The sequence below is a fragment of the Diceros bicornis genome, chromosome 19 (assembly GCF_020826845.1).
Source record: "Diceros bicornis minor isolate mBicDic1 chromosome 19, mDicBic1.mat.cur, whole genome shotgun sequence".
Lineage (NCBI taxonomy): Eukaryota > Metazoa > Chordata > Mammalia > Perissodactyla > Rhinocerotidae > Diceros > Diceros bicornis.
The window spans coordinates 18,984,389-19,232,744 of record NC_080758.1 but is presented as its reverse complement, the minus strand read 5'-3'; the positions used below and the strand labels follow the sequence as shown (position 1 = coordinate 19,232,744).

The window sequence follows — 248,356 nt, the reverse complement described above, 5'->3', positions numbered from 1 at the left end:
AAAAAAAAAAAAAAGAAAAGAAAATGTTGGCCAGACAATTCTCATAAAGCCTCTTGATTGCTAGATCAAGGGCCACTCAGAGAGAGAACCACCATGACCCCATGCCAAGTCATTTGTGGGGCAGTGCCCCTCTAAGGCTTAAGCCCCAGTATGCCTGTGTCAAGGGAGGAAGCGTAGGAAGACAACTCGGGGAGAAGCCTGAGGATGCTAGGGAGTTCCAGGGACTAGCTAAGGTGTTCAGGCTCGGTGTTGGAGGAAACTGAGGTACAGAGTTGTTTAAGCATTGCTGTCTACAATCCAGGCAGTCCATGATCTGTGTTCGTAAGCTATGGTGGAGTAATCAGGCTCAGTGGGAGTACTGGGGGTGGGTGTGTGAATGATATAGAGTTGACAGCACACAGTAGGTACACAAGTGTTTGCTGAATAAATATTTGAATGAAATTGGGAAGGGGCCTTCCAAGGACGTAGCCCTCAGGAGACAGTGAATTCACCTGTCCGGTGGGGGGAGTCTGTCCCTGCCTCTGCCTCGGCCCACCTCTGGGCCGGCCTGAGATCCCTTGAGAAATGGGCCTGGGAGAGGCTGCCGGGCCTCTGGGTTCCTGGACAGCCAGGGTGAGGGCGCCTTGCCACATTCTTAGGAGAGAGCACATCCAAAACAATTTCTTTTTCTAAAAACTCAACGCTAACGGGTTCCAGATGGCCGTTTGTTATATAATGGGGTTTGTTTTAATAGCGTCAACTTCCAGATGTGCAGCCTGGAATCAAGAAGCCCATTGGCCCCCTGAGGACCCCATGAGCCAAGCTGAGAGCTGCCCGGGGGAGAGAGGCAGACGTGCGTGCAGAACCAGGCATGGGAGAGGAGCCGGCGGTGCCCTCCTACTGCCCACCGGGCCACTCACCTGACCAGCAGCTGTCCCCGGACTGGAGGACAGGGAGGGCATTTCAGCCTCCTGTTGGTCAGCCCTGACTTTGAACGGGGCTCCCAGGGGACAGTCACAGAAAGGCAGCCTGAGGGGCATGTGCTTGGGAATCTAAGTTGTACTAGTGCCACTGGGTGACTTTGGTTAGGTCTCTTGGCCTTGCTGAGCCTCACTGTCCTCGGATGTAAAGTGGATTCACACCAGGCCACCTCTCAGGGTTACTGTGAAGGGTGAATCAAGGTGAGGGGCATGGAGGAGGTATCAGGAAGCCTTGGGTCTCTCCTCTTGGTCAGAGTGGAAGAACTGGGCCCTTGTAACCCAGCACCCCCCCACTTTCCCCACCAAGCCAGCAAGCCCTTGGGCAGTACAGGCAACATTTTCCCTGGAACGCTGGAAAAGCATCCGTGATGGAGCGCTCACCACCTCCCCCAGCGGCTTGTTCCATGGCCCTGCAGCGCCAACAGATAGAACATTCTTCCGTTTGCCAAGCCAACGGCGGCCTCCGGGTGACCCCAGATGGCCTGAGTTTCCCTCTCTGAAGCCTTGCTGAGCACGCCCCCTCCCTCTTCTACCTGATGGCCCTCATGTGTGGGAAGACAGCAACCAAGTCTCCCAACCCTTTTCCTCTCAGGTGGCTGCGCTGGATTAAGGTTAAGGTGCTCTGAGGAGGGCTGTTCAACATCCCAAACGAGAAACATCACAGAACCTAAATGCAGTCACCAGAGACAGGCCCTGATCCACAACAGCAAAACTCACCACCGTAAAGAAGATAATCATCCCCAAATTAATCTACAAAAATAATGTGATTCCAATCAAATTGAGAGGTGTGCAATATAGAGTTGACATGGAAAATAAGTGCAGAATAGTTCAAATTGAGAGGTGTGCAATATAGAGTTGACATGGAAAATAAGTGTAGAATAGTCACTGTTACGGACTGAAGGTCTACCCTGCTAACTCATATGTTGAAATCCTAACCCCTAATGTGATGGTATTAGGAGGTGGGGCCTTTGGGAGGTAACGAGAACAGAGGTCAGAGCCCTCATGAATGGGATTAGTGCACTCACGGGAGAGACCCCAGACAGCCCCCTCACCCCTTTTCTCCCATGTGGTGACACAGTGAGAAGCTGTCAGTCTGCCACCCAGAAGAAGGTCCTCACCAGAACCCGACCAGGCTACCACCCTGTTCGCGGACCTCCAGCCTCCAGAACCGTGAGAAATAAATTTCTGTTGTTTGAGCCACCCAGTCTATGGTACTTGGTTATAGCAGCCGCAACAGATTAAGACAGTCTATGTCTCTGCATCTGAAGAACAATAAGGGAGGACTTACCCTGCCAGCTGTTAACACATATGGAAGAACTCTAACACTTTATTATTATTTTTTTTAAAGAATATATTTCTTTTTTGTTTTTAAACAGTTTTTATTCTATTTTATTTTTATTTTTGTGAGGAAGATCAGCCCTGAGCTAACATCCATGCCAATACCTCCTCTTTTTGCTGAGGAAGACCGGCTCTGAGCTCACATATATTGCCAATCCTCCCCCTTTTTTTTTCCCTCCCCAAAGCCCCAGTAGATAGTTGTATGTCATAGCTGCACATCCTTCTAGTTGCTGTATGTGGGACGCGGCCTCAGCATGGCCGGAGAAGCGGTGCGTCGGTGTGAGCCCGGGATCCCAACCCGGGCCGCCAGTAGCGGAGCACATGCACTTAACCGCTAAGTCATGGGGCCAGCCCCTGAACTCTAACACTTTAAACACTATCAGCACCAGTGCTAAGGGTACCAGCACCAGAACAGCAGAGAGAGAAACAGTACAGAAAATTGCAAGTCCAGAAATAGACCCACCTATAGATGAGAATGTGAGGTGTGGTAAAGAAATGCATTTCAAACTAAAGCAAATAGGAAGGTTAGCCGGTTACCTTGGGGGAGAGGGGCTTGCTGTGGGGGGTGATGAGGGAGAGAGAAGTGTTTATTTTTCATTTTGTATCTTATAGGATTGTTTGACCTTTCCAACCTTATATATGTATTACTATTTTTTTAATGTCAACATATTTTTATGTCAATATATGTTATCTAGAGATTTTGATTCCTTTTGGGTTTTCTCCTTTGTACATCTCTGTATTTAACAGAAACCTAATAAGTGTTATAACAGTAATAATAAAAGGATATATAACAAACTGCTGATGGTTGTTATCTTGGAGAGGTGGGCCCAGGGGAGAGCTTTCACCTTCTAAGCTATATATTTCCATGATATTTGGACTTCTCCTTCTCCTCCATCTTCTTCTTCCTCTTTTTTTTTTTTAGATTGCAAGTGTGACTTTAAAAATTGAGAAGAGGAGGAATGAATTTTGAAAAAAAATAAACAAACCAGTGCAGAAATGATGGATTACTCACTAAATGGGACTGGACAACTGGCTAACAATTTGGAAAAAAATAAAGTTAGATTCCTACCTTACACCAAAATAAACCTCAGATGGCTTAAAGATTTAAATGTTAGAAGTTAAACCATGAAAGAATCCTAATACGTACACAATTTTGGGATAGGCAACAATTTTCCAAGAAGACGTCAAATGAACACATTCATGGATTTGACAACAAAAATATGTAAGGCTTCTTTCCATCAAAACAAAATAAAGGTCAAATTTCTAAAAAAAAAAAAAAGACGACAGGATAGACATGTAACAAAGAATCAAGAATTTTAATATATAAAGAACTCTTACAAAAATTCCTGTCCATAATTGTTTTTCTAAGCCAAGAATAGAGGGGAATTTGACCACAGTGAAACCCGAGTTTCCTAGGGCAGGCCACAGGTGGGAGGGTGGCACGGAGCCAGAGGGTTCAGGATGGGAGCGGATAGCTCAGTGGGGCAGCTCCAGGGCCAGGGTTGGGTGCCCTCCATGTGGCAGGGGTTCCCCAGTCTCCCTGGCATCCACAGGCCTAACTGCTGCCATTTGCTTCTCCAGCCCAGCCTGACACACACCCCGCCCCAGCACATCTAACATTTCACCATTCCTTCACACACATCAGGCACTTCCCATTTCCATGACTTTTGCAAATGCTGGTCCCTCTGCCTGGCTCACACTTTCTCATCTCCACCAGAAAAAAATCCAGGCAGCTCCTTCCAGGCTCAGCTCAAATGTCCCGTTCTGCAAAACCATCTTTGGTCCGCCCAGCCGCCCAAGGAACTGCCTTCAGGCTCCTGCAGTGCCTGCTTGCCCATCATACTCTCCACCCAATGGCACCTTTCTGCCTGCCTGTCCTGGTCCCCCTGCTAGATTACGGGCCTCTGGAGACAGGGGTCTCTGCGGGCTCTCCCTCCCCCTCTCCAGGTCTGGCCTGGGGCAGGTGTTCAACCACTGCTACATGAACAAATGAATGGTACGGTGGGTAAGAGAGCAGAGCCCTCGAACTGACACTCCCCACGCTCGGCTAGTCGAACTTCAGGGTCAATCACATCATTTCCTAAAACAGTACAATTTTATTCACAATAAGGACACAAGTTATTTAGCTACTATGTAATTATGAGAAATACATTAAAAGAGAGGTGCCAAGTTACAGTGAGAGCAAAAGAAAGAAACACACCCAGGGGCAGTGGGAGCTAAATGCACTTGAACTACTGAAGGCTATTGTTGAGTCTGACATCACAGCCTCATACCAGGCTCTGCGCCAGCGGGTCCCTGCCCTTGAGATACCCACGGTCTTTGCAGGGAGAAAGAGCTATGATAGTGACACTCCCAAGTTTTGCGGTGACACAAAGAAAGAAGCGTGCAGGATGATTACAGCTCTTGGGGCAGACGAGGGGGAACATGTGATGCCAAAGTCCCCCAAAAAGCATGTGGTGTGGCAACCGGAATGTGAGCCACAAGGGCAGAGGGTCTTGTCTATTTGTTCACTGCTAAATGTCCAGCATCTGGAACAGCATCTGGTGCATAGTAGGCCTTCAGTAAATATTTGTTGACTGAATGACTGGAAATAGTTCTGGAACAGTGTCTGGGGAAGGTGCTTAAGTCACCTCTGGCTAAATCCCCTTGAGATAGAAAACAGGGCTGTTCTCACGGGAGGTTTGGCCTGCAGAGGATGCAGCTCTGAGGGAGCAGAGGTCAGGCTGGGCCTGGGGCAGGTGGGCCGGGAAGGGGGGAGAGGCCCCTCCAGAGAGTGATGAGGAGGCTCAGAGGGCACCGGATACCTGCAGGCAGGCCGAGGCAAGGACCGCAAGGCAGGGAGGGCAAAAGGGAGGACGGGAGCTCCAGAGATGGCACCCCGGGGTTTGTGCCTGGGTTCTGCCTTCCTCCCTAGGGCCAGAGCAACAGGAGAGAGCAGATGCTCTACCAGCTGAGCCAGGCCCGGAGATCATGCGCACACTGAGAGAAGGCCACTGAGAGAGGCCGCTGCACTGCCGGCTCCATAAAGAGGATGTGCCTCTGGGCCTTGAGCATTGTTAACGGGGGCTTGAATTTAGAGCTCAAAAAGGATGGGTCTGTTCTCAAAGTCATCCAGCTAGCGAGTGACAGAGCCAGGACTCAGTCTCACATATTTCTAATTCCAGAGCCTGACTTTTTTTCACTCTGCTAAAAAAGCGAGGCCACTGGCACAGAGCACGCGTGGAGCCCAGGGCCGGAGCCGGGCCTCAGTCTGGGGCAGAGTAGCACCAGGGCCGGAGGTCAGAACCATGGTTGTTCTGGGGACAGGACAAGACCAGGGCCAGGGGTCAGAAGGGCCGGGGCTGGAACAACTGGCTTCCTGGGCTCTGTGCAGCCAGCCAGAGACAGTGTCCCGGGGTTGGTGGCAGGCTGCCGCAGCCCCCAGCTCCCTCAGCCCCCATCCCTTGCCCGCCTGACCTTCCTCCCCGGGGCGAGGAACTGGCCTGGCCCTTTTCCTGGAGGAGGCTGCAGCTGCTCCAGCAGCCCTGGTCCCAGCAGACAAAGGCGCTTTCTTTCCCAGCAGAAGGTCTCAACTGCGCATTGCCCTGGATCCAAAAGCTCCTATGAAGGAAGTGGTTCCCTCCCAGGGTGTGTGTGTGTGTGTGCGCGGGTGCTGGGTTCCAGGCTGGGTTGTCAGGACGTCTCTCCCTGCCTCCTGGATTTGGTCTGGCATTTCTCCCTCTGCATCCTTTGTGGACGTCTTCAGGTGTGAATGCACATGCGTGCATTTGTGTCAGTCTGTATGTGTGAGCACGTGTGAGCGTGTCTCTGCAGCCGTATGTGTGACTGCCTCGGTACACATACCTGTGCATATTTCTGTATACACCAGCATGTGTCTGTACATGTCTGCATGCCTATGCATCTGTGTAACCTGTCTGTACCCAAGGGCTTTTGGGTGTGTGGGTATGTTTCATGTGTGTGTCTACATGAGACACCTGGTCCCAGGCCCCACCTCTGCTGCCTCTGGCCATGCCTCCCCATCCTACCCACCCCAGCTGCTGCTCTGCAGGGTGCAAGGCCTCCTAAAGCAGCCCCCTCCCTTCTTCCCACACCTCCACCCCCGCCTGCCTCTGCATTTGTCTGGGAACAACCTGGCCCCTTTCAGCTCTGGGAGGAAGACAGGTTTGTACAGCTTGGTTTGGCCCATTCACTTTCCAAAAGTTCCCTGGCTCCCAGCCGAACTCGGCTCATAGGGAATAGCCTAACAGGAAGGTGGGGACCCTGCCTAGGGGGCTCAGGACCCCCGCTCCAAGCCCCAAGGTGAAATGGGACATCAGCCAGCTGAGCTTCAGCCAGAGACGGAGACCTGTGTCCTGAAGCTGAGCTTAGTCTGAGGACTCTCCTCCCCGGAGCAGCGGGTACACAGCATCTCAGGGTCTCATGTCCAGGGCAGCAGAGCTGAGAGGGACCCCAGGGATCAGGTAGCTGAACCCCACTGAGCACAGGGGTGGGGGCTTTCCACACTGCTCTCCCCCCACTGATACCCCGGTCTCCACCCTCTAATGGCACGGGGGTCTGCTGGGTGTCCTAGGGTGTTGGAAGGAGGGCCATCCAATGGAGTAAGAAGATCTGACCCCGAGTGAAGTGCAGAGCACAAGTGGCAGCGAGTCTCCTTGTCAGTCCACGGGGACGTGTGAGCTGGTGCTGAAGACGCTGCCACAGCCACATGGGAAGGGCAGGCCCAGGGGCACCCAGTGAAGAGGAGCCCAGCAGTCTGCGGCCCAGACTCGGCTCCAGGGCACCGGAATCGGACAAAATGTGCTCGAGGAGGCTGGTTCCTTTGGTCCAATCCCCATCGGCCCCCACTACCCATGCCCTCTCCTCTTCCCTTCAGGAATCTTTTTCTAGATGGGGGAGAGACGGTACAGGGAACCCCTGCTCTTTCTTACCTGTCACACTGTGTCCAGGCTGGGGGCTGATTCTGAAATTCAAAAGCCATGCAGAGAATCATTTTTTTCGCTGCTTGTTGTCATATCTTGTCCCTGAGAAATGAGCACAGACTGACTGACTGGCTTTGTGTGAAAGGGAGAGTGGAACCAAAGGGTACAGGAATAACCCAAAACTAAAAATACAAGATCAGATCTCAAGAATATTGTGCCAGAGAAAGGACCACTCTGGATGGATGTTTTACCTCTTTAACTCCTGCTCCTTTAACTCCTATAACTTACACAGGCTGGGGGCGCTGGCCGGTGGGGTCCGACAGTGGAACGTGGCCCTGCTCCTTGGGACTGTTTTGGGTGCTGGGCTGTGCACTGAGAGTGCTGCTGGAGAGGGCTTCAAATCCTCCTGCACCCCCAGGCCAGGGGAGGGGGCTGCCTCTCCATCGCCTCCCCAGATGAGATGCTAATTATCTCCAACTGGGAAAAGGAAGGAAGTGGCTGCGGTGGGCTCCCTTGGCTCACTGTCCTCTGCCTCTCTGTCTCTGTCTCTCTCAGATGCACACCCATCTAGGAGTCCCTAAGTTGAGGGCCCCGTGCCTTATATACATGTCTCCTGCTTCCTGATGGGGAAATTTGACAAGGGACTTGGGAGAGAGTAGGGGGGTCTTCCAACCCTTGGGCTCCAGGGGCTGGGATTGGGGGCTTTCCTCAGGCCCCTATGATCCACCTGACAGGCCTGCACATCCCCCAAGCCCCTGCCGAAGGCATTCACTGGGCCTTGGCAGCTCCTTTGGCTCTTTGCCGGCCTGGAAAGTTTGGGATCTGTGAATGGAAAAGCCTAGCGGGAGTGGGGATGGAGCTAAGGCGGCTTGGTGGGAACGGTGTCTAGAGCTTTCCTAGTCTGGCCTCCTCTTGGTCAGAGCCAGGAAAGAGGCTTAACACCTCAGCAGTCTTAAGTCACTGCCTGCCCTGCTCCACCTGGACCTCCCACCCTGACCCCCATCCTGCTCTCCTCCTGCCACTCACACCTGCAAGTGGCTCTAAGTGTGATCACTCACTCTTTGGAAGCCCCTGAGGATCTGCAGGGAACCCAAATGTGCTGAGGACAGAGAAGGGTGAGGCCCAAGTGTTGTCCTTGGAGGGTGGTACAATAGGTACAAACAGCAAGGACCGCAGAGTCAAGGGGCCTGATGATTAGACCAAGGAGATTTTGCAAAGCTGCTTTAGACCTGCCTCCCGTCTGATGTTGGCACGTGCCCAGCATCTCCCCTCCATGGGACTGCAGTGCCTTCCTGGACATCCCCGGCGGGGAGAGCTCACCCCTCTGGGGGCTGCTAGCTCCCAGCACTGCACTGACCTGAACTCCTGAGCCTTTCCTACTGTCCTGTTTCTGAGAGCTAGCCGAACACCCCAGTGGGGGATAGGACAGTCACCTCCCTTAAAATGCATCCTCCTGATTCTGTATTCTCAAAAATATCTGAATTTCCATCTTCTACTGAAAAACAAATCAGGGTATCGGGCAACACAGAGCCCACATTCCTGCATGCATCACCTGGCTGCGGCTGGTAGCAGCTATCCCTTTTAGTCAGGACAAGAGGTTTCTAGTGTCCACAGTCCCCATCACTTCTTATTGCCTTAAATCTGGCCCATGTCACTCATGTATGTCACCTGCCTCACTCAGGAGGCGTGTGAGTTTACAAACACTGCTATATAATGAGTAAAGGGCCCAGGAACCACTGAGGTCTCCCCAGATGGACACAGATCTGTTTCTTAGTTCTCTTTGAGCAGGGACAAATGCCCACAGCTTTCCATTTTGCCCATTGCTATGAAAAACACTCACAGCCGCTCTCTTCCCCCAACAGTCATCCCCAAAGGGATGGAGGTGAGTGTGGCTTGAGTTGTTCTTGGTGAACTCTCGGCACATCTTAAAAATTCCCTAGGGTTGATGTCAAATTTACTGGGCTGCATTTAGCTGAATCACCCATCTTCCTTCCTGAAAATTGCAGCACTTCCTCCCTCTTGTCTCCCACATCTTTGCCATCACCCACGACTGCTCAGAGACCGGGAGCAGCTCCACCACAGCTGCTCTTGGCCCCCTGGGTGTAATCCACACTGGCCGGCAGGAGACTTGAATGCACAGCAGTATTCCGTTCAAAGTCTCCAGTCCCTCTGCCCGGCGCTGAATCAGGAGAGAGCACCGTCTAGCAGATTTAGCAGTTCCTTGGGTCAGTCCTGTCCCCCAACCAGATTCTGAGGTTCTCAACAGCAGGGTGGTGTCTGATCTGTCTCCTTGAGCATAGCCTAGCTTGACACACAGAAGGCGACACTGGAAGTCCCCAGGCAGTGTCCAAGGGCCCAGTGCCTTTGGAAAGCCTGCTCACCAGCTCTCGTCAAAGGAGGGTCCAGTTGGCCCGATGCGGCCTGATAAGGTGTGCCTGCTGCCCTTAGCCACAGGTGTGGGGGGGCATGAGATGGGGACTCACTTCTCCCTGCGTACGCTTGCTCTCAGCTGCTCTTTCCTGTCTTCCTCTGAACTCTGCTTCCAGGATGTGGCTCCAGTCAGCCTGGGCCAGGGCACCAGCTGTGGGCTCCCAGCCACTGCTTCCGTGCACTCAGCTCCCCGACATGCCGCCTTCCCATTGCCTGAGCTCCAGTGGGAATATGATCAACGTTGGCTCATCCTCCAGGCCTGTCTTCCTGGGAGGCCTCCCTTCCGCCCACTCTCCAAGCAGCCAGCCCACAGCCACTGACCAAGGACTGCCTCGCTGGCCCCTTCCCAAGTCGTGGGCAGTTTTGCCTCCTGGTCCTTAAACTCATGTTGTGTGTCTCCCTCTGCCTGTATCCTCCGAACTCTCCTCTTCCTGCCCTTTTTGGGTTTTCTCTCTAAAAACTGCCTGTTCTCTCTTGCCGGCATCTTCAAATCTGTCCTCTGCCCGAAATAGGGCACGGCATGAAGAGGAGAGGGCAGGGCAGGGCAGCTCCAACTTTTCTCTAAAGTGAAAGCGTGCCTGGGGGTTTGGAGGTGGACCCTCGAGAGGCACGCCCGAAGTCCAGCGCTTCTTTGAAGTCTGTTTTCTCTTAAAAGTAGACGTCACTCTTATAGTCCAGTGTAGGATTCATATTTACACAAAACCATGTTTGAGTCAATATAAAAATATTTTAAATGACTTAGTTTTTGCACTGAATCTATGAATAAAATTGATGCTCTAGGACAGGGGTCAGCAAACTTTTGCTGTAAAAGGCCAGATAGTAAATATTTTCAGTACTGCAGGCCACGCGGTTCTGTGACTACTATGCTGCTGTGGTGTGAAAGCAGCCAGACAACACACAGTGGACTGAGCGTGGCTGTGCTCCAATAAAACTTTAGTCATGGGCTCTGAAATTTGTGTTTGGTATGATTTTCACGTGTCATGAAGTACTATCCTTCTTTTGATTTTTCCATTATTTAAAAATGTAAAGTCCATTCTTAGCTTGTGGGCTGTACCGAAACAGGCGGCAGGCCATACTTTGCTGACTTCACTCTAGGAAGATTGTGTGTTGGGCCTGTGGTTTTGGAATCAGACGCACCTCTAAAGTCTTATTCTTCCACTCACTAGCTGTACCACTGAAGGCAGGTGACAACCTACCTGAGCCTCACCCTAGTCAAGGCCCAGCACAGTGAGCAGCAGAGTGGGCACCCAGGAGGCAGTGCTGGAGCCACCTTTAGAGAGGTGCATGTGGCTGGGCAGCCCTGGGTGGAGGAAGGTCATGGCTAGGGCCTGGTGGGCGAGGAGATACCACCTCCCCCTCCCTGGAAGCTCCTGAAGCCCCCAGTGCAGTAGTGGTGGGTGATCCATGAACACCTTAGGCCAAGAGGTGAGCAGTTTTCATACCAAAAAGCCAGATCAAAGCTCTCCCAATTGGAATTTCTGGTCCTGCTTCCAGGTCATTTTCAAACCTTCTGGTGGAGAGTAGGCTCTGGCCTTTAGAGATGATACATGGTCAGGGAAGCTACTTTTACAGCTGCAAGTTGCCTCTCTCCTCTCAGTCTCACAGGACCTCTCCCCTTGCCCCTGCCCCTTCCCTGAGGCCCTACCACCTGAGCAGTTATACAAACCCCCCGCCATCTTCTTTTCTACCTTCTAAGATTGGACTCTGCTTCTCACGTGGCCCCTTAGACCAAGCTGATGGGTCTGAGCACCTAGACATCAAGACCGTCCCTAGGCCAGCACAGCAGGATGGGAAGGAGATACTTTCTCCTGGTTTCCTGGCTCCTCTGGCCTCGGGGCTGGTAGCTGCAACCCAGGGGCAGCATGGGCCAGAATAGGCCCCTCCTTGCTGATCATTTGTTTAATGTTATTTTATGAAGCTGCACCTTAGAGGGGCAGCCTGCTCCAGACCTCAGACTGGATGCCCATCCTGACTCTCCGACTGGTCAGCTTATGGCTCTGGAATCAGTCATTCTGGGTCCCCAAATCCCAGCTCTGCTACTTACCAGCTGGGCGACTGGAAAAGTTATTTAGGCTCTCTGGGCCTCAGTTCTCTCATCTGTGAAATGGGGATAACCTCAGAGTTATTGTAGGGATTGAAAATAAGGCCATAAAGCACTTAGAACAACCCCTATCAAGGACGTGCCTAGTAACTATGCATTACTACATTGAGTAAGGTCACCAGAGAAAATACAGGATGCCTAGTTCACTTTGAATTCCAGATAAACAAATTTTTTTTTAGTACAATTTATGTACCAAAGATTGCATGGATATACTTATACCAAAAAAATTTGTTTATCCCAAATTCAAATTTAACCGGGGCGTCATTTTTTTCCCTCTAAATCTGGCAATCCTACACTGAGGGAGGCTTCACAGATCCAGGATCCTCCTCATTCCTTTAGCTCACATAGACCAATGGGCTCTATGGAAAGGCCCCTTCTTTCCCGTGTGCAGGTTGTGGGGACAGAGACAGGCCAGAAAGCCGGTCCCGCAGCGTTGAGTCCAATCCCAGATCCACTCTGTCCTTGCCTTGGGGCTTGGAACAAGATCGTCCTTATCCTGATTTGATTACCTTCTCTTTCCAGGGGGACTGGTAACCCTCACCTCACAGGCTATTCAGGAGGAGTCAAGATACATGACTAGAAAGTACCAAGCACAGTTTTAAGCACTTGACATTGATCACTTCAATCAACCGCATCAACAACTCTGCAGGCACAAGTTAGGATCACCCCTGTTCTACAGATGAGGCAGCTGAGGCTGGGAGAAGGCAGGGCTGTTGCTCTCCCTCCCCCCAGGGAAGCCCTATGTCTTCCAGGGCCTCCACTGCCTTTGCCCCTCTCCTCCCTATTCGGGTTCCTCCCTTTGTCCTCTGGGCCGTGGGCTAGCTGAGCCAGGCTCAGACCGCAGGACTGCCCCCGCAGCACCAACTCCAGTCACAGCCATGCTCAGGTCTTCATTCCCAGACTGACCTCACGGAACACCTTCCTCGCAGGGACCAGTACTTAATTCACTCCTCTCCCTTGTTTCCTGTCTCATCCCACAGGTAGGCCACTGAGTTTGGATTATGAGGGTGGTCACAATGCCGGCCCCTAGGCAGCACAAGCCGCCTGTCCCGAGGACCTACGCTCATGCTCCTGTACCTCAGAGACTGGGTTTTGACAGCCACAGTCTAGAACCAAAGTTCTAGTCACTGGGCCACGTGAACCCCACTGCTGCCCTAAGAAAGAAATCCTTCTGTGGTTTCCAGGCCTGGCAAATGAACAGTAATTCTTGCAAGAAACCATTTTAAGGAATTCAGTATAAATCAATCAAGCATAAAGTTTTCCAGGGGGTGTGACAGGCCTGTTTTGTTGTTCCCAGTGCCAATTTTTCCGAGTGTTCTTCAGTCAGATCTGGTCTCTCAGGTTGAGGGGTCCCAGACTCGTGTCGCAAAGGCTGGAGTGTTCCAACCTGAGGCCATGGGAGCAGGAGTCTGTCTGTCATGGATGAGATGGCTTTGAAGCCTCTCCTTGGCTCTCATTAGGCAGACTAGATGCCAGCATCCTTCTACCCAGCAACCAAGATGCTCTGAGGATGAATGAGGTCACTTATGACCAACACTTATGACCAAAGCACAAAAACATTAGCCCGATGCACTGGACTACCTGTACTCCTCTGCCCTTGTACCAGGAGATGGAATCTGCTGGGGCAGACTTTGAGGTCAAGAGTGAAACCAAGACTCTTTCCTACTTATTCTGCATAAATTATTCTACTCAGGATGGCTCCCCAAGTTTCCACTAGAGATTAAGAAGCCTGCAACACATCCTTACTTGAAAAACTGTAGCAGAGGACTCGGAGGCCTTATAGAACAATACCCCACCCATCCTCCAGGCTATTCATCCACTCAGCTATTGGTGCCTGGTAGGGATCCAGCAACGGTAAGGCTAGTTGGTCTCCTGCTCTCAGTCTCACCAAGGCTTTAGCACTTTCCTGCCAGGCGCCTCCATCACTTCTGACACAGTCCTTCTGGGGCTTGATAAGTGATGCTTCCTGAAGCTAAGGCCCACAAAATTCTTAACAAGCCTTAAGAACTTCAGCTACGGAGGCATTCCTGTGTTTTCAGGCCTGTTCCAATCCACTAAGATCCCAGCCCCTGAAGTCCCAGGTGTGTGATTTGAGGTGGGACTTCTGGAATGGGGCTTAAGGAAGTGGCACTGTCGAGGCAGCAGCTGTGAGCCTTCAGGCCCCGAGTCTGGGAAGCTGTGCTGTGCTGCACCGAAGCTTCTAGATGGCATCTGTTTGAACCAGGTGTTCTGGTAGGTCTAGAGACAGGTAAGTCAACCCTCAGGAATGAATATTTAACAAGCCCCCAACAGGGTTCCCTGCACAAATGGGGCACCGAGTAAAGAATGGATTCCTGTCTGCATATGATGCGTTCACAAAATGCCCAGGCAGCAAGAGACATCCAAGTGCTACTGAATTCCTCAAATACAAATAGGACTTTTAAACTTTTTTTTTTTTCTTTAAATTCAGGATCAAGACCACAGACAATTTATTATGTAAGACATGGGGTAAAGAATGATCAAGGAAAGTTATGGCTGTGAGTGACATGGAATTAGATGAAAAGGCTCGAGTTTGTTGTAGAGAGTTTAAATTTGGCTTTTGCTCTTGGAAACGTCAAAATAATTATAAGAAGCACTTATGCCTTACAGAGCAAATAATCCACAGAGTGTCGTTTTCATTTTGCAAACAGGGACACAATAGCAGTCAAATATAAGCCTAAACACCCAGAGAGTTAACATACAGGTTTGATAAGATATAACAAGGGATTCAGCATGCTGGTGGGTTTTTAAATCAAATCCATATTGAACCCTGTGACCTACTGGAGGTTCTAAGTGGAACCTGGGGAAAGCAGCTTTTCCATACAAAACAACAAGGACAACAAAGAAAACCCAGGCTCTGCTGGGTGTCTATAATACTCATTTGCAGTAAGGCTTTCAAGATACATGAATTTTTATAGCATTTGTATTTTAAGGATTTAGGGCAAATACAATTTTTTTCTACTTGATAAAAAGAAAATTAGTACTTAAAAGGTTCAAAAATATATCGATTGAGTGATTTTTTTTTTACATAAATAAATTATATTGATTTTTAGGATTTAACAGCTGAAAAAACCCTTTCTGCTTCCACTGGAGGCAAAACTGAACAAAATGTTAGTTAAATAGAGAGAGCAGCATTTCTAAGAAATCTGTTGTCAGCATTATAGACCATCTACGCTACAAAGATGTTATTAAATAGGATTTGTTCAATTACTAGATTCTTTTTTCTCATATGATCAGTTATAGAATTTCTGATTTATATCTCTGATCCATAAGACTGGGACTCCACTTTTTGCAAATACATCTGATTGATTTTTTCTGGTCATGATTTAACAGACTTCTTTGAGATGCTCATTTTAACATTTACATAATTTATAATCCCAAATGTATAAAAGACAATGACAAAAGCATCATAAATAAATAATGCAAACTGAAATAGTTATGTCAAACTTTTGGACCTTCTGATAAATTAGCAAAACTGTAACAGAAAAAGTAAAAAAATACAGTAAATTGTGACAACGAAAAGTGAAACTGGTGCTAGTAACACTTCCAACAGTCCTGCACAGCCCTGTGCCCCCAGAGTACTGAACCATGAGCTTATTTCAAGTCTCAGAGTGTGAACCGTCAATAAAAATAAGACCATCAGAAGGGATGGAACCCGAGCGGGAAGGGAAAGAAAACGGGAGTAAGTGCTGCTCATGCAGGTGCGCCCCAGCTTGGGAGGCTGAGGAAGAAGGGAAAGTCGAGTTAATTTGCAACATAGTCTCCACTAACTTGATTTGGAATTTGCGTCCAACTGTAAAATATAAACAGAAAAGAGAAAAAAATGGAAATAAAAAAACTTTTCACAGTCGTATTATAAAAGGTGGTACACACGTTTTGACAACCTCAAATAACCTTGACAAAGGGCCCTAGCGAGTGTAAAAGTGTTGAGTGACTATTTTCTCACAGGCTCCAGAAAGAGCCTTCTTCTTGGTGAAGGAAAGCACAAAATAAAAACCCATTTGGCCCTGGTAGTGGTGAGCGCAATTGCTGCGAGAATGAAGTGAGGGCAGAGCGCTGGCTGTGTGCTTGTGAGCAGCCTGCGGCTCCAGGAAGGCGAGCCCCTCGCCCACCCCCGTCGCCGGCCATAACTCAAGGTGTGTAAAGCTTCCTTGTACTGAGAACCTTTTAACCTGGGAGAGGGGGAATGCACAAGGATAAAATAATGCCTAGTCAGTCCTTCTTGCTGCAGGTGTCTGAAAAACCATGAAGGGGGAGGGTATGTTACTACCAGCAAGGTTTTGTTTTATAAAGAAATGAATATATGCATTTTCAACCATTAGTTACATATTTCTGTCTATACTACTCATTTAGTAATCATGATAAAATAGGGAAATATTTTAACTAAAAAATATGCACCAGCACTTCCTTTCTCTGTGCTTTTTGGTTCCCCCGTTACATTCTTCCCAGTCAACACAGCTCATGGAACAAAGAGCTACTCTCTGTCTCTTCTTCAGCCCTTCAATAGTAAATCCCCAGACAGCTTTTCTTTGCCATTTTTCCTCCTCAAATAAGTGGGAAACTTGGAAGAGAAGGGGGTAGGGCGTGTCACCAAGTACTGTATTAACTACAATTGCTGGAATGAACAACTGGATAACAGAATGAGAATTCTGTGCCTCCTAGACTAGGTCGACAACACTTATCTAATGAAGTGGCAAGACCCTGCAACTATTAACATCTGTTACCATAGTTCTCAGACAGGAAATCAGGTAGGTAATATCACTTATGGAAACACAGGTTCTTATGAAGGTGAAGTGAGGGAAGTAACAAACCTTTATGGGATAAGAAACTTACAAGTCACAATAATTTCTTAAATGAAAAAGTTCTAATTGGTGTCACTGTTGGAGTCTTTGAGGCCCCCTTCCCCGGCCTGTGCCGCGTGGTCTCTATCTGGGGGCACAGGAGCCCTGGATTCAGGGCAGTTCTGATCACTGCCCGGCTCCCTTTCCGACCCGGGAGCAGGCTCTGAGTTGGGGTTCGGGTTGTCTCCTTTTGTTTTCTTCTTCTTCCTCTTCTGGCTCTCCAGACCTACTATTTCAGAGTGTCTGGCCTGCTGCATGGCTGGCAGAGCCATGCCCATGCCAGGGGACAGAAACATGGATGGGTAAATGAGTCCGGGAGACACTCCTGGGATGAGAAATGGGTTAAAAGCCACAGGACTACTCGTAGTTATTGCAGGTTCGGACTGATCAGAAAATGGACTAGGACCAGGCTTGTCTTCAGCTAAAGCGTCTGTTTTTACATCATGGCTACTCGGCTTGTCTTCTGCAGTCTTTTCGGTCATGGATATACCACTTTTTGTTGTGCTTGACAGAGGTGCTGGAGCAGTGGAAGTGCAGGTGGTCGCCATGGGTGCATTGAGGAGTCCCCCAACACCAAACATCTGGGGCACTGCGGCCATTCCCGGCAGCATCATGGGCAGCATGCTCAAGGTGCTTTTGACCTCTTCACCCGTGGGCATGGTGGCAAAGCCGGCCGGGAACCCCACCAGCCCCGTGAGGGGGATGCCTGGCATATTTCTCATGTTCTGAAGTCCTACCAGGTCCATCCCAGCAATCAGTCCATTCATGAACAGTGGCCCCATTCCAGAGGGAGAGTCCGCCACGATGGCGGGAGCTTTCAGGAGCTCACTCCGAGGCCGCCTCCCCCTCCTGCGGGGGCCTGCATCTCGAAGTACAGGCTCAGGCAGGGTGTGATTGAACTTGTTTTCTGGGAGAAACCCCTGCAAAAGGACAAAGAAACACAAGATGCTGAAGGTGACTGGATGGCGGGCAATCAGCAGGTGTTCTGCCCTGACCTGTCTTGTCCCAGCCCCACGAAGGATCCCAGAGTGGGAGCGCCTCCTGCCTACCCGCCCAGAGTCCGATGGCTCTCTTGCCTAACTGCACCTGAAGGGCTTCTCCCTCAGAGCCGAGAGCCTGTCACCACCACGCAGCACTTCCAACATGCTCCCCACGCAAAGTGGCGTCCACCGTGTGGAGAAGTTGTCACAGTGCTGGTGGGTGGAGATCAGCACTAAAGACACTCAGGTCTTAGTCAAGACTTTTTTTTTTGATTGAGCTATAACTGACATATCACATTAGTTTCAGACTGCACGAGGTAAAAAAAAATACGGAACGCTTCATGAATTTGTGTGTCATCCTTGTGCGGGGACCATGCTACTCTTCTCTCCATTGTTCCAATTTTAGTATACACGCTGCCAAAGTGAGCACAGTCAAGGCTCTTGTGGCTGCTACTCCTTCACCAGATCCCAACATTCGTCTTCCTGGTGACACAGGAAGGTTTTTAATTGAAGCCACAAAGCAGAGTAGGTAAGATAGGGTTCTGGGGCAGACAGACCTGAATTTCCATCGTGACTCTGTAAGCCCCTAGCTGTGGGACTCAGGCCACAGCAGTTAACCTCCCAGAGGTGTGGTGAGAAAGGACAATGGCACCTATCTTGTGGGGTTACTGAAAGGGGAGTGTTGAATACACGACCTGACCACAGGAAGAAGTGCTCACTAAAGGACACTATTAGTTGTGTGTGTGTGTCCCACTTTCCTCTGGAGTGCAATGACTCTGACACGAAACATGCTGCCTTCGTGGTTGTTGAAGAAATGAAGGCAGTCTTGAGTATTGTTGGGGAAATACATCAAAATAAGTAATGTTCTGGTTTCCCTTAAGGGAGACAATCTATTTTTCCTCTGCTCAGAGGTTTGCTCTCCAGTTTTCTTACTCCAGAATTAAGCCCTTCTGCTCCACATGGACTGAACTGGGACAGTGCCTTGGACTTACAGCTCTGCCTGCACACAGGTCACCCGGCACCACATCTTAGAATATGTCACCATCACACATCCGGATGATTTAGCTACAGAGAGTCACAGAAAAGAACCTATTGCTGTAACAGGATCAGTGAGCGGCAGGCAGCACGATGGAGAGAAAGCGGAAGCGGGGAGTGGGCCTGCTGCAGCCGCACACGCTCCTCCTCCGTGACGGGCTCGAGCTCGCGGGGCAGAGAGGACCCGGCAAGAACCTGGCTCAAGACCTTGTTCTCCTAGAGCTCACGGTCTGGTTGCAGAGAAAGAATTAAACCACTGCAATTACAAGGCATCTAACTCTTAATGTGTTTCAAAACTGGTGTGAATAATCCCCATAGAAAGAAATGTTTTCCCCACAGAAAGGGAGACATTTCTTTCAGGACTCAGCGCCTGAAATGCCTACATCCCCCTGGGTAACGGCACCCCTTTCCCTCTTTCCATTACCCTCCACTCCTCACTGATATCGTTTAGTTTATCGAGGATACATGTCCACGGTATTAAAGGCAAATTACATTTCTGTTGTTGAGTAGTCTGTCTTCTTCGTACAGAGGAGCATAAAGAAAAAGCCTTTCCTTGTGGGCCCCTGGGAGTCCTCTCCCCTGAGCCACATGGAAGGGAAGCAGCTCTAACTGCCCGGGCTTCTCCTTCTCTTATTCCTGTCACAAAGTTGGTGTTCTGCTACCACCTTCTCTTTGATCACAGCAATGGTGAGGTCAAAGATGTCCAGAGTGGCCTGGAGGGATCTGTGACTGGATTCACCGTGGAGACGCAGGTCACCATCAGGGCTGGGGTGTGGAGAGAGGGTGGGGGCAGGCCCAAGAGGCCCCTGCACAGGGCAGGAGGTGGCAGAGCTCAACAGTGAGGGTCCTCGGCACGATGCTGGAGGAGCCCATGCTTCTCTATGGCTGCCTCTGCTGCCTTTTCAGGACTCTAAGGCGTTTGTGTGAATGTCTTCCCTTCCTGTGAGTCTGGAGTGAGGGGATCTGGCAAGAGGTAGCCGAGACCCCACCAGCCCACAGCCTCCTTGTCTTTGAGGCTCAGCAGCAGGGACCCAGCTGCACTCCTCAGTGGCGCATACTTCGAACAAGAAAGAGGTGCCGGTCTCACCGAGACACCAGAAGGGCCAGAAAAATCCTTTTATTAGGGCCAAGAGTCCTAGAGAATGTGGAGAAAGAAGGCAGGGAAGCTAAGGATATCCAGGCCTGAGAGCAGTTAAGAAATCTCTTTACAACCTTCCCAAAGACACCTACTTTGAACTTTAATCCAGTAGCTCTGGTGTTTCCATTTGGTTCACTGCCTCTCTTCTCCCTTAACTGTTAAAGAAGTCAAACCCTTAGACAATCCGACAAATCTCTGCTTAAGGGTAGTCGTAGAGACAGGGTTAGCTGGTGACACCAGTTCATGTTGTCAGTGAGCTGTGGGTACACGCGTGTGGCGGGCTCTTAAATGAGAAGCGGCCGGGATGCCCTGATTCCCACGGTAGTGAGGATCCTCAGCAGCAAGGGACAGTGGCTGTCAGCAGTGCTAACGAGGGGCGGTGATGACAGGAGGAGCAGCAGAGTAATGACAGCCTATTAATTAAACATTGACCCTGCGTCAGGTGCTGTGCTAAGGGCTCCATCTGCATGATCTCAGTTAATCATCACACCGACCCTATGGAGGCAGTACTATTACCACAGCCATTTTACAGGGAGTTTACAGATTCACAGACACACGAAAACTGTGCGCTTGAATGTTCCAAAGTCCCCAGATATAATGTTTTTTTTGAAGTCCTACATTTGTCCTTCAATTTCCCAAAGAATATTCAAGAAAAACCAGGTCTTCATGGGCAAAAAGCTTTATGATGGCCAATTTTGTTTGACGAGAAACTCTTCTCAAAAAGCCTTGGTTTAGCAGAAGTGGGAGAAACCTCTGACACTGTCATGTTTGGCGCCCCTTTCTTACACATCAAGAGCAGCAGGCCTTTGACCCTGGGGGCACAGCTGGTCAGGGACAGAGGAAGCTAGAATCCAGGCCCTGGGGCCCCCAGCCCATGGCTCTCCGCAGGCCCCACACCACACTCGTCTTTCATTCCCACCTGTGCCCAGCCACCAGTCTGTGAGGCTGGTTTGTCCTGCAGTGTGCTGGGCGCCTGCTTGCTCTGGTTCAGGGGAGGATCAGTCGGGGAGCAATTCCTCCCTGGTTCCTGTTACTAGACAGACAGGAGGACTTGACAGATTGGGGCCAGGCTAAAAGCATAATTTCCTGCCGGTCTATCTTGAGCCCATTAACGCAAATTGCCTCATTCTGGACTACACCGCATAGGCTCAGGCCTGCTGGGCACACCACCTCAGCCTTAGGTAACCACAACTCGACCACAGGCTTTTCCAGGCCCTCTTCCCTGCAGCCTAACCACAGCCAAGAGCCAGGGAAAGGTGTTGGGGTGTGTCTTTTTCCTTTAAACCCACAAATGTTCCCTCATAACTCTCCAGTGGGAGGGCATGTTCGATCTGAGAAGTCTTTCTGTTGGGAAGAAAACAAACCCCAGAGCCTGATGAATAACGCTTCCATCTTATTTTCAAACAATCTGCTATAAATCAGACATTCTTTAACATACTTTATTCTGAGTTCATCAGGGCATTTAGGACTGGCTAGCTCACTTAAGACAGCCTGCATCCTGCAGACAGACCTTTGGTCTCTCTGGCCCTGCCCAATAAGTTCAAGTCACACTCCTTAGGCATCAGAATGTCCAAAAATGTCCCTTCCCTGCCCTTGTTGAGAACCACTGATGTAGCGAGAATGCTGGGACCTTTCAGAACTTGGAAGCTGCCAAGAAGGCACAAGCTGGCTGCCTCGTCCCCTTCAGAGTGGGTGAGCAGCAGCAGAAAGGCCCCACGGTGAAGAGAAGAGTCCTTCATCTACAGCAAAGCAAGAGGCACGCTGGCAGAGGAAGTCTGCTCTCACTTCCTGTGGGAGGGAGAGTCACTCCAGCCACCCAGCTGCTGCCCACCCTAGTCAGGTGCCCCTCCCAGCGGCTCGGCGACCACACACAGCGGCCACGTCGGGCTTTGGCAGCTCTCCCGCCTGGTAATTACAGCCTGGGAGCAGACCTGCTTCCTCTTCCAGGAGAGCCTGGGGAGAGGGCAAGAGGAGCAGGAAAAAGGAGAGTCAGAATGAAGCAACACAGGAGGCAAATTTGTTTCTTAGACGATTACATGGGCATCCCAACCCCAGAAGAACATCTTTCTTCATCAATACATGGTAGCATTTATTCCAAGGCCTGCTTATTCAACTCTAAAACTTAACTCCTGGGTAGAGGTGGAGAAGCAGGTGGTGACCAAAACTTCCTTACTCCTCCCAGGAAGGTTGGTAGGTTCAGCCAACAAACATTCACCAAATGAAAACAGACTTAAACAACGAAATGCAGTGTGTGAATCCTAATTTAAAAATCCTAAAAATATAGAAAGTAAAATAAAACAAAAACTAGCTCTCACAGACATTTTTGGGACAACAGCAAATCTGAATATGGACTAGATATTAGATACTATTAATATTCATGTGTGATAATGGTAATAGTTACATAGAAAACATTCTGAGCAGATGCATGCTGAAGTGTTTAGGGGTGATGTGTCATGCCTGCAATTTACTGTCAAATGGTGCAGCTAGAAACAAGCAAAAAAACTAAACACACATATGTAAAACAAACATAACTTACACAGATAAAATATATAAGGTAGGTGCATGTGCACACATACATTTAATGAGCGACCACTATGTACCAGGCGTCCTGAAAGCTGAATCCCACGGCCTTGTGTGCAGCTTGTGTGATACTAGGTCTGTGGAGCTCGCCCAGCTGAGCCACAGCACCCAGCAGAAGGGGCTGAAGGAAGACGTTCCTTGTGGGATTTGAATCTGTTTCTAGAAGAAGGAGAAGGCACACCCCAGAGGGCTCTTGTCCCAGGAGGCGCCGTGGGAGGCACGGGTGAGGGGAGATGGGCCCTCCTGGAGCCAAGCAGAGTGTTGCAGCAGCTCTTTCTCATTGGGAAGGCTGAGAGGCCTAAAGACTAGGTGGATGAGTGCTTCCCGTTCTCGCCTTAACTGCAGCAAAAGGGCCTCCGAGGCAGCGACTGTGTTTATTTAACAAAGGAGGGAAAGTGCATCTCTGCTAAGAGGCTGGCTTGCAAGAACAGCTTAGAAATGGGTTTTCTGGCAAGGGGTCAGCGTCTGCAGGGGCCTGATGAGCAGTGATTTCCAGAGAACACAAGGGAAATTGTCAGACGTGCGGAGAGAAATCAGAAAGCCAAGGGGGAAACCACATGTTTTTTTTTTTTTTTTGACAAGTTTCTAAACCAAGATCTCAGAGACTACAACAAATCAAGAACTGGGGGTCACTACTGGACAACTTACGGAGACACTGCGTGCTAAGACAACAGGAGAACACAGGGAGGCAGCGTGAGGGCTTGAGAAAGACAGATGGGGTAAGAACCGAAGCTGAACCAGCTTGTACAGCACAAGCAGGTCTAAGAAAAGAGGTGGTAGAGACATTTTCCGAGAATAAAGCAAGAGAAGAAAGAGGGCAGCTTTTCCAACGTGACCAACTTTTTAATAAGCAGCCCCCAGGGTCTGGCCCAGGCCTCCCTCCCACAGTAGCTGCTGTGGTGGATGGAGAAGGGCGAGAGCAGACACGTAGAGATGCTGGAAGAGGAATCATCCAGGTGACAAAATCAGCAACAAGCTCCTTGAGAACATTAAGTAACAGCTTCTTCGTGCACAAGGAGGGGGAAATTACTATGGTAGGCGGTCCTTGGGAGCTAAAAAAAGAAATCACACCCAGGCAATCCCACCAAGAAGGGAATTCACACTGAAGCAAAGCAGTGGCTGGCAGAGCACTGAAGAGAGGCATTCAGGAAGCCTGTGGGTTTAGGGGATAACCCAGGAAGAGCAGATCCCCATGAGGACCTTCAGAGGCTCCCTATTTGGGCAGAATGCACTTTTTATGCACGTTTATGTATAATTTGCCCAAGCTCAACACATTTTCAGGTTGAAATGTTATTACTGCCCCCTAGAGGTTATGAATTTTCTATTTCAAATTTGTACTCATCTGTAAACTATAGTTAACTCAGATTCATTATACTAGAAGTATTGTGCAGATGTCTTTGAAGTCTCTTCCAGGCTCACGATTTCATAATAGGAAAAGCGTAGTGCTTGGAGTCAGATGTTTTCCATTGCCAGTGAGGACACCAGGAGGAAAAGTACTAAATGATAGCCAGAAAAACTTAGATTAGAAAATAAAAATTTTCAATAATGAAGTTTGTTAAACACTGGAAACAGACTCCTGACAAGAGTCAAGGTATCTTTTCTCTGTAACTCTCTACAAATAGGGAGGAAAAAATCTCAAGCTTTGGGAATGGTTTAAGTACAAACTTAAACCAAAAGTTTTGGAGATAAAGCCTGAAAACAAACGACTCTGCGAAGTCATACCACTGCTCAAGACGCCCCAAGACCACTTATCAGTACTCATCAACTTCCCATGCTGGCCTCCTGTCCTCTCAGAAAACGACACCCAGCTACCCACTTCCCAGCTGGTGCTTCCTCTCTGAGTCTGCAAGGCTTGGCTCCACCAGGACATGTCTCTGTTCCTTACCCTCAGTCCTGGCTCCTTGGGGACAGCAGGAACCCTCTCTTCCCCGCTCAGAGAGTTGACATCTAATTTTCCAGGTTCCTTACAGCGTGGCCTCCTCTGCTTTGGTTTGTCTGAAAAATTCTAGAAGGCAAATGGAAACCAACATCACAAAATATTCTGTCACAGATTCTTCTGATGAAGGTTGGTGCTTTTCACGTGGGTTTGCTATTTTCTTATTAGAGACCCTCTGCACAGGACTCAATCAGGTTAGGTTGAAGGGAACAGCCACCTGGCCCTCACCTAGGCTCTCTCCTTGAAGCAACAGCACTCCTACAGTAAGCTGGAGAACAGGCCTCCTGGCCCTCCAGACCAGAACACCTAAGCTGACCCACCAGTCTCCCAGGGCACTGCTTAATTCCCAGCCTTTTCCTCCTAATCATCTTCCCAGATTCTCTCTCCACTGCTACCTGCCTGGTGGGCTTTGTCTATCTCTGCAGGGTGTGCATCCGTGAATGCATTCTCCTCTTTTTCTTGTGAGCTCTCTACCTCTGTATCTTATTAATCAGATGTACCCAGGACAAAGATGGTGGTGGGGTAAACAAGCAAATGAGAAAAGAAAAACCCAGAGAAGACATCAGTGCTCAGGAGCCCTCTCCTACGTATTTCTAATCTGAAGGATCTAGGACAAAGGCAGTAAGAGGACTTGAGGAAAAGTCCCAAAGCAGTAAGTGTAAAACATCCTTGCAAAGTGGTAACGTATTAACTTGAAAAAAATACACAAGAATGTTTTCATGAAGTGGCAGCGTTTATACAACTTAAAGATTTCTTTGTGAGCTTATGATACAAAGCGTGGTAATTCTGGGGAGAGACGGGGCTGAGCTTAGGCCAGTTCTGTCCTCATAAGCTTTTGCATGTCTACTTCTTGGCACAGCATTCTGACATGGGCTGTAACTTCTGTTATTGGAAAACAACCAAAATTTAAACTTTTTTTTTTTACTTTTAAACTTTAAAATGATGTTCTTAGTTGACACCGATTTCTCTCAAACTTCTTCGTCTCCCTCAGCATGCTTCTTATCAAAAAGGGCATCAAGTTAGCAGGACCAACCAGTCTCAGGCAGCACCAACAAACACTTACTGCTCCAAAGCCAGGAACTTCTAAGGAGTAGTCAGCCTGCTGCCTCAGCCAGTCAAGCAGACTCTTGCTGGGAATGGCTTTCTCGGCCTGGCTGCTGGCTGCTGAGGCTGGCTCGGGGGCTGAGGTGGCAGGTACTGGCCCTTCAGGGTGTGAGGTGCTCAGGGGGGCCTGCCCTGGGTCTTCATGAACTTCCTGGAAAAAGGAAAAACAAGTATGTGCAGTTAATCACTATAGAATGAAAACTAGTTTCTAAAAGGAAAACACATGAGGTGTTCTTTGACTCTTTCCATCTGTTTCCACTGTAATATTATAGTCAGATGCTGCATAATGATGTTTCAGTCAATGACGGACCACGTGTACAATGGTGGTCCCATAAGATGAGTACCATGTAGCCTCGGTGTGTAGTTGGCTATGCCATCTAGGTCTGTGTAAGGACACTCTACAATGTTCACACAACAATGCAATTCTCAGAATGTGTCCCTGGCCTCAAGTGACGTGTGACTATACTCTGCTGGGTTTTTAAATAAGAATCCTGACCACACATGAGCTCTGGCACGTGCTGGCTGTTCCCTCCACCTGAATGCTCTTCTCCCACTCTTGTCTACCTGGTAAACTTTAATTCCACCCTATCTGCTCAGGTTCAGTGTTACCTCCTTTGTCATCGTCACTGACAGTCCCAGGCAACGTTGGCTGCTCCACTTCCTGTTCCCCCACAGCACTCTCAAGGTTTTCACATAACAGGAAATGCCACACTGCAATTTACTTACCCATTTCTCCCTCTATAGTTTGAATGCCTATCTTACGCATCTCTGTATTCCCAGCGCCTATAATTAGGTCTACAATATCAATGCTAAATAAATGCTTGCATAACAAATGTAAAAAAATACTCTGAGGCTAAGGGAAAAAAAATTTATCAGTCATTCCATTGGAATTCTATGATCATTACAGAGAAAATATGGCTTTGTGCCTCTAAAAAATGAGACAACATTCTTAAAATCTTGCAGGACTGGGCAGGGAAGGAATTTGCCACTTCAGTTTCCCAAAATTATATAGAAAGTCTAAGAGGAAGACACATCGCAAACAATATCCCTTAGTAATAAAGCTCTAGAGAACAAAGTCCTTGGTTCCCTGATCTGCTACTTACTAGCTGGATAATCTTGGGCACATTATTTAATGCTTGTAAGACTGTTTCCTCATCTATAAAATAGGAACAATAACAACACCTTCACAGGGTGGTTGTGAGGATCACATAGAACAATCACGTAAAATCCTGAACACAGTGCCTGGCACATAGTAAGCACTCAATAAATACTGGAATTATCATTCCTTTAAAAATAAGAAAACATGAAATGTGGTTCCCTTTTTGGAGCTCAAAATTCAATAAATAGGAAAAACCAAAATACAAAGAGAAGCCAGTGGTCTTTAACACATTAAGCAGTCTAAGAGGATCTCTCTTGGCCAGGTATATAGTTTTTGACCTTTTCTGCTGTTTACAATGATCTCCTTTGAGTTTAGAATGTCTTAGAGTGATCTCGGTGAATCCTCACAGCAACCCTCTGTGATAGATGCTGCCGCCTCCACTTTACTTGAAAAGAGGAGCAAAGTGAGGCTTGGTGGTGTGCTCAGTGTTGCCCAGTAAGTCAAGTAGTAGAGCCACGACCAACATTCAGGAAGTCCTGACTCCTCTTCCTTCTCCCATACCCCAGCTCCTAGAAAGCCCACTAACCTGGAGCAACACTGCTGCAAACTCAACCCCATTGTCTTGCTTTACTCATTCAATCATCAGTGGTTCTTCCGAAACACTGGAGAATTTGGGTTGTCTCTATGTGAAATGGCAAGACCTCCTGGCTTATTTCTCCAGGTTGCATGCAGATTAAGGGCCCTTAATGGATTAATACCTATTTCTAGAAAAGACTGAGGGCAACTTATAACGAGGACATAATGAAAATAAGTAGGACAACTGAAATAGGGATAAAAGACATATAAACCAAAAAATTTTATGTCTGAGGAAGAAGCGTTTGATGCTCAGAGTAGAAAGGTCGATGTTTTTACCTAATGGCCTCATATACCCACCAAGATTCCTGCCTGAAGTGTTTGTTCCTTCAAAAAGATGAGGTCCATCCCTCCTTCAACATGTTTCCGTCTCCCTCTCCGCCTCCTCGTGGCAGCATCATCTCTTCTGAGGCTTCCGTTGACGATCTGTCCGGTCACTGGATGGATCAGGCCAGCTTGCAGAATCCCAGACAAGTCCATGCCAAGAGCTCCTTGAAGGGAACCGATAGCTCCAATCTTAGGGGTGCTGGCGCTCACTGGGAAAGGGGATGTGGCTCCTGGGGACCCCTCTGATGTGCAGGAGAGGTCTATTGCTGACTCCCCATGCCAGCCGTTGAGGACGACGGCGGGGTGCCCACGGGTGGCAGAGAACTGTTCCAGGCTCCGAGCCTTTGCATCCCTCTCCACCTCAAACTCATAAGGACGTCTGTGCTTTTGTTCATCCTTTGTGAATATTGGAGCCAAGAAGCTCTCCTGTGAACACACACATGTGGCAAGAGCAGTGTGAACATCATTCTGTGGCTGAATGGCAGCTCCTTCCCTAGGCCTGACTGCCTTGGGCCTGGTAGGATTTCTCATCCTCTTCTGAGAGATTCTTCTAACTCAAGCCTTCTTAAACTTTAGTACCAAATTACCCGGCTAGCTTGTTAAAATGCAGCCTCTACTTCAGTGGGCCTGAGATTCTGCATTTCTAACAGGTTTCCAGATGCTGCTAAAGCTGCTAGTCCATGAACTACACTTGCAGTTGCAAGGTTATAATTTAGGAAATCTCAACATCAGCTGTACATCAGAATCAACTGAAAAGTTAAACAAAAATTCCAAAGCTCAGTCCACACCCCAACTAAATCAGAATCAGCAGAGGCCGGCCCTATGGCTTAGTGGTTAAGTGCGCGCACTCCGCTGCTGGCGGCCCGGGTTCGGATCCCGGGCGCGCACCGACGCACCGCTTCTCCGGCCATGCTGAGGCCGCGTCCCACATGCAGCAACTAGAAGGATGTGCAGCTATGCCATACAACTATCATCTGGGGCTTTGGGGGAAAAAAAAGGAGGAGGATTGGCAATAGATGTTAGCTCAGAGCCAGTCTTCCTCAGCAAAAAGAGGAGGATTAGCATGGATGTTAGCTCAGGGCTGATCTTCCTCACAAAAAAAAAAAAAAAAAATCAGAATCAGCAGCTCTTCAAGGTCCCCAGAGGATTCCAATGTGCGGTTGAGAGTGAGAGCCAGTGTGCTAACGCATCTCCTATGAATCTTGAGTTTTGAGTTTACAAAACGCACTCCTGCTTTCATTTCCCTTATTTCTATCAGCTGCATCGTTCTCTTGGTCCTCCAAGTGTCGAACACATGGATCCACTCATGCCTCCCTTTCCTTATATAGCTCATGCCTCCCTTTCCTTATATAGCTATTAGTCATCATGTCATGCCTGCCAGTTCTCCCCCCTTTATATGTATCTACCCTGCCACTAATCTAGTCTAGAACCTCTCTCTTCATCAGATCCCCACTTGGCCTCCTAGCCTCTGAGGCATTCCCTTTTCCTGATCCTCATCTCCATGAACCTGCAGACCATTCCAGTTGAGCTGAACCTGCTTTCATCATCCATTTCTCCGCTCCAAAACTTTTTAATAGCTCTCTGCTGCCTATAGGATAAAATCCAAATTCCTCAATTAACACTAATGGCTTTACAAAAAAAATAAAAAAATTCTATCCATTAAGTAAATATCTGTTGAATGAATGACTCAGTCGAGAAGTGTAAAGTGTCCCCCATTCTTTGTTTTATGGTCAACACCATTGTTATGGCCTCACCTTCTGGATCTGGGCAACCAGTGCTGCACCATTGCTGAAGCTGTGTTCTGATGCCTCTGGCTCCGAGAGGCTGCTTCGAGAACCAGCACTGCTGGTTAACACAGGGGTGGGCACTGTGCCCGAGGGTTCATACTGCTGGTTGGAGGGCCACTTCCCCTTTAACACCACATGGCAGATATTATCTAGGCGGTTGATTATCACACGATCCTGTAAAAAAGAAGAGAAGCTCTGAGGGATAAGTACCAAGTTGCCCAAATTCACTAAGGCCCTTGAGATCAAGGGTCAAGTTTATTAACCAGAAGGAGCTGATTAGAAAAGAGCACACTCAAATGTACCCACTTTACAAGCCTTAAAATAAATTCCATAGTCTGGACAATGAAAATTAAAGCCACAGTGCTGTAAATATGAAGACAACTTGACACTTTTGTCTTATGGTCTAATTAGTCAATTGCATATATCCTTAATGTTCAAATGTTACATAACTAATACTTTTTAAAGATATTAAACATTTCTCTGAGTCTGTTACTCAGAAATACTCTGAAACGTAAAAATAAAGGATTCAAAGCTGAGAACGCTTTGGGTGGGGAATGCAAGCTCCGGGAGGTACCTTTGGCCACTCGGAGAAGGAATAGAGGGTTTTCTCCTGGAGCAGCTGAGCGATGGTGGGAGCCCGAGCCTCCTGCAAGTCCTCCCCCATGTCTCCTACAATGCTCTTGCTCTCCTCTTCTGAGTATTTCCCTGGATAATCTGGGAAGAAAGGTTAAAAAAGTTCATTAGGCACTTGGGCGATAGTAGTGATCTGAAAAATCGGGACATCTGATCATTTTTTTAAAAAAAATTAGCCCATCCTGTGCTAATTTATTTTACATTGAATATTAGTTACCACGCCTTCTATGTCCAGAAGAACTTTATCAGTTAAGCCATAAAAACAAATCCTGCTCCAGGGCTACCCATGCAAATCATCTGATAAGAGTTTGCATCCACATCCCAACAACAACAAAAGAAAAGAGAAAGGATATTTTTCTGTGTATCCAAGAGTGAGAGGAGATGAATGACCACAAAGAGGCTTTCACACTGGTGTAGTGGACAAGAGGAAATTTGAACACTCTAATACTTTGATACATTTGAAGGGACAGTATATGAAATGTAACACAGCAAGAGAATGATATTAACGATGAAGGATGAAAAGTCATGAAACTTACAACAAAGGTAAAACAGACCTGATTCATGTAAAAAAGGATGCAAAGAAACCTACAGCATCTACATTACTTTGTTGATGGAAGGAAATGGACATGCAATTCATTCTTTCAAACTTCAGTGGTGAAAGTTTATTATCAATGTGAAATGGATCTTCAAAGATCCACTTACCAGTAATGACAGGGAATGAAGAGAGGGCAGCAAACTATCCAGGGCAGGAAAAGTTGTGAACCTCCTTTCTTGGTGAAATGACAAGGAATGTCTATCCTCTGAAATGTGCAGATGTCACTTTTGACTGTGCAACAAGTCTCCTAGGGAGCTGCAGAGACCCCTGACTGTAAACAGGGCTGTGCCAGGCCAGTGGATTCAAGGAAAGACAAGAGAGATGAGGCCCTGGCCCTCAAGGCTCTTACAGTTTCATGAGGGAAAGACAGGAAAACAGTGATAATAAATGAATAACTACAATGATAAACCGTGGTAAGTGCTATAAAGGGAAAGAAACAAGGTGCTGAGATAGGGAATAAGGGGGGAGGACCTACTGGCAGAAGGGAGGGCTGTAGAGAGAGCCTCTGGAAGGAGAGAACACTCAAGAAGATGAGGGGGCAATGGGGAAGGGTATTCTGGACATGCTGAGGAACTAAGAGACACCTAGGGGAAAAGTACAAAGATGAGGCCGGAGGGGTAGAATCATCTAGACTATGCTGAGTCCTGTAGGCCATGATAGAAAATTCAAACTTAGATATTCTAGATCCAATGGGGAGCACAACTAAAAGGTTTTAGGCAGAGGAGCTGGATTTATCTTTTAAGGAAAAGCAAATTGACGAGTGAGACAAAACCCTGGAAAAGGAGCCAGGAGACCTGGGGGCCTGCCCTGACAGTTGTACCAATTCCTGCTCCTTTAGCTGTAGATTTCTAGTCTCAGAAACAGGGCTAACCCTCCCTGCCCCACCTACTCCACCATATGTGTGGTGGATCCCTTCTGAGGTCTGCAAAAGCACTTTTAAAAACAGTGGTGCAAGATACCCCTACCCATGGGTGTGTGTGATGCTCACCAAAGCTTATCAAGGTCACGGCAGCCTTCTACCCCAACTCAACAGGGCTGACACTGCCCCCAAAGGACATGAGCACAGGAACAGTCCTTCTCTAAACCACACTCTTCTTTACCCTTTACTCACTGACTGTCTGGATCTCCAAGGATTATTTGGTGATTTTCCTCACAATGGTACGAAAAGCAGTATGGGTTTTATAATTCAACACATGACAGCGATCCTTCAGGGCCTGCGTGAGGAGGATGGGCATGGTCGTAGACCGGCTCCCCCTGGGTTGGCTGGGGCTACAAGTCGATTAAGCTGCTTTCAATTCAGCTTCTCTGTCCTTATCCCACCTAGCGTGTAAATTTTAATTTGGGTTCAGAACCCTTCCCGTGATAGTCTCTGATCACAATAACTAAAACCAAAGGCAGGGGAGTTTAAAAATAAAAGGAAGCTAGTTAACCCAGGGGAGCTTAGCTTAGCGCCCCTCTCTCTTTTCCTCTTTATAAAGTCACTGCCCCAGAAGGGAGAGGCTGTGTCTAAACCCCTGAGCACCACACCCGGCACTGGGCCAGGCATAAACATCCTCAATGATGAGGATAAATACAACCATTTTTTGTTCACCCTAATATGCCTTTGGGTCTGAAGAAATTAAAACAACAGTGAAAAAGTTAAAAACCATTTGTTGCTGCTCAGGATCTCTAATCATTGTATTTATATCCCTGCAAAAGATATAAAAATCTCAGGGTCATCTAGATTCTTAACATTTTGAAATTCCTTCTAACTTAAACGTTTGTCTAAGATTTCCTTAATTAAAAAGATCAAATTTATTTGTATTTTTGTTGTGTTACTTGTAATTTTGTTATTTTTATTTGTTGAGTTACTAAAAGGAATCTAAACCAAATGCACCGATGTTAAATCACAGAGTTTTGACAACGACGTGAATAAACTGCACTATCTTTGCTCACCTTAATCAAGATCACGTTTATTTGTACTTCTGTGGAATTCCTAAAAAATTAACTGCACTTATATTAAATTGCAGGCTCTTGATGGTCCCAGGCTGTTCTACTTTAACGGCTGTGAAGCGCCTTATCTAGTGGAAGAACAAATTGCTTCCCCTTGATGCCATATCTAGCATCTACCATATAAAAGCACTCAGCCCCTGCCCAAATTCCATGGCTGATGCAGCAAAAGGGCTATGATTGTCTACCATCATCCTCGATCTTCTGGAATGACCAGTTAAGCTACTTTGCCTCATTTTCAGACCAAGGTCTGTGACCTTGGGTTTTAAACACATGTTGAGTGTAGGTAGGTCCGTTTCAGAAGCCGTAAAACTCTTCACACTTCCCCCTGGCCCCCCTCCCTGTCATGTGAGCACTGGCTTATCCAAAATACCACAAGATCCCACAGACTGTACCTTGACTATGGCAGTTTCCATCTCTATCATAATCATCTTTACTCTCAAAATCCATGTCTTCTGACTTGAGCTCACGTCCTTCAGGAGCATATGTAAGGAAACCTTTTTTCCCGTCTGCATTTTCTTTCCAAGGCTCTTTTAAAAGTTCATGCCTCACTTGAAATGGCTCTGAAGGAAGAGCAGGGGGCTCACCCTCCACTGTGATGCTCTTAGCTTTGCTTTTGTACAGGCCTGGGTTATAACCCTTGGGTTTCTCCACGTCCAACTCATCCTTCTCGAGGCCACAAGTCCACCTCTCCATGTGTTTGCAGTGACACTGACAAGCTGCTTGAGGAAAAGGCCCCTGTGGTCCAGGATTCTGGCTTACAGCCTCCATGCTTCCTTTCTTGGCTTCATCTACATGGAAGCCTTGGTTCTTTTCCCTTGGGATATTAGCAGTGGGTTCGGTTAGATGCAAAACCTCTGGCCTTTCCCTCATGCCTGATGCCACTTCTAAGTTTTCCTCCTCATTTTCTTCCTCTTCCTCCTCCTCATCACTGTGGTTTAGATTCAAAATTAATTTACTTTCTAAAGTTTTGTTTTCTAATAAATCAATTAATTGCTGATCTGATGACAGGTTTATTTTGGAGTCACAGACACTAAGATTGCACATATCTACAAACCCACTTTCATTTCCTTGATCCAAGGAACGGGAAGCTAAGCACTGGGCTTCTAGCGGCCTGATGCTTTCAGGTCTCCGCCCTGCCTCATTACAGCAGAGTTCCCCTTCCTTTGAAAGAGATATCAACAAATGTTTCCCATTTTTTATGTTCATTTGAGCTACTCCTGCTTCTAAACTATCCATCAAAGAGGGGCCTGAAGCTACTTCTGCCCCATGGCCACCAAGCTGGCAGTTCCCATCTTTGCTTGCTGAGATGGCAAGAGCATCTTTTCTGGATTCCGTATTGGTACTTGGGCTCTCCTGAAAAGAGCCTGACTCTTGGTTGAGAGCCTTCTTACCATACATTATGCTCTGCAAGGACTCAGGTAGTAGACTGTCATCATGGGTGATGGAAATGACATCCTGAACTTTAGAGATAAAGTTTTCACAAGTCATGTCAGATAAGCTGCCCCCAGGCAGACCGAGATGATCATCTCTACCTTCTATTTTCACTAGATTCTCAGGCTCATTTTCAAGGGACTCTGAAGTCCTGCTCATTTGAGTATATGTAAGAGATTCATATAGTTTGGAGTTGGTCTGGTAAAGGCAACAGAGACTTTCTGGCGCCTGGATGTCAGTTCTCTTATGCTGGGCATAGTTTCTATAGGCATCCAGGAAGGACAGCTGGGGGTCAGTCATGATGTAATAGTCAGTGCGGTTCAGCCCATGTTTGGCAGTACCGATGAGCAGGTCTCGATCGTGCTTCCCACACTCCCACCAGACTGGCAGGTAGAGGCTGGGCCTGCAGAGCTGGAGGCGTTCATGCAGCTGAGGACACTTGAGCACTTGCTCTCGGACCTTCCGTAACAGTTCAATGCGGTATAGGGTTCTTGCGGCCCGTTCCTCGGTGATGGGTTCAACGTAGATGGTGGGATCTGGGGCACCTGGAAAGGTAAATGCAGAGCCTATCACGTAAGGCAGCCCTTGGACACTCGCTGCCCACCTGAGTCCCTGCATCTTTGCTCTTACAGTTTAACTCCCTGGTTCCTCAGCATGGCAGTCTTAGGTGTGTGTGCCCCTGCTCAAATGAAAAGCTAAAAGACAAGGGAAGGTTTCTATGAAACAAAGACAGACCCAGTGCAGGTGAAAGAAGTGCATGAAAACTTTCGTTCTGGAAATAATATTAGTTCCCATTCAATAAGCATGTACTATGTGCCCTCTAGGCTAGGTACTTTATACATGATATTTAGTTCTCACAAAAGTGCTATGATACCCCATCACCATCCCGGTTTTAAGCATGAGGAAGGAGCCTCAGGCTCAGATAAGCTAACTTGCTCAAGGTGGCAGAACCAGGATTCAAGTCCAGGTCTTGTCAGTGTGACTCCAAGGTCCAGATCTTTCCAATCTATTCAGCCCCGTGGCTTTAATGAAAACACCCTAACCATGCCACACAGGGGCAACAGTTGAGACATCTGTGCACACTGCCATCAGCTCAGAACACATGCTGGACAGGCTCAATGTTTGTTTTAGCTTTCCTAAAATACAATCATATGATCCAGAGCAAGTTTATCTACACAGTGAGGCTGAAGAGGGACTCGGAGGAAGCTGCTGCAAATTCCAGTCAGGAAGAAATGTCTCAGAAGGGGTGTCTATCAGATCAGGAGATGTTTAAATGACAGCCACTTACTTTCTATAGCTGCAAGTCAACACATGAAGAAGTTAAAGTTATTAAGATTTAACCTAAGGAAGGTACAAAGTTCACAGTAGAACAAACTTCTCTGAGATTTAAAAAAAATAAAACTATACTTTGGAAAAGGTAATTAACAGTGGTCTTTCAATACTTCTGTGAGGTTTTAATCTCAATTTTTGTTGGAGTTATATCATTTGGGGAGAGAGATTTTATTTTATGAGGGTGGACCCAATTAGAAGTACACAAATTTGTGAAAACTCACTTGTCTTTACCTGAATTCTTCAGGTAAACTCCACTTTCATAACTATACCTCCAGTAACTCTGTACCCTGAAAACAAGCCTGTTCTCTCCTTGTCTCATCTGGGATAGACTGACAGAACTTTCTCACCACTATCGTTCCACGCGGGCAGACGACAGACATTCCTGCACATGGCCACAAAACTATGAAAATAGTGTTCCAGGCTCTCGTCCGACTTCTTGTCCAAACGGGAAATGAGGCGGAACTGTGTCCAGTCAAAGGTCTTCTTCTCTTGATCATAAACAACGCCAAAGGAAGACACTGTTCTGTAGAAGTCTGCCTGCTCTCTCCTGGTCCACCTTGAGATGTAATCAGAAAGGGAGAGTGAGCTGTTTTTTCCTCTTTCTAAAAAAAAACCCTAACTATTTATTGAGCGTCTACTAGGAGAGCCCATGAGGTCAGGAAAGCAGCTAGAGCTGGTTTGTCTATTCTATTCTTTATTTTTATTTAAGTTAAATTGGGCTGAGAGGTTTATAATAAAAACAGCCTATCATCCTACCACCTCTTTCAAATCTTTCAACTTTTTCTTCTGGTATTTACCTCTTTATTTCTAAATCATGTGTGCATACTTGCTGTCTCTTGATTAATCAATTTTAGAAATTATCTAGTTAATTTCCTCTTGTGAGAGATGAACATTTTTAAAATACTATATATGCTTAAATATTTTGCCTTATTTTTTCCCTCTGTATGACAACATGGAATCAGAATCCTGGAGGGACCTTCCAGACCATTAAATTCACCTCCTTTATTTTACAGATAAGGAAACTGGTCCAGAGAAGAGAAATGACTCCCTCAGCCGCACACCTCCCCTGACCCGCTATCTCACATTGGCTTTCTTTCTGGTTTTATGTAGACAGGTTGCCCATATCAATTATTTTCTCTAGGACATGAGGGTTCTCTGGTCTTTATATCCTGCAGGATTAAGATAACGACTTAAGGGGGGGCCAGCCTAGTGGTGCAAGCGGTTAAGTGCGCACACTCCGCTGTGGTGGCCCGGGGTTTGCCGGTTCGGATCCCAGGTGCGCACCGATGCACTGCTTGTCAAGCCATGCTGTGGCGGCGTCCCATATAAAGTAGAGGAAGATGGGCAAAAAAAAAAAAAAGGAGGATTGGTAGATGTTAGTTCAGGGTTGATCTTCCTCACAAAAAAAAAAAAAAAAAAGGAAAAAGACTTAAGGGAGTTGAATTATTACACGTCACCACAGTCTTTATGAGGGGCTCTCGGGCATGGTACTCTCCACCCTCAGAGGGAGTAAGGCTAGGGGTGGGATGAGGAGGTCAGAGGAAGAGTGAGGAACAGGGAAAATGGGGCTCTGGTTCCTCTCTTTGGAGCGGTGAAAGATGGGAGAAATATCTTCCCTGAATTACCAACTTTCATAAAGCCAGAAGGAGTACACAGAAGTAACTGAATTCACTTATGTGGTGTTCTTTTTTTCTTTTTTTTGGTGAGTAAGATTTGCCCTGAGCTAACATCTGTTGCCAATCTTCCTCTTTTTTTGCTTAAGGAACGTCTATGCCAATCTTCCTCTATTTTGTATGTGGGCTGCCACCACAGCATAGCTGATGAGTGATGTAGGTCCACACCCAGGGTCCAAACCCGTGAACGTGGACTGCTGAAGCGGAGTGCGCTGAACTTAACCACTACGCCACGGGGCTTGGCCCTTATTTGATGTTCTTTTAATTCACTGGATGTTACAGCAAGGATGGAGAGCTATAAAGACCCAAAGAACTGCAGCTTCATTGATATTTTCTGGGGGCATCATTCCTAGCCTGTGCTGGCCTTCTACAGCCATTTTTAGCTAATTCTCAGATGGGCAAGTAACTCCTGGTTATTTATTTTTCCTTCTGGTAATTTTCCCTCTCGGCTTGCATTTTATGGTACTTATTGCTCTCAAAGGCTTGATAAGGACTAGTAGCTATAATAAGGCAGCTTCAATGCACACTATTAACTTTGCTGCTAAAACAACATGGTCTGATACATGCCAGTGTGATGTTTTTAAACTACATCCCCAGAGACTGGGGTCCAACTTAGGGAAGAAGGTCAAGTTGGAAAATCATAAATGTCTGGGAATTGTGAACAGAAGGTGCCCTAGATCTCATCAGACTCCCCAGTCAGCACGACAACGTCATCACAGTTGGAGGTTGGATTTAATTAATTCTGGAGACAAACCTAACTTCACATGAGAACATCAAACACACTTGTCCTCCAGCTATCAGCTTCCTCTCTTGTCACCTCTACCCAGTAGGCAGCTCAGCATGCCCTTTAGGCCACTGGCTTTTACCTCTTTTGGGCTTCCTTGTTGATGAGATCCATTTCTGAGGTTCTCCTGAACATCTCCTCCTGGATCCAGTATCCTTGGTTGCCTGGCCCCAGAATTTCAGGTCGGCAGAGCTCCTTGCGGTTGCAGCGCTGGTAAACAGTGACCAGACGTCTGAGACGAGCCGTGAGAGCAGATGAAACTGGCCAGGGCGATTTGTCTGGGTCGGAGCCATCCTGGGCTTCAAACATCAGTGAGGATATTAGTATTTACAAACAGAACTAAAACAAAAGTGACTGTTTTTTTTGGTGGTGGTTGTTCTGTTTTGTTTAAACAAAAACAAAGCTGACCCAATAACTTAATCAAAGTAGCTACTGTTGAACAATTAGCTCAGGAGCTAGGCATAGCTGGAAGGGCTACAATTTTGCTTTAGCAACAGCTTTAGGTTGTAGTTGGCTCTGTTATCTCTCAAATACAACTGTGCCTATCTCTGGCGGCAGAACTGATTCGAAGACCTTGCTCTAAGGCATTGGAACAAGCTCTCTCTGTGGCCTTCTCCTTACAGAACTATGGGCTTTTGTGTAGTTGGGCCTTCCAAATGCCAAAGCCTCCATTAACTTGGAATTCAGAAAAACAAACAAACACGAAACAAACCAAACCAAACACCTCTAACTTTTCTCCAAAAACAAAAACAAAAAAATCAATGAAACCATGGTTCTTTTCTCTCTCTCAGACTCCATCCTGACTTCAGATATTATCATTCATTTCACTTTTGAATTTCAATGCAGGGTGGAGGAAGCTTGCCAGAGCCACGTTAAAGCTCCATGTGTGACTCCAGGAGAGTTTGATGAAGGTTAACTTACTTGGCTTTTTAAAAGAGTCTCCTTAAAAACCAGCATTTTTTATTACACATGAACTCCAGGGTAACTATAAACTGGGACCTTACATTTCTTTGCCTTCAGAAGGACACAGTCTCACCTGCCCGGCTGTCATCTTTCTTTTCACCAAAAATGCCATCACCTCCATCACAGGAGCTCTCCTGGGGATAAAGGAAGCCATCCCATTAGCAAAACTGCAGTTCATAAGAAACCAACTCAGAGGGCCCCTATACAGAAGGAGTATACATGCACTACAGATATCTCCTGCCCATGAACATCTCGAAGACCAAGATAGTCCCTGATAAATAAAACTTACTTATGCACAGTCTTAAAAGAGCCAGAAAGCAGTTTATTTAAAATAAGCATTTTTTCCTGGAACCGTGTGGAATGATTCTGCCTGTAGAGAATTAGCTTAAAGAATGATGAACTGGCATGGTCTCCCTGGCAATTACATTTTACATGCACTATTTTAGCTGTGAATTTAAATATTTGCTTTAACATCGTCACTTGCAATTTAATACTGTCACTTCACAAAGGTTTTGTCTGCATTTTTGTGGTTTTTTTTGCTGTGAAAAAATATCACGCTCATTTTCATTATGGTTTGTTTACTTTACAGCAACAGACGCTATTTTCCTAAAACATGACTGCTCTAGACATGAGACCTGATGGCGCAAAACCCCAGGAATTTAAAATTAAAATCACAATCTGAGCCTCCAGAATGTGGAGTACTATCACAGGCACAGAGCTTATCCAAGTTGGAGTATTTGTCAAGCTGGCTCTAATAGATTCCTTTAGAAACCCTTTCTTGGTCTCAGGAATGGAACTTTAAAAAGCTCCTTATATATAAGGCATGTGGCAGCACTTTGGCAGTAGAAGAGATAGTGCTATTTTCCAACTGGAATCCATTTTTTTTTTTTTCTGAGGAAGATTAGCCCTGAGCTAACATCTGCGCCAATCTTCCTCCATGTTGTATGTGGTTTGCTGCCACAGCATGGCTGATGAGTGGTGTAGGTCTGTGCTTGGGATCTGAATCGCGAACCTGGGCCGCTGAAACGGAGTGTGCTGAAGTCAACCACTAGGCCACAGGGCTAGCCCCCTGGACTCCATTTTTAACAGGAAAACTCATTGTTTTTTTGACTAGCGTCTGCTGACCTGAATGATGGGAGAGAATAACCCCAGAATCCAAGACTTTGGCCATGTTAGAGCACAGGGTCAGAGGAGAATAAGGATCAGCAAACTGCAGCCTGCAGACTGTTTCTGTGTGGCCCACAAGGTAAGAACGGTTTCTACATTTTTAGAGGGTTAAATAAAAGAAGAATAAGAATATGTGACAGTGACTCTATGTGGCCCTGAGGCCTAAGATATTTAGTCTCTGGTCCTTTACAGAAAACGCTTGCTGCCTCCTGGACTAGGACACACGGCGCAGGCGACCAGTAACCTAGGTACAGTACGAATGGACAGACACCTGTGACTGGCAGTAGTTAAAATTCAAAACACTTTCTTGGGCCTCTAATACCATGAAAGGACCTGAAAGAGAAAACTCTGAGAAGGTAAAGAGGAGCAGGAATGCATATTCTGAACACAGTTTTTTCTTACTAGAATAGTGATAATAGCTACTATGTGTTACTTAAGCACTGTACAAAACTCTCTACATGGCTTATCTCATTTAGTTATCACAACTGCCTCACCAGGTAGAAACTATTATTATCCTCCTTTTACAGATGAAGAAAACAAGCCCTAGAAAGGTTCTGTAACATGCCCAAAGTCACACAGCTAGCAAGTGGCAGAGCAGGGTTTCAAACACAGCAGTCTGCTGACAGCCTGTACTTTCAACCACTAAGCTATCTAAACAGGAACAAAAAGGGAGCCCAGGTTGAAAATGTGTTTCAGAGAGTAAAGCATATTCAGAATTGGAGAACATGTGCTTCATCCCTTTCTTGGCCAAAATTGTTTCCTGCCTTCTAATGTCAGTGCAGAGTGGAAACCGGAGGCTGATATACTGGGGCATTTTGAAGTGGCACTTAAATATACCATTTCATCCTCTCCCACTACTTAGTTAAAAAATAAACAAAAAACAACCAACCATGTCTTATATCCTTTCCTGTCAGAGAGAACATTTTTGAGTATCCTCACAGAATCCGTAAAGATCCTCTGAATGCTGAAATTTATAATTACAGACACTTTCAGAATGAGTAATATTCTATAGCCTATAAAATACGGATTCAGGCCCCAGAACCACCATGCTCTTTACTATGATATACAGGTTGCTTACCATACCCCAAATCCATAGGGGTAGCTCCCAGCTTGGTGTGAGGTAGACACACACGATACATAGGTTTTCCTTCCAGTCCATCTAACAGTTTCTGTTGGTGCAGTTAGTAAACACAAACAATCTTAGGCAAACTCTCCAGTAAGGAAAGAGTGTGGGATCAGCAAGTACCTTTTTCTGCATCCTGCCCTCTGCACTTCCTCTCTCTAGAGGACAGGATGGAGAAGACGTGGCTGATCAGTAGCCCAACTGAAAAAGATGCCATAATCTTAGTTAATAACTCGTTTAATGTGAAGGTGTGATGTGCTGTAGCAGGGACAGACTGGGATCACAGCAAGCCCTGCCATCAGAAGTATGCAGTTGAACACCTAGTATCTCAACTTCTGCCTACGTGAATCGATCTGAAAGAAATGCTCATCTTAGAAGAGGTATGAATCAATCATTTCAGAGTGAAGGGTCCCAGGGAGTTCTGACAACAAGAACGTCAAAACAAAGGCAATCGACTGGTTACAATTTGCAATTTCTCCATCTTGAGCACGCATGTGGTTTGGAGGCTGACAGTCTTCTGCTCTCAAGCCTTGGGCAAGAGCTTCCATCTCCCTCAAGCTCATTTCTTCATTTGCCAAACACAGGTAATATTTTATAGGGTGATTGTGGGGCACAAATTAGTTGATTATGTAAAATGTTTAACCGAATGCTGGCATAAAGCAAATGGCCAACAAATAGCTGCTAGGCCTAAGAAAATAGAAATAAACAGTCCCAACTACTAGATTATCACTCAGTATTTCCACCTTTCAACCAAGATGTGTGCTCTAAGGAAGGCTTCGTAACAGAGTAAAAGAGCAGCAATAACAACAACAAAGGTCTACTGAGACTCAGGTAAGGTAGCTGCCGATAGCGCACTGAGTATTTTACATGCATTTTTTCATTTATTCATTATAAATAAGTACATGAATGATCCATTTAGACAGGAGGAAATTGCAGAATGAGGAGGTTGATAATTCATCTAAGATTACACATAGTTATTAACTGGTGAAGACGGAATTCAAATCCAGAGGTCTGACTCCAGAGGATGAGCTCTAACCACCGCGTTGTATTGCCTCTGTCTGTGCAAGAGACACTGGGCTGAATCAAAAGCACTGTCAGTAACTAAGTGTCCACACACGTCACTTCTCCACTGGGGGAGGTGGGGCTCTGCTTCCTTATCTGAAAAAAAGGTCCAGTCTCCCTTGCTTATGGCTGCCCCTCCAGGCCTGGCTGCCTCTCCTATTTGGTCTTGGTGTGGGTAGAGGTAGTGGCAGCAGCAGCACAGACCTGGCGGGACCTGCAGACCCAGGGATTTCTTTGATGCTCTTACAAAATCCTAGGGCCAATGCAACAGGCAATGAGCTATCTTCTTACATTTAACAACGAGTGTCTCTTGAGTGCTCGAAACTGCGCTAGGGTGAGGGGCTAGAACAGTGGAAAAGGCGGAATCCTTATCCTTCTAGATCCCACAGTCTGGTGGTTATGAGAGACACATAAAAAAAACACTGGCCATGCAGTGTGATAAGTGCTCCTTAACAGAGTGGGAAAACAAGAAAGTCACCAACTCTGCCAGACCCAATTTGGGTAGGGGGAAAGACATCCAAGAGGTGACTTTTGAGCGTCATATCGAAGAATGCACAAGAGTTCACCAGGAGAAGAACATAAGAGCTCTCTATGCAGAGGTAACAGGATAGACAAAGCTGGAGTTAAAAAGATCCCGCAGTTTCATTTTGCAGAAAAATCAAGCATCCTACTACTCGTGCATAAACATCATGTAAAAAGCAGATACACATCAAACGGCATTAACATAAAATTTAAGGATTTTATTATGAAAAGATTGTGGTATTTAGAAAGAGATGTGAGCAGGGGAGATACTGCTCTTGTGTCCTCTAGCTAATATGACTTTTTTTTGCAGCTGATTAAAACTACTTGAGCTTCCTCCTCTCTAGAATGGGGATAAGAATAATGCCTAACAGAAGGGGACATGTGCTCTGTAAGCTTGGAAGTACTCTACTTTCATAAAGTATTACGATTTGAGTTCAGAGAACCCTCAAACTCTTAACTCATAAGAAAAGGGTAATTTTTCAGTTCCTAACTGAATTTTTCTTACAATGAGATTAGACCATTTTAGGCATTAAATTTCCCTGTGAGAGTTTTTCCGAGTTCACTCTGGATGTGACTTCATCCTCCACTTACAGACCTCTGTTTCAGAGAGCACCTGTAGCAACAAGTGCTGCAGAGCGAGGACAAGACATGCTGATTACAACATGGCCACACGACTGCAAGCTGTGCTCCTACTTATTACTATTTCTGTTAAAAGAGATGTCAATCACCCTATACATTAGGTTTGATAGAGAAAGATTTGGTTTACAATTTTAAGCTCCAGACCATTCCAAACACAAGTAAATTTTTAGACTAACTGCTTTAGAAGGTCTCTGTAGGTTCACTGATTCCAGCTGCATCTGAAATCTGTAACTGTTTACCAATCACAAGTTCTATTGGTATTAAAAAAGAGAAAAGGTGGGGGAAGGGAGTAGACCAGATCGTCTCCAATGTCCCTTCTAACTCTAACCTTCTGTGATTCTCTGACCACCACATTTCACGAGGACAACAGCTACAGTGTTCTCTGGAAGGCACTAGAATAGTAAGGAGTCTGGAGACGATAGAATATGAAAAAAGGCAGAGGAACTAGGGATATTTCACCTGAAAAGAGACTGAGAGAGATTAAGGTGGCTAGCTGGCCTCAAGAATTTAAAATCAGAGAGGAAAGAAAGAACAGTGTTGCTGTTTGCAGAACCAGAAGAAAACTAGATAGAATCCATGGCACCAACTGGGTGCCAGATTTCTGGGTCAGTATAAGGAAGTATCACCCAACAATAAAATGGCTTCCTTGGAAAGCAGCACATTCCTCCTCTTTTTCCTATGGACTCCTGGAAATACCTAAATCTACCTGGAATGACCCCCTGACAGTGATGTTGTAGAGAGGATGGAACACTCAGAGACCTCTCAGACATATGTTAGGGCTCTTTGCAATGCTAAGATTCTGCCAATCTATTGACGGGTCCCCTTTCTATGCCCAGCTGTGTTTAATTCAGAGGAATTACCCCAGTTACATACGACAGACTCTTTGGGCTTCTTTAACCCTGCCTGCTGGCTGACTCGCCTGAGAACAGAACTGGGAGAAGGCAACACCCAACCAGCTGTGTCTTTAGTACAGGAGGTACAGGGCGGGAGGGAAGGAGGGGTGGGCAGCAGGCCTGGTTCAGAGGGTGGCTGTTGCTCTACAGTTGTTATTTTAGCACGTAGGCTAGAAGTCAAGTTTAATCTGTTTATAATTTGTCCATCTCAAAGTCTGGGAGAAGCCACACCCCATTCCATCTGCTTTTGATTATACTCTATAGCCCAGGTTTTAGGGATTTGAAGAGTAAAATACATAATACAGGCATTAATTTCGTAAATGAATAAAAAAGTAGTTCCTGAGGAGTTTAACTCTACTATAAGGAAACATATGGTATTTTACCAATTCTGCCACAAGCCCTTCAGTGCCCAGATCTCTCCAAGATCGAAGACTATCAGTTAAGCCTGTAAACTTTATTGTGAACAGCTTTCAGAGCCGGGCCTCGCCTGCAGCTGGTCTGGTGGCTGCCTCTTCACAGAGGCTGCTGATGGGAGGAAGGGGCATGTATGTACAGCTGAAATACTTTCTACTTTTTTGACTATGAAAAGAATACTTGATTGGAAAAAAGAATACCAGAATAATAGAGAATATCTAGTCTGAACTTTATCATCTAGTAGTTGTGAGAATTTGGCAACGTCCTTTAACTTCGTGGGTCTAAATTTCCTCAGCTCTCAAAAGAGGGCAGTAATGTCTGAAAGTGCTTACTTCACACGGCTGAAGTGAAGATCAACTGACACAAATGGAAAAAGTGCGTTGGAAAGAGGAAAGTTCTATATAGGTATAAGGTATTACTGTCATGTCTTTGGTACTTGAGTTGTTTCTACGGGAAAACACACCCCAAATTCCAGACAAAAGAAGTAACCGTATAAGTTAGGGACCAGAATGGTAGAACTTGGATTTTAATTGTCAAGACCAGAACCCAACTTCCTTCAGGTCCAGAGTCTGAAGCCTCATGCTGATTTGCTTCAATCTGCTGCTTCGCAAACCTTGGGGAGATATGGAAACACATCATCGAAAAACAATTACCTCCTAGTTTGGGAAAGTGATGTCATTGTTACTGTTATAGGAATCAGAGCTGATGGAAGCCAAAGTAAATACCATATATTTCTGCAAACTAGAACCAAAAGAAAAGAACTGATAATTTTTGGGTGGTGAGCAGGAGAAGAGAGGAGATTATCCTGGCAACGGAGTCAGTGGGGGACAATGCTCCAGTAACCTCTGGCGTCCAGAATACATGAAATTCTAACAGATTCATTTGTCCACTCCTCAAAGCCAGAGAAAATGTGGTCAAATGGTGCTGGGGCCCTGGTAAGGTTTCAATCTGCTTATGCAAAGTCCCAGAAACTCATTTAGAAAATGCAATGCAGACTTCTGCTTCTGGGAAGATGCACATTTCCCTATTCCTCACTCTAAGTACAACTAAAACCCCTGGACATTTATATATAAAACAAACATAAGAAAACTCTGAAAGGTGAAGAGAAGAAGGCAGACAAACTAGGGACGTTGGGACCCAAGGAATGACGCAGTGGTGAGTTCCTGGGTTTTCTTTTTTGCCTTAAATATCCTAGATTTGGAGGTAAGGAAGCTGGCTACCTGGAAATGCCAAAGGATGAGGACAAGAAAAGCCCCAACAAAAGCCTGCTCTCTCTAGCAAACGACCAGGAAAAGGGCAGGTTAGGAATACACAAAATGTTAAGACAATACTGGCTATACTCGAGCCCAACAACACAGAAAAAACTGTGGCTCACCATATCCATGCCAGCGAAGGCCGAGCGGGGAATCTAGACCTCCACCTTTGCCTGGCTGTAACAGGGCACCTCATTCCCCTGCTAGGGTGCAGTCAAAAAGTAGGGAGCTAGGACTTTCATTCCTGATAGGTAGTACAGGCATACCCTGTTTTATTGCACTTCACTTCATCACACTTTGCAGACACTGTGTTTTTAACAAATTGAAAGTTTATGGCAACCCCATGTTGAGCAAGTCTACTGGCACCATTTTTTAATTAAAGTATTTTTTTGTTTTTTTTGGTGAGGAAGACCAGGCCTGAGCTAACATCTGATGCCAATCCTCCTCTTTTTTGCTGAGGAAGACTGGCCCTGGGCTAACATCTGTGCCCATCTTCCTCTAATTTATATAGGACGCCGCCACAGCATGGCTTAACAAGTGGTGCGTCGGTGCGCACCCAGGATCCGAACCAGTGAAGCCCGGGCCGCTGCAGCAGAGCACGCGCACCCAACAGCTTGCGCCACCAGGCCAGCCCCTAAGGTATTTTTTAATTAACATATGTATATAGTTTTTAAAAGACATAATACTATTGAACACTTAATAGACTACTGTATAGTGTAAATATAACTTTTATATACATTGGGAAACCAAAAATTTCATGTGACTAGCTTTATTGTGATATTTGCTTTACTGCGGTGGTCTGGAACCAAACCCATAATACAGGGTATAGGTCCCTACCCGCACCTATAGTGTCAGCAAAGACCACGTGGAGAGCTGAATTTCCATTCCTGCCCAATAGTAACGAGAGACGTCCCCCTCCAGTGTCATTGGCGGCTGACTGAGAACAGGTACTTCTGTCTCCACCTGGTAGTAACAAGGTGGCACACCTCATGCCTCTCATTCTCCTACAAGAGAGGTGTCAGAGGAAGTCAGCTAAAATAGAAGTTTTAAATAAGACCCTGAGTCTCACATTATAATACCCAAAATGTCCGGGTTTCAACAAAAATCACTTATTATAACAAGAATCAGGAAGATCTCAAGCTGAATGAAAAAAGACAATCAATAGATGCTAACACTGAAATGATAGAGATCTTAGAATTATCTGACATAAGAATTTAAAGCAGTCATCAATGAGTAATTCTAAGCACGCCTGCCACAAATGAAAAAACAAAGTCTCAGCAAAGAAACAAATATACAAAGAAGAACCAAAGGGAAACTTTAGATTTGAAAAATACAATAAGCAGAAAAACCCTCAATGGACAGGCTCAACAGAAGAATGGAGGAGAAAGAGAAAAGAATCAGTGAACTCAAAGACAGAAAAATAGAAAGTGCCCAATGTGAACAAGAAAGAACTAGATTAAAAGAAAAATTAAATAGAACCTCAGGGACCTGTGGGACTCTAACAAAAGATCTAACATTCATATTATCAGAGTCCCAGAAGGGGAGGAGAAAAGGCTCGAAGAAATAATGGCTGAAAACTTCCCAAATTTGGGAAAAGACATAACCTACAGATTCAAGAAGCTGAGCAAACCCCAAACAGGATGAACTCAAAGAAATCCACACAAAAAATATCACAGTTAAACTTCTGAAAACTAAAGACAAAGAAAAAAATCTTGAAAGCAGCAAGAGAGAAAAGACACCTCACCTACAGGGGAAAAACAACTTGAACGACAGGGGATTTCTCATTAGAAACCATGGAGGCCAGAAGGAAGTGGCACAACACTTTTCAAGAGCTAAAAGAAAAGAACTGTCAACCCAGAATCCTATGTGCAGTGAAATATCCTTCAGGAATGAAGGGGATATTAAGACATTCTCAGATGAAGAAAAACTAAGAGAACTGTCACCAGCAGACCTACCCTAAAAGAATGGCTAAAGGAATGTCTCTAATCAGAAAGAAGAAACCTTGGTACACCAGGAAGAAAGAACACAGAAAACAAAAATACAGTAGATTTTCCTCCTCCTCTTAAATTTTCTAAATTACATTTGACAGTCGCACCAAAATTATAACATTGTCTGATATGGTTTACATGTACGTAGAAGAAATATTCAAGACAATTATATTATAAATGGTGGAACGTAAAGAGATGAAACTAGAAGTAAGGTTCCTATATTTCACTTGAACCGGTAAAATGATGATACCAGTGGACGGTGATACATTATGTATATATAATGAAATGTGTAGAATAACCACTAAAAACCTATTAAAAAAACCCCAATACAGATAAATCAAAAAGGAATCATAAAAAATGTTCAAGTAACACAGAGGAAGGCAGGAAGAAGGAAATAGAGAATCAAAAAACAGAGAAAATAAAATATCAGACTTAAGCCTTAATGTATCAATAATTACATTAAATGTAAATGGTTGACTATACCAACTAGAATACAGAGACTGGCAGAGTGCATTAAAAAATACAGTCCAACTATATGCTGTCTATAGAAAACTCACTTCAAATATAATGATAAAGGCAGGCTGAAGTGAAAGGATGGAAAAAGTTATATCATGCAAACATTAACCAAAGGAAACCAGGAGTAGCTATATTAATATCAGATAAAGTACACTTCAGAGCAAAGAAAACTATCAGAGACAGAGCTGCAAAATATGTGAAGCAAAAACTGACAGAACTGAAAGGAGAAATAGACAAATTCATAATCACAGTTAGAGACTTCAATACTCCTCTCTCAACAAATGATGAAACAACTAGATAGAAAATCAGCAAGGATACAGAAGAAATCAACAACACTACCAACCAACAGGATCTAGCTGATATTTATGCAACGCTCCACCCAAGGACAACACAATACACATTTTTTTCAAGTGTCCATGGAACACATACCAAGATAGATCATATCCTGGGCCATAAAACAAACCTTAACTAATTTAAAACAACTGAAATAATACAGAGTGTGTTCTCTGAATACAATAGAATCAAACTAGAAATCAAAAAGAATGGGAAAATCCCAAACATTTGGAAACTAAATAATACATGTCTAATAATCCATGGGTCAAAGAGGAAGTCTCAATGAAAAATCTTTAAAAATACATTAAACTGAATGAAAATGAAAATACAACATAGCAAAATTTGTGGGACATAGCTAAAGCAATGCTGAGACGGAAATTTATAGCACTGAATGTATACATTAAACAAACTGGAAACTCTCAAATTAGTAATATAATCTCTCACCCCAAAAATCTAGAAAAAGAGGAGGAAAATAAAACCAAAACAAGCAGAAGGAAAGGAATAATAAAGAGGAGAAATCAATGAAATTTAAAACAGAAAAACAGGGGCCGGCCTGGTGGTGTAGTGGTTAAGTTTGCGCACTCTGCTTTGGTGGCTTGGGGTTCGCGGGTTCAGATCCCAGGCGTGGACCTATACACTGCTTGTCAAGCCATGCTGTGGCAGCGTCCCATATGCAAAAAATAGAGGAAGACTGGTAACAGACGTTAGCTCAGGGCCAATCTTCCACACACACACACACACAAACACAAAAAAAGAGAAAATCAGTGAAACAGAGCTGATTCTTTAAAAAGATAAAAGCAGACAAATTTCTAGCAACACAAATAAAAAGAGAGAAGACACTGATTACCAATATCAGGAATGAAACAGGGAATAGCACAAGTTCTGCAGAAATCAAAAGGATAATAAAAGAATACTATCAACAACTCAACACACATACATTTGACAACTTAGACAAAATAGACCAATTCCTTAAAAACACAAACTACCACAACTTACCCAATATAAAATAGATAACTGGATTCAAAATTTAAAAACTCCCCCCAAAAGGAATCTCCAGGCCCAGATGGCTTCACTGGAGAATTCTACTAAACATTTAAAGAATACCAATTCTAGATAATCTCTATCACAAAATAGGGGAGGAGGAAACATCCAATGCATTTTACGAAGTTAACGTTACCCCGCTATCAGAACCAGACAAAGACAGTACTGAAAGACAACTACAGACCAATATCCCTCATGAATACTGATGCAAAAAACCTTAACAAAATATCAGCAAATAGAATTCAATAATAAAAATTATAAGCCATGACCAAGTGGAGTTTATTCCAATTTATTCAGGCATGCAAGGCTGTTTCAATATTTGAAAATCAACCAATGTAATCTACCACATTAATAGGCTAATTACAAAAATCACACAACTATATTAATTGGTGCAAAAATACATCTGACAAAATTCAACATCCATTCATGATAAAAATTCTCAGAAAACTAGGAATATAGGAGAATGTCTTCATCTTTGATAAAGAACAGCTACAAAAAATCTAGAGCTAACATTATACTTAACAATGAAAGACTGAATGTCTTCCTCCTAATATCAGGAATAAGGCAAGGATGTCTGCTCTCACCACTCTTATTCAACACTGTGCTGGATTTTGAGCAGCGCAATAAGGCAAAAAAAGGAAATACAAGGCACATAGACTAGAAAGGAAGAAATAAAACTATCCCTATTTGCAGACGACATGATTGTTGATGTAGACAATCTCAAAAGACCTAAAAAAAACCCTTCTAGAACTGACACTTGAGTTCAGCAAGGTTGCAGGATACAAGATAAACATAAATATAACATCATTTATGATCACTCCAAAGAAAATGTAATACTTAGATGTAAATCTACAAACACGCACTAGACTTGTTTGCTGAAACACTACCAAACAGTGATGAAAGAAATCAAAGATCGAAATAAATGGAGAGGTATACAGTAAGCTTTTTTTTTTTAATAATTTTATTTATTTACTTTTTTTCCCCCAAAGCCCCAGTAGACAGCCGCATGTTATAGCTGCACATCCTTCTAGCTGCTGCATGTGGGATGCGGCCTCAGCATGGCCAGAGAAGCAGTGCGCTGGTGCGTGCCCGGGATCCGAACCCGGGCCGCCAGCAGCGGAGTGCACGCACTTAACTGCTAAGCCACGGGGCCGGCCCCTACGGTAAGCTTTAATATAGTAAAAAATCAATATAGTAAAGATGTCAATTTTCCCCAAAGTGATATATGGGTTCAATGCAATTCCAATGAAAATCCCAGCAAGAATTTTTGTAGATATAGATAAAATTATTTTAAAATTTATATGGAAATGCAAAGAAAAAAGAAAAGCTAAAACAATTTTAAAAACTCTCAAAAAGAAGTGAGAGGAATCAGTCTAACCATTTTTAAGACTTATGATATAGCTACAGTAATCAATACTCTGTGCTATTGGAAATAGATCCATACAAATATGCTCAACTGACTCCCCCCCCCCCCCAAAGCCCCAGTAGATAGTTGTATGTCATAGTTGCACATCCTTCTAGTTGCTGTATGTGGGATGAGGCCTCAGCATGGCCGGAGAAGCGGCATGTTGGTGCGCGCCTGGGATCCGAACCCGGGCCGCCAGTAGCGGAGCGTGCGCACTTAACCACTAAGCCACAGGGCCGGCCCTCAACTGACTTTTTTTTTTTTTTTTTTTTTTTGTGAGGAGATCAGCCCTGAGCTAACATCCGCCAATCCTCCTCTTTTTTTTTTTTTTTTGCTGAGGAAGACGGCCCTGGGCTAACATCGGTGCCCATCTTCCTCCACTTTATATGGGACGCCGCCACAGCATGGCTTACCAAGCAGTGCGTCGGTGCGCGCCCAGGATCCGAACCAGCGAACCCCGGGCCGCCACAGCGGAGCACGCGCACTTAACCGCTTGCGCCACCGGGCCGGCCCCTCAACTGACTTTTTGACAAAGGTGCAAAAGCAAGTCAATGGAGGAAAGATAGCTTTTTATAACATATTGTTCTAGAGTAATTGGATATTAACAGGTAAAAAAATGAATTCTCTTTATATAAAAAAACTTAAAATGGATCACAGATTTAAATGTAAAATTATAAAACTTTTAGAAAAAAACATAGAAGAAAATCTTTGGGATCTACAGGTAGGCAGAGTTCTTAGACTTGACACCAAAAGCATGATCCATAAAAGGAAAAACTGATAAGTTGGACTTCATCCAAATTAAAACTTTTATTCTGAGAAAGACAACGTGAATAGAATAAAAAGACAAACCACAGGGTGGGAGAAAATATTTGCAAACCACATATCTGACGAAAAACTAGTATCTGGAATATATAAAGAACTCTCAAATATCCATAGTAAACAAAGAAACAATGCAATTAGAAAATGGGCAAAGGACAAGAAGAAACATTTCACTGAAGAGGCAGACATGTAGCAATTAAACACCATTAGTCATTAGGGAAATGCAAATTAACACTACAAGATATCACTACACACCTATCAAAATGGCTCAATTAAAAAGTAGTGACAACACCAAAAGCTAGTGAGGATGAGGAGAAAGTGGATCACTTATACACCGCTGGTGGGAATGTAAAATGGTACAGCCATTCTGGAAAACAGCTTGACAGTTTCTTAAAAAAGCTAAACATGTAACTACTGTATGACCCAGCAATTATACTCCTGGACATTTATCCCAGAGAAATGGAAATGTATGTTCTCACAAAATCTGTATGCTAATGTTTACAAAGATACTCATAATAGTCAGAAATTGGAAGCAACCGAGATGTCCTTTAATAGATGAATGATAAAACAAACTGTGGTACATCTACACCATGGACTACTACTCCGCAATAAAAAGGAATGAATTATTGTTACAGACAACCACCTGGATCAGTCTACAGGGAATCACGTAGAGTGACAAAAGCCAATCCCCAAAGGTTACATATGGTATGATTTCATTAATATAAGATTCTTAAAATGACAAAATTATACAAACGGAGAATAGGGTAGTGGTTGCCCGTTATTAAAAACGAGGTGAAGGCAGGTGGGAAGTGGATGTGGCTATAAAAGGGCAACATGACGGATCTTTGTGGTCATGGAAATGTCCTGTATCTTGACTCATCAATGTCAGCATTCTGGTTGTGATACTGTGCTACAGTTTTGCAAGAGGTTCCCATGGTGGGAAACTGGATAAAAGGTACATGGGATCACTCTGTATTATATCTTACAATTGCATCTAAAATACACAATTATCTCAAAATCAAAAGTTTCATTAGAATAAAAGTGCAATGCAGTCTTTATGTTGACAATTTTTATGGTAAAATGTTGGGGAAAATGCAATGCAACTGCAGCAATGCAATCAAGTTCCCCAAGACCACTACCAAGATGTGGATTTCTCTCTTGATATTCAAGATCGTGTGGATTACCAATACAGCACCATTTGACTCACCATTTGTTTCTGGAGGCCATCTAATTTGTCTTCAGTATTGTCTTCTTTATCCAAGTTGCCTCTAAATAAAATTTAAAAAAAAGAAAAGCATCACACACCACCTAGGAGCTATTTTGCAACCAGGATGATTACAAGAAAACCCCCTAAATCGCTGACCAAAAGGAATATTAGTAGATCCCTTTCCCCACAAAGTCTCAAAATCTTCCTTTTTCCAGGGTCCTAACTTCTATGGGCAAGGACCTCCACTCAGCTGAGATTTCAGCAGGAGACTCATGATCTACTCAGGCAAGTTCAGAGGCCGGCTATTCAGCAATAATACTATCATAAAAAAGGTAATTACTGTCCATCACGAGTTATCTGAATGTGTGGCTTTGATAAAAGAACAGACTCTAGAGACTGAAGGCTGTGCAAACCAAGTGAGTCCTGATGTGCCAACACCCAGATCAGAGCAGGATGAATCTGCACACAGAATCATTTACATGTGGCAGCAGTCACTTCCTCGAAAGGGAGCTCTGCCGCAACTGCTAGGAAGGAAGGACATTTCGCCCTCTACCATCAGATACTTGCCTCTAGGTGAGCTGCCTAATGTCTTCTCTCTTACGAGCTTAACTATTGCTGATGCCTATCCATTTTTCACGTCTCCCTTTAAAATTGATTTTGCAGTATTCCTGTCTCAAACATTCTTGTCTTTGCTGCTCAGCTCCTGGAGGCAGGAGAACCTCCTACCTTCACTGCTTAACCACAGAAAGAGCAGGCACCCCAAAAAATATAAGCTGCAGGCCACATTCAGGTACTCCACCCAGGCAGTGTTTGCCTTGACCCAGTGAATCTAACGTTAGCATCACCAGTCACTTGGGCATTTGTTAACATCTCTCTGAACGAATCTTTATTATCTGCCCATAGGAAACACCTTTGGGGAGGAGAATGTTATGGTAGCTAAAGGGTTCATCAGGGGTTAAGGACAGATGGAAAATGTGTTTCACTCTTCTCTTGGCTTTAGCTGATGGTTAGGGGCTCCTGGCAGTGCCATGCCCTCATGTCCAGGACTAGCCACAGCCCTAGGCAATGCAAAGCAGCCATGTCAAAAGCTTACCAAATACAAGCTAAGAGATACGTACTGTGTTTTCCAAATATATATATATTTTGGAGAACCATAGCTCTTGGCTGTTTATTTAGCTTTCCTATGAATTTACATATTTGGGGGTTATGCCAACAGTAAATAAAACTCGGCCACAGGGGATACCTCCTTACTTTTTGCACACAACCCATGGACAAGACCTAAATGCCATGTTCATCAAACAGTGGCTCCTAAATCCATCCACCTTAAGCATGGACCATGCAATCCTTAAATAATGCTGGAATTTCAGGGTCAAGAAGCCTGTACTTGCTGTGTCTCTTCTTAGCTTTCCGCCAGGTATGAGAGGTCTGAATTCTTCCTTGAGAATCCTCTGACCAGACAGGAAATGAGTCTGGTTAAGGAACAGGGCAGGATGGTGGGCAGCTTGGGGAACTCGTGAAGGACAGGAACTGGTATTTGGTTCCAAGTGCTTAGAAGTCAAAGACAAGGCCTGAGGCATAGCAAGATAAAACCAAAGCAGCAATTCTGGAAGGCAATTCCAGCACTGCAAGGTTTAAGGGAGATGCCAGACTGCGAGGAAGAGACTATGAGAGCGCTAGGTACATGTGGAAGGGGTCAGAGATTTGTCACATGACATGTCACATCACAGCTGGTCTATGCAGCTTCTCACCTTTCGGGAACGTCTGAGGTCCCATCCATAACACCCTGTTCTGCAGAAAGGGACTTCTCATCTGGCATCCCGACTTTCTCCAGGAAGCAAAGTGCTGGGTCTGCTCGCATGGCATTGTACCTCTCATACCCTGATCAGGAGTAATGAGAAACATAAGAAGTCATGTCAGAACAAAATCTGCCCTGGGCCCTACACAGTCATTTTATTTCCCTTATTAAGTAAAAAACAAAACAAAACAAACAAAAAATACTTATTTAACATTAATCGGATTGCGTAAGATTTCTTATCAAGGGAAGATCCTTGAACTAAACTAGACACATCTAAGAAGCGCTTAACCAAAAATGAAAGATGTAAATATTGTAAATGTAAATATTCTGTGTCTGTGAAGAGACAAAAGATACAGATACAATTCTCACTTGTTTGCTTCTTTTGGACAGCAAAAGGAATCAGGCAAGTTGGTTTTGCAACTTTGTCCCCTCACCCCCCAACTCTGAACACCTTGTTATCTCCTGAATGGGCCTTGTTTTCCTATAGTCCAATTTTATCTCATGTGTTAGAAAGGGAAGCTGCGCAAGGTGATGGATGCAAGGGATGAAATTTAAAGAGGACTATTGTGATTGTTATTTGGATTAAAATGGATCTGTTGCCTCTGTATTCACAAATTTAGTATGGAATTCTAATCCACTGGCCAGGCCTTTGGAATTGCCCCTCACCACACCAGAAGAGAGATGTCAAAAGGGAGGCAAAGTAATGAAAGAATATCACTTTTAATTTGATAAAGTCCATGCATGAGAATGTTATTATTTTATTTAATCTAATGTAATCTTTTAATGAGACAGGATTTAGCCAAGTAAAAGATCCAAATCTATTGTTATATCAAATTATCTTGGGGGAAACCCATTTCCATGTTGCTCCTAGGAAACAAAGTCAATTTCTAGCTCTGTAGTATATACAAAGAGACACCATCACAGGTGATGGAAGACGGTGTACCTAAAATGAGAACCAGCTTCGCTACTAACAACAAACCTGACTTTGTTGGGTATTCCATTTCTATTTTCCCTTTTGTTCTACTGTTACTGTTGATGCAGTTCTATCCTTCACCCTACAGGCAGCACCTGGTACTTGTTCTCTGAGGAGCTGCGGGTACTTTATCTTTTAATCCAAAGTGACTCTCCTGCCATCTCAGTGACAGTGCTGACCACATGAGGCATACGGCAAGAGAAACTGTGGTGCCTTCTGTTCTTCTTTATTCACTTATTTCTTAGGGAAATTATTTGATTACTGTCTCTCTCATGAGACTATGGGCTCCTTAGGAACAGAACCTGCTCATCATTATATATTCAGTACCCAGCACAGGGCCTGACACCATACACACTTGACAAAAAATTGACTGGATGAGTCAGTTTTGCCAACTCTTTTCCAATAATTACTGTAGGAAGAACCGTTCTCACCCTCTCCCCATGTTCTACTTCAGCTCACATGAGAACAGAAATGTTCTTGATGCTCTGTCTCGATGAAATCACCTGCTCCTCTCCATAAAAATAGGGGTGCTTTATCTGATAAATGAGATGGTGAAAGCATCTTCCACTGACCCTTTACTATTAGGGAGGTTACCTGTCCATTATTGTCCTGACTTCATGCATTCTGTGCTTGACAGGGCATGAACCAGGCCAGGTTCCTCCAGGTGCCTACTAACTGGGTAAGTTTCAACTCTGCAGACTTTCTCTTGTCATGTGTGGGTCTGAAGTCTACAGAGATTCTGCATTTTTATTTCTCAATCAGCAATGAAGCTGGAGGCGAGGAAGAGTGACTGATTCGGTTCCCCAGAAAACCCCTAACAACTGTCCCGAAAAGAGAGAAGTAGGAGCTGTAATAGCAATACAAAGAAATAAGTAGTAAAATGACAGGCCTTTGAGGGAGCATAGGCTGCTTGCCCCTTCACTTAGTTTAAAAGCTCCTAAGAATATGAACAGAAATACTAAACTCCATATCTTTTTTTTTTTTTTTTTGTGAGGAAGACCAGCCCTGAGCTAACATTCGATGCCAATCCTCCTCTTTTTGCTGAGGAAGATTGGTCCTGGGCCAACATCCATGCCCATCTTCCTCTGCTTTATATGGGACACTGCCACAGCATGGTTTGACAAGCAGTGTGTCGGTGGGCGCCCAGGATCCGAACCTGCGAACCCTGGGCTGCCGAAGCGGAGAGTGCACGCTTAACCGCTGCATCATCAGGCCAGCCCCTGAACTCCCTATCTTGATGAAAATTTCATAAATCCAGGCTGCCCTAGAAGGGTGGTAGTCACTTAACGCAAATGAGAGCTGTCAAGGGCATCATTCAGAATAGGTTTGCTACAGGGCCCTTCTGGCTGCAAGCAACCAAAGATTCAGCCAATTCTTCCATGGGGGTCAGCTTGGAGATGGAACCATGGCTATGTTCTTCTGATCTAAGCAGGGTTGTAGCAGGCTATGTCTAGGGTGGACTAAAAGAGCCATAAAACCTCAGACAATGAACAGCTGTGTGTTTCTTAACAAAGAAAATGCTTGCAGCACTATAGCTCACACTTATGCCTCCAAGGCATGGAGGCAAGGCAGAGAGGACTTCCTGATAGATTTCTGAAAAAGTGAACACCAGACAGCTTGTTCTTCTGGAAATGTCACATCTCCACTAGCTGCTGGGTATCTGGGAGTTTGATTGTCACCTGGAAAGACATGTTGTGTGGGCTTGGTGATACTATGGCGAGGGCTAAGTTATACAGGGGTGGTCAGGTGTGTTACCCAGATAAGGACACGTCTAAGCCTATGCTCATGGAATGTCCCAAGGGCAGCACCCAGCCAGGAGTAGGATCTGATGTGAACTCTGGAAGACTCCAAGGAGGATGGGCCCATGAGGCCAACCACAGGCATCTGTCCAATGTAGTCTAGGTTGATTCAACGTTACCATCCAACTAAATGGGTCTAGTCCTATCTAAGAGTGAGCCAGTCTGCACGTGTGGCTTAGGACCAGTCCCCTAGCTCTGGGTATAGAGGTTGGGTTTTCCCCATCTTTACAGTGTGTCTGCTAAAATCATCATATACCAAAATGAGGCGCTTCAGGCATTGCACATATCGCCTTCCTAGCACCTGCCTCTCAGCCCTGACTTGGAATACCGAGTTCACCTCAACTGGCAATCTGGGAGAATTTAAATGGAATGGGTGATGTGTCATCTTAAGTTCTCACAAGTGTGCTCAGGAAACACTTAGGAATAATTAACTTACACTCCCCAAAACTGCTTCACAGAGATTACGAGTTTTAGATTTGGAAATGACCTTAGACATCATCTGGCTGATCCTCTGTTTCTGATATGAGACTAAGAAAGATCAATTGATTAATCTCATTCCCCTAAACCTTGATCAGAGATTATGAAACTAGTAGGTATTGTGTCAATATTTACTTGCCTTTCCTCGGAGAGAAAAGGTCTTGAGCCTCCTTAGAGTCCTGTCCTCTTTTACATATTCTAGGACTACACTGTTAGCCATATCTTCCAGTAAATTATACTTATCATCACTGTGTAATGACCCTCTTTATCCCAAATTATGCTTTTCTCCTTGAAGTCTTTTTGTATGATATTGATTTTGCCATACCAGGTTTTGTTTTTTTGTTGGTGGTGGCTGTTAATATTTGCCCGGCATACCTTCTTTTACCCCTTAGATGTCAATCTGATTCTATCTTCCATCTCATCATCTGTTTCATGTCTCCATTTCTTCATCTCTCAGGAGTATGTTCTTCCAGTTTTGCTTCCCTGGGCCAGTCAGAGAGCCTTTACTTGCCGTCCTTTCCTCCACTTCTGTGTGGGTATTAAAAACCCAGTCCCTCTGGTCTGCTGTCATATCAGCCCCTGAGCTTTCAGCTCTGGCATTAAGCGACCTCTCATTTGGCGATTTTGCTTTATTTCTTTCAAGTTCAGCGAGGTAGTTTAATACTTGTCATAATTCACCTAGGCTTTCTGTATGTCTGTGGTGTGTGTGTTGGGCTGGGGGACGGAGAGGAAGTATGTTTAAGTTCTATCTGTCATACTGCTGGGACTTTAGGTTGTGTCCTCTGCTCACATCACATGGTCTCCATCAGGGATTCAGCAATGTGCCCTAAAACCACCACTGAAATGAGATACAGGGTCAATAGACTTTCCCGCACACACCAAATTTGGATGCTCTGGAATTTGGATGCCTTCAGCAGCTTGTCTTCTTCAGGGTTCTTTCCAAAATTAGATTAAACCAAGTTTCAGTTACACCATGGTTCCTTGTACTTAACAAAGACATCACATGCTGCTTCTTCCCACTTCAGAGCTGAGTTCTAGCCCTGCACTGTCCAACAGAGGAGCCATATGTGGCTAGTTAAATTTGAATTAAATAAATTACATAAAGTTTAAAATACAGTTGCTCAGTTGTACTAGTTATGTTTCAGGTGCTCAACAACCACACGTGGCTAGTGGCTTCCATAGCGGACAGTACAGAAACAGGACATTTCCATCATCACATCTGTTGGACAGCGCTGCTCTAACCTAACCCCAGTGGTTTGACAAAGAGCTCCCAGCAGCACTGGACCTCCCAAAGCCTGCATTTGTAACACCAGAATCCAAGTTTTGAGAGGATTCCTCATTAAAATATGCACAGGCATGGCTGTTAAGTAAATGTAACTGGTTAGCCTGCAAATGTTGAAGAAATGTACTCATAAGGCATGTGTTAGAAAGTTAACCTTCCAAAGGCAGAGCAACAAGCGGCAGTGGAGCAGCATCAAGCCTTTATTAAGTACCAAGCACTGTTCTAGGCAGTCTACGTATATTGTCCCATGTAATCTTGAAACAACCCTCCAGGTAGGTTGTTTTGATAGTATTCTCATTGTACAGGCGAGGAAATAGGTCAGAGAAGTTTATGACTTGCCCAAGGTCAGGTATTTAGTAAGTGGCAGAGCTGACAGCGAAAACCAGGTACATCTAACTCTTCCTACTTTAAACTCTACTCTCCAGTTTAAAATGTCAGTGAATTCAACTGGCAGGAAGGCATGTATCAGGCACATGACAGTGACTATCATCTGGGACTTTCATCCGTTCTTTTAACTACTATCTGAAAGCAAGGGCAGGAACAGGGCCAGAAGTGAAGAAAGGGGGCACTTCTTTCAGGTTTTCCAAGCTACTCAAAAAACTTCTCTCAGTTCCCTTTACTCTTGGTTACCACATTTAAAGAAGAGGATGTCCATGCCATCTTCTATTCTTAAATTTTTATACCAATAGAGCAAAAGATACACACTAGGAATATACAGATTACGTAAAATAACCTTAGGCTTCTGCATACATATGAAATGCTGAAACCTGACACTTTCCCTGTGTATTTATTCCTTCACTCAAGAAACACTGGTACCTACTATGTGCCAGGCGCTAGGGCAGGTGCTGGGACTGTAAGAGTGATTGAGAGTGAGTAGTCCCAGGCCCGACAGCGTGGACAGGCTAGCGTGAGGAAGATACACACTGAACAAGCTCTTTGCAGCCACAGTTGCCCTTTTGAAGTTCCTCTCTGATATTAACATTCACTGTATTCTCATGACTCACACATTCATCTGGTCAAAATTCTGAGAACAGAGGTGAGGCTCTACACTCTGAGAGAGACGTACAACGGGACTATGGAATTTTTCAGGAAAGGGAAAACATTCACTGAAATACACACCATGTTTGAACACGCCAATCAGAAGGGACTTATCGGCCTCAGCATCCCACCAATCCACTGGGATCTCCATGTAGTCGATGTCGGGCAGAGGCACTTCTAGCTCCCTGTGGAAGAAAGAGCACGGACTCAAAGTTCCTTCAACATAGACAGAAAACACAAGAGCTACTGGCCAAACCCTTAATAGCCACATCGCTAACTGCAAGCTTAGACACTGACGTAACAAGGATTCAGAAAGTTGTGGGGCAAGATTTCCTAACCAGGGCTTTCCATCAGTGAGCTATTTCTGCATATGTTCTTGATTTCCAGGCTCCACCTTAGGCTGACTGACACAGAATCTTGAAGCACCTCTTGGAGAAATCATCATCAGCTGGCCTGGGGTGGGGCTTTGGGATCTACACGTATAAGGTAATTCTGATGTGCATCTGCAGTTGAGAACTACAGCAAAAACCATCAATATATTGGTCATCTGAAGGTAGAACACCTCCCAAGTGGTTAAATTCATACATGATCAAATGCCAAAAAGTGCTCAAATCATCTCGGTTCCACATGCAGAGATCTCAAGCGCTGTTTGAGGATAAGCGAGTCTGCATTGGTACATGTGGGGATATGAAGAGAGCCTTTCAGAGGATAGGTGGCACCTCCCGGCAGTGGTCTGCTAATGGTCTGTTGGGTCAAAACTGATCACAAACTGCACTGCCCCTGAACATCACTCGCCCTAGGGAGCAGACATGCAGGGGTTAGCAGGCCTGTACCATCAGCCCCTCTCAGTTTCTGTCCATGTTCTGAAAGCTCACATGGACCCTTAGCTCACTATCTTCATTTGGCTGAGAACAGTCCTTACAATTTGAAGGCTTTGGATTTTGGGGGAGAACATCTACCTGGATGGCTTCTCTCTCCCACCTCCCAGCTGTCTGGGATGGTTCCTCTGCAGCATTTGAAGTTTCTTCTTCCATCAGGCTGCTACTGTGACACAGGCTTACTGCCCCTTGCCAGGTCCAGCTCCCTCTGTGGGGAGGGTGTTCCCCGGCCCCCCCCTTTCCAGGCAATGCTCCCTATCTGGCTCCACTGCTCTGTCTGCATGGTGCCATGGGCTGAATGACTTTTCTGGGATGAACTGTTATTCATTCCTTATGGCCACTTCTCCATAATAAGGCATTAAACCTGAAAAGGACAAGTGTGAGCCGAGATCGAGAAAGCAGAGGGAAAGTGGGAAGAGGCGGGGCCATGGATTCACCCTCCCTATGCTCTACTTGGCTTCCACCCATCTACATGTCTAAGAAAGCACATGATGGGGATGAGTAAGTTCAGGTAGATTATTTCTGACAGGTAACACCTGATATAAAAGGTAAGGTTAAATTCTGCTGCATTTATATGACTCACAAATTGAATCTTTTTACCACAACACTCAATCTCTCTATCCCCACTAGAAATGACTACAGTAACTACAGAAAGCATATCAAGTAATAATAGTCATTGTGATGCTCTCTCCTGATAACAAATTGCTCCTTGGGTAGGACTGTCAATGTTCTTCACCTCTCTCCTTCTTTAGTGCTCCTAGGACCACTAGAGCCATTAGCATTGCCCAACGGAAAGAAAGAGAAAGAAGAAACCACGGCCCGAGGTCATCTCAAAGCAAAGTTGAAATACCAACACTTCTGGTGTCCTCGGAGAATGACAGGTATTGTACAGGGCTGCCAACTGCAGACGTGGGGAAGGCGAAGGCTGTCTGGTGATCCCACCTACAAAGTGTGACTATCTGACAGCTGGACCAAGTGCTAGCTGGGAGCTTCGCAGCCTCATTCCCTGAAATTTTGGGGGATTCCCACAGGATTCTACAGCTTTGGAAACACTAACTTACAAAACTAAGGTGGAAAAAAATCAAACAGGGCACAAGGTATTATTAACATGATTAGCAAATAAAGGAAAACACTCAAATGCAGAAGAGTACTAAGGCCAAGACTGGGATTCTGAGTACAACTTCCAGTGTATACCTGTTGGATCAAGAGTATCAAAGTAATTAATACTCATCCTACGACGATTACTTAAGGTAGAGAAACGACTGTCTTCAAAGAAAGTTTACAACACCACTGGGAAAAAAAACTAACTAAAAACTTCACTAAAAGCTGTGTTTCTAAGAAAGTTTTCTCCTTTACCTGACTTGTAGGTGACCTGACTGCACTGCCCTTACTCTACCTGCCTGCGCTTCCATCTAGGGAATTGATCCTGGGCGGGTGGGAACATAGGCCTCTTGAAGCACAGGCAGGTTTGTCCTCTTCACCAACAGGCACTTTATAGGGATTCTTGAACATTGAGAGCTAAGGTTGACTTGTTTTACCTGGCGGGAGTGCCTTCAAATGCTTTATCAGCTGCTTCTCCCAGGATTTCAGCTTTCAGGTAGTACAGCATCCGGACTCGCAAAAGCACCCTATGAAAGGTGAACACATTGATGCAAACACGTTAGAACCCACGAGTGCCTGTGAACTGCCATCCCCAAGTTGACACTGGGAAATTCTGGGCATTCCCATGTCATCAGTGATATGAAGTAACACACGAGAAAGCATTAGAAAAACAAAACACTAGGTACTGATGGCAGATGTTATTGTGATTATCCCCATTTTACACAAGAAAAATGTATCTCATCAGTCATCTGTTACATGACCCTATGAATCATGGGGGGCAGCAGAAACAGCGTTCCTCCTGGTTCTTAAGAGTACTCACCCCTTCCATATGGCCACAATGACCTCTTAGGCAGAGCTGCCTTCCAAGAGGCTGGTTACCAGTTCACTAGTTTCCTGAAGAGTGAGTCAGGTTGAGCAGTGCTGCTTTCAAAGACTTTTCACTTGTATAGCGTTATGTGAACATCTGAAGTCTTTTTCAAAACAATAGTGCCAGAAAGTATTCATGTCTTCTCTCCTGAGGTGATCACTTCACTGTGATTGTGCATGGAACACACTCAGGCTTGTGGGAATGCACTGAACGTGATTGAGACAAGGCAATTAAGTATTTGGTGGGCAACTACTGTGTGCCCTGCAAAAGCTGGGTACTGTGACGCACATAACGAAAGTAAACAATTTAACCCTGTTCTTGAAGAGCCCACAGCAGTCTAATTGTGAAACAAGACCTACCAAGAGAGAATGAGAGCGCAGAAGATGACAGTGGGGGTCGAGGGAAGGGAAGGCTCAATGTATGCAAAACCAGGGTGAAAGTAAGGGCAGGCACAGAGAAGCTGATCACGTTTCAGGAGATGCTTCATATTCACGGCTAAGCTGCAAAGAGGTTTGGAAATACTTGTAACTTGCTCAATAGCAGTCAAGAGTAAAGGCTAACTATTAAAAACAAAAGCCAATTTACATATACTTATGTAAGAACTGATCTACACATAAGTTGTTTAAAAAAAAAAAAGAGAGCAAATAGCACGTAAAGTACGTATTATTTTAGGGACGATAAAAGGAGGCTATACATTCCCCTATGCTGGTCCACGCCCAGGGTCTCTCTGGAAGAACCAGTAACAGTGGTTGCCTCTGGAGAGGGAAACAAGGGAACTGGAGGTGGGAGGAAAACTTACTTTTGATAAAATTTTTTTTTAACACATACACGTATTATCTACTCAAAAGATGTTACTAATGAAGGGTTGAGGCCTCTAAAAAAGCATAATTTCTTATATCTGGGTAGAAACTGCCACCGTGAGCTTGAGTTGTAGATGGCAACACACAAAGTTAGAACTTTTAGATTGGAAAGAACCCTTACTTTTCCGGTATACAATTCTTTCCTCAGCTGTCAATCAACTCAAATAATTTCGAGATTTTTTTTTTTTTTAAAGCTCAGAGAATAAGAACTCTAAGAATTTACAACCGTCACTGATCTTTCTACCTGGTTGGTAGCAGCTGAGAGCCTCAGTAGAACTGGAACGAGGGTGTCTTAGGTATAGAATTCCTGCCTGCTTAGATCTAGCTCATCAGAAGAAGGCTTTCCTGAAGATGTAAGAGAGAGAGCTGTTTCTGTTTCTCTAAAGAGAAGCAAATGTGTTGATATGTGGCAGTATCTGTAGCATGAGAGGACACAATTTGAAGCCAATGGTATTCACTTATTCTCCATATGAGAAGCAAATCAATTCAGAGGACAGATGGACAGCCCCTCTTAGAGAGCCACCTCCTCCCAGAGTGAGAGGATAATCCCAGTTGGCATCTGAACTCCAAGGGAAGGAGAGCTGGAGCAGGTCTGTCACACCCTTTCCTTAGCCAAACAAAACCCATTAACATTTTGGATGGCAGTATTGCCTTTTCTTTCATCTCTTTTTTTAAAAAAACATTTTGTGGATATAAAATATACTTCCAGAAAGTGCACTTTACATAAATGTGCAGCTTGATGAATTTCCACAAACTGAACACACATGTATTCGGAATCCAGATCAGGAACTGGAACACTTCCCCAGAGGGCACCCTTGTATCCCCTTCCAGTCACTCTCCCCACCTCCAAACGGATAATCACCATCCTGACTTCCTACAGGTTAGATTTGAAGCAGTTGCTTTTCAACTTTTTAAAGTTCTTTTGATGACAATTTCTTGTCCCTAAATACTATACTACTAATAAAACAAACATTGCTTTGAGTACTTACTATGTGCCAGCAGGTACTGGCTCACTTAAACCTCCTAACAATGCTAAGAGGTAGGAACTATTATTATCCTTATTTTCTAGATGAAGGAAAGAAGGCACACAGAGGTTAAGTAATTCACTTGCTGGTAAGTAATGGGGCCAGGATTTAAGTCCAGGCAGTCCTGACCCTAGAGCCTGTCTTAACCCTTATCTGATATTGGGGTGGCAGTAAATTTGCTAAGTAACAGAGCCCACAATTCTAGAAGCTCACAGTCCAGTTATGCTGAAGAAATTCTGCCTGTTCTCTGTTGTACCTCAGGACAGAACCAGGACCCAAGATCAAAGGGTGGAAGTTTCAAGGCAGCAGATTTTAAATTTCATATACAGAAAGACAATTAATTAGAATCATCTGGTAATTAAATGAACCTTGCTGAGAAATAGTAAACTCCCAACATTAGAAGCCTCAAGCAGAGGCTGGAAGACTCCCTATACTGCCCATAGAACAACCACACTGAGCAGAAGGAGCTGCAAGGTCCCTGCCAGCATTGAGTCTCTGGCTCTTGACGAGCCAGAACTACAGAGGACAGTGGTCTCCATTAGATTCAACATAATAAATGACAGTCAGCATCCTTGAACTTGGAGAAGTGCTTTACTGCATTATTCTTTGATTCCCAGGGTCAGGCACGCATTCAGGAAAGGTCCTGGGGGTGGTGGTTAGAAATGTTAAGGAATTCCTCAAAGGTCAGAATTGGTCCTGGTCACTATCTGTGATCATCTCTGCAGGTGTCAAGGAAAGTTCTACGTCAGCCTCTCCAGCTCAGCCTACAATCAGCGCTCCAGACCCACATCTGCAGCTGTGGATGTACAGTCAAATGCTGTTGCTGTAACTTAACAAGGCAAAACCCAAGTCCTTCGTTCTGCTCTTCACCTTTTAGTGAATATAATGATTCTGATTCTGTCATGACGGCAAATATTGCCAGTCTCCCAGCCTATGAGGCTTATAATCATGGAGTTAGCTGCTTTTAAATTCCTCATCACACATTACAGATTCTTCCTTAGTCACATCTCTCATATTTGACCCATTCTCTCCAATTCTACAGTCAGCACCCTAATTTACGTCTTCGTGATCAATACTTAAATTACGACAGAACTCTCCTAGTTGGCCATTCAGCTCTAGGTTTACCTACTCCATCTTGCAAACTGTTGGCAGAATAATTTTTCTCCCCAAATATAATTTTTCATCCTGTCTCACCTGTTCAAGAAATATGGTTGCTTAACATTTACAACAGAATCCTCAGTTAGCCTGTCACAGAATACCTCCCACCAATGAGTCCTCTTACCTAGCTGAGAGCCTCCTGTCTCCCACATGATGACTCTGATTAAGTCACAAGGAACATGCTATCAAGCGCTGCCCCAGTCAGGCTCTACCATCAACAGTATGTGCCTTTAAGTCTCAGCTTGAGATCTACTGTCCCCAAAGAGCTTGTGCTTTTGTGTACAGTGATTTTTATTACAGTCTACGGCACGAGACCTATCTTCAAATATTTGGAGGGATGAAGGGAAAGGATAGGACTTCATCTGTAAAAGAAAACCAACACAACCCAACACAACTACAGAACCATTAGGTGGACGTTACAGGGAGGAGGGAAAAAGCCAGCAAAACATCTTAATTTATAAGATAATAAACTCTTTATAACCAGATGTGCAAGCAGAGTTCTTCTCACTGCCTACCAGGAATGCTGGGGAGATGAGTCTAGCATGGCCTACGAAGCTAGATTAGATGGTTTCTAAGGGTCCCTTTAATTCTAATAGATATTCTGTACTGTGATGCAAATATCCATGTGCAAATTTACTGTTTTGTGGCTGAGTGCTCTAACTTCCCAAAACTAAACTCCACAAGAACAGAGTTTCATTTTCTATTACTTTTGCCTTGGTCTCTCCCCAACCCACCTCAGCTGTTAGCCTAGGGATATAAAGAATACTATCTCAAATGCATGTCTATCAAATACCTGGAGGTCATAAATGGCAACAGCAAACTGGAAGAGGAAGCAACTTGGCAGGGGACCTGGGAGTAGTGGCCACTAAGGCCAGTCTTCTGCTCTTGCTAATGTGACCTCAGGGGCAGAGGCAGGGGAAGGAAATCACCACAGTGCCCTAACTGGATTTTGACAGTCAGGTGAGAAAAACCCTCGGGGGTACGAACTGCATTGGTAGAGAGGTCAGGTTATAGGGGAGAAGAGATGATGTTAAACGAGTTAGAGAGGCTTTAAGGTAAACGAATCCTGACCCGGCTTAGACCACATATCGTGCCTTTCCAGACCATGCATGGTGGGATAGGAACATCAAGTGGTCTCCCACAGCCCCGTGGGGGTCCCAGGAGCCTGGAGAGTCTGAGTGGAGCTAACACCAGGGGGTGGGGAAGGGGCGCACTCACTTGTTGCAGTGCTGTTTGAGGTGTTTCTTGTAGCCGTCATCATGCAAGACCACCTCGGGGTTGCAGGTGGCCAGCCAGTCTGCATTTTTTAACTCTGGGAGCAGCAGCTGGTTCTTTGTTTTCTTCCCCTTCCTTCCTCTGGGAACTGGCGCAGACAACCCTGAAACAGAAAGGCAGGTAGATGAGCCAAGGCAACTTAAATATGGGTGTTAGAACAGAGCTGGGCTGGGGTTGCAAAGAGGCAGCCAGGCTGTGCATGGTGGCCCTGGACGACAGACCCCACCCCTCAGTCCGCCAAGTAGTGATGGCGGTGAGTAAATGCGCCCGGTCCTCTACTTAGTAAACCCCAGGACTGTTCAGTTAGGCAGTAAGAATTTACCAGGTACCCTGTGAGGATCAAGAAAGGTGTATATAAGCTGTGCCCTTCGGGAACTTACCACCTAGCCAGGGAAAAAGGAATACTCCATCTGAAACCTGAAGGTAAGCTATGGCCAAGCATAGGGAAGGAGAAGCATAGCACAAGAAAAGGCACAAACAGGTAGAAATGGGACAGAACAGTGAAATGCAAAAGACAAACCACAGAGCACGCAGCATGAATTCCCAATTCAGAGGAGGAACCCCTGTGACACTCAGGTTAGTGGGAAGGACTGGCCTGTGGGAAACTTCAAGAGGGCCCAACTGTACTTAAACAAAGTATCACAGGTAACACTGGATGATTCTGAGGGAGAACTAAAAGAATCATCATGCTTTCCCACATGTAACATTCTGAAATATATCTGAGAAAGAGAAGTCCCCCAAAGCACAGCAAGATGGACCAATACAGGAAGGGGGATGGAAGTGCACAGAAGTTTGTGCATCTCAGGTATGGCCTTGCCACCTCTCACCTGAGTGGTTCTGGAGGGTCTGGGCCTGCCCATCTTTGGTAGGTGTGATCAATTCCCAAATGAAACTCTTGATCTTCTCGTCCCCCTTGTAATGCTTGACACAGTATACGAGCAGGGCACGACAAATCATCTCCATGTCCTTCTCATTCAGATGCCACTTGAATCGCCCATGAGTCAGGATGTCCTTCCACCGGCCCCAGCTGAGAGTGGAAATATAGAATGGCATTGGAGAGAGGAAGGGCCAGGCATGCCCTCAACACCACAGGACAGACAGGAGCCAAGAGTGCTTCTTGTCCTCTGCTGGGTCTATTAATCGCCCTGAGGGCTTTGTCCTGAAAGGCCTTTGAGGACTGCATGCTGTAGCACACAAAACGTCACTAAGATGACCTGGACACGGGATATTGAGAGCTTCAAATGACCACTAGAATGTTAAGAAGGGAGGGATGAAAATATTTGGAGCAGAGAATAAATTTGGAATTAAAACAGAGTCCAGCTGCAGTATTCAAAAGCAATGGCGAGCTCCCAGAAGCTAAACCGTCTATTTCTACCAGAGCCCGAGCCCTGCACAAATCATGTCTTAACTGTAACATCTATTGCAGTGACTCCTTATATATCCTTGGGGGGAAAAGGCAGGAAATCAGTACCAGGCAGCAAATGAGTAACAGAGATTTGCTGTGACAAGCATATGAGAAAATCATGACATGTCTACGATATGGTAGCAGAGATTACAACGACCACTGGGGTCATGGGCAGAAAGTCCTCTCTTGTTCTAACAGATCCTCCATCAGCCCATAACTCCAGGGGTGACTGGAGAGACACACTGGACAGATCTGAGGGACTGAAAAACAGAGGGAAAAACAACAACAACAACAAACAGGCGAAGTCAATACCCACCCAAAGATGAGCAGGTTCTTCTCTACTCGGAAGCATTCGGCTCGGAGGTAGCGTCTGGTTTTGTCATTGAGGCGCCTGGACCGCGTGGGCCTTTCATCTGAGTCACTGTCTAACTCTGAAAACTCCATGAGCTCATCCTCCTCAAAGGAGTTGTAGTGTTTGGTCTGCTTTCTCACACGAGGCCGGTCGATCACTAAGCTTTCCTAGAAACAGAGAGGATTGTTGGGGAGAAAGCTCCACTTCTCTCTCCCCCGATCACAATGTACCAGCAGATCCTGTTGCCATTCCTCGGGGCACATTTGGGAAAGAATCACACCCTGGTCTTATCCTCCAGCAGGAAAGGCTCTTCCCAGCACACCTGCTGTGTCCGTGACAAGCAGAGGGGATTCTCTGGGACTTGCTGAAGTTGGCACATTCCCCAACTCCCAGTGCTGTCCACCACCATCTGCTGTTTCCGCAGTCATCCTAACAGGGGTATGGGCAGGCAAGGCGCCCCAGTGCCCAGAGTGGCAGTCTGCTCTTGCCAAGAAAGACTGGAGTGGTGCACCCCAGCTGTTCTGCCCAGCATGCAGAGGCGGTCTGCGCTCTGGAGACAGGACAAGTCAGAGAATTCCATCTGCTCAGCAACTTTCTGAAGGCAAACACATATTCCGGCTGCTTCATTTTCTGCCTTCCACTGGCACTAACTGCTAACCTTTTGTCTTCCACTGAAAACATACTCCCTAGTTCAGGAACCTCATTCATTCTTGGTGGCTCCCCTGGCCATAACCATTGCCTCTTCTCTAGTCTCCATCCTTTGACGCTTCTCCCCACTTTCCCCTGTACCTCTTCCCAAAGCTAGACTAAGCTCCTGAATACTCTTCTACGCAGCCCAGATAAATTTCTAGTGTCATCTCTGCTTCAGTCACCTTGCTTCCCACCTTGGAATACTCCAACTACTTCTTATTGTCTATAGAGCAACAGCTTTTTCTTCTCCCTCTCACCCACTGTCCTGCACACAGAGTAACTTCTTAATTATGATCTTGTAAAACACTTAAAACAGGTTACTAAAGGGACAGCAGAATCTTCCTATTAGGAGAAAAGAGGACGGATTAAGCGATCTCTGGCGATCCTACAGAAGAATGCTTAAGGCTGAATGCTCGTTACTGAATCAGATAGATATAAGCAGAGGTTGTCTCCTGGGTTTGTGGGCCCACAAGAACTCAACACTCACCCAAGAAGACAGGTAGAAAGTGATGTGTGCTCAGCCTGAAATGAGGTGATAGGGTAAGGGATGCAGGGAAGGGAAACTAACATTTAAGGAGTGCCTCACACAATGGGCTAGGCAGTTACATTCACAAATGTTATCTCCAACTTTGCAAAGTGGGTATCACCACCTCCTTTTTTCACATGTCTCAGTGAGGTCGAGTACCTTGCCCTAAGGCATACAGCTAGTCAGTGGCAGAGCTGGTATTATTCCAAGGCCATTCTCTTTCTCACGTTCAGAAATAGGAAAATTCAAGATACTGAAAGAACGGAGGTGAAGCCAACAAACTTTTCTTCATCATGCTATTTTCCTTTTCCTAGTATTCATCAGAGGTGAAGTTTCTTTCATAGGCAGTGTTGAAACAGAGGTAAGAGAGTCACATGCCAAGGATAGGATGCTGGCTTGGCTCAGAGGGCTGAATTTGATCTGTTTGGCCAGTTCCAGTTCTAATTGTCTTTGTCTAATTTCCCGGGCGCCCAGTAGACTGTACTTCCCATTAGGTCATTTTTAAATTATAAGTTAACATTTATAAGCTCTGCCTATGTGCCACGCATGTTTTAAGTGCGTTACACATAGCATCTCATTTAAGAACTAAGGCGCAGGAGTAAATAACTTGAGCTGTGTGGGAATTTATGGCTCTATAAGACATCTGTGAAATGTTCAATGGAATAAAATATTCTTAATGTTGTACCTTTTCATTCTTTGCTTCAGTGTCCAGTTCAGCTATTTTAGCCCATTTCTGCCAGAAGTTTGGGTCATCTAAGGAAATGTCTGTTCTGTTTCCTGAAGCCACAAAGCTAGCCTGTGAAGAAGACAAGGGTCAATAAACTGCACTGAACACAATACAAACTAATAATAAACACCTAAGTTACTTCAATTGCACCAGAAATTCAAGTATATTATCCACCCGCATTCAAAACCAAAACACCTAACAGAGTCTCCAAAACGAATGTGAAAATCTCAAAGCTGTTCTTTTTTTATTTTATTTTAAAGATTGGGTGAGGAAATCACAATTTCAACCTACAGGATCATTTTTTGGAACTTAAAACTTGGAAGCCAGAAGACAACCCCTGGAAGACAACGGCAATTTGCTACTTGATGTCTAGCTCTCTGCAAAAGGGTTAATTCTTAAAACTTCTCTAGATTTAATTTTCCTTTCGGTTCGCCAGTTAGCAAATGTCTGCTACAGGAAAGGCACTGGGTTGGGCAGTGTGAGGTGTACAGAGATGAGCGACACCTACATAGCACAAAATGTCCTACTGAAAAGTCCTACGTAAGTCACCAAATCGGAGATTTAATCAAACATGTCACAAAGCTCACAGGGCCTGTGGCCAGGGAAACCTGAGAGTGATCTGATCAGTTGTCTGATTAGATGAATTCTAAATCCAGTGACCTAAAGGGCAGAAGAAAGAGGCACCTAGACTAGATGCTGGGAAGCTTGAGTAAAATCTCTTTTCTCATAAAATGAACAAAATACTTGCTTGAGTTTAAGGAATGGAGGGTTCATAGGAACTTCAACTCTCTGACACTGATCAAGGATTGCTCTACAAGGGAATCAAGAAGACCATTCAAGGGTTTCAGAGCAGTCTTTGCGAACAGTCAATAGCGTAACCTGCAAACTGAAGTGTCATCCTGCCTGCAGAAGATCAGCTCCCAAAGGCTATGAGTGGCGGTTTCTTTCTATAGCTTCTGACTCATTATTCAGACTCCCTCTAAGAATCTGCATCTTCAGAGTGTCACCAAGAATAGATGTGTCGCCAGACAATCTTAACAGTTTGCATTTAGAGAAACAGAAGCCTAGCTATAAGGGTCAAAGAATAAACAACTTTCTTTTTGCTCCCACCCCAACACCGACTCTGGAGAAGGTCTTATACCTTGGCAAAGGTGGATCCTTTCCCTTCAGACTGGATGGTGATGGTGTGGGTTCTCCTCTGCAGAATCTGGTCTATGTCTTCTTCACAGAACTTGGAGCCTTCGTCTTCCTCGTCCATTAAGGCTCCATAAGCACCTTTCCGGAGCAAGTCCTCTACCTCCATTTTTGAAAGCTGCTGCACCTGGACAGGTCACCAAAGGCTACTCAAAAAGTGGAAGACGCACAGGAGAAAAACAGCCTGAAATCTGGCCTTCATGACTCAGTACACAGTTCCTCCACTAATTGCACACGTCAGAAGAATAAAGACACGGACAACAAGCTTTAGAAAATGAAAACCCAGGTAAAGACAAGAGAACTATGGGGAGAGCAGGCAGACAATCCTCTATAGGGAGCTCTGGGATAAAACTCACATGACCCAACGGCCCTAACATTCTTCAGGACATTGCTTATTATCAAATGTCACAAGCCATTAGAACTATGCATCATTGAAGAGGATATGGTTAATGTCTATTTTATGTTTTAGTTTGAGTCTGTATCTTTAAAAACCTCCAGATGTACCAAATGAAAGAATAATGATTTATTCATTATTAAATAAATACATTAGTATTGGAAATGATGTCATTTCTTAACTAAAGAAAGGATCCCGTGCCAAGTGTGATTTTCTCAATTGCTTGTTGAAAACAGGAAATGGGAGTTCAAAACACCCTTTCCTGATTCTAATTAAGAATCTGGTTCTCTTTATATCAATCACAAGAGGGAATTCTATGACTCTTAGCACTGGCAACTTGAAGTATTATACTTAGAAACACATGCATAGCTAAGATATAGAACATCTGGACTAAAGACAACTTATTTAGAAGGTTTTAATTCCCAACCTCTGATGTCCTGAGCCTAGAGATTAAGGAGATATTCTGCTTTGCTTGCCTATACTTTAGTACAATTTAAGAATCTTAGCTGCAATTTTTATCCTCCCTAGAGAGGAAAAAAGATTTTATTAACTGCCATATTTCAAGCTGCTAATTTATTCATTCATTTATTCAGTGACCATCATGTACTGAATGAACATCTTTAACATGGCAAGTACTGTTAGGGGTCATGGGGAATACAGATAAAATAGGTTCCATTATACCCCCAGGGAGCTCAAAGTCCAGGGTATGAGATAAAGCATGGTGACAATACACATTTCAAGTTAACAGTGCTAAGATCTACTGACTTCTAACGGGCACTGTTAAAAACTGTTTACTGGGGGCCGGCCCGGTGGTGCAAGTGGTTAAGTGTGTGCGCTCTGCTGCGGCAGCCCGGGGTTCACTGGTTCGGATCCCGGGCGCATACTGACGCACTGCTTGTCAAGCCACGCTGCGGCTGCGTCCCATATAAAGTAGAGGAAGATGGGCATGGATGTTAGCCCAGGGCCAGTCTTCCTCAGCAAAAAAAGAGGAGATTGGCAGATGTTAGCTCAGGGCTGATCTTCCTCACACACACACAAAAAAAACTGTTTACTGAAATGTTACTGCATGTTGGGCAATCCTACCACATGAGTGCTCCTACAGATTTCCTTTATCCACCTATAAAATGCAGAGACCTGACCCTCTACTATAGGGAATTACCCAACAAAGATGTGCAGGCTGACTCAATTTAGTGAAAGTGAATCTTAAAACAACTGAAGGAAGGAAGAATCCAGAGAGGCGCGGGCTATTTGACAAACGCTTAAGGCTCCAGAGCAGGTTCTGTCATACTCACGCCATTGGTGCTGCCCTTTCGGTTGATGTCCTGAAGAACAGCCTTGTCCAGACCCAGCTTTAGGCTGGCCTTGTCAAACATTTCCCGCTCGTAGGAGTTCCGAGTAATGAGGCGATACACCTTCACAGCTTTGCTCTGGCCTATCCGGTGACATCGGGCCTGAGCCTGGGAAGGAAGGAGGATCATACACACCATGTCACCACATTTAACAGCAGCAGCCCAAGGAATAAGAAAACATTTAAATACCACATGGTGTGAGCGGCCAGCTCTCATAGTTATGGGTCATAGGACTGATTTCAAAACAGAATTTACCCAAATGTCAGCTGCCCTTTCAAGGTCACTCATTTCTTCACCCATTATTTATTGAGTGACCACTACATGCTGTGATAAAGTGAAGAGAAAGACATGGCTTCCTACCCTCCCAGCTTGTGGTCTGAGGGCAGCTACTCATTCCTAGCACTCTGTCCTGCTCTCTTGGGAAATGCCTCAGAGCTGGCAGCATCACTTTTTAGTTTTTTCATTTTACTACAGAAATTTTTTAACACAGACAAAAGTAGAAAAAAGTATAATGACCTCTTATGGACAATCTTGTTTCAACTCTCTTACACCTCTACCCTCCAAGATTGTTAATGAAGCAAATCCTAGGCATCATATTGTTTCATCCTTATATATTTCAATCTGTATTTCCAAAGATGACTCTTATAAAACATATCATATTACCACTGCCACACTTAAAAAATTAATTCTTAGTACCAACGATCTAGCTAGTGTTCCAATTTATCTGCTTATCTCATACAATTTTTTTAAGTTTGCTTCCTTAGATCAAGATTCAAATAGGTCCACACATTGTAATTGGTTGATTTGTCTCAGGTCTCTTTTAATCTATAGATACTCCCTACCTTTGAACTACCTCTTTTTTCATATGTAATTTATTTGTTGAAGAGACCAAGTATTTGTCCTATAGCTTCTCAGAGTATACATTTTGCCTCCTGCATCCTGGCTGTGTCATTGAATAGGTTCCTCTATTCCCTGTATTTCCTCTAAACTGGGAGTTACATCTTGAGACTTGATCAGGTTAAGATTTGACTTTCGGCAAGTGTATTTCACAGGTGGTGTCTGAATTTCCATCAAGAGGCACATGATGTCTGGTTGTCTTTCTTCTGAATTGATGGATACTGCCTAGATCCACTATTTCATTAGGGGTTACAACTCCCCTCATCATTTTTTTGATTATCCTGATGTACAGTTTACGTAGGAGAGACACGCTAAATGTTTGATGCTCTTTATTTTATTAGTTTCCAAAACAACATCCTACAAAAGTGACCAATGAAGATTTTTATTGGTTTTTGAAGCAACAGAATGAAGTTATACATTTAAATATATGTGCTGTTTTATTGCACTGCAGTTCAAATATGGCCTGAAGGAGCCTCTTTAAGTTGGCTCCTGAGTTCTTTTGACACAATCCAGTTGAATATAGAAAGGAGGGAGACTAAAATAAACTCTGGTGTTAGAATGGATTTGGAGGTATCACTGTGAACTCATGGTTATGGGTGTGTATGTGTGTGCATACAAACATACAGATACAGCAATAGGTATAGACATGCCTGTATTTATGTTTGTATGTTTTATCAAAGATCAGTAGTCTTTGATAGCTCCCCTGCTTTCTGGTATGACATGTTCCACACTCCTATTGTATATTTCCTGCCCAGACCTGGATTCAGCCATTTTTTTCAAGGGTCTTAGTTTCTTTTAGTGGGAAATGGTAGTTAGCGACAACAGTCTGGATGCTCTAGGGGTGCTCACTGCTACTTAGTTGGTCATTGTTTCTAAGTCTATTCAGTAGACAAAAATAGGAAGTGTTTGTGTGTGTATAGTATATACAACCTTATGCATAGCACATTTAAGAAAAAATACATCATGAGATCATATTGATATTTTTAATTCAAATTTAGGATTATGGGATTTTAACTTAACTTCATCAACCACACATCTGTTATCTCTTTTTAACCATGTTGAAAAGCTCAGTTCTCAAGCGTGCCAATATCATTACTCATTTGATTTATCCCACTATATGTAACAGTTTCAGAAAAAAACAAACAAACAAAAAACAGTACCATTATGATCTCCCCAAAGCATAATTACTGAAAACAATATAAAATTTTTGTTTACCCCTCTCAGGGTTACATTCCACTAAGTATGTACAGTCAAATCATAGTGTTTTAAACACATACTTGGAAGTAGGCTTCTTTTGTGCAGTGGTAGGGTTAGCAGTTCTGAAACTACTTTCGGTGTCATCTAGGATTGAGCAAATGAGTAAATATACTGGGGGTAATAGGAGTCAGGGTTTTCACTGTTGAAGAAGGAAGTTATAAATATGGAAAGAAGGAAAACTAGAACTCTGTAGTGTTAGAACAGATTTGGAGGTATCAGTATTAACTCATGGTTAGGTGCGTGTGTATACAAACATACATATATACAGATATAGAAATAGATACGGATATGTGTACGTTTATGTTTACGTATACATATGTGTATACACTCACTTATATACACACGAATGCATATTATGTATATATGTACATTTATATTCCGTGTGTGTGTGTGCACGTCCGTTTGTGTGTTCTAGCTATATCCACTGAGAGGGCCTAGAAGCAGTGACATCCCAGTAGCAAAGAACATAAACTGTCAGATCTTGGTTTCTAAATACCATTCTCCGTTAAGACAGAACACAAGGGATGTTAGAGAAATGGTCAATTCCAGGGCTGGGGTAGACAAAGTATAGGATGAGCCTGAAATGTATTGCTGTGCCAGATGTAAGGAAGTACTCAAAGAATGACAGAGCCATATCAAAATAACACTTGAAACTTGAAGAGGCTTCCACTGGCTAAGTCTAGGACTATCTGAACATCAAAATAAATATAGTGCTGGATTATAACTCAATGAAAAAAAGGAACACATGATTTCACACTGACATAAATAAATCAATGGGAGAAAAGGAGAAACTCTTCCTTATAGTAGAACACAACTAACAAATGTAGAGTAACAGAGTTAGCAAATCACCACTTTGCAACCATCACAGTGATGACTGACTGATTCAGGCAAAAATAACTAATAGAAACTAAAACCAGTGGGCGAAACTTTGATATGGAACAGGATATTTACATAGTCTCAAAGTATCTCTCCAAAATTACTTATTAATTTCAAAGGGAAAACTATTTTATAATGGAGAAATCTGGCAGACATGACTTTACCAAGATATCAAAGTCAATATTATCAGACAGACAGACATCATGTTCCTCCTGATGTGCTACGTTGAGAAGGACATATCAATTCAGTGGTACTACTAAACCTGAACCCAATACTGAGAAAATACAGACAAATATAAATTGAGGGGCAATTTATAAATAATTGGCCTGTACTCTTCAAAAACATCAAGGTTATGAAAGAAAAAGAAAGATCCAGAAACTCTTCCAGATTATCAGAGACTAAAGAGATATGAGAACTAAATGTAATGGGTGCTCCTGGATTGGATCTTAGACTGGGGGAATAATAGCTATAAAGGACATTGACAGAAATGATAAAACTTGAATATGGACTATGGATTGGAGACAGCATTCTTTCTTATTTCCTGATTCTGAAAACTGAACTGCAGTTATAAGAGAATGTCCTTGCACTTAGGAGATACACACTAAAGTACTTAGGGGGCAAATTATTCTCAATGGTTCAGATAAAAAATGGTGTGTGTGTGTGTGTGTGCATGCTCATGTACATGTCTATGTATGTACTCAGAGATACAGAGTTAGAGAGGGCAAAAATGATAAAGTAAATGGGGCAAAATGTAAACAATTGGTGAATCTGGATAAACGGTATATCAGAGTTGCAAACTGAAATTATATCAAAATGAAAATGTAAAAAATATTACATATAGATATTTGAAATAATTTCTCTCTTAGGGTCATGCTGTCCACTTGATATACAGCTAGATTAAACTATTTCATTTTGTTTTTGAATTTCAGGGATTGATTTCCCCCCATTAATTTAACCACATTGAAGAGGGTAGGAAAGAAAAAAACTAAACCAAGAAACTTTGGAAAATGGTATTTTGATCATATATTCTAAGGCTAATGACCAAAAAACACTATAGACCAATATTATATGCTGATAAATTTATTTTTCACAGAATATGGGTTAGCAATTCTGAAACTACTTTATGTGTATACTAGGATTGAACAAATGAGGAAATATATTGTGTCATGATGGGATCCAGGCTTCTCACTGCCAGAGAAAGGAGCCACAAATACGGACAAGGGGGAGGCTAGAACGAATTCTGTGGTGTTGTAGTGGACTCAGAAATCTCACTATGGATGGGCAGATACAGAATGAATACAGATGTGTGCTATGAGAGCTTGTATTAGTATACATACATGTATTTCCTAGCTCTGTCTGCTCAGAGTCTAGAAGTAACAACACTCCAGTAGCAATGGGCCAGATATCCAGTAGCCAGATGTTGGTTTCTAAATGCCATTCTCAAATAAAATGAACTTGGGATCTTTGGAGAAATTGTCAATTCCACGGTAGTGGCAGGAAAAATGCAACGTGAGCCTGAACATCTTGTGGTGCCACAAAATCAGGAAGTGCTAAAAAGCTGAAGGGAGTGTGTCAAAAGGACAGAGGAGCCAACCTGAAGGACCTCCCAATGACCAAATCTGAACAAAATAAATAATGAGAGTAATGAATTATAACCCATAAAATAAACATCCAGGAGTCCACACTGATAATACATAAAGAAATAAAGGGGGGACAAAGGACAGCTGTTCTTTACAGTAGAATTCCAATTAATAAATGTAGAAGTAATGACTGAAATAGAAAATTACCATTAGCCAAAAACCATGGTAATAATTACTGAAGGAGATAACCATTGATGGATGCTAAAATTAATAGACAAAAGTATGATGAAAAACAGGATATTTATAGAGTCTCAAAATATCTCCCCTGAAGATAATGATTAATTTTAAAGGTAAACATAGCTTTTTTACAGTGGAGAAATCCAGCAGCCACCACCTCAACCAAGTAATCAAGGTTAACATCACAAGTAATAAGATGTATTGACATCATGTACCCCCTGACATGATGCACTGAGAAGGACATAACATCATTTCCATGATATGCTTGCCAAAAATGCATAACACCTCAAATCTGATCATGAGAAAGTATCAGGCAAACACAAATTGAGGGACATTCTACAAAACAGCTGGTCAGTACCCTTCAAAAGTGTCAAGGTCATGAAAGATAAGGAAATATAGGAGCTGTCACAGATTGAGGAGGCTAAGGAGTCATGACTTCTAATGTGAGATCCTTGATTGGATCCTGGACTAGAAAAAGAACACTTATAGGAAACTAAAAGAATATGAATAAGGTCTGTAGATTAAACAAGAGTATTGTATAACAATGTTAATTTTCTGTAATAAATAAATAATTCTTTCAATAATTATACGATTATATAAAATGTTAACATTAAGAGAGGCTGGGTGAAAGGTTCTAGAACTCTGCACTTTTTTCCAACTTTTTTAAAGTTAAAAATGATTTCAGAATAAAAAGTTTTTAAAAATTAATTTTGTTTTATAATGCTGTAAAGTACTTAGGATGGTTCCAAAGGCATAGCTGGGAAAACTAGCTTCTATCCCTGTCATATCCATCCTGTTCCCTCACTCTCTCTATAGGTAACCATTTAAAAATAAAGTTTTCTGTTTGTTTGTTTTATCTTTCTTGGAGGGAGCAAGAGAGACAGACACACAGTTTTTTTAGACAAATGCTAGCATACTATACTGTCATGCACCGCAGAACATTTCAGTCATTGATGGACTGCATATACAACAGTGGTCCCATAAGATTAGTACCATATAGCCTAGGTGTGTAGCAGGCTATACCATCTATGTTTAAGTACACTGTGATGTTCGCACAAAAATGAAATCGCCTAACAATGCATTTCTCCGTTATGTGATGCATGACTGTACAGACTTTTTCTACCTTATTTTTTTTTCACCCAATAATATATTCAGGAGAGGAGTCCGCAGCAGTATGTAGAGATATTCCTCATTCTTTTATCAAAGCTAAATATGCTAAGGTTTAGTCAATCAGTCTTCTATTGCTGGACAACTAAGTTGTTTAAGTCTTTGGCTATTAGAATTAGTTGTCACACGTACTTCCCGTATCTTTAGTGGTAGTTAATCTTTATTATTAGGAGAAGATTTGATGGATAACTCTGGTAAATAAAGGAAGTGATCAAGGTAAGCAGTATGGTGTATGAAACCTATGAAGCAGTATTAATATATGGCCATAAGTGATTTTCTTTTTCTGGCCCATCTGGTATTGAGGGTAAACTATAACAGGGAGTGTAAGAAAAGTTCTGAGCAAAGGCCTAAGAGAGGAGCGCTGCAGAGCCTGCTAATCACCTTCTTGGTGTCCACTTTCCCTTTCTCCCTCACCACCAGAACCCTGATTCTTGTATAGGGCAGCCACTCGTTCAACTGAAACCATTTCCAACCTCGCAGGGTTGGCGAGGTAGTGCAGCTCTGGACAATGAGAGGAAGCAGAAGTCTATCAGGGATATCTAGGAAAGTTCTGCTTTCCTGGGGTCTGAAGTATCCATCTTAGAACCAAGGGGATGTAAACCATACTCACTGAGGTTGGTGGAGCAGAAAGACAGAGGAACCCAGGACTGACAACACTGTGAAGCCACCTCACTGGTCCTGGACTACCCACCTCTGGACTTCTCATTAACTGAGAAAACAAACCTCTCTTTGGGGGGGCCACTGTCACAAGCGGCTAAATGCTACTGGGAGATAAACATACACTCTCCCAAGATGACTCACCTGAAAGATAACAGGATGAGTTCTGGCACATTTAAGAGACTTGTCATTTTACAGTCAAATCTCGAACAGTTAATTATACATTCCTTATTTTCCTAATCAGAACTCACACACACAAAAATACGGCAGAGAAAGAAACATTCAGAACCAGGGCAGCAACTGAGATGAAGTTCAAAAAAGATACACCAGCAAAGGTATAAATACAGAACCTTTGAGGTAGGCCACAAGTAGGGGGCGTGGTGATACCCCCCCAATGGAAAATTATAGAGCTCTAACGCTCTCCTGCACAATGTGCAGGCTCATAATTTGTTTTTTACTTTTTAATACATTGAAGGGAACAAAGGTGTAAGGGAAGCAAGTAGTGATGTTCAGGAAACAAACAAAACAAAACAGGTACAGATCCCAGTGATTACAATGGGAAGAAAAGGGGCAGTGGCTTAGTTGCCCAAACAGTGACAGATTTCAAATTGATTCTAGTGCTGAATTTACTACTGTCAATTTCAAGTCCAGAACTTGGCAAAACCTTACACCACATCTTTACAATCACATGAAAACTAAATAGCTGGTACAAAGAATCAAGCATAATGTTGATTCCTCTCTTGACTCTTATACTACTTTTCCAAATCATTAGCTCTATTACATTTAAAAAGTATATTGTCTTTAATACTTTAAAATACCACTTGTTCCTCAATGAAAACGCACATAATTGGAGAGGTTAAAAAAAATTACCTACAGTCCCATCTGAACCCAACAACTTTTAGCATGCTGATATAGTTGCCAAGCCCATTTTCTATGCACAAGTATTTTATTTCAAGCTCAGCATCTTTACATTTCTCCCGGCACTCTAAAAATCTGCATCGGCAGCCCGCCTACTCGTGCAGAAGAGGAATCAGGGGCTATGTGTGCAGTAGGCATCAGGGAGCACTGGGAAGCTGGCCTCCCTCAACCATCTCCTCTGTAGGCCTACGTCTGGAACCTGACATGTCCAGCTCCAGGTTTATTCCTTGGGGTAAGGTATCATCTCAAAATGTAAACATCTTTGGGAAATAGCACAAATATCTGTTTTGCTATTGTGTGATTCAGTTAATCACCCCAAACCAGTCTTAACGTTTGTTTCTCTAGGGCCTAGCGCTCAATAAACATGTCCAAAGTCAGTCAAGAGCTGGCTAAGAACAGGAAGGAGAGGAGTTGACAGCATGGGAAAAGGGTGCTTTTGGACAGCAGAAAAAAAGGAGCAGGGAGTGAAAAAGAGAGGGCATTGAAGAGAGGCGGGAAAGCACTGAAAAGAACCTTGGGTCACCTTCTTTGGGGCTGTGCTGTACAGTAAGTGCACGTCCCATCTATGCTTCAGGTGTGACACATACACTCATTCCCACTCTGCGTGGTCACATTTTTTTGTTCCCTCTATCTGGAACATTCTTCTTTCTGATCTCATAATTTAAGATCCTTCCCTTCGTTTAAATCTTTGCTCATATGCCATCTTCTTAAAGAAGGCTTCCTAGACTATTCTCTCAATCCAGGCACCCAATCCCCATCATTCTTATCCTATTTTATTTCTTTGTAGTAAGTATTGCTATCGATAACTATTTCATTTATTTTTCCTTGTTTATTGTCTCTCTATCCCACTATAATGAAAGATCCATGAGTGCACAAACTATCTGTCTTGTTCACTGCTGTGTTTCCAAAACTTTAAATAGTGCCCAGTACACTCTGGTTTTCAACAAATATACACTGCATGACTGGACTGTGTAACAGAGCACTCACAAATTCTTGTTTGCTTCTAGCAAAGAAAAGTGAACTCAGTAGAGCCTAGTCCTCCAAGCTCCAGGCACACAGACTGTCAACAAAGAGGTGGAGCTAGAAAGATGGTGGTGGCAGAGGAAGTGGCAAAGGGGACCAGCACCTCTCCTTTCTCAGAGCAGTGTGTCAGGCCCCCGGAGGCCTGTTTTCCAGGGGTCACGGAAGAGGCTCTGGCTCCTCAAGCTGGACGCCCACCTCCCTTCCAAAATCCTTCGGACATGCAGCAGCTGCATTACCCTGTGGCTGTGCTCTCTGCCAGTACACCTGCTCCCAGGCTTTCTGAACTCTCCCTGCAAGGACCTTATCAACAGGAACTCTTACCTCAAAAAAGCAAAAAGCTCCCCAGAGAAGAAGAATCAGAGATGTCAGTGAGCAAAGAAAGAGCAAGGGGCTTGTGGCCTCTGTGAGGGGAGGCATGGTACCATGCTGTTCCCAAGAGGCCCGTCTCTGCCCTCAGAACCAGCAGCAATGCCGGCTTTCTCCAAATAAGAAGAAAAGAAGCCAGTTTCTCACTGCTCTTTTTCCTTCTCAGGGCACTGTCAACACTCTTTGCCATTTCTTAACCTCAGGTGTCACAGGTATTACAGGAAACCTGGACAAAAGCCACTGTAGGTGACGTACCAGGACTGAATCACAGCTGAGCCTCCTGAGTGAAGGAGACAAAAGGTGAATTTACACTCTCGATTTTTTTACACACATTGATGCTAACAGACACATTTGAGGTTTGACAGAGAATGTGGCATTTACCTGATGCCTTTGGGTAAGATCTTGCTGTTAAAGGAAACTAAAGTTGGTTTACCTCTGATGGTCCAAATAAATGAAAATATTATTGAGGTCCTTCACTACTAACTCGATTCTCTCGTTATCCCTAAGTAGTGCCCAGTTCCTATCCTGGATCCTAATGAACTTGTGCCTTCACTTTTCAGGAAAGGGGGAGGAGGAGGATTTGGGAAGGGGAAAGTGTTGCTAGGCCGACAGAACAGACACTACAGCAGGAGTCTTAGTTCCCTATCCACATATTTCCAGAAAGAAATATCTGCTTCCAGGTAGGAACATAACAGAGTCTGTCTCTCTAACTGTCTCTATCCTCCTTCCTCTCTCTATTCCAGAGGACAGACTGACCTGATCAGTGAAATCTGAGACATGGTCTGAGCTTCTGTAGACTCGCCCCATCCCCTTACCTGAGCTGAGGATGAGCAGAGAGTCTTCTCTGTCACTGGCAGGCTTACCAGGGCAGCCTCTGCTCTGCAGACGACCGCAAGTAGTTCTGGGTGGGTAAGGTTAACCTTGGGATGAGGGTGTGCACATGTGCAAGAGTCTTAGGAAACCTAATTCTGGCTACAGGTCGAGCTGTATAATCCAATCCACCTTTTATTAAAGCTGATGTTTTGATCCTTCATTGCACTCCTGAGTCTATTTCTTAATTGGTTCAGATCTAGACATGGGAGAGGGATATAATTTATTGAACTCCTCAGACTCTAACAAGACCAAAGGAAATAGCATATGACATTCAATGTCATTTGTTTTATGAAGACCTAGATTTAAAAAATATATCTCTAGCAAGTCCTAAGCCTCTAATTCTATCCCCAAAGCACAGAAAACCCCTGTAAAATGATCAGAAGAGAGGGCTGAATGGATGAATTTTTAACAATAATAACAAAAATGCACCAGAAAAGGTAACACTGTTCTCTGACTTCCAGCTGACTTTTCAGAGAATGGAGCTCTGTTCTCCAGCCATGGAAGCTGGTTTGTCTGCAGGCCTGCCTTAGGGACTTAGGCCTACTAAGCTGAGCCCAGCATCCACCAATCATGTTGGCTTCACCTTCAAGGCTCTGAGGGGGTCTGCCTAGAATCAGTCAAGAAACAGCACTGTCACTGCTTCCCATACTGTCCTGACTGGGGTAACCATGGACTGCACCAGATCTTTCCAGGCTGTTTGAGACCAGAGTGAACATTCACATTTTTTATCAACTGAACTTGTATCTCTGGAGCGATGCTAAAATTCCACTAGGGTATGGGGTTAAAAAGACGCTGTTCAGGGCCAGCCCCGTGGCTTAGCGGTTAAGTGCGCGTGCTCCGCAGCTGGCGGCCCGGGTTCGGATCCCGGGCGCGCACTGATGCACTGCTTCTCCGGCCATGCTGAGGCCGCGTCCCACATACAGCAACTAGAGGGATGTGCAGCTATGACATACAACTATCTACTGGGGCTTTGGGGGAAAAAAATAAAATTAAATTAAAAAAAAAAAAAAAAAAAAAAGACGCTGTTCACAATGGGACTCTCTTTTCCATGGCCCTGACTTTTATATCAGGCAGTATGCACCTCAATCCACTCACAGATAAATGTTCTTTGCCAAGACCATCTTCCAAAGGAAATACGATCATCTTCTGTCATAAAAGAAATCATGGGGGGCCGGCCCCGTGGCTTAGCAGTTAAGTGCGCGCGCTCCGCTACTGGCGGCCCGAGTTTGGATCCCGGGCGCGCACAGATGCATCGCTTGTCCGGCTATGCTGAGGCAGCGTCCCACATACAGCAACTAGAAGGATGTGCAACTATGACATACAACTATCTACTGGGGCTTTGGGGAGAACAAGGGGGAAAAAAAAAAAAGGAGGATTGGCAATAGATGTTAGCTCAGGGCCGGTCTTCCTGAGCAAAAAGAGGATTGGCATGGATGTTAGCTCAGGGCTGATCTTCCATTAAAAAAAAAAAAAGAAAGAAAGAAAGAAAAGAAATCAGTCATTTAAAAAAAAGAAGAAATTGTGTCTTCAATAACCTTAAATAACTACAGATAAATGAAAGCGTTCACTCATTTACAAAAAATATGAGAGTATGTGTATATATGTGAACAACTATGTGTAAGTTAACATGACCTAACTAGCAAGGATAGTACCAGGGAACAATCTGGTTAAGTTTTCTACCAGGTGGAGTTAGGAACACATTTCACTGATTTTCACAGCTGATTTAGCTGCAGTCCTGTGACTCACATGATGGTCTCAGGGTCCCAGACACCAGACTCTCTCTTCCACATCATATTTATAACATGTGGACACAAAGGCAAATGCCAAGGAGAGTGTGTGTGTTGAGTGTGCATCATTCTGTGGGTAGTCTCCAGCCCCTGGGCCCTCCTCCCCATGCCAAACAAGCACAGAACCTTGCTCCATCTCTGTGGACGACTTAGAACTTGGACTTTCCTTTTTCTATCATATCTTCTTTACAGCCCACCAATCCCACTCCCCAATAACCAATGATCGATTCCCTGCCCTGAAATTACTCTACTCTTCCCAATTCTTTCATTTCTACCCAGTTTGGTCAGATATTTCAAAAATAAAGGACAGTTCCTTCTAAGTCACAAAACTTTAAATAAAAATAACCTAAGCAGCAGAAACCAGTAGATCTAGAAAGAGAAGCAGAAGCCAGTCTGGAAGACCACAAGTTGAGGAATTCTAACTCTAACTTGGAGCTGGGGCTGGCATTATCACTGATGCCCTCACTCATTTACCTCCTGCTACATTCTCAGTACAAGTTCTCACCCTGGACCGCCCGTAGTACTGGTGCTCTTTGTGTCTTCAGTCAGCTTCAGCATTAGAGGAAGTTCATACTAAAAGACCTCACACTATCCAATTTCAGTCTGGACTTCACTGCTGTTCCTTTATCCATCTCTTGCCAGTTCCCCAGCAGTGGACATTAAAAATAGCTTTTCCAAAGCTTCTCCCTTTTCCCCAGACCCCAATTCTAGGCAGCCCCACCCACCCTTCTGGCTGCTACACATACAAATCAATCACCTCAGATGACTTCACCCTCTCCATCAGGCTTCAGCATTCTCATTCTTGCCCTTTCCAATTCTTGGCATTGTACCTATTCAATGTCTAGATTTCACTAGGTGAATCTAAAATCTTTGCCTCTGGCCATGACGTCTCTCTAAATGCCAGCTCTATGCTTTCAATTTTGTTCCTTGGAAATTCCTTCAGGTATGCCCAGCTAACATGGTCTCAAAATGGCCACCCAATTTTGGTTTCTTGTACTATCATTCTCCCAGGTACCAACCCTCACAGTCAGGTGGGTACTGCAAAGGAGCACAGAACTTTACAGTTGTCGAAGACTTAAGAAATCATCTGTATTGGGGTTGGCAAACTTCTTCTAGAATAGTAAATATTTTAGACGTTATGGGCTATGAGGTCTCTGTTGCAATACTCAACTCTGCCACCATAACCTGAAATCAACCACAAATAATACGTATATGAATGGGTGTGGCTGTACTCCAGTAAAACTATTTAAAAAACAGGCAGCCAGGGCACGGGCAATAGTTTCCCATCCCTTGATCTGTATCACTATCCTAATTAGGTTCTTGCTAGTGACCTGATCAAATATTAGTTTTCACTTATTATTATTATTTTGGCATTGAGTATGTTAACTCCTTTAAAAACTGGTTACTCATTATACCTAGCAACTCATCTTTGATGCAAATATCCCATCACCAGTAGAAGGCAGAAAGATGGCGAGCTAGTCACATGTATCGATTTTCTTTGAAGTTGGATTTGAACACAGTGCCACACAATTTGTTTTACAATGATTTTTTTCCTGAGTTTTAGTCAACCGTTACCAATTTAATAATGTAAAACATTGGTTTTTCAACTAGTAGACTGATTTTTTCAAATAAAATGTTATTTGGAAACTCATTAAATGAAAAAGTCAAAGCAGAACGACTGTGTGAAGTGGTGGGTAGGGAGGAAGCCCAGAGACCCATCAGCTTAGCTCCCTTCCCTGCATTTCTTCCCTTGCAGTATCCCCTGGGGCAGTTCTTCAGTTTTGTGAAACAGCAGCCTCCAAACTTCTTTCATCAATCACCGTATCATGAAAAATGTTTTGGGGCACCCACCACCCTCCCCACCACACACTCACACTCGGAGTATTAGTAAATATCCCAAGATACAATACACACTTAGGATGAAGTTCATCGTTAATGAGAATAGATGTAAATCTGTATTCTAGTCTTAACAAGTCAGAATCTTCCTGGCTGACCTATTGTCCAATCTGGCCAGAATGTCATTGTTTTTACTTTCAAACAGGGTTGATGAAGAGCTCTGAACCAGAAGTGTTAGCTCTGCCATTGTCTTGTTTGTTTATGCTTGCTTTTTCAAATGTATTAACTCCAATCTTGTAAAAATCTTTTAAAAACACCATTATTTCGTTTGGTTAAAACCAGAAAATGTAATCTGCAAATGCACTTAACTGGGCACATACAAACTCTAATATGCTGCATTAAGTGGAGAGCAAATGAAGCAGTGAGGGCGCCCCTGTCACCCCACCACACCATGGAACTTTCCCACCCTCTATCTCATTTACTGTATATGACGTATGACCATCTAACAAACCAGTGAAAATGCCAGAATTAATCTATAAATCAAGAATTAGAGAACTAGTCAAGCTCAATATCTTTATGTCTGATAATAATAAAGAGTTATAGTCTATATTTGGAGGCTACCACTGTGAAATACTATTTGATTTAAAGTAAAAGGAAAGAACTACTCTCGGATTAGTGGGAAGGGTTGACACTTACTTTTCATTCAGTTGCACCCCCTGCCTGAGGCCCTAAGCCTGCCATCTGGCTGACATCATAGCATGGTGCATGGCAGACACTCTATAGCCAAGCCAGGCTTTGTCATGATGTTCTTGGGTTTAGGGGGAGCTAAGGCAAACAGCAATCATCCTAATGGTTACCTGCAAGTCATTTTGTGGGTTCCAGTCTGAATCAAATATGATGCAGGTATCAGCAGCTGTGAGATTGATCCCCAGGCCTCCCGCTCTGGTGCACAGAAGAAAGACAAAGCGGTCTGAGTCTGGCTTACAGAACCGGTCGATGGCTGCCTGGCGCAGGTTTCCCCGTACTCGCCCATCAATTCGCTCATAGGTGTATCTGAGGGGACCCAAACGAACGAAAGCCCAGGCGTTAATCATGACTTCAATGGAGAACAGCAAACAATGCAGGAAGCTGTTGACTGACGGCCTTAAATCCCTCACTTCTAAATTTGGACCAAATGTCAGCAGTCTAGAAGGAATCCCCCCCTCTACATACGCAGCAGGGCAGACACCTAAAGCTGCATTGCAAAATGGCCCCCTCTCAAAACAAACAGAAACCAAACCAAAACAAAAAACCAGCCACAAACTAAGGAGGACTAGAAGAACTGTAAACATAAAATATCAGTCCCCAATGCCCAAGCAACTGATTCTCAAGTATTTCCCAGTTTTTACTTGCACTGAATCTAATCATAAAACCAGGAAAAGCGAATAAAAGCCTCAACCATCTACTTTCAGTGATGCTCGTAACAAGGAACCCGAGTTCAATCAGTCTCTAGCTGCCTTTGGGTAAACTGAAAACAGGAAGAAGACTATACTGACAGGCAGTCCTTTTGTGTCTGGGCTGGTCATGTCTAGCCTGACAGTTCCTCAAAGCTTCAGGGGGCACAGGAAAACCTCCAAGTTCATAGCTAAAACCAAGGTCTTCTGGGCAGTATACTGCCAAGCAAGTAGGATAAATCACAGGAAAGGTTTTTGAGCTGTGTCGGGGAAAGGGGGAGTGAGAAAAAAAACTGAAGAATTTTTAAAGGAAAATAAAGTGAGGAGGTAACGCTGAATATAATTAAGAAGGCATAGACCTGTGTGGAAAGCTAAGAAATAAAGGCAGAAAGCATGGTGGAGGAGAGGGTAAAATGAAAGAGAATAAGAAATGAGACTGCTATGGGAGCATGTTACTATCTGTCCATCCAATTAGAAAACAAGAGGGCACCTTTATGATGAAGATCACGGAATTAACACAGAAGTAAAATAGAGTAGCAATCTGGACAGCCACTGAGAGTGTTTTTAGTCTCTTATTTACCCCCTCACAATGAATGAATTAACAAGCAGATGTTACCCTGGGCCCAATTTTGACCAACAAGCAAGAACTGGTTGATAAAGTAGAAGTAACAGGAACTTTGTGAGAAAAGGACCAAGTCATCCTAGAACCGACAATAGCTAAGAACACAAATCTTGACAAAAAGCTTATCAGTAGAGCCCAGAATTTGGGAAATCAGATCTCTACAAATTCAGACAAATAATTGGTAAGAGAATAAGGATAGACACTTGGGGTAGATGACTCTGTGTGTGGATGGCTCTAGAAAACTAAGTTTGGCAAAATAATCCCAACTTTCTTGAGGAAAAGGAAAATCCATGTAAAGAAACCACCCAAGGAAATACACGTAGAGAAACCAGACCAATTCAGACTCATGAGAGACACATACAAAGCAAAGAACCAAGTCTGAAAATACTGTCTTCCTTTTACAAAGCTACAATGTACCCATACCTGGAATTACAGGGGTAGATTTCTCCTTTCTTTTTCTTTCTAAATGTAATAAACTTAAGAATAATAAATGCAACTGGAGTAGCAAATAAAACGGGTGGTGGTAACAGGACTGTCATGAAGGCAGATCAAGAAGATCTTGAGTCATAGGATAAAAGCTAAGCATTATATTACCGAATTCTATAAAATCATGAAGCAATTAGATGTCATTATCATTATTATTAACAATAGCCACAGCAGTAATATTAGCAGCAAGCTCTTAAGTGTCACGCTCTGTGCCAGGCGCCATGATACATGCTGTACACGCATCATCACATACACTTCTCACAATAATCCTATGAGGTTGTTTCATTATCATCATCCCCATTTTACACTTGAGGAAACTTCAAAAACAACCCCCCCCCCCAACAAAATAACTTGCTCAATCACCTAGCAGGTAAGTTGAACTCAGATCCATTTGACTCAAAGTCTACATTCTTAACCAGTTTGCTATATGGCCTTCATATTGTACCCTACATTTCCATGCAGTAAGACAAAAAGATTTCCCTAAAAGCTTAAAAGAAAAAATTAAAGATAAATAAGAGACACTAGTAAATTTAGGAAATTTGTAACTCCAGTAGGAAGTGAAAGAAGAAAGTATCAAAATGACTTTGATAACTCAGTGCACCAAGAATCTGTACCGGGTGACTCACAGAAGTTTGACCATGTATGTGATGCAGTGGAAGAAGCACAGGATTTGGAGTCAGGAGACAGCGTTGAGATTCAATTAAACAATAGCTGCCACCACTCCCACCATCACACGTGAACGATTAACGCTGCAGGCACAGAGGACTTAAGGTTCTTTGATAAGACACCCTAGCTGTCAGAGAGGAGCTAGATGCCCACGGATCTGAGCAAGGCAGGGACTTAGCACAGCCTTGAGGAAGAAAAGAAATCAATAAATAGTGATGACATAACTCGGCCATCACCTAGGGAAAAAATTCCCATAAAATTAGATACTGTTTTGTCAGCTATGACAATAGTTTTAGAAATTGTGCAGGATGACTGAAACATTAATTCTCATTTCTATCACTTGTTCCATTTTGAGGGAGTGCTCTTGAAGAACACAAAACTACAACAAAAATCCATCCAATTATTTGAGTTCTTTTACATTGTGCCTCACCCCTCTCACTTCTGAGCCAGATCCTCTGGCTATGCCCTCACGTATGAGAGTATGGCATGAAATTAAATGGGAATAAAACCAAACTGACAGCTGGAGTGGCAACAAGGCTCAAGAAAAAAGAAAATCGTGAGAGCTAGCAAGTCTGAATGAAGAAATCAGACATCATAACATTTTCCACATCAAACATCAGTGCAGCAATTAACCCTCTCCATCAACTATATTTTGAACAAAATCCCTAGCGTTGATGTGGCTCATCAAACTGTAATTCTGAGTTGCTGTCAAACATCAATGAGAAGCAGGTGGCATTCTGGAAAGCCTCTGTGTGCTTTGTTTGGGGAGGGACGGGTGGAGTGACACGTTTTTGGCACAACAGAAGATGTTGACCTCAGAAGGCCTGAAGGGAAACGAACAACTTTCTTGTCTCCCAGCAATAACCAGCTGGAAAACATAAAGAGCCAAAAAAAACCCATCCACGATAGCCATAAACATATAAAATACTTGGGATTAAACTCAATAAGAAATATGCAGGACTTGGCAACATAACACTAGGGGCCATGTTGTTTTGTTCACCATGTCCCCAATAACTACAGAGGTTCTAGCACAATGTAGGCACTTTATAAATATTTACTGAATCAACAGTGTATATAGAAGTACTGAATAAGTGCGGTGAATATCACGTTCTTCAATTTTGCAAAGACGTCAATCCCACCCTACTAAATGTGTAAAAACCAACTAAAATCCCAACAAATGGATACATGCATATAGAGAGAAATACAAATATGTAAATGTGTGGGTGTATACACATACATATGTACATATAATTTTTTTTTGGTAGTGAGGGACTGGAATAATCAAGGATAGATTAAAAAAGAATAATTCTGAATAATTCTGAAGTTCACCTACAATAACATAGGAGCAAAGGAATGGAAATATTGACCAAAACTGAAAGGTTAGAGACACTCTTAGCAAACATATCTCAGTATATTTTATGGATAGTGTTTTAAACGAAGGGGGGAAAAGATGAACTATTTAATAAATAGAAAATCAGACATATTTGTAAATAAATTAAATTAGACCCCCCATTATATGCCATTTACCAAAATTACAGAAGGACTGAAGACGGAAATGTAAAAAAAATCAAAGAAATTCAGTTAAATATAATGAATTATTATGCACATTTAATTCTTTTATCTCCCCAAACCTCTAATAAAATGACAGTAAAAGGATTTCTTAAAATGCATAATAATGCCCTCCTCCAAATAAACCCACCAATACAACAGGAGAAGTCATAACAAAATTCTGGAAGCTGGAAAGTAGGCCAAGTGGTATTTGATTTGCAGAATCACAGGTGAGAAATAACCTAATTCAATACTGCAGAATATCCAAAGGAATCAGGCACTGGTGGCACCTGGTACCCCTGAACGTAGGGATGCAGTCTAAAAACCAGAAACTGGCTGAATATTTGTGGAAGTATCAGTTAGCTTATAGATCACCCACCTCAGCCTTGAGAGGGTGAAAAAGAAGATCTGTATCCCGCTCTGCCCTAGGAGATACCAATCCCAGTTAAAGACAGAGGTACTATACTGAAAAAAGGGAAGAGAGCAGAGATATTGAGACCTCCCTACTTCTCTCCACCCCTTCCCCACAATAATCAAGTTCCCATCCATTTAGACAAGAGAGAGGAAGAGAAACACCCAAAATTACTAACATTGGAGGTTCCCCAATGAAATAGTCGAGCTAGATGGATAGTGTTCATACATGGAGAGTAAAGTCCAGAGTCAATAAGCTTAGCCCACGTACCCAGAGCTTCTAATCGGCTCAAGAGTGCCCATCATCTGACAGCCTAAGACCAGACATCTGAGGAAAGCCTCTGATCTGAAACAAAGAGGCTCTGCTTCTGGTATGGCAGGGCGAGGTCATAACACACCAACCCTCTAACAAAACAACCACAACATACAAAAAACAAAAGAAATGAACAAAAAAATCTATCTGAGGGCACTGGAAAGTTAAGGAAAGCAGGCAGATTTTGGAGAGGAACAGAAACTTGTGGTTTTCGCCAGAGACAAAGCCATAGTTATGGCAGCAGAGGTGCAGGGCAGCCACAAATCTGATAAAAAGCCGCTGTCTTTCTGACCAGAGGAACCAGGGGAAGGAGTCTACGGTAACCTCTGCAGAAGGTGAGAAGAGATCTCTAGAAAGTAGACAGAGATGGTGAACCCCAAACTCTGGGTATGAACTCTATCTAAGTCTCCAGCTGACCTCTGACTCACACATGCTTGGGGCAGACTACAAGTAGTCTGAGCCAAGATTGGAGCTGCTACCTACCAGAGACATGGACAGAATTTGCAGCTTGAGTCTTACCTAGTTAACTGCCTCCAAATAAAAACCATCAACATCTTCACAGCAATGTAACAGAATCTTGAATCTCCACAACAAAATATGCACAATGTCCAGGGGAAAACCAAAATTATGTAAGATACAAGGAAACAAGAAAAATGTGACCCATTTTCAAGGGAAAAGACAATCAACTGATGTCAAATCTAAAATGTTATAATTATCAGACAAGAACTTTAAAACAGCTATTGTAATTATGCTCAATGAAGTGAAGGAATGTACATAATGAAATGAAAAGATCGGAAATCACAGCAGAGAAACATCAAACTAAGAATCAAATGGACATCTTAAAACTAAAACACAATCTCTAAAATAAAGCTAGCGGGGCCAGCCCTGTGGCTTAGCAGTTAAGTGCATGCGCTCCGCTACTGGCGGCCCGGGTTCGGATCCCGTGCGTGCACCAATGCACTGCTTGTCTGGCCATGCTGAGGCGGTGTCCCACATACAGCAACTAGAAGGATGTGCAACTATGACATACAACTATCTACTGGGGCTTTGGGGGAGAAAAAGGGGGGAAAAAAAAAAAGGAGGAGGATTGGCAATAGATGTTAGCTCAGAGCCGGTCTTCCTCAGCAAAAAGAGGAGGACTGGCATGGATGTTAGCTCAGGGCTGATCTTCCTCACAAAAATAAATAAATAAATAAAATAAAGTTAGCATTGGATGAGCTTAATAAGCATGATGGAAATGACAGAGAAATGAGTAAGAGAACCTGAAGACAGATAAATCAAAACAAAAGGAGAGAGAGAAAAAGTAAAGAGCAAAGCCTATGGACTTGTGGGACAATAACAAAAGATCAAACATACAGGTAATTGGACTCTCACAAAGAAACAAGAGAAGAGGGCAAAAGAAAAAAAGAAATTGAAGAAATATTGACCAAAAGCTTCCGAAATTTGATGAAAGATATACATTTAACAAATTTAAGAAGCTCAGTGAACTCTGCACAGGATGAATTCCACATTACAGTAAAACTGCTGAAAATCAAAAATTAAAAGAAAATCTTTTAGACAGAGTAAAACAACACATCACACACAGGGGAACAGCAACTTAAATGATTGCAGAACTTCATATCAGAAACCATGGGGCCCAGAACACAGTGGAGTAACACTTTAAAGTGCTGAAAGACAAAAAAAAAAAAAAAAAAGCCTACCCAGAATTCTAATATGAAAGGCAAAGATAGAAACAAACAAAAAGAAAAAATTTGACTTGGAGAAAATAGACACTGTAGGAAGGTAAAAAAAAAAAAAAAAAAAAAAAATCTATAATGATTAATCTCAGAAAGACAAGACACTGCACCTGTGAAATAACTGGCTGAATTCTATAAAAATTGAAAAATTAGAGAATAAAATGTTCTAGAAAATTAAAAATATAATTATACAATGAAAACCTAGTGGTTAAAATTGGAAGATAGAGTAAAGGAATTCTATCAGAAGGTATAGCAAAATATAATGAGATGGAAAGCAGAGAAAAGAGAAAATTAGGTGATCAGTCCAGAAGGTATGACATACAAATAACAGGAGCTCCACAAAGAGAAAACAAAACAAAAAGAAACAATGAAAGATAAACACAAAAAAATTCCCCAGAACTGAAGGAAGTTAGATTTCAGATGGGAAAGACCTACTTAGTATCCGATTCAATGGATCCCACACAAAAAACAGTTCATGGTAAAATTTCACAGCACTGGGACAAAGAGGATATATCAAAGCTTCTAAATAGAAAAAACAGGTCACAAATACAGACCAAGAATCACAAGGGCTCTGAACTTCTCAACAACAATCCTGGAAGCTAGAAGACAAGGGACCACCAGCTTCAAAATTCTGTGGGAAAATGATTTCTAACCCAGAATCTCAAACCCAGACAAACTATTACTCAAGAATGAGAGAAGACTAAAAATATTTCAGACAAAGTCTCAAAATTCACTTATCATTCACTCTTTCTCAGAAGCTCCCAGAGAGGTACATGGGATCCACCAATAAGGAGACTTGATTCAACAAAGAAGGAAAGAAATTTGTCAGCGTGATGAAGGGAGATCACATATGGCAACTGTGTACTAGGAGGGAAGAGCAAATGGCCAGAGAGGAGCGGGACAGAAGATCCCCAGAGAAATGGCTCTGAGAAGATGAAACTGATGTGCTTGAACACAACAAGAGGACATTTAAACAACCAGGGTAAATTTTGAAGCTGTAATATATATATAGAAAAATAAGAATCAAATAAAGAGATAATTTTTACCTTCAGGGAAAATAAAAATTGTGCAAGAACGAAATAGTAATAAGCAGCATACTACGTGGCTGAGCTGTAACTTAGCATTTACATAAGTCACAATAAACACTGAATACTAATCTAACCCAAGTATGACATGGCACATTGGGAAGATGGGAGGACAGGAAGCTGCATATGTGGTGATTATGAGGGCAAGTGAAATAAGATAAATGCTCATCTTCCATAGTAAGAACAGATAATTACTAAAATAGGAAAAAAATCAAGAAATTACAACTACTGCCATTTAGACATAGCTATAAATACCAAAAGAAATAGCATAAAGAGTTTAAAGTAATTCTTTCTGGGGGTGGGAAAACTGGACGGTGGGGGGAATTAGGAAATGCGATTTTTCATAAATCTAACAGAATGATTTGGCTCTTTAAATTATGTGCATGTATAACTTTGATAAAAATAAAAACTAAATTAAAAACAGAAAATTAATAATGATATTAGGCCAGAAGAACCCTGCTGGATGCAGTTGGCGTGAAGAAACCATAAAAGAATGAAAAGAAAATAATTCAGAATATTTATAAGATTGCATGGTTGAAAAGTGGGGAAGACTTTTTAAGCACATTAATTTAAGCATTTAAGCTTAAATAACCATTTAAATTTATTTAAAGCTGTTTCAAGACTGAGCTATTTGACAATTATAAAATTTAAAACTCCCCAACATAAAATAAACAAACAAAAACCCATACCCATAAACAAAAAGTCAAAAACAACACTGGGGAAATATTTATACTGTACTCAAATACTTCACCATATTCAAAACAATTCTTATAAATTAATAAATCAAAAGGCAAAGAGCAAGAGAAAATGGAGAAAGAACATGAATAACGAATTCACCAAGAAAGAAATATAAATAGCTAATATATATCAAAAAATATTCATGATCATTAATAATCAGAAATAAAAATTAAAATGAGACCCTAATTTTGACTTATTGAATTAGCAAAGATTAAGAGGCAAAAAGAGAGTATGGAAAAAAGGTTAAAAGGCAAATATTGCTCAGAGTATGGAAAAAAAGCATTCTCATATACTGTTGAAAGGCACATAGATAAAAATACCTTTCTAGAAGGTGTTTTGGAAATATGTATTAAGTGTTTTTAAAAATGTGTATCAAGGGCCTGGCCTGGTGGTGTAGTGGTTAAGTTCACACATTCCGCTTAGGCGGCCTGGGGTTTGCAGGTTCAGATCCTGGGTGTGGACCCACGCACTGCTTATCAAGCCATGCTGTGGCAGGCGTCACACATATCAAGTAGAGGAAGGTGGGCACGGATGTTTGCCCAGGGCCAATCTTCCTCAGCAAAAAGAGGAGGATTGGCAATGGATGTTAGCTCAGGGCTAATCTTCCTCACACACACACACACAAAAAGTGTACCAAAATTTACCCTAAGGAAATAAGCGGAAACAGAAACATTCACAATGAATGAATATAAAGGGATAGTCACAGAGTTGCTTAAAATGCTGAAAAATTGGGAACAACCTTTAGGACAGGCTATCATCATGCAGATCATCAAAATTATGTTGTAGAAAAATAAAGAAAAAAATTCATAACATATCAAATAAAAATGTAAGTTACAAAATAGAATGTAGAATATGGTCCCAATTCAAAAAAATAAACAACAAAACTAAATATATGTATGCACAAAAGATAAAAGGCTAAAAAGATAAACACCTTGAGTATGAATGGGAGCTTTGAGCAGGTAGGTGATGGTCTTATCCGTGTCCATATTTTCAAGAGAAACTATAATACTTAAGCAATTTGAAAACAAAATGAGTAATAAATGATAAGGAAAAATAGCATAAAAAAAGCTAAACAGGGCCGGCCCAGTGGCTCAAGTGGTTAAGTGCGCATGCTCCGCTGCGGTGGCCCGGGGTTCGCCAGTTCGGATCCCAGGTGCGCACCGACACACCGCTTGGCAAGCCATGCTGTGGCGGCATCGCACATAAAGTGGAGGAAGATGGGCATGGATGTTAGCCCAGGGCCAGTCTTCGTCAGCAAAGGAAAAAAAAGAGGAGGATTGGCAGATGTTAGCACAGGGCTGATCTTCCTCACAAAAAAACAAAACAAAACAAAACAAAAGCTAAACAGACATTTGAACTTAACAAAAGTCTGTTATTTCACTGTTACTCATTTGGGGGGGGCTCTTTAAAAAAACCTGGAAACTCGTAGTTGTATATATTTTGAAGAGTAAGATAACATACCTACAAGAAGCAAGTGTTCTGGCAATGGGTTCCCATCTAGTGAATTTCTAAAATATGAAACTGCTTTACTAGTTTTGATTTATTCATTAGAGCTTTCTCAAAGAAAAAAATAATACAAGTCTCAGGAATTCTTTACATAAAAATCTCCACTAGAGAGCTCTGAGAAATTCTTCTATTGTCTAATCCAAATTCAAAGAATTATTTAACATTAAATGTCAGCATATCCCATAGTTAACTTTGTCATTTCTTTTAATACTCTTTCTATAAATTACATGTTACACAGGCAAACAGAATCTTCAAGGATAAGAATAGTCAAGACAACTGAGATTTGCTATGATTTTACTACATGAAAACAAAGATTTCCTTTAAATTTAGCAATGCGTAGGCTAATGGTTTCTACCATCTTGAGATGATAGAATGTCATCTCAAAAATGTACTCACTAAGAGTACATTTTTAAAAACTCATTTATCATCTTGAGATCACTAATGTGTGCCAATGACTGGAAATGTAAGGTATAGTGTATTATTTAACAAATGTAGTACCCACGCAGAATCCAAATAACCCACATAACACCACAGACTTTTCACCTGCATGAGCAATGGAATTTAGCTTCAAGGAATTACAGGAGTATGAACAAGAAAATAAATTGGGATGCCATGGCCAGTGTATTATAAAACCTTAGAGGGTTTGCTGAGAAAGAACATAAAATATCCCCAAATTCTTTTTCTGTGAGTCGTCAGCTTATGCTCTTTTAGAAACTTGATATAGTGATGCTTCCCAGGATGTATTTCTCTCATCATTATTAAGCAAAAAAAAAAAAAAAAAAAAAAAAAAGTAAATACATTTTCTTAACCTTCTCTAATGCTATTTGAATTCTGTTTCTTCCAACTAAAGAAAATATAAATAAACACGGAGAATTTACTTTTTAAGCAATGAAATTCACTCTAGATAATTAAACTTGGGTATACTTGGTCATAAGATTTAACTCTGAATTTTAGTCAGTCTTTAAGAGGAGATTCCTTTTCTCCATTTTGGAATGCTTTGTTGTTGCTAAAGCATAATTTTTTAACAAATCAAAAAAGTATCAAAGAAAAGGAAGTGCCCTCAGTGTTTGATGCACAGCTTTGACACAAGTCTCACCTTCTCTGGATGAGATAATCTTCCAGGATATCAAGACAGCGCACCATCTGGGAGAAGATGAGTACTTTGTGGCCACCTGCAATCAGCTTAGGGAGCAGTTTATCAATCAGCACCAGCTTCCCTGCTGCCTGAATCATGGCCTGCAGCTGAAAGTCGGGGGCATCAGGGCTGTGGGTTTTTCGGAAATCTTCCAGAATTTTCTCCTCTGCCCCTAAAAAGGAAGGGAACAAAACTACTCTTTGAACAAACTATAAGGTAAAAGCTGCTCTCTGCTTTACGATCCTAGAAAAAATGAACTGAATTCTTAGGTCCTGGACCAACAGTCCAGTGAGGCAATGCTGTGTGTGCATCCCTGGTCTATGCCCTCAGCAGAGGGCTCTGCAAGCAGCAGGGCCACTGTGCAAAGAACACAGGTGTTTGCTTTCCTGGTAAATCTCACCAAGTAGAGAAAGGATTTGAGATACCAAGTCCTAGGCTGACTCATGCAAGTAAAGAAACTTTCACAGAAAGTTGACAGTCACACTTCTTGATGCCACAAAGACAAGCTATTAAGTAAATCCAAGCCACATTTTGATTTAAAAATTTATCAAAAAGTTTTATTGTAAAAAAAGCTCCAGGTATCTTCTCTAATTAGTAGAGTTAACCGTTAATTTATCCGTAGGGAGTTTTAATCTCATTGCAGCACGATCATTTATTTGACTGAGTAACACAGTTCCCTCTCCCAAAGTGGAAAGTGTGGACTAGACTGCCAGGACACAAAGGACAACAGACTGATGGGCGATAGCCATCCTCTGACAGGCAGCATCAGAAGAGAGAAGTCCAAACTTGGCTCTCTGTACTCACTCGCTAGACTACTTAGGCAGATCCGTCAACCTCTTAGAACCTCAGTTTAATACTCTGTGAAAAGTGAGAATACGTACATCCTAGCATTTAATGGGAACTTAACATGTAAGATCATTGATTATCATGAGCTTTTGGCAGAGGCCCATGCCAGCCCTGAGTTGCCCCTACTTCCTGCACTCACCGTTGATCAGGTAGGGATGATTACAGCACTTTCTCAGCTCCATCATGGTGTTGATGAGATTGGGCATGTTGTGCTGATTTGCCCCCTTGGATAGGAAGGAAAAGTTCTTCTCCAGGATGGCACGGTAGTACTTTTTCTGGATATTGGTCAGCTCTACTTCAATAATCGTCTCTTGTTTGGGAGCAAGGTTCTTTTCCACGTCATCTTTCAGTCGCCGAAGCATCATTGGTTTTAGGATAGATTGCAATTTCTTTACCTGTCCAGGGAAATGAGAGCTGTTCACCTGCCCCAGTCCTGATTTAATGATTACTGGGGTATTCCAACCTTCACTACCATCTCTTGAGCATCTAATCATAGCACTGTGGTAGTAGACTCAATCAAAGATCATAACTGATCCCTGAACATGGGGAGTTCATAACAGGACTAAAAGGGAAAAAGGGATCTGGTTTTAATTCATAAGTAAATTACTGAGAACCTATGTGGCAACCTTACAAGATATAAAGGGAGAAAGATATACAAGACAGTACCTATTCTCTAGGATGGAGAAAACAAACCTCTCTCTCTCTAACACGCACATACGTGCAGTAATTACGGGAATACTTTAAGCCATGTTAGGAGGTACAAGTGATATATTACGAACGGAAGACTGAGATGCTGAAAGAACAAAGGAAGAAGTAGAGGCAATCTGGGAGTGGCTGAAATGGATGAAGGTGGTCAAAAGGCACAAACTTCCAGTTTTAAAATAAATAAGTCCTGGGAATGTAATGTACAGCATGGCAACTATAGTTAATAATACTGTACTGTAGATTTGAAAGCTGCTAAGAGAGTAGGTCTTAAAAGTTCTTGTCGCTAGAAAAAAAATTTGTAATTATGTGTAGTGATAGAGGTTAACTAGACTTATGGTAGTGATCATTTCATAATACATATACAAATCAAATCATTATCTTGTACATCTGAAACTAATACAATGTTATATGTGAATTACATCTCAATAAAAAAAGAAGTAGAGGCAATCTGGAAACAGGTTCCTCCTACACCTTCAAATAACAGCAGCAGCAAACACGCTGCAGGGTAGCAGTATGTAGAATTAATGCTGTAAGGTGACATCTCTCATTCCACCATGCAAGCTGTTCCATCAGGGGCACTTTGAGCCTGACAGTCCTCTTTGCTATGATTTCTCTGTTCTATGATTTCTCTGTTCTTCTAACAGCCAGGTCTGGACAGCAGATCTCCCCTCACTTGGTGGCACTGGCAAGGTGACTTGCTCCCTCTCCCAAGAAGAGGGCAGAGAAGGGAGTCAAAGTTAAGGCACCTGAGTTAACCCTGAGCTACAATATGATGATAATAAGATTAATCCTGGTGGGAAAATAAAATAAGGGAAAAAGCAAGTGCAAAAGATCAAGTTTCAAGTCATAGAGGGCTACTGAAAAATCTTAAAAGGGGTGGAGTCTGCATAAATTAGTTGTGTGCTATGCTACTGCTTCCTGAAGAAATACAAAATGATTTACAGAGAGTGATTTAGAAGAGTTACTGGAGCAGGTTTTAAACAATGATGAATATTTTTTGCTTTGGAAATAGATGCTTTCTAGAACTTTTTCATTTACTGTGATTTAAAATATAGACATTTGATGCCATTTTCGTGGTTTTCTCCTAACTAACCCCAATCTTAAATCTAACCCATTTATGAGACCTTGATTTTAAGAAATCTAATCCCCCAAATGAATACGAATTACCAAATAAGAACCCAAAGAGAAAAGACACAGCAAGATAACTGTTAAAGACAGGGACAAATGCCAATCTGCCACATGCTGGGTTCAGCTTTGCCCTTCACTTGGTTCATACCTTGAATCATTTAGAGAATACTATATGCCAGACACTGTGCTGGTCAATACAACAAACACAACTTTGGAGAAGATGTGGGCCTTGTCCTCAAGGAGGTCATTGTCTAGGAAGAAGAAAAAATGCATACCACAAAATAAGTGCAATGGGAGAAGAGGATGCATTTCTAATGGTCCAAAAATGGAGAGAAGGTTGGAGCTGCCTGTTGAAGGATCAAGAGATACTGCAAATGTAGAGAAGTGGAATTAAGTTTGATTACTCACTGCTCTCAAAGCCTGACTTGCCACAGAAGTAGAAACAAACAGATTAGAACAGTGTACTCTTGACATCTGTTAGCAAAATTCACAAACCTTCTCAGTCCCCAAATTCTCTGCCCCAACCCACTCTCACACTATTGCTAGATTCATTTAACAGAATTAATTATGTCATTCCTGCAATCAAAGGGTTGCATTGCTTCTCTAATACCTACCAAATTCTTCAACCTGTCTTTCAAGATCTATCCACAATATAATCCTAAACCCCTCTGGACTCATACTCCATGATTCACCCACCCTGCTTCCAGCTCAACCAGATGATTCCTCACGGCTGATTATGCTGGGTTTTTTTTTTCCTATACAAAGTACAGTCATGCACCACCTAACAACGTTTTGGTCAGTGATGGACTACATCTACGACAGTGGTCCCATAAGATTAGTACCATATAGCCTAGGTGTGTAGTCGGCTATACCATCTAGGTTTGTGTAGGTACACTCTACGATGTTCACACAATGACGCAATCACCTAACAACGCATTTCTCAGAACGTAACCCCGTCATTAAGCAATGTATGACTGTAGTCATCATCTCTTCTCTCTCCACCTGTTGAAAACTTACCCACCTTTCAAAGTCCATTTTCAAACTGTATTCTCTCCTTGAAGTCTTTCCTGATTCCAGAAGAGATGTGATCTTTCTCTCCTTTAAAGTCCCCAATACTATTATTTGTTCCCTATATGGGATTTAAACTTGTCTGGCTTATTTCTGTAATCCCTAGTAGAGATGGCTACCCATAGTAGATAGATTTTCATTAATATCAGTTGTTTTGAATCAGCTTTGAGTCCAATAAGCTAGAGTCAGGACTAGATCTTTGAGGAAATTTCGGGGATTTGCATAAAACTGGACTTACCCACTACTATAAGTATACGACTGCCTTCTTTTCCTCACTATCTGTGTATTTTGTTGTACTCAAGAAGATGAGCTTGGGAACATGTTGCAGATTATGTAGGAGGAAGGAGAAAGGATGAGGGAAGCAGAAGAAAGCACCATGTTCCTGAGGCCAGAGCTATGAGCAAACTCAGTGAACTTACATGTGAGATCAGTGAAGGCAAGAGGCCTGATATGCTAACATAACATATTTTGGATGGTGATTCATTTATCCTTTGGTGTAATAAGAACTGCTAATAATCAGCTTACCCTTCTCACCATAAATAAAAAAACAAATTGAATAAATGAGGTAATGCTCATTTTACCAGTGATGTGAGAACCTGCTAACTCCTGTCCCCACAGTGACTTGTTCTTTCCTTGATGGTGAAGGTAACCATCACATTTGCCTCCTCAATCCTTCAGGCCCCTATTTACCTGTTCCTCTGTTTTCAGATCTCCGAACTCCTCCAAGAAAGCAGTCTCTGAAGGAAACTGTGATGGCTCCAGAAAATTGAGCAAACTGAAGAGCTCCTCCACAGAGTTCTGCAAGGGTGTCCCAGTGAGCAGCACTTTGTGTTCCTGCACAAATTAGCAGTACATGACAAATAGTGTTTGAGATACCAGAACAGTACATTTTGGGATACCAGAAGAGTACATTTTGGTGGGAAAATGAAGCCAGGGCATTCTGTGCTCAATTTGGGGCAATTCTGTTTTGCTTTTATGAAAAGATAGGATGCCCACATTTCATGGGGGTACAGTGAATAAACAGATCAATTTCCTTTCACATCACTGATTCCAGCAGCAATTTCATGCTAGTTAAAGCAACCATTCATTCACTCATTCAGTATTACTGTGTGTCAACCCACCACATACCAGGCACTGTGCCAAGGCAGCAATGTTAAAAGGCCATCATCTTTGGTACCAGATCATTCAGGAACCTGGAATCAAGCCAAAACAACTTACATTTCCAGGTCACAAATTTCATGGTATTTAAGATTCCTCTGGGTCTCTCTGGGAATCAGTCTGTGGCAAAGGTCAAATTGCTGACCCGGTTCATCACAAAAAACATTTGATTCCTACACTATCACAGCTATACAGGGCAAAAAGAAAATCTAGAGTGAATAGACTATGCACAAGTAAGCTACATACAAAATGGCTAAAGAATGCTTCGTCCATAGTGAATAGAAGAACTCTGTGTTTATGTAAAGAGCTTGCTGACTCTCACCAGCGCCATGAGCTTTAGACCCTCCAGAAGTTTGCAGTTCCTATTCTTCAGTCTGTGGGCTTCATCAATTATCACACAGCTCCAGTGAATCTTTTTCAGCTCTGGGCAGTCTGCCAGGATCATCTCAAATGTTGTGATGACAACATGGAACTTGAAGACTCCTGAAAGGGGGTTTCCCTGAGGATGACACAACCAAAGGCAAAGCTTTACACAATGGCTGCAGAATTCTGCTAATGGGTTACCAGCTGGATTAGAGGAGGTAGCATGATAAACGCTAGGACCTAGGTGAGAAGCCAATAAGCACTGCTCTTCCTCATTTGAGAAAAGAGAGAAATAAGAATGAACCAGCTATTTAGATAAGACATAGACCTCATTACATCAATGAAACAGAAGCAAGAGAGCATGTGCCCTCACAAAGGTGAGACAGATGAGCAGCACGGAAGGCACAGGAAGGAAGCTTTTTTTTTATTAATTGCTACGATAAGGAAAAGAGATGGGTGCTGATTCACACATTCCCAGCCAGGAGTTGGTCTAAACCACGCATATCCAAAGAAACCTTCTTTGCTACTTTTCAGATATAATTAATTTCACCTTATAATTTGGGTTCTAGCATGGATGCAAAGCAATGATCCTGATTCACCTGGGACAAGCGCTAGCAGGCAGGACACATCTTTGTCTTTAGCCTGTCTCAGTGTTGCCACCACACAGAAAAAGCAGAGCTGCACATGTTAGAGAACACTTGAATTTTTTCCAAGTGTCTCCTTCTGCTGTCTATGAAACCCCTGGGGAGAGCAGTGGCTTTCCTCTGACTGGATTCACTTAATTTTCACCTTGTTTAATTATAAAAACCTTGTATGCCCAGGACAGGCATACAAGCATACTCAGCAGAGTGATTATACTTAACAAAAACTTAAAAAAAAAATTTCTGTTGAGCTTTTAACAATTTGAATCCTGTTTTTTCTTTATCTATCCCTGTCCAATCTGTTAACTTCCTCTCCAAACTCCTTGGCTGGGAACCCATCCTCTGCACACTAATTCTTCTGCTCACTTTCTTCACTGAGCACATAACAATTCAGATAAAATCTTCTGCATGTAAAAGTAACTTCTAAGCCAATCAAGAAGCCAAGCTTTCAGTATCCTAAAAAGAGCCTCTGGTATATCACAGAGAGTGGAAAGCATGCCCTACTATTCTGTGTTTTATCACAAATTAAACTACCAGGGAGGAGCAAGTCTGCCTCTATAAACATAAGACTACAAAGTCAGTCAACAGTAACCCAAGGTGCAGAGCATTAAAACTCCTGAAGACAGTTGACAGAAAGGCTGTTCTGAACTATGACATCAGGCTGTCACTGGGTCTTTGTGATTCGTGGAAGTCTCACCTGCGCATCTCTGTACACCATTTCATACTGCTGGATCATCTGTCTGCTGATCTGGCTGCCGTGGTACACAATGGCATTCATCTCTGTCCACGTGCGGAACTCCCGCTCCCAGTTAGTGATGGTGGAGAGAGGGGCAATGATGAGGAAAGGGCCGTGGATTCCCCTGAGGAATATTTCTGAAAGGAATGTGATAGACTGGATGGTTTTCCCTAGGCCCATTTCATCAGCCAAAATACAGTTTTTTCTGCAGAGAGTAAGAAATACAGACAATTCATCATCACTATAGGAAAGAGGTAGCGGTTGGTTATAACTAAAAAGATACTTCAGAAGCACACCTTGACCCATAAGGTCATCAGTGAAGGCCTTATCAGCATTTCCCAGAGATGCAACTGAGGTCAGTTTTTATTATTATTATTATCCATACCCTGCCTACTTTCAAAAAGGAACTATGGCAACTTGCGAGATAAATATGAAATAGGTCCATGCCGGCCCGGTGGCTTAGCGGTGAAGTGCGTGCGCTCTGCTGCTGGCAGCCCGGGTTCGGATCCCAGGTGCGCACCGCCGCACCACTTCTCCGGCCATGCTGAGGCCGCATCCCACATACAGCAACTAGAAGGATGTGCAACTATGACATACAACTATCTACTGGGGCTTTGGGGAAAAAAATAAATAAATAAAATCTTTAAATATAAACTGAAAATATGGAAAAGTAAAATAACAGTGAGAGAAGGAGAAAAAAAATATGCCTCAAACCTAAGCCAGTTTCTGTACCTCACAAACTTCATGGAAGGCAAGGCAAAAATAAAAAGATGATAAGTTATATGATTCTCCTTATCTATCATTTGTGTTATCAAAGGACAAACTTTTAACCCATATAATAAACGTCTCATCAGAGTAAAGACATTGGTCTCTTCCAGTGATCCAGAATGACAGATTGCACAGAACTATGACACTCGAAGGGATGTGGCCCCCATCCAGTCTCACTTCTCAGTGTGCAGATGGGTAACCTAAGATCTGGAAAGGTTTAGTGAGCTGTGCTCTGAATCATGTAGTGAAAAAGTGACAGAGACTATGCTAGAACACAGGTCTCTAGAGCCCCTTCTCAGTGTGTTTTCCATTACAACATGGTGTCTTTAAAATCAATACTATCGGGTACATTCTAGAATGTGAAGAAAATCTCAACCCATCTTTCTCAAATTTTATCTGTTTCATCTAGATTCTAATAGGAACTAAAGATAGAGTCTAAAACTAAGTGTTACAGTGCAAGCCCAGAACACCCATGGTTCACATATGAGCAGCAGAGGTGGGGCTAGAATCCAGATTCATTCCCCTTTTAGAGGCATTTTCTTGCTAAACACTTAGAGATAGAAAATAGTTTTAAAGGATCTTTTGAGTTTTATTTAATCCAGGTTGAGCCTAACGTTTTGGCTGGACTGGCAGAGACAAAAAAACACAAAGTCAGTGATGTCTAAAGACCATTCCCCTTTTGGTTAGAGAAACATCTGACATAAAAATACAGTCCTGGTAGGACTAATGTGCAAAGATTACCCCCCTAAGTCGATGGCTGTGCTGCACTCTCTCACCCTCTGCTACTGCTACTCCAAGTTCTCCAGGCTAAGGCAACAATCTACCTCCAGGTACAAGCATTCGGTAAAAAGTTGTCCACCAAGACAGGACTAGTTCTGGTTCCTCACCTGTTATACCAGTTAAAAAGAAGCCAGTTCATCCCCTCCAGCTGGTACTCCCGGAGCTGGTTACTGTTCTTATATTCGCGAGACTTCTCGAGTTTCTGCCAGGAGTCAGAAGCAGGCCGCTCCTAGTGGAGGAAAGCAGAGAGCACAATACATAGAGAATGAGGTTTCAGGAGCATAACATGGAGGGAGACACGGGATAATAATGGGAAAGGTGGTAAATCTCAAAACACGGTCCTAAAGCTGGCTTCAAACTGCAGTTACTATCTTTTGACTAATGTGCAGGCCCTATATTTTCTAGATTTCACCTGATTAAACTAAGAACACCTCTATAAAATTTGCAAGTAATTAATGAAGACGAGACACAGACCCACCTAAAATCTTGTGTTATATTGTTTTACTAGTCTCTCAGATGTCACTCTCATTTACATTTTAATTTCCTTACAAGCCAGTATTAGTCAGGTTTTTTGGTTTCTACAGACAGAATTTCTTTTTGTTATTTCTTTGTGCCTGCGGTATCAGCTCAAGCGAGTACAATGGGTCAAATACTTTGTTGATTAGCTTCTAGAGTCAGTACAATCAAAAGCCTGTATAATCAAAATTGCAAATTCCTTAAATTTGCCATAAATATAACGGCAGTCTTACTGCTTTATTTTTCCATATGAAATACCAAATCAATTTCTAAATATAATTGATCTTTTCTCTACTGATACAAAATGCCATATTTATCATATACTAAGTTTCAATATATCCATGGAGCTATATCTCGATTCTTCATTCTGTTCCACTGGACTGTGTATTACTGCAATAAAGCCACACTTTCTAATTATTATAGCTTTATATCTGATGGGAAATTATTTTTTAAAAATGTGTTGGCTATTCTACCCTATTTACTACTCTGTGTAACTTTAGAATCAATTTGTCAAGTTCTCTTAAAATCCCACTAGAATTTCAATTAATCTGGGGAAAATTTAAATCTTTAGGTATTGGGCCTTCCCATCCAAAAATTTTATTTAGGTTTCACATTATCTGAACACAGACTTGGTTATTTTGCTTATAGACAAAGCGAGCCCCTAAATTGACACTTTAGGGTCTTAAAAATGAAAAACTTTTAGCTATGCCTATAGTTATAAATGACAATTTCGAGACTGTAGCTTTTTCTAAATGGCAATTTTAGTCTTTGCTAAGTTCTACTTCGAGGTACTACAACAAAGTTTACACTTGAAACACGTTATTACCTAAAACTAAGCCATATGCATGTGAAATTTAATCAAATCTTCCCAAATATAATCACTGATATTTGGAGATAAGTGCAACGTGCCCATGGTCTTTCAGAAAAACACATCACGGCTTACCTACAAAATTACTACATCTGTAGTTCGGCTAAGCCCTTTGAAATAGGACTCTGTTGAATATTATTACCAGCACATTCTTCATTCTAACAGAATGAAGAATCTAGATATAGCTCCATGGATATATTTCTTCTTCTTGAAATAAAGAAGAAAATAATTTATTATGTCAAAAGAATTAATTTTAAAGAACAAGCTTTTAAGCAAAGATATTCCCATATAAACTCTCCTGTTTCCTTAAAGAAATTACATTCTTAGTTTACTGGAACCATTTAGCCTGAAGTCCACAGAACCCATTTAGTGGGCATTCTTCCCTACTCTACTAGACACCATGGGGAGACTTCCTGGAATGCTCCACTTCTCGAGCAACTTAAGTGGCTCACTCTCAGCACCGTAGATACTGTAAGACAGAATTTCACTGCAGATTCTACTTTGCTATCCTGCCAGCCATCTGGATGGAGAGGCGTCACTTTCTAATCCAGTCATTCCTCTGGGTTTTCCCTCTTTCCCTCATGCTAAAGGTTTTAGTTTAGCCAAAATTTCAGCCATCTAAGCATAAGACCTAAAATCAGCTAGCAGTTCCTGATGCCTAGGCTGGTTGGCTCCTTAGTGGTACAGACTATAGGAAACAACCTACCCCAGGGCTCGATAACCATCAGTGGCTACTTTTAAAAGAGGACAACTGATTCTTGGAGTCTCCAGGGGGGCGTCTTGCCGATTAAAAGACTGCTTCTCTATTTGCACAGCCATGACTGACGCTCTTATTTCTTGCTTTCTCAAAATTCCGTATTTTACCTACAAGCAACCAATTTTTGCCAAAAAGCTTTTAGGTATAGAACGTCCTATTCATCAAGACTGATAGAGTCATCTCTAAACTTCAAAGCCCAAAATAAAATCTCTTAAAAAATATTATTCAGTAAAGTACCATGTGGAGCCAGCCCTTTTTCTTAACATATAAAAAGACAGCTTTAATTATATTTTTAGCTACCATTCCAATTTAGAATTTTTGAGATAAAATTTCAAAATGTGCATTTTAAATGCGAGAACAAATAAATCAGAAACAAAGAGAGACAAGTGTGAAATGATACCATGGTTCATTGAGAGATGACGAGGATGGCAGCATCACAACAGCACAGAAGTAAAGGAAAAGTGAAATGGCCTGAAAACACGTGAGAATTCATATTCTTGCCAAATTCATGTAGTCAGTCTGAGGAAGTAAGTGGGATTTAGGCTGAGACAGTAACAATCCTGATTAGTTCTAGACGATAACTTACAATCAGCTTCAGAATGACATTCTCTCTACTCTCTGTTCCCACCCTGGTTTCTCTCTGCACTGTGCCACACACACGCCAATTAGCCTGGTGCCATATCTGTCCATGTACACACAGCCTCTTCCCTTAGACCGTGAGCTCCTAGGGCCTGTGCCTTCTTCCTTATCATACGTCACACAAGAATCAACCTACAGTCGATGCTTAATAAATGACTGACAAACTAAAAACACACCACAGCTAAGGAGTGGATATATGAGGGGCAGAAAGAAATTTATTAATCAATCATGTAGACAAGACACTATAAACTATGTACATTTCTAATCACAGTTCTGCATCTCAAGATACCTTTATACACTTCATATGCCAAAAAAAAACCAAAACAAAATGTTGCTCGTGAATGGACTCAAACGTCGAGGTCTTGTCTTCTGAGTCCTAATTTTCCAGTGATGTAAAAACAACAAACAATAACAACAAACAATATAATAAGGAACTGGATAAGAGTTTTTCATATAAAAATGGTGATTTTTTTTTAATAGAAACATTCCAGCCTATAGTCATATTCTTTAACAACTCTGATTCTCTTCCCAAGTGACTTACACCTTAACCAGGCTCTATCCCAATTCTACCTCCTCCTTTTAACTGTTGATATGCTATAGACAACTACTTGTCAGTTACCCTGGGACCTTTCTGCAGCTTGGTGGTAATAATCCAGAGTCAGAAACACAAACAGATTCAATAAACATATATTGAAAATCTATGTTTCCTTTACAAAGTCCCAAGGATCTACAGGTAAAAGACAGTTCCTCCCCTTAAGAATATTCCAGTTGAGTAAAGGCAAAGGATAAAGACAAAGAAAAGAGATCACTGATGAAGCAAGTGATAAGATATAGGAAACAGGAAAGATACTAACAACTTACTGAGCTTCTTTCCCATGCCAGGCATTTCTTATACCTTCTGTCTTACTGACTACATGCAACAGCCATATACCAAGATATCTAAGCTCATATCCAGTCTTCTTAAATGTCACATACATCAAAATAGAGCCCAGACCTAAAGCTGACCTCAGTGCTAGCAAAGCTTGATTTGGGCAGAAAAATACCCTGAAATGCAGCTTCAATGGGGAGTGGCCAAAGGTAGGATACCACAGAAACCACGCAGGAGCACATCCAGGACTGCCAAGTTCATAAAGTTACAGTTACAAGAGGCACCAAACAGAGATATGGGTACATTACCACGTGCTTAATTTCAGGGAGAACTTGAAGAGATTCGAACTCTTTAACTTTTGCAGGATCCACATCTTCCTCTAGCTCCCATGTGCTTTCTTCGTAAGGCAGTGAGCACCACTTCACCAGGTAATGCGTCACTTCCTGGTGGAAACAGGAGAGAAACTTATGTTCTTTCTACTAGATTAAAGGACTCCATCACACTGTGGTCGACCTCTGAAAACTACCCTACAATACAACACATGAATGCCATTAGAACAAAGACTACATGTTAACAAAACAAGAAAATACGTGATGAGAAAAGAAGACACTTCAGCAGAGTCAAAACAGCAGAAAACCCACCTCTCCTGTTTCTGCATCCTTGGTGTGGGCCACCTCCAAGATGCGATCAACTTCTACATAGTCTGGGTTGAACAAGTCTTCATCAGGCTAATGCAAACAGAGAAGAGTGAAGAAGGGCCCTCCTTCCCTCAAACCCAACATTCAGTGTTTTATCGTTAAGTTCCCCCTACTCTGGTTCCTATCAGGAAACACAGAATGAAAGGGTTTGCTTGAGAATAAGTCACCTCACAGACATTTCTTCACTGTCCCCAAATCCTGCTCTCCATGACTAAATTTAAAGGAATCAACCATACCTCACAGGCTGCACTACAGCCAGGGTAAGACTTTCCTATTGGTCATCACAGTTCTGTGCAAAAATCACCAGAGAGATTCCCTTTTTCGTACCGCTCCTTGTTCCAAACATAATTCTTAGAACTCAGAATTAGTTTCTTTTTCTTCTTAATACCAACAACAATAATAGCTAACACTGGAAAGAGGCATGATGGGGAGCTTTTGGGGTACTGATAATGTTCTATTTCCTGATCTAGGTGGTGGTTACACATGTGTGGTTATTTTGTAAAAATTCACCGAGCTGTACTTTAGGATTTGTTTACCTTTATGTACTTTATGCTTCAAAAAAAGTTTACTTACAAAACAACATTAAGCAACATTTAGAAATAGTTAATGTATGTCCAGAGTTATGCTAAGTGCTTTCCTTTAAGTCTCAAAACTACTTCATGGAATAGGAATAATTACTTTACAGATGAGGAAAATGACTCAGAGAGGTTAAATAAGTAATGTGACTAAGGTCACAGAGATGTGTGAACTGGAACGTCTACCCAGGTCTTTCTTACCCAGAAGCCCTCCTTCTGAACCACTGAAATGTTCTTACTGTTCCTTAGGCCTGGAAGGCACTTTATGTATTTTATCTTCTAATCAATGCAGGAATATTTTTTATATCATCTCTGGCAAATCCACCCTCAGATTCCATTATTCCCATGTTCAGGAATTTACTGCCCTTTAAGACCTGACCCACTGCCAAGGCAGCTTTACCTTTGCCTGCTTAGTAGCATAGCAGCATCATGATCTTTATCATTATTACTACCAAATTATAGCCTAATTTCCTTCCTGTAACTGTGACTCATGGACATGAACTGCTTCTTCTACAGCAGCAGTACCCACGTTGATTCTCTCCTCTCTGTTGGCTCTTCAACAATCCCCTCCCTATCTGCATTAAATAACCCCAGGGGTTCAACTGTTCCTCAGATGCAATGTTTCCAGATCCCTTAATGATGCAGAGAGCTAACATTTACAGAATAGTGACTATGGGCCGGGTACCATGCTAAGCACTTATATAAACACTGTGTCATTTACTCCTTCCAGGTCTTCTGCGAGGTTGATACTATGATGAGCTCTGCTTTACAGAGATGAAGATACTGAGTCTGAAGGAGTTTATGCAGTTGGCCCAAGGCCACCCAGCTGTGTGTGCGGGGGTGGGTGGTGGTGGGGTGGTGGTGGTGGTGGTGGGTAGTTTGGCTCCAGGCACTTAGCACTGTGCAGCCTGCTTTCCACCTTTGCTCTCAATCACTCAGCTATGCTAGTCCTCCTGAAGCTGCCTTCAGGTTTTGCAAAGTCCCTCACTGAATCCTGGTAACTGAAAGAGCAAGGCACAGCAGGCCTGTTCTATTGGTGCAGTCTAGGATTAGTGTTACTTTTTTAGCAGCCACACCGTACTCTTTGCTCACAGTAAACTTGTGATTAAATTGGCAATATCTTTTCTCCCTAGAACTGCGATCCATCATTTTCCCCACTCCTAAAGATTTTAAAAACACAAATGTATGACATTACATTTATTTACTGGCATTATATTCCACTCATCCTCGCTTGTCCAGGTAAACGTGAACTTTGTCATTTACTCTCCCAGCATGGGTCTGGTTTTCAGGAGTCAGGATTTAGAGTCAGAAGGCCTCCACCCCTATGGTGTGTGGGAACTCACAGCCTCTCGAGCCTCAGTCTCCTTCACATGTGCCCTGGCTACCTCAAAAAGTGGTTGGAAATAACGGATATGAAGCAGCTCTATTCAAAACTAAGTTATTATCTCATAAGAATGTGATTTATCTAAGTTATTAATTAAAATGTTGAATAGCTCAAGACTGAAGATAGTGTTATAGGAACTACTCCCACTACTCCAACTTAATCTCATGATGTCCTCCACTCTTCTCAAAAGCCTTTCCTTCCCAAAAGAGTATGAACTCCCGTTACATTATTTCTACACACCCTAACATCCTAATACATCCTCTCTCTATTCCCAACCAAGGTAAAATCACTTCCTTGGAAATAAATCAGAAACTAAACACACAGGGCTTTGCAGGCTCTATTAAGGAGTCTGGACTTTATTTCAATGAAATGGGAAGCACTGAAGGGTCTGGAGCAGGCAAACTCTTGCATAAGGCAAACTCTCCTCCCCAACTGGGGACAGCCAAATAATTACTGAGCACTGACTCTGTGCCTAGTGCTAGGGATAGAAATATGAGGAAGACATGGGCTTAAAATGGAAGAAACAGACACGTAAACAAGTTACTACACTGCAAATACATGCTAAAATAGAGGTGTGAATAAAATGTTCCAAGAACAGAGGGAGAGTATCCAATGGGGCTTCAAGATGGTTTTTCCAATACTAGTCGTCCCCTGCCTTTGCCTAATTCTCTTTTAGGGAACAATGCCATGAAAAACAGTTCTCATTAAAACAATCATGGAGAGGGCTGGGGTCAAATGTTAAGGCTAAAGAGGAAGGACCCTATATTGGACAAGAAGAATGCTTATTGACATTATCCTAAAAGAATTTTTTATCTCTTGAGGAAAAGGAGTACAACACGAATAATGAATTGGTAAGTATGGCAGCAATATACTATAATTTGATGGCATTAGAGCGTACTTTTAAGGTCTAGTATCTGTGACTACATTTCAAGAATAATTTTTATCAACTCTTTTCTTCAAAAGTTATCTGGATAAGGGGCTGGCACAGCGGTCAAGTTCACACGTTCCGCTTCGGTGGCCCGGGATTCATCAGTTCGGATCCTGGGTGTGGACCTACTCACTGCTCGTCAAGCCATGCTGGGGCAGTGTCCCAAACAGAAAAACTAGAAGCACCTACAACTAGGATATACAACTATGTACTGGGGCTTTGGGGAGAAAAAAGAAAAAGAGGAGGATTGGCAACAGATGTTAGCTCAGGACCAATCTTTCTCAAAAAAAAAAAAAAAAAAGTTAGCTGGGTAAAATTGAAAGATTACACGTTTAAAAATTAACAAAATAAAAATCACCACGGTCACATCAACTGGAGAAAATGATGCCAGTATTCTCATGTACATTCAAGACATGAAATATTATGATGCTGCTTTTCTCCTGCAGCCCGAAAATGGAGCTGTCTCATGCACTAAGAGCATGACATTTTCAACTAACAATAGTTTATAACACTAAGACTCTTTCTATGTCATTAATAATTGTGCTCCGATATCATTTTTTTAAAGTATCATTTTCGTTTTATTCTTTTCCAGAGGACAGCTTTTCTTCAGTCCTTAAGGACTTAGCTCATTACATGGGCTTTGGCGGAGGTCGTGGGGCAGCACCTGCAGGTTTAAATCTGGGTGGGGGTGTTCGGTCCTTCCAGGCTTCACGAGAATGATTCCTGACTCCCTTGCTGTGAATGGCACAACTCATGCAGCAATGCAGTTTCACATACAGCTTGGGAAGCACACAGTGTCGAAGACACTGGCTTTGGAAATGTCCCTGATGGCTGCGGCCTCTACTATGTTTTGAATGACGAACTTCTTAATGGCTTTGTCCTTGGGCATGCATTGGGCGCAGCTGGTGCAGCAACTAGGCTGCACGTGGCCCCAGCTCTTTTTGAAACGACCATTGTTCCTTCTTTTCTTGGTCATCTTCAGAGTGTGGAGTCGAGAGGTCCAATACCATTTTTACTAGCTGCACAGCATTCCATTCCATGAGATGTATCACAATGTAATAAATGTCTCTTATCTAACATTTTGTTTTCAATTTTTCACCAATATAAATGACTATTTATCCTAGCTAAGTCTTTGCACAAAGACTTGATCGTTTCCTTAAATAACAGAAGCAGAATTGCTGGACAAAGGATATGCACATTTTGAGACTTCTGATGTCTGCAGCCATACTGCTCTTCTGACAGGTCATACTAAGTTACGCTCCCACCCAGTCTCTTCCCTACATCCTCACTAGCAATGGATGATACACATTTTTTAAAATCTTCAAATATCTGATGAGTAAAAACCAGAAGAGTCCCATTTTAATACGCATTTCTTTGACTACTACTGAAATTGACTACATTTTTATATAGTTAATGAACAATTTTTCCTTCTTTTCTGAATTCCCTGTTAATTTGTCCATTTTTTCTTTTTGGGGTTTTGTAGTTTTCTTACTGAGTTATAAGAGCATTTTTTATCAGTAAAGCTATCTGTCATATGTATATGTGTGTGCATAATGTATGTGTGCATGTAAATACCAAGAGGAAAGTTCCCATACTGGATAACCATGTTACATACATGTACATAAACATGTACGTAAACATGTACACCATGTACATACATGTGCATGTATATAATTAGGAAATACGTAGATGTACATAATGTATAGACATATTTCCTAATTATTTACTTTAAGATTTGTTTATGGTGTTTTCTAATGTCTCGACACTATAGATTTGTTTAATACCCAAATCCATTAATGCTTCCTTTTGCTGTAGGTACCATTCTTACAAAGTTTATATAAATTTATTTATTTATTTATTTTCTAACATTTTAGCTTTGTTTTTATTTTTTACTTTCAAATTTTAAGTCTTCTTGGAATAGTCCTTGGTTGAGGATGGGGGAGGAAATGAAAGAATTGTGTGCACATTCCTCTTGCCCTAGCTACTTAGAGGTATTCTGACCAAGATACACATTCTTATGAGTTGTCAGTTTGTAAGGTTTGATCCTCATACCTTGGTGGATAACTTGTTTTTTTGGCTTAAATCTGGACAGTTTTCCTCCAAATCAGTGCACACTTAGCAATCTGACTTGAGCAATAGATTTGTATGGGACTTCAACTTTAAGAAACTTAAACCCAGTATGTAATACTGCAAGGAAAGCAGTGGTCAAAGTGGTCAGTAAATATTGCTTCACCTCAGTAAAAATGTGCTTCATCTGGGCTTGTTTATTCCTAAATCGCTTGATCTTCTGTGCGATTCGAGGATCTTTTTCAAGCTCTTCCATTGTGGCCCATTTACAGTGTAAGTAGGAACTATCCAAAGACACAAATTGTGAGACAAGCACATAACTAGCAAATCATTTCAAGTGTTACAATAAACAAGGTGACCATCTAACTCAGAGGCAGTGGAGTAGTCTGTTGTAAAACTGCTGGAGATCGGGCTTAGAAGGGCTTTGCCCTTAAGGACAAAAACAGAAAACAAAACAATATAGCAATTCCAAGCAACTGATCACTCCGCAGCTCCTATAGAAACTGGCTCAGAGCAGAGGGAGGGCAGGTATAGGGAGCCTATCATTAATACATGTTACTGAAAGTGGGCAGGGAGCAGAGACAGAAAGAAAAATGCAAGAAGGAAAAAAGGTATAGGCTATAGGGCAGAGGTGCTCCACCCTGGTGCAAATGAGAATTGCACAGTGAGTTTTTAAAAAACACCAATCCTTGAGACCTACTCCCAGAGTCTGAGTCAACTGGTCTGAGTGTAGCAAGGGATTCAGCAGTTTTAAAAAACTCTCCAGGTGACTCTATGCGCAGCCAAAGTTGAGCACTATTGCCTAAGGAGAACCTGAGTCAATCAAGATCTGTAGGTCACGCCTTAGGGGCCATTCTTGGAAAATATAGAAGATGATGTGATGAGAGAAAAGAACTTTTATTCATATAAAATACAAATACAAATACATTAAATAGACGTACAAATTTCTATACTTAACGTAGAATAGCTCCAAGTCGAATGGGGGTTCTCCTGGGTGAACCTGTAACCAACAGCAAGCAGGTATCAGCCCAGATCCCCATAGATCACCACACGCCAAAAGAAAACAGGAAAATTAACACCATTGCCTGGTTTTAGTACAGACTTCTCATGGATATTTTCATTTCCCCAGGTCTTTTTCTGACAGCTATTGAGCAGGTTTTCCAAAGGCTGAATATACAGCTAGCTATAGGGTAAAAAAAATGATCCTTCTGGTGTCCTTCCAAGGTCCAGGCTGGGACAGCATTCAGCTGATAAACCCAAACTGGCCCAAGCCTTGAGAGCTGTCAGGACCAGAGCCTGGTGCAGAAGTGAAAACCTTTATCTCTGGCATCCCCCTTGACTGTCACCTCAAAACACCAGTGGTGTTCACTCTCAAAGGAAGGAAGTTTACTTTCCTAAATACTTAAAGATGAAACTATGCTCTCACTGGCACCAACACACTCTTTCACTCCAGGAATTTTCTCTAGAGGATCCCTGGGAAGACCCTGAGATATCTAAGGAAAAAACTCTACAATGTTTTCATTAGGACTCTTTTTCCATCTCTTCTTCTTGGCCCTCTGATGACTTTCAATGGGCTACAGCAACTAGGGGATAAACACCTTTTGCTAGGATCACAATGGAGAAAAAAACCAGTTTGGGCTCTACTCAAATACTTAAGAATTTTATGTCCTAAAATCTTCCATGGGGGTAAAAATAAGTGTTGACTAGCCAGACAATGTTCTTGCCTAGCTCTCACTCCAGCCAAGAATGACCATTCCAGGTTCTCTAGCCAAATAACTCTTCATAGAGGGTGTAATCTGTGCTAGTGATATAAAAGCCAGAAACATCAGCCACCGACCTCCTGGACGGTCTTAGATGCCAGGATCTTCTCAATGATGTTTGCGTCATCTTCTGGAGGCTCCTGGAGACCGAGGTTAAAAAGAAAGAGAATTACTGGCACCACAGTATCCGTGAAATAATTCTATAAGAAATACTACAATAGATACTACTTCATCTAAAAGTTCACCTTTGAGTACGGAGGCCTCCCTCGTATCAGCCCACAGAGTGAGCAAAAGATCACAAACATTCTAACCTCTGGGCACAACTCTATCACCCTCCCCTCCCACATGAGCAGAGAAGTTATTTGCTTTTTAGATTCTTGATTTCAGATTTGCCATTACTATCACTAAAATTGGTCCCAGAACTTCCTTCTCTGCAAAAACTGCAGGATTTTATACGTTGCATAAAATTTTCAGAAAGACATAACATAAAAGAATCTGGGGGCCTTAGAATCAGAAGGTCCCAATTCTAACACCTATCTCTATTGACTTTGGGCAAGTCAGTTAATACCTCTTAGTTTTCAAATCTATTAAAATAGGTAGGAGTTAAAAATACATACCTCACTGGGTTACTGGGAGGATAAAATAGTATGTGAAAACATTTTTTGGACAGTAAGCACTACGCAAACGGAAGGTATAATTATTCTCCACCAAATTGTATCAACCTTCCCCTCTGTACCTGGAAATGGCCTTCGTTTCACTGACCATTCTTTGAATACAAATCCCAACTGAAAACAAATTAATTCCTTCTTTTCTACTCTAGACACACATCAATTTTTCTAGGCTCCTAATCCCCATGAAATCTCTTTCTACAGGGTATTAGACAAAAAATAAAAACTGTATTAAAAATGAACAACTTTAAAAAGGATGCATTGAGTCAGAACACTCTTGTGCTTAATGTTCTTTCTAGGGCTTTATTTGAGCAGTTTTATCACAAGGGTTTCATATGCACTATATGACCTTTCCAGATCTAGTATTTATCACAACATGAGACTTAGAACAGTATATGAAAAGAACACTCATCACAACAACCCTAACTCTCAAAATAACTATTTGGGTTCCTGATCAGAACTTCTCAGAAGGATGATATATGCTGCATATCACTGTCTTCAGTCTACCCATTCTAGGGTTCGACTGTCCCAAAGCCATAACATTACAGAAAACATTATGTTTTCTAAGATCTTGTCAAGTATTTCCCAGAAAAGTGATAGTAAAAAAAAAAAAAAAAAAAAGATGGAGGGCAAATGGCAGAAAAGAAGTATAGAAATCAGCAGGCACTGACAGATGATCCCAAAGGTTACAATAATTCACTACGTTCCCCTAGACACATGGCATTGTGCTAGGTGCCAGGCTGAAGTTAATTCAAAACGACAAGCGTCTTTTCCCACTGCTCAACAAGAAGGCAAGTGAACTGTACCTACCACACAGTAGAAGGAAGGGCTGGGAATACCGACTAGGCTTTTGATTTTCTGTGTAAGTGCTTGTTCTGCTTGATTCCTAAGCACAAGTAAGGACAGGAGAAGGAGGCAGTGTATTGGTGATTGCCCATGTTCTCCCATTACAGTGCAAACCTTCAGAGGACAAGGATCCTTATTTGTTTTATTCATTGATGTAGCTACATACCTCAAAAAGGCCAGGCAACAGTGGCTGACCAATAAATGTTTGTTGAATGCCAAATAACAAGGAAGAGGAAAAGAGAGAGAGAGAAGGCAATACCTGAGGAAACAAAGCATCAAATTCACCAGGGCCACAGACTGCAGACCGTTATTATTCTTAATCTACAGTCACTTAATTAAGAAGTCTCCCCCTTCTCCATATACTTGGACCTATCTTATACTGTCAAGATGGCTAACAGCAAAGGGCCAAAGCCAGGTGTACTTTCTTGAGCAGTGAAGATCACTACCCCAACCTTGCAGCCAACAAACAGAGCTGACTATGGCAAGTGGGCAGTGAGCAATGGAACAGCTGCTGGGTTAAGAAAAACTAGGTTAATGAACCAACCTCCTTCCTAACTTCCTACTTCATTTCCTTTCTTCTTCCATATTATTTATTGGGTGCCTTTTATGTTTATGCACTGGTCTTACAGAAATAAATGAGCTATAGTCTTCATCATCAAGGAACTACAAGACATGCTAACATAATGCTTTAAAAGTTATTCAAGTATGGCATACATACAATATGCAAGGATCTCAAGTGTATAATTGATGAATTTTTACATATACACATACACACTTGTATAAGTACCACCCAGATCAAGTTATACAACATTTCCAACATTCTGGAAGACCCTCATGCTCCCTTAGAAGTAACCACTATTCAGACTCCTACCACCATTGATTAGTTTTGCCTACTATTAAACTTCACGTAAATGGAATCATATAGTATGTGGTTTATTCTTCTGTATTACTGTGTAGTATTTTGTTGTATAAATACATCACCATTTATTTATCTATTCTACTGTTGAGGAATATTTGGGTCGCTTCCGATGTTCATATAAATTTTATGTCTTTTGGTGGACAAATGCATTCATTTATCTTAGATATATACGTAGGAATGGAATTGCTAGGTTATGAGGTAGGTTACAGGTCTAGTTTTAATGGATATTGTCAAAATATTTTCCAAAGTGATTTTAACAATTTTTACACCCATCAGCAATGTACCGGAGTTCCAGCTGACTTGATACTGTTAGTCATTAAAATTTTAGCCATTCTAGTGGATGCGCATTATTATCTCTTTAATTCACGTTTCTCTTATAACTGAGGATGCTGAGCGTCTTTTCATATGCTTACAGGCCATTTGAATATCCTCTTTGTGAAGCTCCTGTTCAAGTCATTTGCCTATTTTAAAAACTGTCCTTTTTTTGATTTGTAAGAGTTCTTTATATATTTCTGAATAAGAGTCCTCTGTCAGATACAGAGATCACAAACATTTTCTAGCAATGTATGGTTTGCCTTTTCAACCTGTAAATGCGTCTTCTGACAAACACAAGTTCTACATAATCCACCTTATCAATCTTTTCTCTTATGTATTTTCGTGTTCTTTTTAAGGAATCTTTGCTGCCACTGAGGTCATTCATTAAGCCACATATGTAATTTCAAATTTTCTTGTAACCACATTAAAAAAAATAGATGAAATTGATTTTATTTAAACCAATATATTCAAAATATTATCATTTCAATATGCAATCAATATAAAATTATTAATGAAATATTTTATACATTTTTTCATACTAAGTCTTTAAAAAAATGCAGTGGGTACTTGACACTTACAGCACATCTCAGTTCGGACTAGCCACATTTCAAGTGCTTAACAGCCACATATGGCTACTAGGAGCCATATTGGGCAGTGTAGCTCTATTTTGTTCCATTGGTCTCTTTGTCCTACAGCAACACCACCTTGTCTTCATAATTATAGCCTGATTACAAAGTCTGCATAACAGTAAGTCTTCCAACTCAGTTATTCTTTTTTAAGATTGCCTTGGTTATCCTAAGTCTTCTGCATTTCCATCATCAATTTCTACCAAAAAACACCGTGCTTAGATTCTGACTGGGACTGAATTAAAGGCATTGTAACAATATTGAATACATGTATGTCATATATTGCTCCATTTATTTAGGTCTTCTTTAATTTCTTTCAGCAATGTTTTTCATATAGAGGGCTTGTATATCTTTTGACAGTTATTCCAGGGTATCTAATACTTTGATGCTATTATAAATGGCATTTTACAATTTTTCTTTCCTGATTTCATGTTGCTAGTTTATAGAAATAAAATATTTTTTTTTATCTTGTCTCTGTACCCAACAATTTAGCTAAATCCACTTTATTCTCATGGTTTGTTTGTTGATTCTGTTGAATTTTCTACATATACAGTCATGTTATCTGAAAATAATGACAGTCTTACTTCTTCCTTTCCAATCTTTAATCTTTTTAAATCTTTTTTTTTTTGTTTTTGGTGAGGAAGATCAGCCCTGAGCTAACATCCATGCCAATCGTCCTCTTTTTGCTGAGGAAGACTGGCCCTGGGCTAACATCTGTGCCCATCTTCCTCCACTTTATAGGACGCCACCACAGCATGGCCTAACAAGCGGTGCATTGGTGCACGCCCGGGATCTGAACCCAGGCCACCAGCAGCGGAGTGCGCACACTTAACCACTATGCCATGGGGCTGGCCCCGCCAATCTTTAAACTTTTTATTTCTTCTTTTTCCTTCATGCAGTAGCCAGGACCTCCAGTGTACTTCTGAATATAAATGATAATAATGGAATCTTTTTCTCACTCCCAAATTCAGGGGGAAAGCATTCAATATTGCACCATTTAATATAATATTAGCTGTTAGTTTTTATCTAGTGGCTTTTAAGATGTTCTTCAAGTGTTTTGGTTTTCTACAGTTTAAGATATGCCTAGGTATGGTTTTCTTTTTTGCTTGGAGGTTACCTGATGTCAAATCTACTGGTTGATATCTTCCATCAGTTTATGGGAATTCTTGAGCATTAACTTTATCTTCAAACACTCCTCTGCTCCAATCTCTCCTCCATGTGCAGGACTCTAATCAGACATACATTAGACCTTTTCACTGCATCCCAATTGTCTCTTATGCTTTTATACTTTGCTCTGTTCTTTCCATTCTTTTTTCTCTCTGTGTTTCAGATGATCTGTCTTCAAAGTCACTAATCTTATCTTCTGCTGTATCTAACCTGCTTTTAAACTCATCCACAGTGTTCCGAATTCTGACTAAATTGAAATTTTCAGTTCTAGGCTGTTGATTTGATTCTCTTTGTAGATTCATTCCTCTATTAGAATTCTTTACTTTAACACTGATTTTGCCCATCTTTTCCTATTTTCTTTAACATATTAATCATAGTTATTTTAAAGTTCTTTTCTGCTAACTCCAATAGCTGGATCACTTGGGGTCTTCTATTATATGTTTATTCTCTCAATTTTTAGTCACATTTTCAAGCCTCTTTGAATGTCTACTATATGGTGGATATTGTGGATAAAAGAACCATAGCAGCTCCACACAATATCTTCCACAAGTGTTTCCTATTTTTCTTTTAGACAAACAGAGAGAGGGGGTGGTCCCTTTGGTCCAATCAGGGACTGAATTGGGTCAGGACTGGGTTACTGTTCTGTTACGGTTCAGTCCATCTCTTGTATCACCCTGTTCCTCAAGCATGAATGTCCAAGGTCACTGACTGAGAGTCCAGCAGGTCTGTTTACTCCTGAGCCCTGAGGTCTCCCATCCCAAGCAGGTTAAAATCTCTCATGAGAGTCAATTTTTTTGAAGTGGGTCCATCCCTTTAGTGAGATTTTTATCTCCTAAGTACCATGAGGCTGTGAGATTTCAATCCGTCTTCTGGCTGAGCCATTAACATCTTGAGCCACCCCAGAACTCAGCAAAAGTCTCCTGGGAAAAGTCCCTTGCTTTGGGGATTCCTTTAGTTTCCAATCATTTCACCAGCCCTGTGATCAATCACCAGCAGGGTTAGATGGTTTCTCTTTAACCCAGAATAGTTTCTGTTGGGCTAAACCTGATCCTCAGCCCACGCCCAGAACTGCGGACTGTCTCCAGAGAAGAGACAGTTAGCAATTGTCAGCTCATCTACAAATAGCTCATCACTGTCTGGAATTTTAGTTCATCTAATTCTTGTTGCTTCCACAGCTATCTGATGTCTTTAAAAATGTGTTCTTTGTAATTTATCCTTTTATTTTCTTGCAGTGAGTGTTGACCTGCCATGACCTACTCTATCTTACTGGAAGTAGAAATCCTCCAACTTTAACTGTTATTTCTGGAGTTCCCTAGGGCCTAGTTTTTGGGGTTTCTTCTCTTTTCTATCTATACTCATTCTCTTGGTGATCTCATCCAGTCTCATGGTTTTAAATACTGTCTACATTGTGATGTCTGCCAAATTTATACATCTAATTGTTACTTGCCTCTCCACTTGAATATCTCAGAGATATTTCACACTTAAAATGTCCACAAACTAAACTCCTGCTCACCTAGCCAACCCCCCACCCCTACCCCTTCTACCTACAGTATTCTCCCATCTAAGTTAAAAAGAACTCTACCCTTCTAGGTGTTCAAACCAAATATCTTGGTGTAATCCTTGCTTCCTCTCTTTTCTCCCCACACACCACATCTGATTAGCCAAGAAATCTTGTTGGCTCTACCCTCAAAATACGTCCAGAATCCAGCCATTTCTCACCACCTCCACTGCTTCTACCCTGGTCTAAACTACCTTCATTTCTCACCCAGACTATTCCCAATTGCCTCCTAACTAGTCTCCCTGTTTCCACTCCTGCCCCACTAGTCTATTCTCAACACAATATTCAGAATGGCCCTTTTTATTTTGTCACTCTTTTGGTTAAACTGCTTAAAAGGCTTCTCTTTTAACTAAGAGTAAAACCAAAGATCTTCCAAAGGTCTACAAAATCCTACAGGATCTGTACCCAGCCTTCCATCTCCTCTGTTACCTTTCAGGTCTCCTTGTCTGTTCCCCATACATAGCAGGCATGTGTCTACCTCAGGTACTTTGCATAGGCCATTCCTTCTGCCTGAAATGCTTTTCTCCCCTACATGACTCCCTCACCTTTTTGCTTCCTTCAATCCTTTGCTCAAATGTTAGGGGACTTTGTAAGGCCAACACTGACCACTCTATTTAAAACTGCAACTCTCATTCCTGAATTCCATATCATCTTATTCTGATTTTATTTTTCTGATTTCTTATTCTGATTTTACCACCATTGACATACTACACAATTTTCTTATTTTTAGGATTATTACCAGCCTCTCCCTGGTTATTTCTACCTTTTGGAAGTTTTGAGTTTAGCCCCTTGGCCTCCCATCCCACGTAGGTTCAAAATCTGGCAAATGTCTAGAGGAAGAGATTGGTTATGTGTTTTTTGCAGACCTCCTTTCCATTTGTTGTAGGCTTCCTCCATGAGGGCAGGGACTTGTGTCTCTTTTGTCCCTTGATGCTTTCTCCAGCACTCTGAACAGTCCTTGGCATGTAGTAGGTGCTCAATAAATATTTTTGAATAAATAGTTAAGAGATTTTACAATACAACATCAAATAGTAGTATAAAGCAAGTGCTATGGGAACACAGAAGCCAGAGCACTTGGGAAAATTAGGAGAGGCTTTGGAAATGAAGTACATCTGAGCTAGATCTCTGTTAGCCAGCATTAAACTTTCATAATTGCTGACCATCTTTCCTACCTACTCCCAGACTAGCAAGCAAGCGTTCATATATGCACACACATGCTGGAAGGAACAATGGTCTCCTCCTCACTACCAGCCTGCTTCAAGTATTCTCTTATTCTTACCTACTACAAAGAACAGAAAAAGACGGTTTCTGATGATAAGATTTTGAGTGCTATTCAGAGTTTTCAACTAGGACCAAATCCAAGGAAACATTAACACATGGATGAAGAAAGCATAGGAGTTTACTCTGAGTATTAAGAGGATGGAGACTTTAAACCATTCTTCATTATAGAAAATTTTCAAGTAAAAACTAAGAAATTTAAAATAAAATTTCAATTTCTTTTTTGGCACTGGTTAAAGGATAGAGGATGAATACTAATATGAAAAAAAAATCAATGGTTATCATCAAAATACTGACAACAGGTCTTTACTCTATCCAAATAAAAGGAAAAGGGAGTAGCATTTCCAAAATAAACAACAAAGCAGGAAGGAAACTGGAAAATCAGGATTTCTTTTTCTAAACAGAGATTGTGCATAAGCACTATCATGTGTGTATAAACACTCAGTGTATACACATACACACAGATATAAACTAAATCTGCTTGCCAAATACACTTCCATAACAACCATCTGTTCTCAACTGCTTGGAATTTTCTCAAATTATCCTTCGAAGCCGATCATTTTAATTCATTCACTTTCATGTCAGAGACTCATATAATTTAAAATCTTTTTCTTAGTGAAAATTTCAAAAATTTTCAACCCAAGTCACCCCCAACCTCAACCAACCACCTGATTTACCTCTATTTAGCTGGCCATAAGGAGAGGCTCTAGCAAGAAGCAAATCACTCTTCAAGTCACTAAATATTTACCGAGCACCGTGGAGGGTACAAAAGTAGCATCAAACAAAATGTCCAGCCTCAGGGGCTTACACTCACTCAGGGAATGCAAAATAAAACATATTTTTCTTAGAAATGTCCCAGGGTAAATTCTTATTGGTGTGACAGTAGCCATAAGTCCAACAAGAGTGCAGAAAGCAAGAACAGCTTGGATTTCACAAAATAGGTAAGGTTTTAGTTGGGCCCTAAAGAATGGTGGCTCATAAGAAGGCAGCAAACAGCAAAGAAGGCCAAAATGAACCCAAAGGATGAAAGAATGAGTCTATGGGAAGCAGGCTGCATATCTGGAATACTAAGTAACCAGTCTCAGTAGAGCAAAAGCATCATACAGAATGAGGAGCGGAAATAAATGAGGGTAAACAGGTTGTGCATGGCCACATTTTTAAAAAACTCAGGCAGGAGTTTTGATCTAACACAGGAGTTAAGAAGTAATAACTCCCTTAGATCCTTGAGCAGCACACTGAAAAACACTAGAAATGTCCCCGGTATTATGGGAAAATTAGTCTAGTAATAGATTAGGAAGCACAAAAGGACTTATAGCAGGAAATTACAAAAGTGTATACTGCAATTAGTTGAACACTGGCCTCAGCACAATAGGTGGCAACAGAACCAAGAGGAAACAAATACAGAAAACAATCTGAAGAAAGACACAGGCTGGGAAATGGTGGCTGTAGCCAATGAAGAAATGGGAAAAACCAAAACCATCCACCCAGGCCTAGTGGATAGGAGCCTAAGCACTGAATCACACAAGCTGGTACAAAGCTAGACCAATGCCAAACAGGAGCAAGTAACCTTTGCCAAGAGGTCTGTCTGTAGACAGGTATAAGTGCCTGCTTGGCATGAGAGGTAGATGGATGCCAGTGGGAAAAATATACCAGCATAAAGAAATGGAGAAAACAAGAGCCTGAGAAAAAAGAAAAATATCTCATTCCTGTCTTTCTAATCTAGGAGCTAAAAATCATACTTGTTTACACAATGCGTTTTAAGCATATTTGTTCACTATTTATAGTTAAATAAATATATAAGTTCAACTGAGTGCAAGTTGTATGTTAGCCACTACCTAACATAAAGTACTACCTACGTTAGGTGAAAATTATGATAAATTAAAAAGTGACACTGTTTTGCAAAAGCTTACAATCTAATTGAGGGAACAATCGGGAGTGACATTCAGAACAGTACAGTAGAGGCACTGACAAACCAGAAGAATAGTCACGGGCTATAAACAAGTGGTGCAAGGGTTCCAGCTGACTCTTGACTTTGGGAAGAATAAATACAACAGTTATAACACCACAAAACAGAGGGTGGAAAGTGCCATAAGTGAGTTTTCATCTGAATAGTTCCTAGGAGTTAATATAAATTTTACTTTATTGAAACTCTTTCATGACTGAGAGATACATAGGAAAAAAAAAGATACAAGCCCTACCCTAAAGTAGCTCAGGGCTTAGAAGGAGGAAAGAAAAAATTGGCAGGTGTCTAAAGGACAATAACAGAGTTAAATATATTAGAGTGCTGTGGGAGCACAGAGGAGGGGCATTTATCCTCAGCTCAGGGGGAGAAGGGTGCTTCCTGAGAGCGGTGAGAGCGGTAACAACTGAGCTCAGGCCGCCAGGCAGAGAAGGCCAGACAAAGCCAAGCACTGGCTGCAAAGACAGAGAGCGAGGCACAGGAGAGTGCTGTGAGTTGAAGCCTCATTGAGATTAAAGGCCTTCTGTTCTAAAAGGCAAAATCATACAAATCACACAAATTGTAGGAGACAAAAACTGAGACAGCCATGTAAAAATCTATACATTGTGAATGTACCACAACTGTGAAAGTTGTCTCTGTTCCAGGCGCCAACATCAGTTTGGCAAAGAATCACAGTCAGGATAGAAACTTATTTCCAGCCCCTGAATCCCATATCCGAGTCAGAGGACTGCCCTCTAGACTCCAAAGCAGGGCTGTGCTAATATGTCGGTCTTGAGCTAGAAGGAACCATCCGTAGAGATGTTTTTAGCAACTTACCACTAGGCAACCAATGCTGAGGTTGCAATCTGGGGCTGGGACAGGGGCTAGCAGCCACAGAATTGAGCTGAGCATGCTGATAAGACACTGCACACAAATGCAGAGAGGTAGCAGCAGGGCCTTTTTGGTGCGGACTCCACACCCTTCTCTGCCCCGGGCTAAAGCCATCAAGCAGGCAGACACCCACACAAAGGGCCTCGGGAGAGGGACATAAGAAACAGCCCATATTCTTCAACTGACTTTCTGTGCCACTGGGCACTTTGAGGACTGCCTGGAATCCTAGACGAGAATCATGGCTTTCAAGCTTTGCGTTAGCCTGGGAAATCTTTGTTCAAACCTCACCAGGAAGCCCAGTATGGAAAACAGATGCAAGTGGAGCTGTCTGGGTTCTGCGGCAGCTGGGGCTCTAGGGAGCACTGACTGAAACCCACTCAAACCCCCTCGCAGGCTGTCTGTTCTGCCCCGCATGCTGGGCCAGGCCTGTGGCAGAGGCCAGATCCACATGGCTGCCTTTCTGAACATCAAGGCCAAAACCACACATCAGGCCTCTTTCTTGCTTACATTTAGTAACAATTTTTGAGGAATAATTAACGCAAATTCAGATTCTATCTTATATTTCACCATATATAAACTCTCTCTTTGCTGTACCCTTAAAAGGATAAAAAGAGTCTTGTTAAGACACATACAATTTCCTGAATTATTTCTGTCGGATCAGCTAATGCTGCCCTTCAGGTACCAGGGGAGAAGTCACAACAACAACTGAAATATGGTTAATGACTTAGGCTCAATGGCTACTAGGAGAAAATAAAATCCCTTATAGTGTTTTAACTACCAAACCAACCATAAAATCTCCAAGGAAGGAAAACCCACTATAGAGCAATATAATCCTATTACCTCATAGCCGTCTTGCAAGGGCTATTCTTAACTATTTGCTTTAAAAGTACTACGATGACAATACATCAAATTATTATTCCTATTAAGTGTCATATTCGTTAGCTGCATAACCTTGGCCCCAAGAGACATGAAATCAACTCTGACATGCTGGTCACTGACCAACTGCTGCTATATAACTCTATGACCTGGATTGTTCTGTGCCTATTTCTTGATTGTTCAAATAGGGACAATGACCCCTGCTCCCAGCTACTCTCCATGCAAACACAGAGTGAAAGGATTATGTGAAAATGCTTTAAGTTGGAGGCAAGGTGGTTTAACCAGATAAAGTATTTCAGCTTCAGTAAGCCACATTAGTGTTCAGGAGGAAGGACAGGTATTTGTGCTGCTGTTGCACACGCAGTGTGTGAATTCTGCCAAGTCAGCAATGGCGACTCCCTAACGACAGACAGGCTGTGTCCCAGAACGTGCTGCCAGCAATGACGTCCCTCCTACATGCACAGCCTCCTTCTTCTTTTGCTTCTCATTTCTTCTCCGTAAGCTCCTTGGCACTGACCTCCTCCTTTTCAACATTTACCCCTCTTCCTTTTCAACATTTACCCCTCTTCCTTTCTAGCATCTGGGTATCAGGTCCTAATGCTATCTTCTTCCTCCTTGATACCGCTGCCAATGGAAATTCCTAAAATGCAAGCATGGCCATCCTGCTTCTCTGCTTGAACCCAGCAATGCCCCCTATCTTTTGTTCCATCTACGGTATAAAGGCCAAATACCTTAGCCGATAACAAAAGCCCTGCATAATGTGACTCTTCCTACCACTCAGGGCTCATCTCCCACCACTCCTCAAATCAGACGTCAACATCCAGCCAAGCTAGTCTATTTGTCATACCACAATCTGCATTACCTTTCAGGCTGTGGGGCTTCAGTTCATGCTGGAAATGCCGCTCCAAAAACCGTGACCTCCCTCCTTTGCTGTCCACTCCTTCTGTGTAGCCACTGCATCTAGCATATACTTCTAAGGCTGTACTTATACAATATTAATATAGCCATATGACCCTTCTTCTAGATTAAACCACTTGGAGGCAGGGACCATGCCTTGATACTTGTCCTCGTATCCTAGAACCTGGCCTTGCAGAGGACTCTTAATATATATATTTTTTGAATCCAAGTTCCAACCGTAATTACTAGTTCATGTGACTTCATTCATTGAACATCAATTTAGTATGTACCAGACTTGCATATTCTAACAGGAGAGACAAAGAAATAAAATGATATGAGAAATTAGGACACTATTACAAGTTGTGGTAAGTGCTGTGAAGGAAACAAACAAGGAGTGAAACAGAAACTCATCAGGATGAGGGGCAGGGATCTACTTTACATGGAAGAGTCAGGAACGACTTCTCTGAGGAGACACCATTGTAGGTGAAACTTAAAACAGTGACCCACTCATACAAAGCACGTGGTGAAGAGCATTCCAAGAAAAGGGACAACACAGGCAAAGGCCAGGAGGTGGGAGAAAACTGCTAATATAAGGCATTAGAAGACAGAAAGTCTTTTGGCTGGAGAGTAATGGGAGAGGTGGGGAAAAGTCATTTATGTGAAAAATGAATTAGGTGAAATAGGGAGAGAGTGAGATGATAGAGGGTCCTGCTGGGCACAGTAAGGGGTGGGAACTTAGGCAGCATTTGAAGGTTATAAGCAGCAGTTAAAATGATCTAACTCATGCTTTGGCAAACAGTCAAAGAACAACTCCGTCAAGCAGGCCAAAATGACTGTCTAGCCAAGGCCAGCACCCCAATCCAAACACCGTACCTCGGCCTGCCAAGCCAGTGTAGAAGCCGAGAGGGCAGATGTTCGGCCGGCTCCAAGAACAGCGATTGTTTCCCCATCATCATCCACCACTTTGAAGTCCAGGTCCTCGTTGTATTTTCTGCGCTTCACTTGCCGTCCTGAGCGTCGTTTCTGCAGGGCAAACACATCCGTCAGAGAGATGCTCTGTGAGTCAAAGGCAAAAGCTTATACAGAAACACCCTCTCCTATACTCACTAACGTGCAAAGGAAACCTTTCTTCCTTTACAAAAGGAAATCTTCCTTAAACACAACTCTTTTAAGAACTAAATTCACTCAAAATGGGATCTAGCTAAGGGAGGTGATCCAAATTGCTAGGATCCACTGAGAAGAAGGTATAGTCTCAGAATTTAGTGAGATGTGTTTTATTCGTCAATGGCAGTGACTTTTTTTTTTCCTCCTTTCTGGAATTGGTTTCTATTCCAATAAAACAGGGGTAGGAGGTAAACTCCATCATCTTTGAAGTCCCTTCCAATTTTAGGATTTAGGACAATAATATGATAGTTGGTTGTTTCTGTTTTTTTGTCGAATTCACCATACTTACCATGTACTCCTTAAAAACTAAATAATAGCAATTTTATTAGAATATCATAACACCCCTTGAAACGCAAGGAGACATTAAGTGTGACAAAACAAGATTCGTGAGTCACCATCTAAGGACTCATCTATAATTAAACAGCTCATGACCTTTTAGAGAGACAACATTCTACAACAAAAGAGCCCAATGGCTCTCCTCAAACAGAAAAACACATGGTTCATCTCCATGTACATATCATACCCAAGCAGTAGAAACACTTCTCAGAACCATTCACCAGCTAGCTCACTCTCAAATACTTAAATTTTAAAAAACAAAAACAAAAACAAAAGCCAAACCCCACCTCCCTTATTTTCTAAAAGATATCTCCTGGGCCCTTTTCTGTGTTCCCATCATTTCTTCACTAGTCACCTCTATGATGTTTAATTTTACAGAAAGGATTCCACATAAAAACCTCTTCCCCAATCCCACATACAGATCACCAGCCTAGAAACACAACCCCCTGCCAGCTCCCATCAACTCGATGTGCTTGCTGCTCTGCCAATCCTGATTGGCAGAGGAGTTTAGAGGCAGTGGCCTCTAGCCTGAGTTTAGAGGCAGTGAGGGGGAGTCTGTGTTCCGACTCCCCCGACACTACTATTTATAACCACCATGACATCAGGGGCTGACATCTTCCTATAATGAAGATCACCTAGAAACCTGAGAGTTCAGATGATACTTAAAGGTGCAGTAAGCTGATCTTATTCTAAATGGTCCCCTTGCAGGAGCACAGGCCAGGAAAACTGCTGTGGATATCAGAGGAAACAGCACTTTCAAATATTAGAAATCATGTCCAAGAGAGGTTGCCTCAACTCAGGGAGAAAATTCCTAACAATGTCCTGGGCACACTTTGGCATATTTTTAGAAATCTCATTTAGGTGGGCAACTCCTTGTTTTCATGTTTGGTCAAATTTTCCTTACCATTTTGGCAAAATAAACACATCCCTGACTTTTCTAGCATCTGGGATTATAAAAATGACCTTGTGCAGACTGGCCCAGCACTCTGAGCCCGAAATGCATTACCTACATGTCAAAATGGGTCCCTTCAGCCTTACCTAGCTTGGTTCACAACTCAATTTTCCACATTCACTCTCTCTGCAGCCTAATATCATGCTACTTTCCAAGAAGGAAGGAAACACCACTAAAAACTGGGAGATTATCAGTATAAGGATTAGGATTGCTAGGTACAAAGTCTTTGGTCTTTTGGTGCTCACCCACCAAAACAGTGAAAGCCCAACCCAGGTCTGTGCGCAAGGGCTGTAGGCTAGAGACAGAGAGAGAGGAGCAACAGGATCAGTGTCAGCAAGACCCTGTCCGGCAGCTGTAACCTCCACCAGGGCTCCCAGCCATAGCTGTACCTGGCTGTCTGCAGACTCAGTGGACTCCTCAGGACTCCGCAGGGATGAGTTCGGCAGGCCCTGATCCAGCTCTAAACTCTCCACTGTGGTTTCACTTTTCCTTTTTCCTTTCTTCTTTTTCTCCACTGGGGTTGGTCCTTGCTCCTTGCTACAAGGAGAAATTCAGAATTAAAACTGTTGGGCAGTCTTTAAAACTAAGATTTCTCATGTGATCAAAGTTATGATATCACATCCTAGAATTCCTGGACCAGGGTAGGCTTTAATGGAGAATCTACAAGAGTTTCCTCCCAGAAATATTCACAGATATGGGAAGAAATATCTACATGGATGCAGAATTCACTTTTTTTACACCTCCTCTCATGACTACTATGGCTATGATCAATGTGGTAATAAAATAATATGAACATCTCCAAAAACCTCACTTCCAGTTAATATAAAACGTCTTCCCTTGGAAGTTTAATTGCTTCGCAGATATTGAGAATCATCAAATTTCAATCTCCCTTTAAGTCACATGGGAAGCGACATCTCCCTAATCTGTCATAAGCCTCTATCGAGAACGGTCTATGTATAAGACTCAGAGTGAGTACCAGGAACTCAAAAATGAAGATGACACTGTCCCTGCCCTTGAGGAGGTTTCAATTATGAAAATCCTACCGACCACCTACGGCCATATTCCAAGGCAGTAGATGAATGCTTCCTGAGAGAGGTGGACACAGGCAAAGTCCACCCATCCTGCCAGGCCCCGCTAAGATGGCAACATCTCCTCTAAAAAGCCTTTCCTTATCCTCCTAACTGATAAAGCCTCTTTTCTACACTCCCAAAGTACCTTACCCGTACTTTGCTTAAAGGTAGTCAAACTCTGATCTTTCACTAAAGTTAGTCATTAACTATGACACCAGGCTCAGAACCACACAGTGCCTGGATTCTCTGTAGTTTCTCGATAAACATTTGCCAAATGAATGAATATTTTATACTTCTCTGATCTCTCCTACCAGACTCTAAGTTCCTAGAGGACAGTATTACTTGATTAAGTTTTGTATTCCTCATAGTGAGTAGTTTTATGCCATATATAGTAAGTGTTCAATAAATATTTATTGAATAGGTAGATGGATGCATCAATGGATGGGTAAGATTACTTGGGGAGATTTGGGAAAACATAGTTGAGCAGGGATATACATAGAATTTTGACATAGAAAATAGGAATAATAATAATAATAACAACAATTAATACTTATATAACACTTACTATACGCAGGCAGAGTTCTCTAAGTCCTTTACATGGATTATCTCCTTTACTCTGTACAATAATCTTATAAGGCAGATAGTATTGCCCTCATTTTATCAAGAGGCACAGTGAGGTTCAGCTAGATTTCCAGGGTAACATGGCTAGTCAATGGCGGAGAAAAGATTTCAGCCTAGGCATGCTCTTAACCACCATGGTATTCCTGGGGAATGGAAGAGTGCTAAGGGCACATTTAGTAAGACAGTCTGTGCGGCTGGATGACACGGTAAGTGAAGAGAAGCACTACATGACAGAGCTGGAAAGAAATCAGGGGTACACCAGGCTAGAGAGTTTAGACTTCATTCTGTGTGAAAAGGGCCATGATGGCAAGCCTAGGAAAGAAGGAATGAAGACAGGCTAGATATAACAATGAACACTCAAAGGTGAAAATGATTTGAAAGATCTAGAAGAAGTAGAACCAGTAAGTCTTGGCAAGTGACAGAATGTAGAGGATGAGGAAAGAGTCAAAATTATTGGTATCTTCCATCAGGTGAGTTATTGGAAGGTGTGGGGCAAAAGAGGGAAACCAATGGCCTTGTTTAGAGAAGGGAGATCCAGCACGATGAACTTGTGGCAGGAATACCAACCAGTGTTGACTGCTGAATCAGCCTGCCTCTCTCTTGAACACCCTTTACCCCTCACGGATCCCCAATCAGGTCAGCACAAACTTAGCCTACCCTCGATTCCTCAGGCTGAAGACTGGCTTGCTTACCTACCAGAAAAATTCTTTATGGAAATTATTTTGGTCCAACCTGAGGAAATGAAACTCAAGGGGTGCTGCCATTTTAGAGGATTATACATTTTAACAAGAGACTTGAATTCTCAAGAAGGGGAAAAAGGCAAAAGTTCTTCCACTTCTAATCAGTGCAGGACAAGAGACTCAGGTGAAACAGTTTAAAAAGATGCTAAATTTTCACAGGAATATTCATCTTATGTTATGTGGCTTATCACTAAGAAAAGCATATATAGCAATTCATATTCTACAAAGCACTTATGTGTTCCATGTCTCATTTAACCTAAGTTCCAACCACAATCCCATGAGGGAGCCAGAAGATTAAACGGGGCTCTGAGCATGTGAGACTCATACTCCAGAAGAAGAAACAGGTTTAAAAGCAGCAAAGGCCCCAACCAAAGTCCGCAGCAGAGCAGAGGCCCACACTCAGCTCATCTGACTCACGACCTATTGCTTTGTATACCACATCATGTTTCCTGACTCTTTTTTTCTAAACCCCAGTCTCCTTTCTGATAAATGTAAAAACTTAAAAACTCCTTTAATGTTATTTGAATCTCAAAATAATGACCAAAAGAATGAGCAACAAAACATTCCAAAGACCCAAATATAGAAAAAAAATTCACAAATCCATGGTTGTTAATGGTTTTTTTACGGATCTCTTAACAAAAGAAGGTTTGTGCTTAATTTTTTGGACACAAATTTAAAGACAGCTGATTAACATACCAAAAGTCACCATAATAATCACATGCTCAGAGCCCCATTTAATCTTCTGCAAAATCTTAAATCCTTTCTCCCAACATTTGAAATCAATTTCATCTATCTACTAAGTATAACTTCAATATATTAGAAAACTTCGTTTATATATGTTTAATCTTCATTTTAAATATATATATATGCTAGAAATATGTGCTTCATTGTGAAATATCATACTCAAAACTAAACCAAACTCAAGGCACAATTAAGAAATAGAACCTCCTCAAAATATGAAACTTTACTACAAGACTTGCATATATTTGCCTTCCATGTTTTCAGAAACACATTAAATAATGAAAGTAAGGAGCAGCCATAGTGAGGCACTACCAAAGTCAAGCCTAGGGCACTACTAGATTATCCTAGCCAGAAGCTGAGAGAAGGGTAGAGGGGAGGGAATACCTTCTCAAATATATGTCAGTAAAATAGGAAAATGACTGGTGAAGCCTGCTTACTTATTTGGGGGTAAATAAGACAATACTCTACCTGGAAAATCTTCAAAGTGATTTTCTGGAGGTTACCTTTGGCAACAGAATCAATTTTGAGTTCCAAAAATTCTTCCTGGAGCTCTTCTGATAAAGACAAATATCAGGAAGAAAAGATTCCTTGTAAGCTTATAAATGGGACATCAAGAAAATATCACCTGAATTCATCTTCTTGGAAGACTAGATGAAATGTGTTTTTCCCCTCTTTGGAATAAGTTTTGAAAACCTTATGCTTGAGAGTTTTATCAAATGAAGACATTTTAATTTCCAAAGTACTATATCTATAGATAGATTTGGTCCATGAATGCTTGTCTGCTCCTTGAAGTTCCAGGTTCTTTAGAAATAGTGGTCAAATAATATGTAACAAAACTATGCATGAATACATTTTTTGATCCAGCAATTCCATTATAGGAATACACTCTAAAGATACACTTCTAACAATATGAAAATACATAAGCATGACATTATTCACTGCAGCATTATTTGGTAATCACAAAATAATGAAAACTATCTAAATATCAAACATAAGTGACTGAATAAATTAGGATACATACAATGGAGTACTATGCAGCTGTAAAAACAATTAAGAAAGAATTTTACAAACTTACATGGAATGATTTCTAAGATATATTGTTAAGTGAATAAAGCAAAGTGTAAAAGAGTATCATGCAACTTTTTGTGAAAGAATAAAGGGAAAATAAGAAAACATGCATACAATATGATAAAAAGAAACACAGGAAGGATAAATCAAAAAACAATGACTATCCATAAGGGATAGGTGGAAGGAATGGGGTCAAAGGGATACAGGAAGGGAGTGACACTTCTCTGAATACATCTTTTTACATTAATTTGACTTTTGGAAGCATGTTAAAATTCTACATATTAAAAAATTAAAAAACTAAAGATGAAAACAAGCTGACACAAATGAATCCAAGTGTGTTTCAAATGAACAACATAACCACACTGAATGGAGGAAACAATTTCATTAGTTTATGAACACAGTAAATGACTATATACTCGCAGCTTTTGGGAGAAGTGGGGAGAACAGCAAACAAATCCTAAATGCTTTTGGAAGGCATAGAGGTGAAGCAATTCTGAAACCAATTTAGGTGTGGTACAGGATTAAGCAAATGAGTAAATATATTGATGTTAGGAACCGGGGTTCTCACTGAGGAAGAGGAAAGATGTAAATATGAAATGTTGTAAGGCAAGGAAGATATCGTGGGATGAACCTAAATTGGAGGCATCAGTGTGAACTCATGCTTTCTAAAATAAGTGTATGTATGAACAGGCATATAAATGTGCACATATATATTATGAATATATTATGTGTGTGTGCTCGTGTGTGTACATATATGTATATGTGCACTTGTGTGTATTTTTCCCCCAGCTTTGACAACTGGAAGAGCCAAAAAGCAAAGACGCCCCATTAGCAATGTGCACACCTAGCCCTTAGACCTTGATTTCTAATACCAAAGGTCCTCAGAGAAATGGCTGATTCCAATACTAAGGTAGGGAAGATATAAGACGAAACTTAAAAACATCTTGCTAAGTCAGAAAGTAAGGGAGTTTGAAAAAAAAAAAGGCAGCATGTCAAAAAGACACAGGAGTCAGCTCTCGCTGGTCAAAACTGAGACCATTTGAGCACCAAAGTAACTGAGGACAGTAATGAATTATAAGTTGTTGAAAACAATAGGAATCCACACTGATAACAGATAAATAGATAAAATATGAATAAATGAGGGAGAAGGGAGACCTCTTGCTTACTAGAGAACCCAAATGGTAAACGTGGTCGATTTAGAAAATCATTTTATAATCACTGTATAAAAGATGAGTACAGTCCAGAATCAAGGAATGCTAAATCTAGCGAGAACAACTTGAAGAGGAGCAGGATATCCGCATGATCTTAGAGCATCTCCCAACAGACTGCTTATTAGTTGCAAGTGAACAAAACCAGTAACTAGACAATAGCTATCATACAAGAAAATGGCCTTGAGCCGGCCCCATGGCTTAGCGGTTAAGTGCGCGCGCTCCGCTACTGGCGGCCCAGGTTCGGATCCTGGGCGCGCATGGATACACTGCTTCTCTGGCCATGCTGAGACCGCGTCCCACATACAGCAACTAGAAGGATGTGCAACTATGACATGCAACTATCTACTGGGGCTTTGGGGGGAGGAAAAAAAAAGGGAGGAGGATTGGCAATAGATGTTAGCTCAGAGCTGGTCTTCCTCAGCAAAAAGAGGAGGATTAGCATGGATGTTAGCTCAGGGCTGATCTTCCTCACAAAAAAAAAAAGAAAGAAAGAAAGAAAGAAAATGGCCTTAATCTTAGGAAAGACATACTGAAGTATTTAGGGCTAAAAAGGCATGATATATGCAAGTTATTCTTAGATGGCTTAGGAAAAAACATATAAATATATATAAATACAATTTACTTTCACGGCTGAAGTGGATACTGCGTTTGTTCAGACTCTTTTTGCTGATAAACAATATTGATCCCTCAGACTACGAGACTGGCCAGAAGGTCCGGCTGGGCTATGGTATCCTTTCACCACAGTGATTGGTCCAGGGATGCACACACAACCCACCCAGGCCCATTTGGAAGTCCTTCCTTTAAAAAAAAAAAATTAACTTTTGGCAGGAGTGGGTACGAAAATGAATCTCTTTCCTCCTAGGTCATAAGGCTGCTGACCTGTGAGCCCAGAGTTGCAGGCACCCACAGCTCAATCTCGAGAAGAAAAGCAGTCGCAAAGGATGGAGCTGACACCCAGAGAGGTGCAGGGAAGGGCTGGAGACAAAGATCTGGTGGAATCCTCAACTATACCTCCTGGCTCTGATTCTTTAAGCCAGTGGACCCCCTTGTTATCTTTTTTAACCTAAGTTAATTCAAGTTGGGTCTACGTCACTTGTAACCAAGAGAGTTCTGAGTAACACAATTGCCTAATACTCTCACCATGTAATGGCACTTGAGGCTGGATCAAACCAGTCTTATTTTTCCAATCCTCTCTTTTCTAGCTTTCAGAGTTAGAACAAACTAACTTGCAGGACAGAAAAAAATGGCAGACAAGATTTTTGAGGCTCAAAGTACCTATTTCCAGTAATAAAATCAAACTTGATTTTAAAATAAAACATATAACCAGGGGCCGGCCCGGTGGCATAGTGGTTAACTTGGTGCGCTCCACTTTGGTGGCCTGGGGTCGCAGGTTTGGATCCCGGGTGTGGACTTACGCACCGCTCATCAAGCCATGCTGTGGCGGCGTCCCATATAAAGTAGAGGAAGATGGGCACAGATGTCAGCCCAGGGCAAATCTTGCCCAGCAAAGAGAGGAGGATTGGCAACAGATGTTAGCTCAAGGCTAATCTTCCTCAACAGAAACAACAACAACAAAATAAAACAAAACATATAACCACTTTAAAGAAAGCATCTACCATGTATTTATGACATGCAAGAAACTTCCAATATACAAACTATACCATCCATGCAGGACACTATCAGGTATAACCAACAAGAGTTTATCAGTAGGCCTCACCCCCAAAGCTCTCTCTTCCTGTCTTTTACACAGCTTCATCAGCCAAGAAGATTTTATACATCTTTACTTTTTGCAGTTTGTATTAGGCAAATAAGTAATTTTTTTGCCTTCCAAATAGGAAATTACATATCAGTATTAAACCACTAGACACACAGACTTTCTCAAAGCCCTATCTCCAGTTCTCAACCTCCAAGTTTCTTTGCTAGAATTGAGTTAGAAACTGAGTGCTGACTCTGAGAATGAGGAGAAAGATCTAAGTATGTGTCACAACATTACGCTACTACAAGTCTGTAATTACTCTGCCCCCCTGGATTCTAAGTATTGAATTTTTTTTTTTGGTGAGGAAGATCCGCCCTGAGCTAACATCCGTTGCCAATCCTCCTCTTGTTGCTGAGGAAGACTGGCCCTGCTAACATCTGTGCTCATCTTCCTCTACTTTATGTGGGACACCGCCACAGCATGGCCTGACAAGCAGTGCGTCAGTCTGTGCCCCAGATCCCAACCTGCGAACCCCGGGCCGCCAAAGCAGAGCGCACAAACTTAACCACTACACCACCGGGCCAGCCCCTTGAAAATTTTTATCTACCAAAAAATATTATGTTTTATTATTTCAAAATGACTCATCTTCCTATTTTAAAATTAAACCTTATAAAATGCCCATCAAAGTCTTAGCAGGAGAATCAGTTACTGCCACAGTGAGGGGCCATAACCCTCAAATTCAGAATGACTGCAAACAGCCCATGATGATAATTACTGCCTTCACAGACATGCACGTATCTGGGGAGTCCAGCCCCCAAACCACTACTCCACTGTAAGAACAATTCTTCAGAGAAGCTTCCAGTCCAGGCCTTGCCACAAGCTCTGACCACCTTCCTGGAAGTACAATACCGAAAACATGGATATTACCCTCAAGGAGCTAATTTGCACACAATTCAACTTTTACTTCATGTCCATATTAGTTCAGTCTATAAACAGAGAACTGAGTTGGGCACAGATTTTTAAAGACACTGGTTAAAAGAAAAAAAACACAAAAACCTAATTGTTTTGGCGCAGATGTAGTCAACTACAGAAAAAATGTGAAACAAATCTACCCTGTCCTCAGTCTCTTTAACTCTATCATTAGCGCCATCAAAACAAAGATTATATAAGTTTGTGATATTATCCTAGTAAAAAACACAGCAAAAAGATTACACACTTACAAGATGAAAAAGCAGAGTTTTAACAAATAATCTTATTAAAAGTGATAAAAGCAAATGAAAATAAAAATTTAAAACACGTAGAAGGGTTTCAAATGACAAGCACAAGCCATCCCTACTTGCACCAAATCGTACTTGCCAGAGAATTGCTTTTGACTGACAACCTCCCTAACTCCAAATATGTTCATGCCTCTAGGTCTTTATTTATCAACATTAAGCAAGAGTAACTGACATCCTGATATGAAAGCTGATGAATTTAGATCTTATATATCTCCCTTACTCCTTCCTCTACTCAATATTTTTGTTGAATTCTTTTAGTTTAGACAATGTTTTAAATTTTCATTAATTCTTGTTTTCTGACTGCTCCTTTTTCATGATAACCCATTCTTGTTTTGTAGACAAAATTTCAACTAGAATCTGAGGATGCTAACTTAAAATCTTTACAGATCCTTTCCCTTGGATTGTTTCTTCTGAGGAGAGTTGTCCTGTTCGCTCCTCTTTTTCCAATTTCTTTCCTTTAGGGTGTCGTAATCTTTGGTGGATTGTTCCTATTTAAAATGAACAAGGTTGATAGTACAGGTGGCTGGTAAGGCTCTCTGCTGCCAAGTAAGTCGCCTTCTCCAACAAGCCTCATCCCTGAATGGGAGGCCTGGCCTGGGAATCTGCATACGCAGAGGGCTGCACCTCTCCCTCCCTTTTAAGGTATGGGCAGGGAAAGGCAGAGAAGCTAGTGCCCCTATGCCCTCTTCTTGTGGATGTCAGTCTCCACCTGGGGCCCTAGAGCCTCACCCAGAGCAAACTGCTCAATATCTTTAGAGAAATTGCCTGACTTTAGCCTGGAGCTAACAAACCAGGCAGCCACTCTGCAGATAGTCCCTGAATCAGCCACCTCCATTTCTGGCCTGCCTCTCATCCCTTCTCCAGGGCTGCCAGGTCCACTGGGAGGAGGAAGCTCTTCTACCTCTGCTACAAACATAGCTCCTGCATGTGCTCTGAGCGGGACTCCCTCCACAGCATTTATCCATCAGTATGGTACAACTGGCCTTCCTTGTCCAGAAATTCCTAACATCTCTCATCTTTGAAGAATTCATTCCCCTCTGTTCTTCTTGTCATTTCATTAATTGGTGAAGAGGGAAAATAAAAGTATGCTCGGTCTCCGGTCTTAAAACTGGAAGCCCCCAAGGAACATTTATTTAAATGTCTGTTGGTCTTTTTGCTTTTAAGTCTTTTCTCATCTAGTAATTCCTGTCATATCTGGCTCAATACTCAACTCTTCCAAGGGACTTCCTAGACCAGAACTGAAACATTCTTAGTCCTCTATATCCTTTCAGCGATTCTGCATACAGTTTACTAGGTTCCTTCATTTTATATTTTTGCCTGTTTTTTGAACACTTGCAAGGCTGTTTCTGTAACTCAGGAAAGCTCCTCAACAACAGGGCTCCGAGATGATACTTCTGTGACATGCTCCTCTGCAATTCCATTCCCAACACAGTACTCATAAACAAGCAAGGCACATAGGAGGCACTGAAAATATCCTGGATAAATAAATGAGTAGGTATGCATCAAGCATTATTTGGTAACTGTTTCCTCACAGATTAGGTAAAGGTCCACTATGCATCAGACTCTAATTTAGAAAGCCCCGGGGATTACAGAGTAAGCACTCAGGTGCTCTTAGAAAAACAGGAATGGAGACTTAGTCCAAAACTTCAGAGGTGGGTCTCTGACATTATCATTTAGATTTCTTCCCAACTTAACATAAAGCCCAGAAGGTTCCAAGCACAGGGTCTCTACCCAGAACTCAGAACTTTGTCTTCTTTCTTCTAATAAATGATCAGAATGTAAGAGTCTCCCAAAAGAAAGAATCCTGTCAAGGGATGCTCTCGAGCCTAAGCCCAGCCTCAATAAAGATCTGCACTCTAAACAAAGACAGGTGACTGACCTGCAAACAGGGAGGTACAGCTGAGCTGACTGAATTTTACTTCCCCTCCTGCATCACAGTTATCAGCTGACTCACAGCTCAACCGGTTTTATAATCAGAAGGTCTGGGGCTTAACTTTCCAGAAGCTACCATCAGAGAAGAAAATCAGAAAAGGTAAAACTTTTCTTCTAGGATATTACTAAATTTGTTGGATTTAGGGGGGAAATTCTCCCCTGGGTTGACAAGACAAAACAAATAAGGGTAAAAAGCTGAGGCACAGAATTGGGGCTAATCACACCATTTGTTTCTTTTCCTCTTTTTGGTTTTTCATTCCTAGCAGACGTAAAATATAAAAACATACACATGCTCTATTTTCCCAGTGTTCTGTCATCTGTTTCTCAAAGAACGGTCTATAATTAGCTACACTCTAATTATCTAGCAGACTTTTGAACTGCAGATTCCTGGGCTCCACCCTAGACCTAATAAATCAATCATTCTCTCTGAGGATGTGGTCAGGGAATCACTTTTCTAACAAGCTATCCAGGTGATTCCTTAGGCACAGCAGAGTCGAGAACCAGAGATCCAGCTAGACAGTCCTCCACTTGGGCCAGCACACTGATTAATTTCTTGACTTTCAAGAGAGAATATAAACCATTCTGACGTGTGGAAATTCAATCAACAACATGAACACTCACATTCAAGACCTTGGTTTACAAAAGCAACCTCCAGCTCAGTCAAAACACTCAGCTCCCAATTTAAGAGAGTGCAAACTAAAGGGCTGACTATCAACCTACTCCTTAGGTACTCCCTAGATACCGACTAAGAGCAGCAGACGGCCTCATAGACACTGAATGGGTCGTCTTTCCTGCTCACTGAGCTGTGCTTTAATGCCAAGAGCTGACTTTTACTAAAGGCTATTTCAGTGAAGAGAAATATGAACTTCATAGGCACATGGAAGCACTTGATGCAAAAACTGTTGTCGAAGACACTATCCACTATGTTGCATAATGTTCCCCAGTGAGAAATTTCTTTCTCAAATGGTAAAAATTTTGCTTCTCTGAAGAACTAGGCATGATGCATTTCTAATACCAAAGCATTTTCCCAAAGCCCTTACCAACATTATATGACCCCACACAATCTAACACCTGCTTATCTTTCAGATCCCCTTGGTGCAGCTATACGGGCCATGTGTGTCTACATATGTATAGGTCTGTGTGTATGTTCGTACGTACACACACATACACATCTGTGTATGTCTTCTTATGCCAGTGGCCCCATCCTCTTTGGGAAAAGGTACTATAATTAAAAAACAGTAAAACCAAGTAAGCGATACTGAGTGAAACTTAAATTTCAGAGTCAGGAAAATGACAGAGAGCCTAACTTGGCTTCCTGGAGGAGCTTTCTTGCTTAAGTTTTATACAATAAAGGAGTGAACTAAGCTCACATTCCAAGATAATTTGGAGGGAAAAGAAGAAAGTGTAGTTTAAAAAAAGTGTGGGGGGGGGAGCTTCCCCTACTTGGGCATTTTGGACTTTTATCCTCTAAGCAGTAAATGAATATTCATCACTATTAATATCATTCCTGAAAAGGAAAATTTGTTAGACTCTATCTATCACCTGTTTAGGAAAGATCAGTTCAATTGTCTATTTGCTGCCTCAAATACAAAGAGAAACAGCAGAGGAAAAAGTTGGAGCCATCTTAGTCCTTGAGAGGATACTGTGGAGGGTGCAAATTGAAATTCTATAGAAGAGGGGCCATTTTCAACAAATAAAAAACCAATTTCTCTGACACTGGACTCTCTCCACCATTTTCCGTTCCTGATCTTCCCTGGCAAGGCATAAAGAGATACACAGCTGTGGGAGAAAAGTGTTTTTACAGTTAAGTGAGCCTCGAGTCAAAGCCTGACAGTGCTGCTCATTAGCTTTGTGCCTTAGACAAGTTACTTTTAAAATCTTCATTCCTTTTATTATAAAATGGAGACAACACCTACTGTTATTTAACAATGGGAGTTACTATATGTTATCTTTTATGGATCTTATTTTCAGGGAGAAGAGCTCTATCCATTTATTCTAGGAAAACAATTAAAGTATATATAGAAAATATGTGTTTTTATAATATACAAATTATACTGTAATATATATTTATGCATCTGTGCGTCCAACAACCTGACAAACCTCTCTGATGACAACCACCAGGGACATAAAAGACACAAGGCATGGTGGTCCTGACCTCAGGCACTTAACTTTTGTTGTGGAGGCAAGTCATACATATAGCCATCCCTCAGGATCTGTGGGGAATTGGTTCCAGGAACCCCTATGGATACCCAAACCCGCAAACACTCAAGTCCCTTATATAAAATGGCATAGTACAATGAATACAGTCGATTGAATTACAATCTGTGGTTGGTTGAATCTGTGGATGCAAAACTCGCAGATATGGAGGGTGACTGTACATGAAAATAATTGTTTATGATTGAAAGGTGGCCTATTACAGAGGTTAACGTACAAGACTGGGAATCAAGAGGTGTGAGTTTATGACACACCCTTGTAAACAAGTCACTTCTCTGTGGGTCTCCATTTCCCTGGCTGCAGACAACAGGGTTAGACTAGACCTCTTTTATTTCTTCTCACATCTGAAATCTCTGATTTATAATGCAATATGAGGCTCCAAGTGTTATGGAAGTTCAGAGTGGACACGCTAGCACACTGGTTTGAGGAAGCTCTGTGGGGGAACTGAGACTTACACTCACACTTGAAGAATGGAAAGGACTTGGGATACTGGGACAAGGACAAAGGGCACAACGGTTGGGAGAAACAGCAAGAGCAACCAAAGGAGAAACAAGTCAAGACCTTCCAGGGCAAATGAGATCAATCTAGCTGGCAAGGTCTGTTGTCAGAAATGGGAAGGCAGGGAGAGGGTTTGAATAACAGAGAAAGGAGTCTGGATTTTGTCCTGGAGGCAGTAGAAACAATCAGAAGTTTCTCAGCATGTATAAATTGTTAGAGGGAATCCCATTTCCCTGTCCCCATGTTTTCATGAGGAAAATCATGTTTTACTCTTAAGGAGGTAACAACGTGCTGGAAACACATTTTCAGCCCTTCTTCAAACTCCTCTCACTTCTCTGACTGGGGACCTACCAGACTGGTGAGAATGGGAAAAGGAATGGCGCATACATGTCCCAGGGTCCTCCCTCTGCTTCAGAAACGTGCCGCCAGTTCTGATGGATAAATTCAACTGTGGGAATAACAAGAAGTCCAATGCTGGCCACAAGCCAGTACAAGTTCTTTAATCCAGTTTATCAATAATAAAGCTGATAATTCTATCTCCATTCCCATTGACTATTTCCCAACTGATCTGGAATGGAGAGAGGGAAAGAAGGGGTTTGATTTTCCACCACCAACAACAAAAAACATAAATAACAGCAGTGCCTCAGAAAGATTAGCCAGGTGGCAGCTGTCAAGATGGACTGAAGCAGGAAAAGACTGGAAACCTTAAATCAGTTTTGGAGCTCCTACAATAATCTAAGCATTCAGTGAATCATTTGTAACCATCAAGTATTATCCAGAGTCTAACCAATACCTGCTCAAATCAAAACATGTACTTGAGCCAATCTGCAAAAGAGTACATCAAAGAGCACAAAAAACTGAGACTTAATTACCAACGTATTTTTTTTTTTACCAATTAATGAATGTCCTTTCATAACTAAAACTGCTTCTGCTGACCAGTGGGATCATTAATTAAAGGAACCAAAGCAAGTTTATAAATATATAAAGGAGAAAAAATGAAAGGCTCACCAGTCCAGAACCCTATCTGGGCTATATAGAAGAATTCTATTATATTACAAGTCAATCTTATACAGCCCCAACATCAAGAGAGAGAAAGCCTCACGTATCTCGCCCATATTTCTAAAGAGACAACTAGTCCTATCTGTCAGCATCCTCTCATAGGGTATCTCCTGGATTTCTAAATCTCAAAAGTTTCTGCTGTCTTCTAAGGCAGTAGCCCTTGAAAACACTACCAAGAACTTCTCCAACTCATTTATATTTTTTTTGGTGAGGAAGATTGGCCCTGGGCTAACATCCATGCCCACCTTCCTCTACATTATATGTGGGACACCTGCCACAGCATGGCTTGATAAGCGGTGCGTAGGTCTGCACCCAGGATCCAAACCCTGGGCCGCCGAAGCAGAGGGTGCAAACAACCACTACGCCACTGGGCTGACCCCCCAACCCACTTATATTTTATACAGACTAATTAGATAAAAATCAAGTTCCCTTAATATCACTACATATACATTTAACACCCAGCCTTGTTTCGTGAAATGCCACCTCGTCCCAAAGGGAATTTGCAGCAGTGCCTATACACTCATCACCTGTTTCAGATCCCACACAAAGTAAATTTGAATTCCTTAGAGGAGAGTTGATAAAATTGTAAGCACCAGAGACCAGTGGCTAAAGTGAGCTCAGATACCTATGGATTTCTACTGCCTTCTACACTCAAACCAGACTCCTTACTAGGGCTGTGAAAACTCTCCTCTAATCACCCTAATTCTAAAACACTATCCGCATTCCTCTTTGTTTTCTGTAATAACCAAAGTAAGTCACTCCACTAACTCATGTCCAATTCTCCTTCTTCACCCATATTACCCTAAAGGACCAGTTCAGCTTCTCCAAAGTGACTGGAGATGAAAGTTATTGGCAGAAGACAGAAATTCACTCTTCCATCCCATACACACATCAGAGAACAGAGGATGTTCACTAGGTTCACTGAGAAACAAAGTCCGTAACTTTCTCATTAGTCAACTCCTGATTTTACCTATCTCGTTTGACCTTCTGGAAGGTATTTTAGGTCCAGTCTTGTGAACTACATTCCTAGGATCCCATCTAAGCTTCTATGACAGACAAAAGATGAGATCTCCTGCCAGGCAGAAGGGAGTGAATATTATAAGGCAGTTTTAACTTGGATCAGGAAATTATCCATCTGGTCCCAACAAACTATCCTTCTGAAAATGAACTGAACCATATAGTACATTCCAAGTCACAGCAAACATCACATAAAATGCTTTCTCTCTTTAAAACTTACTTCCTCCATGCCTGACCCCACACAGGTCTGATGGCCTCATTACTTTACATTCTGTTAACATTCATATCAATCTGCGTTTTTATGGGTTCCCCTGGTCTATGTTCTGCCTCTGCACTTAGATTTAAGAAACTTAAATTCCATATGGTAGAAGTTATATATCTTCTGTTTTGTATGTCCTCAAAAGTTTAAACATAACGTTCTGTTCAAAGAATTTAGAAAGAGACAAAATGAAAAACATCACATTTGTACACAGATGACAAATACTGAATTCCCTAAGAGGGTATCTGGATCCTGAAAGAATCTACAGCCAGGCCCTCAATATCACCCACCCTGCAGTGAATCTATACCCATGCCCTCTGATCTCTCTACAAGTCACTAGAGTCTCCTCCGGTCTTATTTACTCAACATTTCCTGAACAGCTGCTGCTAAGTCAGGCACTGTGTTAGATACTGAACAAGAGAAACAGATCAGGAATGGTCCTGCACTAGAGAGAGCACAGCCTAGGGAAGCCAGGCAGTCCTTTTCTGTCTGGAACTCTGTGCAGGCCCACGGCTCTCCTAGACCACCCACACTACTGACTGCCAGGACTGTGCACCCTCCGGACAGCTGCTCCTCTGCCACTCTACACTGCTACTGTTCCAAAAATCGCTGCCCTCCCTCTACCACACCTGTGACGTCCCTTCCCTTATACCCTGTGCACACTAACATATTTTAATTCTTCTTAATCCAAAAGGAATGGCAAGAAATTGCAGGGCCAGTATTAATTAAAGTTATTTTTCTCTCATTAGGAGGTGAGAAAAATGGTTCATTTTGGCTAAAAGTAGTCAAGTTCTGTCCAGGGGCTGGAGCAAGGCCAAAGGCAAACCGCTCCGTGGAGGCAGAGCCAAGTGCTCTGAGCAGGGAGAAAGGGACGCACCTGGCCTTCCTGGACTTCGTCCTGGTTGTAGAGTCAGCACCGCTCCTCTTCTCTTTGGCCTCCTTGGTGCCCGAGGCCTCCCGGGGCTTCCGCGCTTTCTTTGCTCCGTCCTTCTGCTTGGGTTCCTTGGGCTCCTTGGGCCTCTTGGGCTCCTTGGCCTTCCTGGGTTCCTTTGGCTCTCTAGGTTCTCGCTTCCTCTTTGGCTTGGGCTCCCTGTCCTTGCTTCCCTTTGCTGCCCCCTCTTGCTCTCCTGGATCCTTTTTCTTCCGTTTCTTCTTCACTCCGGTGCCTCCTCCTCCACTGTCCTCCAACCCATTATGGGATGTCATTTTCCTAGGAAAAAGGGTCTCAGCTTCCTCTTCAGCAGCGTACAGGTCCTTCTGGGGCAGACAGTGACTGGCAACATCTTCGATTTTCTCTTCCTGATCAGTGCTGTGGTCAAACGGGGAAGGGGATTTGTAGTCAAAATTGACAGAGGCATCAGACATTGGGGAGTGATTCAGAACTTTTAAATTTGACAACTGTAAAAGAGAGAGAAATAAGTGTATTACTCCTCCACTGCATGCTTCATACACAGAGTGTTATCAAGTTTAAACGCATGGATTTGTTCAACATTTACTGAGTTTCTACTATGCCTTAGTTCCTCCTGTGCCAGGCCTTGGGGATACAGCGGCAAAGAGGACACACATTATTTGTGTTTGCCTTTGCCCTTGTGGAGCTATACCAAGTTGTTGTTAGCATATTATGTAAGAAATTAGTATGTAAAAGCCCAAAGGATTTCTACGAACTTATCGAAATATGAAACACCTTTTAAGTCCACGCCTAGAACAGGCAACAATAACAGTCTCCCACAAAATACCTTTAGATGCCACTAGCAGACACAAATCTGACCCAGAATGGCATTTATCATGCTAATACACACAGAAGTTCTGTTCAAATGTGTTCATGAATACACTTGAAATTTATACAATGTTATAAACCAATGTTACTGCAATAAACAAAAAATTAAAAAAAAAAAAAACAAATGTGTTCATGAATAAAGGTTCTATCAGTGGGATGATAAGGACGCAGGGTCAAACTCAGTGTGTTCCTTTATTTCCCCAAATCTTTGCTCTCACATATCATTAAGCAGCATCAACATTTGGTCAATCTGATTTTCAACAAAACTACACCTTTTATTTTTAACTAAAAATGGTGTTGTTCTGTATGAAGAACTTACCTAACTTAGCCACCAGACTCAGCACCAAATAACCTTTGGCCACCACTTGCAAAAACCAACCAACCATATAGGAGGAAGTTTTACGGTGGCAGATGCCACTAGAAAGAAATGTGTCACAGGTGCTGAAGGCAACCCTAAAAAGGAAGTTTCAAAGCTGTTTTTGAGCACCATCAAATAAGGTGCAGCCTCCGAAGGTGACCACTTTTAAGGACACATTCTTTGGAAGCAGAAGTCATACTCTCAGGTCTGGTATCACAAAGCACACTTATCATTTCATAACCAAGCTAAGGTTGGCAACAATCTGAAAATAACATGGGTGCTGGTTTCAGGCAACAGCATACTCTCCTGGATCAGGAACAAAGAAATAAATAACTTAAGGAGCGCCTCGGAGGGCTGAGCTGGCTTTCCAGGAAAACAATTACAATCATCTTTGGATGATGGCTTAGGAACAGCACCATTTGTGAGTCGCCTGCTCTCCTAACAAGAGGCCTGACGTGTGCTAAAGGGCACAGACACTTGCTCAGGTGGTATAGTTTCCTTCCAGTGTTCTGGTTACCCAATCTGTGCTCAGACTTCCTGGCCCACCCTGGGAGTGACGGAGAGTGCAAAATTCAGCTGCATATTTCCCCTTCTGTTTTTTCAAGTTCCCCTTTCTAGTCTGATACTCCCAAACATAACACTGAGAATCCCAGGAGAAAAAGATGAAAGAAAAGAAGGATTTTTTTGGATCTTTATCATAAATAAAGTCCAGCCGCACAAAAAAGCCTAAATCCAGAGGGAATGAGTCATTCTGGCAGGACTCACTACTTAGAAAAAAAAGGAAGACATATCAGTTTGACTCTCATTGCTGATTCAGTACTTAACATGGCTTAGGAAAAGGAGGAGCTAAGTAAACTTACAAGGAATTTAAAATCAAATACAAGAAAATGGTAAATTTTATGTTATGTGATTTTTACCACAACAGAAAGAAAAAAAAAAAGAAAATATAAGGCAACAAGAAACCCAACAGTGCGGGCTCAGGTAAAGATCGGATCCTGTGACTGCACAGCCATCCCTGGGACATTACTGAATTTTGTGCCAGGGACACTTGACCTTCAGGGAACAAGTTTTTGCTTAGCATGCAAGGATGGACACACTAAAAAAACAAGAGATACAGGTTTGTTTATTAAAGAAGTTTTCAAAGACAACACATTAAAGACCTAATTCCACCACGGCAGCTCTCTGTAGGTCAAAGTGGGACCCTCTCTCAAACTCATACTTCATGTCACGGTTTCTCTTCTGAAGGACAGGGCTCTCCAGAGAAGCTGAGGTAGGTGGAGGTTAGGTGTGGTAACTGGATATTCAATCATTAGGTAATAACAATAGCAGCAGCTAGCATTTATTGGACACATATCATATGGATGTACTTAGAACTGTGTGAGGCACGTTTCATGATATCTCTAATTTTTACAGCAATCTTACAAGGTTAGTGTAAAGATACCTATTTTGTATATGGAGAAATGGAAGATTACTGATGTTAAGTGATGTGCCCAAGGCCATACAGCTAGTGAGCAGAGAAGCTTAGATCTGAACCCTTCGCCAAAAGCTAACACGCATTTCATCGAGCATTTTATGAAATCCAAGGGCACCATAACGATTGCTGGGCTACCAGACCAGCATGATTAGATTTGGTTAGAAATGTTAAATGTGATGGTGTATATAACCACTTCAGGAAAAGTTCTGGTAGTTCTTCATAAAGCTAAACATATACCTACCTGATGTCCCAGCAATTCCACTCCCAGGAATCACAGAGAGTTGTCTAGTCTACCCCCTCATTTTACAGATAAGATAATCTGTTCAGAGAGATGAAACAACTTGTCAAGGTTATATTCCTAGGGAGTGGCAGAGCTGGGACACTCTAGAGGGAGAAGGGAAACCCAAGATATGCAGCACAACTAGTCAATGTTGAAAAGGGGGAAGTATCCCAAAAGGCAGATATTAGTAACAAAAATTATAATCTTGAAAGTCAACAATTCATCAGAAATGTTTTTATTTTTTAAGGCATCTTGTTGGGAGCTTGGAAAAGACAACCGCTGAGGATCAAAATCATAAGAAAAAAACATTTCTTCCATGTGTCTCAAGGTGAGTGGGGAAAAAGGCAAAGAGCCTAAATAAAGTCTTTGTTTCAGTTTCTACCAAGAGGGACATTAAATCACCACTTTGAAAATGCCCTGAAAAGAAAAGACTGGAGATGTGGACCACAGTACCAACAATATTTCACATTATATTGACAATTTAAATAGACAAGCATCTAGGAACACAAGGATGAAATGGAGAGAGGCCGACTAATAAAACACACAACACTGCTAGGTCATAATCCACATTGTTAGTAATAAAATTCATTTCTTTGATTCAAAATTATCAATCCACAATATTCCTGGAAAACATACTTAAAGATTTGCATCTAGATTAACGGGATTCAGGTCAGTTGTAAAGGATTTAAGAATAACAGAAAGATTATGGCCCAGGTCAATGGTTCCCAAACAAAGGTCCAAGGACAAACCTGGGTTACTGCCTAAGAATCACTCAAGTACCTGAAAGTCAAAATAGACTCTAATTAAGAAAATCATCCATGCTACAACATGGATAGACCTTGAAAACTATGCCAAGTGAAATAAGCTAGGCACAAAAGACCACAAATTGTACAATTCCATTTATATGAAATGCCCAAAATAGGCAAATCCATAGAGAGAAAAAGTAGATTAGTGGTTGCCAGGGGCTGGGGGAAGAGGAAACGGAGAGTGTCTGCTAATGGGCATAAGGTTTCTTTTGGGGGTGACGATAATGTTTTGGAATTAGATAGTGGTGATCTTTACACAATCTTGTGAATATACTAAAAACTGCTGAATTGTGCACTTTAAAAGTGTGGATTTTATGGTAAGTGAATTATGTCTCAATTTTTTAAAATGCAATCCATAAAATAGTCCCTTCATGTTGCTGGCAGGAGTGTCAGCTGTTAATAAAGCCTTATTGCAAGGGAGTGTAGCAACAATACTAGAATTTTAACTGTGGGTATATGCTTTTAAACTGAGTAATTTCTCTTTCAGAACATAAATTAAGGAAACATTTAGGTACTCAAGGTTTATACATAAGAATATCTGATACGGAATTGTTTTTAATAGAGAAAAAAAACTGTAAATAACCTATTCGTCAATCTTTAGGAAAATGCTTAAATTAACAGCACATCCATCATATGGAATAATACTACGCAGCCATTATGACACAAAGTTTTAGTTGACATAAAAAGAAAAACTCTACAACATGTTGGAAAGTAAAAAAAGAAAACCTATGATCTAATCCCATTTTTGTTTTTAAAAATGCTATATCAACACTAGCTTTTTAAAATAAATTTAGGACACATAGTAGATATTAACCATCACTGTGTCTGGGTTAGGGCTGTGGGCAACTTTCACTTTTTTTTTCATAACTTTATGAAAGTTATTGTTTTTACCTGTCTCCCATGACTAGAATGTAAGCTTCAGGAGGCAGTGACTTTGGTATTCCCCATTATCTTTGTGGCCTATAGGAAAACTCAACTACATGGTTATTGGATGAAACGAGTATTTTCAATTTGAAAAAAAGAAAAAAGTCTAGAAAATTGTACATGTAACAAAAATGACAACAAATACCTGTGTATAGAGGAAAGAATGAAAGAAAAGGAACAAAATGTTAATAGTAATCATGCAAGGCTGTGCAAATTTGGTTGTTTGATTTTTTTAAACAGACATCTAAATTTTCAATAATGAGAATATTAGTTTCATGATATTTGTAATAGAAAAATTTTCACATATATGTAATAAAAAAATTTTAAAGACGAATAATAAACAGGAAAAACTGTTTTGCCAGACAATTCATGCTCCTCCAGATCATCAAGATTCAGGAACCAAAAGCAGATTATAAGATGCACTGGCTCTGTGACTACATTTGACTGAGTGCAGGGCAGAGTGACTCTGCAGTCAGCTGGAAGGGCCCCCGCACACCCTTCATCCAGAAGTGCTTCCTCTCAACGTCAACCCAGTGGTGAGCGAGGCCCAGGCAGCTCCTGCCGCTGGTCTGCTTCAGTCTTCCATCTTTTCCAGCAGGGAGATGAAAGTGTTCTACATTTAGACTGACTTAATATCAAGAAGTTAGCTAAACATCAATGAGTAGAAAAGCTTATCTAAATTTGAGACCTTCTGTCATTTTTAAAAGTCCAAATAATAAAAATGAAAATAAAACATAAGAAATAATTGCTACTACTACTGAGTCAGTTTGTGGACATTTCAGGTAGCAAAAGTTATTTTTCAATTAAAATTACAATTGTTTTATATTTTCACCTTCACTTTCTTCTGAAAGAATATTTCTTATAGTTACCTGACTGTGGAATACACTAAAGGCAGAAAATCCCACATACCCTTGCCTTATCAAACTTCCACTGCACCGGAACTCATTCATTTGGCGAACAGATTTGTGCTGAGTGAGCAAGACCTACCTGAAGAGGAGAAGAACAATGTCCGTGTGTGTGCGTGTGTGCCCCCTCTGGGTTGTTTTTTTTTCCTGCATTTAGTATATTCAATCCATCTTTACCCAGGAGTCCTGAGGTTTAGGTGATAAAGCAGGCATTTTGATCCTGACGTGACTCCTCATATACGCACAGCTGGTTAGCACCAGGAGGAGGAGAGTCCAGTTTCAGGTATCTAAGGATAATTCAGGTAGAGGTGTCCAGTAGGCTCTTGGATATACTTTCCAAGAGAAATTTTTACACAAATGAATGAGACTGCCCAGGAAGAATGGACAAAGAAAGAATAGGAAACAGGACCAAAACCTGAGGAACACTAATATTTAAGGGTCCTGAGAGGAACAAGTACCTAAAGACAGAGTGAGAAGGAGCAGTCAGGTAAGTGATACAGGTGGGAAAAAAAAAAAGTAAGAAATGTCGGGGCCAGCCCTGTGGCATAGTGGTTAAGTTGGGCGCGCTCCGCTTCGGTGGCCCGGGTTCACGGGTTTGCATCCTGGGCATGGACGTACACTGCTCATCAGCTGTGCTGTGGCAGTGACCCACATACAAAACAGAGGAAGACTGGCACAGATGTTAGCTCAGGGCGAATCTTCCTTAACAACAACAACAAAAGTAAGAAAGTGTGGTATCACAGAAGCCTGAAGATGAGAGCATTTCAAGACAGAATGATCACAGGTGTCAAATGCTGCTGCGAAGCAGATAAGTTAAGGACTAAAGGGTGGTCAACAGATTTGGCAATGTAATTTTTGCAAAACCTCTTTACCCCAGAAGTCCCTGGATCTGTCACTCCTAGTCCCCACCTCTATTTTTATATTTTTGCATTTAAAACAGGGAGTGGGGAGGGGTGGTGGTGAACTTTTCTCTTACGATGTTTCATGAGTCTTAGAAATTTGACTTCTCTACGCCTGCAGGCAAAGTCAACCTAAACCTTACAAATTCTAGGCAGTAACAAAAACTGGGAGCAGGTAGATTATTAAATTTAGATGCTGACAGGGAAGAGGTAGGAGGAGAAAGGGAAAATAATACTTAGTAAGTGCCTTTGTTGTTTTTAGAAACGAAGAGTTTTATTTCCAAACAACTAGGGCTTTGAGCACACCAAAACCTCAAAGTGATTCAATTTCCTAATCTGCCAAAGTGGAATGAAGTTTGTCCTACCAACCAAGGCCAGGAGAGACCTCTTCTCGAATGTTTTTCTGGTATCTTCTAGGCCAGGAAGATGCTCAACAGGTACTTACAGAATGAATAAGACTATTTTCCTACTCTTCCTTCCTGGCCTACTTGTAATTTTACTTTAGTCTTGAGTTACCAGAGCCTCTGAGCCCAGAACTTAGGCCAACCGTGGCCCATATCACTACCACATACAAAGGCCCAGCAAGACCCTGGTCTAGAGTCAGAAATGCTGTATACATGGCTAGGGATTGGTTCTTTTTATATATATCAACCTTCTAGTCACTCTGAGTACTCAGAATTGTTTTGATATTTTAAAATAAAATAGATGTCAGCAATGATGATAACAGCTGATTTTATTAAGAACTGAATATTAGGCAGTGTACTAAGTTTCTTAAATGGATTATGCCATCAAAACAACTCTAAGAGGAGGTATATTATGGTTCCAATTATGACTCCATTTTATAGAGTAGAAACTCAGAGAAGTTAAATAACTCACCCAAAGTCACTCAGCTAGTAAGCAGTAGAGCTAAGATTTGAACCCAAGTTTGACTCCTGGTTAAAGAGCCACTGCTCTTGACTACTTCACGATACTGCCTCATGTTCTGAATACATCAAACTTAGAAATAAGAATCAGCAAGAATCTCTAACCACCTCTATTGTAGTTCCATCATCCATTCCCCAACACCACTATATCTCTCTAACCATTCCCCAGACAACTTTCAACTCATTAACTTTTCCTCTTCTATCCATTTCTTCATAAATCCCTTTGTTTGCCAGATCAGAATGAGAGAATACATGAAGAATAAACAATCTAGTAGAACACACAAGATTAAATAAGTGATTGCTAAGACTTTTCAACTTTACCCAGAAGGATCCCAAGATGAGGGTTCATGAGCATCAAACTTGGACTTGGCAACTACCAGAAGACCTACAAGCACCATCCTAAGAACACATTTTGTTACCAGTGGGCACTATATTTCCTTTATCCTCACAATATGAGAACTTTTGGTCCTTGGTCACTAAGTATTACGCAGTTTCCCAAAACTTGCAAAATTTATCCAAAACCATATTACTAGTAAAGGGATGGGCTAGCTGAGGGACCAGACAGTCAGTTAATGAAAAAACTACAAACCATATCAAAAGTGGAAAGAAGTTCCCTGTTGTATGTCTGTATTTTTCAGAATACTAGCTTTGGGCTAGTTTTCCCGAGGGTGAATCAAAGTTAGGTAGAGGAAGACAGTTCTCCACAGTCACATCAACACTTATATATGATCCCAGAGCTTTCATTGCCACTTCACGCTGCCCCAAAGGCCTTGTCACCAGAGCTTCCCAGACTCCTCTGGTCAGGACAGCAGATGAGGCAATTCTATTCACTGATTTTAAGATCATTCTTTATTCCAATGTTTTCTACATGTAAAAAGACTCAAAGACTCTTCATTCATAGAATTTAAAACTTCAGATACAGAGAACAGACTGGTGGTTACCAAAGGGGAAGTGGGTAAGGAGGGCGAAAGAGGCACATGTGTACGGTGACAGAGGGCAACTAGACTTTTGGTGGTGAACACGATGCAGTCTATACAGAAATCAAAGTATAATGACGCACATTACACATGAAATTTAAATAATGTTATAAAACAATGTTACCTCAACTAAAAAAAAACCAATAAACAATAAAACTTAGCAGCTTATTTCCACTAAAAAAATACAGTTTGGGGGCCGGCCCCGTGGCTTAGCAGTTAAGTGCGCGCGCTCCGCTGCTGGCGGCCCAGGTTCGGATCCCGGGCGCGCACCGACGCACCGCTTCTCTGGCCACGCTGAGGCCGCGTCCCACATACAGCAACTAGAAGGATGTCCAGCTATGACACACAACTATCTACTGTGGCTTTGGGGGAAAAAAACAAATAAATAAATAAAATTATATAAAAAAAATATATACATATAGTTTTGTGTCCGTCTCAGCTAGTAATATATTAGAAATCATCAGTAATGTGAGCTGGAAGAACCACTATGTAATACATAATTATTATGTAATATTTCAGTTAAAAATTATATCTACTTATATACTATTTGTTTTGGTATTTACTTATAAATACCATAAATGCACGCCCTGGTAAACCCTTGGATTCTGGTCAGGATGGACCTCTGAATCATCTAACCCAAACTCCCATCTCATGGTCTCTCCTAGGGACAGGGAGCTTCCTGCTCACAAGGCATATACCACAGCTGCTCAATTTCTCAGGATGGCCTCCTTTAGATGGAGCTAAAGCCTGTCCTCCTCAAACTCTTCCCATGTGTCCATTCTCATCTACAGGTCCAGCAACAGACACGTTTATTCTCTTTTACACAAGATGCTTTAATTATTCCCTTTTTCAGGCTACATAATCCTAGTTTCACCCAACACACCTCATATGAAATGCGTCATTCTTTTACCATCCCGGTCACTTTGCTCTGGCCTCTCAAGTATATGTTTCAGAACACAAAATGAATTAAGACGACAACAACAAAAAAATCTGCTAAGATATGGGATAGGGAAGACAGGGACAAGCATTTAATGCTCAGATTTCTTTTCTTTTTTCGGAGGAGGGAGAAGTTGGATAAGGCCCATTTTAAATCCTTTTGAAACATGATTCCAGGGTGAGCCTGTTTAAAATCTTGGTTCTACTAAATCTTGGCAAGTTACTAACCATCCCTTTATGCATGTTGAAAAAGGCCTTCCAATGACTACCCAACACGAGGTCTGACTAGTATTAATTAGCCCTCATCTTGGGACCCTCTGTAGGGTGAGGCTGAAAAGTCTAAGAAATGAATTATTTACTCATCCATATGATCAACTTTGCTATTCTCCCTCTTTCACTATTCTGAATTGTGGATCATTATCTGGTGATCTATGTTGGTGGTAAACATCCTCCTAGAAATCTAGGAAGGTGAGTCCTCACCTCCCCTCAGTAGAGCTCAGCTGGACCAATTCTTTTGGGAATTTGATGGCCAGCTAAATCTTAGGATATCTTTGGTCACCACCCAAAATTTAGCACCCCACTGCAGGTCTTTCCACTTTCCCTTACTACCATATGCTTCATCTTCCCAAACCACCCATATACTACTCTCTTCCGCCCAAGCTTTCCTCCTGTTTCCTCAGAAGCAACCTGACTGAAACCTGGCTCTCCCCAGAAGACACCACCTCTTGTAAAACACTATCAAATTCTCTGGTGCGGCTGACATTCCCCATAACCCCATACTCTCCAATTCCAGAGTATCACTCCTCCACCCACAATGTAAAACCCTGGCTCATCTGAGGAACACGCCATCCCCTACTATAACTATCTGTAACCAGACTATAAGTTTCTTAAGGAAAAGAACTTTCAGTCACTGTCGTAGCTGGCCCCAAGTAAACAATCAAATATTTCTTGATGAATAAATGCTGAAAAACTCAATAAATATTTGTTTAGTGAGTAAATTATATTCATATTCACTGTACAGAAGGAAATCGGGCCTAATAATCTGAAGATCTTTCAGATTTGCACAGCACAGTTGAAGAAAACTCTTCCCACCTCACCTTTTTATTTTCTAGAGGACCCAGAATGAAGGGCTCTATGACCTCACTTTTGGTCATGGGGTGAGGAGAGAAAGTTCTCTCCTAATTACTCCAAGTCTGGGTTAACCTCCCGGTCATAACTCCAAGTTTTAATTCTACTTCTAATATTATCTATTTCTATTGCATTCATTGCTTATTAACTCTCCTCTACAATGGATACATGCACCAAAAACCCTCTTACTCCTTAAGTTTACAAGTGTCTGCAGATCATATCAAATATCATATAATATTTACATTTTGCATTTCTCTCAGTACCAAGCAAGGAGCTGGGATGAATAAAAATCAGTATTTCCTTACCTAGGTTTGTCATCACTAACATTAGGATATGTTCCCTTACAAAGAAGTATTTTCAGCTATACTATATACATCAGTAGTGCTCCAAGGGTTTTCAATGATTAGAGTTCACATTTTATTTCTCCAGCTAATTGTTTTCTGCCTAATACTGCTTAGTCATCTTAAGAATTCAAATACACATTTATTAGAAGCAGAAGTTTATTTTTTAATATAGATAAAAGACTATAGCCCTGGAGTGATTCACTTTTAAATGTCTTATTAAAGTTTATTTTTCTTGCACCACTTCTCTAAGCAACACAAAGTCAATCTCTAAACTCTTCGTTCTTGGCACACTACTCCTGTCATGCCCTTTCTGGGTAATAAGAGGCATGATTACTTATTACCGAGTTTTGATTAACCTGTAAAATCTGTCATCTCAGTTTAATTTACCTTGATAAAATTTTGGACAAGGAAATGAGGAATTTTCAAGATCAGAATATATTTAAATGTCATTTTTCTCCAGAGAAGAGGAAAAATGAATTAATAGGAATGAAGGCTTTTAAAGAGTAGATGTTTTATTTGCTGCTACTTCTAACACCTTAGAATCATGGTAAGAGAAAGGACCAAGTTTGATGGTTAATTTTATTGTTATAGTGAAAGACTTCCTTTCCACTGACATTCTGAATGCCAAGTACTTGGTGAGTTACCTCATTTAATCCTTATCAATACCTTGTGAGGCATGTATGATTGCTCCATTTAAGTGGCAGAAAAATGAGCTGAACTCGTCCACAGTTACAGAGTTAAGTAGTAGAGTTCGAGTTTCAATCCTGTTCCATTGAAATCAAAGCCCACGTTCATTCCAGAACACGAGCCTCCTCTCTGTCAGGCAATGAACTCTCTACCCACATGCTCAATCCTGGAGCCCCATGGATTGCTTTAGCATGAAGGTAATTTTCTATTTTCATGCTCTGCAACTTCTTGCAGTTCCGTCATCAGTATGGCCTATTACCACTACCTACCTATAAGACAAGGAGAATCAACTCCTTCTGAAAGTGGCTCCACTTAATTAACTTGCTCCTCTACCATATCTAATATTAACTTCTAAATAAAAATCCCACCTCTTCATCAACATTACTCTGAGGTCTAAAACGAAAACCCATCTAACAGAGGCTACATAATAGCTGGCTGACATACCAAAGGTCTTACTATGAACCAGTAAAATGTCAAAAGAAACAATGTTGGGGTAATTTTGGTAAATGTTTTTCCTGAAATAAAAGCTTACCTTAAAGAATGTTTAAAAAATTAAATATGCAGATTGTTTTAAGAAATATAACCCTGCCCATGTATCATAAATGACAATAGTTTTGAGGGTTTGGGGTTCTCTTCCGTCATGTGTCCTTTTTAACAGCAGCATAACATTTCACTAGGCGGATGTGCTATGATTTAAATAGTCCCCTTTCTGATGGACATGTAGGTTCTTTTGCATTTTTGCTATTATAAACAAAGTAGCAACGAAAGTTTGTACACCCAGTTTTGCACAAGTTTTGTCTGAGTATACCCACAGGATAAATTCCTGGCAGATGGAACTGTGTTCGCTACAGTATTCATCTACCAGCTGACAACTTGATAGAGCCAAGACAGGAAGAAATCAGTGTGTAGACAGTGTTTAGTCACTGCTCTTCCTATTAAGAATTGGCAGCAGATGAGTCAATTATTTCCCAAAACAGGTTGTTTGGTTTCACAAGGACCTATCCACTGGGGACAGACCAGAGGGTAATCCTTGTAACCACACCCCTAGGTCACCCTATGTCAGACCAGTCAGTGCTCCCTAGAAACACAGAGGAAAGTGGCTGGTCCCACCCAACCTCTCTGCACAGGGTCTCAGTGACAGGCAAGGATTCAGGTCTCCCCAGTTACCAGCCTATCATTCAGTTCTGTAAAAGGAAAACCAGCCCATCAAAGACAGCCTGTTTCCAAGAGACAGAGGCAGCTTCCCCCATCTCACCTCCCTGAGCCACACTGGTTAGCTCAGTTCACTATTATTTACTATTTATTATTTATTATTATTTATCACATGAGTTCACTATTTTCTCTAGGAGGAAACTTCCATAGATCATTATCAATAAGAATTTTATAAATGAGAATGCGTTTAGTTTAACCAAACATCCAAAATGATAAATATATAAACTATAAAGAATTGATCACATCTTTCTTTATAAAAACTTAGAAAGCTGTTCCAGGGAGGAAAAATTTCTTTTCCACATAGCTAATTTTGAATAATATTTTGATTTATAGTTTTCATCACATTTATTCCTATATGGAGCTGACCTGAGCATAAGTAAAAATCCATATGTTAAGTCATTCAGAACAGAGCTCTCAGCTACCATGTGAAGAATGGGAAACACAGGCAGCAGGTAACTACCAGAAGCTAAGAGATGAGCCAAAACTGCCAGAATCTCCTCTTGTTAAAAGAGCATCAATGTATTCGGGATGCATTCACTTAAAAGATATGTCATCACTTACCTGCTTCTCTTTCTTCTGTATTTTCATGATCATTTATTGAAGAAAGATACTTATTTCTGTAAAACATAAAAAAAGCAAAGATTATGGGAAAATCCAAAATAAAACATTTTAGATTATCTCAGGATTAACTGTGACACATAAGGAAAACATGGAATTGAGGACTACACCTACAGAACATTTACAACGAGTGGTCTTCTAGCCCAACTACCCCCAGAGCCCTAAGTATAGGCCTAACCCTACCTAACCCAATCCCAAACCCTAATTTATTGCTCCAGATGGGGTGGAGTCAAAAAGATATTGTCTTTGTAGATAAAATAAGTTATAAAAGATGCTGGCATATTAAATTATAAAGGAAACTAAAAGAGGAACCAAAATTAATGACATGACTACATTGAGAGGACTGGAGGAAAGGGGGTAGAAATAAGCTAAGCCTTCATTTATTTTGGAAGAAAATCAATAATATATACAATTGATAAATCAAGAAATAGAAATATACACAATAAAAAAGAGCTAAAAGAGTTAAAAGTACTTCTCTTGAAGGAGTTAGAGGCATTGGTGTAAGATAGGACAGGTCACTCTTGCCTTTCATCATATGCTCTCATATATTATTTTACGTTTTAAACCATGTGCATATATTACTTGACAAAATTCCATTCCAATATTTCATATGATTTTTTAAATGACTGATATTATTGTACCCAGGACTTAAGCCCCCCTCTCCACTCCAACCATAATGCCGATGATGACACTGAACTTTTTCTCCTAAATGACTTTTGAGCACCATAGCAATAAGAGCCCAGCAATTGGCTTTAAGGGTCTAGAAGCGCACTGGGGCATCCCGAGGAAGAGAAAGAACCCTAGTCGAGGGACCCAGAATTTGGGGCTGCCCGAGTCACTGACTAGTAGTATTGCCTTGAGTCTGAAGCTCCCATCTTCCTCATATACAAACAATGGAGGGATCACAGAATCTCAGCTTCTGGTTCTAGCCCAGATACAGACACTGCCTCATATTTACTGTTTACTTTGACTTCCTGGACATCCCATAGAGCTACAGAGCACCACTCCCTCAGGAAATCATCCCAGAAGCACATAATTATCCTTATGTTCATAATTATTTCTCATATCCAAATGAAGGTGATGTATAGGCATTAGGTAGAACTTTAAGATTAAAGTCAGATGGTCCCAATTTCTAAGTGAGCTTATGGTGTGTTTTATGCAAACTGAGAAAAATAAAGGACTTATATTCTAATCATCCTTGAGGCCACAATTACAGTTTATCAGTTTAATGTCTGTCAATTTAGGGTTTTTTTCCTCCAAGAGTTAGAGGCATTTTCTATAAAAATGCTACCAGGATCAGGATACTGCTGCTCGCAAAGAGCATAGCAGCCACAGAGGTAACAAGCTGCGAAGTGGGCAGTCAAGGCGTAGATCTCTTCCTAGAGGAAGAGGGAGGAGGGCAGAGAAGGAATTGGCCAAATCATGAACAGGGAGAATCAAGGAAAAGAGAGAGTCAAGGTAGTAAATGACGCTTCTAAGAAACACTGTGGATTGTCATGGAACAATTATTCGCCTCAAGAAAACCATAAATTCCAGAGAATTTGGTACCAAGAATACCAATTTCTTGGTAAATTCTCTGAATCTGTGAAGTTAAAAGAATCTTACCCACTAATCTTCACTATAGTGGAGTCAGTTCTAGGTAAATTATGTTAGAACAAGTTTACCTCCTTTATCGCTCAACTTCAAATTATCAGACTCCAGAAAACCAACATTCTCAGTTGTCACAAACTGCCACAAATTCTGACATGAAGAAGTATAAAAATAAATTCCAGCTAATAAGAAGGGATGTTATCAATAACCAGACATATGTACTCAAAATTCTGCCCAATAAAATGAAGTCAATCATTTAAAAAATACAGAAAAATTCTACCAATGCCAATAAAAATTACTTTTTAATATATAAAGAACAAGTATAATGCAGTAGAGACATCAAAAAACACAATTTCTGATTAAGTACCATAAACTAGCATGCAAAGCAGGGCCACAACATTGCCAGGAATGCAGGGAAAACAGGTCCAACTTATCATTGCTAATGGCACTTCTAATTGTTTCAAGCTTTCTGAAGAAAGCTCAGGCAAAGTGCCACTAGATCTACAAACTGTGGCAGTCCTTTTATCTGCCAATTCCATTTTAAGGAATACATCCCAAGGAAATAAGCCAGTAGGAAATAAACCTGAGCCTTAGAGGAAGCTCAGGGACGAGGCGGGGTGAAACATGAAAATGCCTATCACAGCAGAACTTGGGCACTGGATGGTGCCACAGAGATCAAGCAGCCCCACCACTCCCTGGGCCTGTGCCATCACGGGGCCTGAGAAGATCGCAGAAGGCAGATGAGTGGAAGCTGCAAAGACTGGGAAGAGGTGGGGCTGACCCAAGCATGGCTTGAATTTGATTACTCAGCAAAGAGAGAAGGCTTGGAGGAAAAAAGGTGGGTGAAAGATTCTAAACCAAATCTTTCCCCCTCAATCTGCTCACATGCAAGATATTGCTCCCTGCATCTTCAGCAATATTCATGCTGCACAGATAACCCCACCCCATTCTCTGAGAGAGAGAATGTGTCTGTGAAATCCAAGTGAGTAGGAGTGATGTTACTATAAGAATAACTGCTCTAGTTCACTGAAAGCAATCTTTGCAAACCTCATGTTATTATTGTGAAATCGTTTATAGCATCCTAATGGATTGCCACACACCAGCATGCTGCCACCCCACAAGATAACAGATGTCGTTAACATCAATAGGTGTTCAATAAGCATTTATTGACTTTTATTCCTCCAAATAGTACCTAATAATTTACAAAGCACTCTCTCTTAAGTTACCTCTATTTTTTCACCTCGTTTACGGCACATGTTTTAAAAGTACCAAACTACGTAATCTGTTTGTAAGGCTAAATTTTATGTAGCAGGAATGGATGAATAGAGACACCCTAAAGCATGTACTTCTGTACAATACTGGAAATGGTTTTATAGCCCCTGTTGTTGCACTGCCATCACTCAACAGTTGTGATTAGATCCTTTTGGCTCAATAAAGAACAAATTAAACAGTAATTTCAGGGTCCCACAACTTAATTAGAAACATAACAGACATATCCTGAAACTCCTGTGTGGGCAAATCAGGAAATTTGTCAACATATTATAAAATATATTTAAATATAAAATATATTTAAACAACATATTAAAAAATATACATATTATAAAAAATAATGTGTATAACTTCTGAATTATATGAAAACTGGTATGACTTCTGCTCTAATCTCTGCCTTTCAGTGCTTACGTATGAATGTAGCATTTTAATTACCTTCACAAGAAGATAAGCTGCAAGTAATGTAAAAAGCAAACAATATAAAAATTCCCATTCCTTCTTACACTCACCCACTTAACGATGCTTCCACTAAGAAAAATGGGTGCCAGGTTTCAATAAGAACATTTTTAAAGTTATTATTTTTTTCATTACTCTCTCTCTCTCTCGAGTACAAAAATTCTGCAACAATGACTGCGCCATTTCCAAGTTCCTCAGTGTTGTGTTATGGACACTTAAAAATAATAATACATCACGTACACGCTATTCCACCACTCATCCACAGAAATTCTTTAAATTTACTATACCTTGAGAATTCTGCGATCCTATTCAATCCAAGCAGTCTATTTCATTACAAGAGGGTATGTTTATGCAAACACAAGCAACTGCACACACAGCAGACCACTACCACGGTCCTTTACATTCACAGAGATAGCAGAGGACACAACTAAGGGCAGGAAGGACAGGGACCTTTGCTGTTAACAGGCCCCCATCCTTCCAGTCTATCACGCACTCTGGGACAAAGAATACGTGGTAAGCGACTTTAAAAATCACTTACACCTTGGGGGCTGGCCCCATGGCGTAGCAGTTAAGTGCGCGCACTCCGCTGCTGGCGGCCCAGGTTCGGATCCCAAGCGCACACCGACGCACCGTTCGTTCGTCAGGCCATGCTGTGGTGGCGTCCCACATAAAGTGGAGGAAGATCAGCACGGATGTTTAGCTCAGGGCCAGTCTTCCTCAGCAAAAAAAAGAGGAGGACTGGCATGGACATTAGCTCAGGGCTGATCTTCCTCGTCAAAAAAAAAAAAAATCACTTACACCTCAAATTTTCCACAGTGAACATGTATTTTTATAATCAATTTATGCCCACCCTCAACCTCGAGGTTGGTTCTCAAGACCCATTCTAACAACAGCAGGCACAATAAGGCAATCCCACATTGTTCCGGGGTGGGGATTTTAGAAGGGCATAGGAATGGGACATGGGGAATAACAACTTATTTGTTGGGAAGAGTCAGTCAAGAAGGCAGCAAGGTCTTGAGGAATGCCACCTTCCTTAAATCCCTATCCAACCACCTGTTACCAAGACTCTTGACCACAAAGAGGGTCCAACAGGTGAGACACCCCTCAACTTCTCCCTTCCTCACCTTACCATCCTCCACAAACTGGACAAATTTATCCATGTCTTTGCTGGGCTTGAAGCAATCTGTAGGAGGTTAAGAGTAAGGATTTGAAGTGCCAAAAAGCAGAATGAATCCAGGCTCTAATAATGATTAGCCAGGTAAAACCTCTCCAGGACTGTTTCCTCACCTGTAAAATGCTGACAAAAGCCACCTCATAGAGTTCTAGGAGAATTAAAAGGGACGAGAATCTATAGTGTCTGTCACACAGTTAACACAAGCTATGTGGCAGCCATTACTGTTGCCTGTCCTAATGGGCTTCCCTCCAGTGCCAGAGGAAGGTCACCCTCTCTCCTGAGGACAACCAACCCTTCCATCAGCACATGTTTCCCACTTCTCAGCCACCTCAGACTCCGGATTACTTTGCAGTTAGTCTTTCCTCATTTCATTCAGGTCTGTCCTCAAATGTCAGCTTCTCAGTGATGCCTTCCCTAACTGCCCTATAGAAAATACACCTTCTCCCCTACCCCCACCCCACTCTCTGTCCTCTTCCCCTAATTTAGTTTTCTTCCTGGCACTAGTTACTACCTGACATTATATTATGTCTAGTTGATTATAAATTTATTTACAAATTTCCTGTGCACACACAGGAATTGTAAGCTTTGCTTTGTTCATGCTGTATTCTCTGAGTCTGGAACAGCAACAGGCTCCTAAAAGGTGCTCAATAAACCTTTGCTGAATGGAAGAATCATTCCCTCTCCTTAAGTTATCAGGAAACTTCTCTCTTTCTATAGTTCTTCTTTTCTCCAAAAAGAAACAGGTTCAACTCTATCTTAAAATAGTAACTATGCTAACAAATCCCCCACAAACCTGAATTTTCACTTCCTCCCATATTACTTCCCTATATCTGCTCTTGGCAATGACTCCCTAGTTGCCAAATCCAAGGGGATATTTTCAGGCTTTATTCTACTTTCTTGCAGCATTTTAGACTCTGGACTATTTTCCCCTTTTAAAATTCTCACCTCACTGGTTTCTTGGAGGCCATCCTCTCCCGATTTTCCTTCCCTTGAAGCAGGCTTCCAAAGCTCAGCTTTCCCCACAATGTTCCTCCTATCATAAGGCCTAACCCTTAAATGTCAGTGTCCCCAGGATTCAACACTCTTAATACCACAAGGGCACCTTGAGTTCTCTACTCATTTCCCAAAATTCATCTCTTTGCACCATGACCACCACACATTTCCAAATCCAAGCCTTCCCTCTGATCTCCAAGTGGGCATATCCAACCACATCCTGGCCAGTTCCAATTAGGTATTCCACAGATTCAAAAAAACCCCACAACTCTTCCAAAATCGAACTCAGTACTATCTTTACACACACACACCTGCTCCATGTCCCCCATCGGAGGCTAACGTCCCACAACCTGCCACCCAGCCCTGAATTCAGTCATCCTTAACTCCTTCCCTTTCCCTTAACTCCTTTGTAATTCCTGAATCCCTTGGTTCCTCCCTCGTCCAATTCTTTAGTTTATTCCCACATTTTTTGTTTTTTACCTGAAATAGCCTCCTTCATGCCTCCTACCCTCATCCCATTACCCTCATTGCACCAAGAGTATGTTTTCCTAAAGTATAAACAAAATCAGATTGTATCTCTATAGTGTCTTCAGAAAAAAATACAAATTCCTCATTATCCCAAGCCATGCATATGTGATCTGGCCTCTGGTCCTTGTCTACAGCTCTGCCATTACCTTCCACCATTCATCCAACTATATGGAACACTTCCAGGTTCCAAAACTAGCCCTGTTCACTCCGCTAAGCCATGAACTATACTGTGCTAAAAATTTTTTGTAAGTTTTTTCCCTAAAGATAGTAAGTGCCTCATTTTAAAATTTGCTTTGTTTTCTATGAATCATTAACTTATCTCAAAATGCTGTGAAAAAACCTTAAAACTCCTCTCAATTTAAGTTAAATTTTTTCCCTTGGGTCATTATATCTGGAGTCTTATTCTCTCCAACCTGCTTCAAAGCTACCTTCCTGGGACTTCTCATCATCATCCTCCTGGGGGTTCATTCCCCTTGTCCCTCTCAAGAGTGGACTCCTGTGTTTCTTCTCTCTAGGTTTACACTCTCATTTTGGTGAATCACAATGTCCATTAACTCTCTAGCAAATACCCATGAATGAGATAAGTTTTTGAGACCTTCACGTCTGAATATGTTTCTGTTCTACCTCGATGGTTTGGTGGGTAGCAAATCACAGGTTGGAGATTGATTTCTCCTCAAAATTTTGAGAGCATTGCTCCATTGTCCTGTTCCTTCTACCATCTCTGTTAAGGAATCTGAACCATTCTGATCCCTAATCATTTGTATGTAACCTTTTTTCCTTCTCAGAAAGTTTTTAGGATCATCTTTTCACAATGATGTGCCTTGGGGCTATTTTCATCCATGAGGTGGATGAAAGATCCACCAAGTGTATTCTTTCACAATCTGAAAACTCTTGTCTCAATTTTGAGAAATTCTCTTGTATTATCTCTTCATAATTCCCTCCCTATTGTTTTCTTTTAATGGAACTCCTATTACTACTATATTTGAATGATGGATCTTCTGGGCTGTACCTCTAATTTTCTCTCATTAAAAAATTTTTTTCCCTCTCTTCATGTTCTACTTTCTGGGAGCCCTCCCCAATTTTTTTCTTCCAACTCTTCTTTTTTTTTATGGCTAACACTTTTAACATTCAATAATTCTTTCTTTGTACTCCGAAGTTTTATTTTTATAGTCTCCTACGCTCGTGCCAACTACCAACAATGGAAGGGCATTCAAATGCCAAACGGTCACTCTTTCCTTTCAAAGAAGACCCTATGATCTAGTGGAAACATTTCTGCACAACTAGAATACTCAAACTGGTTTGAGAAAATGCTTCTGTAACAATTTTAAAGACTTCCTATATTTTCAAGGCTCTGGAAGAGAAGTTTCATTTTCCATTAAAGGTGGCACAGCACCAAAATACATTGAGAAGATTATATATATGTATATGAATTCTTTTTGATGCCTGAGTTTTCTTTTGGAACGTAGAGAATTTGTAAATTAGATCAACTTCTGTGAAAAGTTACCTTTTGTGTATAGTTTAGGCTAGAGCAAATCTGCATAGGTTGATCTTTGATGCTCTCTGCTACAGGCATCTTAATCTCATGATTACAGGCCAAAAGCATTCACATCTGTAAGACTAAAAGAGAGCCATGAGGACAGGGACCATATCTACTTTAATTACTACTATATATCTAATTCCTAGCACAGTATTTGGTGAATGAATAAGTTAAATATACTAATATTACACATGGATTTATCAATGGTGGGTCAAAAGAGAAGAATCATACTGGTGTAAGGGAAATATTACCAGGCTTGGACTACAAACCCTTCTCTCCAAAAATGTAGATGCCTAACTTGAAATATCTGCCCAACATTACTAGTGAGAAGGCACTAGTACCGTCACAACTTCCAAAACAAGGCAGCTCTTTGTTTTGCTGGCTGGAAAGTACATTACCGCCACTAACATTAACTTAAGATGCTTTGCTCCTCAAAAGAAGTGTTTTAAACTTCAAAGTATTATAGTAAAAGCTTTGTTACCCTGTACATGGGTAATAAAAGGCAAATTAAGAGTAGTGATTTTAATCCTTGTCTGTGAGAAGACATAATCAGCATTAAGAGTAATAATAACCTTCTAGTTGTTAACTCTTGTTACTGGATCAAGAGTATTAGAAAAGTCCATTCTGAGAGGCTTCCTATCTTTTATTAACTCCTCAGGCTATTTAAACCAATTAATATTAAGCAATGTCTTGTGTTGCTAAAATTCCTCACTATAATCTGTTGTACCTGAGATGGTGTAAAGGTGTAAACTAAGGAAGCTCTCTTCAATGACTAGAAATATTTCAACAATGTTGTACTCACAGAATCAGAACTGAATGGGGCCTCTAAGATCACACAGCCAAACACTTTGATTTTAATGATGAATGAGACACATTTGCATAATACACGAGTAGAAATATCAACTCCAAATCCCAGTTCATCTCTTCAGAGAAAATCTTTTAACTCCTAATCTGGTGATAAAAATCAACTTGCTTGATAAGAATCACTATTAAGGGTAGTAGTAGAAGCAAGTGGACAGGCACTACCAGAGCTATCAAATATCACATTGTAAACTAAAACCTGACCGTACTTTTTTTTTCATTAGCCCCTACGCCATAATGTCAACTGACCATGACCCAGATCAGGAATGATTACATATGTGAACGCAGGACTGAAGAAACCAATCTCCTGATAGCGGAGACCACTCAAGGTTCAGAGCCCTGAAAATTCAAGCTATAACCTTATGTGGGAAGACAAAGGGTCTTATAAATGACACTCTATATTCAGTCTCAAGAGGCCTCATCAGTAACGCAGACCTTTTGACTCGTTACACTTTAATGCCTTTTGTGCAGGTATAGTAGTATCTGCAGACTTGGGGGTGAAAATATCTAGGGACCTAGGTTCTGAACACAAGGGTAGTACCATTTATACAATTTACCCAGTCTCCCTGGGTCTCAGCTTCTTCAATTGTAGAATAGGCACAAAAACCACCTTTTACAGGAGGAGATGGGTGAGTTCTATTTTGGACAGGTTAAGTTTGAAGGAACAGTCAAGACTGAAGCATGGTGAATGGAGGGAACTTGAAGCTCAGGCAATGCAGTCTTTTTATCTTAAGATAATGAAACTAAGGGTCAGAGATGTCTGATTGCCCAAAGGCTCATAATCATTCAGAAGTACAATAATTAGATCTCCTGGGTTCCAATTCAGCCCTCTTAGCACTGCATCAAGCTGCCTTGTAGGCAAATGAAACTAGCATAAGTGAGAGGTCAGGATTTGGAGATGTTCTATTTGGGGCACTCAGAGAGTGGGCAGAGGTTACAAACATATGCTATAGAAAAATTACAACAGTCTAGAAAATGAAAAAAAGAAAGTCCATGTGGCAAAAAAAAAAAAGCAGGCTGTAGCAGAGAAGGGTTTTGATCCATCCATAAGATGAACAGGAACCAATTAAAACAGCTTGATAAAACTATCATTCAAGAGGACCTTCTAAGCACATTTTAGACAAGATAGACAAACCCTTCAGATACTATTACATATATGAGAAAAAAATATTTCATACAAATAATTCATACAAGTATAGATAAAATCTTTAGGGATCTAACTGTAAGTAATTATGTTTAAATTCTTAATCTACTTTCATAATGTCTTCCATTTGAATTCTGAATTGTTAAATGAAATTGCTTGGGGGTAATTTACAGTAAGGAACAAAGTCTATCTGACAGCTATCCAAGACAGCAGGAAACAAAGTAAACACATTAACAGAATCATAATACAGACAATATTCAGCAGAGTTTTTACTTTGGGATAAATAATAAAAGAAAAATCACATATTTACGGTCATTCGAGCTCAGCATTCTTTATTCTACAGGAAACAGAAGAGCCAACCCAAGTGCAAACCAATCTACAACCTGAAAACATCAACTAAATTTGTAGAATTCCTAGCACTTAAACGATGGTCTTTTCCCCTACTTCTACAACTCTGCTGTATTAAAGTAAAATAAAAACCCAGGATTTTTCCAAAGTGGTTTTTTTTCATTGTTTAAAGACAAGACAAATAACAGATTTTGAATCCGACACAAATTTCCTTCCATTCAAGTTTTAAAATGAAATCCTGAAACCTAACTTCCACATCTTACATTAAGTCGCCTGCTGCAAACCCAGGAGGATGCTGCACCCCGATGGATTCCACAGTCATTTCAGTCTCCTAAAAGCTGACTCAGGCACCTCCTACACTTTCCTTAGGGTCTAAGAATTTTTGTTTAATAGAAATTGAGCAGGATTTTTTTAAGCTCTGGATTTTTAAAAGATGAAACAGTTTCTTATTAATCCTCTCCCACCCTCAATTCCCCCTTCCCCAAAATCTAAAAGGAAGAGAGTACTGTGATAAATGCAGAGCCAGTCTGTGGGGGAATACATAAAGCAAGATGTTGCATGATGCGACTGAGAACGTTATATAACAAGTTCTCCTGCAAAAGCAAGCACAGAGCACCGGCTGAATGGTGAGGTGGGTGGCTGGTAACAGCAATCTCCTGCCAATAAAAGGCCCTGGTTCTCCAAATCTGGCTATACTACACTAAGAGCAGAAACTGCAGAAATAAGCACAACACTCAACAAGCCACCTTAGGCAAATTTAAGCCAACTGACTGAAATCTGTTAACACCATCTACGTTATGTGTGGTCCATCTAATTTGCCTAACAAATTGGTATAGATGTAGTCACCTATTTTAAATTAAAATATAAGTAAACAACGTATTGTTAAAATTACTGACTTTTAACACCTAAATAATTACTTAACTAGAAACTCAGCAAGTTTTCAGATTGGCATGTGGAACTATTTTAGGACAACTGGTCTGGCAGATGACAAAATTCATGCCCAGAATGAGTAACAGAACCACAGAGAAGAGCCTGTTAGTTTACTTGGTAAATAGTATCAATTCCCAGATCAAAAGATAACTATTCTGAAATATAAACTTAACTTCTTAATGACCCTCATCTCCCACTTATATTACATTATATTTACATTACCCATTCCAATGCTTGCTTCCATCATCAGCACAAGCACTAAGAACCAGCTGTAGTAAGACTGTTCTAGATACAGATGAACAGTTTTAGGACAGCAAATTTCCAAAATGCCACTCTGGAGTACATGTGCAGAATGAGATTCATACCTTCAATCATAAACATCCTTTCCTTAAGATGCTAAATTTGCAAAAGAAGCCCTTTATCGGTGACAGAGTATAAGCCCAGGCTAGTAATAAAATGAAGTCAATAAAACAAAAAAAATGAGAGAGGAAACTCTCTCATTAGCTTGGATATGAAATCCAAGTATCAATTCTTAAAGGCTCAATGGAATCCTGAAGGAGTTGAGGACAAAGCTGCATTATCACAGACAAGTATAATAAAGGCAGCCCTCAAACAGAGGAATATAAAATAATAACCCTCCAGAGGGCCAAGGGACTACATCGGATTCACCTCTGGGTATAAATATAGTAAACACTCATATATTGGTGGGTGAGTACATGGATTGAATTGATAACTGAAAGGCCCACTGGCTAGTTTCACCACTCATACCATTTTCTTCCCTCTAGCCTCAAATGACTTAAGGGTCAAAAAATATAAGGAGACAATTTTTGCAAGGGAATCACTCTAGGTTCTCAGCTTTCTGTGTTACATGTTTGTGGTAACTCATGCCCTGGCCAAAGCCTCTCTAGATACAAGAGTACCAGAACCGTTAAAGCACAAAAACAACCTCACATCCCATGTATGGGGAGGTATCAAGCTCTGTACACAAAAGTAGGTAATTCCAAGTCTATTACTGGTATTCACTTTAATTTGATGTAACAACAATTGAGCTTTAAACAGCTGGCTCCACTCTGAAATTCCCCTAAATTCTATCCACGGTGTAATGCCAGAGTTTGTTAGCAACCTTTGCTTTCTAGGAATGTGACTCCTATCTAGATTTCATATCCATCTCCTGGATCCAGGTTCAACTCCCAACTTGGATGGATTCCTCAGATTCTGCACCCAGAGTTACCTACTCCTGGTTAACAAACCACAGAACTGAACTTCTTCTGCTTGCAGCTTTCAAAAGCCACACCCTGAGTCTCTCCTATCACCACAAATTCCTGACCCAAACATCTATGATTCCCACAATCATTAAGCCCCACAAGGGAGTCACTACTGTGCGTGCCCAAATCTCTTAGCCAGGAAAAAAGGGTTCTGGTGATCTGTCAGATGAAGAAGGGTATATCATCACAGAGATAAAAGCAAAGATAATGCTTACAGAGGAGGGCAGTGACATTTTACTTACGCTAAGTACAAAGAGGTATCTGAAAGGCCATTAAAAAACTTAGAAGCTGGTGTTCTATACTTGGTAAGAAGAATGGCAACAAAATGAAGTGTAAGTTGCTCTACAGAAGGACTCAGTATTAATAATTTGATCCCAAATGAAAAGAAAGGAAGTCTGGCAATTAATATTTTTGCTGAATAAATTAGATATGTTTTTTGACATTAAGTTGGACAATCCTCAAACACGTTTTAAAAAATAAAACCCTGGATTACTTTGTATTTCCCCTATTCTAGACTAGATCTTGTTTTTAAATTTTTACTTTTGGAATCAGACTCTACCACATTTTAACTTTTATTGAAGTATAAGATGCATTAAAAAAAAGCATAGCTCTTCACAAACTGGACACACCCATGTAACCAGGATCCACATCCAGAAACAGAACATTATTATTATCACTAAGAAAGCCCCATCCATGCTCCTTTCTACCAAGGGTAACCAGGCACTTCTAACGGTATACATTAGTTTTGCTTGTTTCTGTACTTTATAAAATTGGAATTATATGGTATGTACTCTTGTGTCTGGCATCTATGCCAGTTATCCATTTATTGCCTCTCAATTTCAAATTCACCCTTCAGTACCTGCTCTGTGATAATGCCCTGCACTCTTTATGCATTTCTTCTTTACAGAGAGCATGATGTTAAGCTTGGTCAGTAGAGGGCGCTGCAGGGACGTCGCAGGAGGAAGGGAGCTTGTCCTTCAGGTTCAAAAGTGTAGTGCTTTTTTACTTGTTCTTGCTCCTGCTTCGTGGTCACCAGTGAGAGTTACGTAGGGACATCTGGTGGTGCCCTGCCCCAGTCACATGCCCAGAGCATTAGACTGTTTTCTCATTCTCAAAGATGATCTGGAAGCTTTAATTTGCCAGTGTAGGTCCTATCTATACTTGAGGATAATGAAATCATCCCATAGTTATTTCTTCTCTAGGACAAAAATTCTTAGATAGTTAATATTATTATTTAATACCCCATATATTTTCTGCTCTCTCCTGAATTTTCTATGTTCTGTATCCTTCTTAATTTGCAAAGTCAAAGCTAAACTAAGATACTTAGTCCGGTAAAAATAATATCAACCCTTATAAATACCCATCTGAAAACAAGTCAAATCTTACGGTGAAATGCTGAAGGCACTCCTACTAAGAAATTGAGAAAAAAGACAAGGACACCATCCATCAGTGCTGCTCTGGACATTCTAGAGAAGATGGGGAAAAATTATGAAATATATAAACTGGAAAGATACGAATTATTATTTACATATGATGTGACTGTTTTTCTTGTAAGCCCTTAAGAAACAACTTAAGGGCCGGCCTGGTGGCTTAGCGGTTAAGTGCGCGTGCTCTGCTACTGGCGGCCTGGGTTCAGATCCCCGGCGCGCACCGACGCACCGCTTCTCCGGCCATGCTGAGGCCGCGTCTCACATACAGCAACTAGAAGGATGTGCAACTATGACATGCAACTATATACTGGGGGGCTTTGGGGAAGAAAAGAAAAAGGAGGAGGATTGGCAATGGATGTTAGCCCAGAGCGGGTCTTCCTCAGCAAAAAAAAGGGGAGCATTAGCACAGATGTTAGCTCAGGGCTGATCTCCCTCACAAAAAAAAAAAAAGAAACAACTTAAAAACTATAAGAACCAAGAAACAGAATTTATGAAATGGTCAGTAAAAAATATATTTATACAAACATCAATAACTTTATGGAAAGAAACCTCAAGTTTTCTTCACGTACGCAGTTGCTGCCATCATGCACACCAAGCGAAACCAACTCTACTACTCTGGCTGTGACTACCTAGTCAAGAGACTGGTGCCAAGGCAAAGGCCCACTTACACAGCCCAGACATGAGAAGCCAACCTCCTGCAGTATAACTCAGCAGCATATTGGAATTGACCCAATCAGCCAAAAGCCCACAAAGGGGCAATTCATTAGCTTGTCTTTCTAACACAATTCTATGGGGAACTGTGTTAGTATATGCCCAACACAATACTCATCTTGAATTTCCATTATACCAAATTCAACTATTTCTCAAATTTCTCCCTCTTGTTTTATGGTTTATCATGTCTCTGAGGAGCTGGCTACCTCACTCAGCAACCAACAAGAGAAGATATGCAGGACAGTCACCAATGAAACTATAGAACTGACTCTTCAACTATAAAATGAGGGTGTTGGACCTAAAATTTCAAAAATCTTTTCCTAAGAATCCTATGCCCTAAAATCTTATAATTCTATATCTCTAGTACATATAATAAATAAATACCAAAAGAAAAAAACTATGGGAAATGAATCCTGAAAAAACATTAATAAATTTCTTATTTTACTGAGTTCTCCATTCTCGAGGTGAATAAGCAAGCTGGGTTTTTTTTTTTTTTTTAATATAGAAGGGTAATAAATTCATTTTTTTTCTTCAAGAAAAACTTATTAAAAAGGAAAGCCTTCACAGAAGTCAGGAAGATGATTCAGGAAATCTGTTTCTGTTAGAAGGCATGAACATCTTTACTAAAACATGTTAAGTACTTTAAAAAATTCTCTACATTTGGGAAAAATTAACCATGCAATAATGATTACCAAAATTATATAGAGTGTCAATATTTGAATCTGTAAATAGAATAAATAAAATTAAGAAACATGTTGTTTTTAAATCCATCTTCACTCTATACCTAGAGAATCAATCCCTTGAGGCCTTTCCTGTTAAATTTTACCACTGGCACACAACTGCCTGAAGCTTTAAACACAGACTAAAACACTAGATAAATCCATCTCCTTCAGCTCCTGACCTGAGGAAACTTCCCCAGTAGTTTTGTATAACTTATCCCTATCAATGATACCCAACTGTTCAAAAGATCAGTGTTACAACAATGTTCAGATTCTTGAGGATCTAAGCATTTTCTTATCCACACAGATTAACCTCTTATCAGACTAATACAAAACAAGCACAATTCAAATATAAAACATAGAGAAGGGGCCAGCCCCGTGGCCTGGTGGTTAAGTTCAGTGTGCCTCACTTCAGTGGCCTGGGTTTGGTTCCCTGGCAAAGACCTACACCACTCACTGGCAGCCATGCTGTGGCGGTGTCCCACATACAAAATAGAGGGAGACGGGCAGAGATGTTAGCTCTGGGAGAATCTTCCTCAGCAAAACAAAACAAACAAACAAACAAAAAAACATAGAGTAAAGTAGTGACTTTTTTGTGAAAGAAGATGACCACTCAAACTATTCATTGCTCCCATCTGAACTGACATTTGGTAGAAATGATAAATTCACTTGCTAAAGTAAAAACAGAATGAGAAATGGCAAAAGAGGGGAAGAGAATTATTTAACAGTTTGTTAAAATATGAGAAACGGGCCGGCCCCATGGCTTGGCGGTTGAGTGCGCGTGCTCCGCTGCTGGCGGCCTGGGTTCGGATCCCGGGCACGCACCGATGCACCGCTTCTCTGGCCATGCTGGGGCCGCGTCCCACATGCAGCGACTGGGAGGATGTGCAGCTGTGACATACAGCTATCTGCTTGGGCTTTGGGGGAAAAATAAATAAAATTATAAAATATGAGAAACATTATCTCAATTAAAAAAAAATCACTTAGCAAGAGACAGCAGAGGTAAACTTGGGACTAGTCTATAGTGCCTCCTGACTCTTAGTTTTATAATTGAGACCTAGGGTTGCTATTTACTATGACTTGGAGAATATGAAAAATTGTTTTTATGGTATTGGACACTAGCTATATGGCTTTCTGCTGCAAAGATAACCTGAAATTGTGTAGCTAAGATGTGGGTGGCTGTTTAAGAGAGCAAAAAGCTTGAACTTCAAGGCAAAAAGAGTCCAAAGGCCAGGAACAGTACCCTGTGTGAATCTGGCTGTGACCTCGAGCTGTCTGCTAGGTTTCCTTGTGACTTTTCCATCTATTCTGACCTTGTAAATCCCTCTATCCTAGATGATTATACCCGAGTCTGGGGGCTGTTTCCGCCTCCATCTAAGGTCAAGTTAAAAGATTCATTTAGAGTAAGAATGACCTTCCTAAAGCAAAAATCCTACACATTTGCTCCTCCACGTGGACATGTTATGTGTGTATGTGTCTCTATTTACACACACACAAAAGCAAACAAAATACATATATATGTACATTATTTATATACAAATATAAATAGATTATCCTCCAGGGCTAGTAGGACAGTATACTGGTCCAGGGCTAGTAGGACAGTATACTGGAAGTATTTTTCTAGTAACAGATACACTACATAATCCACTGTCCTGCTAAGAGCACAAATTCTGCAACCAAACTGTCTGGGTTCAAATCCTAGCCCTTGCCATTAGCTGTGTGACCAGAGCAAATCACTTAATCACTCTGCCTTGGTTTCATCATACGTAAAACAGGGATGATAATCATGTGAGGATTAAATAAATCAGTACATGCAAATTACAAAGTACCACGTCTGGCACACAGGAAATACATATAAGGTCAAATATTACTACTGATATTTATACAACAACTATCTAAGTAGAATTACAGGAAAAATGTGACCACAGCAGTGAGAATAAATGATCTCTATGGATTCAAGTAACCTATATGGATTCATGATCCATACTCCAACCCAAGTAACCTTAGAACTTCATTATCCTTGGAGCAAGACCCAATGCAGATAAAAATATTTCACAAATGCATGATAATCCAAAAGTAGGAGTCTAGCTCAAAATCTGTTCCCATAAAACCCTTTAAAGACAACTCATTCAAAACCAAAAAGAGGTGCATTTAATTTAGATAAACACACAACTTTTAAACATTCTTTTCTACATGACACTTCTTTTACTAGACATAATCAGAGAAAAAAATACTTCACATAAATGAATTTTCCAGACACGTCAAACATTTACTGACAGTTTTTTTTAAGTTCTTAATCAAAATTTTTCATTTCATTTTCTACAAGTTTCTCAGTCTTCTTAAAATTTAACAATAATGAAATAAATGATTCAGGCAACAATCATCAGTGAATGTTAAATTAAGACCATCAGATGAAAGATGGACAGACCTGGAAACCCACAGGTTGTCATGTCACCCCATGGATTTTGTTGGTCAAATGGGAGAAACACAACTTGACAACAAAGGACTACGCCAACATAAATCCACCAATCAATCTTAGTATACAAAGTAGGACAACCAAATATTACAGTCTTCTAATGTGAACAGGAAGTATAATACGCCACCTATGAATAATAAAAAATATTAACAATTATAATAGTTTGGCATTATAATATTAATTATTATAATAGTTACAGGTAATATGGAAAAGAGTAACATGTTATATGACACAAGGATACAGTCAGCAAAATCCATAATGTGGGGAAGGGGAATGATCCAGTTTCTTCAACAAATAAATGGCATAACCAGAAAAAAAAGAGAGAGAGAGAGAAGGTGAAATATTATAGATTAAAAGACATTAAAGAGATGTACCAATCAAATGCATTAGGTAGGCTTTATCTGGATTAATTCAAAGAGTTAACTGCAAAAAGTCATTTTCGAGAAAATCAAGGGAAGAGATTCAGTATTAGATAACATTAAGGAATTAGGTTATAAGAAATTTGTTGGGTATGATAATGTGCTTTTCTATAAAGTTCACATCCAACAGACATGCACACTATGAAATGACAGGTTGTCTGGGATTTTCTTTTAAATATTCTAGGTCAAAAAGAAAGTGAGAGGGGACACATAAGACAAGAATGGTATGAGGACCTGTATTATTCTCTCTACTTTATAAATGTTTGAAATTTTCCATAATAAAAACATTTTTTTAAAGGTTAAAGGAAAGAAGAGACAGGAATTCATAACCAAATCTAAGTTTGGCCACCATCCAAGAGGCATGAAAAACTGCAGAAAGCCTGGACGTAAAACAAACTCAAAAGAAGCTGACAGTAGTGGCCTCTAAAGACTGTGTGTGAGATACTTTGGGCAGATTTCTTTTGTCAGCAGAAATTCTCTCTACAACATTCCTATGGAGGTGTGCTTTCCATTAGGCGACGTTCTATTACCAAGGTGTAAACAAGATATCTAGATACCAAACTGAGCTCTTCCAGCTTCTTTACCCTGAGAAAAGCTATTCAAGGAAACTGACTACCAAAACATATATTTTTTTATGGGATGTACACACTTATAAGTTTTAGCAGTTTGTCTCTTTCTACTTTTCAGTTTTTCCAATATTCATATAAATATATATTTTTTATTAGTTCAAGAAATAATCTTTAGTACAATAAAAAAAAAATCACTGTGGTTAAAAAAAAGTTTAAATAAACTTCCCTTCTTCCAATCCCATCTCTGTTTCCATTGTTCCTAACACAGTTCATGCTATGCTATTATCACTTCATACTTGGTATCAAAGTACTTAAAACATTAACTGATTAATATCACAGATTTACAGGTCAAATATATCACCTATTTCCTTCCAAAACTTAAAAAAATTACTGAATAATTATCTTTGTCCCTCATATAATAGTAGCATACTGCATTATAGAAGAGGGTCCTGCTCAAATATCATAACCACTAATGTAAGAAATGGGTTCAGTAACACAGGCACCAAGGCTATACAAAGAATAATTCTCTTTGATCTGTTAACTGTGTTTTGTTCTCTTTCTTGTTAGGTAAGGAAAATAGCGAATCCAGAATATTCCACCTCACCAGCCTTAATATGTTCGCAACAGCTGTCTGCCAAATATTTTGAATAACTTTCACCACGCTATCGTCAGCTTTCTATGATCCCTTCCGGGCTTTATACATCTATTGAACATGATTTGGTCAATAAGGGTAAAATGGAAGAGACACTCTAAAAACAAACAACAATAAATGATGCCTAAAGGTAAAGATGAATATAGTTTTAACATATAATTGAAAATGAGCTATAAGATGAAGTACCTGTGGTTCTAGGGAAAGCTGATCTGGAAAATCTATTTCTGTATTGATCTTTTTCCCCTGGGAATAGGGTACACGGTTCCAAGGGTAAGAGAAAAGGTACAACATTCCCCTGTTGCTAGCAAGGTAGAAATTAATTAGCTCTGCCCCCTTTCTGTTGTTAATATTACGAGCAAAGGTTACTTCCTTAATTGATACAGAAGTAGTTAATATTTATCCACAGTGAGATAAATGGTGTTTGAACATTAAAAGTCCTCCTACTGAAAGAACTTAGTTTTTAAAAACTTAAAATTGGATTTGACTTTCTAACATGTACTATTAATAATAATTAAGAAACTGGAATGCAGCAACTAACATTTACTGCATTATTTTTCTTTATCATCATCATAATCTCATGAGATATGTACTATTATTATTTCCATTGTATAGATGAAGAAACCAAAGCACAGGGATGTTAAGTAACTTGCCCAAGAAAACAGAGCTAGTAAGTAATGGAATAATACCACCAACATCACTACTCAAAAGTTTTTTAGGAATAAACAGAAAAAGTAAAACCACTAGTAACTTATTCCAAAATCTATTAGTATCATTAAACCTTGTGAAGAAATATTTGCCGAGCATCTACTGTGAGCTCAACACTGTGCTAGTTAGTTACTAAAAGATACTGGAGGAGAAGCAGAAGACAGCTATTCCCTCTCAAAACCTTACTGTCAAGGTAGGGAGACAAAACGTACATATAAACTAGTAGAGAAAAATATGTGTCTTTCCAGTAAATTCATCCATGGCCAGTCCTCACTTCTCCTCCTAGCGCATCTTGTAGATACATCGTAGTCGACTGTGGAAAAACAGAGACATCTTCCCACTAACTGCGGGGGGGGGGGGGGGGGGGCGCGGGAGTGGTGTGGATTTTCTAGCTAAGGAATAAAAATCATTCAATAATCTCAACTCGATTCTAACCAAAGACTTCTACCTAAAATGTAGTTAAAAGACCACAGAGGTCCTAATGTGAATAAGACATTCTACCTACTTTTGAGAAAAGACAAACGTACTAACAAATGTCATTTGGTGTGGAAGACAATAGAACTAAGGAAATTTCAGATACAGTGGGAACAGAAATAAACCAGGAAGCAACTACAAGGGAAAGTCCTGATATGGTGACTCCTAGGGATGCTATAAAAAGAAAAGTAAGGGCCAGCCCTGGTAGTCTAGTGGTTAAGTTCGACATACTCTGCTTCAGCAGCTGGGCTTCGGTTCCCAGGCACAGACCTACAGCACTCATCAGTGGCCATGCTGCAGCAGTGGCCCACATACAAAATAGAAGAAGACTGGCAACAAATGTTAGCTCAGGGCAAATCTTCCTCAGCAAAAAAAAAAGAAAAGAAAAGAAAAGTAAGATAAAGAAATGCGAAGGTTAGCCGGGTGGCATAGTAGTTAAGTTCACGTGGCCTGCTTCAGCAGCCTGGGTTTCACAGGTTCAGATCCCAGGCATGGACCGATGCACCGCTTGTCAAGCCCTGCTGTGGAGGCATCCCATACACAAAATAGAGCAAGATGGGCACGGATATTAGCTCACGGCTAATCTTCCTCAGCAAAGAGAAGAAAATTGACAGAGGTTAGGTCAGGGCCAATCTTCCTCACACACACAACAAAAAGAAGAAGAAATGTGAAATTTTATAATAATTAAGAATAGTAAAATTATGCTCCTGGTCCAAGAACAGGTCCTGAATACCCTATATGTACAAATGTGATGACTGCCCTCCCCCAAAAACCTACCCCTAATGTAACAGTAGTCTCAACATCAATATTTAATGCCCATTTCAGTCTCTATTGCTCTGAATAATGTCCAGCAGTAGATCAAAAATTACAAGATATACAAAAAAAATAAACGGGCAGGAGGGTGGAAGGAAGACAAAGCAATCAAGAGAACCAGACTCAGAGATGACCCAGGTGTTTATCAGATAGGGAATTAAAAATAACAATGATTAGAGGCCGGCCCAGTGGCGTAGTGGTTTAGTTTGCACACTCCACTTCAGCGGCCCAGAGTTTGCAGGTTCAGATCCCGGGCGCTGACCTATGCACCGCTTATCGAGCCATGCTGTGGCAGGCATCCTACATATAAAGTAGAGGAAGAGGGGCATGGATGCTGGGCCCAGGGCCAATCTTCCTCAGCAAAAAGAGGAGGACTGGCAACAGATGTTAGCTCAGGGCTAATCTTCCTCACCCAAAAAATAAAAAATAAAAAAAAAACAATGATTAATATGTTAAACAATTTAGTAGACAATATGCACAAACAGATGGTACATTTCAACAGAAAGATAAAATATGTAAGAAAGAGTCAGACAAATGCTATCTTTTATTTAAGGTATCAGAGATGAAAAATTCCTTTGATGGGCTCAACAGAACACTCAACATAATCAAGGAAGGAATTAATGAACTTATCACACTAGAAACTACCCAAACTAAAACCCAAAGAAAGAGAGAAAAAAAAGTGGGGGGAGGGGGCAACAGAAAGAACACTGAAGAGCTGTGGGATATGATCAAATGATAGAATATACATGTAACTGGAGCCCCAGAAAGGGGAGAAGGGCAACCAAGCAGAAACAATATTTGAAGGAAAAATGGCTGAGAACTTTCCAAAAATAAAGTCAGCAAACCACAGATCCAAGAAGCTCAGAGAACCCTACAGAATAAATATAAACAAGTAAGCAAACAAATAAATACAATAAAGAACACACACTGGGACACTTCATAGTTATGCTTAAAATCAAAGCTAAAATCTTAAATATAGTCAGAGCAAAAAGACATTACCTTCTGAGGGAAAAAAAAATTTCAGCAGATTACTCATCAGAATTTATGCAATCCAGAAAATAATGAAGTGACATCTTTTAAATACTGAAAGGGGATGGTGGAGGAAGACTTCATGACCTGGAATTCTATAGTCAGCAAAACTATCTTTCAAAAATGAAGACAAAATAACGGCTTTTAGACAAACAAATAATTCAATGTCAGCACACCTGCCCTACAAAAAATGGTAATGCAAGTTCATCAAGTAGAAGGTATATGATACCAGACAAAAATGAGGATCTACACAAAGAAGTTAATACCTCCAAAAATGATAAAGATGGAAGTAAACATTAAAGACCTTTTTTCCATATTTTTTATCATTCTAAAAGATAACTAGGTCTAAGGCAAAAATAGTTGCAGTATTATGGAATTCATAAAATATGTAAAAGTAAAATGTACGACAACAATATCACACAGAATGGAAGGGAAAAACTAGAAGTTATACTGTGTTGTTAGGATCTTACACTGTATGTGAAATGTGAAGTAGTATAATATAAAAAGGTAGACTGTGATGTATATTGTAAATCCTAGGGCTAGCACTAAATTTTTTTAAAGAGGTATAACTAATACACCAATAATGGAGATAAAATGGAATTTTAAAAACCCTCAATCTATAAGGAGGAATAAAAAGAGGAAAAGAGGAACAGATCAAATGGGACAAATAGAAATCAACTAGCAAGATGACAGATTTAAATTCAACCATATCAATGATTACATTAAATGTAAATGGTCTGAACACCCCAATTAAAAGGCAGAGATTATCACAAGACCCAGTTATAAATTTTCTACAAGAAATCCACTTTATTTTTTTTATTATTATTTTTTTTTATTTATTTTCTCCCCCAAAGCCCCAGGAGATAGTTGTATGTCATAGGTGCACATCCTTCTAGTTGCTGTATGTGGGACGCGGCCTCAGCATGGCCGGAGAAGTGGTGCGTCGGTGTGCGCCCGGGATCCGAACCCGGGCCGCCAGCAGCGGAGCGCACGCACTTAACCGCTAAGCCACCGGGCCAGCCCGAAATCCACTTTAAAGACACAAATAGGCTAAAAGTAAAATGACATAAAAACATATACCATGCAAATATTAATCAAAAGAAAGCCAGAGAGACTACATTAATATCAGACAAAGTAGACTTCAGTAGAGGGAATAGTAAAAGAGACAGAACCATTCACATAATGATAAAGGGGTTAATTCATCAAGATGTAACAATCCTTAATATATATGCACCTAACAACACAGCTTCAAAGAACATGAAGCAAAAACTGATATAGTGTGAAGAATTATCTACACATATATTTATATATTAATTATATTATTATAATTAATATATGGGCTGGCCCCATGGCTTAGCGGTTAAGTGCGTGTGCTCCGATGCAGGCTGCCCAGGTTCGGATCCCGGGCGTGCATAGACGCACTGCTTCTCCGGCCATGCTGAGGCCGCGTCCCACATACAGCAACTAGAAGAATGTGCAACTATGACATACAACTATCGCCAGGGGCTTTAGGGGAAAAATAAATAAATAAAAAAAATAATAATAATAATTAATATATAATATAAACTATGCAAACATCAATATAATATATAATATACAACTATATATATTATAGTTGGAGACTCAATACTCCTCTTTCAGTAATCCATAAAAAAAACCTGTAAGGATACAGAAGATATGAATAACACTACCAGCTAACTTGACCTAATCAACATTTACAGAACACTCCACCCTACAAGAGCAGAATATACATTCTTTTCAAGTGCACTTGGGATATTCACCAATATAGCCTATATTCTTGGCCATAAAACAAATCACAACAAATTTAAAAGAACTAAAATTATACCCAAGTATATTTTATGACCATAAAGTAATTAAATTTGAAATCATTAACAAGGAGATATATGAAAAATCCACAAATATTTGGAAATAAAATACCCTTCTAAACAACTTTGGGTCAAAAAAGAAGTAAGAAGAGAAATTAGAAAATACTTTAAATTGAATCAACATCAAAACACAACATATGAAAATTTATGGAATGCAGCTTAAGCAGTGCTTAGAGGAAAGTTTATAGCATTAAAAGCTTATTATTAGAAAAGAAGAAAAAGGCCTGAGATGAATTAAGCTTCCACCTTAAGAAATTAAAAAGCGGGAGCCAGCCCTGATGGCCTAGTGGTTAAAGTTTGGCGCTCTCGTTGCTTCAGCAGCCTGGGTTTGTTTCCCGGTCACAGAACCACACCACCTGTCTGTCAGCTGCCATGCTGTGGCGGCAGCTCACATAGAAGAACTAGAAGGACTTACAACTAGGATATATACAAGCATGCACTGGGGCTTTGCGGAGGAAAATAAAAAATAAAAAATGGAGACCAAATTAAACCCAAAGCAAGTAGAAGGAAAGAAATGGTAAAGATAAGAACAAAAATCAATGAAATTGAGAAAAGAAAAATAAGAGAAAAATTAACGAAACCAAAGCCAGTTCTTTGAAAGATCAATAACATTGATAAACCTCTGGCCAGAATGATCAAGAAAAAAAGAGAAAGACACAAATTACCAATATCAGGACTCAAAAAGGAGACATCCCTAGGCATCCTACCCACATTAAAAGGATAATATTAACTTTATGCCTGTAAATCTGGACAACTTAGATGAATCAGATAAGTTCCTCAGAAGATTCAAACTAGCAAAGCTCACTTAAAAAGAAACAGAGAACCTGAACAGCCCTTCATCTACTAAAGCTGATGAATTCATAGTTAAAAACCTTCCAACAAAGAAAACTCCAGTCCCAGACAGATTCAGTGGCTATTTTTACCAAATATTTAAGAAAAAAAAATTATACCAATTTCATATATACTCTTCCAGAAAACAGAAGAGGAAGGAACACTTCCCATCTCATTTTATGAGGCCAACATTACCCTGGCACCAAATTTGGCAAGGGCAGTGCAAGAAACCACAGGTCAAAGACAAAGATCAAAATAAAAGACACTAAAATCCTTAACAAAATACTAGCAAATTGAATCCAGCAATATATAAAAAGGATAATACATCAAGACCAAGTGGGATTTACCCTGGATATGCAAGAGACTGAACATTTAAAAGTCAATTAATGTAATTCACTGTATCAACCAACTAAAGAAAAAAATCCACGTGATCATCTCAATAGATACAAAAAGTATCTGACAAAATCTAAAGCCCATTTATGATAAAAGCTCTCAGCAAACTAGGATTAAAGAGAACTTCCTCAACCTGATAAAAGGCATTGATGAAAAACCTACAGTTAGCAGGACTGTATTACTTTCCCCTAAACTCAGGAACAAGGCAAGGATGTCTAATCTCATCACATCTATTCAACATCATACTGGGGTCCTAGCCAGTGCAATAAGACAAGAAAAAGAAATAGAAGGCATACAGATTAAACAGGAAAAAATTAAATTGCTTTATTTGCACCCAACATAACTATCGATGTAGAAAACCCCAAAAAAGCTTCTAGAACCAGTGAATTAGTTTAAAAAGGTCACAGGACATAAGATCGATATACAAAAGGCAATTATATGTCTATATACTAGCAAGGAACAATTGTAAATTAACATTTCTAAAAGTACCATTTACAATAGTACTTAATTTAGTAATAATTTAGATTAAGCACAACCTTATAATTGTTATAAACCAGCTTTAACTGGACCAATCTCTTCCTCTATACAGAAAAGCTATGGGAAAGCCTAAGTAGCCTAAAACTTAAGAATAAGCTGACTTATTTTTTTCTCAACTCTTCGGAAGGCTTTGTGTGAGGCAGCTTTCCTGCCAGTAGATACTCTCTCCTCTCACATTTTCCCTTGAAAGAGGTTCATCCTGAGAATTCATGCTGTAAGGTTGGTATCGTGGAACTAGGAAACAGAAAAATGGAATGCAGCCCCAGAAAATTAAAAGCTTGCAAAAGCCAAGTTAAAAGCTTCCCCTCTGGTGAAGTGATAAGCCCAGAAACTGTTAAGTTTTAATACTCACTAAAATCCCCAGATGACACAGAACACTGTGTAAAAGACTTGTCTTATCACTAAGTCTTCCACACATTCACAGCCTCTATTAATAGGTCAGTACTAGGCATCCATGTATCTCAAGACATATCCCTCCTCCCAGCACACCCCCAGACACATCTAATTGGACCAGAGGTGGGCCCCTAACCCAAGGGCAGCCAATGCCTAAACAGGCCAACAAATGAAGACACATTTCTGGGGTGGAAAAAAAAAAACCTGCTGGGTAAAATCGATTTTCTCTCAGAAATCTGAAAGGGAATGTACTGAAAGAATAAAGCATTAAGCAACAGGCGTAGAAGCTAAGAAGTCATGAGGTTGAAAGAGCCTGGAAAAGCCATGAGGGGCCTTGGACATGGAAAAGTTAAGAGAAAACATAATATATAAGTAAGCAGAAGCTACAAAGTAGAGGAAAACAATAAAGTGGGATGAGTAAGCCAGGAGGAAGGAAGACAAAAATGGGGCAGACCCACTGAAAATCATGTAAATGGCAAAGTATTAGGAGAAACCATTCAAGAAAGCCTACTACTAAAGGCCCTGGAGCTGTCCTGGATCCAGCAGGATGATTGTCATCTATTGCCACAATAATGCTGCACAAAAACAGACCACAAAATCTCAGCGGCATACAACAATAGGCATTTAATTTCCCTCAGGCATCTGAGTTGGGATGATTCTGCTTTAAGCTATAGGTCTGCTGGGGTGGCTCTGCTTTACGGTCTCACTCTGAGGCCCAAGCTGAAGAGGCTACAGCTACTCAGGGTTCTTCTCATGGTGATGGCAAAGGCACAAGAGGACCAGCCCATCAGCACAAGCACACTGCAAACCTCTGCTTTCATCATGTCCACTAACGTCCCATTGGGCTAAAGTCAGTCATATGGTCAAGCTCAAAATCAACAGGTAGAGACATAATTCCATCTACCATGAGGTTATGGCAAGGGTACGAATGTAAACTACTACTACAGGAGAGTGAAAAATTGGGGCCGTGAATCAGTCTACTATACCACTCCATACCTCTTTTCTAAACTAACTTGGCTTAAATCTCTGTTCTTTGTAACTAACAGAATCTAACTAAAAACACAGGGATTTAAGAAAATTCTCTAGGAGCAAAGACATGCTACACTGGGAGCTCCCACTCCCCAGTGCAATATCACCTATAGATCCCATCTCTTCCTTCTCCCCTTAAGAGGTAGGATACCCAGGAGCCAGCCCGGTGGTATAGTGGTTAAGTTCGTGTGCTCCACTTCGCAGGTTTGGATCTGGGGTGCAGACCTATGCACCACTTATCAAGCCATGCTGTGGCAGGCCTCCCACATATAAAGTAGAGGAAGATGGGCATGGATGCTAGCCCAGGGCCAATCTTCCTCACCAAAAAGAGGAGGATTGGCAAGAGATATTAGCTCAGGGCTAATCTTCCTCACCAAAAAAAAAAAAAAAAAAAGAGGTAGGATACCCATCTGAATTATTGTGTTGAAATATTTGTAATTAAAAAGGGGAGGGAAAAAACCTCTTAAGAAAGCCGGAAGACATGCAGAAAATATGGCAGCAACTGCTCCAGGATTTCCACAGATGGAAGGTGTCAATAAAACATGCAGATGGGGCCGGCCCGGTGGCGCAAGCGGTTAAGTGCGTGCGCTCCGCTGCGGCGGCCCGGGTTCGCTGGTTCGGATCCCGGGCGCGCACCGACGCACTGCTTGGTAAGCCATGCTGTGGCGGCATCCCATATAAAGTGGAGGAAGATGGGCACCGATGTTAGCCCAGGGCCGTCTTCCTCAGCAAAAAAAAAGAGGAGGATTGGCGGATGTTAGCTCAGGGCTGATCTCCTCACAAAAACAAAAACAAAAACAAAAAACAAAAAACAAAACAAAAAAAAAAAACAAAAAAAAACATGCAGATCACACTACCAAGGTACACAGAATTTCAACTCAGTCTACTGTGAGCCCAACGGTCACAGGTTCCCTAGATCCCAAGCTTTTGAGCACTGTTAGCACCTTTATGGTTAAAAAACACTTTTCTAAAATAGTATTATCTACATAGTTTGTGAAAAAGAAATAAGTCATGAACCACCCCCACCCCCTGACAAAGTGGATAGAGTCCAATCTAAAAGTAGAGTAGAAGGAAATGGATGAACACAAAATAGAAAAATTTGGAAAGTTAAAACATTTAATTTGCTGGGGGGGTGGGGTGGGGAAGGGGTACAAGAAGTACTGTTTACTGTCCTAAACAGAGAAAGTTTTGAAAAAGAGTTTTGTTTCTTCAAAAAGTAAGTAAAACTCCAGGGTATCCTTTTGAACTATAACCTATTTCAAACAATGAATTTACTCCTTGTTGAAAGAATTAACAATGACTCAATAATATCTGTTAAAAGAACCTCATTCCTCAGTAAACAGCCAAGCAAGTCAGAGACAACACGAGTATCATATTAATACAAACAGAAATTAGAGCTACAATGCACACCACCTTTGACTGTTGTTTAAAGATCTTAAAATGCTTACTCCTGACCCAGACCATCTGGTAAAATCTAATTCATGGTTAACTAGCCACAACTAAGGGAAGGAACAAAAAGACAATGGAACAGTACTGATATTAACAAGGATGCAACATGAAAACACTTGGGCATGTGGTGACTTCCCAAGATCCCCTGCTTCACTTTAGGTTGGGTCTAACATGAGTGGCTGTGAGCTAACACATCTCATTCAACTCTGCATCAGTTCTCTTAATAGCCTAGAAACCTTAAAGTTCTAATTCTAGAAAAGGGTCTTGTAACAGCGACTCTAGGACACACACCATTATAATAAACACCATTAGACTGAAAACCAAAGATTTCCAGTTCCCAGGTACCTATAACAAGCCTCATCTGCTACCAAGGGATTACCAGTTCAGATTAAAACAAAAGCAGTTCCTCCAAAATGCACCCTAATAAGGTTTCTCTCTGTCTCCAATGAAACAAGTTTAAGACATGACTATTTCGAGCCAGCCCCGGGGCTTAGCGGTTAAGTGCGCGCGTTCTGCTACTGGCGGCCCAGGTTCGGATCCCGGGCACGCCCCGACACACCGCTTCTCCAGCCATGCTGAGGCCGCGTCCCACATACAGCAACTAGAAGGATGTGCAATTATGACATACAACTATCTACTGGGGCTTTGGGGGAAAAAAAAGAGGAGGATTGGCAATAGACGGTAGCTCAGAGCCAGTCTTCCTCAGCAAAAAGAGGAGGATTAGCACGATGTTAGCGCAGGGCTGATCTTCCTCACACACAAAAAAAGATGTGACTATTTAAAAGCACTTCCTTAAAAGAAAGAAAAATTCCCACCCGCCCCCCTACCCTCACTGTGGCCATCACAACAGAAAATTCAAACTAAAATCCTTCCACAGAAAACAATTTCCTGCCCCCAAGAAGGAGGAAGAGTGAGGTGATATGATTTAGAAATACCTCTTTGGTATTCAAAACGTTTTGATAAGAAGAATGCCAAGGCTGTTTAACTCCTGCCCAATCGAAGAAAAGGGTTAAGTGGCAAAAGAGAGTGATATGGTTTGTTCAGCACCGGAACAGATTATTAAGAGTTATGAAATTATCTTCCTTGTGATGTCCACCTGGCCTTTATAGTTTAGATTCTTTTCTTCTTAGTCCCTATTTTCAATCTTTATTGACTGATGAAATACCACAGTCTTAACAGTGTTAGACATATTACCCAAGGCTCACGGGTTTGTATGTGCACAGACAAGCCACTATGAGCTCAGAGATGGTCCTTTGGGAGCAAGCCCAGTCCCCAAAGGGGTCACACCAGACTTTTGTCTAAAACACTGCTATCTGCTTGTCTTGGTGCTGTTCTGGCACCTGCTTTTCTCGGGTGACAACCTTACACAGCTCAACAATGTTATGGCAGGTTCTGAAACATCGGTGTTATGAACCGAATTGTGTCCCTCCCCCCAATTCATATGCTGAAGCCCTAACCCCCAGTACCTCAGAATGTGACTGTATGTGGAGATAGTGCCTTTAAGGGGTGATTAAGTTAAAATGGGGTCATTGGGGTGGGCCCTAATCCAATATGGCTGGTGTCCTTTTAAGAAGAGATTAGGACACAGACAACACAGACAAAAGACCATGTGAGGACACAGTGAGAAGGAGGACAGCAAGCCAAGGAGAGAGGCTTCAGAAGAAACCAAACCTGCCACCTTGATTTTGGACTTCTAGCCTCCAGAGTTATCAGAAAATAAATTTCAGTGTAAGGCACCCAGTCTGGTATTCAGGTATTTTGTTATGGTAGCCCCAGCAAAAATTCCATGACTGAGGAGAGATGCTGTATCTAAATCCACTCTTAGGGAATTTTTGATGGCTTAACGAGACATCTCAAGTCATCTCAATTGTTGAAAAAATACCACCTTCGTAATAAGCCTCTCTACAGTTTTATCTAAGCTCATAAAAGTCTTCCACACATCAACAGTAAAGTACTGCTGGAGGCTTTTTCCTCAGCTACAGCAATCACCAAATTTCACTTCCATTCCTTGTCTTCTCCACAATGATGCATTTACAACTATTTGCTAGAGTGGTCATCTCCCAGGGCTCTAGCCTAAGATGAAAGTCAAACTTATACACCAATGTTTTCCTCAAAATTTCTTCCTAAAGTGATACCTTTGGCACTCTTACGCTTAATCAATTTAAAACCAAAGTATCACTAGTGCAGGTCTCTGAAGACACCACGCTGCTTCATTCCTCCACACCTGTGAACAAGCTATCACCTTCTGACCATCTGGAAAACTTCTAATAATCCTTTGACAATCAGAAGAAATTTCATCTCCTCTATAAAGTCTTTCAAAAACCATTTTCACTCCTAAAAGTTGACCAACTCCTCACTGTCATAATTATGTAAGTGCTTGTCTCCTTCATTAGACTGAAAGCTCCTTGATGGCAGAAACTGATTCATCTTTGATCCCCAGGCCCTTTGCAAAGCACCGGGTATATGGTACTTGTAAATGTGACTGAAAAAATGAATGCCATCAATAAATTCATATCAACTCTCAATGGCATAAATCATATGTGATTATTGTGTCTCTTCCTAACAGTGTGACTGGTAATCAATGCTCCTCAACAATCTGGATGAATCCCACAATCATAAAGTTGACTAAAAAAAGCCAGATACAAAATAGTACATTCTGTATGATTCCATTCAAATAACGTTCAAGAACAAACAAAACTTATCTTTGGTGACAGAAGTCAGAATAGTGCTAAGCAGGGGGTGGGATGGGGCGATATTATCAGAGAACGGGCATGAGAGAACATTCTGGGGTGCTGGAAACGTTCCCTATCTTTAAATAAAGGTGGTGGTTACAGAGTATACACATGTAAAGATCCATCAAACAGTATATTTGAGATTTGTACACTTTACTGAATGCATGTTATACTTCAAAAAACTAACTTTTATGAATGGTCCTCACCTACCCTCCATCGGAAAAAAGTCAGTAGTCAATAAACATTTATGGCTGAATGCCTAAATACCTTCTGAACAACAACAATCAATCAACTATTTTCATATAAGAGAAGAAAAATCTCACCAAGCAATTGCAATCAAAGTCCTGGGTTGGAGCTAAGCTACAGGGAACACGATCATCCCTTCACACAAGCAGAAAACTCACTGCTGCCCAGAGTTGCAGCATGCCTGAAAGTGCCACATGGGTAGCAATTTTTCCCCTCTACAACTGGCCCAAAGCAGAATCCCTAGGAGTCCAGCCCTACTGCTGAGGCATAGGATCCCAACCGCATTTCAAGACATTAGGGGAAAAAAGTGAATTTTACAACTGGAAGCTCTTTCTATGACATCAAAAATCTAGACACATTGGCAATAATATCAGAAGGAAGCCTCTGTCGATCTCTCTAGCAGTTTTCACTTAATTATTCTGCAACTGTCTACCTACCTGGCAAACTCCTAATTATCCTTTGAATCCCAACTCAGATGTTAACTCTTCTGGGAAGCTCTTCCTAACCTTCCCATCCTCCTCTATGTTCCTTTTACTGTTCTACTTACTTTGCTTCACTGCAATTTAAATATTGGTCATATCTATTTTGCCTACTACATTGTGATCACATTTGTCACCCCAGCACCAAGTATATGGTAGGGCACTTCGGAAACATGCAAATATCTGGTGAATTGACTTCAAATATGACTACCACTAGACAAGCCCTACTATTTAAATGGGCATTTAAATGCCCGACTCTAGAGTCCTAAAATAAGTGGTATTTCCCAGATAAGGCACAGTCTGTACTCAAGAAGACGGAGTGAAAAAACTATAAATATTCTCTAGGACAATGTTATTTTTAGTATTGTGTCACCAGCCTCTAAGAGTGAACTTCAAGGTGGCAACCTGGAGACTAAATGACTTAAATGAAGATGATGGGATCTGCCAGGTAGGCTATGCTCCTGAAGAGAGGTATGGTGCAGCAGACATGGTCCCAGAAGCAGTGAGTTCACTCATTTCAAGGCAGGGTCTCTAATGCCCTGCACTTATATTACACGTAAGGACAACTGTGTAACCCTGAACAAGTTTCTTTACCTCCTTGTGCCTCACTTTCCTCATTGGTAAAAGGGGGGGGGGGGGGTGGCGGCTAATAACATACCTATAACCTTACGCAGTTTTGAAGGATTAAATGAGAGAACAAATATAAAACTCTTAGTACCTAGCATATAGTAAGCACTCAATAAACGTTTGCTCTAATTATTCCGCTCTGGGAGGGGTTCCTCGGTTTTATTTGGTCCTATCATATTCCTGCCCTGCCTGGCCTTAGGGCCAAAACTAAGCAGGGGCAAAATCTACTCTCTGGGGCTTTCCACCACTCAATTCCATGTCTGCACAACTGATTCCTCTTAGCTATATGCAGGGCCTCCCTCTGACCATGAACACACCCCAACAAAGCAAAGCTACATCTCATTCCTTAGACTCTCGCCTCTTCTGCTCTCCTAATGAAAACTTAGTAGTTTCCCATTTCATTTCCTCAGTGCTCTATCCCCTTTTAACAGATTAATGACAGCAAATTAATCAAATACACAGATCCCTATACTCATGCTCTCAAATACTCTTAATGGATAAACCCAGTTAAATAATGAGGATTTCAACAATTTCAGGCTCTACTATCTAATGTCAAACCAATCTTCCCCGCCTCTAACTCTTTCTTTCTTTCAAAGAGGGGGGAGGGGTGCTGGCACCACAAATCACAGAATAAAGATGACAAGATTTCACCTTCCAGTGAGGCAAGCCCTTCGGTTGCCACCAGAGCAGTTTTACCTGTGGGCTTAAAAAGCTCACTGCAGCTAGGAGCTCCCCAGCCTTCATCCCATACCAAGGAGTAAAACTTTCAGTTCGCTCAAGTTCAAGGGCATTTACTGAAACAAAGTCCAATGACTGCAGTGAGCACAGTGGTTCAAGGTTAGGACTTTGCCGCCTCTTTGTCCTCGCCTTCTTGGTGGTCAGTGGGTAGCCTCTAGGCCAGCTACGCCCAGGCAGTGCTTTTCTTGCTGGCTGTCATGCTTTTGCGAGTCAGTGGGTCACGACCAGCATTTCTTTTTAAATTAAAAAATATATATAGAATAAAAACAGGTGAATTTTATGGTATGTAAATTATCTCAATAAAACTTTTTAAAAGAAGACAAAATAAAAATAGAGTGCATCACAAGTATAAGAATAAGAATAAACACTGAGTATTAAAATCTTTGAATTACATATATGTTGTACACTGGGCACAATATAGTGTTGTTATTATTGTGAGTTATGGTCACAACAAAATTAGGAAACTGGAGTTTCAGCAGTCAGATGCAAACCTAAGGTAAATTCTTTGTGGGCAGGAGAGACAGCAGACTCTGGCCTGCTTTGTTTCTAGGCATTAGATTGCCTCCAGCTTAGGTTAAAATATGCACTCTCAAGGGGGCAACATCATCCCAAGGGGACAAACATTGGTTCTTGAAAGTTAAAATATCTTACTTGTTTTTGTATTAAGCAGACATACACAGTACATAAACAGATACACAATATATTTGTGGTATCTAAATTTCCTGGGTAGGAGGGTGATAATGCTAAAAAAATTGTCTAAAAAGGCTCCTTAGGAGGGATAATGAAAAAAAAAAGTTGAGAAACACTGGGTTAAAAGAATTCATTTCATGAAGCCTCACTTCCAAGACTCCACATTCAGCCGGAAATAGTGTTGTCAGCAAGGCCTTGCCTTTGGTTCACCTACTGCCCTTGAAGTTTGGGGGTGGGGGGGGTGGTTAGGTTAGGGAGGGCAGGGGCTGGTAAGGGATATGCCCCTGGTCAACTACCATCTCATTCTCACCCCCCAACCAATATTCAAATCAGTGCTCAGTTTTACACGAAAAGATATTGAGCTGTTTTGCACGTGGGACACGCAGGTAAAGCTGCGTGGAAAAGAGGGTTTGGAGCACCGAAAAGGGTGGAGATGGAAACAGAAACTTTAGAGTCATCGAGAGTTGAAACAGGACTGCCCAGGAAGGAGTGTAAAGCAAGAACAGGAAAAGACCAAAAGGACATGACGACTGGAATATTTCAAGAGGGGTAGGGATAGGGGGAGCCTTAATAGTCTAAATAAATAAATAAATAAAACCCCAGGAACTATATATAAAGACAAGGTCTTGATTATCAGTGGTCCTCAAGAAGTAGCAAAAGATGACTCCTAACTCAATGTTTCAGAAGATTTAGAGTTAACTATGAAAATCTCTTCTCCAAGTCTCACTAACACTATCACATTTTCTTAATTAAACACCTGGGCAACCTGATTGGCTTTAAACCTAAAATGGAAAATAACTCTGTTCAAAACAAAGCCTCGCCTAGCCTCAGGAGGATGTGCACAAGCAGGTCTGCACTGGGTGCTGGGTTCCACTTTAGAACTTGGTCATCAGTGCAACCAGGCCAATTCCCAGCCACTGGTGGGGGCATGGAAGGAGGTGAGCAGAGAAGAAGGCTGGGAAGCTGGGCCACACCGTCCTTTCTAGGGATTTTCATTTCCATTCCCAAAATCCTGTGACTACCAGATCACACTAATCAATACTGAAACGTAAAGACACATGACAACTTAATACAATGCATGATCCTTGACTGGATTCCAGATCAGCAAAAATAAAAAAGCTAGAGAACATGTGAATGGGAAGATTTAAATACGGACACATTGGTTTTATGTCACGTTTCCTCAGTGATATAACTATATTATAGTTATGTACCCTTTCTCTCAGGATAAAAATGCAAAACTATTTAGGGAAGAAGCGTCACCATGTCTGCAAGTAACTCTCAAAGGATATGGCTAAAAAAATGTATATACATATATGTATAGAGAGAACAAATTTGGCAAAACATTAATAATCGGTGAATCTAGGTAAAGGGGAGATGGGTGTTATGGTACAATTCTCATAACTTTCTGTAGGTTTGATGTTTTTCAGGATACATAATAGCGGGGGGGAGGTATAAATGCCTTCAAGTATAAAAGAAGTTTTTAATCTCTGTATGTTCCAATTCCCCCCATTAGAATCCAGAATGAAGAGTTGATAAAAAAAAAAAGCACAGCATTTTTAAATACCATCCCCATTCACAAATAAATAAATTTATCTGGCAAAGAGAAATTATTTCAAGTGCACAAACCAAGTCAGTCTTTATAGCACATTGATAAATTCCTGAGTTACTACAGAGATTAACACAATCTAGGTGTTATTTTCCACAACAACATGTGGAAGGTAAACCTTAAAAATACTTTAAGAATCTAGATACTTTATCTGGATTCTTTATTTTAAAGGGTATATTAGCACTAATGGGTTTTACACAAACGCTAAAAGTTAAAGGCAAACTTATTTGTGCTAATAAGGAGAGACAGTATGGATAAACCAAGTTCATATGCAGACTTATTGTTTTAATTATTGAATTTTAACTTCCTAAATCTTTAATCAGAATTATGAGAAAGTAAAATTGAGCAAAAAGTTTCATCTCCATCCACTCTCATCCCTAAAGTAATTTCTATTTAATAACAAAAAGGAAAGAAGCACATGGAATAAAAATGCCCTAAATATTCAACTATGAGTACCTGAGCAAAAGGAAACTGATTTTAATCAAGGCAAATATTTATTGAGAACCTACTATGTATAAATCTCTATGAGGAACTCAAAGTACAAAGACTAGACTTTGCACCCATGGGGGCCACAATTTCATTGGAGAAGACAAACATACAGAAAATTAAAGTAATAATGGTTGGCTCTGTCTTCCCTTGTTCAGGCTCCCAATGCCTCAATTCAAAGACTTATCTCCAGCCAGGCTACTGCAATAGCCTCCTAATTCATTAACCTGTCTGCAGGCCTTTCTAACTGGTTCCCAAACATGGGTGCATACTGGAATCACCTGGGAAGTTATCAAAACTCCAACACCTGGCTCCCCCCTCCACAGAATCAGATTTCACTGCATGCAGCCTGGGCACTAGTATTTTTTAAAGCTCTCCGGGTGATTCTAAATACGCAGCAAAGTTTGAGCACCACTGTTCTAAACCAACCTCTGCTGCCCAAGTGCAGAATACAATCTACTCTCCTGCACTAAAATCTCTGATGACTCCTCACTGCCAACACAAATCTAAACTCCCTACCATGATCTTCAAAGCCTTTAGGTCTCCAACCTACTCCTCTAGCCCCATCGCCCCACCACAATTCCACAGCTCTCCACTACACTCCAGCCACAATGAACTTACATTTACCAACGTCCCCTCACAGGATACTTCCAATGCATAAAAGGCTCTCCAGACTCACAGATACCAATCCCAGTCTCGGATTATTAAACTCTAAATCAACTTTCAAGAACAAATTTACAAGTTTCTTCTTTTCAAAAGTCTTAACCAACTTCCCTGGGTAGATGGTTCCTTCCTCTTCTTGCCTTCTAACAAAATTTTGGACATAGCTCTATCTTGACATTTAGCATGATGTTTGCAGCTGCAGTTTACATTTCTCTCTTCTAATAGACTGTGCATTTCTCAAGGACAGAAACCATATGCATTTATCTTCCAGTTCCCAGTGCCCAGTAACGGCTGAACAAAATCAAAGTTCAATAATTGTTTACTAAATAAATGGGCATACTTGTGGAATAAACAAAGAACAATATGAAAAAAGACAAAGGCAGTTCAATATGAAACGCCAAATTAGTTATATAGGCAAAAATCTGACTCCAGAAGCACAGAGGGGAAAGAGAGTGCTTCTGGCAAACACAGAGGGGGAGGGCCCCATGAAGACATTGGGACTTGTTCTCAAGTCAACGAGGGAAAATATCTAGATAGGCCAAGAGCGAGGGGCAGAGAACTATGAGCATGGAAAACAGCACAGATATGGCCCGTTGCACAGGACAAAGCCATTTAGCTCTACCTTGGGTTTCCTCAAAAGATACTCTAAAAGAAACTTTAGAAATTAATCACACTTTTCTTAGTTATATAAACTGTTCTCTGTCTCATTATCCTGTTTTATTTTTCTTCTCAGTCTTTATCACCCCTCCATACATTATGGTTCTGCATACTGAAATACTCACTAGAACATAAGTTTCATGAGAGCAGGAACTTCACTTTGTTTACTGCTGCATCCCCAGGGCTTGTATCAGTGCCTAGCACATAGTAAATGTTCAACATACACTTGCTGAATGGATAAATGAACAAATTATTATGAGCTTCTGCTCTAATGCTTCCTTTCACCTCGAGATTTCCTCCCTACCTCACTCAGTCTCCACACATCCAAATCCTGCCTATCCTTCCAACCCTGTTAAGTGCTCTGTCTGACTCCAGGCCTTCTCTAACTCCCCACCTCTCCCTTTTCTGAACTCCCAAAGCCCTTTATCTTGCACTTTTACAGGCTACCTTGCAACAGCACAATTATCTCTGTACAGGTATTTATGCATATCTTATCTCCCCTTTATATTGTAAATTCTTTGAGGGCAAGCTCTAGGTCGTTCCCCACCCCCACGCCCCTACCCCTGGAGCACAGTGCCTTGTAGTTGCTCAATAATCTGTTGAATAAAAGGAAAAATTAAATTAAAGGTGGTATTAAACCTTTAATATCTTAATATTTACATTAGAAAGATTAAGATCAGTAATGACATTTCCATTCATCTTGGCCCTGTGATCCTTTATTCTTTAAAATTATAATATCCAACACTTATGCTTACAATGTGTCAGGTATTGTTCCAAGGCTTTACATAAATTAACTCATTTAATCCTCAAAACAACCACATGAGATAGGTATTGTTATTATCTCCATTTTACAGATGAGGAAACTGAGGCATAGAGAGGTTCACACAGCCAGTAAGGGGCAGAGCTAGGACTCAAACCCAGGCGGTGTGGCTGCAGAATCATGCACGTAATGTTGTAATGCCTTTATGATTGCTGGGCAGCCTCCTATTCATAAAGCTAAATGTGGCCTTCTGAGAAATTTACTTGGAAAATATTAGAGATGTGAGGATACTTAAGGCAAGGAACTATCCCGTCACATGAAAGATGGAATTCCAGAAGGCAGTAAAAGTAGATAACAGATGACAGAAAAGGAATGGAGCTTTTTCAGTACAACATGCTAGTATGAGAGAGTCACCCTCGGACCTAGAACTTCAGGAGCAGCTGTAAGAAGGGATGGAACAGAGAGGTAAACATAAGCTTTGGCATGAAGTTATCTCGGGCAGAGCCCATATTCTATATATAATAGTGGCACTGAGATAGTCCAGAATAGAGAATGGCAGCAGACTGTAGTGCTTAAGAATGCAGGGCTCAAACTGCCGGGCTACTAGTTCTATACTTACAGACAAGAAACTTAACTCCTTTGTCTCCATTTCCTCAACTGTAAAATAGGCTTAATATCAGCACTTAGCCATGAGGCTCAATGACAATAATCCATGTATATTCATCAGGATGGGCTTGGTTATGCTGCAGTCAAAATTCCATTAAAAAACTCAGTGGTTTAAAGCATAGGCTTACTTGCTTACACTGTACAACCATTGCAGATTTCTTTCAAGAAAAAAAAAGGTTATCTGCCTAGAACTTCCAGTCAAATTTCAATATCGAAAGCAAGTCACACAGCCATGCTCAACTTCAAGGTGATGGAGAAGTGCAATCCTACCATGTACCCAGAACCAGAATATTGGTGAACAGTCCTAACGACCACCACACCACGAAAGAGCCTAGCACCACACCTGGCACATAGCAAGCACTCAATGACTGGTAGCTGCTATTATTATTATCATGATTATTGAAGGGTCTGGGAAAAACCTATTCTAATAACCCTAAGTCATAAAGCTGAATGAATATACAGATGTGGGAAAAAAACTATCATACACATTATTTGCAATAAAGCAAAGGTGAACTTACAAGCATTTCACCATGATATAACAGAGAGACATGCCAAAAAGTTTCTAATAAGCAAAAAATAGTAAACAAGAGTTACCAAAATAGTACCACAAGCCTTTTACAAGCCTTTTACCATGATATAAGGGAAGGACATGCCAAAATGTTTCTAGTAAACAAGACATAGTAAACAAAAGTTACCAAAATAGTACCACTCATTCTTACTCATTTAAGACATGGAAAATCTCATTGATAACATCTATTTTATTTTAGAGAACATAGGGGCCGGCCCCGTGGCGTAGTGGTTAAGTGCCGCACTCCACTGCTGGCGGCCCGGGGTTCGGATCCCGGGCACGCACCGACACACCGCTTGTCAGGCCATGCTGTGGCGGCGTCCCATATAAAGTGGAGGAAGATCGGCACGGATGTTAGCTCAGGGCCAGTCTTCCCTCAGCAAAAAGAGGAAGATTGGCATGGATGTTAGCTCAGGGCTGATCTTCCTCGCGCACATACACATACACACACACACTAAATAAATAAATAAATATTTATTTTAGAGAACATAAAAAATTATGCAGTCTTTCACAAATTCACTTCAAATCTCAGAGCACTCCTTCCCCATATTTTCCCATAAATTCTTAAGGGAAATTCTTCCATGTGGGTTTTCAGGACCCTAACCATCAGAATTAGGGAGAGTCCTATTTAGTAAAATGAGAATTGAATTCTAATCCTAACTTGGCCATAGACCAGTTCTGTGGCCTCACAAAATATTCACATGACCAGGACTCTATCCCATCATCCATAAGATGATGAAATTGGACTGGATAGCCTCTGAAGTCCCTTCCAACTTTACTCTTCTGCAATCCCAAGAAGCCAGAAAGAGACTTTGGTTTAGAAGAATCTAGTTAAGATGCTGAATTGTGTAAGACCTGATAATGCTTAAATCTTTAACTAGAAATAACTGCCATACCACACTGGCAGTAACAAAGCTTAGTTCAAGAGTGAAATCGAAGAAAGTCAAGAGTACCCAGGGAGAGCCCTGCTAGCAGAAAATGCTGCAGTTCGAGTGGATAAGGGTGGACAGAGTATGACTATGATGTATAAATAAGGAGACTGGTATTTGGGCACGGCTTATGAAACCAATCTTCAGTAACATCTCATACAACATTCCAGTCGCAGCTCTGGGAACCAGAGACAGGGAAGGGAACAAACTTGAAGGAAGGAACCACCAAACCTTCTAACTTGGCATCTGTCAACTATAGATGTCAATTCCAACAGACTGGGTTTTCCAATTCCTTAAGACCCCAAAGCAGTAATCCAAATATACACCAAGAGATCAAGAACTGGAAACCTTTTGAAGAAAAGTCAAACAGAAGAGCTCAGAGCAGCATGTTACAAAATGTTAAGCCCCGCCAATCAGTGATACTTGTGTTATTTTCAGCTCAACAGCCCAGACAACCTTCCATGACATCTTCACTCACTCTGTCTGAGTATAAGACTGACCTCCTAACAGAATTAAAGGGAAAACAGTGCTGCTTTTTAATGAACACCAATAGAAGACAATATAGGATTAATTCATGTCATAAACAAATCAACAGACACTGCTGCATTAATAATTTTCCTATTCCTGCAGCCCTATCCATTATCTTTAAGAAGGCTTCCAATTCTAACATTTCTGAGTGTATAAAGTACATGGGACAACCCTTACTGTCTCTCATGCTTCAAGAGTCACTGCCTAAATGACAAACGATCTCCTGCTTGAAAACCTAAAACCTAGCAAATATATTTATTAAAATGATGGTATGATTAGAACGATTCATTTTATTATGTCTGGACAGCATTTTAAAAAGCTGTGATTCTACATGTGGATCTTCATTTACTTCTATAGCCATGCTTCCTTCCACTTGTCCATCACAAGATTATTGCCAATTCTACAATGGATATGGATCGATATTTTACAATCAATGCTATACTTGATTTTTCAGAGTTTAAAATCTGAAGTACAAGTGGATGGCGCTGGAGGCAGGGAAGCATATACAACTCTGAATGAGTAAAAGAACTCCTTTCTTCTAACAAATCAATTTTTAAATATATTGGAAGGGGACTGAGGATAAGGCTCAATCTTTCAAGGGAGGCTTGGTGAATACAAACAGTTACCTTTATAACCTGAAAAACCATCCTCTAAGTAAGCTGATAAACTGGAAATACTTTACATAGGAGAAATCCCCATTAACTAGTCTCAAGTAATGAGAATAACCAGCGTTTTATATTGAGAACCGGAAAACTACAGTATTGCACTTAAAAGCTCCTGTCTTAAATCTTTATATAAAAGAAAAAAGCTTCAGAAATCATATTGAAAGACATCATGTGTGTTAGTCACAGCCACAAAGGGTCATAAGGCCTGGCTAGAACAGCTACCTTGCTGTTTGCAAAACCTTACAAGACACAGATCTAAATTTATTTTCTGATCCTACTATTTTCTTAACATCAAACCAACTTTCAGATATAAATAAACAGGTAAATATAAACGGACAAATAGTGCCAAATTTTATTATATGATTTGCTTAGTCTCATTTTAGGCTAAAGGATAGTCTTTGTACCATATTGTATTTCCCTTTCTAAATGAAGGAAAAAAATTCACTTTTGTCCCCACTAAAAAGGGGGAGGGCTAAAGGAGCTAGAGCTGTGCTATCAAATGCCAGTGCGACTAGCTATATGTCGCTATTTAAATTTAAATTAACCAATATTAAATAAAATTTAAAATTCCATTCCTCAGTCATACTAGCCACCTTTTCAGGGCTCAAAAGCCACATACGACCAGTAGGTCCCATACAGCCCTAAGACATTTTCCATCAAAGCACAAAGTTCTGCTGGACAGTGCTGACCTAGAACAATGTTTCTCAAATTTACATGTGCACAAAAATCATCAGGATGACTTGTTATAACACAGATTACTGGGTTCCCATCCCAGGTAATTTATTTCAGTTGGTCTGGAATGGGGCCCCAAAATTTGCATTTCTAACAAGCTCCAAGACAATGCTGACGTGGCCTATCATCTTGAATAGTGCTCTCTATGGTAAAGGACTAATTTTTGTCTTTTCCCAATCCATCGTGGACTAATACTTTTACAAAATACTAAAAAAAGTGAATTACCAGGAAAATATTTTTAAGAAAACAAAGACTTGGGGCAGGGCCGGCCCAGTGGCATAGTGGTTACGTTTGTGCACTCTGCTTCGGCAGCCCGGGGTTCGCAGGTTCGGATCCCGGGTGCGGACCCACACACCACACTCATCAAGCCATGCTGTGGCAGGCGTCCCACACGTAAAGTAGAGGAAGATGGGCACGATGTTAGCCTAGGGCTAATCTTCCTCAGCAAAAAGAGGATGATTGGCAACAGATGTTAGCTCAGGGCTAATCTTCCTCACAAAAATAAAACAAAAAACCCACAAAGACTATACTATAAACTTACATTTTTTATTATTAGATTCAACAGACAAATCTTTTTTCTAAAAAATGCTGTAAAAGCATATAAATGCTTCAAGTTCTGTACTTACCTCATCGCAGACAGGTAACAAACAGTCCACAGACCTACACGGATCCACAGACTAACTTTGAGTAGCCCTGATCTAAAACAGTTTATTTTATATTTTTACAATTACTTTTCTGGAGCTGGTCATCAATGATCTCTTTCACATGCTCTATCATTTCCTCGATGTATTTTTACAATTCAAGGCAAAACTGTTAATTCCATCAAGCAGAATACCCCTAAGTCCCTTAAAACGATACTATATAAGGTTTGCTTAAAGAAGCATTCTGACAGGGCCATCAGTTATAATGTGATCCAATTCTGTCACATGGTAAACAAGGATGATGGCTTGATTTTTTTCACGCTAACCCATGGTTGAATTAAGACTGCTAACATTGCAAGAGTTGTTAAGCTAAAATACACAATTAACATTAACAAAGTCTCGTGTATTAACTTATAGAAAATTTCTTTCTGTAAAAAAAATCTATGATCTGGACCTTGCTTACCAGACATATGATTTCCTCAAATGATTTCTTCGAATACTGATGGTTTCCTTGAACCCAAAGTAAACAGTCCAGGTACAATTCTTTATTCATGTACACTTAGGGAAGGAACAAATCCAACAGAATCCCCTTATAGGAGTCAATGCCCTTCACCAAACTGCCTAAATAAAGCTCAGTGTTTTCCCCAACCTACATATCAAACCAGATTTTTCTTCCATTCAACTTCTGGTCTGGCCCAACAAATGGACTTCTATGAGAAAATCTCCAGGATAACTTCAAGTTCAGCCACTTCCTAGAGACTACTCTTAGAATTTTCTTGTCACTCTAGAATTTTGTTTTATCAATTTGCTTGACTTTTCTTAAATAAATTATAAAACAAGGCTATGAGAACTTTAACGTGATCTTTTTTCCTATAGTAACATCTGGTTTAACAGAACCTGACATATATGCACGTTCTCTGTAAAATAAGCTTACACGCTCAACTAGACATTATTTTAAGAAAAATTCCACTTAACACCATTAACAGAAAAGTTGCAAGGTATCTCATACACAGCCTGGGGAATATAAAAATGGAGGGATTCTTTTTGATTGTTCCTCTTATAATGTAAGAAAGAAAATCCTTTTCCTCCTAACACAGTGAATGAAGCAATAAGGGAATGAATAAGTAGCAGTAGTCAAAGCAAGAAAATGTCAGGAGCTTTTGCCATGGCCACCCCTCCAGTCCCAGCTGCAGAGGCAGATGGCTGAGACACAGAGACCCAGGACTCTCTAAGACTGTCTTGCAATTGCCCTCATGTCTCCCGCTCCAAACTTTACTCTTATGAGGCTGCATCGGCAAGGGCGTGGAACAGCTTCCCAAGTTTAACAATATGGCAGGGAAGAATTCTGGGATTGACCCTTGCCTGCATCTGCCCAGAGGGAGGCAGAAGTACTTCCCCCAGCCCAGGCCAACTGATCCCGACTGAGATCAGGACCTGCTAGAGCGCAAAAAAGGTCCAAAGAAGTCAGCCTCCAGGCAAAATATTTTGCTCATACAAAACAGTTGTTTTGGAATGATCTAAATCAATGATCCTTAACACTGTTTTTCAATGATCCTTAATATTGTTTTTGTATGCGGTAGGAAGAGATGAGGGGAGGGGAAAAGAAGGGTGGGAGTCACAGATCCCTTTGAGAATCATAAAAAGCATCAGCTTCACTTCCCATAAAAACGCACACAAAAACAATATTTTGCATAGTATTTTGGGGAGTTCATAGACCAGCCAAAGAGTCCCTAGGAGTCCAAGAATCCCAGGATAAAAAGCATCAACCTAAATAGGTAGGAACTAAAGGTCAATGTTACAACAATAGTCAGACCTTCTTTTAACCTGAAGCCTGACCTTTTACATACAGACAATCTTAGAATTAAAAAATACAGAGATTGCAAAAATAAAATACCTTGGTCACAAAGTGTATACGAAAATCCAAAATATGTTAAAAATTTACTGATAAAATAATATATCTGATCCATAAAATTAGATCAGTGAATACTCTCTACAAGAATCTTTAATAAAGTAGAAAAATAGAAATATCCCTTATTTAGAAAATTTAAACATGTATCCATCACTTTGCATTTATGCTTGGATTCATGTCCTGAAGTTATCTTAAAATTCTACTTCCCAGTATTCCTGAAATTTTCAAATACTGTCTTAGTATCTTAAGTTCTTCTGAAACAGTGGATAAAAGCACCATGGAAGTCTATTGAAAAATCAGTTTTTTCCTTGCTAAAAATTTTAAGTCCTTCATTACGACTACAAAGAAAAACAGTTCATCAATTAAAAAAAGAAAACACTCCTCAAAATAGGAGCTATTTATGTCATAAACATTACCAAAGATTCTAAAGGTCTCAATGATGGCAAATGACATAAAGAATAAATGTAGAAGGATGTAAAGAATCACTATTAAAACTATAGAAACCAACTAATATAGATACTACAAGCAAAAATAAACATTTTTCTCTGGATTTTATGCAAATAATTTAGTTCAGAAATGGGAACAGAGACGGGTATTTTAAAATAACTCCATTTTACTACCTTCAAGACTTTTATGGAAGTAATAGAATTTCTCATGAAGGTGTCAACAATTTCACAAAATGAACATTTTGGCAAGGAAAAAGTGACTGCATTCTCCCTCTGCACTTCATGGTTATTAGTGTGCCAGGCTACCCCAAACTCCAAGTGCCCTAGGAAGACCACTCCTACACTATGGAGACAGGGGGAACAGGGTGCCCTCACTCTATTCCAATTCGCTTCTTCAGTGATAAATTCTTGAAATGGAGAAGTAAAAATGGACGCGTGTGTAGAAGAACTTGGGCAAAGTGTGTTAGCTAACCTAGCACCGTATCATGAAAACATGACAGCACGCTCCAGCGTTTGAAGAAATCTTTAGAGAGGATTGTTGGTAAAAGAATATGTGCTTTGCATCCAGATGATCTGGGTTCAAATTCTCCTCTAACATTTACTAGCTCTAGGGACTTGAATAAGTTACTTCATTTCTCTGAGCCGCAGTCCAGCCTCACGAAGTGGCTACGAAAACAGGGATATTTTCTCATCTCTGTAGACCCAGTGCCTGGCTGAGTGCTGGACACAAACCAGATATTCATTCAGTGCTGGTTCTTTGCTTCCCTCACAAGTATGTCACATTCTACCGCAAACAAAAATGTTCTCTCGGGAACAGATATCCAAGCCCTAGCTATTACTTTATGTATTTCAAAGAGTTTTCAATATAATAACCTGGTACAGGACAATGCAAGCAGTCCCACGGAATTCACTGCAGCTCTTCACCTGAATTAAACGAAAGCTTTGAAGGAGGAATGGAAGTATAAAGAGAACCACTAATTATTTATTAAAAATAAAACTATTTCAAACCTTGCTATACGGGGCGGGGGGGATGAGGGGGAAGGAAGTGAGAACAGAGTCTCCTCAGTTGATTTAGATACTGTCATTGTCCTAGATACTGTCATTGTCACATACCAAAGATATTTTTGCAGGTAGAATCCTTGAATCCTAATACCTGTTCAAAAGGGTTCAGAACATGTGTGGTCCATGTGTGACTCCCTTTGGTCATTACCAATACAAAGTCTTTCCATGAAGTTGAAAAACATAGGCACCTATAGTGAGAACCAAGCCTGAGGCTGTGGAATTCTTTTCCTTCATGGTTTAACACAGGAAGACAAAACCACAAACTCTGCTTGGGGCAAAGCCATACTTCCAAGAAAACTGAAAAACTTAGTTGAAACTTCTATAAATCAAAGAGATCTCCAAGACACAGTAGCCCAAGGGCCTGTTGTTTCTGATAGGTTTTCTGTAATATAATGGCAAAAATGCCAAATGAGATCTGGTTTCTAAAGAGATACAATTCTGCTTTAGATTTTCTTTGGTATTTGAAATAGTTATAAGAAAATTAATCAACAAATACAAAAAACTAACTGACAAACGATTTCCAGAAATGCAGCAGCATGAGTTGTGGCTCTCCCATTTCACTCCCACCTGGTCTTTCAACTGCTTGTGTGGTTTGCATGAAGTTATATACTGATGGGTTCAGAGAACTTCCAACTATACTAATAAGAGATTATAAAAATAATTCTAAAGATACAGAATATTAAAAAGTTGTGGTAAAAGCGATCCTACTGAAAGACTTTGCAGGGGTATAACAACTGAAGAGCTAAATGTAAAAAGCAAAGAAATAATTGCAGTATAAAAAATGTAACTCCAGGCAGGATGCGATACCACGATAAGACACAACAAATTTCACAACAGATCTCGATTTACTTCGCCCATGGCCAGACTACAGCAAGAACAGTGACACAGTCTGGTTACTATAAGGGAAATTCCAAAGTTTGCAAAAAGGAAAAAAAAATTCGTAAAGGTTAGCTTTTAATAGTCCATTAGTCAAGAAAAAAGTTTAAATAATTCCTCATAATTCATCTAGGAAATCTGCCCCGGGACAGAAAGAAACCCAAAGTGAATAATTTTACCACTCCACATTTTCCCAAGCCTTCAGTTACAGTCACGCATTGCTTATATGAAACCACCTGTTCTGGTTGGCATAAACCATGTTACTTGACAATTCATGCCTAATCATTTTATCATACATGGATCTCAAATCTTTCTATTGCCAGAGAGCCACAAAGTTCAAAAAAACTCTCTCCCTGAGATTGCCAACATGAATTGGCTTAGCAACAAATCCTGCTGTGCCATGCATAGTCAATGGGTACAGACCTCCAGTAAGAAAGACAGATCACAATTAACCCTGGGAGCACAGCAGAGTGGTCCCTTGTCTCAACTTTTCTAAGGGCCACAAGCATATCCCCATAAAGTATGTCGAAATTTGGGGCCTAGTGGGATGCTATTCCCAGATGCCATCTGAGAAACAATAATCGAATCTCAGGCAATATTGCAGACACTCTGAAAACTGTAAAAACTTTAAAATCTGTATTTTCTCTTTTCATAGATCTGTTACACCAGAAATGAGCAGTTTTGAGGGGGTGGGAAATAAGGCACACACACAACCCCAAAGATGACTAGAGACGCCAAGGATTCACTAGAAACCTTGGTCAGATTACTAATGGTTCATAAACCCTAATTTGGAGAACACGGGCCTACAAGCTCAAAATTGAATTATACTGCCGTATTAGATCCCACAGTACCGAAACCACAGTCGCATCAGTCGTAACTGGAACTAGGAATACTTTATGTACATAAATATGTGTGTGCTTATGTATTTTTAATTGGATCAAATAAAACTGAAGCTGCAAACAAACTCAAATTTCAATTACCGCACTAGTGAGGGGATTTCCTAATAGCGTCTTTTTAAAAACCAAGTAGCTGCCAACCCTCTGCACGCATCTGACAGGCATGTCCCTGGAAATTTGGGAGCAACAGACTCCGTTACTTCTCAACAGCGAAGGAAATAAATACCCTGAAGGGAACAGATTCCTTTTTTTTTCAAGCTCAAACAAGCAATCTAATAATGCACAAAACTTGGCTGCGGGGTTGCTGCACACCTCTAGGGTTCCAATTTTCGGGGCGAGCGCGCGCTAGTGCGTAAGAAGGGGGCGGAGGGGGTGCGCGCTCCGAGGACGCGCTGGGGCCCCCGCCCCCTCCCGGAGCAGCAGCCTGGCACCAGCCCACCCTCCTCCACCCCTGCAAACAGACGCAGGACGCCAATGGACTAACTTCTCCGCGGGGGCGGCGGCGGGAATAGCGGTCACCCCCTCCCCGCCCCGGCGCGCCGCGGCCCGGCCGGGGGTCCCTCCTCGGCCCGGCCCGGGGGGGCCTCCGCACGCCCCGCCCTCGCCCGCCAGGCCCGGGGCTGGGGGCTGCCCGGACCCCCACCCCTCCGCGCGGCCCGCAGCGGCGCGCTCCCAAGGACGGCCGCCCGGCCGGAGCGCGGCCTGAGCGCGAGCCGGGCGCAGCAGAGGCCGGCCCCTCTCCTCAGGCCCCAGGCCGCCGCCTGCCCTCCGCCAGGCCGCCCGCCGCCGGCCCCGCTCGGACCCCGGCCCGGCCGGGCCTCGGCGCCGCCGCAGCCCCTCATCCCGGCTCCATTCATAGGGGTACCCCAGCCCGGCCGGCGGGGCGGGGCCGGGGACCCGCGGACAAGGCCGGCCCGCCGAGGCCAGGGAGGAAAATAAAAAGTTAAGAGAAGAACTTACCTAAAATGGCTCCTGCAGCAGCCAAAATACAAACAGCTATTATTTGGTGAAGTTTAGCTCAGACACCCTGCAAGGACACCCTAACCCGGCTCGGGCCCGCCTTCCCTGCCACGCTATTGGGCTTCGCCGGCCCAAAACACAGACTCATTGGTCAGCCTGGCTGCCGCTCAGGCAGAAACCCATTTCAAGCTTGCTTGCAGGGGCGAGTGATGGGCTCGCTCCATTGTGCTCGTATTTGCATGGATGTGATCGCGGCGCTGATTGGTCGGCGCCAGGGCCGCCCCGCCCCCTGCCTCGCACCGCCCGCCTTGGAGACGCCGCTGCGCGCGGCCCCGCCCCCCGGGACAGAGCGGCGGGGCCACGGGGGCGGGGCGGGGCCGGGCCGGGGTCCTGAGGGCCGAGAGGCGGGGCGGGGTCTCGCACGCCGCAGACCGCAGGCAGGGGGCGGGGATCTGGAGCGCGGGGGCGGGACGGGGCTTCAGCCCCGGGTGGAGGTCGCGCAGGTGGCGGGCTAGCAATCTAGAAGACCCGGGGCTGGCTTCTCCGGGGGTGGGTGAGGATGTGGCTGGGGTCCCGCGACAGAGAGATTACTCTGGGGCCGAGGTCCTGCAGGCAGAGGCGAGGCGAGGCGAGGGTCCCGCAGGTCGTGAAAAGAAGATGCCGAGAAGCCAAGCGAAGACCCAAGGAGCCCCGTGCTCTGTCTCCAGCCTCGTCCCTGCCGCTCCGCCTGGCTCCCTGGCTCTCCTGGCACACGACGGGCTTCTTCCCAAGGCCTCACACACCTCAGGAGTTTTCAGCCCCCGGGATCCTGAGGCGCCTTGGATATACCTCTGTAAAATCAGGTGTCAAGCTATGGTGTGTTTATGTTCAGGCCTCTCTCCCCCACCATCCTTGTAGCATCCTCAAGGCCAGGGCCCAGCATATGGCAGAGATTCAACTAGCTGTTTAATATTCCTTAATTCGTTCATTAGCAGCTAATTTTTGCCCACCAAATGCCGGGCATTGATCTGAGACGGGGGATACAGCCAGAGGTAGGACAAAGGCCCTGCTCTTGTGGAATAGGCTGCTAAGGGGAAAGCAAGACACGAATATGGGTGCAGATAGTAATAAATACTATAAAGAAAACATGGAGGCAGAGAGGGATGGGGAGCTATCCACCTGCCTGGCTGGATACTCTGTATAGCATCCCGTTACTACCCCCTCCCCAGACGGTGACAGTCCTCTGTCCCCTTAACCCCCTGCCTGCCCCCATCATGGGTGTTTCCTTAACACCCACTAAAAAAAATGGTTGGATTCTGACTGTAGAGGCTCATTTTACCCCAATTAAAGTAGGAATGATCTGAGTCCTGATGATTCCAAGAGCAGTTTGTTGGATACATTTAAGATGAGCATGGTTTGACTTTGTCAGGGGTAGCTGTAATGATTTAGCAGAGCCTTACTGCAGCCCCAGAGAGAGGATATTTTTAGTGTCTTTAAAACCCCAGTATTCCTATGGTTTTCAGCCTGTTAGGGTAGTAGTGCCCTAACTTCTTGGCAGACACCAGAGATTTCCCCAGTTTGAAAATAGAGATAGCAGCCCCCTGCCACCTGTCTACCTCACCTGTGCATATTTCTCTCATTTGTTTCCAGGCTGGCCAAGATGCCTCATGGTCCTTTCTTCTCCTCTTTCTTCCTCCCTTAAACAAATATTTATTTATTAAGTACCAACTGTGTTGCAGGTATTGTTCTAGACATAAAAGATACAGCATTAAACAAGGCAGACAACATCCCTGTCCTCAGGGAGCTTATAGTCTAGTTGAGGACAAGGTGGAGATTTACACGTGGATCCCGAGGGTCTCCAATCTTGCCATGCTGCTATGTAGAGAGCTGCTTGTCCCCTGTGCCTCACAGGGGACAGGGTACTTGCCCTCCTGAACCAGCTGTTGCAGGGGCTGAGGCAGGACCAGGCAGCTGGTAGCCACAGCCTCTCCAGTCCGACACCAGGATCAAGGGGTCTAAAACTCTCTCACATGGGACTCAAGTCTGTACACTTTAGTTTCTGGAAAGGGGATGGGAGCCGAGTTATATCAGAGACAGACTTGGTGTGTACATGGGAGTCAAGTGGCCCTCCCTTGCACAATCAAGTCCCTTGCCCACAAAAGGTGAAATAATGTAAATGAGTGGAAGAGGAATGGGACTCCAGACAGAAGGAGGAGCATGTATATGCCAAGACATAGAAGCAGGAGACAGCATTGGGAGTGTGGGAGCGGGAGGGAGGGGGGAGGTAGACTAGTCAGTAATTCCTGTTCTTAAACTTGAGAAAAGTAGCATTTAAGAAATTAAACATGCACAGAGACAAAAATATTATGTCACTAAACAAGAAATCAATAGGAGTACGGTATTCCACCCTTATTTGCAGGGGGATACGTTCCAAAACCCCCAGTGGATGTATGAGACTGCAGATAGTACTGAACTCTATATACAGAGACAATGTTTTTTCCTGTGCATACATACCTGTGATAAAGTTTATAAATTAGGTACAGTAAGAGATTAACAATAATAATAGAATAGAACAATTATAACAATATGCTGTAATAAAAGTTATGTGAATGTGATCTCTCTCTCAAAATATCTTATCGTACTGTACTCACCCTTCTTCTTGTGATGATGTGGGATGATACAATGCCTATGTGATGAGATGAAGTGAGATGAATGATGTAAGCATTGTGATGTAGTATCCTGGGCACGAGATTTCGTCATGCTACTCAGAACGGCGTGCAATTTAAAACGTGTGAATTATTTCTGGAATTTTCCATTTAATATTTTTGGAAAATGGTTGACCGTGGGTAACTGAAACCGAGGAAAGCAAAACTGTGGATAAGGGGGGACTACTGTACATGATCGACTCACAAATGGGTGGTACAAGCACAAGCAAAGGAAAGATCTGGAAGCTGCACCCAGGAGAGGCAGCAGGCTTGACCTTCAGAGTCAGGTCTGCAGAGCAGGGTTAGTGGACTCTGACCCTTGAAACATTTCTGCAGCATCCAGGGACCTGTATGTAGGCACTGGAGGGGAAACAGAGACAGCTAAGTGGCTTTTAGCTGTACCCATTCATAAGGATGTCTTAGTCTGGGTTCTCCAGACGGCAGAAACTGATTCTACAGGGTAAGAGTGAGAAGCAAAAGGAGAAAGCAGGGAAGAGTGAAGAGCCAATACCAGGATGGTTATTCATCTGGCCTCTACTACATGTGGCTGATTGCTCCTGCTCAAGGGATCATCCTCTGAGAAGCTACAGAAAATGAATCTCAGTATAGTCTGTGGGTGGGGGAAGGGAAGGAAATTTATCCACTAGCTCATCTTCTATTGGATAAAGATTTACTCCAGTTGTTCGTGCATAGGTGTCAAGGTTCTGTGGTGTCTCAAAATTCCGTGTCAAGAGGCATGCAGCAGGGCCATGAGGCAAAACGTTATTAGGGTGCAGCTGTGTGAAGTCAGATGGAGCACACACAGAGCTGGACACCGCAGCAGCTGCCGGAACAAGAGATGGTTGATGCTAATAGGCCCTGAAGGTCTGCTATGGGGTGACATCAGTGATGCATGACTTTCTGTACCATATAGTATGTCCATGTTTACAAAGAGCCCCAAAGAGCACTCCTTAGGAGCTCTGAAGGAGAGCCACAGAAGGGCTTCCAGTAGTTCTAGAACTGTCTGACAGTAACTCTGTAAAGACAAGTTGAATCTTGCCTGACTGTGTTCTCTCTTGCCTTCTTGCCTCTGTTCACTTGTCTGTTTCCTGCATTAGACCGTGAGCTTTTTATTGTTCTTGTTTATATATCTGTGGCAGAGAAAAGGCTATTTTCACTAGCCCATTTCATTTTCCTCCTAGGCTCCTAGCAGAACTACATTTTTCAGTAATCAGGTAGGCCCATGTGACTGAGCTCTGGATAATGGAATCTGGACAGAAGTGATAGAAATATCCCCTAAAACCTCCTGTGTGATCCTCCAAACTCTCCTCCATTCCTCTTCTGCTGGCCAGATACCGAAATATCCAGTGGAGGACTTAAAGGCCCCAGAAAATGACAATGGAATGAGCCTGGATCCCCAACTGACTGCATGGAGCAGAACCCGTGTGCTTACCTGCACTAGACTATGCTATGAGGGAGAGAGAAACTGATAGTGTCAGGTCACTGAAATGTGAAGGTTGTTTGTTACAGCCATTAGCACACTCTGACTAATAAAGCACTTGTCTAACTTCATTTGGTTCTATGTCCCTCCAGGGCAGGGATGGTGTTTACTTGGCTTTGTAACCCAGGTATTAGTGCAATGCCTGACACATAGTAGGAATTGCTCAAAGCATGAATGGGTGTGAAAGAGCTGATAACTGAGCCTAGTCTTAAAGGATCAGAGGTAGAATACCATTCAAGGTGACAGGTAGAAAGTGTTTCACTTGGGGTATAGCATGTGCAGAGGCAGAGAGACCGGAGAGAACGTGCGCAGTTCTCAGCAGTGCAAATGGTTCATGATGTGAGAGAGAGATGGCTCGGGTGAGGCTAGAGGGAAGGCAAGGGCCAGATCACAGAAGGTCTTATTCATTACATGAAGGAGTTTGAATTTTATCCTACAGGAATCATTCAAGAATTTTACACAAAGACATGCTATCATCAAGTTTATGTTTAAGAAAACTCTCTCTAGCAGCCTAGAAAAAGAATGAATTAGAAAGGAAGAGGCAAAAATATGGATTTTTTTAAAGCAACATTTACCTTTGCCCCAAAATCATTTGTCCCATGAGATGCTTCACTAAAAAGATGTTTTGGGGTCAAGTTGGTTTGGGAAGTTGTGCATACTCTAGCCCCTCTTGGAGGTTTGCATTGCTCGTTAGCATATTAAAAACTCTGAGAGCTTGCATTAATGCAATCTGTTAAACTTTAATGTACTAGTTCTCAAAATTATTTGACCACAGAACTAAAACTGGCATTAGGATTAGATTTGCCTACATAGAACAGAAAAAAAGAACAAGGGCATAATAAGATTGAAGTTTATTTTTGTCTTGCATGAAAGAAATCTGGGAAGCAGGCAGTCCAAGAGTGGCGTGGCAGCTTTATGGTATCGTCAGGAATCCAGGCTTCAGGGGCCAGTGTGGTGGCATAGTGGTTAAGTTAGTGTGCTCTGCTTCAGCGGCCCCGGGGTTCACAGGTTCGGATCCCGGGTGCGGACCTAAGCACCGCTCATCAAGCCATGCTGTGGCAGCATCCCACATACAAAGTAGAGATAGACGGGCACAGATATTAGCTCAGGGCTAATCTTTCTCAGCAAAAAGAAGAGGATTGGCCAGGGATGTTAGCTCAGGGCCGATCTTCCTCAAAAAAACAAAAGAATCCAGGCTTCAGTATTTTTGCTCCACCACCTTTAGCTTTCAATCCCAAGGTCACTTTATGGTCCAAGATGGCTGCTGGAGGACGGGTGCACATGTCCTTGGAAGGAACAGAAGAAAGGCAAATGGAAAAAGTGGAGCTGAGTCATGTTCCTTAAACAGCCTTCCTAGAAATACTACACATTGCTTCTGCTTACATCTCATTGTCACATGGCCACACCAAGCTCCAAAGGAGGCTGGGGAATACGGTATTTTATTCTGCTTGGCTATGTGCCAAGTTAAAAATTGAGATTCTGTCACTAAAGAATTGAGAGACTCAACTAGCAGTCTGTGGCACAATGTCGCGCAGAAATAATGTCCCACAGAACATAAGTTGGGATAAAATGACTAAGTAAGGAGATTGATTTTTTAAAACATTTTTAACAGCTTTATTGAGGTATAATTCACATGCCATACAATTCGCCTACTGCAGGTGTACTCATGATTTTTAGTAAATTTATACAGTTGTGCAACCATCACCACAATTCAGTATTAGAACATTTCCATCACCTCTAAAAGTTCACTTCTTCCCATTTGCAGTCAATACCCACTCGCACTCCCAGGCCCAGGCAACCATTAATCTGCTTTCTTCTCTATAGTTTTGCCTTAGAAATTTCATATGTACAGAATAGTGCAACATATAGTCTTTTGTGTCTGGCTTATTTCACTTAGCATAATGTCTTTGTGATTCATTCATGTGTAGAATGTATTGTTAGTTCATTCTTTTTTATTACTGACTGGTATTCCATTGTATGGATATGCCACTTTTTGTTTACCCACTCACCAATCGATGGACATTTGGGGCGATTATAATGATGCTGCTATGAATATTCACGTACAAATCTGTATATGGACATATGTTTTCATGTCTCTTGGGTAGATACCCATGGAAGTGGATGTTTAAAATTGAACGCATTCATTGAAAGGAGGTTTATTGAATGCCTACAACTGACAAGCAGTGTACTAAGTACCAGGGATACAATGGTAAATGAAATTCAGCACAAATTCAGCCCTCCTGGAACTTGCCATCTGTAAAGGAGAGAGACATTAGTCAAATTATCGTGCAAACAGATATAACATCATAGCCATGGCTAAGTACCATAAAGGAGCAGCACATGGTGCTTTGAGAGCCTATGCTGGAAGAGTCTACCTTGGCCAAGAAGGTCAGGAAAGCTGCTTGTGAGCTGCGATCTGAAGTATACCAGAACTTATCACTGAGTTCACTTACCAATCACTTACCAATGAGTTATGTCCATCAGAGTAATATCTTATGAGGCCATACGCTTATTTTCAGTAGTGCTGCCCTTGCAAACAATTTTGAGCCAGTTTATAAGTATGCTGGTCCTGGACCTGTTTGTCCTCAGATAAAGTCCCTGTGTTTTAATCTCTTAGAATTTTTATTTTCTGATTAGACCATGACTGATATAACAAGTTGCATATGAAAATCAATGCATCTCTTTAGAATCACATCTGACTTATTGCCAAAAGTGGAATTCCCCTGCTAGATCATGGACCTTATTCCCCAGAGCTGGCAGAGAGGGGTTCATGGCAGTTTGCAAAAATAAACTTACAGCTATCATCTGTAAAAGGAGGAGAGTGGACAACATCAGCTCTATTTTCCCTAATAGCTCAAAAATCAAGTGTCTGTGATTTGCCACTGAGGAGATTCCAAACAGTGACCTGTGGTGTGTGGAAGTAACTCTCAAAGAAGAAATAAAAGAACGTGTGTGGCCAGTGGCAGTGCCCTGGCTTGAGTAAATGATGCCAACACCAAGGAAGTTGGGGAGTCATTGGGCATCTCAGGTGAACTTCACAGGAGCAGCCCATGGGTAGATGCCAAAACCTGACCTTGTTGAATGTGAGAGGTCTCTAACCAAACTCCCGGTGAACAGGTATGTAAGCAAGAATGGCACATTATTAAATAATCGTGAAAATACAAGGGGTTAATATACATCAATTTCATGGTGGGAGAGGGTAAGGGAGGGTAAGAGACGGGTTGTGAGAGTCTTGACCTGCATCTTTAATACTTTATTTCTTTGAGAGAGAGAGAGGAAGAGAGAGAAAGGGAGAGCACTTGGAAGTAAACACAACTAAATGTCAATAAAGGTTAATTTGGAGCGGCCCCGTGGCTTAGCGGTTAAGTGCACGCGCTCCGCTGCTGGCGGCCTGGGTTCGGATCCCTGGCGCGCACCGACGCACCGCTTCTCCGGCCATGCTGAGGCTGCGTCCCACATACAGCAACTAGAAGGATGTGCAACTATGACATACAACTATCTACCGGGGCTTTGGGGGAAAAATAAATAAACAAAATTATTTTTAAAAAAAGGTTAATTTGGAGTAGCCTATATTATTTTCTATATGTTTGAAATATTTCATGATTAAACACTTTTAAAATAAGAATTGTACCTACTGAGCAGCCCAGCCTAGGTTTTCAGATGCTGGCCTTGTTCTCTTTCTTTTTTCTTTTTTTTTTCCTTTGTGAGGAAGATTAGCGTTGAGCTAACATTCATTGCCAATCCTCCTCATTTTGCTGAGGAAGATTGGCCCTGGGCTAACATCCGTGCCCATCTTCCTCTACTTTATATGAGACGCCGCCACAGCGTGGCTTGGCAAGCGGTGCGCCGGTGCGCGCCCGGGATCCAAAGCTGCGAACCCCAGGCCGCCTGAAGCGGAGCGCGTGAACTTAACCCCTGAGCCATGGGGCTGGCCCCGGGCCTTGTTCTCTTTCAATGGGAAAAGGAGGCATGATTGGAAGATGACTTCCGGGACCTGGAACTGGCCTCAAGGGCACTGAAAGGATGATGGTAATGGCCAGCATTGTGGAGCTACAAGAACCCAATGCCTGTATCTCCACTGTAGGGATGAATCTGCCACACAGGGGTCCTTCTGCCAAAAGCACCCTTTTCCAGAACAAAACTGGATAAGAATAGTTGAGCTCATAGGCTTTAGAGCCCAAGAGATCTGGTTCAAATCCCAGCTTTACCACTAGTGACCTTAGGAATGTCACTCAACTTACAATTTCTTGATTCTGATAGTAGGGTTGTGTGGATTAAGTACTTAGCATGTGGTAACTGCTCAACAAACTGTTAATTAGTACATTATTAATACATCCTTTCCTCTGGCTCCCATTTTCCCATGTTCTATGTAGAACTTCGCCCTTCAGTTGACCTGCTCTTTTTGAAACATATGAATTCCATTGATTCACCTGAAGTCAATCTCTGTTCTTCTGCCTTTAGCGAGGGATCTTCTGTCTTTCCGAGTGCCTTCTGCTGATATATGGCCTCCATCCCTTATGTATTAATCTGACTGATTTAACTCTTAAAGTGCTGCAGAGAGCTCTCACCCATGTGTAGCACTACTAATATTTTGATTTTTTGAAATCTGAGTTTATGCATATAAATGACGGTGCTCACTTTTAGTGACTATGATTTATGGAAGGTCACACCTCACATGTTCTTGGGCACAGTTTTTTAAAAACACTGGTCACCCTACCCTGAAACAGCTCCATAAATCCTTCATTCTCACTCAGCAGTGTACTTTCCAGCAGCGACAGACTATTTTAGCCATAAAAACTTGCCTAAGCTGAGGCTCTTTACCAAGCCTCGAGTTGCTGTGGAATCATTTCCCTTACGTACGCCATTCCATCAGCATTACTGACCAATTTAAAGAGACTACCATCTGCAAATTGACAATAAAAGAAGCAACACTGTTTTACATTCTACAAATAAAGCAATACAGTTTTTTTAAATTAATTAATTAGTTTCCATGTTTTTGCTGAGGTAAAGCATGGCCGCCGTCCTCCAATGTGGCCCTCAATGATCTCCATGTGCTGGGATTCAAACCTTTGTATTATCCTAACCTAACAGGGCCAACTAGGAATGGCTTGCAGTGTGAAACCTATTTGCCACCTCTGGACACTGACTTTCTAGTCATTTCATCTGTAAAATAGGGATATGCCTTTGTCTAGGCAATTTCTAGGGTTGTTGTAAGCGTCAAATGAGATGTAGCATGTGAAACAGCTTTGGCATAAACCTAAGAACTATTGTTGAGGGTTTCAAGTGTAGCATTTTATACACAGGACACCAAAGTATAAACCCTTTATGTATAATTTGCACATGTCTTAGTGATGACCAGGGCTCATGTTCATAAACCAGTGGCCTCACATTGTTGAAATGTCAGTGCCTTCAAAATCTTTTGACTCAGGGCCCTAGAATCTACCAACTGCTAAGGAGTGACATTTTCTAGATCAGACTGCCAATCAGTTATAGAGAATTGCCAGGCACTGCCCCCTTCATTCATTTCTGAAATATTCTTTTGGCCAAGGCTCTGATAGCAGCATGTTTTCCATTAAATCTTTCTTGAACAGTTTTAACGAAGTGTAGACTATGCCCTCAAAGGGCCGTTTTGAGCTCCATGAAGAAGTACCAGCACTTCTGCTCACTCAATGAACGCGTGGTATCTGCAGGAGAGGAGCTGGGCTAGAAGACTTGCTCAGACAATATCATTCCAGTTTAAACTTGTGCCTATAATGAATTCTTGACCTTAAAACTATACAAGAATCTAGCAGTCATTTAGCCATAGTTCTCCGTGGTCGTGTCTTGACATGGCCAATCATGAGGTATATGGCAAGTGATGTGTCACCGATCATATATAAAGTACCACACTCTAAAAGATTTACCTTTCAAAAAATAAATAAATTGGAGCAGATATTCTTGTAATAATGTCACTCCTATTCATTTGTATTCTGATATGCCCTCCTGAGCAACAGAGCAGGGGGTGGTATTTTAGCTGAGCTCGGGGAATGTCACACAGCCCACAGTCTACCTTATCTATGTCTCAGCCTGTAGTGAGAGACCATTACCAGTTCTGACAACTATAAATTATGGTGGTGTTCGTGAGTGAGTGGTGATTTTATAGCTACTGCCACTGTTAAAGCTTTTGCTTCAGTAGTATATGCTTTCTTACCATATTAATAGTATCTGTGGGGGGAAAGTCCGAGGGAAAAATAAAACTTGTTACAAATAAAGTTAGCCATATTTATTCAATTTTTCCCTATGTAATGGCATTTTTGGAGATTTTTAAATGACTTTTTTTCACATTTTCAAATGCTTTTATGACCATCACGCCACAAATATTTTCAGTATTATTTGTCTTGCTTCCCTGGGGAAAAAATCAACCTAGATTGTGAGGAGTATGGGTGTCATCCAAACCTCCTCATTGGGGGCACGGGGAATATAGCAGCTAAAACATTGAGACACAGCTCTAATCCAGTACCTCCCCTACATACACTCATATATTGCAGGATTGTGCATTCTCATCACTCCTGGTCATAACCAGAACGGAAGATCAGAGTCAACACAAGCAGGGCTTCATAAACTAAGTAAGAGTCCAGGAAGACCCACTGGCATACAGCCAGTACATCGTACCATAAGCAAAACTAAGTCAGAGTTAGGAGACAGGAACTCCAAGTCATTTGGAGTTAGGATCAGAAAAATAGGTGGTTGAGAACAGATGACAAAGATCCAGGTAGGATGACCTGTTTGGGTAAGTAGGTCCAAATTGTGGTGTGTGCGTTTGTGTGTGTGTGTGTGTTTGGGTGTTGAAAGGGTACTGCTTAGTTAACTAAAAGGTCAGAGGCAGGGTAGATAAGAGTAGCTCATGAATGATTAGATGGACGGTTGGATAGATGGATAAATTGATGCATGAATGATTGGTGGATGAATGGATAGTTGAATGGATAAATGGAAATAATGAAATTAGGATGGCTGGCTGATATGACAGATGAATGAGTGGTGGGCAAGTGAATGATTAGTTGCATGAATAGAAAAATAAATGGACAATTGGATGGATGGATAGCTGATAGATAGATAGACAGATAGATAGATAGATAGATAGATACATGGATACATAGCTACAGAGATAGATGAGTGAATGGATGACCAAACTGATGGATAAGTGGATGAACATGATGAATAGATGGATGAATGCATAAATGGGTGGGTGTATGGTAGGCAGAATAATAGCCCCCAAAGATGTCCATGTCTAAATACCTGAAACCTGTGAATATGTTAGATCACTTGGCAAAGGATAATTAAGGTTACTAATCAACTGACCTTGAGATGAGGAGATTATTCTGAATTATCTGAGTGGGCCCAAAGTAATCACAAGTATCCTTATAAGAGGAAGGCAGAAGGGACAGAGTCAGAGAGAGATTTGAAGATGTTACACTGCTGGTTGTAAAGTTGGAGGAAGGAAACATGAGACCAGGAATACAGGTGAGCTCTGGAAGCTGGAAAAGGCAAGGAAACAGATTCTCCCCTTAGGGCCTCCAGAAGGACTGCAGCTCTACGAACATTTTCATTTTAACCCCTTAAGACCCATTTTGGAGTTCTGAACTCTAGAACTAGAAGATAATAAATCTGTATTGTTTTAAACCACTAAGTTTGTGGTAATTGGTTATAGCAGCAATAGAAATGATGAGTAAATAATTGGATGGAAGATGGATGAATACTTGGGTGATTAAATGAGTGGATGATAAATAGATGAATACATAGATAGATGGGTGGATGGATGGATGGATGGAAGGATGGGTGAATGGATACATGAATAAATGGTTGGTCAGTTGGAACGAAGGTAAAGGAAAACTTGTTTCTCCGCTCATAACACTTTTGACACCAAATGTGTGAGTTAACACATTCAACACATTTAAGACAACAATTCTGACACTAACTACCTGGAGTTAGTGCAGACTCCACAGGTTAATGGCTCATCCCCCACTTCAGATGCCAATCACAAGTAGTGGGTTCCAAGGTTACCCACACTTCTATCCAACTTGGTGACAAGTCAGGAGTTCCTAAACCCTCTTCTCAGGTTTGATAATTTGCCATAATGGCTCACAGAACTCAGGGAAACACTTTGTGTTTACCACTTTATTGTAAAGGATATTATAAGGGATACAAATGAATATTCAGTTGAAGGGGTACATAGGGTGAGGTCTGGAAGGGTCCTAAGCACAGCAGCTTCTGCCCTGGTGGAGTTTGGGGTGCACCACCCTCCCAGTACCTGGATGCTTTCACCAACCCAGAAGCTTTCCGAACCCTGTAGTCTAGGGATTTTTATGGAGGTTTCATCATGTAGGCATGATCAAACATTAACTCAATCTGCAGCCCCTCTCCCCTCCCCCCAAAATGGGGGTGAGGTGCAGCTGAAAGTTCCAAGCTTCTAATCATGGCTTGGTCTTTCTGGTGACCAGCCCCTATCCTGAAGCTATTCAGGAGCCCACCAAGAGTCACTTCATTAGAACAAAAGATGTTCCTATCATCCGGGAAATTCCAAGGGATTTAGGAGTTCTGTGTAAGACACTCCTATCACCCCCATCACTCAGAAAATTACAAGCCTTTTAGGAACTCTCTGTCAGAAACTGGAGGTAGAAACAAAACATGTATTTCTTATTATGTCACGGAGGGATAAACAGACAAATGAATGGATGGACACATGGGTAAATGAATGGATGAATAGGTGAGTAGATGGGCAGATAAATGGATATATAAACACATGGAGAGAGAAAATGTGGGTATATGTATAGATACATGGACAAATGGAAGGTTGTCTGGTAGATGGATAAAGAGGCACATGAATTGATGATTGGTATGATGGATGATTAAATGGATATGTGCATGAGTAATGAATGATTAGATAAATGAATAGATACTTGGTTGGAGATCTTATTGGATAGACAGGGACTTGCATGTATGTATGTATGCATGAATAAATGAAAAGTATCCTATGCTTAAAGACTGAAGCACAATCTTTGACCTGAAATGTGGACTTGTTGGCCTTTAGGGAAGTTTCCAGGTAGGAAAGGAGAAATTCAGATAGACTGCAAAATGTGTACAAAGTCCTGATCCTGCCCTAAGCCTCCGTCCTCTGGGATGAACCATTTAAAGTAAGGGACCTTTGCACTTGGTGGTTTCTTTATCTGGAATGTAATACTCTTCCTTCAAGAATTGACTTCTACTCATTCTTTGCATCACAACACAAGCTTTGCTTTCTTAGGGAAGCTTACTTCATATGCTTTTGTAGTATTGTGCACCTTTCCTTTGGAGCACTTGTACAATTTCAGTTTTACATTTATTTGTATGATCATGTGATTCCTATCTGTCTCTTCCAGTAGACTGTGAGCTCCACAAGGGCAGGGATCAGAGTATTTTTGCATACCATGTTATCCTCATAACTTATGCCTGGCACACAGAAGGTGTGCTTTTTTTATAAGTACTTGTTTGAATGGATTGAAACCTTCCTATGGCATTCCTACAAAAATCATCAGGAAAGATCTTGATGGGTTGTTGGGGCATTACTGATACCATGGCGACTAAGTCTGGCTTTACTGATGGAAGACTTTGACAGGAGAGTGCTCATCCAAAAGGGAGGAGCCATCCACTGAGTCCAAATCTCCCTCTGCTCAGACTCTCCTCTGCCCTGTAGCAGACCAAAGTCCTTATGTCTGGGCCAGGCCAACCATCTCTTTGTCTCAACTCAGATCCTTCTTGCTCGACTGTCCTAGAACCAGCAGTTTCTCTGACTTGATGAGATCCTCTAGCCATCTCCCACCCTGACCTCCATCAGTGCTAGCTCCAGCCACCTGCCCTACTCCAGGCTGGCAGATTCAGAGACCACACCTCTCACTAACGACTAGCACAACTTCTCCTGCCCTCTGATCATCCTTCTTTTCTCTCATCTCCAGTTAGTTTTACTTCTATCTTTCTAGTTATTTGCTGGGCTTCAGATTGAGTTATGTGATATATTCTTCCTTTCTGTACCCAATGCACTAAGGGTCTGAGAGAACTGCACTCAAATCCCAGCTCTGCATGAACTAGCTGTATGCCCTTGAGCAAATTACTTAACCTTTTTGAGCCTGTTTCCTAATCCATGAAATGGATGCAATAAATCTATGTCCCAGGGTGGTTTTGGAGATTAAACAAGATAATATAAACGAAGCATCTAGCATGGTGACTGGCAACAGTAGGTAATAATCAATTATTAATTTCCCTTCTTTTTTCCCAGATTTCTCTCTCTTGCTTCTTCATGCGGCACAATGTAGTCTCCCTTTCTATTTTCCACTTTTCTGTCTACAGAACATGTTCTAGCCCTCATAAAAATAGCACTACATAAAACAAAATTTCACAGTATTTTTATATCCTCCAAATAACTCAATTCAATTATAGACTGGTCAATTTTAGTTATTTGAGCATTACTAAACCATCTGAAACCAGTAAATAAAGTTCTGCATTCACATTCAGAAAATAAAGAGCTAAATCAATACTTTGGAAAATGGTAAGGGAAAGATATTTTCCTTAAGGCCTAAAACCTCATATGGAATGTGTCAGCCTATTGCTGCTTCTTCTGGCTGGAAGACAATGCACAAGAAACTCTTTATATTTTAAATTCGACACAGCAGCCATTAAGCCAGTGGAAGAATGGAGGCCCACATTGTCTGGGAAGAGGGACTTGGCAGGAGGGCCCTGTGTGTTACCCACAGGTTGTTCATGTACGTGACTTAGTGCTGGAGATTTGAATATTCAGAAAGAAATGAAGAAATCAGTGGTAAAAGAGTTATCAACTTATTTTTTGTATGGTTAGTGGAATAATTTGACAACAGTGAAACTTTCTAAGCTAAAGAAATATTTCAAGCAGGGTCATAATCGACTATTACAAACAGAAAGACAGTGGAAAGCAGAAGGTCCAGGGTTCAAATACCGGTGGCACTACTTTCTGACTTAGTAACGACCAAAGTTACTCAATCTCTCTGGGCCCCTTTTTCTTCATCTGTAAATTGGAAAAGAATATTATTTACATCATAGAAATGTTATGGCTATTATATAGTCCACTAAATGTGATAAGAACAGTGCTGGGCACCTAGAAAGTGCTTCATTAGAGGGTCATTGTGATTATTAATTACTTTTAGTTATAAGGTTTCTGGCACCTTCACCTTGACCACTTATTATTGAGAAAGGTACTCACACAGCCACGGGAATGTTGGGGATTACTTCCAAGAAAAGGTGGTAAGACTGACATTTCTCCAAAAGGTCTCGATGAATTAACATAACCCATAGTCTGACTCTCAGACTCATAGCTCAGGAATCTGATTTTGTCAGCACTGAGAGCATTTATATCTCTAGGCAGACTCACACTAACCAAACTCATTAGACCAATGTATAAACCATATCATAGTCATTTAATTTTCAATGAGAAATACAGCTTTTTAGAGGACTAGAATACTCAGGTCTGTGTGATCAGTGCATTTTCTCCCTGGGTTCACATCTGTGTGGGGAGCCAAGTCTTCATAGGAAGCCTGCATAATAAGAAATAGAGTCAGAGCAGCAAGACTTAGAAGATCTAAATGTAAAGTAGTTTCAGTCCGTGCTAACCCAAGTCAGCACTCTCATTTAGGGATAGCTTTTCCCGTGCCATGTATGGTGAACCTTTATTCTCTTTGCCAAGCCAAAAAGAAAAACACTCACTGATGATTTTGAGCACATACAGATTTTTAAACTTCTGTGCAAACAGAACACCATAAACAAAGTCAAAAGAAAACAATAAACTGGAAAAATATTTGTAACACATTTGGCAATCAAAAGGTTAAAATCTAATATCTAAAGAGCTCTTAGGAAGCAATAAGAAAGAGAGCAACACTTCATCAGAAAAATAGGCAAATGGTATGAATAGGTAGTTAATAGAAAAAGACTACAAATGGTTTATAAGTTGTGAAAGGAAGCACACTGCCCTTATGAGTAAATGCTTTATGAACTTTGTCAAACTGATAAATGGAAATGATATTTTATTATCTGTCTTTTTTATTAATGAAGTGTATATATGTGGCTGTATATTTGTGTGTGTATGATATCATATTTGTATATGATTAATAGCCATTAAAATGTATTATTTTATTAATTAATTTGCCTATTTTTCTATTGCAGTATTCTTTCTCTTAAAAACAGCTCCTTATATATTCAGGTAGTAACTCTTTATACACGTTGAATAAAGTCTCCCCCTACTTCCCTGGGCTTCTTGAGATAGGGTCACGGGGGAGAAGCAAAAGAGAATTCCCTTAACTGAATACCCACTGTGTGCTAGATTCTTTCACGTAGATTATCTCATTTACCCTCACAACAATCCTAGGAAACAGGTACTGAAATCCCTATTTCATAGCTGAGGACCCAGTGGCTCAGAGAAACTGGGTAACTTGCTCAAGGACACACAGCTAGTAAGGAGTATTTGAACTCTGAACCTAAAGCTGTGCTGTCTCCTCTCTGTTATACAAGTGCCTTCCCAGAAGGCTCCCGGCTCTCTGACCACCACCTAATCTCTACCCTGCTACAACCTCTGCGGACCCAGCTGCAGGGTTAGTCCTAGCTCATTCCAGAACAAAAAATAACTGGGCAGGAGTAATGGGTAGGCTAACGTTAGTCATACTGTCCTTGTTCCAGCACGTGTGTGTTGGGGGTTGAGTCCTGGACACCTGAGTGCCCACCGAGCTGCAACTTCCCTTCCCTTCTTGCCTCAGTTTCCCTCTCTCCCCAAGGCCAGGCCAGGTCAACCTCCTACACTTAAAAGAAGAAAGGAACTCATCCTAAACAGGAACAAGCTATCACCCATCTCTCCTCCCTAAGAGGAAGAGTTGTAATTTGATGCTAGGGTCAGATGCTAGGGCTGTGGGGTGAGAATCCATATTTACTAGTAGGTGGGATCACCAAAATCATAACCAGGAGTACAGCCCTTTCTTCTGCCTCTTGTCAACATCTGCATCATTTGCTGCCACATTCTCATATGCACCCAATGCATCAGTCCCATCTCATTACCTGCAGTGCCCCAAGCAGGATTTGCTGTAACATATCCCCATGCCAATACACAGGCATCTCTTTTCCATCTAGTAAATGCTTTTTACATCCTTTAAGTGCCAACTCAACTCTACTGTGAAGGACCCCCGGACCCTCTCCTCCACTGTGAAGGACCTTCCAGTCCCTCCCCTCTACTATGAAGGACCCTCAGACCTTCCCCTCCACTATGAAGGAACCCGAGATCCTCCCTTCACTATGAAAGACCTCTAGACCCTTTTTCCAAAAAGGCAGAGTTAGGTCCTCATTCTCTGTGCTCCACAGCCCCTCTGCCATAGTCTTGACTGAGTTTTACTGTAATTTGCTTGTGTGTCTAGGTTCCCCACCAAACTCACAGGGATTTCCTCCAGAACAGACACCATGCTCAGTCATCTCTGCATCTCCAGTGCCCAGCACAGAGTGATGAATGGATGATGGTGTTTTTGAGTCTGAGGTCTCTCCTTCCCAGCCAGCCTGTGCCTAGACTCACAGGGCTGGTTCCTGCTTTGGATCTCACTGTGATTTGTTTCTTTGAATAATTTACTTCCTTCCCCAGCTTTCTATGAAGACTGGTTTCCTCTTAATCTTGCTCTGAGGGCCTGATGTACCTCTTGCTTTGTATCACCTGCCAGCTGGACTCCCACCACTAATTCTGGCTGCTTGGTGGGAGAGTCTCAGAGCCCGGACTTTAGTGAGAACCTTGCATCCTCTTAAATCCTTCCTGAGCTGGCAGAGTTCCCCCAACCCCGGTCACACTCCTGAGGTAAGTTCAGGACCAGGCCCTAACCCTTCTGGCCCTCTCCATGGTCTTATGGGCATAATGCCAGGCCGCCCAATGACCAGAAGGCTCAAACTTTGGTTCCAACTTGACCCCCTACCATTCTGCCCCCCTCCTGCACCACTTCAAGCATGTCAGAAGGCAAATCAGCTGAGTCACTCCTGAGCCAGGAGTCCTGCGGCATCATGAGAGAAATCACCAGAGCAAGAGGAAATTAGCTCATTCCAGAGAGAGGCACTTAGAGCAGCCAGGCAGCCTACAGCCCCAGGCAGGCCAGGCAAAGGACCACCTGGATCACAACTGTGTCCTCTCAGCTGTTGCCAATCTTTGGAGAGAAGTGCTCTCAGGACTGAGCCTGCAGACTCATTCACACCCAAGCAGTCTCTGGCACAGAGGAAAGACGGTGAGATCCTACCAGACTGTCTCCAGGACCCTCATTTTTGCACATCTCCTCAAGATGAGCTGGTGGACCAGGGGAGGGGCACTATGTCCTGAGCTCTAGGGGAAGGATGTCTGAGGGTCATTGCTGAGTTGGTCTTTAGATACTCACTGACACCCACTTTGGGCCAGCCCCAAAGATTACTAAGTCATCGTTCCTGCCCCAGAGGGTTCATGGTCCAGCAAATGAGAATGTCAAAGCATTCCAGATTGGACCTTGTAGAGAAAAGAACATACAAGTAGAAACAGAGAAGTCCAAACAAAGCCCCCGTGTGTGGAGTGTGGTTGTAAGGAGAGAGCAATGGCCAGAGGGTTGAGAGAGCTGATTTCATTTTAAGAATTACGTATTGAGAAGTTCAGATGGTTGTGGTCCAGAGGGAGTGAAGAGAGATAAAGCTGAAGAGGTAGGCTATAGGAGAGGATTTCATTTTAAAGACAAGATTGCTACAGCAGAACATTCACTGAGTGCAGGAACACAGGAGAAGGAACAGACCTGGGAAGGAAGATGACATACTTAGGTTTGTACAAGCTGAGTCTGAAATGCTGGATTAGAGTGGAATCCATTAGCTCCGGGCGTTTGCCACATCTTTAGCATCTAAGCAAAGTAGCATTAGACCCTAGGCCTTGTGCAGGACTCTCTGTATGAGCAGTGATCAATAGATCTAATCACACCATCTTTTGGGAAGTCTGGATCTAAGAAATAAACAGCAAAGTGGCCTGCAAGTCGAGAGAAACACAGAGAAAAGGCAGCAAACAGAAGCAATGAGGCAGCAAAGTCACCAGGCAGAAGAGACCATGGGACAGACAGAAGGAGCCTGGCAAGAAGCTATGACCCAGTGACAGTAAATGGTTGGGTAGTTGGTAAGAGAAATCAATACACTCCCCAGAGGGAGAAGCCATGAGATAGAAGTGGAGATGAAAAGGCATTAAATCACGAGCATGGTGAAGTGACAAAGGCTGAAGCAATGGTGCCCATTTCTCAGGGAACCATGAGATGCCTGGAAAGACAACAAACATTTTCTGTTCATCCACAGCTGCTGGGCTCTAGGGAGAGCTGCAGCTCCTCTCTCCCTGGCTTTGCCTCTGAGCAGGAGGCATGCCAATGTGGATGGGCCACGGGCCAGGATGCTAACTGGGCCACAGGGCTAAGAGTGAATCTCTTCCTTTACCATTAGCTCTTTTTTGAAATTCTCCCTCTCTTTCTCCTGTATGGCCGAGAAGGTAAATAGCCTGGGTCTGTTCCCACTCAGGATCTATGTCTCCAGACCATCAAAGTAAGCCTGGGTGGGTGGATAAGTCAAGATCTGCTGTGGAACTTAGAATCTCTATCCTGCTCAGTATATTCGTCCTTGGGCTTGGCTTGCCATTTTGCACCAGTGGAGTAGGGAGTGAGGATGGGCCCCATGGTGGGGATAGGATAAAAATGATATTCAATCATTTGCGGTTTCTGGTTTCCAACAATGGAGACCATGTCCAGTGATCCTAAAGAGAAAGGGATTTATTGGAAGAATATCAAGTAGCTCATAGAACTGATGGGAAGGCTGGAAAACCGGCCTCAGGAAAGCCAGCTAAGATCCTACTACATGGGCAGTCCAATTAGGTCATTTCTGCCAGTGCTGCTGCCACTGGACAAATACATCCAATGTGCTAGGCTCTGATTTTCTCCAAATAGAATGGGTGCTCAGATGCTGAGTATCCAAAAATGGTAAATGTCCTCTTCTGAGGTCAGTTACATCTCCCTCCAGCCCAACTCAAAGAAATCCTCCACATTGTTCAATCCAGCACAATGAGAGGCCAGAACCTCAGAGAAAGGAAGTGTGCACATATTGTTCCCTGGGCACATATTTCTTTCAAAGACTTGAGGAGAAGGAATGGGCAGTGGTGGTTGTGGTGGGATGAGCTTCAGATCTCGGGGAATCCTGAGCATCCTCCAAATTCTTTTATCCCCAACATGACAAGTTTAACTGATCACAGTTGGCAACTCTGGCCAAGAGACCTCTAAGCTGAGACCTGAAGGGTGAGTAGCTGTCAGCTAGATAAAGAGATGGGGGGAGGGATGTTCCACGATATGCAAAGGCTTGGTGTATTTAAGTAACTGAAATTGACTCCATATGGCTGGGAAGATAAGCAAAGGGGATGGTAGGGTGAGATGAGCAAGACAGGAAGGCACATTAGAGAGTTCGGATTTTATGCTGTGGACAGTGGGATGCCATTGACATATTTTAAGTTGAGGACAGACATGATGATGTTTGTGCTTTAGGAAAGACGGTTGACTTTTATAGAATGTTAGTTCCATGAGGACAAGGATTCTGTTTTGCTTATCACTGTATCACTAGCACCTAACACACAGTAGGGGCTTGGTAAACGATTGTGAAATGAACAAATGAATGACTGCCCTGTTGAAAATGTAGTCAGAATTATCAGTTAGGAGGTGACTATGTAGTCCAAATATTAAATAACAGGTGGCCTGAACTGTAGTGTTGGCTGTGGGGATGGAAAGGAGTGGCCAGATTCATAGGATGTTTGGGAGAGAATAAATTAGATGCTGGTGGGAGTGTAATGATGCTGGTAGGGAGAGCAAGATATCCAGGATGAGATCCTGGTTTCTACCTTAGACAATAAATGCCTGGGAGTACCATTACCTGAGATATGAAAGACTGGAGGAATAGATGTGGAGTACAGATTAACAAATTCATGTGTCAACACATCGTTTGAGGTGTCTATGGGACATCCAGGTGGAGACTTTGGCAGGGAAGTTCATTACAAGAGAGGTCGCTGGGGAAGCACACCTACACCCAGATGAATACAGGTGGAGATTTGGCAATCCCCCTAGAGAGCAGTGCTAGAGTCTGTGCCAACTGGGACACCCGAGCCCAGGAGGCTGGGGGAAGTCCATGGCCCTGTCTCTGTCCTGGACTGTGCAATTAAACATTTATGTAATAAACGTTGAGGGCTTACTCTGTGCCCCATCTGATGTCTTTGCTTTCCTCTCCCATTCCCAGGCTCACCATGTCATTACAACTGCAGGGAAGATGCCAGCTCTGCTTTTAGAGAGACTGAGCCTCAGAACCTCTTTCTCAGAATTATGTAAGCTAGAACAGAATGCTGGAGCCTCAATTTAATACAGCACAGACTGATAAAATTGAGTGCTCAAATCACGTACTTGTATTGCTTTTATAGTTAAAATTGTAAAACTAAATTAAAACAACACTCTAACAACTCCTTATATAAGAGAAAGAAGCTTGTTTTGTCATTGTGCTGTTGTCACATCATTGTGCCACTCCCATTTCTCAGGACTCTGATGTGAAGCCAGACTGTCTTGCAGTCATCGGCAGCCAGCCGGGAAATAAGCCTGGAGAAGGCAGGGGGGTGGGGAGGGACTGAGTGATTTGTGTTACTAAGTTGCCAAATAGTAAACGCCCTGTTCTCTGGCTTCTCCAGGGTCTGGAGGTGTGGGGACGCTGGGACACCGCTTCTGCCAGTGAAACTGCCGTCGGGGTGGTGTCCCCCCTTCGCCCGACAAACTACACCTTACAAACTTATGAGTCAAAGAAAGTGTTGTCCACATGAACGGTAAAGAAAGGAACAGGTTCATTGATTATGTTGAAAACATGGTCAAGATACAGAGCTTTTTCTAGAAGAGAAGACTTTCCCATTTTGTTTTGTGTGATAATATCTGTACTAAATAAGGAATTAAAATAGTGCATACATTTTAAACCTTAATATATACTTATTAAGTGCTTTTTGAATGCTAAATTCATTTAGTCCTAAAAATTAAATAAGATTCTAGCAAATGTAATTTAAATAACGGAGCACGTGCTGTCCAAGGTCTGTCTGTTCTCAGATCCATTCCTTGTCCTTCTGCTTTGCTCTGTGTCACAGGGGGACCAACCCCACAGGCTTCTCTCTCAGGCTCCTCTGTCAGCTGGGGCACAGCTGGGTTGTGCATGGGAGGCAGAGGCAGAAGATTGGAGGGCAGGAGGAAAGGAGAACCCAGGGTGTTTCTCTCCCTCTCTGCCATGGGTGGCATCTTAGCAATAGCTGTGTCTCCTCTGCTACTCCAACTCTCATCAGACGTGCCTGTTATGGTCCCAGTTTCCTCCAGTGACTCTAAACCCTGAGCTCCAGTATCACCACCTCCTTCTGTTGTTGCTCCAGCCTAGGGGTGGTAGTGGCTTCCACCACCAACTCAGAGTGAAGCTCTGAGTTGCTTCACTGTCCTCTCTTTGGCTTATCAGTTCTTCCATCACGTGTGTAACCCATGCTCTGCATTAAATTCCCTCTCCTTTAAATACTTAGAACTGTTCTGTTTTCCTGATTGAGCCCTGCCTGATCTACGTAATATTAATGAAGAGAGATCATGGATGAACATTTTTGTTTTTTAAACTGAAGACATCCACTTTCTGAAAGAAGGTAACAAAAAATCAGAAGCTGAAGTTTGCCTGGGAGTTGTGGCAGGTGGGGATGAACCTGAGCTTTCCTGGCCCTGGAATGAATGGGTTCAGGGAAAAGACATCCAGGTGACAGTGGGAGATGGAGAGAAGGCCATCTCTGTGGAATCAGGTAGGGTCCTTTGGTGGCAAGCAAAACATACGGACTTGGGCTAACTTAAATATGAAAGGGATTTGTTGGAAGACTACAAGAAAAGTCACAGAGTTGTAAAGAAAGCTGAGTAGTCAGCTTTTGGAAAGATCAGGAACCAGGGCAGCTCTGGGATCTAGGCAGCAGGAATTAGCATCTCTTTAGGAAGCTTGGTTGGAGTAGCTCTACAACATAGCAATCATGTTTGTCCTTGGATCATTCTGCTCGAGATTCAAAATCCAGAAATGGAGAGAAAGGGTCCAATGGCTCAGCATGAGTTCAGTGTCCATCACTGCCTGGGAGGAGGGGTGTGGGGGGCAAGACCCCAAGGCCAAATGCAACGCAGGCAGAGATGTTTTCCCCCCAAAGAGAGAGCAGGTGGAAAGCTGTGTTATTTGCACCCTGGGCCCACAGTAAAAATAAAGAGTAGGGCATGAAAAAGTGGCCCAAAAGGAAGCAGGAGAATCTCCCTCTCCAGCCAAGAAACTGACCAAGAACCAAAATGGAAGCCAATCTGAGGACGAAGTGACTGTAGCTGGAGACACTGGCCAGGGACCAGATGATCCATATGGACTTGCTTCCCCCTTGGAGCCAAAGACAGCTGCTTGCTTCCATGTAACTTGGGGCCTGACAGGGGAATCCTCAAACCAATCAGTTCTGGGGGTGGATGAGATGCGAGGGAGGAGCAGATTCCTAGACAGGAGGCCAAAGCATAGGGCAGGGATAGGGGCTACTTACCTTCTGCGTGGGTATGTTAGAACAGCTTTTGTTTGTTCTTAGAGCTCACTGGCACAGAGTTATTTAGCATGTGGTATCATTGTCCCTGGAAGCCAAGATTGAAAGAAGCACCCAAAGGCCCTGGTTAATAGAAGAACCATATCTTCACTCTTTAAGGTAGAATCAGTGGGTGAAAGCTCATGAAAGGGAGTGCAAAAGATTTACTGGGATCAAGAGGGTAGCAGGGATGCCAGCTTGGCTTGGTCCAAGTTGTGTCGAATGCACGGGGTAAAGACATATCTAGTTATGTCTCTATAGAGCTGTTGGGCTTGCCAACCAGACAGCTATTGGCATGAGGGTATGAGGGGCCTCCTGGGAGAAAACTCACCCTAAACAAAAGGGAACCAGAGAACAAGATGTCCTAGTGAGCAAGGCCCTCATCCTGGGCAATTCTGAGTTCAGAGAGGGGGCTTCCACTTAGATTTATGTCCAATGGGCACATATCTGAATCTTAAGGCAGGGTAGGAAGGGTGGGAAGAGACAGAGAGAAAAATACTGAACTCTGAAAACTGGAAAGTGAAAACACTGTAAGTGGGAAAACTGGAAGAGTTGCTACATTAGAGACTTTGTAAAGCCCTGTCCTCAAGCACAGTGCAGCTGTGGGTCTTCTGTTTGTTCTCACTGCGTGACACCTTGCCACCCTAGTGCATCTCAGCATCAGTGGCAATGTCGGGAGAACGAGAGCATTGCCCAGCGATGTAGCCGAACCCCTGGAGGGTGGTTGAAGCCAAAGAAGAATATACCTGCAGATGTCTCAGGATAGCCTCCCAGGCTTTTAACCACGTGGGAGACACCCGTGAGCCCCTGAATGATCCGGTTTGAGATTCTTGCCTAAAGTAGGAGTTTTGTGTTTGAAGCTGGGGGCAAGAACCGTCAAAATACAGGTGATTGGTTGAAGAGCATTCCAAACAGAGGGAGTGGCTGGGCATGGAGACAATAATAACATGAATAACTATTTTCCAGGACTGGCCCAGTTGCTAACACTTTAAACATGCCTAGTCGTCTACAGCTTGGTAGCGAATCCGCAGTGGAAACTCTTCGGCTGGTATATGCATCCATGTTAAAGAAGCACTGTTTCTTAAAGGCTAAGTACATGGTTCAGCCTAGGGCTGGCTGGCCTCTCTCCCTTTCTCTCTCTCCCTCCTTCTCTCTCTCCTTCCCTCTCTCTCTCCATGCTTCTCTTCTTCCCTCGGTTTCTGTCTTTCTCAGTCTGTCTCTTTCTTTGCCTTTTCAATCTTTTCCTCCACAATTTCAAGCTACTTTCACAAAAGCTGATAGCTTATACCTTCCAGGAGGGGAAGTTCACAAATTGCAACAGAGATTTTTTTGTTTTTGTTTTAAAGCTGAGCAGCAGGATCACAGAACAGGCAGGTTTGCTGCCTGCTAAGCGGGACAAAGAGAGCAGAGGGAGGAAGATGAAAGCCAACCCGACCAGAAGAAAGGAAGCTCGTGGAAAGGGGGAGGAGACTGTGCTTAAGCCGTCGGGGTGGGAGGGGAACACTGCCCCAAGCATGTGCTGTTTCCATTGTCCAGATGGTGTCATTTACCCTGCAAAACAAGTAACAGCAGTATGATTTGGATGCTCAGAAATAAATGTGTGAGTAAGTCACTTGGGAAACGATGCCGTGGCCATTATACTTAAACAGAAGAGATTCAACCATATTTGAAAACAACTGCCCTGGATTGCTGGCCTCCAGTTCATTTGAATACGCTATTTACATTGTTACCAGCTATATTTGCACAACTAGAACTTCTACCTGCTTGTAATTTGCTTAGGGTACATATTGTATTTACATGGTATAGACCAGAGTAGGAAAACTGGTCATACCAGTTTGGGGCTGGAAAGAGCAGAAGCTTACATGGAATGTTCATCTTGGTTTCCCCAGACCCACTGCCTTTGCCGCAGGTGCTGGCACGTAGTAGACACCATGTCATGATCACGATCATCATGATCATCATGATCATCATCATCTCTGATAGAATGGTTTACTATGTGCTAGGCACTATTCTAAGAGCTCACAACAGTCAAGTGAAGTATGTGCCACTATTATTCCCATTTTATATATGAGGAAACACAGAGTTTTTATAACTTACCCATGGTGAAGCAGCTAGTACATGCTAGAGCCAGGATGACAAAGCCAGCTTTTGAACCTAAGCTGTCTGGCTGCACATGTATTAGTTCTAGTTGTTATTCAGTATGAAGACTTCCACTTCAAGAAGGAAGATTGAACAAGTGCAATTGATTACTAATCTTTCCCAAAACTCTACCAAAATAATGGTGCAGGAATTTTAAAATGGTTTAAATCTACAAAGACAAAGAGAGTAGGAGAGAATATCCCCCACTATCCCCCAAACAGAGATAAAATTTTAGAAGCTGGAAAGCAGATGAATGAATGGTGGCTGACTTAGGAACCCCAGAAAGCTGAATCCTAAACTGGCCATGGGAAAAATCAAGAAACAGCAACATGTTTTCACAGCAGAAACCCCCAAAAGCTCAGAGATTGGTGGCACCACCAGATGGGGCTAAAACAGGAAGATTGGTTTAAAGTCTAAGACCCAGACCCCCAGCTCTCCACAAGCCCAGCAGAAGATTGCAGGTTTATTGTCTGGAGAAGGTAAAAGAGGGCTTCTGGATTGGGGATGCCAGGTACAACTGAGGATAGGGGTGTTCCCGGCCGAAAACAGGGGAATTAGGTGTAAATTTGCATGCTGAATGTTGAAACTCCCACCCTTTTCTTCTCTCACAGCTGCTAGAATGCTGGTAGCCAGGATCTTACTCTCCAGGCAGATGAGTGGGCAACCCTTCTCTCCGGAGAATCTGACCAGCTTAAGAAGGATCTAACAAATGGATCCTGGGGGATCACCTCACAGTGAAGTTCACAAACCACATGCCGGAGCCAAGTGCAAAGACCTCCTGATTAGTTTTTTTGGCGCTTTACTCTTAAGTACAATCAGGCAACATAAACTTCTAAACCTAAACCTAATCTAATCATCCCAACAACCACTAAACATCACCAAACTGTTGAGCAAAGCCTCCAACGTGAAAGACAGAGATCCAAACAGGTGCACTTTGGACGAATTTGAGGCGATATAGAGAGAAGATAAGATTAGACACTGCAGCCATGAGAAATGGATGGGGTGTTATAAAAGAAGGATCGATAGGATCAAAAAAGAGGTCTTGGAAATATCTATTTCCAAGGAAATTTTCTATATCTAAGGAAAAATAATTCTCCTTAGATATTTAGAGGCTGTAGCTGCATGGTCTTCAATCTCCTACTTGAGAAGTCTAACGCCATTATGATTTTTGATATGTTCTATGAAAATTGTTTTTGTTCTGGAAGCTTTTAGGATCTTCTCTTTGTCACCAGTAATCTGATACCTCTCAGCGATGGGACTCGAGGTGGAAATATTTTCAGTGTTTGTTTTGGCCACTCTTTGGACTCTTTGACTCTGGAAACACATGCCTCTCTTTTCTGGGATATTTCCATTATTTTCAATACATTTCTATTATTTCTTTGATAATTTCCTTCCATCTGTTCTTTATTTTCGAAATTCCTATCATTCAATGGTTGCACCTCCTCATTCGTGCTCAAATTCTCTCATATTTCCTCTCCTATTGTCCATCTCTTTATCATTTTGTGTTTCAAAGAGATTTCCTCATTTCTGGGCCAGTCCTGGGTAGGGAACCTTAGGAAGTCTAGACTGGACAATCCAGGGAGGCAAGTCCTCCAGGGAGATTGTGACATCCTCTGATGTGGCATCAATCTTCCCGTAGTGTTTGAGCTGTGGCTGTGGGGAGGTGGGATTTGGGGCAAATCTCTGTCTGGCTCTCTTGCTGCTGCAGCACTGGGACCCTGCTACAACCATGTTGTAGCCCTTCCTACAACAGCCCCTCCTACAACAGCCCCTCCTCAGGTTTCCCATCCTCCAATCCAAATCTTTCCCATTCAGCATCTACAGTGGAATCTATGGATAGAGAGTGAGGGAATTGAGGATATAAGATTATCTTCTGGGGGGCCGACTCGGTGGTGTAGCAGTTAAGTTCGTGTGTTCTGCTTTGGCGGCCCAGGGTTCACCGGTTCAGGTCCTGGGCATGGACCTACACACCACTCATCAAGCCACGCTGAGGCAGCATCCCACATAGAAGAACTAGAAAGACCTACAACTAGGATATACAACTATGTACTGGGGCTTTGTGAAGAAAAAGAAAAAAGAGGAAGATCGGCAGCAGATGTTAGCTCAGGGCCAATCGTCCTCAAATAAAAAAAAAAGTTTATCTTCTGAACCCTGCCATATTAATACATCCCTCTAAAGGCACTCTTGCTACTGACCACCCCCAAGAACTGGATTCCATGAGTGCCCAGTAAGTGACCAAGACTTTAGGCTCTCCCTTCTAGGAGCCAGGGCCTGGGTAAAAGGCAAGGATGAACCTGATAGTCCCCTACAGCAGTTAGAGACTCACAACTCGTGAGGAACATGGGATAGGAAGATTTTTGTGTTAGGCCTCAGGTAACACACTGCTGCCTAGGCCTTGCTGCGTCCTGGGATGCCAGAGGACTTGTTTCCTTAGCAACAATAATCATGTGACAGGAACACAGAGAGATCCGAAGATGTTGCTTAGCAACCATGTTGCACCTGCTGGGGCTTTGGGACAGCAGCTTGGGCCAGGGAGCCTGGCTTTGAACTTGGAAACCCCATCAGGGCTGGCAAGAGGAAGAAGACCTAATTTGGGCAGGTCCAGTTTTGGCCCTGGGCTTTGGCAGATATGGGAGAGGTACAGATGGGGAAGCTGAGGCAGAGGGGACTGGTTGTCCCATAGGAATGGCAGATGTGGGAAGAGCAGGGCTGGACAGGAGAAATGACTGTTGGGCTGACGTAGGTAGCCGTTCTCTGCCTGGCTCACCCTAGAGAAAACTCTTACATCTTAGAGGATGGGTTTCCAGAACACTGAGGAATGATGTTGCTGGCTCAGGATCCAACTCCACAGGGCTTCTCAGGGGCTTGAATCAAGCCAGAGCATCTGGTCCCTGAGAGTCAGTCCAAGGAGAATTCCCCTCTGCAAGAAAACAGAGCTCTTCACAATGGGTGGACATGGGTGGTGGTCGGGGAGGTACAAGGAACCAGCCTCAGGAACCTGGCTATTCAACCAGAGGGCCATGGGGAGCTGTCCATGGTTTTGGGTGGCCTCCCCACCAGCTCTCTCTGACCCTCTGCCAGGGCCCAGCTGACTGGGAGGTAGGCTGTGGAGTCAAACTGCTCAGATTTGAATTCAGCTTCCTCACCCAAGGGCAAGGGACTAAACTTTGTGTTTCAATTTCTCTCTCTGTGCAACGGGAATGATAAGAATGACCACCTCATGGATCATTGCAAGGATTAAATGAGTTAACCCATGTAAAAGTGATTGTTACACTTCTTGGCATATAGGAAGTGCTCAGTAAAACTGTCATCATCCTTACCCACACCCCCCCCAACCCCCCAGAAACTGGCCCGGGAGACAGACTCTGTGGCCAGGTCCTCTCTGATCCCTCTTGATGTCCCCAGAGCACATGGGAATAGTGAAAAGAATTCTAGACCCTCTGATTTTGCAGATGGAAGGAGCATTCTTTCTCCCCCCAAGGATCTTGCTGAGAGTTTAAATATCTTTGACCAGTTGACTTTGTTTAGTGAACCAAGTGTTCCTCCAACCTTCCTGCCCCAAATATCCCAATACCTTCACCTGATGCTGCTCAGAGAACTGCACCTGTAGCATGTCACTTTAAGAGGCAGTGAAAGCATGGATTTGAGAGTTGAGCTCAAATCCCAGCTTCTCCCATTTCCTAACCACGAAGTCTCGAACAAGCTACGTTACCTCTCTGAGTCTCAATTTTCTCATCAGTAGTACAGGAAGTGATAGAACCTAGCCTCCTTGGAGGAGAAATGCCTGGTTCTTGATAAATGTTAGCAGTGCTAACATGTGTTGATAGCCAGACATAGGACCTAAGATTTCTCTCTCTCTGGCTAATCACTTTTATGAGCTGGCTCCAAGTGATAATGTGAGGACTGAGGGGCTGACAGATTCCCACAGGTCCCTCAAAGGGAAAGAGGAGGCAGTTAGAGCAGGTGGTGGTGGAAGTGTCCCCGTCTACCCTGAGGTAGTGCTGACAGCTGCAATAGCAGCTTTGCCCTGCTGGGCCCAGGACCCTGACTCTGCTACTCTCTGGAGCTGAGGGAATCCCAGTCGGCCCGCCTTAGGCACGCTTCTCCCTGCCCTCTGCTCCAGCCAGCCCGAGGCCCCTCAACTCTCCCCTTCTCCCTCCAAGCCACGACAGAGGCTGGTGCCTGCGCTTCCTCCTTTCTCAGCTGAGCGTTCCCGAGATGACCCTACAGCTGCATCTTTCTAAAATTAGCTGGATCTTGCATTTGACTCTGATAATTAATTACCCAAATGGAGAAAATTGAATAGTTAACTGGTTCACAGGAAGATAATTAGCTTTTCTGAGCCCCTGTTACAGGCAAATAAAGAGGAGGATTGTTTCTCAATTGCCTTCATTAAAAGGAGTCCCTCTCACCCAGGGGCCCTGCCCCAGAGGCCCTCGGGGCCCTGTTGGCTTCCTTAGAACTCCAGGTGCTTCATCCCAAAATAGAGTGGCAGCTGGAACAGGGTAGCCAACTCAGGCTTCCAACTCTAACAGGCTAGGGCTCAAGCCCCAGCTCCACCACTTAGTGCCTGTGTGACTTTGGACATGTGATACAACCTCTCTGAGCCTCACTTTCCTCATCTGAAAATGGGAATAATGGTGTGTACCTCACAGGGGTATTATAAGTATTGAATGATACAATGTAAGTAAAATGCTTGGTTCTTCACTATGGATGAATTTTTTCATTGATAAAGTTCTTCATGAAGTTCATTGTTCATTGATGAAGCATTCACTGATTGGGAGCTGTTTCACCATATCATCATCATTATTGCTACCATCACAGCACCATGCCCCTCATCGTGGAAACAGAACAGATTCTTTTAGCCAGTGAAACACACAGAAACCAAAGGAACGTTAAATCAAGATTAAATCAAGCATTATACGCTGATTGATGCAGAGCCTACACAGGGTGGGGAAGACATGCGAGTCTCCTCCAGCCTATTGAACTTGTCCCTGTGCTCCTGCTATTGGCTCTGCCTTTTGGTCCTAGACTCTCTAGGTCACAATATGGCCACCCCTCTCTCAGCAGCAAGTCCCCATCAACCTTCTCCTAAGCACAGCATCTTATCCCCACCTACCTGGCCACAGCTCCTTGACCTTTTTAAGTTTCATTTACTCCTCCCAAGCCCAACCCCCTGTCATGTTTATCGCTCTCTGACACTTCTAGTATGTATAGATATATACGTAGAAGTTAGCAGCGTGGATCCTGGAGCCAGACTGCCTGAGTTTGAATTCAGTTTGGGCACCTACTGTATTACTCACCTTGTGCCTCAGTTTCCTTATTATAAAATGGGGTTGATGACAGTAGTACCGACTTCATAGAGTCATTTTGACTAAGTACATGTGAAGTGTTTAGAGCAGTGCTGGGACTTTGTAAGCGCTCAAAAAGTTCTCTCTATTACTATTATCCAGTTTTGATGCTGGATTAGGGCCAAGGAGAGATCTATAGATAGAGTGGAGAAAAGCAGGGCCAGAGGCTTTTGCCCGGATGTGGACTCAAAGTGGAATATCTCAGAGACAACTGGGCCATCTCCATTGGGAAGATTAACTTCTGGGTATCATTTCTCACATTCTTTTAGGTAACCGTGTCGTACTGTCTCATTTCTGCTCAAACTCTCAACAATTCCTCCTCTAGACTCACTCTCAGAGGATAATTTTGCTTCTTGTTTCACTGAGAAAATACAAGTGATTGGAAAAGAACTTCCACAAGCTCCCCCCACCACATTTACTCCCTACCAGGACTCTGTCCATATATTCTGCTTTACTCACTGTTAATATAGATGAACTTCCTGTGTTCTTGCCCAAGGCCAACCTTTTGCTTATCACTAGATGCCATCCTTTCTTGCTTACTCAAGGAAACCGCTCCGGCAATTTTCCCTCTCTTTCCTGTATCATCAGTTTTTTCTCTACTGGAATATTCCCATCAGCATAAAAAACATGCTTTTATTTCTTCATCATAAGAAACAAAGCAAACTCTCTTGATCTCACAACTCCTCTACTTCCAGCTACTACCTGATTTCTTTACTTCCCTTTTCAGCAAAACTTATTAAAGAAGTTGTTGTTGTTAATAACTGCTGTCTCTAATTCTTCTCCTTCCATTTGCTCTTGAATCCACTCCAATCAGGCTTTCACGCCCACCACTCTACCAAGACTGGATTATCCTGATCACCAATTGCCTCCATATAGCTAAATCCAATGGTCAATTCTAAGTTACCATCTTTCTTGACCGTGAGGTAGAGAGGGGTTAGCTGTTCACCAAATCTCCCTCTCCTTCCTCCTGGGCACTAACTGGATCATATTTCCCAAACTTAGTTGTAGTTAGAAGTGGTTATATGACTGGGTTCTGGCCAATGGAATGTGAGTGGAAGGGATGTATGTACCTTCTAAGCCTGACTCACAGAAACATCCTGTGCTGGATATATGCTCCTCCAGATCCACTCTTCATCTTTCTCTGCCCTGCCCTATGCCTCAGAAACCTAACCACTAGGGACTTTATCAATGAGCCTTCTGGTTTCTGGTTGGGTTGAGTCAATGGGAGGTACCTACAGGAGATCGGAGGGAGGGAGGAGAGTGAGGTCAGAGTGTTTGTTCCCCTGGCTCCCTCCCTGTGGGGTTGCTTTGCATTGCCTGTTTTCCTCTACCGAAGCTTCAGTTCCAGAATCTCTCCCCACATAGTTCTTTCTCTCTCCCAGTTCCACTAACCATTACTTTCTCTTGTTTGTTCAGAGCTAGGGTGGTAACAGCTCCTATTATCAACCAGGGTTGGCACTCCTTTGATGGTTTTCCTTTCCCTGCTCACACCTTTGTAGATAGTCTCTTTGTTAAACCTTTCTCAAATTACCCAACCCTTTATTTCTTGCTAGACTCTTACCAATATACTTCCCACGCATCATCCTCATTTCCCATTCCCATTTACTGGGAGGACAATGACACCCTAAGTGACCTTCGAAGCCACAAATTGAAGATGACTCTGCCTCTGTGAACATGGGACCCTGATTACCATCATGGAGCAGAGAACTGCTTCTCCCTTCCTTTCAGCCTTCCCCTCTGCTGCTGAATATACTTTACATGAGTGAGAAATAAACTTATATTGCCTATGCCACTGAGATATGGGGATGTCTCTATTACAGCAGCTAGTTCTATTGGGACCAGTACAACCTATGTGCAGCATTTGGCACAGTTGACGACTCTCTGCTCCTGGAAACACTTTTTGCGCTTAGCTTCCCTGACATTGCATTCTTCCAGTTTTCCTTCTACTTCAGTGACTGCTCTTTCTTAGTCTTCTCTGTTGGTTCTTCTTCATCTCCTTATCTAAATGTTGGATTTCCCCAGGCTCAGTCCTTGATCCTCTTCTTTATCTCCTCTTACTTCCTGGTGACCTCAAACACTCCCAAATTTATGTCTCCAACCTAGGCTTCTCCCTAAGAATTCTTGGCTTATATATCCCACTACTTGCTTGATATCTTCCTTTAGATGTCTAATAGCATCTCAAATATAACACGTCCAACATTAAATTCCAGACCTCTTGAAAACTTTCTCATCCTGTAGCTTCCTTCATGTCAGTAAATAGCAACTGCAAGCTTCCAGTTGCTCAGGCTAAAAACCTTGGAGTCATCCTTGATCCGTCTCATTTTCTGTCACCCTACATTCAATTTGTCAGCAAATCCCATCAGCTCTATCTTCAAAATATATTCAGAATCTGACCGTCTCATCACATCTGCTATCCTGGCCTCAGGAGGTGCCAGGCTTTGAGGAGAAGAGGGGAAGATATGGAAGGAAAACTTTTCTGCCATGTCTTTGTCACCATTATTACTGAATCCTAGCACTGAAGTGGTTTGAATGTGAAGTCTTCCAAGAAGAACTCTTCCCCAAACCCCATCCAAATCTTCCTGGTTCTCTCCTCAGACACAGATCTACAGACCAGACTGTTTCCAGAGAACTTATCCTCCCATCCCAACAGTCATAAGGGCATCGGGATGTCCTGTAGGGAACATTCAGCAGAGGAATGGGATAAGCATCACATCAGCTTTTAGCACCATTTGAACTGGCTCCAGGGTGTGAGAAGAAACAGTTTTGAGGAAATCTGCACCCCAAAACCTCAAAGGATGGTCACTGAATCCTCACTGAGCTCTGTTTCCCTAAAGCAGAAACTGACTTCCTCCCTAGGAGCCCCAAGAATAGGTCATTCCTCAGATAAAGTTTCTACCAACCAAAGGATGGATGTTGATGCCCTTAGGATCTCACCTGGGAAGGCTGGATTTCATAGAAGCCAGGGCAGTGCTTTATTGACTCCCAATAATGCATTTTAAGCAGAATGGCATGATTAGATTTGTAATCTAGAAAATATTCTTCTGAAAAACAAAATAAAAACAAAAAACAAAAAGGGATTACCTTGGAAACTAGTGTGAAGAATGGATCGGAGGAGGGACAAGAATGGATGGAAAGACATTAAGAAATTGTTGCAGGAATCCACATGCGGGGAGTGGTGGGGAGGTTGATCCAAGGAAAGGCAATGCAAATAAGATTGGAGAGAAATGGGTGAATTCAGGAAATAGTACTCTATTTTCTGTAGAAAGAGTGATCTTTCTGAAAAGCAACTCTAAGGGTATGATTCTTTAGTTTAAAGTTCTTCCATAGATACTCATGGCCTCCAAGCTGGAGCACAAAGTCCTTAGTTAGTGTGGCTCTTGCTCATCACTCAGCTCTCCATGTGCACCACAAGCTCCACCATCCTGAAACGTTTTCAGCGTCCCATAAACACTAACAGAGCTCAGGACCCCAAATATTTGCACAAAAAGTTCCCTCAGAACTGGAGTGCTTTATTCCCAAAATTTCTGTCCTGTGGCTTCTGCCTCCACCACTAAAATACTATCACTAAGTTCATCAATGATCTTCTTATTAAATCTAAAATACATTTTGAATTCTTATCTTGTTTGATTTTAGTGAACTCATCATCTGGCCGCTTCCTCCTTTTTGAAACATATATATATATATATTTCATTTTAATAGCATGTGCTCAGCCCTATTCTGGTTGCTAGGAAAAGAGTGTTGGGAAAATCAGACATTATTCTTGCCCTCAAAATGAAGAGGTCCAACCAAGGGTAGAAGTAGAGGAACACTGACAGTTAAAGGAGAGGAGGGGCTGGCCCAGTGGTGTAGGGGTTATGTGCGCACACGCTTCGGTGGCCCAGGGTTCGCGAGTCCGGATCCTGGGCGCGCACTGACTCACCGCTTGTCAAGCCATGCTGTGGCGGTGTCCCGTATAAAGTAGAGGAAGATGGGCACGGATGTTAGCCCAGGGCCAATCTTCCTCAACAAAAAGAGGAGGATTGGCAATGGATGTTAGCTCAGGGCTGATCCTCCTCACCAAAAAAAATGAAAAAATAAAAAATAAATAAAGGAGAGGAAGATAAAAATCATGAAACTTGGCCTGTTATTATTTATTATGGTCTTGGAGGTTCTAGAAAATGCCAAAAGAGAAAATGAAATAACTAACATAAGCATTGGAAATAAGGAGCTAAAACTATCTCTTTTTTCTGATGTTATTAACAAGAAAATGCAAGAGGTTCCAGTAAAAAATGATTGTACGAACAAGATAATTTGATAAGGTGTCTTGGTATAAAATAAATATACAATACATAATGTTATATATAAATATAAATTAAAAAATCCGTAACATTTCTCTATTTTACCAATAAATATCTAGAAATAGAAATGGGAAAATATTCTCTTTATAATAGCTCCAAAAACTATAGAAGATTTAAGAATAAACTTAACAAGAAAGGCATAGGAAAAGCTAAGTAAAAAACTATAAAGTTTATTGAAAGACATAAAAGAACTAAACCAATAAAAGCTTACCATGTTCTTTGGTGGGAAGGTTTTAATATAAAAATTTTAGTTTTCTCAAAATTTATATATCAATTTATTGTAATTCCATTTTGAATCCCATAGGATTTTGTTTGAATTGGATAACACAATCTTGCTGTATGAAAGAAGAAATGTGTGAAAACTGTGAAAAGAAGAGATAGGAGTCTTATATTACCAGATATTGATTAATAGTCTGGGAAAAGCAAATTGAGGTAACAACATTTTACATCTACTGGACTGCTAAAAAATAAAAAGGAGCTATTGCCGGTGGGGAGGTGGAGAAATGGTGCTCTCATACATTGCTGAGGGAAATGGAAGTGTTGCAGGCTTTCTGGAAAGCAATCTAGTAACATCTATTAAAATTTAAAATACACACATCCTTCATCTAGCTAGCTTACTCCTAGGATTCTATCCCTTAGAAACAAGAGCACCAGAATACAAGAACCTACGTATATTGCTTCATTGTTAATAGTGAGAGAAAAACTGGAAACAAAACAAATGCCCAAAATAAGAGGACGGGGGAATAAATTTTGGTACTTTCTTGAAGCTATCAAAAAACACGTATTAGAACTATAGTAATTGATATAGATAAAATTTTGTAAACACGGGCCCTCTAGGACCAGTTCAACTACCCCATCT

The 248,356-nt window shown here is 41.9% G+C and overlaps 1 protein-coding gene, 1 non-coding gene and 1 pseudogene across 2 annotated transcripts; all 3 read right to left on the bottom strand.

Moving 5' to 3' along the window:
* Positions 1–12,516: 12,516 nt before the first annotated feature.
* Positions 12,517–211,907, bottom strand: CHD6 (chromodomain helicase DNA binding protein 6). Its single transcript, XM_058562676.1, has 37 exons — positions 211,838–211,907; positions 162,609–162,664; positions 149,295–149,815; positions 133,404–133,551; positions 131,436–131,585; positions 118,660–118,722; positions 117,764–117,822; positions 116,989–117,106; positions 111,812–111,898; positions 111,479–111,613; positions 107,630–107,751; positions 105,936–106,179; positions 104,557–104,733; positions 103,767–103,910; positions 100,315–100,570; positions 99,291–99,501; positions 88,508–88,703; positions 74,120–74,284; positions 72,381–72,560; positions 71,198–71,308; positions 69,261–69,463; positions 68,367–68,566; positions 67,483–67,642; positions 62,791–62,880; positions 60,456–60,559; positions 54,759–54,888; positions 53,011–53,071; positions 38,702–38,762; positions 37,748–37,964; positions 35,556–35,764; positions 32,838–34,421; positions 29,800–29,939; positions 29,193–29,399; positions 27,412–27,864; positions 25,339–25,530; positions 24,225–24,344; positions 12,517–17,526 (listed from the first exon to the last, which is right to left on the bottom strand). Exons 2-37 carry the CDS (start codon positions 162,639–162,641, stop codon positions 16,630–16,632), a joined length of 8,148 nt encoding a protein of 2,715 aa, XP_058418659.1. The 5' UTR covers positions 162,642–162,664; positions 211,838–211,907; the 3' UTR covers positions 12,517–16,629.
* Positions 17,910–18,016, bottom strand: LOC131418795 (U6 spliceosomal RNA). The gene has a single exon (XR_009223035.1). It is a non-coding gene; the product is annotated as a U6 spliceosomal RNA (small nuclear RNA).
* Positions 113,745–116,341, bottom strand: LOC131418434 (small ribosomal subunit protein eS26-like; annotated as a pseudogene).
* Positions 211,908–248,356: the final 36,449 nt, after the last annotated feature.

What these genes read in the sequence shown, in the direction of transcription:
- CHD6 (XM_058562676.1), bottom strand. Translation starts at nt 162,641, where the DNA reads ATGATCATGAAAATACAGAAGAAAGAGAAGCAG. An exon ending in CTTTTTAACTGGTATAACAG is followed by an intron (nt 106,180 to 107,629) that starts GTGAGGAACCAG and finishes TACTCTCTGCAG; the next exon opens with AAAAAACTGTATTTTGGCTG. An exon ending in TGGAAACTGCCATAGTCAAG is followed by an intron (nt 29,940 to 32,837) that starts GTACAGTCTGTG and finishes CTTTCTTCCCAG; the next exon opens with ATTATCCAGGGAAATACTCA.